Raw genomic sequence first — 257703 nt, 5'->3', positions numbered from 1 at the left:
ACCCAGCCCCCTTTTACCCATGAAGGGCCAACCATAGTTCCCAATGAGAGGGTGATGCAATACGTCTAAAAAGTACCCTATTTATATATTACATGTCTTTCAAGAGCCCCACACTGAAGTTTCACTTCCTGTCTACATTTAAGCACTCGATTAAACAAAACAACTTAGATTACCGAACTAACACCCAGGTAATCCCCCCCCCCCCCTTCCAGGTGACATTTGGGAGAGTCCAATTAAGGTGATCAGCCTCTGGCCTGCACTCACATGGGCGCGCCTCCATGTTTGTGCCCTGACCAATCACCTCAACAACAAAAAAAAGGAGAAACTGTTGAGAAATTAGGAACAAAACCAATGACTTCTAAATGAAAAACTAATTAACTAAAGTGGAAATTAAACAACTTAAATGGCAAATAAATATAATTAAAGTACTAACCAGAATATATGTCGATAATAGAAACATGACCGTGTAGGTGGGGCATACACCTGATCAGTTAGGGAGGATTGACAGCTCCTTCACTGATGGGTACATGGATGGATTGATGGATAGACACATAGATGGATGATACATGGATGGATTGATGGATAGACACATAGATGGATGATACATGGATGGATGGATGGATAGACACATAGATGGATGATACACGGATGGATGGATGGATAGACACATAGATGGATGATACACGGATGGATTGATGGATAGACACATAGATGGATGATACATGATGGATTGATGGATAGACACATAGATGGATGATACATGGATGGATTGATGGATAGACACATAGATGGATGATACATGGATGGATTGATGGATAGACACATAGATGGATGATACATGGATGGATTGATGGATAGACACATAGATGGATGATACATGATGGATTGATGGATAGACACATAGATGGATGATACATGGATGGATTGATGGATAGACACATAGATGGATGATACATGGATGGATTGATGGATAGACACATAGATGGATGATACATGATGGATTGATGGATAGACACATAGATGGATGATACATGGATGGATTGATGGATAGACACATAGATGGATGATACATGGATGGATTGATGGATAGACACATAGATGGATGATACATGGATGGATTGATGGATAGACACATAGATGGATGATACATGATGGATTGATGGATAGACACATGGATGGATGATACATGGATGGATTGATGGATAGACACATAGATGGATGATACATGGATGGATTGATAGATAGACACATGGATGGATGATACATGGATGGATTGATGGATAGACACATAGATGGATGATACATGGATGGATTGATGGATAGACACATAGATGGATGATACATGATGGATTGATGGATAGACACATAGATGGATGATACATGGATGGATTGATGGATAGACACATAGATGGATGGTACATGGATGGATTGATGGATAGACACATGGATGGATGATACATGGATGGATTGATGGATAGACACATAGATGGATGATACATGGATGGATTGATGGATAGACACATAGATGGATGATACATGATGGATTGATGGATAGACACATAGATGGATGATACATGGATGGATTGATGGATAGACACATAGATGGATGATACATGATGGATTGATGGATAGACACATAGATGGATGATACATGGATGGATTGATGGATAGACACATAGATGGATGATACATGATGGATTGATGGATAGACACATAGATGGATGATACATGGATGGATTGATGGATAGACACATAGATGGATGATACATGATGGATTGATGGATAGACACATGGATGGATGATACATGGATGGATTGATGGATAGACACATAGATGGATGATACATGGATGGATTGATAGATAGACACATGGATGGATGATACATGGATGGATTGATGGATAGACACATAGATGGATGATACATGGATGGATTGATGGATAGACACATAGATGGATGATACATGATGGATTGATGGATAGACACATAGATGGATGATACATGGATGGATTGATGGATAGACACATAGATGGATGGTACATGGATGGATTGATGGATAGACACATGGATGGATGATACATGGATGGATTGATGGATAGACACATAGATGGATGATACATGGATGGATTGATGGATAGACACATAGATGGATGATACATGATGGATTGATGGATAGACACATAGATGGATGATACATGGATGGATTGATGGATAGACACATAGATGGATGATACATGATGGATTGATGGATAGACACATAGATGGATGATACATGGATGGATTGATGGATAGACACATAGATGGATGATACATGGATGGATTGATGGATAGTCAAAACCGACATTTTTAAAACCCGTTTTTAAAGTTTGACTCATTTATCCAATACCCAACATTTTATGTGAAGTTTATATCAGGCGTTTTTGAGTTTCCAGGAAAGTACAAATAAAACGTATTATTATTATTATTATTATTATTATTATTATTATTATTATTATTATTATTATTATTATTATTACTATTATTATTATTATTACTATTATTATTATTATTATTATTATTATTATTATTATTATTATTATTATTATTATTATTATTATTATTATTATTATTATTATTATTATTATGATTATTATTATGATTATGATTATGATTATTATTTATCGTCAAGCCAGATGTCATCCTCACTTCCTTATTATGAATTATTTCATTACAGCCTTTTATTCATCATCTCACTAACTTCTTCATCCGAGACATCCAAGTGTGACTTCCTGTTTTGATTGGCTGCATGACAGAAATCTACAGTACTTGATGAAAAGCACATCAGCTCTTCTCGGCTCAAATCAATACCGTTATTGATTTGCTTAACAATTGCTGGCACAACACACACACACACACACACACACACACACACACACTGTATAGTTGCTATTGTGTGTCAAGCATCAGAAACAGAATAACGAGATTGCTGATAAAGGATGAGATTTGAGGCAAAGTGTGATGTCTCACTCTGCCAGAGAAATGACAAACTGCCACCGCATGTTTCTCACCAGGCATGTACACAAGTACACACACACACACACTCTTGTGTTTGCATAACTATTTAGCCAACCGTAAATTTTCTGCCACACAAAGTCGATTTAGGTTTGAAAGCGACGTTGATGGCGTCAAGGAAAAAAAAAAAAAGCGTGAAGGGCGAGCTTGTGGAGCGTCAAACCTCCTGTGGTCCATCATCTGCACAAATTAGCGTGCGTCTAATTAGCACGTGTTAAAAATAGTTGAAAATAGTATGTGCATGTAGATCACTTTTGCTTTTCCACTGGAGGGGCGGGGGGTGGGGGGGCATGGAAATGTACCAACTATTCATAAAAGCACACAAAAGATGCATTATTATACCATTGCTATTATTATTATTATATATATTTTTTTGTTTATTTTTTATGTTTTATTTATATTATATAATTTTTTATTTGATGTTATTATTATTATTATTATTATTATTATTATTATTATTATTATTATTATTATTATTATTATTATTATTATTATTATTATTATTATTATTATTACATATAATATACAGTGTATGGTTGTGTATGGTTGATTTATGGACCTGTTTTATTTATGGACATTTTGACACTTGTGTACTTTTAGTCTTTTCAGTGTATAAGTATGTACTTGCACACTTACACTTCGTCTTTTGAGTGCATGAGTGTGTACTTGCACAGTTACACTTTGTCTTTTGAGTGCATAAGTGTACACTTGTGGACTTCGAATTGGTCTTTTGAGTACATACGTCCACGCTTGCATATGTGTACTTAAGTGTACATGTCCATACTTACACTTAGCATTTTGACACTTGTGTACTTTTATTTAGTCTTTTCAGTGTATAAGTATGTACTTGCACACTTACATTTCGTCTTTTGAGTGCATGGGTGTGTACTTGCACAGTTACGCTCTGTCTTTTGAGTGCATAAGTGTACACTTGTGGACTTCGAATTGGTCTTTTGAGTACATACGTCCACACTTGCATATGTGTACTTAAGTGTACACTTCCATACTTACACTTAGCATTTTGACACTAGTCTTTTCAGTGTATAAGTATGTACTTGCACACTTACACTTCGTCCTTAGAGTGCATAAGTGTGTACTTGCACAGTTACACTTTGTCTTTTGAGTGCATAAGTGTACACTTGTGTACTTCGACTTGGTCCTTTGAGTACATAGGTCCCCGCTTGCGTATGTGCACTTAAGTGTACACTTCCATACTTACACTTAGCATTTTGACACTAGTCTTTTCAGTGTATAAGTGTGTACTTGCACAGTTACACTTTGTCTTTTGAGTGCATAAGTGTGCAGTTATTTGCATACTTACACTTAGTCATTTGAGTGTATAAGTATTCATTACTAACATACACTCTGTATTTTGACTCCATAAGTGCACACTTGCGTACTTACATTTAGTCCTTTGAGTGTATAAGTGTGCATGTGCGTCTTCTTTGAGTCTTAAGTGCACACTAAAGTACTTTCACTTGGTCATTTGAGTGCATTGCATAAGTGAACGCTTGTGTACTTTCACTTAGTTTTTTGAGTGAGTACGTTGCATAAGTATTATAGTATGTATAGTAAGTATGTTGCTCAGGACACAGGACACAACAGGAAACAGTCCTTCCCCTCACCGTCCTGCCGTGTCGCAAAAATTCATACATTATTCACGGAAAAAGGACGTCCAAATGTTTGGTCAATGCTAACCAAAATACGTGCCTTTTCCGTGCAGAGACGCCATCGTGATGATGAAAAAAGGATGCGAAGGGCCTGCGGAGACGTCATGTCAACAGATTAGGAATCACTCCAAGCCAGTGGTGCCGCTCATTAATATGCTAATGAGATGGATGATGAATATTCAGACGTTAAACACCAAGCCGCTTAGATAAACCAGCATTCTGTCTCATTAGCATAGTTGACTTTTATCTAACATTTTCTTTCTCTTCATGTGCTTGTGTGTTAACTGTTGTGGGGAAATTGTCTTATTGTAAATGAGCTTTGTCATGTGCACTTTGTCAAATAAAACATCTGTAAAAGATAACATGAGTCTGATCTTTATTTAAAACAATCAATTACCATGCTTACGGTACTACGACATTGGGTAAAAAGACTACAAATAGGTAAGATTTCATGTCTAGAAGTATGTGTTTGAGGGCGGTGATTTTTGACAAAAAACGTAAGGGGTTAGTATGTCGTTTTTTTCAACTTACTCCTAACGCACTTTTCTGTTAAAAAAACATGGGAAACCTCACACACGCTCAAGAGGGGCCCCAGGAGCATCCAAAAATGGCATAAAATGCCAAACTTTTAGGGCGTCAATTTTTGAAAAAAAACGTAAGGGGTTAGTATGTCGTTTTTTTCAGTTTTTTCAACTTGCTCAAAATGCACTTTTCTGTTAAAATAAACACGGGAAACCTCACACACACTCAACAGGGGCCCCAGGAGCATCCAAAAATGGCATAAAATGCCCAAATTTTAGGGCGTCAATTTTTGAAAAAAAACGTAAGGGGTTAGTATGTCGTTTTTTTCAGTTTTTTCAACTTGCTCAAAATGCACTTTTCTGTTAAAATAAACACGGGAAACCTCACACACACTCAACAGGGGCCCCAGGAGCATCCAGAAATGGCATAAAATGCCCAAATTTTAGGGCGTCAATTTTTGAAAAAAAACGTAAGGGGTTAGTATGTCGTTTTTTTCAGTTTTTTCAACTTGCTCAAAATGCACTTTTCTGTTAAAATAAACACGGGAAACCTCACACACACTCAACAGGGGCCCCAGGAGCATCCAGAAATGGCATAAAATGCCCAAATTTTAGGGCGTCGATTTTTGAAAAAAAACGTAAGGGGTTAGTATGTCGTTTTTTTCAGTTTTTTCAACTTGCTCAAAATGCACTTTTCTGTTAAAATAAACACGGGAAACCTCACACACACTCAACAGGGGCCCCAGGAGCATCCAGAAATGGCATAAAATGCCCAAATTTTAGGGCGTCAATTTTTGAAAAAAAACGTAAGGGGTTAGTATGTCGTTTTTTTCAGTTTTTTCAACTTGCTCAAAATGCACTTTTCTGTTAAAATAAACACGGGAAACCTCACACACACTCAACAGGGGCCCCAGGAGCATCCAGAAATGGCATTAAATGCCCAAATTTTAGGGCGTCAATTTTTGAAAAAAAACGTAAGGGGTTAGTATGTCGTTTTTTTCAGTTTTTTCAACTTGCTCAAAATGCACTTTTCTGTTAAAATAAACACGGGAAACCTCACACACACTCAACAGGGGCCCCAGGAGCATCCAGAAATGGCATAAAATGCCCAAATTTTAGGGCGTCAATTTTTAAAAAAAAACGTAAGGGGTTAGTATGTCGTTTTTTTCAGTTTTTTCAACTTGCTCAAAATGCACTTTTCTGTTAAAATAAACACGGGAAACCTCACACACACTCAACAGGGGCCCCAGGAGCATCCAGAAATGGCATAAAATGCCCAAATTTTAGGGCGTCAATTTTTGAAAAAAAACGTAAGGGGTTAGTATGTCGTTTTTTTCAGTTTTTTCAACTTGCTCAAAATGCACTTTTCTGTTAAAATAAACACGGGAAACCTCACACACACTCAACAGGGGCCCCAGGAGCATCCAGAAATGGCATAAAATGCCCAAATTTTAGGGCGTCAATTTTTGAAAAAAAACGTAAGGGGTTAGTATGTCGTTTTTTTCAGTTTTTTCAACTTGCTCAAAATGCACTTTTCTGTTAAAATAAACACGGGAAACCTCACACACACTCAACAGGGGCCCCAGGAGCATCCAGAAATGGCATAAAATGCCCAAATTTTAGGGCGTCAATTTTTGAAAAAAAACGTAAGGGGTTAGTATGTCGTTTTTTTCAGTTTTTTCAACTTGCTCAAAATGCACTTTTCTGTTAAAATAAACACGGGAAACCTCACACACACTCAACAGGGGCCCCAGGAGCATCCAGAAATGGCATAAAATGCCCAAATTTTAGGGCGTCAATTTTTGAAAAAAAACGTAAGGGGTTAGTATGTCGTTTTTTTCAGTTTTTTCAACTTGCTCAAAATGCACTTTTCTGTTAAAATAAACACGGGAAACCTCACACACACTCAACAGGGGCCCCAGGAGCATCCAGAAATGGCATAAAATGCCCAAATTTTAGGGCGTCAATTTTTGGAAAAAAAACGTAAGGGGTTAGTATGTCGTTTTTTTCAGTTTTTTCAACTTGCTCAAAATGCACTTTTCTGTTAAAATAAACACGGGAAACCTCACACACACTCAACAGGGGCCCCAGGAGCATCCAGAAATGGCATAAAATGCCCAAATTTTAGGGCGTCAATTTTAAAAAAAAACGTAAGGGGTTAGTATGTCGTTTTTTTCAGTTTTTTCAACTTGCTCAAAATGCACTTTTCTGTTAAAATAAACACGGGAAACCTCACACACACTCAACAGGGGCCCCAGGAGCATCCAGAAATGGCATAAAATGCCCAAATTTTAGGGCGTCAATTTTTGAAAAAAAACGTAAGGGGTTAGTATGTCGTTTTTTTCAGTTTTTTCAACTTGCTCAAAATGCACTTTTCTGTTAAAATAAACACGGGAAACCTCACACACACTCAACAGGGGCCCCAGGAGCATCCAGAAATGGCATAAAATGCCCAAATTTTAGGGCGTCAATTTTTGAAAAAAAACGTAAGGGGTTAGTATGTCGTTTTTTTCAGTTTTTTCAACTTGCTCAAAATGCACTTTTCTGTTAAAATAAACACGGGAAACCTCACACACACTCAACAGGGGCCCCAGGAGCATCCAGAAATGGCATAAAATGCCCAAATTTTAGGGCGTCAATTTTTGAAAAAAAACGTAAGGGGTTAGTATGTCGTTTTTTTCAGTTTTTTCAACTTGCTCAAAATGCACTTTTCTGTTAAAATAAACACGGGAAACCTCACACACACTCAACAGGGGCCCCAGGAGCATCCAGAAATGGCATAAAATGCCCAAATTTTAGGGCGTCAATTTTTGAAAAAAAACGTAAGGGGTTAGTATGTCGTTTTTTTCAGTTTTTTCAACTTGCTCAAAATGCACTTTTCTGTTAAAATAAACACGGGAAACCTCACACACACTCAACAGGGGCCCCAGGAGCATCCAGAAATGGCATAAAATGCCCAAATTTTAGGGCGTCAATTTTTGAAAAAAAACGTAAGGGGTTAGTATGTCGTTTTTTTCAGTTTTTTCAACTTGCTCAAAATGCACTTTTCTGTTAAAATAAACACGGGAAACCTCACACACACTCAACAGGGGCCCCAGGAGCATCCAGAAATGGCATAAAATGCCCAAATTTTAGGGCGTCAATTTTTGAAAAAAAACGTAAGGGGTTAGTATGTCGTTTTTTTCAGTTTTTTCAACTTGCTCAAAATGCACTTTTCTGTTAAAATAAACACGGGAAACCTCACACACACTCAACAGGGGCCCCAGGAGCATCCAGAAATGGCATAAAATGCCCAAATTTTAGGGCGTCAATTTTTGAAAAAAAACGTAAGGGGTTAGTATGTCGTTTTTTTCAGTTTTTTCAACTTGCTCAAAATGCACTTTTCTGTTAAAATAAACACGGGAAACCTCACACACACTCAACAGGGGCCCCAGGAGCATCCAGAAATGGCATAAAATGCCCAAATTTTAGGGCGTCAATTTTTGAAAAAAAACGTAAGGGGTTAGTATGTCGTTTTTTTCAGTTTTTTCAACTTGCTCAAAATGCACTTTTCTGTTAAAATAAACACGGGAAACCTCACACACACTCAACAGGGGCCCCAGGAGCATCCAGAAATGGCATAAAATGCCCAAATTTTAGGGCGTCAATTTTTGAAAAAAAACGTAAGGGGTTAGTATGTCGTTTTTTTCAGTTTTTTCAACTTGCTCAAAATGCACTTTTCTGTTAAAATAAACACGGGAAACCTCACACACACTCAACAGGGGCCCCAGGAGCATCCAGAAATGGCATAAAATGCCCAAATTTTAGGGCGTCAATTTTTGAAAAAAAACGTAAGGGGTTAGTATGTCGTTTTTTTCAGTTTTTTCAACTTGCTCAAAATGCACTTTTCTGTTAAAATAAACACGGGAAACCTCACACACACTCAACAGGGGCCCCAGGAGCATCCAGAAATGGCATAAAATGCCCAAATTTTAGGGCGTCAATTTTTGAAAAAAAACGTAAGGGGTTAGTATGTCGTTTTTTTCAGTTTTTTCAACTTGCTCAAAATGCACTTTTCTGTTAAAATAAACACGGGAAACCTCACACACACTCAACAGGGGCCCCAGGAGCATCCAGAAATGGCATAAAATGCCCAAATTTTAGGGCGTCAATTTTTGAAAAAAAACGTAAGGGGTTAGTATGTCGTTTTTTTCAGTTTTTTCAACTTGCTCAAAATGCACTTTTCTGTTAAAATAAACACGGGAAACCTCACACACACTCAACAGGGGCCCCAGGAGCATCCAGAAATGGCATAAAATGCCCAAATTTTAGGGCGTCAATTTTTGAAAAAAAACGTAAGGGGTTAGTATGTCGTTTTTTTCAGTTTTTTCAACTTGCTCAAAATGCACTTTTCTGTTAAAATAAACACGGGAAACCTCACACACACTCAACAGGGGCCCCAGGAGCATCCAGAAATGGCATAAAATGCCCAAATTTTAGGGCGTCAATTTTTGAAAAAAAACGTAAGGGGTTAGTATGTCGTTTTTTTCAGTTTTTTCAACTTGCTCAAAATGCACTTTTCTGTTAAAATAAACACGGGAAACCTCACACACACTCAACAGGGGCCCCAGGAGCATCCAGAAATGGCATAAAATGCCCAAATTTTAGGGCGTCAATTTTTGAAAAAAAACGTAAGGGGTTAGTATGTCGTTTTTTTCAGTTTTTTCAACTTGCTCAAAATGCACTTTTCTGTTAAAATAAACACGGGAAACCTCACACACACTCAACAGGGGCCCCAGGAGCATCCAGAAATGGCATAAAATGCCCAAATTTTAGGGCGTCAATTTTTGAAAAAAAACGTAAGGGGTTAGTATGTCGTTTTTTTCAGTTTTTTCAACTTGCTCAAAATGCACTTTTCTGTTAAAATAAACACGGGAAACCTCACACACACTCAACAGGGGCCCCAGGAGCATCCAGAAATGGCATAAAATGCCCAAATTTTAGGGCGTCAATTTTTGAAAAAAAACGTAAGGGGTTAGTATGTCGTTTTTTTCAGTTTTTTCAACTTGCTCAAAATGCACTTTTCTGTTAAAATAAACACGGGAAACCTCACACACACTCAACAGGGGCCCCAGGAGCATCCAGAAATGGCATAAAATGCCCAAATTTTAGGGCGTCAATTTTTGAAAAAAAACGTAAGGGGTTAGTATGTCGTTTTTTTCAGTTTTTTCAACTTGCTCAAAATGCACTTTTCTGTTAAAATAAACACGGGAAACCTCACACACACTCAACAGGGGCCCCAGGAGCATCCAGAAATGGCATAAAATGCCCAAATTTTAGGGCGTCAATTTTTGAAAAAAAACGTAAGGGGTTAGTATGTCGTTTTTTTCAGTTTTTTCAACTTGCTCAAAATGCACTTTTCTGTTAAAATAAACACGGGAAACCTCACACACACTCAACAGGGGCCCCAGGAGCATCCAGAAATGGCATAAAATGCCCAAATTTTAGGGCGTCAATTTTTGAAAAAAAACGTAAGGGGTTAGTATGTCGTTTTTTTCAGTTTTTTCAACTTGCTCAAAATGCACTTTTCTGTTAAAATAAACACGGGAAACCTCACACACACTCAACAGGGGCCCCAGGAGCATCCAGAAATGGCATAAAATGCCCAAATTTTAGGGCGTCAATTTTTGAAAAAAAACGTAAGGGGTTAGTATGTCGTTTTTTTCAGTTTTTTCAACTTGCTCAAAATGCACTTTTCTGTTAAAATAAACACGGGAAACCTCACACACACTCAACAGGGGCCCCAGGAGCATCCAGAAATGGCATAAAATGCCCAAATTTTAGGGCGTCAATTTTTGAAAAAAAACGTAAGGGGTTAGTATGTCGTTTTTTTCAGTTTTTTCAACTTGCTCAAAATGCACTTTTCTGTTAAAATAAACACGGGAAACCTCACACACACTCAACAGGGGCCCCAGGAGCATCCAGAAATGGCATAAAATGCCCAAATTTTAGGGCGTCAATTTTTGAAAAAAAACGTAAGGGGTTAGTATGTCGTTTTTTTCAGTTTTTTCAACTTGCTCAAAATGCACTTTTCTGTTAAAATAAACACGGGAAACCTCACACACACTCAACAGGGGCCCCAGGAGCATCCAGAAATGGCATAAAATGCCCAAATTTTAGGGCGTCAATTTTTGAAAAAAAACGTAAGGGGTTAGTATGTCGTTTTTTTCAGTTTTTTCAACTTGCTCAAAATGCACTTTTCTGTTAAAATAAACACGGGAAACCTCACACACACTCAACAGGGGCCCCAGGAGCATCCAGAAATGGCATAAAATGCCCAAATTTTAGGGCGTCAATTTTTGAAAAAAAACGTAAGGGGTTAGTATGTCGTTTTTTTCAGTTTTTTCAACTTGCTCAAAATGCACTTTTCTGTTAAAATAAACACGGGAAACCTCACACACACTCAACAGGGGCCCCAGGAGCATCCAGAAATGGCATAAAATGCCCAAATTTTAGGGCGTCAATTTTTGAAAAAAAACGTAAGGGGTTAGTATGTCGTTTTTTTCAGTTTTTTCAACTTGCTCAAAATGCACTTTTCTGTTAAAATAAACACGGGAAACCTCACACACACTCAACAGGGGCCCCAGGAGCATCCAGAAATGGCATAAAATGCCCAAATTTTAGGGCGTCAATTTTTGAAAAAAAACGTAAGGGGTTAGTATGTCGTTTTTTTCAGTTTTTTCAACTTGCTCAAAATGCACTTTTCTGTTAAAATAAACACGGGAAACCTCACACACACTCAACAGGGGCCCCAGGAGCATCCAGAAATGGCATAAAATGCCCAAATTTTAGGGCGTCAATTTTTGAAAAAAAACGTAAGGGGTTAGTATGTCGTTTTTTTCAGTTTTTTCAACTTGCTCAAAATGCACTTTTCTGTTAAAATAAACACGGGAAACCTCACACACACTCAACAGGGGCCCCAGGAGCATCCAGAAATGGCATAAAATGCCCAAATTTTAGGGCGTCAATTTTTGAAAAAAAACGTAAGGGGTTAGTATGTCGTTTTTTTCAGTTTTTTCAACTTGCTCAAAATGCACTTTTCTGTTAAAATAAACACGGGAAACCTCACACACACTCAACAGGGGCCCCAGGAGCATCCAGAAATGGCATAAAATGCCCAAATTTTAGGGCGTCAATTTTTGAAAAAAAACGTAAGGGGTTAGTATGTCGTTTTTTTCAGTTTTTTCAACTTGCTCAAAATGCACTTTTCTGTTAAAATAAACACGGGAAACCTCACACACACTCAACAGGGGCCCCAGGAGCATCCAGAAATGGCATAAAATGCCCAAATTTTAGGGCGTCAATTTTTGAAAAAAAACGTAAGGGGTTAGTATGTCGTTTTTTTCAGTTTTTTCAACTTGCTCAAAATGCACTTTTCTGTTAAAATAAACACGGGAAACCTCACACACACTCAACAGGGGCCCCAGGAGCATCCAGAAATGGCATAAAATGCCCAAATTTTAGGGCGTCAATTTTTGAAAAAAAACGTAAGGGGTTAGTATGTCGTTTTTTTCAGTTTTTTCAACTTGCTCAAAATGCACTTTTCTGTTAAAATAAACACGGGAAACCTCACACACACTCAACAGGGGCCCCAGGAGCATCCAGAAATGGCATAAAATGCCCAAATTTTAGGGCGTCAATTTTTGAAAAAAAACGTAAGGGGTTAGTATGTCGTTTTTTTCAGTTTTTTCAACTTGCTCAAAATGCACTTTTCTGTTAAAATAAACACGGGAAACCTCACACACACTCAACAGGGGCCCCAGGAGCATCCAGAAATGGCATAAAATGCCCAAATTTTAGGGCGTCAATTTTTGAAAAAAAACGTAAGGGGTTAGTATGTCGTTTTTTTCAGTTTTTTCAACTTGCTCAAAATGCACTTTTCTGTTAAAATAAACACGGGAAACCTCACACACACTCAACAGGGGCCCCAGGAGCATCCAGAAATGGCATAAAATGCCCAAATTTTAGGGCGTCAATTTTTGAAAAAAAACGTAAGGGGTTAGTATGTCGTTTTTTTCAGTTTTTTCAACTTGCTCAAAATGCACTTTTCTGTTAAAATAAACACGGGAAACCTCACACACACTCAACAGGGGCCCCAGGAGCATCCAGAAATGGCATAAAATGCCCAAATTTTAGGGCGTCAATTTTTGAAAAAAAACGTAAGGGGTTAGTATGTCGTTTTTTTCAGTTTTTTCAACTTGCTCAAAATGCACTTTTCTGTTAAAATAAACACGGGAAACCTCACACACACTCAACAGGGGCCCCAGGAGCATCCAGAAATGGCATAAAATGCCCAAATTTTAGGGCGTCAATTTTTGAAAAAAAACGTAAGGGGTTAGTATGTCGTTTTTTTCAGTTTTTTCAACTTGCTCAAAATGCACTTTTCTGTTAAAATAAACACGGGAAACCTCACACACACTCAACAGGGGCCCCAGGAGCATCCAGAAATGGCATAAAATGCCCAAATTTTAGGGCGTCAATTTTTGAAAAAAAACGTAAGGGGTTAGTATGTCGTTTTTTTCAGTTTTTTCAACTTGCTCAAAATGCACTTTTCTGTTAAAATAAACACGGGAAACCTCACACACACTCAACAGGGGCCCCAGGAGCATCCAGAAATGGCATAAAATGCCCAAATTTTAGGGCGTCAATTTTTGAAAAAAAACGTAAGGGGTTAGTATGTCGTTTTTTTCAGTTTTTTCAACTTGCTCAAAATGCACTTTTCTGTTAAAATAAACACGGGAAACCTCACACACACTCAACAGGGGCCCCAGGAGCATCCAGAAATGGCATAAAATGCCCAAATTTTAGGGCGTCAATTTTTGAAAAAAAACGTAAGGGGTTAGTATGTCGTTTTTTTCAGTTTTTTCAACTTGCTCAAAATGCACTTTTCTGTTAAAATAAACACGGGAAACCTCACACACACTCAACAGGGGCCCCAGGAGCATCCAGAAATGGCATAAAATGCCCAAATTTTAGGGCGTCAATTTTTGAAAAAAAACGTAAGGGGTTAGTATGTCGTTTTTTTCAGTTTTTTCAACTTGCTCAAAATGCACTTTTCTGTTAAAATAAACACGGGAAACCTCACACACACACTCAACAGGGGCCCCAGGAGCATCCAGAAATGGCATAAAATGCCCAAATTTTAGGGCGTCAATTTTTGAAAAAAAACGTAAGGGGTTAGTATGTCGTTTTTTTCAGTTTTTTCAACTTGCTCAAAATGCACTTTTCTGTTAAAATAAACACGGGAAACCTCACACACACTCAACAGGGGCCCCAGGAGCATCCAGAAATGGCATAAAATGCCCAAATTTTAGGGCGTCAATTTTTGAAAAAAAACGTAAGGGGTTAGTATGTCGTTTTTTTCAGTTTTTTCAACTTGCTCAAAATGCACTTTTCTGTTAAAATAAACACGGGAAACCTCACACACACTCAACAGGGGCCCCAGGAGCATCCAGAAATGGCATAAAATGCCCAAATTTTAGGGCGTCAATTTTTGAAAAAAAACGTAAGGGGTTAGTATGTCGTTTTTTTCAGTTTTTTCAACTTGCTCAAAATGCACTTTTCTGTTAAAATAAACACGGGAAACCTCACACACACTCAACAGGGGCCCCAGGAGCATCCAGAAATGGCATAAAATGCCCAAATTTTAGGGCGTCAATTTTTGAAAAAAAACGTAAGGGGTTAGTATGTCGTTTTTTTCAGTTTTTTCAACTTGCTCAAAATGCACTTTTCTGTTAAAATAAACACGGGAAACCTCACACACACTCAACAGGGGCCCCAGGAGCATCCAGAAATGGCATAAAATGCCCAAATTTTAGGGCGTCAATTTTTGAAAAAAAACGTAAGGGGTTAGTATGTCGTTTTTTTCAGTTTTTTCAACTTGCTCAAAATGCACTTTTCTGTTAAAATAAACACGGGAAACCTCACACACACTCAACAGGGGCCCCAGGAGCATCCAGAAATGGCATAAAATGCCCAAATTTTAGGGCGTCAATTTTTGAAAAAAAACGTAAGGGGTTAGTATGTCGTTTTTTTCAGTTTTTTCAACTTGCTCAAAATGCACTTTTCTGTTAAAATAAACACGGGAAACCTCACACACACTCAACAGGGGCCCCAGGAGCATCCAGAAATGGCATAAAATGCCCAAATTTTAGGGCGTCAATTTTTGAAAAAAAACGTAAGGGGTTAGTATGTCGTTTTTTTCAGTTTTTTCAACTTGCTCAAAATGCACTTTTCTGTTAAAATAAACACGGGAAACCTCACACACACTCAACAGGGGCCCCAGGAGCATCCAGAAATGGCATAAAATGCCCAAATTTTAGGGCGTCAATTTTTGAAAAAAAACGTAAGGGGTTAGTATGTCGTTTTTTTCAGTTTTTTCAACTTGCTCAAAATGCACTTTTCTGTTAAAATAAACACGGGAAACCTCACACACACTCAACAGGGGCCCCAGGAGCATCCAGAAATGGCATAAAATGCCCAAATTTTAGGGCGTCAATTTTTGAAAAAAAACGTAAGGGGTTAGTATGTCGTTTTTTTCAGTTTTTTCAACTTGCTCAAAATGCACTTTTCTGTTAAAATAAACACGGGAAACCTCACACACACTCAACAGGGGCCCCAGGAGCATCCAGAAATGGCATAAAATGCCCAAATTTTAGGGCGTCAATTTTTGAAAAAAAACGTAAGGGGTTAGTATGTCGTTTTTTTCAGTTTTTTCAACTTGCTCAAAATGCACTTTTCTGTTAAAATAAACACGGGAAACCTCACACACACTCAACAGGGGCCCCAGGAGCATCCAGAAATGGCATAAAATGCCCAAATTTTAGGGCGTCAATTTTTGAAAAAAAACGTAAGGGGTTAGTATGTCGTTTTTTTCAGTTTTTTCAACTTGCTCAAAATGCACTTTTCTGTTAAAATAAACACGGGAAACCTCACACACACTCAACAGGGGCCCCAGGAGCATCCAGAAATGGCATAAAATGCCCAAATTTTAGGGCGTCAATTTTTGAAAAAAAACGTAAGGGGTTAGTATGTCGTTTTTTTCAGTTTTTTCAACTTGCTCAAAATGCACTTTTCTGTTAAAATAAACACGGGAAACCTCACACACACTCAACAGGGGCCCCAGGAGCATCCAGAAATGGCATAAAATGCCCAAATTTTAGGGCGTCAATTTTTGAAAAAAAACGTAAGGGGTTAGTATGTCGTTTTTTTCAGTTTTTTCAACTTGCTCAAAATGCACTTTTCTGTTAAAATAAACACGGGAAACCTCACACACACTCAACAGGGGCCCCAGGAGCATCCAGAAATGGCATAAAATGCCCAAATTTTAGGGCGTCAATTTTTGAAAAAAAACGTAAGGGGTTAGTATGTCGTTTTTTTCAGTTTTTTCAACTTGCTCAAAATGCACTTTTCTGTTAAAATAAACACGGGAAACCTCACACACACTCAACAGGGGCCCCAGGAGCATCCAGAAATGGCATAAAATGCCCAAATTTTAGGGCGTCAATTTTTGAAAAAAAACGTAAGGGGTTAGTATGTCGTTTTTTTCAGTTTTTTCAACTTGCTCAAAATGCACTTTTCTGTTAAAATAAACACGGGAAACCTCACACACACTCAACAGGGGCCCCAGGAGCATCCAGAAATGGCATAAAATGCCCAAATTTTAGGGCGTCAATTTTTGAAAAAAAACGTAAGGGGTTAGTATGTCGTTTTTTTCAGTTTTTTCAACTTGCTCAAAATGCACTTTTCTGTTAAAATAAACACGGGAAACCTCACACACACTCAACAGGGGCCCCAGGAGCATCCAGAAATGGCATAAAATGCCCAAATTTTAGGGCGTCAATTTTTGAAAAAAAACGTAAGGGGTTAGTATGTCGTTTTTTTCAGTTTTTTCAACTTGCTCAAAATGCACTTTTCTGTTAAAATAAACACGGGAAACCTCACACACACTCAACAGGGGCCCCAGGAGCATCCAGAAATGGCATAAAATGCCCAAATTTTAGGGCGTCAATTTTTGAAAAAAAACGTAAGGGGTTAGTATGTCGTTTTTTTCAGTTTTTTCAACTTGCTCAAAATGCACTTTTCTGTTAAAATAAACACGGGAAACCTCACACACACTCAACAGGGGCCCCAGGAGCATCCAGAAATGGCATAAAATGCCCAAATTTTAGGGCGTCAATTTTTGAAAAAAAACGTAAGGGGTTAGTATGTCGTTTTTTTCAGTTTTTTCAACTTGCTCAAAATGCACTTTTCTGTTAAAATAAACACGGGAAACCTCACACACACTCAACAGGGGCCCCAGGAGCATCCAGAAATGGCATAAAATGCCCAAATTTTAGGGCGTCAATTTTTGAAAAAAAACGTAAGGGGTTAGTATGTCGTTTTTTTCAGTTTTTTCAACTTGCTCAAAATGCACTTTTCTGTTAAAATAAACACGGGAAACCTCACACACACTCAACAGGGGCCCCAGGAGCATCCAGAAATGGCATAAAATGCCCAAATTTTAGGGCGTCAATTTTTGAAAAAAAACGTAAGGGGTTAGTATGTCGTTTTTTTCAGTTTTTTCAACTTGCTCAAAATGCACTTTTCTGTTAAAATAAACACGGGAAACCTCACACACACTCAACAGGGGCCCCAGGAGCATCCAGAAATGGCATAAAATGCCCAAATTTTAGGGCGTCAATTTTTGAAAAAAAACGTAAGGGGTTAGTATGTCGTTTTTTTCAGTTTTTTCAACTTGCTCAAAATGCACTTTTCTGTTAAAATAAACACGGGAAACCTCACACACACTCAACAGGGGCCCCAGGAGCATCCAGAAATGGCATAAAATGCCCAAATTTTAGGGCGTCAATTTTTGAAAAAAAACGTAAGGGGTTAGTATGTCGTTTTTTTCAGTTTTTTCAACTTGCTCAAAATGCACTTTTCTGTTAAAATAAACACGGGAAACCTCACACACACTCAACAGGGGCCCCAGGAGCATCCAGAAATGGCATAAAATGCCCAAATTTTAGGGCGTCAATTTTTGAAAAAAAACGTAAGGGGTTAGTATGTCGTTTTTTTCAGTTTTTTCAACTTGCTCAAAATGCACTTTTCTGTTAAAATAAACACGGGAAACCTCACACACACTCAACAGGGGCCCCAGGAGCATCCAGAAATGGCATAAAATGCCCAAATTTTAGGGCGTCAATTTTTGAAAAAAAACGTAAGGGGTTAGTATGTCGTTTTTTTCAGTTTTTTCAACTTGCTCAAAATGCACTTTTCTGTTAAAATAAACACGGGAAACCTCACACACACTCAACAGGGGCCCCAGGAGCATCCAGAAATGGCATAAAATGCCCAAATTTTAGGGCGTCAATTTTTGAAAAAAAACGTAAGGGGTTAGTATGTCGTTTTTTTCAGTTTTTTCAACTTGCTCAAAATGCACTTTTCTGTTAAAATAAACACGGGAAACCTCACACACACTCAACAGGGGCCCCAGGAGCATCCAGAAATGGCATAAAATGCCCAAATTTTAGGGCGTCAATTTTTGAAAAAAAACGTAAGGGGTTAGTATGTCGTTTTTTTCAGTTTTTTCAACTTGCTCAAAATGCACTTTTCTGTTAAAATAAACACGGGAAACCTCACACACACTCAACAGGGGCCCCAGGAGCATCCAGAAATGGCATAAAATGCCCAAATTTTAGGGCGTCAATTTTTGAAAAAAAACGTAAGGGGTTAGTATGTCGTTTTTTTCAGTTTTTTCAACTTGCTCAAAATGCACTTTTCTGTTAAAATAAACACGGGAAACCTCACACACACTCAACAGGGGCCCCAGGAGCATCCAGAAATGGCATAAAATGCCCAAATTTTAGGGCGTCAATTTTTGAAAAAAAACGTAAGGGGTTAGTATGTCGTTTTTTTCAGTTTTTTCAACTTGCTCAAAATGCACTTTTCTGTTAAAATAAACACGGGAAACCTCACACACACTCAACAGGGGCCCCAGGAGCATCCAGAAATGGCATAAAATGCCCAAATTTTAGGGCGTCAATTTTTGAAAAAAAACGTAAGGGGTTAGTATGTCGTTTTTTTCAGTTTTTTCAACTTGCTCAAAATGCACTTTTCTGTTAAAATAAACACGGGAAACCTCACACACACTCAACAGGGGCCCCAGGAGCATCCAGAAATGGCATAAAATGCCCAAATTTTAGGGCGTCAATTTTTGAAAAAAAACGTAAGGGGTTAGTATGTCGTTTTTTTCAGTTTTTTCAACTTGCTCAAAATGCACTTTTCTGTTAAAATAAACACGGGAAACCTCACACACACTCAACAGGGGCCCCAGGAGCATCCAGAAATGGCATAAAATGCCCAAATTTTAGGGCGTCAATTTTTGAAAAAAAACGTAAGGGGTTAGTATGTCGTTTTTTTCAGTTTTTTCAACTTGCTCAAAATGCACTTTTCTGTTAAAATAAACACGGGAAACCTCACACACACTCAACAGGGGCCCCAGGAGCATCCAGAAATGGCATAAAATGCCCAAATTTTAGGGCGTCAATTTTTGAAAAAAAACGTAAGGGGTTAGTATGTCGTTTTTTTCAGTTTTTTCAACTTGCTCAAAATGCACTTTTCTGTTAAAATAAACACGGGAAACCTCACACACACTCAACAGGGGCCCCAGGAGCATCCAGAAATGGCATAAAATGCCCAAATTTTAGGGCGTCAATTTTTGAAAAAAAACGTAAGGGGTTAGTATGTCGTTTTTTTCAGTTTTTTCAACTTGCTCAAAATGCACTTTTCTGTTAAAATAAACACGGGAAACCTCACACACACTCAACAGGGGCCCCAGGAGCATCCAGAAATGGCATAAAATGCCCAAATTTTAGGGCGTCAATTTTTGAAAAAAAACGTAAGGGGTTAGTATGTCGTTTTTTTCAGTTTTTTCAACTTGCTCAAAATGCACTTTTCTGTTAAAATAAACACGGGAAACCTCACACACACTCAACAGGGGCCCCAGGAGCATCCAGAAATGGCATAAAATGCCCAAATTTTAGGGCGTCAATTTTTGAAAAAAAACGTAAGGGGTTAGTATGTCGTTTTTTTCAGTTTTTTCAACTTGCTCAAAATGCACTTTTCTGTTAAAATAAACACGGGAAACCTCACACACACTCAACAGGGGCCCCAGGAGCATCCAGAAATGGCATAAAATGCCCAAATTTTAGGGCGTCAATTTTTGAAAAAAAACGTAAGGGGTTAGTATGTCGTTTTTTTCAGTTTTTTCAACTTGCTCAAAATGCACTTTTCTGTTAAAATAAACACGGGAAACCTCACACACACTCAACAGGGGCCCCAGGAGCATCCAGAAATGGCATAAAATGCCCAAATTTTAGGGCGTCAATTTTTGAAAAAAAACGTAAGGGGTTAGTATGTCGTTTTTTTCAGTTTTTTCAACTTGCTCAAAATGCACTTTTCTGTTAAAATAAACACGGGAAACCTCACACACACTCAACAGGGGCCCCAGGAGCATCCAGAAATGGCATAAAATGCCCAAATTTTAGGGCGTCAATTTTTGAAAAAAAACGTAAGGGGTTAGTATGTCGTTTTTTTCAGTTTTTTCAACTTGCTCAAAATGCACTTTTCTGTTAAAATAAACACGGGAAACCTCACACACACTCAACAGGGGCCCCAGGAGCATCCAGAAATGGCATAAAATGCCCAAATTTTAGGGCGTCAATTTTTGAAAAAAAACGTAAGGGGTTAGTATGTCGTTTTTTTCAGTTTTTTCAACTTGCTCAAAATGCACTTTTCTGTTAAAATAAACACGGGAAACCTCACACACACTCAACAGGGGCCCCAGGAGCATCCAGAAATGGCATAAAATGCCCAAATTTTAGGGCGTCAATTTTTGAAAAAAAACGTAAGGGGTTAGTATGTCGTTTTTTTCAGTTTTTTCAACTTGCTCAAAATGCACTTTTCTGTTAAAATAAACACGGGAAACCTCACACACACTCAACAGGGGCCCCAGGAGCATCCAGAAATGGCATAAAATGCCCAAATTTTAGGGCGTCAATTTTTGAAAAAAAACGTAAGGGGTTAGTATGTCGTTTTTTTCAGTTTTTTCAACTTGCTCAAAATGCACTTTTCTGTTAAAATAAACACGGGAAACCTCACACACACTCAACAGGGGCCCCAGGAGCATCCAGAAATGGCATAAAATGCCCAAATTTTAGGGCGTCAATTTTTGAAAAAAAACGTAAGGGGTTAGTATGTCGTTTTTTTCAGTTTTTTCAACTTGCTCAAAATGCACTTTTCTGTTAAAATAAACACGGGAAACCTCACACACACTCAACAGGGGCCCCAGGAGCATCCAGAAATGGCATAAAATGCCCAAATTTTAGGGCGTCAATTTTTGAAAAAAAACGTAAGGGGTTAGTATGTCGTTTTTTTCAGTTTTTTCAACTTGCTCAAAATGCACTTTTCTGTTAAAATAAACACGGGAAACCTCACACACACTCAACAGGGGCCCCAGGAGCATCCAGAAATGGCATAAAATGCCCAAATTTTAGGGCGTCAATTTTTGAAAAAAAACGTAAGGGGTTAGTATGTCGTTTTTTTCAGTTTTTTCAACTTGCTCAAAATGCACTTTTCTGTTAAAATAAACACGGGAAACCTCACACACACTCAACAGGGGCCCCAGGAGCATCCAGAAATGGCATAAAATGCCCAAATTTTAGGGCGTCAATTTTTGAAAAAAAACGTAAGGGGTTAGTATGTCGTTTTTTTCAGTTTTTTCAACTTGCTCAAAATGCACTTTTCTGTTAAAATAAACACGGGAAACCTCACACACACTCAACAGGGGCCCCAGGAGCATCCAGAAATGGCATAAAATGCCCAAATTTTAGGGCGTCAATTTTTGAAAAAAAACGTAAGGGGTTAGTATGTCGTTTTTTTCAGTTTTTTCAACTTGCTCAAAATGCACTTTTCTGTTAAAATAAACACGGGAAACCTCACACACACTCAACAGGGGCCCCAGGAGCATCCAGAAATGGCATAAAATGCCCAAATTTTAGGGCGTCAATTTTTGAAAAAAAACGTAAGGGGTTAGTATGTCGTTTTTTTCAGTTTTTTCAACTTGCTCAAAATGCACTTTTCTGTTAAAATAAACACGGGAAACCTCACACACACTCAACAGGGGCCCCAGGAGCATCCAGAAATGGCATAAAATGCCCAAATTTTAGGGCGTCAATTTTTGAAAAAAAACGTAAGGGGTTAGTATGTCGTTTTTTTCAGTTTTTTCAACTTGCTCAAAATGCACTTTTCTGTTAAAATAAACACGGGAAACCTCACACACACTCAACAGGGGCCCCAGGAGCATCCAGAAATGGCATAAAATGCCCAAATTTTAGGGCGTCAATTTTTGAAAAAAAACGTAAGGGGTTAGTATGTCGTTTTTTTCAGTTTTTTCAACTTGCTCAAAATGCACTTTTCTGTTAAAATAAACACGGGAAACCTCACACACACTCAACAGGGGCCCCAGGAGCATCCAGAAATGGCATAAAATGCCCAAATTTTAGGGCGTCAATTTTTGAAAAAAAACGTAAGGGGTTAGTATGTCGTTTTTTTCAGTTTTTTCAACTTGCTCAAAATGCACTTTTCTGTTAAAATAAACACGGGAAACCTCACACACACTCAACAGGGGCCCCAGGAGCATCCAGAAATGGCATAAAATGCCCAAATTTTAGGGCGTCAATTTTTGAAAAAAAACGTAAGGGGTTAGTATGTCGTTTTTTTCAGTTTTTTCAACTTGCTCAAAATGCACTTTTCTGTTAAAATAAACACGGGAAACCTCACACACACTCAACAGGGGCCCCAGGAGCATCCAGAAATGGCATAAAATGCCCAAATTTTAGGGCGTCAATTTTTGAAAAAAAACGTAAGGGGTTAGTATGTCGTTTTTTTCAGTTTTTTCAACTTGCTCAAAATGCACTTTTCTGTTAAAATAAACACGGGAAACCTCACACACACTCAACAGGGGCCCCAGGAGCATCCAGAAATGGCATAAAATGCCCAAATTTTAGGGCGTCAATTTTTGAAAAAAAACGTAAGGGGTTAGTATGTCGTTTTTTTCAGTTTTTTCAACTTGCTCAAAATGCACTTTTCTGTTAAAATAAACACGGGAAACCTCACACACACTCAACAGGGGCCCCAGGAGCATCCAGAAATGGCATAAAATGCCCAAATTTTAGGGCGTCAATTTTTGAAAAAAAACGTAAGGGGTTAGTATGTCGTTTTTTTCAGTTTTTTCAACTTGCTCAAAATGCACTTTTCTGTTAAAATAAACACGGGAAACCTCACACACACTCAACAGGGGCCCCAGGAGCATCCAGAAATGGCATAAAATGCCCAAATTTTAGGGCGTCAATTTTTGAAAAAAAACGTAAGGGGTTAGTATGTCGTTTTTTTCAGTTTTTTCAACTTGCTCAAAATGCACTTTTCTGTTAAAATAAACACGGGAAACCTCACACACACTCAACAGGGGCCCCAGGAGCATCCAGAAATGGCATAAAATGCCCAAATTTTAGGGCGTCAATTTTTGAAAAAAAACGTAAGGGGTTAGTATGTCGTTTTTTTCAGTTTTTTCAACTTGCTCAAAATGCACTTTTCTGTTAAAATAAACACGGGAAACCTCACACACACTCAACAGGGGCCCCAGGAGCATCCAGAAATGGCATAAAATGCCCAAATTTTAGGGCGTCAATTTTTGAAAAAAAACGTAAGGGGTTAGTATGTCGTTTTTTTCAGTTTTTTCAACTTGCTCAAAATGCACTTTTCTGTTAAAATAAACACGGGAAACCTCACACACACTCAACAGGGGCCCCAGGAGCATCCAGAAATGGCATAAAATGCCCAAATTTTAGGGCGTCAATTTTTGAAAAAAAACGTAAGGGGTTAGTATGTCGTTTTTTTCAGTTTTTTCAACTTGCTCAAAATGCACTTTTCTGTTAAAATAAACACGGGAAACCTCACACACACTCAACAGGGGCCCCAGGAGCATCCAGAAATGGCATAAAATGCCCAAATTTTAGGGCGTCAATTTTTGAAAAAAAACGTAAGGGGTTAGTATGTCGTTTTTTTCAGTTTTTTCAACTTGCTCAAAATGCACTTTTCTGTTAAAATAAACACGGGAAACCTCACACACACTCAACAGGGGCCCCAGGAGCATCCAGAAATGGCATAAAATGCCCAAATTTTAGGGCGTCAATTTTTGAAAAAAAACGTAAGGGGTTAGTATGTCGTTTTTTTCAGTTTTTTCAACTTGCTCAAAATGCACTTTTCTGTTAAAATAAACACGGGAAACCTCTCACACACTCAACAGGGGCCCCAGGAGCATCCAGAAATGGCATAAAATGCCCAAATTTTAGGGCGTCAATTTTTGAAAAAAAACGTAAGGGGTTAGTATGTCGTTTTTTTCAGTTTTTTCAACTTGCTCAAAATGCACTTTTCTGTTAAAATAAACACGGGAAACCTCACACACACTCAACAGGGGCCCCAGGAGCATCCAGAAATGGCATAAAATGCCCAAATTTTAGGGCGTCAATTTTTGAAAAAAAACGTAAGGGGTTAGTATGTCGTTTTTTTCAGTTTTTTCAACTTGCTCAAAATGCACTTTTCTGTTAAAATAAACACGGGAAACCTCACACACACTCAACAGGGGCCCCAGGAGCATCCAGAAATGGCATAAAATGCCCAAATTTTAGGGCGTCAATTTTTGAAAAAAAACGTAAGGGGTTAGTATGTCGTTTTTTTCAGTTTTTTCAACTTGCTCAAAATGCACTTTTCTGTTAAAATAAACACGGGAAACCTCACACACACTCAACAGGGGCCCCAGGAGCATCCAGAAATGGCATAAAATGCCCAAATTTTAGGGCGTCAATTTTTGAAAAAAAACGTAAGGGGTTAGTATGTCGTTTTTTTCAGTTTTTTCAACTTGCTCAAAATGCACTTTTCTGTTAAAATAAACACGGGAAACCTCACACACACTCAACAGGGGCCCCAGGAGCATCCAGAAATGGCATAAAATGCCCAAATTTTAGGGCGTCAATTTTTGAAAAAAAACGTAAGGGGTTAGTATGTCGTTTTTTTCAGTTTTTTCAACTTGCTCAAAATGCACTTTTCTGTTAAAATAAACACGGGAAACCTCACACACACTCAACAGGGGCCCCAGGAGCATCCAGAAATGGCATAAAATGCCCAAATTTTAGGGCGTCAATTTTTGAAAAAAAACGTAAGGGGTTAGTATGTCGTTTTTTTCAGTTTTTTCAACTTGCTCAAAATGCACTTTTCTGTTAAAATAAACACGGGAAACCTCACACACACTCAACAGGGGCCCCAGGAGCATCCAGAAATGGCATAAAATGCCCAAATTTTAGGGCGTCAATTTTTGAAAAAAAACGTAAGGGGTTAGTATGTCGTTTTTTTCAGTTTTTTCAACTTGCTCAAAATGCACTTTTCTGTTAAAATAAACACGGGAAACCTCACACACACTCAACAGGGGCCCCAGGAGCATCCAGAAATGGCATAAAATGCCCAAATTTTAGGGCGTCAATTTTTGAAAAAAAACGTAAGGGGTTAGTATGTCGTTTTTTTCAGTTTTTTCAACTTGCTCAAAATGCACTTTTCTGTTAAAATAAACACGGGAAACCTCACACACACTCAACAGGGGCCCCAGGAGCATCCAGAAATGGCATAAAATGCCCAAATTTTAGGGCGTCAATTTTTGAAAAAAAACGTAAGGGGTTAGTATGTCGTTTTTTTCAGTTTTTTCAACTTGCTCAAAATGCACTTTTCTGTTAAAATAAACACGGGAAACCTCACACACACTCAACAGGGGCCCCAGGAGCATCCAGAAATGGCATAAAATGCCCAAATTTTAGGGCGTCAATTTTTGAAAAAAAACGTAAGGGGTTAGTATGTCGTTTTTTTCAGTTTTTTCAACTTGCTCAAAATGCACTTTTCTGTTAAAATAAACACGGGAAACCTCACACACACTCAACAGGGGCCCCAGGAGCATCCAGAAATGGCATAAAATGCCCAAATTTTAGGGCGTCAATTTTTGAAAAAAAACGTAAGGGGTTAGTATGTCGTTTTTTTCAGTTTTTTCAACTTGCTCAAAATGCACTTTTCTGTTAAAATAAACACGGGAAACCTCACACACACTCAACAGGGGCCCCAGGAGCATCCAGAAATGGCATAAAATGCCCAAATTTTAGGGCGTCAATTTTTGAAAAAAAACGTAAGGGGTTAGTATGTCGTTTTTTTCAGTTTTTTCAACTTGCTCAAAATGCACTTTTCTGTTAAAATAAACACGGGAAACCTCACACACACTCAACAGGGGCCCCAGGAGCATCCAGAAATGGCATAAAATGCCCAAATTTTAGGGCGTCAATTTTTGAAAAAAAACGTAAGGGGTTAGTATGTCGTTTTTTTCAGTTTTTTCAACTTGCTCAAAATGCACTTTTCTGTTAAAATAAACACGGGAAACCTCACACACACTCAACAGGGGCCCCAGGAGCATCCAGAAATGGCATAAAATGCCCAAATTTTAGGGCGTCAATTTTTGAAAAAAAACGTAAGGGGTTAGTATGTCGTTTTTTTCAGTTTTTTCAACTTGCTCAAAATGCACTTTTCTGTTAAAATAAACACGGGAAACCTCACACACACTCAACAGGGGCCCCAGGAGCATCCAGAAATGGCATAAAATGCCCAAATTTTAGGGCGTCAATTTTTGAAAAAAAACGTAAGGGGTTAGTATGTCGTTTTTTTCAGTTTTTTCAACTTGCTCAAAATGCACTTTTCTGTTAAAATAAACACGGGAAACCTCACACACACTCAACAGGGGCCCCAGGAGCATCCAGAAATGGCATAAAATGCCCAAATTTTAGGGCGTCAATTTTTGAAAAAAAACGTAAGGGGTTAGTATGTCGTTTTTTTCAGTTTTTTCAACTTGCTCAAAATGCACTTTTCTGTTAAAATAAACACGGGAAACCTCACACACACTCAACAGGGGCCCCAGGAGCATCCAGAAATGGCATAAAATGCCCAAATTTTAGGGCGTCAATTTTTGAAAAAAAACGTAAGGGGTTAGTATGTCGTTTTTTTCAGTTTTTTCAACTTGCTCAAAATGCACTTTTCTGTTAAAATAAACACGGGAAACCTCACACACACTCAACAGGGGCCCCAGGAGCATCCAGAAATGGCATAAAATGCCCAAATTTTAGGGCGTCAATTTTTGAAAAAAAACGTAAGGGGTTAGTATGTCGTTTTTTTCAGTTTTTTCAACTTGCTCAAAATGCACTTTTCTGTTAAAATAAACACGGGAAACCTCACACACACTCAACAGGGGCCCCAGGAGCATCCAGAAATGGCATAAAATGCCCAAATTTTAGGGCGTCAATTTTTGAAAAAAAACGTAAGGGGTTAGTATGTCGTTTTTTTCAGTTTTTTCAACTTGCTCAAAATGCACTTTTCTGTTAAAATAAACACGGGAAACCTCACACACACTCAACAGGGGCCCCAGGAGCATCCAGAAATGGCATAAAATGCCCAAATTTTAGGGCGTCAATTTTTGAAAAAAAACGTAAGGGGTTAGTATGTCGTTTTTTTCAGTTTTTTCAACTTGCTCAAAATGCACTTTTCTGTTAAAATAAACACGGGAAACCTCACACACACTCAACAGGGGCCCCAGGAGCATCCAGAAATGGCATAAAATGCCCAAATTTTAGGGCGTCAATTTTTGAAAAAAAACGTAAGGGGTTAGTATGTCGTTTTTTTCAGTTTTTTCAACTTGCTCAAAATGCACTTTTCTGTTAAAATAAACACGGGAAACCTCACACACACTCAACAGGGGCCCCAGGAGCATCCAGAAATGGCATAAAATGCCCAAATTTTAGGGCGTCAATTTTTGAAAAAAAACGTAAGGGGTTAGTATGTCGTTTTTTTCAGTTTTTTCAACTTGCTCAAAATGCACTTTTCTGTTAAAATAAACACGGGAAACCTCACACACACTCAACAGGGGCCCCAGGAGCATCCAGAAATGGCATAAAATGCCCAAATTTTAGGGCGTCAATTTTTGAAAAAAAACGTAAGGGGTTAGTATGTCGTTTTTTTCAGTTTTTTCAACTTGCTCAAAATGCACTTTTCTGTTAAAATAAACACGGGAAACCTCACACACACTCAACAGGGGCCCCAGGAGCATCCAGAAATGGCATAAAATGCCCAAATTTTAGGGCGTCAATTTTTGAAAAAAAACGTAAGGGGTTAGTATGTCGTTTTTTTCAGTTTTTTCAACTTGCTCAAAATGCACTTTTCTGTTAAAATAAACACGGGAAACCTCACACACACTCAACAGGGGCCCCAGGAGCATCCAGAAATGGCATAAAATGCCCAAATTTTAGGGCGTCAATTTTTGAAAAAAAACGTAAGGGGTTAGTATGTCGTTTTTTTCAGTTTTTTCAACTTGCTCAAAATGCACTTTTCTGTTAAAATAAACACGGGAAACCTCACACACACTCAACAGGGGCCCCAGGAGCATCCAGAAATGGCATAAAATGCCCAAATTTTAGGGCGTCAATTTTTGAAAAAAAACGTAAGGGGTTAGTATGTCGTTTTTTTCAGTTTTTTCAACTTGCTCAAAATGCACTTTTCTGTTAAAATAAACACGGGAAACCTCACACACACTCAACAGGGGCCCCAGGAGCATCCAGAAATGGCATAAAATGCCCAAATTTTAGGGCGTCAATTTTTGAAAAAAAACGTAAGGGGTTAGTATGTCGTTTTTTTCAGTTTTTTCAACTTGCTCAAAATGCACTTTTCTGTTAAAATAAACACGGGAAACCTCACACACACTCAACAGGGGCCCCAGGAGCATCCAGAAATGGCATAAAATGCCCAAATTTTAGGGCGTCAATTTTTGAAAAAAAACGTAAGGGGTTAGTATGTCGTTTTTTTCAGTTTTTTCAACTTGCTCAAAATGCACTTTTCTGTTAAAATAAACACGGGAAACCTCACACACACTCAACAGGGGCCCCAGGAGCATCCAGAAATGGCATAAAATGCCCAAATTTTAGGGCGTCAATTTTTGAAAAAAAACGTAAGGGGTTAGTATGTCGTTTTTTTCAGTTTTTTCAACTTGCTCAAAATGCACTTTTCTGTTAAAATAAACACGGGAAACCTCACACACACTCAACAGGGGCCCCAGGAGCATCCAGAAATGGCATAAAATGCCCAAATTTTAGGGCGTCAATTTTTGAAAAAAAACGTAAGGGGTTAGTATGTCGTTTTTTTCAGTTTTTTCAACTTGCTCAAAATGCACTTTTCTGTTAAAATAAACACGGGAAACCTCACACACACTCAACAGGGGCCCCAGGAGCATCCAGAAATGGCATAAAATGCCCAAATTTTAGGGCGTCAATTTTTGAAAAAAAACGTAAGGGGTTAGTATGTCGTTTTTTTCAGTTTTTTCAACTTGCTCAAAATGCACTTTTCTGTTAAAATAAACACGGGAAACCTCACACACACTCAACAGGGGCCCCAGGAGCATCCAGAAATGGCATAAAATGCCCAAATTTTAGGGCGTCAATTTTTGAAAAAAAACGTAAGGGGTTAGTATGTCGTTTTTTTCAGTTTTTTCAACTTGCTCAAAATGCACTTTTCTGTTAAAATAAACACGGGAAACCTCACACACACTCAACAGGGGCCCCAGGAGCATCCAGAAATGGCATAAAATGCCCAAATTTTAGGGCGTCAATTTTTGAAAAAAAACGTAAGGGGTTAGTATGTCGTTTTTTTCAGTTTTTTCAACTTGCTCAAAATGCACTTTTCTGTTAAAATAAACACGGGAAACCTCACACACACTCAACAGGGGCCCCAGGAGCATCCAGAAATGGCATAAAATGCCCAAATTTTAGGGCGTCAATTTTTGAAAAAAAACGTAAGGGGTTAGTATGTCGTTTTTTTCAGTTTTTTCAACTTGCTCAAAATGCACTTTTCTGTTAAAATAAACACGGGAAACCTCACACACACTCAACAGGGGCCCCAGGAGCATCCAGAAATGGCATAAAATGCCCAAATTTTAGGGCGTCAATTTTTGAAAAAAAACGTAAGGGGTTAGTATGTCGTTTTTTTCAGTTTTTTCAACTTGCTCAAAATGCACTTTTCTGTTAAAATAAACACGGGAAACCTCACACACACTCAACAGGGGCCCCAGGAGCATCCAGAAATGGCATAAAATGCCCAAATTTTAGGGCGTCAATTTTTGAAAAAAAACGTAAGGGGTTAGTATGTCGTTTTTTTCAGTTTTTTCAACTTGCTCAAAATGCACTTTTCTGTTAAAATAAACACGGGAAACCTCACACACACTCAACAGGGGCCCCAGGAGCATCCAGAAATGGCATAAAATGCCCAAATTTTAGGGCGTCAATTTTTGAAAAAAAACGTAAGGGGTTAGTATGTCGTTTTTTTCAGTTTTTTCAACTTGCTCAAAATGCACTTTTCTGTTAAAATAAACACGGGAAACCTCACACACACTCAACAGGGGCCCCAGGAGCATCCAGAAATGGCATAAAATGCCCAAATTTTAGGGCGTCAATTTTTGAAAAAAAACGTAAGGGGTTAGTATGTCGTTTTTTTCAGTTTTTTCAACTTGCTCAAAATGCACTTTTCTGTTAAAATAAACACGGGAAACCTCACACACACTCAACAGGGGCCCCAGGAGCATCCAGAAATGGCATAAAATGCCCAAATTTTAGGGCGTCAATTTTTGAAAAAAAACGTAAGGGGTTAGTATGTCGTTTTTTTCAGTTTTTTCAACTTGCTCAAAATGCACTTTTCTGTTAAAATAAACACGGGAAACCTCACACACACTCAACAGGGGCCCCAGGAGCATCCAGAAATGGCATAAAATGCCCAAATTTTAGGGCGTCAATTTTTGAAAAAAAACGTAAGGGGTTAGTATGTCGTTTTTTTCAGTTTTTTCAACTTGCTCAAAATGCACTTTTCTGTTAAAATAAACACGGGAAACCTCACACACACTCAACAGGGGCCCCAGGAGCATCCAGAAATGGCATAAAATGCCCAAATTTTAGGGCGTCAATTTTTGAAAAAAAACGTAAGGGGTTAGTATGTCGTTTTTTTCAGTTTTTTCAACTTGCTCAAAATGCACTTTTCTGTTAAAATAAACACGGGAAACCTCACACACACTCAACAGGGGCCCCAGGAGCATCCAGAAATGGCATAAAATGCCCAAATTTTAGGGCGTCAATTTTTGAAAAAAAACGTAAGGGGTTAGTATGTCGTTTTTTTCAGTTTTTTCAACTTGCTCAAAATGCACTTTTCTGTTAAAATAAACACGGGAAACCTCACACACACTCAACAGGGGCCCCAGGAGCATCCAGAAATGGCATAAAATGCCCAAATTTTAGGGCGTCAATTTTTGAAAAAAAACGTAAGGGGTTAGTATGTCGTTTTTTTCAGTTTTTTCAACTTGCTCAAAATGCACTTTTCTGTTAAAATAAACACGGGAAACCTCACACACACTCAACAGGGGCCCCAGGAGCATCCAGAAATGGCATAAAATGCCCAAATTTTAGGGCGTCAATTTTTGAAAAAAAACGTAAGGGGTTAGTATGTCGTTTTTTTCAGTTTTTTCAACTTGCTCAAAATGCACTTTTCTGTTAAAATAAACACGGGAAACCTCACACACACTCAACAGGGGCCCCAGGAGCATCCAGAAATGGCATAAAATGCCCAAATTTTAGGGCGTCAATTTTTGAAAAAAAACGTAAGGGGTTAGTATGTCGTTTTTTTCAGTTTTTTCAACTTGCTCAAAATGCACTTTTCTGTTAAAATAAACACGGGAAACCTCACACACACTCAACAGGGGCCCCAGGAGCATCCAGAAATGGCATAAAATGCCCAAATTTTAGGGCGTCAATTTTTGAAAAAAAACGTAAGGGGTTAGTATGTCGTTTTTTTCAGTTTTTTCAACTTGCTCAAAATGCACTTTTCTGTTAAAATAAACACGGGAAACCTCACACACACTCAACAGGGGCCCCAGGAGCATCCAGAAATGGCATAAAATGCCCAAATTTTAGGGCGTCAATTTTTGAAAAAAAACGTAAGGGGTTAGTATGTCGTTTTTTTCAGTTTTTTCAACTTGCTCAAAATGCACTTTTCTGTTAAAATAAACACGGGAAACCTCACACACACTCAACAGGGGCCCCAGGAGCATCCAGAAATGGCATAAAATGCCCAAATTTTAGGGCGTCAATTTTTGAAAAAAAACGTAAGGGGTTAGTATGTCGTTTTTTTCAGTTTTTTCAACTTGCTCAAAATGCACTTTTCTGTTAAAATAAACACGGGAAACCTCACACACACTCAACAGGGGCCCCAGGAGCATCCAGAAATGGCATAAAATGCCCAAATTTTAGGGCGTCAATTTTTGAAAAAAAACGTAAGGGGTTAGTATGTCGTTTTTTTCAGTTTTTTCAACTTGCTCAAAATGCACTTTTCTGTTAAAATAAACACGGGAAACCTCACACACACTCAACAGGGGCCCCAGGAGCATCCAGAAATGGCATAAAATGCCCAAATTTTAGGGCGTCAATTTTTGAAAAAAAACGTAAGGGGTTAGTATGTCGTTTTTTTCAGTTTTTTCAACTTGCTCAAAATGCACTTTTCTGTTAAAATAAACACGGGAAACCTCACACACACTCAACAGGGGCCCCAGGAGCATCCAGAAATGGCATAAAATGCCCAAATTTTAGGGCGTCAATTTTTGAAAAAAAACGTAAGGGGTTAGTATGTCGTTTTTTTCAGTTTTTTCAACTTGCTCAAAATGCACTTTTCTGTTAAAATAAACACGGGAAACCTCACACACACTCAACAGGGGCCCCAGGAGCATCCAGAAATGGCATAAAATGCCCAAATTTTAGGGCGTCAATTTTTGAAAAAAAACGTAAGGGGTTAGTATGTCGTTTTTTTCAGTTTTTTCAACTTGCTCAAAATGCACTTTTCTGTTAAAATAAACACGGGAAACCTCTCACACACTCAACAGGGGCCCCAGGAGCATCCAGAAATGGCATAAAATGCCCAAATTTTAGGGCGTCAATTTTTGAAAAAAAACGTAAGGGGTTAGTATGTCGTTTTTTTCAGTTTTTTCAACTTGCTCAAAATGCACTTTTCTGTTAAAATAAACACGGGAAACCTCACACACACTCAACAGGGGCCCCAGGAGCATCCAGAAATGGCATAAAATGCCCAAATTTTAGGGCGTCAATTTTTGAAAAAAAACGTAAGGGGTTAGTATGTCGTTTTTTTCAGTTTTTTCAACTTGCTCAAAATGCACTTTTCTGTTAAAATAAACACGGGAAACCTCACACACACTCAACAGGGGCCCCAGGAGCATCCAGAAATGGCATAAAATGCCCAAATTTTAGGGCGTCAATTTTTGAAAAAAAACGTAAGGGGTTAGTATGTCGTTTTTTTCAGTTTTTTCAACTTGCTCAAAATGCACTTTTCTGTTAAAATAAACACGGGAAACCTCACACACACTCAACAGGGGCCCCAGGAGCATCCAGAAATGGCATAAAATGCCCAAATTTTAGGGCGTCAATTTTTGAAAAAAAACGTAAGGGGTTAGTATGTCGTTTTTTTCAGTTTTTTCAACTTGCTCAAAATGCACTTTTCTGTTAAAATAAACACGGGAAACCTCACACACACTCAACAGGGGCCCCAGGAGCATCCAGAAATGGCATAAAATGCCCAAATTTTAGGGCGTCAATTTTTGAAAAAAAACGTAAGGGGTTAGTATGTCGTTTTTTTCAGTTTTTTCAACTTGCTCAAAATGCACTTTTCTGTTAAAATAAACACGGGAAACCTCACACACACTCAACAGGGGCCCCAGGAGCATCCAGAAATGGCATAAAATGCCCAAATTTTAGGGCGTCAATTTTTGAAAAAAAACGTAAGGGGTTAGTATGTCGTTTTTTTCAGTTTTTTCAACTTGCTCAAAATGCACTTTTCTGTTAAAATAAACACGGGAAACCTCACACACACTCAACAGGGGCCCCAGGAGCATCCAGAAATGGCATAAAATGCCCAAATTTTAGGGCGTCAATTTTTGAAAAAAAACGTAAGGGGTTAGTATGTCGTTTTTTTCAGTTTTTTCAACTTGCTCAAAATGCACTTTTCTGTTAAAATAAACACGGGAAACCTCACACACACTCAACAGGGGCCCCAGGAGCATCCAGAAATGGCATAAAATGCCCAAATTTTAGGGCGTCAATTTTTGAAAAAAAACGTAAGGGGTTAGTATGTCGTTTTTTTCAGTTTTTTCAACTTGCTCAAAATGCACTTTTCTGTTAAAATAAACACGGGAAACCTCACACACACTCAACAGGGGCCCCAGGAGCATCCAGAAATGGCATAAAATGCCCAAATTTTAGGGCGTCAATTTTTGAAAAAAAACGTAAGGGGTTAGTATGTCGTTTTTTTCAGTTTTTTCAACTTGCTCAAAATGCACTTTTCTGTTAAAATAAACACGGGAAACCTCACACACACTCAACAGGGGCCCCAGGAGCATCCAGAAATGGCATAAAATGCCCAAATTTTAGGGCGTCAATTTTTGAAAAAAAACGTAAGGGGTTAGTATGTCGTTTTTTTCAGTTTTTTCAACTTGCTCAAAATGCACTTTTCTGTTAAAATAAACACGGGAAACCTCACACACACTCAACAGGGGCCCCAGGAGCATCCAGAAATGGCATAAAATGCCCAAATTTTAGGGCGTCAATTTTTGAAAAAAAACGTAAGGGGTTAGTATGTCGTTTTTTTCAGTTTTTTCAACTTGCTCAAAATGCACTTTTCTGTTAAAATAAACACGGGAAACCTCACACACACTCAACAGGGGCCCCAGGAGCATCCAGAAATGGCATAAAATGCCCAAATTTTAGGGCGTCAATTTTTGAAAAAAAACGTAAGGGGTTAGTATGTCGTTTTTTTCAGTTTTTTCAACTTGCTCAAAATGCACTTTTCTGTTAAAATAAACACGGGAAACCTCACACACACTCAACAGGGGCCCCAGGAGCATCCAGAAATGGCATAAAATGCCCAAATTTTAGGGCGTCAATTTTTGAAAAAAAACGTAAGGGGTTAGTATGTCGTTTTTTTCAGTTTTTTCAACTTGCTCAAAATGCACTTTTCTGTTAAAATAAACACGGGAAACCTCACACACACTCAACAGGGGCCCCAGGAGCATCCAGAAATGGCATAAAATGCCCAAATTTTAGGGCGTCAATTTTTGAAAAAAAACGTAAGGGGTTAGTATGTCGTTTTTTTCAGTTTTTTCAACTTGCTCAAAATGCACTTTTCTGTTAAAATAAACACGGGAAACCTCACACACACTCAACAGGGGCCCCAGGAGCATCCAGAAATGGCATAAAATGCCCAAATTTTAGGGCGTCAATTTTTGAAAAAAAACGTAAGGGGTTAGTATGTCGTTTTTTTCAGTTTTTTCAACTTGCTCAAAATGCACTTTTCTGTTAAAATAAACACGGGAAACCTCACACACACTCAACAGGGGCCCCAGGAGCATCCAGAAATGGCATAAAATGCCCAAATTTTAGGGCGTCAATTTTTGAAAAAAAACGTAAGGGGTTAGTATGTCGTTTTTTTCAGTTTTTTCAACTTGCTCAAAATGCACTTTTCTGTTAAAATAAACACGGGAAACCTCACACACACTCAACAGGGGCCCCAGGAGCATCCAGAAATGGCATAAAATGCCCAAATTTTAGGGCGTCAATTTTTGAAAAAAAACGTAAGGGGTTAGTATGTCGTTTTTTTCAGTTTTTTCAACTTGCTCAAAATGCACTTTTCTGTTAAAATAAACACGGGAAACCTCACACACACTCAACAGGGGCCCCAGGAGCATCCAGAAATGGCATAAAATGCCCAAATTTTAGGGCGTCAATTTTTGAAAAAAAACGTAAGGGGTTAGTATGTCGTTTTTTTCAGTTTTTTCAACTTGCTCAAAATGCACTTTTCTGTTAAAATAAACACGGGAAACCTCACACACACTCAACAGGGGCCCCAGGAGCATCCAGAAATGGCATAAAATGCCCAAATTTTAGGGCGTCAATTTTTGAAAAAAAACGTAAGGGGTTAGTATGTCGTTTTTTTCAGTTTTTTCAACTTGCTCAAAATGCACTTTTCTGTTAAAATAAACACGGGAAACCTCACACACACTCAACAGGGGCCCCAGGAGCATCCAGAAATGGCATAAAATGCCCAAATTTTAGGGCGTCAATTTTTGAAAAAAAACGTAAGGGGTTAGTATGTCGTTTTTTTCAGTTTTTTCAACTTGCTCAAAATGCACTTTTCTGTTAAAATAAACACGGGAAACCTCACACACACTCAACAGGGGCCCCAGGAGCATCCAGAAATGGCATAAAATGCCCAAATTTTAGGGCGTCAATTTTTGAAAAAAAACGTAAGGGGTTAGTATGTCGTTTTTTTCAGTTTTTTCAACTTGCTCAAAATGCACTTTTCTGTTAAAATAAACACGGGAAACCTCACACACACTCAACAGGGGCCCCAGGAGCATCCAGAAATGGCATAAAATGCCCAAATTTTAGGGCGTCAATTTTTGAAAAAAAACGTAAGGGGTTAGTATGTCGTTTTTTTCAGTTTTTTCAACTTGCTCAAAATGCACTTTTCTGTTAAAATAAACACGGGAAACCTCACACACACTCAACAGGGGCCCCAGGAGCATCCAGAAATGGCATAAAATGCCCAAATTTTAGGGCGTCAATTTTTGAAAAAAAACGTAAGGGGTTAGTATGTCGTTTTTTTCAGTTTTTTCAACTTGCTCAAAATGCACTTTTCTGTTAAAATAAACACGGGAAACCTCACACACACTCAACAGGGGCCCCAGGAGCATCCAGAAATGGCATAAAATGCCCAAATTTTAGGGCGTCAATTTTTGAAAAAAAACGTAAGGGGTTAGTATGTCGTTTTTTTCAGTTTTTTCAACTTGCTCAAAATGCACTTTTCTGTTAAAATAAACACGGGAAACCTCACACACACTCAACAGGGGCCCCAGGAGCATCCAGAAATGGCATAAAATGCCCAAATTTTAGGGCGTCAATTTTTGAAAAAAAACGTAAGGGGTTAGTATGTCGTTTTTTTCAGTTTTTTCAACTTGCTCAAAATGCACTTTTCTGTTAAAATAAACACGGGAAACCTCACACACACTCAACAGGGGCCCCAGGAGCATCCAGAAATGGCATAAAATGCCCAAATTTTAGGGCGTCAATTTTTGAAAAAAAACGTAAGGGGTTAGTATGTCGTTTTTTTCAGTTTTTTCAACTTGCTCAAAATGCACTTTTCTGTTAAAATAAACACGGGAAACCTCACACACACTCAACAGGGGCCCCAGGAGCATCCAGAAATGGCATAAAATGCCCAAATTTTAGGGCGTCAATTTTTGAAAAAAAACGTAAGGGGTTAGTATGTCGTTTTTTTCAGTTTTTTCAACTTGCTCAAAATGCACTTTTCTGTTAAAATAAACACGGGAAACCTCACACACACTCAACAGGGGCCCCAGGAGCATCCAGAAATGGCATAAAATGCCCAAATTTTAGGGCGTCAATTTTTGAAAAAAAACGTAAGGGGTTAGTATGTCGTTTTTTTCAGTTTTTTCAACTTGCTCAAAATGCACTTTTCTGTTAAAATAAACACGGGAAACCTCACACACACTCAACAGGGGCCCCAGGAGCATCCAGAAATGGCATAAAATGCCCAAATTTTAGGGCGTCAATTTTTGAAAAAAAACGTAAGGGGTTAGTATGTCGTTTTTTTCAGTTTTTTCAACTTGCTCAAAATGCACTTTTCTGTTAAAATAAACACGGGAAACCTCACACACACTCAACAGGGGCCCCAGGAGCATCCAGAAATGGCATAAAATGCCCAAATTTTAGGGCGTCAATTTTTGAAAAAAAACGTAAGGGGTTAGTATGTCGTTTTTTTCAGTTTTTTCAACTTGCTCAAAATGCACTTTTCTGTTAAAATAAACACGGGAAACCTCACACACACTCAACAGGGGCCCCAGGAGCATCCAGAAATGGCATAAAATGCCCAAATTTTAGGGCGTCAATTTTTGAAAAAAAACGTAAGGGGTTAGTATGTCGTTTTTTTCAGTTTTTTCAACTTGCTCAAAATGCACTTTTCTGTTAAAATAAACACGGGAAACCTCACACACACTCAACAGGGGCCCCAGGAGCATCCAGAAATGGCATAAAATGCCCAAATTTTAGGGCGTCAATTTTTGAAAAAAAACGTAAGGGGTTAGTATGTCGTTTTTTTCAGTTTTTTCAACTTGCTCAAAATGCACTTTTCTGTTAAAATAAACACGGGAAACCTCACACACACTCAACAGGGGCCCCAGGAGCATCCAGAAATGGCATAAAATGCCCAAATTTTAGGGCGTCAATTTTTGAAAAAAAACGTAAGGGGTTAGTATGTCGTTTTTTTCAGTTTTTTCAACTTGCTCAAAATGCACTTTTCTGTTAAAATAAACACGGGAAACCTCACACACACTCAACAGGGGCCCCAGGAGCATCCAGAAATGGCATAAAATGCCCAAATTTTAGGGCGTCAATTTTTGAAAAAAAACGTAAGGGGTTAGTATGTCGTTTTTTTCAGTTTTTTCAACTTGCTCAAAATGCACTTTTCTGTTAAAATAAACACGGGAAACCTCACACACACTCAACAGGGGCCCCAGGAGCATCCAGAAATGGCATAAAATGCCCAAATTTTAGGGCGTCAATTTTTGAAAAAAAACGTAAGGGGTTAGTATGTCGTTTTTTTCAGTTTTTTCAACTTGCTCAAAATGCACTTTTCTGTTAAAATAAACACGGGAAACCTCACACACACTCAACAGGGGCCCCAGGAGCATCCAGAAATGGCATAAAATGCCCAAATTTTAGGGCGTCAATTTTTGAAAAAAAACGTAAGGGGTTAGTATGTCGTTTTTTTCAGTTTTTTCAACTTGCTCAAAATGCACTTTTCTGTTAAAATAAACACGGGAAACCTCACACACACTCAACAGGGGCCCCAGGAGCATCCAGAAATGGCATAAAATGCCCAAATTTTAGGGCGTCAATTTTTGAAAAAAAACGTAAGGGGTTAGTATGTCGTTTTTTTCAGTTTTTTCAACTTGCTCAAAATGCACTTTTCTGTTAAAATAAACACGGGAAACCTCACACACACTCAACAGGGGCCCCAGGAGCATCCAGAAATGGCATAAAATGCCCAAATTTTAGGGTGTCAATTTTTGAAAAAAAACGTAAGGGGTTAGTATGTCGTTTTTTTCAGTTTTTTCAACTTGCTCAAAATGCACTTTTCTGTTAAAATAAACACGGGAAACCTCACACACACTCAACAGGGGCCCCAGGAGCATCCAGAAATGGCATAAAATGCCCAAATTTTAGGGCGTCAATTTTGAAAAAAAACGTAAGGGGTTAGTATGTCGTTTTTTTTCAGTTTTTTCAACTTGCTCAAAATGCACTTTTCTGTTAAAATAAACACGGGAAACCTCACACACACTCAACAGGGGCCCCAGGAGCATCCAGAAATGGCATAAAATGCCCAAATTTTAGGGCGTCAATTTTTGAAAAAAAACGTAAGGGGTTAGTATGTCGTTTTTTTCAGTTTTTTCAACTTGCTCAAAATGCACTTTTCTGTTAAAATAAACACGGGAAACCTCACACACACTCAACAGGGGCCCCAGGAGCATCCAGAAATGGCATAAAATGCCCAAATTTTAGGGCGTCAATTTTTGAAAAAAAACGTAAGGGGTTAGTATGTCGTTTTTTTCAGTTTTTTCAACTTGCTCAAAATGCACTTTTCTGTTAAAATAAACACGGGAAACCTCACACACACTCAACAGGGGCCCCAGGAGCATCCAGAAATGGCATAAAATGCCCAAATTTTAGGGCGTCAATTTTTGAAAAAAAACGTAAGGGGTTAGTATGTCGTTTTTTTCAGTTTTTTCAACTTGCTCAAAATGCACTTTTCTGTTAAAATAAACACGGGAAACCTCACACACACTCAACAGGGGCCCCAGGAGCATCCAGAAATGGCATAAAATGCCCAAATTTTAGGGCGTCAATTTTTGAAAAAAACGTAAGGGGTTAGTATGTCGTTTTTTTCAGTTTTTTCAACTTGCTCAAAATGCACTTTTCTGTTAAAATAAACACGGGAAACCTCACACACACTCAACAGGGGCCCCAGGAGCATCCAGAAATGGCATAAAATGCCCAAATTTTAGGGCGTCAATTTTTGAAAAAAAACGTAAGGGGTTAGTATGTCGTTTTTTTCAGTTTTTTCAACTTGCTCAAAATGCACTTTTCTGTTAAAATAAACACGGGAAACCTCACACACACTCAACAGGGGCCCCAGGAGCATCCAGAAATGGCATAAAATGCCCAAATTTTAGGGCGTCAATTTTGAAAAAAAACGTAAGGGGTTAGTATGTCGTTTTTTTCAGTTTTTTCAACTTGCTCAAAATGCACTTTTCTGTTAAAATAAACACGGGAAACCTCACACACACTCAACAGGGGGCCCCAGGAGCATCCAGAAATGGCAATAAAATGCCCAAATTTTAGGGCGTCAATTTTTGAAAAAAAACGTAAGGGGTTAGTATGTCGTTTTTTTCAGTTTTTTCAACTTGCTCAAAATGCACTTTTCTGTTAAAATAAACACGGGAAACCTCACACACACTCAACAGGGGCCCCAGGAGCATCCAGAAATGGCATAAAATGCCCAAATTTTAGGGCGTCAATTTTTGAAAAAAAACGTAAGGGGTTAGTATGTCGTTTTTTTCAGTTTTTTCAACTTGCTCAAAATGCACTTTTCTGTTAAAATAAACACGGGAAACCTCACACACACTCAACATGGGCCCCAGGAGCATCCAGAAATGACATAAAATGCCCAAATTTTAGGGCGTCAATTTTTGAAAAAAAACGTAAGGGGTTAGTATGTCGTTTTTTTCAGTTTTTTCAACTTGCTCAAAATGCACTTTTCTGTTAAAATAAACACGGGAAACCTCACACACACTCAACAGGGGCCCCAGGAGCATCCAGAAATGGCATGAAATGCCCAAATTTTAGGGCGTCAATTTTTGAAAAAAAACGTAAGGGGTTAGTATGTCGTTTTTTTCAGTTTTTTCAACTTGCTCAAAATGCACTTTTCTGTTAAAATAAACACGGGAAACCTCACACACACTCAACAGGGGCCCCAGGAGCATCCAGAAATGGCATAAAATGCCCAAATTTTAGGGCGTCAATTTTTGAAAAAAAACGTAAGGGGTTAGTATGTCATTTTTTTCAGTTTTTTCAACTTGCTCAAAATGCACTTTTCTGTTAAAATAAACACGGGAAACCTCACACACACTCAACAGGGGCCCCAGGAGCATCCAGAAATGGCATAAAATGCCCAAATTTTAGGGTGTCAATTTTTGAAAAAAAACGTAAGGGGTTAGTATGTCGTTTTTTTCAGTTTTTTCAACTTGCTCAAAATGCACTTTTCTGTTAAAATAAACACGGGAAACCTCACACACACTCAACAGGGGCCCCAGGAGCATCCAGAAATGGCATAAAATGCCCAAATTTTAGGGCGTCAATTTTTGAAAAAAAACGTAAGGGGTTAGTATGTCGTTTTTTTCAGTTTTTTCAACTTGCTCAAAATGCACTTTTCTGTTAAAATAAACACGGGAAACCTCACACACACTCAACAGGGGCCCCAGGAGCATCCAGAAATGGCATAAAAGGCCCAAATTTTAGGGCGTCAATTTTTGAAAAAAAACGTAAGGGGTTAGTATGTCATTTTTTTCAGTTTTTTCAACTTGCTCAAAATGCACTTTTCTGTTAAAATAAACACGGGAAACCTCACACACACTCAACAGGGGCCCCAGGAGCATCCAGAAATGGCATAAAATGCCCAAATTTTAGGGCGTCAATTTTTGAAAAAAAACGTAAGGGGTTAGTATGTCGTTTTTTTCAGTTTTTTCAACTTGCTCAAAATGCACTTTTCTGTTAAAATAAACACGGGAAACCTCACACACACTCAACAGGGGCCCCAGGAGCATCCAGAAATGGCATAAAATGCCCAAATTTTAGGGCGTCAATTTTTGAAAAAAAACGTAAGGGGTTAGTATGTCGTTTTTTTCAGTTTTTTCAACTTGCTCAAAATGCACTTTTCTGTTAAAATAAACACGGGAAACCTCACACACACTCAACATGGGCCCCAGGAGCATCCAGAAATGACATAAAATGCCCAAATTTTAGGGCGTCAATTTTTGAAAAAAAACGTAAGGGGTTAGTATGTCGTTTTTTTCAGTTTTTTCAACTTGCTCAAAATGCACTTTTCTGTTAAAATAAACACGGGAAACCTCACACACACTCAACAGGGGCCCCAGGAGCATCCAGAAATGGCATGAAATGCCCAAATTTTAGGGCGTCAATTTTTGAAAAAAAACGTAAGGGGTTAGTATGTCGTTTTTTTCAGTTTTTTCAACTTGCTCAAAATGCACTTTTCTGTTAAAATAAACACGGGAAACCTCACACACACTCAACAGGGGCCCCAGGAGCATCCAGAAATGGCATAAAATGCCCAAATTTTAGGGCGTCAATTTTTGAAAAAAAACGTAAGGGGTTAGTATGTCATTTTTTTCAGTTTTTTCAACTTGCTCAAAATGCACTTTTCTGTTAAAATAAACACGGGAAACCTCACACACACTCAACAGGGGCCCCAGGAGCATCCAGAAATGGCATAAAATGCCCAAATTTTAGGGTGTCAATTTTTGAAAAAAAACGTAAGGGGTTAGTATGTCGTTTTTTTCAGTTTTTTCAACTTGCTCAAAATGCACTTTTCTGTTAAAATAAACACGGGAAACCTCACACACACTCAACAGGGGCCCCAGGAGCATCCAGAAATGGCATAAAATGCCCAAATTTTAGGGCGTCAATTTTTGAAAAAAAACGTAAGGGGTTAGTATGTCGTTTTTTTCAGTTTTTTCAACTTGCTCAAAATGCACTTTTCTGTTAAAATAAACACGGGAAACCTCACACACACTCAACAGGGGCCCCAGGAGCATCCAGAAATGGCATAAAAGGCCCAAATTTTAGGGCGTCAATTTTTGAAAAAAAACGTAAGGGGTTAGTATGTCATTTTTTTCAGTTTTTTCAACTTGCTCAAAATGCACTTTTCTGTTAAAATAAACACGGGAAACCTCACACACACTCAACAGGGGCCCCAGGAGCATCCAGAAATGGCATAAAATGCCCAAATTTTAGGGCGTCAATTTTTGAAAAAAAACGTAAGGGGTTAGTATGTCGTTTTTTTCAGTTTTTTCAACTTGCTCAAAATGCACTTTTCTGTTAAAATAAACACGGGAAACCTCACACACACTCAACAGGGGCCCCAGGAGCATCCAGAAATGGCATAAAATGCCCAAATTTTAGGGCGTCAATTTTTGAAAAAAAACGTAAGGGGTTAGTATGTCGTTTTTTTCAGTTTTTTCAACTTGCTCAAAATGCACTTTTCTGTTAAAATAAACACGGGAAACCTCACACACACTCAACAGGGGCCCCAGGAGCATCCAGAAATGGCATAAAATGCCCAAATTTTAGGGCGTCAATTTTTGAAAAAAAACGTAAGGGGTTAGTATGTCGTTTTTTTCAGTTTTTTCAACTTGCTCAAAATGCACTTTTCTGTTAAAATAAACACGGGAAACCTCACACACACTCAACAGGGGCCCCAGGAGCATCCAGAAATGGCATGAAATGCCCAAATTTTAGGGCGTCAATTTTTGAAAAAAAACGTAGGTTGTCGTATGTCGTTTTTTTCAGTTTTTTCAACTTGCTCAAAATGCACTTTTCTGTTAAAATAAACACGGGAAACCTCACACACACTCAACAGGGGCCCCAGGAGCATCCAGAAATGGCATAAAATGCCCAAATTTTAGGGCGTCAATTTTTGAAAAAAAACGTAAGGGGGTTAGTATGTCATTTTTTTCAGTTTTTTCAACTTGCTCAAAATGCACTTTTCTGTTAAAATAAACACGGGAAACCTCACACACACTCAACAGGGGCCCCAGGAGCATCCAGAAATGGCATAAAATGCCCAAATTTTAGGGTGTCAATTTTTGAAAAAAAACGTAAGGGGTTAGTATGTCGTTTTTTTCAGTTTTTTCAACTTGCTCAAAATGCACTTTTCTGTTAAAATAAACACGGGAAACCTCACACACACTCAACAGGGGCCCCAGGAGCATCCAGAAATGGCATAAAATGCCCAAATTTTAGGGCGTCAATTTTTGAAAAAAAACGTAAGGGGTTAGTATGTCATTTTTTTCAGTTTTTTCAACTTGCTCAAAATGCACTTTTCTGTTAAAATAAACACGGGAAACCTCACACACACTCAACAGGGGCCCCAGGAGCATCCAGAAATGGCATAAAATGCCCAAATTTTAGGGCGTCAATTTTTGAAAAAAAACGTAAGGGGTTAGTATGTCGTTTTTTTCAGTTTTTTCAACTTGCTCAAAATGCACTTTTCTGTTAAAATAAACACGGGAAACCTCACACACACTCAACAGGGGCCCCAGGAGCATCCAGAAATGGCATAAAATGCCCAAATTTTAGGGCGTCAATTTTTGAAAAAAAACGTAAGGGGTTAGTATGTCGTTTTTTTCAGTTTTTTCAACTTGCTCAAAATGCACTTTTCTGTTAAAATAAACACGGGAAACCTCACACACACTCAACAGGGGCCCCAGGAGCATCCAGAAATGGCATAAAATGCCCAAATTTTAGGGCGTCAATTTTTGAAAAAAAACGTAAGGGGTTAGTATGTCGTTTTTTTCAGTTTTTTCAACTTGCTCAAAATGCACTTTTCTGTTAAAATAAACACGGGAAACCTCACACACACTCAACAGGGGCCCCAGGAGCATCCAGAAATGGCATAAAATGCCCAAATTTTAGGGCGTCAATTTTTGAAAAAAAACGTAAGGGGTTAGTATGTCGTTTTTTTCAGTTTTTTCAACTTGCTCAAAATGCACTTTTCTGTTAAAATAAACACGGGAAACCTCACACACACTCAACATGGGCCCCAGGAGCATCCAGAAATGACATAAAATGCCCAAATTTTATGGCGTCAATTTTTGAAAAAAAACGTAAGGGGTTAGTATGTCGTTTTTTTCAGTTTTTCAACTTGCTCAAAATGCACTTTTCTGTTAAAATAAACACGGGAAACCTCACACACACTCAACAGGGGCCCCAGGAGCATCCAGAAATGGCATAAAATGCCCAAATTTTAGGGCGTCAATTTTTGAAAAAAAACGTAAGGGGTTAGTATGTCGTTTTTTTCAGTTTTTTCAACTTGCTCAAAATGCACTTTTCTGTTAAAATAAACACGGGAAACCTCACACACACTCAACAGGGGCCCCAGGAGCATCCAGAAATGGCATAAAATGCCCAAATTTTAGGGCGTCAATTTTTGAAAAAAAACGTAAGGGGTTAGTATGTCGTTTTTTTCAGTTTTTTCAACTTGCTCAAAATGCACTTTTCTGTTAAAATAAACACGGGAAACCTCACACACACTCAACAGGGGCCCCAGGAGCATCCAGAAATGGCATGAAATGCCCAAATTTTAGGGCGTCAATTTTTGAAAAAAAACGTAAGGGGTTAGTATGTCGTTTTTTTCAGTTTTTTCAACTTGCTCAAAATGCACTTTTCTGTTAAAATAAACACGGGAAACCTCACACACACTCAACAGGGGCCCCAGGAGCATCCAGAAATGGCATAAAATGCCCAAATTTTAGGGCGTCAATTTTTGAAAAAAAACGTAAGGGGTTAGTATGTCATTTTTTTCAGTTTTTTCAACTTGCTCAAAATGCACTTTTCTGTTAAAATAAACACGGGAAACCTCACACACACTCAACAGGGGCCCCAGGAGCATCCAGAAATGGCATAAAATGCCCAAATTTTAGGGTGTCAATTTTTGAAAAAAAACGTAAGGGGTTAGTATGTCGTTTTTTTCAGTTTTTTCAACTTGCTCAAAATGCACTTTTCTGTTAAAATAAACACGGGAAACCTCACACACACTCAACAGGGGCCCCAGGAGCATCCAGAAATGGCATGAAATGCCCAAATTTTAGGGCGTCAATTTTTGAAAAAAAACGTAAGGGGTTAGTATGTCGTTTTTTTCAGTTTTTTCAACTTGCTCAAAATGCACTTTTCTGTTAAAATAAACACGGGAAACCTCACACACACTCAACAGGGGCCCCAGGAGCATCCAGAAATGGCATAAAATGCCCAAATTTTAGGGCGTCAATTTTTGAAAAAAAACGTAAGGGGTTAGTATGTCATTTTTTTCAGTTTTTTCAACTTGCTCAAAATGCACTTTTCTGTTAAAATAAACACGGGAAACCTCACACACACTCAACAGGGGCCCCAGGAGCATCCAGAAATGGCATAAAATGCCCAAATTTTAGGGCGTCAATTTTTGAAAAAAAACGTAAGGGGTTAGTATGTCGTTTTTTTCAGTTTTTTCAACTTGCTCAAAATGCACTTTTCTGTTAAAATAAACACGGGAAACCTCACACACACTCAACAGGGGCCCCAGGAGCATCCAGAAATGGCATGAAATGCCCAAATTTTAGGGCGTCAATTTTTGAAAAAAAACGTAAGGGGTTAGTATGTCGTTTTTTTCAGTTTTTTCAACTTGCTCAAAATGCACTTTTCTGTTAAAATAAACACGGGAAACCTCACACACACTCAACAGGGGCCCCAGGAGCATCCAGAAATGGCATAAAATGCCCAAATTTTAGGGCGTCAATTTTTGAAAAAAAACGTAAGGGGTTAGTATGTCATTTTTTTCAGTTTTTTCAACTTGCTCAAAATGCACTTTTCTGTTAAAATAAACACGGGAAACCTCACACACACTCAACAGGGGCCCCAGGAGCATCCAGAAATGGCATAAAATGCCCAAATTTTAGGGTGTCAATTTTTGAAAAAAAACGTAAGGGGTTAGTATGTCGTTTTTTTCAGTTTTTTCAACTTGCTCAAAATGCACTTTTCTGTTAAAATAAACACGGGAAACCTCACACACACTCAACAGGGGCCCCAGGAGCATCCAGAAATGGCATAAAATGCCCAAATTTTAGGGCGTCAATTTTTGAAAAAAAACGTAAGGGGTTAGTATGTCATTTTTTTCAGTTTTTTCAACTTGCTCAAAATGCACTTTTCTGTTAAAATAAACACGGGAAACCTCACACACACTCAACAGGGGCCCCAGGAGCATCCAGAAATGGCATAAAATGCCCAAATTTTAGGGCGTCAATTTTTGAAAAAAAACGTAAGGGGTTAGTATGTCGTTTTTTTCAGTTTTTTCAACTTGCTCAAAATGCACTTTTCTGTTAAAATAAACACGGGAAACCTCACACACACTCAACAGGGGCCCCAGGAGCATCCAGAAATGGCATAAAATGCCCAAATTTTAGGGCGTCAATTTTTGAAAAAAAACGTAAGGGGTTAGTATGTCGTTTTTTTCAGTTTTTTCAACTTGCTCAAAATGCACTTTTCTGTTAAAATAAACACGGGAAACCTCACACACACTCAACAGGGGCCCCAGGAGCATCCAGAAATGGCATAAAATGCCCAAATTTTAGGGCGTCAATTTTTGAAAAAAAACGTAAGGGGTTAGTATGTCGTTTTTTTCAGTTTTTTCAACTTGCTCAAAATGCACTTTTCTGTTAAAATAAACACGGGAAACCTCACACACACTCAACATGGGCCCCAGGAGCATCCAGAAATGACATAAAATGCCCAAATTTTATGGCGTCAATTTTTGAAAAAAAACGTAAGGGGTTAGTATGTCGTTTTTTTCAGTTTTTTCAACTTGCTCAAAATGCACTTTTCTGTTAAAATAAACACGGGAAACCTCACACACACTCAACAGGGGCCCCAGGAGCATCCAGAAATGGCATAAAATGCCCAAATTTTAGGGCGTCAATTTTTGAAAAAAAACGTAAGGGGTTAGTATGTCGTTTTTTTCAGTTTTTCAACTTGCTCAAAATGCACTTTTCTGTTAAAATAAACACGGGAAACCTCACACACACTCAACAGGGGCCCCAGGAGCATCCAGAAATGGCATAAAATGCCCAAATTTTAGGGCGTCAATTTTTGAAAAAAAACGTAAGGGGTTAGTATGTCGTTTTTTTCAGTTTTTCAACTTGCTCAAAATGCACTTTTCTGTTAAAATAAACACGGGAAACCTCACACACACTCAACAGGGGCCCCAGGAGCATCCAGAAATGGCATAAAATGCCCAAATTTTAGGGCGTCAAATTTTTGAAAAAAAACGTAAGGGGTTAGTATGTCGTTTTTTTCAGTTTTTTCAACTTGCTCAAAATGCACTTTTCTGTTAAAATAAACACGGGAAACCTCACACACACTCAACAGGGGCCCCAGGAGCATCCAGAAATGGCATAAAATGCCCAAATTTTAGGGCGTCAATTTTTGAAAAAAAACGTAAGGGGTTAGTATGTCGTTTTTTTCAGTTTTTTCAACTTGCTCAAAATGCACTTTTCTGTTAAAATAAACACGGGAAACCTCACACACACTCAACAGGGGCCCCAGGAGCATCCAGAAATGGCATGAAATGCCCAAATTTTAGGGCGTCAATTTTTGAAAAAAAACGTAAGGGGTTAGTATGTCGTTTTTTTCAGTTTTTTCAACTTGCTCAAAATGCACTTTTCTGTTAAAATAAACACGGGAAACCTCACACACACTCAACAGGGGCCCCAGGAGCATCCAGAAATGGCATAAAATGCCCAAATTTTAGGGCGTCAATTTTTGAAAAAAAACGTAAGGGGTTAGTATGTCATTTTTTTCAGTTTTTTCAACTTGCTCAAAATGCACTTTTCTGTTAAAATAAACACGGGAAACCTCACACACACTCAACAGGGGCCCCAGGAGCATCCAGAAATGGCATAAAATGCCCAAATTTTAGGGTGTCAATTTTTGAAAAAAAACGTAAGGGGTTAGTATGTCGTTTTTTTCAGTTTTTTCAACTTGCTCAAAATGCACTTTTCTGTTAAAATAAACACGGGAAACCTCACACACACTCAACAGGGGCCCCAGGAGCATCCAGAAATGGCATGAAATGCCCAAATTTTAGGGCGTCAATTTTTGAAAAAAAACGTAAGGGGTTAGTATGTCGTTTTTTTCAGTTTTTTCAACTTGCTCAAAATGCACTTTTCTGTTAAAATAAACACGGGAAACCTCACACACACTCAACAGGGGCCCCAGGAGCATCCAGAAATGGCATAAAATGCCCAAATTTTAGGGCGTCAATTTTTGAAAAAAAACGTAAGGGGTTAGTATGTCATTTTTTTCAGTTTTTTCAACTTGCTCAAAATGCACTTTTCTGTTAAAATAAACACGGGAAACCTCACACACACTCAACAGGGGCCCCAGGAGCATCCAGAAATGGCATAAAATGCCCAAATTTTAGGGCGTCAATTTTTGAAAAAAAACGTAAGGGGTTAGTATGTCGTTTTTTTCAGTTTTTTCAACTTGCTCAAAATGCACTTTTCTGTTAAAATAAACACGGGAAACCTCACACACACTCAACAGGGGCCCCAGGAGCATCCAGAAATGGCATGAAATGCCCAAATTTTAGGGCGTCAATTTTTGAAAAAAAACGTAAGGGGTTAGTATGTCGTTTTTTTCAGTTTTTTCAACTTGCTCAAAATGCACTTTTCTGTTAAAATAAACACGGGAAACCTCACACACACTCAACAGGGGCCCCAGGAGCATCCAGAAATGGCATAAAATGCCCAAATTTTAGGGCGTCAATTTTTGAAAAAAAACGTAAGGGGTTAGTATGTCATTTTTTTCAGTTTTTTCAACTTGCTCAAAATGCACTTTTCTGTTAAAATAAACACGGGAAACCTCACACACACTCAACAGGGGCCCCAGGAGCATCCAGAAATGGCATAAAATGCCCAAATTTTAGGGTGTCAATTTTTGAAAAAAAACGTAAGGGGTTAGTATGTCGTTTTTTTCAGTTTTTTCAACTTGCTCAAAATGCACTTTTCTGTTAAAATAAATACGGGAAACCTCACACACACTCAACAGGGGCCCCAGGAGCATCCAGAAATGGCATAAAATGCCCAAATTTTAGGGCGTCAATTTTTGAAAAAAAACGTAAGGGGTTAGTATGTCGTTTTTTTCAGTTTTTTCAACTTGCTCAAAATGCACTTTTCTGTTAAAATAAACACGGGAAACCTCACACACACTCAACAGGGGCCCCAGGAGCATCCAGAAATGGCATGAAATGCCCAAATTTTAGGGCGTCAATTTTTGAAAAAAAACGTAAGGGGTTAGTATGTCGTTTTTTTCAGTTTTTTCAACTTGCTCAAAATGCACTTTTCTGTTAAAATAAACACGGGAAACCTCACACACACTCAACAGGGGCCCCAGGAGCATCCAGAAATGGCATAAAATGCCCAAATTTTAGGGCGTCAATTTTTGAAAAAAAACGTAAGGGGTTAGTATGTCGTTTTTTTCAGTTTTTTCAACTTGCTCAAAATGCACTTTTCTGTTAAAATAAACACGGGAAACCTCACACACACTCAACAGGGGCCCCAGGAGCATCCAGAAATGGCATAAAATGCCCAAATTTTAGGGCGTCAATTTTTGAAAAAAAACGTAAGGGGTTAGTATGTCGTTTTTTTCAGTTTTTTCAACTTGCTCAAAATGCACTTTTCTGTTAAAATAAACACGGGAAACCTCACACACACTCAACAGGGGCCCCAGGAGCATCCAGAAATGGCATAAAATGCCCAAATTTTAGGGCGTCAATTTTTGAAAAAAAACGTAAGGGGTTAGTATGTCGTTTTTTTCAGTTTTTTCAACTTGCTCAAAATGCACTTTTCTGTTAAAATAAACACGGGAAACCTCACACACACTCAACAGGGGCCCCAGGAGCATCCAGAAATGGCATAAAATGCCCAAATTTTAGGGCGTCAATTTTTGAAAAAAAACGTAAGGGGTTAGTATGTCATTTTTTTCAGTTTTTTCAACTTGCTCAAAATGCACTTTTCTGTTAAAATAAACACGGGAAACCTCACACACACTCAACAGGGGCCCCAGGAGCATCCAGAAATGGCATAAAATGCCCAAATTTTAGGGCGTCAATTTTTGAAAAAAAACGTAAGGGGTTAGTATGTCGTTTTTTTCAGTTTTTTCAACTTGCTCAAAATGCACTTTTCTGTTAAAATAAACACGGGAAACCTCACACACACTCAACAGGGGCCCCAGGAGCATCCAGAAATGGCATAAAATGCCCAAATTTTAGGGCGTCAATTTTTGAAAAAAAACGTAAGGGGTTAGTATGTCGTTTTTTTCAGTTTTTTCAACTTGCTCAAAATGCACTTTTCTGTTAAAATAAACACGGGAAACCTCACACACACTCAACAGGGGCCCCAGGAGCATCCAGAAATGGCATAAAATGCCCAAATTTTAGGGCGTCAATTTTTGAAAAAAAACGTAAGGGGTTAGTATGTCGTTTTTTTCAGTTTTTTCAACTTGCTCAAAATGCACTTTTCTGTTAAAATAAACACGGGAAACCTCACACACACTCAACATGGGCCCCAGGAGCATCCAGAAATGACATAAAATGCCCAAATTTTATGGCGTCAATTTTTGAAAAAAAACGTAAGGGGTTAGTATGTCGTTTTTTTCAGTTTTTTCAACTTGCTCAAAATGCACTTTTCTGTTAAAATAAACACGGGAAACCTCACACACACTCAACAGGGGCCCCAGGAGCATCCAGAAATGGCATAAAATGCCCAAATTTTAGGGCGTCAATTTTTGAAAAAAAACGTAAGGGGTTAGTATGTCGTTTTTTTCAGTTTTTTCAACTTGCTCAAAATGCACTTTTCTGTTAAAATAAACACGGGAAACCTCACACACACTCAACAGGGGCCCCAGGAGCATCCAGAAATGGCATAAAATGCCCAAATTTTAGGGCGTCAATTTTTGAAAAAAAACGTAAGGGGTTAGTATGTCGTTTTTTTCAGTTTTTTCAACTTGCTCAAAATGCACTTTTCTGTTAAAATAAACACGGGAAACCTCACACACACTCAACATGGGCCCCAGGAGCATCCAGAAATGGCATGAAATGCCCAAATTTTATGGCGTCAATTTTTGAAAAAAAACGTAAGGGGTTAGTATGTCGTTTTTTTCAGTTTTTTCAACTTGCTCAAAATGCACTTTTCTGTTAAAATAAACACGGGAAACCTCACACACACTCAACAGGGGCCCCAGGAGCATCCAGAAATGGCATAAAATGCCCAAATTTTAGGGCGTCAATTTTTGAAAAAAAACGTAAGGGGTTAGTATGTCGTTTTTTTCAGTTTTTTCAACTTGCTCAAAATGCACTTTTCTGTTACAATAAACACGGGAAACCTCACACACACTCAACAGGGGCCCCAGGAGCATCCAGAAATGGCATAAAATGCCCAAATTTTAGGGCGTCAATTTTTGAAAAAAAACGTAAGGGGTTAGTATGTCGTTTTTTTCAGTTTTTTCAACTTGCTCAAAATGCAATTTTCTGTTAAAATAAACACGGGAAACCTCACACACACTCAACAGGGGCCCCAGGAGCGTCCAGAAATGGCATAAAATGCCCAAATTTTAGGGCGTCAATTTTTGAAAAAAAACGTAAGGGGTTAGTATGTCGTTTTTTTCAGTTTTTCAACTTGCTCAAAATGCACTTTTCTGTTAAAATAAACACGGGAAACCTCACACACACTCAACAGGGGCCCCAGGAGCATCCAGAAATGGCATAAAATGCCCAAATTTTAGGGCGTCAATTTTTGAAAAAAAACGTAAGGGGTTAGTATGTCGTTTTTTTCAGTTTTTTCAACTTGCTCAAAATGCACTTTTCTGTTAAAATAAACACGGGAAACCTCACACACACTCAACAGGGGCCCCAGGAGCATCCAGAAATGGCATAAAATGCCCAAATTTTAGGGCGTCAATTTTTGAAAAAAAACGTAAGGGGTTAGTATGTCGTTTTTGTCAGTTTTTTCAACTTGCTCAAAATGCACTTTTCTGTTAAAATAAACACGGGAAACCTCACACACACTCAACAGGGGCCCCAGGAGCATCCAGAAATGGCATAAAATGCCCAAATTTTAGGGCGTCAATTTTTGAAAAAAAACGTAAGGGGTTAGTATGTCGTTTTTTTCAGTTTTTTCAACTTGCTCAAAATGCACTTTTCTGTTAAAATAAACACGGGAAACCTCACACACACTCAACAGGGGCCCCAGGAGCATCCAGAAATGGCATAAAATGCCCAAATTTTAGGGCGTCAATTTTTGAAAAAAAACGTAAGGGGTTAGTATGTCGTTTTTGTCAGTTTTTTCAACTTGCTCAAAATGCACTTTTCTGTTAAAATAAACACGGGAAACCTCACACACACTCAACAGGGGCCCCAGGAGCATCCAGAAATGGCATAAAATGCCCAAATTTTAGGGCGTCAATTTTTGAAAAAAAACGTAAGGGGTTAGTATGTCGTTTTTTTCAGTTTTTTCAACTTGCTCAAAATGCACTTTTCTGTTAAAATAAACACGGGAAACCTCACACACACTCAACAGGAGCATCCAAAAATGGCATAAAATCGTAAATATTTCGTATCGCTGGCAGTGCATCGAATTGTGCATGGAATCGACCTCAGTGCTTAGATTCACACCCCTAGTGTATACTGGATGAAGCTGATTTGGCCTTCCATCTATTCCATGCTGCTGAAAGGCCCATTCAAGTTCATGTCAGCCAAAAGAAAACTCCAAAATGCATAAAATTAGTTGGAACCCAAAACAATGATCTTCCCAAAAGCCAATTCACAGCACGTTGATGCAACTTTAATGACTGCCATCCCAAAGTTTAAAAAGGTTGTTTCAAAGTCGGATAGGATTTCTCCGCAGTGTGCCGGGCATTATTATTCATTCATGTGGCGATAAATAATAAAGCCAATAAAGGCATAAAGAGCCATATTGTTTAAGCATGCATCATTTGCACAATAAAACAAGAGCCAACGTGTCATTGAGCATGATGGATCGCCACATCGTTGGTCCCTGGCTTTGCAGAACGACAACAGTTTGGCACAGTGTTGAGCAATACAACAAACCATATGCACGTGTATGCAATGTGGATAGAATGCAATTAGATGAATCCGCGGTTTTGTGATCGCACTCCGGTGAGCACAGCGGTGAATACTTACAGTATGTGAAATGTTTTTTTTTTTTTCCACATCACCATGCAACATATTTTCCATCTGTATCGGTCTTTTAGGGAATCACTTGCATCCCTGCATTTGCTTCCTCCATCTAAGCAAAAATCCTCCATGTTTCCATGTGGGACATAATAACATTATCAATCACTCAATTGGTTTATCATTAGAGCGCTAATTCCAAACATAAACTTGCCAAAATGTGAACAATTTGGAGTCAGACCAAAGAGACTCGCCTCAAAGGTCAAGCAAAACCAAATCTAAAGGTTTTTCTTTTTTTGGCAGTCAGCAGTACCAATAATACACCACTAGGTGGACTGTTCCCGACAGTGTTGACATGTCAACTAAAACGTTAGCATACAACATTTACACGGAAGTTAAGAATATCGGGAAACCCCAAAAAAGAACATTCGCAAATTTGGACAGTTTGGAGTTTCACTATTTTTAAGTATTTTTGCTTTTTCTTTGGCTTTTTGGACAGATAGTCAGTCACATGACAGCACTCATGTAAAACACCACAAGTTGAAAGTACAAGACTCAAAGTTCCGTCAACCGATAAAACTTGAAAGAGTGAAACCATCCATTCATGCTTATCATATGCTGCAGCCTATCCCAGCTGTATTTGAGCGAGAGGCGGGGGTAGCCAATCACATGGCACATATACTAGACAAACAACCATTCACACTCACATTCATACCTATGGACAATTTGGAGTCGCTAATTAACCTAGCATGTTTTTTGGAATGTGGGAGGAAAAAACGGAGTACCCGGAGAAATCCCACACAAGCACTGGGAGAACATGCAAACTCCACGCATAGATTCAAACCTTCCCAATATATTGACCGACCAACATGCTAACCACTGGACCACCGTGCGGCGAAAAAGTGAGTCTTGTACTTTATATTAGTTTGCTGTGACGTTATGCAATGTCAATAAAATTGACTTGACAGGATTTTACTTTTTTTTGATAGACTTATTAATTCTGGCAAAAATACTAGTAAGTTGCAGTATTATTTATTATTTTTTTTATTTAAGGCTTAGTGGGTCCAATCACATGGCACATATAGACAAACAACCATTCACACTCACATTCATACCTATGGACAAAAGAGTCGCTAATTAACCTAGCATGAAATCCCACACAAGCACAGCGAGAACCTGCAAACTCCACGCATAGATTCAAACCCAGGGCTTCCCAATATATTGACCGACCAACATGCTAACCACTGGACCACCGTGCGGCGAAAAAGTGAGTCTTGTACTTTATATTAGTTTGCTGTGACGTTGTGCAATGTTAATAAAATTGACTTGACAGGATTTTACTTTTTTTTGATAGACTTATTAATTCTGGCAAAAATACTAGTAAGTTGCAGTATTATTTATTATTATTATTATTACTTTATATTACTTTGTTGTGACGTTGTTCAATGTCATAAAATTGACTTGACAGGATTTTACTTTTTTTGATAGACTTATTAATTCTGGCAAAAATACTAGTAAGTTGCAGTATTATTTATTATTATTATTATTATTATTACTTTATATTAGTTTGTTGTGACGTTGTGAAAAGTCAATAAAATTGACTTGACAGGATTTTACTTTTTTTTTGATAGACTTATTAATTCTGGAAAAAATACTAGTAAGTTGCAGTATTATTATTATTTTTTTTATTTAAGGGTTAGTGGGTTTGCTTTATTTTTTTATTTTTTTGCAGTGGTTAAAAATGTTACAATTTACTCCTGGAACAAATTCATGGGATAAACGTTTTATAATTAGAACAACTTGCTAGCCAACTAGTGTGTTTCGGCTGTATAAGACACGCCCCCCCCCCCCCCGACCATGTGCAAACAGGTCGGTTAGCCCCTCACAGCCAAGGGGCGTCATGTTCGTCATTACTTTATCGCTCCTCCGCTGCCTAACAGGCATTGCCCTTTCATGTGGCCTCCGTTCCGACGCCAAAGCTGCACAAAGTGCGGTTTGAGCGGAATCCCTCTGCCTCCTACGCTAAAAAAAACCGACCCTGTGCTCTCCACGGGCTGGCTCAGCTCCGTGGTACTGCAGATGTGGAGTGGAGTGGCTGGCACACGATGCGCCGTTGGAGCGTTCCGGACTGAGAAACCTCACTGTGGCAATCAGAGGTGCTGCAGACACTGGACTGCAGACACTAAGCGATCTGCTTGCCAGCGCTTTGAACTGCAAAAATAAATACTGGAACGGTTTTGCAAGCCAGGTTTAGAGACCCGTAGTCATGTGTCTCAGGGTGTGCGCACCGGTGAGTGTTTACCTTGGAGGGGAGCCACTTTATGTGGTAGTCCGCTGGATCTTCCGAGACATCATGGCTAACACTTTCTTAAGTGCGTGTTTGATCAAATTGACATTCCTTTGTGCATAAAAATGCCTGTCCTTGTCAAGGATGAGGCTTGTGCAAACATCCTGATGGCCTCAGCGTCTGCTGGAGACGTTTGGCTGAAAGAGTGATCAAGGAGAGGAGGGTCGGGGGGGGAGAGGATGTGGGCCACTCAAAGGAAAGAGGCAAACGAAGCACCTGGGACAGGTTCATTTGGCTATTTGGACGTGGAAGAAGGGGAACTTGTCAGCCGTCCAAGACTCTGTTTCTTCACACAGATGAGGAGAACTGACGGCGCTCTGCACAGTAGTAGTGAGAAGTAGAGCGAGAGTACGAGATTGGATGTCAGTGTAAACATTTACAGGGCATTTCGGAGGATTTCGTTGCCTGTCTTATGTGTGCTTTATCTGCTGCAGCGTGGAGTCGCTCCAACAATCATAAAGGATTTCATATCAGCATGAGTGAGGAGATTCAAATCACTCCAAAAGGAGACTTGAAGTGTTTACTTTAACAGGTTACAGGGAGGATTCAGGGATCTGGTGGAAAAATTAGGACGGCGGTAAAGAAAATAAGTTCAAGTCCAAGCAGAAGATGACTAAAAAGCATGTGGTACCATGGTCTCTGTTATTAATTTGTTCCAAAAATTGTTGGACAAAGACTGAAACATTCGGAAAACCAAAGCAATTTTTCCCAATAATGTGAATCAAATGCCAGACTAACAAAGGAACATCTCAACATCTTAAGTGTAGATTCAAAAATGACAAAATGTCAAAAATGACAAAATTCAAAATTTCAAACACTGGCATTTTATGCCATTTTTGGATGCTTCTGGGGCCCCTGTTGAGTGTGTGTGAGATTTACTGTTTTTTTCACCAGAAAAGTGCATTACAAGCAAGTTGAAAAAAACTGAAAAAAACGACATACTTACGTTTTTTGTCAAAAATGACAAAATTCAAACACTGGCATTTTATGCCATTTTTGGATGTTTCTGGGGCCTCTGTTGAGTATGTGTGACGTTTCCCCTGTTCTTTTCACCAGAAAAGTGCATTAGAAGCAAGTTGAAAAAAACAGAAAAAAACTACATACTAACCCCTTACGTTTTTTGTCAAAAATGACAAAATTCAAAAATTAAAACACTGGCATTTAATTCCATTTTTGGATGCTTCTGGGGCCCCTGTTGAGTGTGTGTGAGGTTTCCCCTGTTTTTTTCACCAGAAAAGTGCATTAGAAGCAAGTTGAAAAAATTGAAAAAAACGACATACTAACCCCTTACGTTTTTTTTTCAAAAATCACCGCCCTGAAAATCTGGCATTTTATGCCATTTTTGGATGCTTCTGGTGCCCCTGTTGAGTGTGTGTGAGGTTTCCCCTGTTTTTTTCACCAGAAAAGTGCATTAGAAGCAAGTTGAAAAAAACTGAAAAAAACGACATACATTTTTTTTTCTTACGTTTTTGGTCAAAAATCCCCGCCCTCAAACTCTGGCATTTTATGCCGTTTCTGGGTGCTTCTGGGGCCCCTGTTGAGTATGTGTGAGGTTTCCTCTGTTTTTTTTTCACCAGAAAAGTGCATCACAAGCAAGTTGAAAAAAAACTGGAAAAAAAGACAATTTTTTTTTTCTTACGTTTTTGGTAAAAAAAAATCACCTCCCTCAAACTCTGGCATTTTATGCCGTTTCTGGGTGCTTCTGGTGCCCCTGTTGAGTGTGTGTGAGGTTTCCCCTGTTTTTTTTTCACCAGAAAAGTGCATTAGAAACAAGTTGAAAAAAAAAAACGACACATACCTTCTGTTTTTTTTCAAAAATGAGCGCCCTCAAACATTGCCCTTTTAGTCTTAAAATTCAGCAGTGTCGTGAAGCTGTAGCATGTAGCATGTAGCATGCACTTGGTAGTATGCACTAGGTCAATGAAAGAACCCAAAACAAAACACCAACATCTTATCTCTATTATTTTATATCTCTATTCTATTATTATATTTGACAAAGTGTAATATCTAATAATATATCTCAAGAATTAATGGTTGTCATGGCTACCGTGGTCACTGTCCCGCCACTCCACCAGTGGCGGAGCGATGTGGAGACAGGCATCATGTCAGTAATGATCTGCACAAAACTGACTCCCAGTGGCATGCATCTTCACTGTAACACATCTTCATTCTTGTGCCCCCAGACGAGCGTATAATCTGTACATCTTTCTTTCTTCTTTCCAAGAATTGAAACAGATCCGCCCACAACCAGAGCTGCCAAAACGCAATCATTTTCACTTGGCTCATGCTGCACACCTCCACCAATCTGGATGGAAATGAGTGCCTTCATTTTGGTTTTAAAGGCAAGCAATTCCTCTTCTCTCAGCCAACACTTTTAAGACTTTGTTGACATTCCGGCTTTGCATTTTTTTTATTTTCCTTTCGCTTTCTTTGCATTTTGTGTTGCGGGTACTCCTTTTTTTTGGGATGTAATTGCTGCGGCCTGTAGCGGTTCACAGACCAAATACCAAACATGAAAGGCATTGTTGTGATGTCGTTCCATGACTGTCATGCTTCAACACCCTTTTTCGACGGGAGCCAAGGTTGTGACCTTTATCTACAGATGGGAACAGCTTGCAAGTCGGAAGCGGCTCGGTCGGATGCTTTCAGATGTAGATTTGTTTCTGCTATCCAGATTTTGACAGCTGACCTTGACAATTTTTTTTTTTCCCGAATTTTTCAAGGAGTGTAGTCATCCCGTCTTAAACAGAAATATATAGGAAAACTGGCAGGATGATCGTACAAAAGCCAGTCCATCTTTCTGGGCAACAGGTGCGGAACTGACTTTGTATGCACGAGTTAAAAGAATTCATGGCAGCCCCGCACAAGGAAGCAGGATGCTCATATGTCTGACATGAAGGCATTAAGGTCGGGATAAAGAAGCAGATGTCCGTAATAAATCTACATCCAGTCAACTGCCTTCCCTGAGAAACATTTATATGCGTTCATGTGGTAATGTAGACGGACACAATTTATTTTCATGTCTTTTAGCAAATAAAAGAAAAAAAATATTTTTTTTTTGGTTGTTTTGTTTTTTGTTCTAGATGCGTATTTGAGGAATTTACAACACGGATGGTGTTTTTTGTGATTATAACAATATATTTTTTATAACTACTTAATTTGTTTACTTTTTATTTATTTATTTAATTATGCTTTTTAACGTAGTTTTTTATTATTATTTATAATAAATTTTATATATAAATTTTTATTTATTATTATTTATTATTATACGGGACAATGGCAATTTCACTGCTGTGTTATTGTGCAATGACAACAAAGAAAATCCATCCATCCATCCATCATTCCATCCGTCCGTCCATCTGTCCGTCTGTCCGTCCATCCGTCCGTCCGTCCGTCCATCCGTCCGTCAATCCATCCGTCCGTCCATGTGTCCATCCATCCATCCATCCAGCCATCCGTCCATCCATCCATCCATCCGTCCATCCATCCGTCCGTTCATGTATCCATCCATCCGTCCATGTATCCATCCATCCGTCCATGTTTCCATCCATCCGTCCGTCCATGTATCCATCCATCCGTCTGTCCATGTATCCATCCATCCATCCATGTATCCGTCCATCCGTCCGTCTGTCCATCCATCATTCCATCCGTCTGTCCATCAGTCCATCCGTCCATCTGTCCGTCCGTCCATCTATCCGTCCGTCCATCCGTCCATCTGTCCGTCCATCCGTCCATTCATCCATCCATCCATCCGTCCTTGTGTCCATCCGTCCTTGTGTCCATCCGTCCGTCCATCCGTACAGCCGTCCGTCCATCCATCCGTCCGTCCATGTATCCGTCCATGTATCCATCCATCCGTCCATGTATCCGTCCATCCATCCGTCCATGTATCCATCCGTCTGTCCGTCCATGTATCCATCCATCCATCCATCCATCCGTCTGTCAATGTATCCGTCCATCCATCCATGTATCCGTCCATCTGTCCGTCTGTCCTTCCATCCATCCATCATTCCATCCATCCGTCCATCTGTCCATCTGTCCGTCCATCCGTCCGTCCGTCTGTCCGTCTGTCCATCCATCCGTCCATCTGTCCGTCCATCCGTCCATGTGTCCATCCATCCGTCCGTCCATGTGTCCATCCATCCGTCCAGCCGTCCAGCTGTCCATCCATCCATCCGTCCGTCCATGTATCCATCCATCCGTCCATGTATCCATCCATCCATGTATCCATCCGTCCATGTATCCATCCATCCGTCCATGTATCCATCCGTCCATGTATCCGTCCATCCATCCGTCCATGTATCCATCCATCCGTCCGTCCATGTATCCATCCGTCTGTCCATGTATCCGTCCATCCATCCATGTATCCGTCCATCCGTCCGTCTGTCCATCCATCCATCCATCCATACTTTGATTAGCAAAAACCAGGACACTCTGCCCTGATCTGCTATACTCAAATGATACTCCAAGTTGACTCAAAAAGAATACAAATTCCAGAGGAAGAATGTTAAAATGATTCCCAAAAGTCCTAGAATCCAAAGTCAGTTGCTTGTTAAGTTTGTGTACGTCCACAGCTGGCAAAAACGCAGCCTACTGTTTGACATGTTGGTTCAGGGGTATATCCTTTGTAGTTTTATTGCTTTGTCGCAATAACCTCTAGCATGCTAACTAGCCGCTTTGATCCTGATCTAAACTGTGAGTTTTTGGGGTTTTTTTGCTTTGGCAAGTTGGATGATTTTTTCAGACATTCATCCAATGAAGTGTAATTAATGCTGAGGTGGTTCCGGTCAAAATCCTACAAGGTTTTATTACTTCATGGTGACAGACGCTAGCCTGCTAATTAATGGTTTTGAGCTTCATTTAAATAAAAAAAAAAAGAGGTTGGTTGCTTTGACATGTTGGAGGATCGGTTCAAGTGCAATTAATAGATCGCTTTCGGGTCGGAATGCTATGAAGATTTATTACTTCTTGATAACGTAAGCTAGTGGCTTTGAACGCTATAAAAAAAACGTAAGGTTATTTGCTTTGACAAGTTGGACGATCAGTGTAGAAACGTAGTTGATAGATTGCAGCCGATGCTGACACGGTTCAAGGCTAAATCCAAAGAGGTTCTATTGTTTCATGGCGACGGAATCTAGCATGCTAACTTGACAAGTTGGACAGTCGGTTCTGAAGTGCAATTAATAGAGCACTTTCCGGTCTAAATCCAAATCCAAACAGGTTTTATTGCTTCTCGGTGTCGGAAGCCAGCAACTTTGATCCCTGTAAAAATGTATGGGTATTTCCTTAGACAAGTTGGACGGTCAGTCTAGAGATGTAATTGGTGGAGCACAGCCTGTCGTGACATGGTTGAAGGCTAAATACTGTGAAGTTTTATTGCTTCATGGTTAAAGAAGCAAGCATGCTAACTAGCCACTTTGGCTTTGATGTGACAGGTAATTGCCCCGATTTGAGTAAGAACACGCCCACTAAAGCATTGGTTGTTCAAAAGTTTTCCATTAAAAGTGTCAATGTGATTTCTTTTCCTCTGGAATCAGCTCGCTCCAATCTGTTTCTGCTCTTGACTTGGCCTCAATGCTTCTGCGACCGCGTCCCGGGATGGACTTGGACTCCGCAGCCACGGTGGCCTTGACTTCACATGTGCACTTTCATGTGTACGATTCATCCCTTGGCTTGAGTGTAGACTGCAACAAGCTGCCGTCTTCACGGGGCTTTGACAATGTGCTTTTCATATGCACCCACGTCGTGACTTCAAGCGGGATGGGGGGGACGCACTTCATGTGCTTCATTACAAACAGTGATGGCTGGAAACGGCCGCGGTGTGGAGGAAAATAAAATCTCGATTCTGGCACAAGGCTAGTTCACGGAACGCCTTCGGTCTGCTCGGACGTGAAGCAGCTGCTGGTGTGTGTTGCGTTGTGTTGGGTTGCATCGTCCTCAGCGAGCAAGACGGTGATTGTTGTGCATGACTGGTACCGAGTGCCAGGCGACGTTTGGCTGAACCCGTCGTAACACACGTGGGTTTGATTTACGGTCTTAGTTTGGAACGGCGACATCTCCGCTGACGTCATGTGTTTGTCAAGCTTTAAAATACAAACAGCATTTTATAAGGCTAATAGATGATTAATAAACCCATTTAAAAATCTAAACTAAAACTAAAATCTCTTACCATGCTGTTAACTACTCCCTTCAGAGAGCAGCACAAACTGGGTCTAACAAGGACAGAAAAACGCTGCACAGCTGTGCAAGAAGACTTGCATCTGAGAGTGTTTTCCAAAGAAAAAAAAATTTCATGCATTTTGCGAACACTTTTTTCCATTTCACAAACATTTTTATCCATTTCCCAAACAATGAAAATGAATGATATGATTTTCAAAGAAGGATGTACATTTTTGCATAGAGGCCTACTATCAACAACTGTCAGTCCTCTGCATCAATCTCCTGGTATGGCTGCTAATCCAAGTTCATCATTTTATAAAGCTAATAGATTATTAGAAAAGCCATCTAAAACTAAAATCTCTTACCATGCTGTTAACTACTCCCTTCAGAGAGTAGCACAAACTGGGTCTAACAAGGACAGAAAAACGCTGCACAACTGTGCAAGAAGACATATCTGAGAGTGTTTTCCAAAGAAAAAAAAAATTCATGCATTTTGCGAACAATTTTTTCCATTTCACAAACAATGAAAACGAATTAGATGATTTTGAAAGAAGGATGTACATTTTTGCATAGAGGCCTACTATCAACAACTGTCAGTCCTCTGCATCAATCTCCTGGTATGGCTGCTAATCCAAGTTCATCATTTTATAAGGCTAATAGATGAACTAAAACTAAAATATCTTACATGCTGTTAACTACTCCCTTCAGAGAGCAGCACAAACTGGGTCTAACAAGGACAGAAAAACGCTGCACAAATATCTGAGAGTGTGTAGTTTAAGACAAAGACGCCTCACAGGTCGTCACCTGGCAGCTGCACTAAATAGTAGCCGTCAAAGTCGTTGATACGGTTGACATTCTTACTTCTCACCCCAGTCCAGTTTTTGTTTACGTTCACACTTGACCAAACAAATCATACTACTATAGCAAATGGATTTTTGTTCGATCAAACACGACACATGTGAACATACACCAAGAATTTGATGAATCGTCATCAGAAAAAGTCATGTGGACTACCCCAGAAACTCAACCTGCAAACAATCAAATCTAAAGCAATTTTAGGATTTCAAAGGGATTTCAAACATCATGTTGAAAATGCGGCAAACAGCAGGGAGGATTTAAATATTCCCACTAAACCACTTTTGATTTCATGTAGAAATCCACCGTTTGTAATGCGGATACCAAACCAAGCGCATACTCGCTTGCAATTACTAATAGAATTAGTGTAGTATAAAATGAAACCATGTCAAATAGTTGCAAGAAACCACTAACTTAAGGAGTTGGACATGCTCAGAGAGTTTTCCCAGCTTCTTCAGGTTTCATGACTGGAGCCAAAACATGTGAGCTGTTGACGTTGTTGTCCTGTGAGCACACATAATTCCTGTTTACATTTCCAGTGCAGCAGAACACAGGTCCGTATAATTCAGCTTGATTTCAGCCTACACGCTAGCGTCCTATGTAAGCGAGAGGCCATACGTGATCTCGTTATTTCCTGTAGCATACGTGCGGACATCTTTCATTTTCCAACCCCCCCACCATCCCACCCCCGTCCTTTTTCCCGGCTAGTTGGAACAGAGGCCGGATTATTATCTGTATCTTGCTCAAATCAAATTTGCTGAAAGGAATGGTCTGACAAATGAAGTTGGAAGCAGCAGATGAGGACACTGGCTTCCTGCCCGCCGTGATTTCAATGGGCTTCCTCTACCAGCCCACTAGGGTGGGCCCGGCCTGCTGGTAATAAAGCCAAGAGGCACTAAGAGAGGAGGTCACTGTGCATTTGAGGAAATGGGCTAGTTGCAAACAAATGGAAAGTACACTACCGCTCAAAAGTTTGGGATCACTTGCAAATTTCTTTGTTTTCCAAAGAAAAAAAAATCATGCATTTCACAAATAATTTTTTCCATTTCACAAACATTTTTATCCATTTCACAAACAATGAAAATGAATGAGATGATTTTCTACATTTTTGCATAGAGGCCTACTATCAACAACTGTCAGTCCTCTGCATCAATCTCCTGGTATGGCTGCTAATCCAAGTTCAAATCCAAAATCTAAACTAAAACTACTCCCTTCAGAGAGCAGCACAAACTGGGTCTAACAAGGACACAAAAACGCTGCACAACTGTGCAAGAAGACATATCTGAGAGTGTTTTCCAAAGAAAAACACATTTTCATGCATTTCACAAACATTTTTTTTCATTTCACAAACATTTTTATCCATTTCCCAAACAATGAAAATGAATGATATGATTTTGAAAGAAGGATGTACATTTTTGCATAGAGGCCTACTATCAACAACTGTCAGTCCTCTGCATCAATCTCAATCAGTCCTCTGCATGGCTGCTAATCCAAGTTCATCATTTTATAAGGCTAATAGATGATTAATAAATTAATCTATTTATTTAATTTTTTAAACTAATTAAACTATTTAAAAAATATATGGGTCTAACAAGGACAGAAAAACGCTGCACAAATATCTGCGAGTGTGTAGTTTAAGACAAAGACGCCTCCACAGGTCGTCACATGGCAGCTGCACTAAATAGTAGTCGTCAAACACCAGTGTCAGTATCAACAGTGAAGCGGCGACTTCGGGATGCTGGACTTCATGGCAGGACCGCCAAGAAAAAGCCATATCTCAGACTGGACAAAAAATTTTCCAAGTCATCCCAAACTTGTTGCGACTTTAGCTTCTCACTCTCTATTGACGATAATCATAATCACGTTGTTGTAGAGCAGTGGCTCTACCGCCTGGGTCTCATATTGCCCCCCAGTTTGATCCAGTAACATAGCCTCGTCTCATAACCCCTAATTCTTTCAAATGATGACAAAGGTCGACATTTTCATCCCACGACACTAATAAATAGAACGGACAGCGCCATAGCAAACTTTTGAGTGTAGGCCTTACGAGTCAGGAGCAGCTGGGCAGCTTGCCCACATACGTACACACCTGTGTGGCTCAAGCTCCAGTTTCGTTGTCCCAGAGGCCTCCAGCCTAGACTGATAAATGACTCTCCGGCTCTCCGGATGCATATCTCACTGACACGCATGTCACACGCGTGCTGCTCTTATTTCACCATGGAAATCGCAACCGTGGCTTTAAAATAGAAGCTCTCGGGGCCCGCAGAGCCTACAGACTACAGGCTGTAGCGTGTCACCGTTGATGAGTGGCGGTCAGAGGACTTAAAAACCCGCCTGAAGCTTTAAGTCAATAGCATGGCAATAAAAATACTTCCACAATGCAGACATCGGTAGTTAAAATGTAAGAGGACGTCCACAGACTATGATAATGGCTTCATCTAAGACCTTAGTCTTAGATCAGTTGGTCTTTTTAGTCGGTTGATTAAAAAGTCATTGATCACTAATTCAAGTCAAGTCATTGGTCATTGAGTTAATAGTCATTGAGTTGCTGGTCAACCGGTCATTGATCATAAAGTCACTGGTCTTCAAGACCTTGGTCATTGGGACATTGTTCAAGTCAGGGATTATCTAGAACAGGGGTGGGCAAACTACGGCGCGGGGGCCACATCCGGCCCGCCAAGTGTTTGAATACGGCCCGCCCAATCTTTCAAAAGTATTTAATTTAAACTCAAAATACAACCTGGCATCATGGCCTGAGCCACCCTTTTGATGGTTGTATCAATTTCGTTGTTTGACATGGTCTGTTGTTTACAAAGTGCTCCTGAAAAAAGAGACACAAGCACATAATAATAATAAAAATTTAAATAATAATTACTATATTATTATTATAACTATTATGATTATTATATTTATTATATTAATGCTAATTATTATATTAATTATATATAATAATATTGTTATATTTGCATATTTTACGTAATAATAATACAATAATTATTGTTTTAATTTTATTTTAATTATTATAATATTTTATTATTTTTAAAATATTTAAATATAAAATAATAAATAATAATAGCAGATTGCATGACAATTTTACAGATACAATAATACCAGGTGGACTGTTACGTGTAAAATATATAGTCTGCCCCCCCCCATCCCCCTGAAATTTTGTTATATCAATGCGGCCAAGTCAAAAAGTTTGCCCACCCCTGATCTAGAATCTGGTCATCAACCTAAGACTATACCTTACAATTTGAAAGGGTCTCACGCTTCTTGCGGTCTTTATTAAATTTTCCCAAGAGTCTTAATTTAGTCCTTCCTGACCGTGAAATGTATTAGTAGAGTTTAGTCATCGTGCATTCACACGCACAGCTACATTTACACACAAAAGGAAAAGTTTACGTTGAGTCTATATTGAGGGTGACACACTGTCAACGCTCTTATATGGGAACACACACTAGTCTTTGTCTGGAACCCCCAAAATAGCATCTAAATTTGCTTTACTCGCATTAGTCATTGTATTTTCTTGAGGGTAGAAATGGGCGGTTGTCGCATTGGGTCATTCTTCAAGAGAAAAGTTAAAGAACGTGGTCTTGATTTTGTTTTCCACCACATCATTTTTACGAAATGTTAATCGGGTTTTGCAAGTGGTAGGCACACATGTTTCTGTTGTGCTCGAAAGAATTAAGGAGACTTTGGGGCAACACAAGCCAGTCTTCTGAAGAACAAAGTCAAACAAAAAAAAAATAGTGGTAACGCAAGACTGATCATATCATCCGGTTGTCTTTAATTATATACTGTCAAAAAAATATACCAGCAAAAAAATATTGTAACTATATTGACAGTTACTATGGTACCCATTATGTCATTGTATGGTCATATCACCTTGTACTTCGGTACGAGGTGCATTATAAAAAAAAAAAAAAAAAAAAACCTTAAACTGTATTATGGAAAGCAGGAAGTGAACAAATGTAACAGTTACTGATTGTAAAAGTACCCGATGGAGGTTCAAATTAAATAAAACCATTACCATTACCCCAACTAAGAAATATTTTGAATCAAAAAATTAAAATTAAAATTAAAATTAAAATTAAAATTAAAATTAAAATTAAAATTAAAATTAAAATTAAAATTAAAATTAAAATTAAAATTAAAATTAAAATTAAAATTAAAATTAAAATTAAAATTAAAATTAAAATTAAAATTAAAATATATTAGGAAAGCAGGAAGTGAACAAATGTAACAGTTACTGATTGTAAAAGTACCAGATGGAGGGGTAGGATTTAATAAGCTTTGCTTCTTCCTACTCCTTTTGGACATGTGGAACTATGAACTGATTATGGGATGCATTCAATTGTAATCTGATGCAGGTTAAAATTAAATAAAACCATTACCCCCAACTAAGAAATATTTTGAATCAAAAAATTAAAATTAAAATTAAAATTAAAATTAAAATTAAAATTAAAATTAAAATTAAAATTAAAATTAAAATTAAAATTAAAATTAAAATTAAAATTAAAATTAAAATTAAAATTAATTAAAAAAATTATATTAGGAAAGCAGGAAGTGAACAAATGTAACGGTTACTGATTGTAAAAGTACTAGATGGAGGGGTAGGATTTAATAAGCTTTGCTTCTTCCTACTCCTTTTGGACATGTGGAACTGTGAACTGATTATGGGATGCATTCAATTGTAATCTGATGCATGTTAAAATCAAATAAAACCATTACCCCCAACTAAGAAATATTTTGAATAAAAAAATTAAAATTAAAATTAAAATTAAAATTAAAATTAAAATTAAAATTAAAATTAAAATTAAAATTAAAATTAAAATTAAAATTAAAATTAAAATTAATTTTAAAAAATTATATTAGGAAAGCAGGAAGTGAACAAATGTAACAGTTACTGATTGTAAAAGTACTAGATGGAGGGGTAGGATTTAATAAGCTTTGCTTCTTCCTACTCCTTTTGGACATGTGGAACTGGGAACTGATTATGGGATGCATTCAATTGTAATCTGATGCATGTTCAAATGAAATTAAACCATTACCATTACCAAAATACGTCAACAAAATACTTTCCGAAATACAAAGAAATAATTTTCAGGTTACAAAACGTTGTTGTCCGATTAGCAAACGACTAAAGGAACGTTTGATCAATTTAAATTTTGGACTCTTGGTCCCAAAGCGAGAGCTTTGACTCACAAAGAGGTCTAAAACTCTTGTTTATCAGGTCCCAGAGTCCAGACTTTGGTTTTTGCCCAAGTTAACCCGTCGGCTCGAGTTAGACGTCAGGATCCAGTTCACAGGACAAGCCCAGTGGGAGAGCTGCCGCCACAATGGAGGTCGGGCTTTTGAAAGACTTAAGACGAAGTGGAGGCGACACGGAGGGGAAGCGGAATAGCGATGCCAACGTCTCGCTAACACCATAATCCCATTGTCAAATTGGAGGATTAATGTTCCTTTCGTCTTTTGTTGTTTGTGTATGATTTGGGCGGGGGTGGGGGGGGTGGCTTTAAGGAGATGCTGGTAGTTAATGGGTGAACCAAAACAATACGAGGTTCACAGTCAATTACAGGTCAGACCCTCGAAACCTTTGACCTGATCTGTTGCCGCATGGGGACTTTTTTCTCGTCTTTATCTGCGGTGAACAACAATACTCTCCAAACAGGAAAGAGCCATTAAGGGTAAATATAAGACCGGAAAAACTATTCTTTTTACCCTGATAAAGACTATAAACTGCAAACAAATATGCCATTGGTGTTTTTGTTTATAATGGATTTATGGTTGAATAAGTTGACCTTATAAAAAACAGTCAATCATTACCTTGGAGGACACTTGATGGACACATGGACTCTTTTTAGCAGATTCTTCTTGAAACACTGAAGATCCTTGAACACAAACACAGTGTAAATGAGGCAAATTATTGGGCGTGAACTCTTGTTAATCAATTCCGCCTTTTTTTTACAGACTTCAAAAGAACGAGGGAGATTTAATCAGATTACAAGTGGAGATGATTTCCAAATTTGAGGGGGAACCAGATGATCCTCTCGACAATGTTAAGAAGCTAATAACCATAAGAGAATGACACCATAACAATGGTTAGCATTTCAGTATGTGGAATCAAACTATGGAATGGATTGAGTAAGGAAATCAAACAATGCAAACAATACATGCAGTTGATGTTTGCTAAATACAAGGATGAAGAGTCTTGAACCAGTCATGATGTGCTATATATATCACTATATTGACACTTACTATTTGACACTTATTATGGCATTGGATGCTCATATCACCTCCTACTTCGGTATGTGGTACATTATTTAAAAAAATAAAAAAAACAAAAAAACAAAAAAAACCCTTAAACTGTATTATGGAAAGCAGGAAGTGAACAAATGTAACAGTGTGTGTTAAAATTAAAATGTTAAAATTAAATAAAACCATTACCTTTACCCCCAACTAAGAAATATTTTGAATAAAAAAAATTAAAATTAAAATTAAAATTAAAATTAAAATTAAAATTAAAATTAAAATTAAAATTAAAATTAAAATTAAAATTAAAATTAAAATTAAAATTAAAATTGTCATATCACCTTGTACTTCAGTACAAGGTGCATTATAAAAAAAACAACAAACAAAAACCTTAAACTGTATTATGGAAAGCAGGAAGTGAACAAATGTAACAGTTACTGATTGTAAGAGTACCAGATGGAGGGGTAGGATTTACTGATTGTAAGAGTACCAGATGGAGGGGGAGGATTTGATAAGCTTTGCTTCTTCCTACTCCTTTTGGACATGTGGAACTGGGAACTGATTATGGGATGCATTCAATTGTAATCTGATGCATGTTAAAATTAAATAAAACCATTACCATTACCCCAACTAAGAAATATTTTGAATCAAAAAATAAAAACAAAAATAAAAAAAATTAAAATTAAAATTAAAATTAAAATTAAAATTAAAATTAAAATTAAAATTAAAATTAAAATTAAAATTAAAATTAAAATTAAAATTAAAATTAAAATTAAAATTAAAATTAAAATTAAAATTATCATATCACCTTGTACTTTGGTACAAGATGCATTATAAAAAAACAAACAAAAAAATCCTTAAACTGTATTATGGAAAGCAGGAAGTGAGCAAATGTAACAGTTACTGATTGTAAAAGTACCAGATGGAGGGGTAGGATTTAATAAGCTTTGCTTCTTCCTACTCCTTTTGGACATGTGGAACTGGGAACTGATTATGGGATGCATTCAATTGTAATCTGATGCATGTTAAAATTAAATAAAACAATTACCATTACCCCCGACTAAGAAATATTTTGAATCAAAAAATTAAAATTAAAATTAAAATTAAAATTAAAACTAAAACTAAAACTAAAACTAAAATTAAAATTAAAATTAAAATTAAAATTAAAATTAAAATTAAAATTAAAATTAAAATTAAAATTAAAATTAAAATTAAAATTAAAATTAAAATTAAAATTAATTAAAATGGTCATATTACCTTGTACTTTGGTACAAGGTGCATTATAAAAAAAAACAAAAAAAAACCTTAAACTGTGTTATGGAAAGCAGGAAGTGAACAAATTAACTTAAATTAAATTACATTAAATTAAATATATAAAAATACATTTTATAAGGAAAGCAGGAAGTGAACAAATGTAACAGTTACTGATTATAAAAGTACCAGATGGAGGGGTAGGATTTAATAAGCTTTGCTTCTTCCTACTCTTTTTTGGACATGTGGAACATATTCAATTGAAATAAAACCATTACCATTACCATTACCATGGTTAAAATGTTCATTCTTGGTCTTCAGCTCCATTCAAACTGTAGGGTATGCGCACATTTATAGTAGTAAGTTAAAAAGAAGACACAAGTCTGCACAACTTACCAAATTCTGTGTTTATAACTTATTACATAATCATAAAAGCCTGACTTGTCATAAAGCCGTTTGAACAGTTCTTTTGGACGAATTAGCTGCGGGTGTTAAAGACCAAACAGCTGCTTTGCAGACCACACATGGATGCCATTTTTTAAGCAGGACCGTTCCAAAGCAAGATAAAAAAGGTCGTCACATGACTTCATATCCAACCGTTTGTTTGTCAGAGGTTTTTCTGATCTTTTACTAATCGTCTCTGCTACAACGGACGACTACTTTTTTTTGTTTTGTGTGTTTTTGGGGGTTTTTTTTTGGTAGCGGAATCCCAACGGACGTCTGGCCTACATGAATCTGCATCCTCTGACTGTTTCTGCATTTCATTTGAGAAAGTTTGCAGCTTCAAGGGCATGATTAATGATTAAAAAGGGGGGGGGGGGACTTCTCATCTGTGCGCTCATCAAAGAGGCGCGGGCGTATTGTTAAACTTAGCAGTGCTTAAGGTTATAAACCGCTAAAATAAAACCGAAGACGCTGTAATCTGTTGAGAATGCATTTCATTGGAGCATATTTACACCATGTAAATATCCTTTTATGCTTCAATGGTGTGCGTTATTGATTTACTGTGACAACCGTTATATAAGCAGTCATTTCAGTATTTGATCCGTTTTTACTTTTAACCGGGAAGAAAATTGAGAAAGTACCACGTCTTCTCAAATGCGGCAATTCGAAATTTTCAATTTATCATACCACTACTTTTTTGTCATGTTTTAAAACCTGCGGCCTGTACAGTAACGACATTTCTCATGATGCTTAAGAATGCAACTTCAGGAAGTATTGACGTGGATGAGCAAAGTGGGAGCTAATGTCCCGTTTTGAAGTATTAAATTAAATTAAATTAAATTAAATTAAATTAAATTAAATTAAATTAAATTAAATTAAATTAAATTAAATTAAATTAAATTAAATTAAATTAAATTAAATTAAATTAAATTAAATTAAATTAAATTAAATATAAAAAACAATTAAATTTTATAAGGAAAGCAGGAAGTGAACAAGTGTAAAAGTTACTGATTGCAAAAGTACCAGAAAATTAAAATTAAAATTAAAATTAAAATTAAAATTAAAATTAAAATTAAAATTAAAATTAAAATTAAAATTAAAATTAAAATTAAAATTAAAATTAAAATTAAAATTAAAATTAAAATTAAAATTAAATTGTCATATCACCTTGTACTTCAGTACAAAGTGCATTCTAAAAGAAAAAACAAAAAAAAAACCTTAAACTGTATTATGGAAAGCAGGAAGTGAACAAATGTAACAGTTACTGATTATAAAAGTACCAGATGGAGGGGTAGGATTTAATAAGCTTTGCTTCTTCCTACTCCTTTTTGGACATGTGGAACTGTGAACTGATTATGTGATGCATTCAATTGTAATGTGATGCATGTTCAAATGAAATTAAACCATTACCATTACCAAAATACGTCAACAAAATACTTTCCGAAATACAAATAAATAATTATCAGGTTACAAAACATTGTTGTCCTATTAGCAAACAACTAAAAGAACATTTGATCAATTTCAATTTTGGACTCTTGGTCCCAAAGCGAGAGCTTTGACTCACAAAGAGGTCTAAAACTCTTGTTTATCAGGTCCCAGAGTCCAGACTTTGGTTTTTGCCCAAGGACATGTTGAACTGTGAACTGATTATGTGATGCATTCAATTGCAATCTGATGCATGTTCAAATGAAATTAAACCATTACCATTACCAAATTCCAGCCAAACACACCCAAGTTTGAGTGAAACCACCACTCGGTTTCATAAGCTACCGATCTAATAATAGCCCAGCTTGATCACTTCCACTTTGAATGTAAAACATGGCCGCTTTCCAGTGATGATCATATTTTTCCGCTTTTTTTCCACTACGTGTTGTCGTCATGAATCAGTCCCGACCAGGCTGCGGGAATGTTCCCTGGAAAGAACTATGAAACGAACAAAGGGAAACCTGTGCGGTGAACCCACACAAATGGGAACGCAAAGCATTGCCAACACGTAGAACCGATCCACGGCAGCATTTTCTGCACATTTAACACAGCTTATGTTTACATCCTGTGGGACGCAGTGTGGAGTAATAACGTGGTGATTTTTTCTGGCATGGGATTTGAACGCGTCGCAGCTGTATCCCTCTCCGCCGCCAGAGGTCGTCCAGCGGTGTGACAAACCCAAGGTCGTGTTTAGTCTTCGATATTCCACAGCCCCCTAATGAAATAATCCAAATAGGATTAGCGTGAGGTCTTTGAAGTAGAGTGTGCTTTGCTTCTGGCAACATGGACTCACCGTGCTCCTTTTGATCAACGCAATCAAATTCAACGTTTGGAGGGGGTCCCGCTGTGTCCGATCCATTCCAGGAACGGAGACTTCTAGGTCGCTTCATTTTGGCAGTGAAAACTGAAGGGGATTCCCTGAGTCCAACATTGACAATAAAACGTCCGTATGACGTAATACGCTTCTTAATTAGCAGATATCATTGAACTAAGGTAAGCTAATTGGAACTGAAACCTGGCATCCTATTTTTTTCCTTTCTTATTGTTAACGTCCTACTTCCTCGTTTCCTGGCGAGCATCCGGGTGTGCATTTCTATGCACGTTTGAGTTAATTACCGTTTTCTTCTAGACCAAATGAGCATGAGTAGGGGGGGTGATGAGTTTGGGGATCTCAATCTATAGATCAATTCAGTAAATCTCACCTCCGGGGCCGCCATGTGTGTGAGAACCTTGTTTTTTTTAGGCAAGTTCTAAGTTATTGAGCGAGTCCGGAGCTTTGTGTCGGCCATTCATGGCGGCGAGCGGATTGAAGCGAGTGAAAAGCGTCGCCATGACGAACTCAGTCATCTGTGAAAGATAAGCGCGGGTGTACTCTATAATGAACTGATGGCCGAGTGTTATGATGCCCTAAAGCGACTGGAGGGGGGGCCTTACTTTGTTAAAACCAGTTGGAGAATTTAGGAATTTAGGAAGTTTAAGACGTTATTTACGTAACATCGTTTTATAGGATGTTGGATAGAAAGATTGTCTTTTTGGACATTTGTTGAAATGACATCAGTGTTTGGGTAACTGGGTTGTTCCCATGTCACCACAAATAGACTTTTCCCATCAGCTGGTTTCAGGTTTAAGTTAAGGGTTTTACAGTTGGGGCTTAGGGTTGTTTCAGGGTTAGAGTTAGGCTTAGGATGTTAGGGACTCAAGTTACAGGAAAGTGGTTTGTTGTGGATAGAGTTTGGGTTTAGGATTACTCTGTCCGGGTACGCGGAGTTAAGGTTGGGGTTAAGGTCAAAGTTGGGATTCAGGGTTAGGGTTAGGCTTAGGATGTTAGGGATTCAAGTTACAGGAAAGTTAGGGTTTAGGATTACTCTGTCCGAGTACGCGGGGTTAAGGTCGGGGTTAAGGTCAAAGTTGTGATTCAGGGTTAGGGTTAGGCTTAGGATGTTAGGGACTCAAGTTGCAGGAAAGTTACGGTTTAGGATTACTCTGTCCGGGTACGCAGAGTTAAGGTTGGGGTTAAGGTCAAAGTTTGGATTCAGGGTTAGGGTTAGGTTTAGGATGTTAAGGACTCAAGTTACAGGAAAGTTAGGGTTTAGGATTACTCTGTCCGGGGACGTGGAGTTAAGGTTGGGGTTAAGGTCAAAGTTGGGATTCAGGGTTAGAGTTAGACTTAGGATGCTAGGGATTCATCCATCCATCCATCCATTTTCCTCCGCTTATCCGGGTCCGGGTCGCGGGGGCAGCAGTCTTAGTAGGGAAGCCCAGACTTCCCGGTCCCCGGCCACCTCCTCCAGCTCCACCGGGAGGACACCAAGGCGTTCCCAGGCCAGCTGTGAGACATAGTCCCTCCAGCGTGTCCTAGGTCTGCCCCGGGGCCTTTTCCCGGCTGGGCATGCCCGGAACACCTCACCAGGGAGGCATTGTTAGGGATGTTGGGGATTCATGTTAGGGATTCAAGTTACAGGAAAGTTAGAGTTTAGGATTACTGTGTCCGGGTACGCGGAGTTAAGGTTGGGGTTAAGGTCAAAGTTGGGATTCAGGGTTAGAATTGGGCTTAGGATGTTAGGGACTCAAGTTACAGGAAAGTGGTTTGTTGTGGATAGAGTTAGGGTTTAGGATTACTCTGTCTAGGTACGTGGGGTTAAGGTTGGGGTTAAGGTCAAAGTTGTGATTCAGGGTTAGGGTTAGGCTTAGGATGTTAGGGACTCAAGTTACAGGAAAGTTACGGTTTTCGGGATACTCTGTCCGGGTACACGGAGTTAAGGTTGGGGTTAAGGTCAAAGTTGGGATTCAGGGTTAGAGTTAGGCTTAGGATGTTAGGGATTCAAGTTACAGGAAAGTGGTTTGTTGTGGATAGAGTTAGGGTTTAGGATTACTCTGTCCGGGTACGCAGAGTTAAGGTTGGGGTTAAGGTCAAAGTTGGGATTCGGGGTTAGGGTTTGTGATTCGTGTTCGATGCTGTACTGTGTCAAAGTTTGATGAGGATTAGATTTAAGGCATTAGTTTTATCAGGTTAGCTCTTCGCGTAGGATTAGGCATGAGGGCTAGAGTTAGGTCTAGGGTTAGAGGTTAGGTCAGTGTTTGGTTTAGGGGATCGGGGTTAGTTGTTAGGCAAGGTGTAAGACTCTGGTTACAGTTCATCTTAATTCTAATCCTAACTCCGACCAAGTGTAATGGGGTTAAAGGTTAAATCGGAGTTTGGGATTTGGGTTCGGGTCAGGGATTGGGTTTTTAGAGTTTTGTTGTTGGGATTTAGGATTAGGGGTTAGGTCTAAGGTTTTTTTTTTAGTTTTAGGTTAGGATTCCTGGCAGTTCCCATCCAAAGATGTTGTGTTTTTAAGTTTGGATTGTTTTCAGTCGGTTTTTACAGGCTTTTAAAATATTTTCCCTTTGTGTTATTCTCAGACAATTCGTCTTTACGTGTTTTATCATTTTCAGATGGTCTTGTCAACCAGGCCAACTTCCTTTCCTGAGACCAATCAGAGACCTGCTTTCCTTTGTCCGTGTGTGTTATTGGTGATTAGTCGGAGAGGTGAGAGGATACGTTATTCCCAAGCTTCTCACAAGCTGACTAAATAAAAGTTTCAGAAAAAAGACAAAGTTCCTTTCTCGATAAATAGAAAAGTAGTGATTAAGTCATTGGGTCTTCGGTGGACCGTCCTCTGTAAACTATTGCGAGCCAACGTTCTGACCCAAATTAGATCCCCAAGTTGTAACAGCCAGAGTGGTATGGTGCTAATTTAGCATAGCGAGTCAAGACTCGGGGAAAAGACTGAAATCCTCCCAACTAGCGTATTTGTCCAGATGGACCTGCTTATGGCTGGAACGTATTCCTGACGCAGCACACGGTGTTCAGAGATGTATGAATTAGCCTTTAACATGCAAACAGGTGTACGCCACCAGGAATAGCTCCTCGCTAAGCTAATGATTGCCCCGAGTGAATAATAATAATAATTATCATTCCAAACCCTGTCTGAGTTTCGCACACTTTATATGGCTTTTGTGTTGACGTCCAAAATAGAGCAGAGATTGAAGACTTTATGAAGCTAACCGCGTATTCCTTGGACTGGTAGCCGGTTCTTTTGCTGCCAAATTGTCTTCTTAGAAAGAAGACAGGTCTCCTTTAAGATCATTTAAAAAGATTTAGCATATTTTCTTAAGGAGTCTTGTATGAATGGCGAATGAGTCATAAAATGGCTCGGACTTTTAAGAAATGATGTCAACATGTTGCCTTTCACCGCCGATGCTCCGGTCTGGATCGTCCATTTCCATCCCACCGAATAAAGTCCATCTTTAGTCTTTAAATGTAATTATCATGGATGAGGTCTTGGTAGGGTTTGGCACACTTTAGGGTTACAAAAACATTGACTTAATGCTATTTTAAACGTCCGCAGCAACTGTTCCAGTCGTGGCTACACGCAGCTGCCCCCCCCGCCCCCCCAACAATGCCGCCACTTTGGTGATTGTCACTAATGACCGCCTCAACAGACCTCCCAACGTGGATTTTTCTTCTATTTATACCTTCTTGAAAACGGCATGTATAGAGTGGGACCTCTATGGATGCTCACAATCCATTCCGAGACGCCCGAGTTAGAAATCCCATGATGACATACTGAGCACCAAACGTCATAAACAGCTATCATCTCGCTCATTTGTTTGCTTCACGTTTAAAATGAAGAAGGTGGGCTGCACGGTGGTCGAGTGGTTATCACGCAGACTAGACACAGCTAGGAGACCAAGGTTCAATTCCACCCTCGGCCATCTCTGCGTGTTTTCTCCGGTTTCCTCCCACATTCCAAAAACATGCTAGGTTAATTAGCGACTCCAAATTGTCCATAGGTATGAATGTGAGTGTGAATGGTTGTTTGTCTATATGTGCCCTGTGATTGGCTGGCCACCAGTCCAGAGTGTACCCCGCCTCTCGCCCCGAAGACAGCTGAGATAGGCTCCAGCACCCCCGTGACCCTCGTGAGGATAAGTGGTAGAAGTGAATGAATTCATATTTTGTTGTTTTGGAGCTGCCGGGCTCCCGGAGCAGGAGGGGATAGAAAAGAAAAAACAAAGAACACACAGAAACAAACAGGAGTACATTACCAAAGCGAGGCTGTTACGTTGACCCCGCCTCTTACCCGAAGACAACTGGGATAGGCTCCAGCACCCTCCGCGACCCTCGTGAGGATAAGCGGTAGAAAATGAATTAATGAATGAAGAAGGCGACAAGGAAAGAAGGGAAAAAAAAGGTTATATTCTGAGGGAAAGAATACTACTTTGAGCATCACACTCTAACTCCTATTATTAGGACTATTAGTCAGCTAGGGATGTGGGAACTGTATGGGAGAAAAGGCTTCACTACACATCTTAAAATGGATCCCTGCCAGTCAGCTCCAGACGTGTGATGGATTATTGCATTATCGTTTTTTGGTAGCATAGCCATTCTATCAATTTTAGGTGTTGATTTAACACAATGGCGGGAATTGTTATGGGAAGTTTTATGTTTCTCTCCAAAGTGACTCGGCCAACTACTGGCCTGGAATGTATATTAGGGATAGATAGGGATGGAAGCACCTTTCAAACTGTCCAAAAAAATGTACACACAACACACACACACACGAGTCTTTGTGCCTTGTAAAGCAGACACACTCTAACCTTTGACTGAGTCCTCTGACTTGTCTTGAGATGAGCACCGAGGCGTCTGGGAAATGCGTCCATTTTGTAAGCAAAGTCAGGAGAAAACCACAAAACGACTTCAGGATGTTTGAATCCAACAAGTCGTTCTTTCAGACACAATAATATCTTCGAAAAATGGATGTTAGTTTTGGCGAAGGAAGAAAATTTGGAATCGCCAATTAACCTAGCATGTTTTTTGGAATGTGGGAGGAAACCGGAGTACCCGGAGAAAACCCATGCATGCACGGGGATGTCGAAGGAAGAAAATTTGGAGTTGCCAATTAACCTAGCGCCCGGTTTGAATTCACTTGGTTAAATAATATCTTTGAAAAAAGGATGGCGAAGGAAGAAAATTTGGAGTTGCCAATTAACCTAGCATGTTTTTTTTGGAATGTGCTAGGAAACCGGAGTACCCGGAGAAAACCCACGCATGCACGGGGATGTCGCTAATTAACCTAGCATGTTTTTTTTTTGGAATGTGGGATGAAACCGGAAACCGGAGAGACCCGGAGTGTGTTACCTCCTTGAAATTAGATCAGAAATTGTTTTTTTTAGGAAAAATGTCCCCTCCATCTGGTACTTTTACAATTAGTAACTGTTACATTTGTTCACTTCCTGCTTTCCCAATATAGTTTAAGTTTTTTTTGGTTGTTTTTTTGTTTTTGTTTTTTTATTTTGTTTTATTTTTTAATTTTTTAAAATTTCCAGTTTCCTCCCACAGGAAGGATGGTGAAGGAAGAAAATTTGGAGTCACCAATTAACCTAGCATGTTTTTTGGAATGTGGGAGGAAACCGGAGTACCCGGAGAAAACCAACGCATGCATGGGGATGGCGAAGGAAGAAAATTTGGAATCGCCAATTAACCTTGCATGTTTTTTGGAATGTGGGATGAAACCGGAGTACCCGGAAAAAAACTACGCATGTACAAGGATGGCGAAGGAAGAAAATTTGGAATCGCCAATTAACCTTGCATGTTTTTTGGAATGTGGGAGGAAACCGGAGTACCCGGAAAAAACCCACGCATGCACGGCGAGAACATGCAAACTCCACACAGAGATGGCCGAGGGTGGAATTGAACACCTGCCGGACTTCAGGAAAGGACGCTTCCTGTCGAACGGGAAACAAAAGTCACATCCAAATAAACGTAAAGGATAGCGGAATGTACTTGGCAGTTGAACGCAACACATTAATTTTAAGCTAGTAGGGAGGGAGGGGGGGCGGGAAATGTTCTCATTACTTCATTGTGCTTCCTTTTGCTTATTGGCTACTTCGCCGGGGTCCCGTTGGATTTTCCCATGCCCCGCTATCTTTTCTCAAGTCTTAATCTTTTCATTCCGTCAGGCTGGCTTTGGGCAGCCTGGCCGCGTTTTCCAAAGGTCCAGGCTTCATGCTAATTGTCCCTCAATGGCTCGGTTACCTCCCACCTACATAATGCACCTTGTTTCCTGCGCTCAGGCCATCTTTGGCTCATTGACATTCCGGAGGGTCGGGAAAAAGGGAGCGCCGCCTAAGGCAACGGCGGCACAAAGTAAACTGAAATAAAAAAGGAAGAAAAAAAAAAAACAAAATGCGGCCGTTTTGTTGTGGAATGGAAATGTTAAAAAAAAATGGGCGGGTCTTCACCAACCGAGCGTCCTTCATGTTGCATCATTGATTTGGACTTAAGGAGTTTGAAAGTCCAGATTGTGTTTTTTTTTTTTTGCGACGCACGCATACAAAATCTGCTGACTGAGTCTTACACCCAGTCTCAAATTGTGTGTTTTTCTTTCTTTTCCAGCCCTCAGCGCTGAGACAACAGCCGCCACGCTCGATTAACATTACTTTGATCTTCTTTGGGAGATGAAGGGGGAAAAAAAAAAAATCTAAATACAGAAGCAACAATTCAAATTGGAGCCTAATTAGCAGAAATTGCTTGCACATTGGCTGCTATTTTTACGACGTGACTCCCCCCCCCCCACCCCCTCGTGCTGCCTTTGAGTCGTGACCGAGATGCTTAATTTCATCGTTAAATTTACGTGCTAATCAAAAAAAGCTGATACATATTTGCTTTTTTTTCCCCCCCACGCATTGAATACTTATCATAGTTGTCGACACAAGCGCTTAAAAATGAATAAACTGAGTGTAATTTTGTTTTTATTGTAACTGTATTGATGTGTATTTTTTTTTTATGTCGATTAAATTAGAGATGATGTTGTTTTTGGATCGCTCTCATGTTAGGAGTAGACCGTTGCTCACAGAAGAGTCATAAAACTGACAATAATGGGACGTTTTTGATTTGATTTCTCAAGCAAATTCTATTGGAGATTTGTGGGTTTTAAACCCGAGAAAAACACTTTGACACTGGAGGTGAAATGTGCTGCACTTGTGATAAGAATACACTGGAAATAGTTATAAATATCCAATTATAAAATCAGGATAACGGAATGTTTTTGTTTGTCTGTGGAGAAACTTTTTGTCCTTTTAATAATCTGCATTTTAAATACTGTATTACAATAATATATCATATTTTTATATTTAATGTATTTATTTTGTGTTATTTTCATATTGCATTGTTCAAGTTTATTTTATTATTACTTTGTTTCATGGTTTTATTTATTAGGTAGTTTTGTATTTTTAGAATTTGTTATTTTGTGTCTTTATTTTGTAATTTGTTAGGTTATCATATATCATATTTATTTTATTTTTTATGTTTTGGTTAACTTTATTTGTTTTTTGTTTTGTTTAGCATTTGTTATTTTTACAATTATGTTATTATTATTGTACTTATTTGTGTTATTATTTTGATTTATTAGTTATATTTAACTTGTTTTCTTTTTTGGTAATTTTCATTTTTTTTTCATTTTCATTTTCTTATGTTTTCCTTCATTATTTATGTTTCTGTTGAAATACATTTTTATTTTTACATTTTTTTATTTTTATGGTACTTTTTCAGTTTTTTATTTATTAGTTATTTTATTTTGTAGTTACTTTTGTATTTTTATTATTTATTTTGTAATTAGTTTTTAGTTGTCTTGTTGTCTCTGATTTATAATTAATCGAAGTACATTATAATATTTGTACTGGTAATAAAAATAAATCAAAATAAACTACACAAACCAAAAAGCTAATGTAAATTTTAGGAACCTAATCGGAATTGGGCCATTGGAACTTTCGTGTAAATGCAGCCTACACTTATGATATGCGATGAAAAATATGGTCTTGTTGTCCGGACTTTTCCCACACAACCAAGAACCCATCTTTTGTTCTCCGCTTGTGGTTTTTCTTTTACTTTTTTTTTTTTCCATGACATAGCGAGCATTCATCTTTTTCCAGCGTATTGTTGTCAGTCCCGAACCAAGAAGGTTACAATAATACGAGTCACCGCTTGGTCTGTTTGACTTGGTCACTGGTGTTGTCGCTGTGTGCCCACAAATGACTTCATTGTCATCTCCACCTTGGAGGCGTGGATGCGGTCTGGTCCAAAATGTTTGCTTATGTTTTTCTTGGCGTTTAGTGAGTCGTTAGCCAAAGTCATTAGTGTCAAAAAGAGGCACTCGTACACCTCAGAAGATGATGTAAGGACTTTCTTACAAGCATGTAATTACATTTGTCCCAAAAGTAGCAAGAATTTTTCCTGATTGATAGCTCGATTGAGGAAATTCAATGTCAGGTTTATTTCCCAAGGGCAGAACGCAAGGGAAATAACCTAGGGTCAAAGTCGGGGTTCACTCCAATGTGAGTTCACTTACGTGTTGTGACTTCCCCAAAAAGTCAGACGCCTGGAAAGTCCTTTGCAGAAAGGGATTTCTATGAGTCTCTGAATTGTGACCCGGTTTTCATGACATGTGGCGGTATGGAAGTCATCAAGCAGCCTTCGGTTTGAATTCATTCATTCATTCATTTTCTACCACTTTTCCTCACGAGGGTCGCAGGGGGGTTCTGGAGCCTATCCCAGCTATCTTTGGGCAAGAGGCGGGGTACAACCTGGACTGGTGGCCAAACAACCATTCACACTCACATTCATACCTATGGACAACTTGGAGTCGCCAATTAACCTAGCATGTTTTTGGAATGTGGGAGGAAACCGGAGTACCCGGAGAAAACCCACGCATGCACGGGGAGAACATGCAAACTCCACACAGAGATGGCCGAGGGCGGAATTGAACCCTGGTCTCGTCCTAGATGTGAGGTCTGCACGCTAACCACTTTGACCGCCGTGCTGCCTGGTTTGAATTCACTTGGTTAAATAATATCATCGAAAAAAGGATGGGAAAGGAATAAAATTTGGATTGGCGACTGTTTTTTGGAATGTGGGAGGAAACGGGAGTACCCGGAGAAAACCCACGCATGCACGGTGATGGCGAAGGAAGAAAATTTTGAGTCACCAATTAACCCTGCATGTTTTTTGGAATGTGGGAGGAAACCGGAGTACTCGGAGAAAACCCACGCATGCACGGGGAGAACATGCAAACTCCACAAAGAGATGGCCGAGGGTGGAATTGAACCCTGGTCTCCTAGCTGCGCGCTAACCACTAGGCCACCGTGCCGCCCGGTTTGAATTCACTTGGTTAAATAATATCTTCGAAAAAAGGATGGCGAAGGAAGAAAATTTGGAGTCGCTAATTAACCTAGCATGTTTTTTGGAATGTGGGAGGAAACCGGAGTACCCGGAGAAAACCCACGCATGCACGATGATGGCGAAGGAAGAAATTTTGGAATCGCCAATTAACCTAGCGCCCGGTTTGAATTCACTTGGTTAAATAATATCTTCGAAAAAAGGATGGCGAAGGAAGAAAATTTGGAGTCGCCAATTAACCTAGCATGTTTTTTGGAATGTGGGAAGAAACCGGAGTACCCGGAGAAAACCCACGCATGCACGGTGATGGCGAAGGAAGAAAATTTGGAGCCGCCAATTAACCTAGCATGTTTTTTGGAACGTGGGAGGAAACCGGAGTACCCGGAGAAAACCCACGCATGCACGGGGATGGAACACACAGAGATGGAATTGAACCCTGGTCTCCTAGCTGTGAGGTCTGCAAGCTAACCACTTGACAGCCGTGCTGCCCGGTTTGAATTCACTTGTTTAAATAATATCTTCGAATAAAGTATGTCGAAGAAAGAAAATCTAAGGAGTCTTCGGTCAAAATCTTCACCTAAGACCACTTTATCTCCTCCAGTCAAGTCAACGTGGAGGAGAGTCAAGGTCGCCGCTTGAAGACCACCTATCTACCTCATACAACACCAAACAAGGCTCTCCCTCCCCTGCGGCCTCAATGTGTTAAAACGGGGAAAGATTCCTAAGCGCAGACAGATAGTTGTTTGGCTTCCTTTCCAAAGCTCCCATCATGGCTGACCCTCATGTGAACCCCTGAAAGTCACACTCATGGCCAATGTAAGCAGATGCCTCTTCAGGCTCTTATTTATGCATTAGATGATAATGCTACGCTGCATGTGATACCTCAAGACTAGGCAGCCAGTGGAATTCATGCTAAACAAGCGTGCGGAGAAACCACCCAAGCTTACTGCTGGATCCTCTTGGATCTGCTGCGTCTTGGGAATGATCCTAACCTGGGAATGTTGTAGAATAACTTGGCACCGTCGTTGGTAGTTAATACTAAGTACTACGCAGCACTAAGGGAGGGATTCTATCCATCAATGGTATCCAAAACGGGTCCCCAAAGACTGGTACATGGATGGGGCCAAACCAGAATGTGAAAAACTTCCATCCATCTTCTGATTATGCAAGGTCGGTTTTCAGGGGCCTGGACTTTTCTTTCCCCAGCTACTTGGTCAATCTCCTGGGGCGTTTCCCAGTCAGTTGAGAGACATGGTCTCTCCAGCATCTTGGTCTCTGCAGCACCAATGGTATCCAAGAAAGGTCCCCAAACACTAGTACATGGATGGGGCCAAACCAGAATGTGAAAAACTTCCATCCATCTTCTGATTATCCAAGGTTGGTTTTCAGGGGCCTGGACTTTTCTTTCCCCAGCTACTTGGTCCATCTCCTGGGTCTGATCCTGGGCGTTTCCCAGTCACTTGAGAGACATGGTCTCTCCAGCATCTTGGTCTCTGCAGCACCAATGGTATCCAAGACGGGTCCCCAAACACTGGTACATGGATGGGGCCAAACCAGGATGTGAAAAACTTCCATCGATCTTCTAATTATCCAAGGTCGGTTTTCAGGGGCCTAGACTTTTCTTTCCCCAGCTACTTGGTCCATTTCCTGGGGTTGATCCTGGAGCGTTTCCCTGCCGGTTGAGAGACATGGTCACTCCAGCATCTTGGTCTCTGCAGCACCAATGGTATCCAAGACGGGTCCCAAAACACTGGTACATGGATGGGGCCAAACCAGGATGTGAAAAACTTCCATCGATCTTCTGATTATCCAAGGTCGGTTTTCAGGGGCCTGGAATTTTCTTTCCCCAACTACTTGGTCCATTTCCTGGGGTTGATCCTGGGCGTTTCCCAGTCACTTGAGAGACATGGTCTCTACAGCATCTTGGTCTCTGCAGCACCAATGGTATCCAAGATGGGTCCCCAAACACTCGTACATGGATGGCGCCAAACCAGGATGTGAAAAACTTCCATCGATCTTCTGATTATCCAAGGTCGGTTTTCAGGGGCCTGGACTTTTCTTTCCCCAGCTACTTGGTCCATTTTCTAGGGTTGATCCTGGGGTGATCCCAGTCAGTTGAGAGACATGGTCTCTCCAGCATCTTGTGGCTCTTCTCTGAAGCCTTCTACTGGCACCTTCTTAGGGAGGCATCTAGAGCCACTTCAAAAGGCTCCTCAATGCAGAGAACCAGGGTTCTACTCTGGGTTTTTCTTGGATGCCTTGTCCTTCCAATCACTACTAAAAGCTCAAGGTGAGGGTAGGAACGTAGATTGAATTGGAAACTCATCAATGATGCTATGCATGCAGGAACTTTTTTTTTTTAATACAGAAAACTTTTAAACCGGAAATTGAAATCACATTTGGAATTAAGGGTGTTTAGTTTATTCGAAAATAATATACAAAGAAATGTATTTTACTCAGACGTCGCTTCAGGGTCAAATTGGGCGCCCTCAATCATAACCGGCAGTTGCACAAATGAAGAGACAAAAAGAACGCTAACAAGCTTTCTCTCTGGGGATGTTGAGACCCCCCCCCCCCCCCCCATCAAATGAGGACATTGGTATTTTATATGGATGGATGGATGTTGACTGTCATTGCACACAGTATACAATACCCTGAACTGGTGGCCAGCCAGCCAATCACAGGGCACATATAGACAAACAACCATTCACACTCACATTCATACCTATGGACAATTTGGAGTCGCTAATTAACCTAGCATGTTTTTTTGGAATGTGGGAGGAAACCGGAGTACCCAGAGAAAACCCATGCATGCACGGGGGAGAACATGCAAACTCCACAAAGAGATGGCCGATGGTGGAATTGAACCCTGGTCTCCTAGCTGTGAGGTCTTCGTGCAAACCACTAGACCACCGTGCAGCCTCAATATCAGATAAAGAATGTAAAATATTGATCTCATCTAACAAAAATACAAGGGTCGCGGGTATTCCAGCTGACTTTGGGCGAGAGGCGGGGTACACCCTGGACTGGTGGCCAGCCAATCACAGGGCACATATAGACAAACAACCATTCACACTCACATTCATACCTATGGACAATTTGGAGTCGCCATTGAACCTAACATGCTGTATCAATAAATACATTTGATGTGTCATTTGAGGGTCCCTATCCCCCTCGGTCCAAGTGTGTGTGTGTGGGGGGGGGGGGGGGGGGTTCGGATAATGTCCAGTTTTGGCCCACAACCTAAAGTAGTCTTTGAGACCCCTGGTCTTTACTGGTACATCCCTAAAGATTCATACACTACATACAAACCCTACATGTGATGCCAAAATACTACAGAGCTTTTCTTCCTGTCACTCACACACACAGCAGTGTGTTATGTGATTTGAATAATGAAATCATTCAACTGTGATTTTGTGCTTTTATATCCAGGTCAAATCCGGTAATCTCAGGTTTGAGTGCACATTATCGAAGATAAGCAAATTGGTCGCTCATGAATTACTTGACTTCCGGTATTTCATCTCGCTAAGATTCATTTTTTGTGCCGTCTACAGAGGCTATCTGAGAGGTCAGCGAGATCGGCCGTGCTCTAATATTTCCGTGCGATCAAATCCACTGGTCTCGGAAAGCCTTGTGAAGACCCTCCAAAGTCTGCACCTGGTTCGTATTCCACCCTCGCAATCTGCTTTTTTTGGACACCGAATCTTCCTCTTCTTGGGTTTCAGGCTCTTTGAGATCTCAAATACACTTCGATATTTGGGAGGGGGGGTGAAAAAAAAGCTGCCATTGGGCTTGAGGTGCAGAGACAGAACCTCGAGTCCATTTGGAAAAGGGATTTATGGAGATTTGGCAGCAGGTCCTGGTCTGTCAAGAAGAACTCTAGCAGCTGTGAAGGAAAAAGGCAAGCAGCAGAGTCTATAAAGAAACAATTATGAGAGCTATTAATGCTTTGTTGTGCCCACCACTTCGACAACTCAATCTTGGTTTCCCCTTCAGGTATTTTTACGAGGCGCTTCAAAGGCAACCTCGTTTTTTTGTGTTACTCAACACATTCTGTGATGATGCAGAAACACAAGCGTTGAACCATGTCACGGTCGGGATAAGCTGCATTTATTATTTTTTTTACTACAAGCAACCAGAGATGCATTCGAGGTTAACAGATAGCTGTAAATTCCTGTGCTTGCCATTATTTTTGAGCAAGGGCATTTAAAATGAACCATGATGGTTGACTTGTCCTCCCAAATGTTCGCCGACTGCGGCATGGAACGCTCCCCTCCCTGGCAAAAACAACATCATTCATCAGAGCCGGCAACTTTGTCACGGGCGATATTTAAAGTTTAGCTGAGCGTGGCGCTGACGGCGTCCAAAACGGGATTCAAACACTCGTAGGAGTTGTGCACATTCAAGAAGTATTAGCATGCGGCCTTTCCCCGAACCGAATTTTAGCGAAATAGTTGATGGTTGCTTACACTGCTTCTAGAGCAGGGGGTCTCAAACTCAATTTACTTGGGGGGCCACTGGAGCTAGGGTCTGGGCGAGGCTGGGCCCCATCAGGTTCGCAAAAAACAAACAAACAAAAAAAAAACGCATTTATTAAAAACAGAAAAACTTTGCTTTGGTTCCGATTTTCTACAATAAAAGCTCTGATAAAACATTCCACTGTTCTGAAATATCTTAAGATGAAAAATAAATAAAAAAAAAATCAAGAATAAAGAAAACCAATCAATCAGTAATAAATAAATAAATATAATAATAATAATAATAAAACTGCAAATAATAAAAACTTAAGAAACCACATATAGTTGGTGGGTAGACATTTTTTTTCAGATTAAAATTAGTATTATTAGAGCCCTGTAGACATGACAAAACACGACTATAGTCACATTTATACTCTATACACTTACCACTTCCACACGGATCAAGAGGATAACTATTAACAGTTATTTAACCTTTAACATGAACATTAATCAAACGTAATCATTTTTTTCTGGGTACATGATACCATACAGCATCCATATCAAACATTAAACTTTCATATCAAGGCGGGGGCCTCAAAGTAGTGTCCTGCGGGCCACATTTGGCCCACGGGCCGCATGTTTGAGACCCTGTTCTAGAGTTTTGATGGAGAATCGGTGCTCAACCCCGATGCAGAACCACGAAAACATCGAGAAGTATCAAGTAGTGGCTACGCAGAAGCATTTATCAACGCTAACCCAGATCCTGTCTCAAATACTAACCCAGTTAGGAACTGGTACTAGGTTGTCGATTTACGTTCTTGATCTGCAACGACTGACTCAACTACGGATGCTGTCAATCCATCATTCCGTCTGTTATTCTTCTCAGTTAGTATGATCCTCAATTTAGGGATCCAAACATCAAATGGACCAAACTGAGAAAGTCATTAGATCAACAAAACCAAGACTCCGCCTTCCGCCATGTTAAAAGACATGTAACATTTAGAGGTCAGCCACAGTGATGCGGTCCACTAAATGAAAATACCTTGGCCGACACCCCGACACGGAGATGATTTAAGGGCGGCTTTTTTTTTTTTTTTTTGACATCCCAAAACTGGCGCCGGGCACTAAAGGAAGTCTGTGCCGCCATTAGCTCGCATGAGATTTAAAGGTATAGACAAGTAGTCAGAATCAGTTCATTGATGAGGTGACGGGTAGCCCCCGATGGGGACTCATTCAGTCCTGCGTCTTTGCTAAAGAGGACTGTCAGATCAAGAGCCCCGGGTCAGCGGTTGGAGGCACTTTACCAGAAATTCTATGTGTGTGTGGTTGGAATGGTATTTTTTTTTTTTCTTCCCAAAGTGTGTGAAGTTTCAGGCCTGGATGAAGCGGGTCATTAGAGAGCAGCCAAAGAGGGCTGGCTTTTCCTGGCACACAAAGGCAGGAAGTGGCGCCACTCTATAGATGGAAGCTGGAACAGCAGCAAGGCCAGATTTCGAACGACAATAAATGGACATAAATTTTAAAAAAAGACGGCCAGCAGGAACAACAGTTGTACTTTGGGATTAGTTTTAGTCATTTTTCATCCAACAGAAACTAACATTTGAGTCTGACCCCCATTAGAAATAACGTTTATGTCCTAGGATTCATATATCATTGGGTACTTGGTATGACTATAATACTAAATACAACATAAGTTAAAAACTCAGCTCCGAAAACCTAACCCCAAATTCTTCCTACCCTAGAACTAACCATATTCCTAATCCTACCCAGAATCCAAACCCTAACCATAATCCTAACATAACCAAAACCCTGAACCTAACTATAACCAAAACCAAAACATGACCCAAATCGTAAGACAAAACAAAACCCTAACATTACCCAAAACATTATCACAACCGAACTCTAATCCGAACCCAAAACCAAACTAAAGTCCCAAATCCCCAACCTGAATCTGAAGGTGATCCCTAAGAATCTGTTATTGTTGATTCACATTGCAATTAGTGAGTCTTTTCCACGATCATTTAGAGCAGGGGTCTCAAACTCAATTTACCTGGGGGGGGGGGGGGGGGGCACTGGAGCTAGGGTCTGGGCAAGGCTGGGTTTTCCAAAAAAAACCAAACTAGCCAAACCAAACTAACTCGCAAACTGGAGAACTTGCGACCTAAACGGTAGCCTTCAAGTTATTTCCTTTAAACTTAAATAGCCAAAAACTTACCACTTCCACACGGATAGGGAGGATAACTATTAACAGTTATTTAACCTTTAACATGAACATTAATCAAACGTAATATTTTTTTTTTGGGTACATGATACCATACAGCATCCATATCAAACATTAAACTTTCATATCAAGGCGGGGGCTTTAAACTAGTGTCCTGCGGGCCACATTTGGCCCGCGGGCCGCATGTTTGAGACCCCTGATTTAGTGTCTCAGCACAACATATCTTGGTTTTTTTTTTGTTCCAGAAAAAGAATAATTAGACTCAGTGAATGCCCTCAATGTTAGAGCCTTGGAATATATGAATATTCAACATTCTTATCCTGATCTACAAAAAAACTTTCATTATCTCAGATGGGAAACTGGGTCACAGCGCTAATTCAAAATAGCACAAATAGGACACCATGAGTACAAATAAAAACCTTTTTTTTTTTTTCTTTTTTTTTTTTTAAAGAAAACATTTTTGGCTTTCCGGAATTTCTGTTTTCCAGTTCAGCGTCTATCACTTCTGGAAAAGGCATCACATCATTAACCTCGCCGTGGCCTTGCCTGTCCATCACTGCCGCCATGAACAACCTCACTAAAAATGTCAAGCGGAGCCTCCGGCTTCATCCACTCTGAAACATTTAAAGAAAAAACAATCTGCGTCTGGATTATAGTTTCAGAAAGTAATCCCTGTCAGTGTCAGAATATTTTTACGAGACCATTAGGTGAGGGATGTATCATCGGATGAAAGGTACCGGATTTGTCAACAATTTGGAATAAGTGTCGGAGGTGTCACAATAGTGGATTGGAAGTGTGTTAACCTTGATGCTGGAATTTGGACCAAGTGCTTTTAGGTGTGTAGCATTGATGCTAACATTGACGTAAACATGAGACAATATCCAAGAGGCGTTATTGTGTACTTCAAGGGTGTCAACATAATACAAGGTTAACTAGCATGATTTGTTAACAATACAATAACAATAACAATAACAATAACAATACATATAAATATGTTACGGGTCAATTTGCCCCGTTTCAGTTTTTGTGTTAATGACCATAGATTAACACAAATACTGAAATGGGTCAAATTGATACAAGGTTAACTAGCATGATTTGTTAAAGATTTGCTTACAGGCAGAAGAAGGAGGTTCTTCTTTGGTGCAAAAAGTCAGTCGGGATTGTGAGGGAGCTGCCAATCCTCCCTCACTGATCAGGCGTATGCCCCGCCTACACTGTCCGGTTTCTCTTTGTGTATATACTTGGCTTTAGTTATTTACATATATTTTGGTTAGTGCTTTAATTATATTTGTTTGCCATTTAAGTGCCACTTTAGTTTTGTGTTGTTCCTAATTTCTCATCAGTTTCTCCTTTTGTTTGAGGTGATTGGTCGTGGCACAAACATGGAGGCCCATGGGAGTGCAGGCCTGAGGCTGATCACCTTAATTGGACTCTCCCAAGTGCCACCTGGAGGAGAGGGGGGATTGACTGGGTGGTAGTTGGGGAATCCAAGTTGTTAGGTGTACTTGAGTGTTTATATATATATACGTATATACAGGAAGTGACCCATCAGTGGGGGACTCCTGAAGGACTTATATTTAATATGAAGGGTGTTGGGAATGTAAATCGGGTACCTTTTGGACTTGCTTCACCCTCTCATTGGGAACTGTGGTTGGCCCTTCATAGATAAAAGGGGCTGGGTGAAATTGTTTGGGAGAGTTCTGTTGTGTGTGCTGGGGGAAATGTTGCTGCACTGTCTTGTAAAATAAACTCGAAAAAAGCTCTCAAGCCCTGGTCTGGTGTACCTTTCAGCTGCTATTGCTATCCCAGGCTAGTAAGAGGCCATTGTTTTTCAACTCAAAATCTGTAAGAGTTAAAACATGACAAATGTTAGCAACACTAGCGATGGCCATCTATACGGGGTGGACTGATTTAGCGATGGACATTTTTGCAGTAGGTCGATAAAAACCCAATTGTCATATAGAGCAAGGCTTCTCAAACTGGGGTATGGGGGTTCGAGGACCCCCATAGGTAGAGGGGTCTGTGATTTTTCTTGCATAAGTAAAAACTAACTATGAAACTGGGGTTTGGGGGTTCGAGGACCCCATAGGAGTCAGTGATTTTTCTTTGTAAATTAATGAAGTCATGGTGTATTGGTAAAAAAAAAAAAAAAAAAAGGTCCACAGATCATGGATTCTAAAAACTGGGGTTTGAGGACCCCATCGGTAGAGGGGTCTGTGATGTTTTTTTTGCATAACTAAAAACTAACTATTGGGGGGTAACTAAAAAATAACTATGAATCTGTCTGTAGCTGATTTGTCTTTGGACATTTTAACAACAGGTTCACAGATCATGGATTCTAAAAACTGGGGTTTGGGGGTTCGGGGACCCCATTGTTATAGGGGCCTGTGATTTTTTTTTTTACATAACTAAAAACTAACTATTGGGGGATAACTAAAAACTAACTATGAGTCTGTCTGTAGCTGATTTATCTTTGGACATTTTAACAACAGGTCCACAGATCATGGATTATAATAACTGGGGTTTGGGGGTTCGAGGACCCCCATAGGTAGAGGGGACTGTGATTTTTCTTGCATAACTAAAAACTAACTATGAATCAGTCTGTAGCTGACTGACAGATCCTGCTTTTTTTTTGTTAGAAAGGGATGGGCAGGGGCGGGTTCATTTATCTTTGAACATTTTAACAACAGGACCACAGATCATGGATTCTAAAAACTGGGGTTTGGGGGCTCGGGAGACCCATAGGGGTCTGTGATTTTTCTTGCATAACTAAAAACTAACTATGAATAACTACTGACTACTTTTGTAAATTAATGAAGTCATGGTGTATTGGTACAAAAAAAAAAAGGTCCACAGATCATGGATTCTAAAAACTGGGGTTTGGGGGTTCGGGGACCCCATTGGTAGAGGGGTCTGTGATTTTTTTTGCATAACTAAAAAGTAACTATTAGGGGTTAACTAAAAACTAACTATGAATCTGTCTGTAGCTGATTTATCTTTGGACAATTTAACAACAGGTCCACAGAGCATTGATTCCCTAAACTGGGATTTGGGGGTTCGAGGACCCCCATAGGTAGAGGGGTCTGTGATATTTCTTGCATAACTAAAAACTAACGATAAAACTGGGGTTTGGGGGTTCGAGGACCCAATAGGAGTCTGTGATTTTTCTTTGTAAATTAATGAAGTCGTGGCGTATTGGTTTAAAAAAAAAAGGTGCACAGATCCTGGATTCTAAAAACTAGGGTATGGGGGTTCGGGGACCCCATAGGTAGAGGGGTCTGTGATTTTTCTTGCATAACTAAAAACTAACTATGAATCTGTCTGTAGCTGATTTATTTATTTATTGGACATTTTAACAACAGTTCCACAGATCATGGATTCTAAAAACTGGGGTTTGGGGGTTCGAGGACCCCATAAGAGTCTGTAAATTAATGAAGTCATGGTGTATTGTTAAAAAAAAAAAGGTGCACAGATCATGGATTCTAAAAACTGGGGTTTGGGGGTTCGGGGACCCCATCGGTAGAGGGGTTTGTGATTGTTCTTGCATAACTAAAAACTAACTATAAATCTGTCTGTAGCTGATTTGTCTTTGGACATTTTAACAACAGGTCCACAGATCATGGATTCTAAAAACTGGGGTGATAGATTTGTTATCATATTTGGTATTTCATGAACAGAAATTGCTATTATGATGTCACAAAAAGGTCAAGTTTGGGGACAAAATGAAAGCAAGTAGTGATGTCTATGCTTTAATGCCATAGCTTCTTCTTAAACATGTGCGTGGAAGCTGTTAGCTTTTTAGCTCGTTGCGTGTGTATGTGTATGTGTGTAACGCGGCCAGCTGCAGCCATTTAACGCACATGAAAGCAACTGTCGGAGCAAAGTTCTCTCTGCGACGAAGACGTCCTCCGTCCCGTCTTTCTTTTGGACTTGGACTTTCTTTGAGGCTGGGAGGACGGGTGCCAAAAAGGAGCAAACATGGTCGTCACAAGCGCACACCGCAGACTGATGCAGCGTGACACTCCCGCTACATCAGCGATATTTTACGCTCTAATTAGAAGAGCTGATTTACAGATCGCTCGGGTCAGCCCGACGCGTCTGTCACTCGTGTCCACTCACACGGTTCTGTGTTTTTTTGGGGTTGAGGAGCTGACGTTGGCGGCGTCTGCATTTAGACTCGAGTGGACCGGGGACCGCATGTACGACAATCAGTCAAGGTCCGCGGCCTCTGGCATCGGCGAAAACATCTCTTAATGATGTTCGGCAAGCGGCGACGAAAAAACTGCCGCATCAGCATGTCGCGTAACACGAAACACGCCGCTACTGGAGCCTATCCCAGCTGTCTTTGGGGCGAGAGGCGGGGTACACCCTGAACTGGTCGCTAGCCAATCACAGGGCACATATAGACATATAACCATCGTAGACATTTGGGAATGTACTCCTGTTTGGTTTCTGTGTGTTCTTTGTTTTTTCTTTTCTATCCCCTCCTGCTCCGGGAGCCCGGCAGCTCCAAAACAACAAAACATTCATTCATTCATTTTCTACCGCTTATCCTCACGAGGGTTGCATGAGGCGCTGGAGCCTATCCCAGCTGTCTTCGGGCGAGAGGCGGGGTACACCCTGGACTGGTGGCCAGCCAGCCAATCACAGGGCACATATAGACAAACAACCATTCACACTCACATTCATACCTATGGACAATTTGGAGTTGCTAATTAACCTAGCATGTTTTTGGAATGTGGAAGGAAACCGGAGTACCCGGATAAAACCCACACATGCACGGGGAGAACATGTAAACTCCACACAGAGATGGCCGAGGGTGGAATTGAACCCTGGTCTCCTTGCTGTGAGGTCTGAGCGCTAACCACACGACCGCCGTGCCGCCCTCGGGGTGTAAAATAAAAAATGCAAAAAATTTAAATATGCAACTTTTCCACTTTGATATGAAAAATCTATTATTAATATCAACTTTTGTTTACTTTAAGTTTATTTCTCATAATATTTCAACTTTAATAAAAGATGTCTATTTTCTTAATTTTTAACTGTATGCTACAAAAATGACATTTCCCCCCCTTATATTGGGAGTTTATTCTCATAAAGTCAATACAGTAACAATGTGTCATCTAAACTCATCACACAGCAACTTAACACTACAATACCACATGCCTTTCTAAAGCAGGCTTTCCATGCAATACATGATTTCTTTATAAGGCCGATACATGGTTCTTCCTGTTTAGAAACCTCTATCTTGTACTACTCTGGTTTATTCTGGTTTGGGTTCCACTGATTTAGGGGGGTCTGGTTTTGACTTTTCTGCTATTTTGACCTTATTCTTATTCTATTACAGACGTTTTTTTTTTTTAATTTCTGCTGTTTTGTCCCATCTCTCTGCATGAAAACGAGTGTTAACAATCATGGAAGATACATGATGACCTGTTTGCATCATGATGAAAGTTTTAGGGTGGCGCTAAATGCACCGCGGGGGGCCTCCAGGGTTTCAATTAGCAGACTTCCATTCCCGGAGTCCTTCATGGCCGTGTGCTCATTCTTATTTTAACACAATCATTTGTAAGACTAAACAACCTGCAAGGATAATTTTGATATCATTCATCAAGGAGCACATTTTCACTCTGAAGCTTAATTTCTCATCAATCTGCTTCAGCGTCTGTTAGCCGATACTCTTATTTTTTTCTGTCTTCCTTCCACAAAAATAAAATAATTAAATAACAAAACAACAGAAATTATTTATATTATTTATTTATTCTAAGAGAGAAGCATTTTGTATTTTATTGAAATAGTCATAATAACATGAGGCAATATATTGTAATATAAAGACAAAAACAAAACAAAATAATTTTTTTTAATTAATTGGGCTGGAGGAAAAATTACATTTTATTATGGAAATAAAGTCAAAATATGATAAGAATAAAGTTATAGAAATTACAAACCTATATGACAAAGCTGACAAAAACAAAACAAAATGTTTTTTTTAATTAATTGGGCTGGAGGAAAAATGATAATATTATAGAAATAAAGTCAAAATATGATAAGAATTATAAAAATTACAAAGATTATTTTAGAAGAGCGCAGAAATATTTAGAAAACTAAAAGTAAAGTTGATATTAATAATGTGATTTTTCACTTATACGACAAAGCTGACAAAAACAAAACAAAATAATGTTTTTTTAATTAATTGGGCTGGAGGAAAAAATATAATATTATGGAAATAAAGTCGAAATATGATAAGAATTATAAAAATTACAAAGATTATTTTAGAAAAAAGCAGACATATTTGGAAAACAAAAAGTAAAGTTGATATTAATAATGTGATTTTTCACCTATATGACAAAGCTGACAAAAACAAAACAAAATAATGTTTTTTTTTAATTAATTGGGCTGGAGGAAAATTAAATTTTATTATGGAAATTAAGTCAAAATATGATGAGAATAAAGTTATTTGAGAAGAAAGCAAATAAATATTTAGAAAACAGAGTAAAGTTGATATTAATAATGTGATTTTTTTCACCTATATGACAAAGCTGAAATGCATTGAAGTAATAATAAACAATATGACGGCACGCTTGTGCTTCGGACAGTAAATTCATGCTTTTGATTTATGGAAGAGTTTACATAAAGCTTTGTTTATGTACACTCTTCACTCCTAACTTTCCATTTTTATAGTCAAAAGTTCCACATTGCTTCTTCGTGAGTTATAGTAGTATTACTACAGTATCAGTATAGTGATGAATGTGCTATTTAGGAGGAGCCTCATCATCATCAATCTTCATAACAAACAACCTTTTTTTGTTGTTTGGAGGGGCCAATATCAGCAGTTCCGTGCTACAATCTTTCATAAATACTTTTTTTTTTTATGAAGTCAACATGGAAATCATTCGGGGGGATTCGACTCTTGATGACATTTTTGTGGGTTCAGTGCTCAGCTTGAGCTCCATGGGAAGTTCAATGTTGCCTCTTTCACACCTTCAATCACGCGTCTGATTGTCAAAATGCAGTATAATGTTGCATATGGATGGCCGAGGGCATTTTTTTACTCAACTGCAGAAAATATGAGCTATCTAGTAGAGGGAAGGCTTTGAGTGCAGCCCCTATTTGTACCAAAAATATATTAATTAATTAATATGTATTTAGTTATTTTTACGAAATAATGTTGGGTTGTGATTTTGAGTAAAAAATACGAATGAGGTCCTAAAATTACAAGGAAAAAAACTTGTACTTTTGCAAGAATGTTGCATTTTATAATATCAAGTTAAAAATTATACATTATAATGTATAAAATTATATGACAAAAATGTTTTGCAAAACATTTAAGAAAGTCACAATTTTCCAGAAATACGAGTAACGTAGTTTGCGGTATAATTGAAAGTTAAGTCGTAACATTTTCAAAAACAGAAAAATTGTAGAATCAATTTGAAAATATTTTGATGAATAGTTTTACAATTTTGCATTTAAAACTTAATTTTTAAAATAAAAGTATGAGGGGAAAAAATCTAAAATAAAATTTGCTCAATTGTAACAAAAATTTGCTCAATTGTAACGAAAATTTTGCGATGAGCCGTAAAATTACACGACAAAAATAAAATAATTCAGAAAAAAAGGGTGAAAAAGTAAGGTGAAAAAGTATTTCTTTTGTAGGAAAAAGGTAGTAAAACGAGTCATATTTGTGGTAGGAAGACATTTGCGAGAATTTTGCGGTATAATTGAAAGTTAAGTCGTAACATTTTCAAAAACAGAAAAATTGTAGAATCAATTTGAAAATATTTTGATGAATAGTTTTACAATTTTGCATTTAAAACTCTATTTTTTAAATAAAAGTATTGGGGGGAAAAAATGTAATTTTAATGCAATTTGCAAAATTGTAATTTTACCAACATAACGTAAAATGTTCACGATGAGCCGTAAAACTACACGACAAAAACAAAATAATTCAGAAAAAGTAGTACATTTGTTAGAATAAGTTAGTAATGTGAGCCTAAAGTCATAATAATTAAATACATTCACAAGACCTCGCAGTATATCAAAAGTAAACTTGTAATATTTTCGAAAAAAAATGAACACAAGTAGCACTTTTTGGGGGAAAAAAACCCCAAAACTTCCGGTACAACTCTAATATCCAATATTATATCACTCTATGAAGTACTGACATTAAAGAGGTCACAAAAGCGACTTTAAATAAATACTTTTTTTTATTCTGTTATTGCCTTTTTACAAGTACAAAGCATACAACATGTTATAGTTTTATAAAAAGTGGAAAATAGTGATGTTACATACAGGATGTAACTGATGTAAAAAATAGGCCTTTTGAACCCTTACTTTCCCCGAAAGTAAGAACACATTACTTTCCGCTTTATGAAATATATCCATAAAAACACAGCTTAAGTAATTTTAAGTTAATAATAAACCATACGAAAATGTCAACAAAATTGGACCAAGACACGGATGACACTATAAAAAAAAAACAATTTACACAAATTCATTTTTTTTTTTTTTTGGAATTGGGTCCATAATTTTGCCTGGAAAGACCAAAAAAAAAAAAACACTCCCTCATGCTGAAATCCTCAAATGTCTGTAAGGCAGGCGACTTGATTCATCCTCACTCTTGGAGCGATTAGCCAGCCTTCTGTGAGAAAACACAAAGCGAGGCGATAACAGACGAAGAACTGGACCATGTGCAGGTGCAGGCTGATCAAAGACACGTGTAGCCTTCGCCGGGAATTCATTAGCAACAGAGTTTTCTTTTGGAATTCTCTCCTCGGGAGTGTTAGCGTTAGCGTATCTTATCTTGTGCAGCTGGAAGAGAGCGCCCATATTGGTTTTCTCCAAGATAACATACGGGATCTCCAGTTATGCAAGATAGGACCGCCGAGCCCAGACCGGTAACCCCCCGTTTTGAGGTGTCAGGTTCTGCCTTACTGCATTGAAAGTCGTCTTTTATCGTTTTGATTGACTTAAAAACACGAAGTCGCGGCGGAGAAGATCAGATCCAAATAAATAGTCTCATACATATTGTTCAGCTTCTCCTTCGTTGAGGATGGTAACAGATCCGTCCCCGCTGTTCATCTCAATGTCTTTTGCTGCCGCGTTTTCAGGCAGCAAGGCTAAGTCCTTAAACACGTCTACATAATGTCCAAAACCGGGACCCCAGCTTAAAAGATTGTCCCAATTGAAGCCCCCGGCCGGGGGGCCGAGTTTGTGAGGCAAGGTGTTGTGTTGCTCACTCGGGGGAAACTGAACAACGCCAGGACCCCCTTCCGCTCGGCGGCTGGAGTACCGCCTCTGCTTCAGCCTCCCGCCGTAATCCTCGTCGTCCGCGTCGGACTCGTTCACCTGCGAGAGCTTGGGAACGCGTGAGCTGTACGATACGGGCTTCTCCCGGTCGTACTCCATTTCGGAGCAAGTGAAGGAGTCATGCGAGTCACTCTCCGAGGAGGACTCCGGCGCAGGGATTCCGTCGGCAGGGTTCCGAACCCTCGAGAGTGGCCGGCGGCAGTCGTCTTCCGAACTGGAGCGACCATGATCGGCGCTGCAGATGCTGGGGTTACGAGGACGCGGATTGTTGAGACGTTCCACTTCCTCGATGGAGAGCCCCACGGGGGGTCCGGTCTCTAAGGGGATCTGCTCGATGGGTTGCTTCAGGCGACTGCCAGGGCGGGACGAGTGGCCGTGGGTGGCCATAGTCTGCGGGCTCTTGCTGCGCCTTCCCAGCCGGGTGGCGTAGTTGAACATGGGCGGCGGTTGGCACATGTCGTTGTGTAAATCCAGAGGACTGCCCTCGCGGCGGGAAAGATTGAGCTCCCTGGTGGGAGTGTTTCTGTAAAAGGACGCGGGCTTGTTGAACGGGGCCGGCGAGTGTCTGGAGAGAGGGTTGGGCGTGGGGCAAGCTGAGTGGGAGTGACTTAGCGGGGTGGCTCTAAGTGCTTGAGTGTACTGAGGCTGGAAGGAGTAACTCGTGGCCCCCAGGGGCAAGGGCGACTGCCTGGCAAAGCCCAGTGGGCTGTGTCTCTGGATGGAGAATTTGGGCGTGTGGCTACGGAACTGTTTGTAGTGCTGGATGATGTCTGCGTCCGATGGAGCGATGCTGCTGGCGTTATCGATGTCATAGTGCTCGATATCAGCCTCGGGACCGTTACACGGTGCGCAGGGTGCGCTGGGGACCGCCTCATTGTTGTGAGGGATGTCGGATTCATCGTAAATCAGATAAGGGTTCTCTCTCTCAATGATATCCGGTTTGGGATTTCCTTCCGGTTGCTTCCGCACCGTCATGTCATCTCCGTAAGGCGGGATGTTGTCGGGGTCATCAAAGGCCACATTTTCGCTACCTTTCTTCTTCTTTTTCTTCTTCTCCTTGGGTTTCTTCTCCTTGGGTTCCTTTGGCACTTTGGTTTTATTGCGGTCCTTGCAGTGGTTGCACAAGATCAGACTGAGAACCACCAAAGCTAGCACTGTAGCACAGCTACCGACAATCGCGGGGACCGCCCAAATCGGCAGAACCATCGCTTCTGTCGCAGGCTTTGGACTACAAACAAAACCGCCATTGTTAGCCGTCTTGCAGGTGGTCCCTTGCGGGCACTGGACGCCCAAGCAGGCTACTAAAGTCTCGCATGTTTTTCCGGTGTAGAACTCGGAGCAAACGCAGGAGAAACCGGAATGCGGATCAGGGACGCAGCTTCCGTGGTTTTGACAAGGGTCGGAGGCGCAGTCGCCCGGCGGGACGCACTGGTAGGTGTACCACTGGTTGATGCACATCAGGCCGTCCCAGCAAGGGCTGCTCTCGCACAGGTTGGGACCTCTGCAGCCAATCTTGACGGACGGACTAGTCTTTGTTAACGCAACCAGGCTGTGTTCTCCGATAAAAGGCAGGTTCTCGTTGTTGTATTTCACAAACGCCAGGCAGCCGTCGAAACCTGCGGATAAAAAAAAATGGGACAAAGTATTAGACGCCGCAAGGACACAGCAGTTCTGGTTGGGTGATTTCGCCGGCAAACAGGATGTTGGCTCTTTAATCACAACACAATGAAGTCTGTTTGGACAGCTAATTGTTTTTAAAACAAATAAATGTTGAGCTTGCTGATTTACATAAAGAGAAATGGAAAGTGTTGTGAGCCATCATGGCTTCCAGACGTACATCTGCGTTGCATGACTGGGTCTGGATGTGATTCGGTCTTTGTGTATTGTCAACCAACACCGCCTGGGCAATGTAAATAAGACTTTTATTCAACTCATCCCAGAGCAGATTGAGGCCATTGGTGTATTTTTTGGTAATGGAAATGGTTTAATTTCATTTGAACATGCATCAGATTACAATTGAATGCATCACGTAATCAGTTCCCAGTTCCACATGTCCAAAAGGAGTAGGAAGAAGCAAAGCTTATTAAATCCTACCCCTCCATCTGGTACTTTTACAATCAGTAACTGTTACATTTGTTCACTTCCTGCTTTCATAATATAATTTATTAATTGTAATTTTAATTTTATTATTCAATTATTATTATTAATTTATTTCTTAGTTGGGGGTAATGGCAATGGTTTTATTTCATTTGTTCACTTCCTGCTTTCCTAATATAATTTAAAGTAATTTAATTAAAATTAAAAATTAAAATTAAAATTAAAATTAAAATTAAAATTAAAATTAAAATTAAAATTAAAATTAAAATTAAAATTAAAATTAAAATTAAAATTAAAATTAAAATTAAAATTAAAAATTAAAATTACTTTATTAATTTATTATTAATTTATTCCTGCTTTCCAAATATAATGCATTTTTATTTTTATTTTTATTTTTATTTATTTTTATTTACAAGCAGTTCCGCAGCCACACGCCCAAATCCTCCATCCAGAGACACAGCCCCCCTGGGCTTATGATCATGGAACGGTGACAATGCACCGCAGAGGTCAAGGTTGATTAACAGCGAGTCTGCATGCTTGCAATGACTCCAACTTTCACTGCATTAGTCCGTGGCGTGAAGATTACTTTTCCGTCCCCGCAAAATATGAAATTTACTACGCTGCCTGCTGGAAAACACTCAGTTTCACCTCTTCCTCCAAAGTGTGTTGGCTCAGCCAGGAGGAGATGTGAGCGTTGGTGATTTAGGGCGGAAGATGCAGGAAACAAAAAGGAAAAACAGCAAATGTCGTCCATGAAATGGTTATTTGTTCTGCTTTTGTGACTGATGTTTGGATAAAGAAACATTTGTTCAAGTACTGTAAATTCAAAGCAGGTAAATCTCGGCTGTGTCAAAAAGAAGAAATAAATGCGTTGGATGGTGACCAAGTCCAGCCAGCAATGGAGAAGACGCTTTTGTTCCTTTCGAGGAACAAAAGGACTACGTTAAAAAATCCATAGCATTTCAGTATGTGGAATCAAACTATGGAATGGATTGAGTAAGGAAATCAAACAATGCACAACGATGAGCCAATTCAAGAAACAATACAAGCAGTTGATGTTTGCTAAATACAAGGATGAAGAGTCTTGAACCAGTCATGATGTGCTATATATATCACTATATTGACACTTACTATGGTACCCATTATGGCATTAGATGCTCATATCACCTCCTACTTCGGTACGTGACAAAAAAAATTAAAAACTTATACTATATTAGGAAAGCAGGAAGTGAACAAATGTAAAAGGTATTGATTGTTAAAATTAAAATTAAAATTAAAATTAAAATTAAAATTGAAATTGAAATTAAAAAACTTACATTATATTCGGAAAGCAGGAAGTGAACAAATGTAACAGTTTCTGATTGTAAAAATTTAAATAAAAAAAAATAAAATAAAAAAAATTAATGAAAAAAAACTTACATTATATTAGGAAAGCAGGAAGTGAACAAATGTAACAGTTTCTGATTGTAAAAATTAAAATAAAAAAAAATAATGAAAAAAAACTTACATTATATTAGGAAAGCAGGAAGTGAACAAATGTAACAGTTACTGATTGTAAAAGTACCAGATGGAGGGGTAGGATTTAATAAGCTTTGCTTCTTCCTACTCCTTTTTGGACATGTGGAACTGTGAACTGATTATGTGATGCATTCAATTGTAATCTGATGCATGTTCAAATGAAATTAAACCATTACCATTACCATTCTGTCGGGTCCACCAGCAAATCACTGCATGTTCTTATGTGTACTCATGCAGTATGCAAAGTGAAAGTATAATTTGTAACTGGGTCAAAAATCCATCCATCCATCTTCAGGATAGGGTCATGGGTAGCCCGTGACTATCCCTCTCCCTGGCCTTTTTCTCCAGCGCCTCCGGCAAATCCTGAGGCATTACCAGGCTAGTTGAGAGGCATAGTCATTCTAACAAAGTCTTTCCTAAGGCTTCCTACTGGTCAGACGCCCCCTGAACACCGCCCCAGGGAGGCGTTTGGGAGGCATCCTGATCCAGGAGTTCAGAGTTCAAAAATACACATCTGAAGTTCTGCCGTTCTTGGGTGTTCGCCTTACATCTGTCAATCCTCACCTGCTGCCGTTTTCTGCTGGGCGGGTCCAGACGGTATCCCTCCGAGGGACAAGGTGGAGACACCCAGTCCTCCAAAGTCCTGGGTGGGGTGCTGGATGACCCTGGAGTGGCTGCCGTCCACTTGGATCAAGGTGGTGGAACCGTTCTTGACCAGCAGTAGGGTGTGCCACTGACCATCCGACAACACCACATCCGCCACGGTGCGCTCCACTTTCCCGCTCACACCCGCGTCCGAGATGTAATGGATGTTGCCGTTCCTTAGCTGGGGGAGAGACGGAACAAATCAAATACGTGGATTTGAAGTCCGTCTCTCAAAAATTTTAATGTTTAAGTCAAACTGCAGACTTCCTCCCCTGATCATTTTTAAATTCTTCAGAGGTTTCTACTTTCCTCGAAAAAGCTTTTATGGTAAAACCACAACCGGAGCTTTTTTAGTTTTAAATAAAATCTGATGTTGTTTAAGTTTTAAGTTTCCTGCATTGATGCAAAATGACTTTTAAATAATAGTAATATGTGTTTATGAACAGCAAGTTTGTAAAAAAAACACTCATAACTAGATGAGCTCGCTCTGTTTTTACAGCCCAAAAAAAAATGAAAAAAAAAGTACACATCATAAAAATACATAATACAGTATTTTTAAATTCACTTATCCTTATACTTATAATGTAAGTGCGAGTAATTGGCTCAGAATGTGTATTTTGTTTGTTGGTCGAGTGGCCTTCCTATTTATGGCACTTTGTGACAATAAGCCATAACTTCTTTATGGGGGTCACTAAACCCCCAAATTCCAATTTTCCAGAATCCCTGCTCTATAGACGTAAAGCAAAAATGTCCAAAGCCAAACGAATCGACTGACCCAATGTATACCATCACTTTGTAAAAAAAAAACTAAAAGGTGCACCCAGCTTAATGTTTCAGTTCCAATGTTAGCACTTTTGCATTGTTTAGCTATGCTAGAGTTGCTAAAGTTTGTGCCCTTCTGCCCCCTTCGTTAATGTTAAGCTGTTGTATGTGATACATTGGAGTTAATAATAATAATAATAATACATTTTATTTGCATAGCGCTTTTCAGAGTACTCAAAGACCCTTTACAGTAGAGAAAAATAAGAAAAAATAGAGTTGAATAAAAACAGTAAAAGTTGAGTAAAAGATGCATTAAAATTCAATATCCATACATTCATTCAGAGCTAAAAACAAGGGTAAAAGCGGGACGGGGCGCAGCAGTCAGGCATAAAAAGTAAAAAAATATATATATTATATATATAAATATATTATATTATAATATATATATATAATATAATATATTATAATATATATAATATATTATAATATAATAATATATATTATATTAAGATATAGAATCCCTATTCCTAACCCGACACTTCTCAGAGGCACACACTGTCAGATACCTTTGTCACATTATTAAAAATATTCCAATAAATCAGGGTCGTCACCTTCACAGTCGTGTAGTTGTTGCTCGCTTGGACGTGCAGCAACGTTCCGCTTTTGCCACGGGTTCTGAACTTCACCTCCAGACGGCTTGGAGCGCCGGGTTCCGAGGCGGTACCCTGCAGTGAGCGGTGCAGCAGGATGTCCCGCTTGGGTCCCTGCTTGAGGGTGTAGTCCAGGCGGCCGGTGCCATCCAGAGAAAGAGCCGTGTCCGGTGTAATGTCTGTGAAACAAAAAGTGTCTTTATAATGGTTTCAGAAACCACCATAAACCTGAAGTATGAAATTAAAATTAAAATTAAAATTAAAATTAAAATTAAAATTAAAATTAAAATTAAAATTAAAATTAAAATTAAAATTAAAATTAAAATTAAAATTGAATCATTGAATCATTGAATCATTGAATCATTGAATTAAAATCATTGAATCATATCACCTCCTACTTCGGTACGTGACAAAAAAAAAACAATTTAAAAACTTAAAAACTATATTAGGAAAGCAGGAAGTGAACAAATGTAACAGTTACTGATTGTAAAAATGAAAATTAATAAAAAAAATAAAACTTACATTATATTAGGAAAGCAGGAAGTGAACAAATGTAACAGTTACTTATTGTAAAAATTAAAATAAAAAAATTAAAATAAAAAAATCCAAAAAATTAATTAAAAAAACTTACATTATATTAGGAAAACAGGAAAACAAACAACTAAGAAATATTTTGAATAAAAAAAATTTAAATAATTTTTTTTAAATTATATTAGGAAAGCAGGAAGTGAACAAATGTAACAGTTACTTATTGTAAAAATTAAAATAAAAAAAATTAAAATTTAAAAATAATTTTTTTTTTTAAAAAAACTTACATTATATTGGGAAAGCAGGAAGCAAACAACTAAGAAATATTTTCAATAAAAAAATTAAAATTAAAAAATATAATAAAAAAACTTTAATTATATTATGAAAGCAGGAAGTGAACAAATGTAACAGTTTCTAATTGTAAAAGTACCAGATAGAGGGGTAGGATTTAATAAGCTTTGCTTCTTCCTACTCCTTTTGGACATGTGGAACTGGGAACTGATTATGTGATGCATTCAATTGTAATCTGATGCATGTTCAAATGAAATTAAACCATTACCATTCTGTCGGGTCCACCATGTGTACTCATGCAGTATGCAAAGTGAAAGTATAATCCATCCATATTCAGGATTGGGTTGTCACATTATTAAAGCAAATATTATTGAAGCAAATAAAAGCATGAAACCAAGTATTCTTACTGTACCAAAAAAAATATGCATCAATTTGGAATTTGACCAAAAATACGCCAAAAAGACGCCTCACTGGACTTCAGCAAATAACGCGACACATCCGAACACACAAAGCTGAGACCGAAGCAGCTGCTTGCAGTTGCATGAATCACGGCTAATAACCCCGCTAGCGTCACCAAGTGTCACAAAGAAAGACACGTCAAAGGCGCACACTTACATTTCTCACAGTATTTGCCAGTGAAGCCATCCACGCACTGGCACTGCTGCCAAGACCAGCGGTCCAAACAGGTGCCCCCGTGTCTGCAGGGGCTGGCGGTGCACGCCCCCTCCAGTCTGGGACATCTAGATGAAAAATGGACAATCACGTTCGTCACTTTGACAAGTCAGCGGCCTGAGGGAGTCTACTGAAGAAAAAAACGGGCCGTGAGTTCTTCTGAAAAGAACTTTGCATCATTAGCATATTAAAAGATGGCGCCTCGCTCGTGTAGTTTCTCCATTAAATTAAAAAAAAAAAAAAAAAATCTCTGCAGCAAGAACGAGCAGATGTCCCACAGCAAGAGACGAGGAGCGTTAAGGAAGACGGACAGATGGGATGAACGAGGACAAGATGGTAACATGGTGAAAGCGGTACCAAAGGCCCCCCCCGAGGGCGGAGGACCGACCTGTCAAGGATGCCGTGCGATGCCAACGCCTGACTGGGCTCCAGCGGGCGGCCATTGACGGCCAACTCCATGATGCAGCCCACAAAGTCGTGGGTGGCGACCTGACCGCGACGATGAAGGATGGACTCGATGGACCTGACGCCCCCCACGGAGAGACGGTTGGGCTGCACGTCCAGGATCCTGAAACGCACAGAAGACCACCGTTTGATGGACGCACGCATAAAAGTACATTTTATAACTAACAAAAGCATAAATACATTTTCAATTTTAAAACAATAAAACATTTGTATTTTAATATTATGTATGTTATTTTCATCTTTATTTTTATCTTAATTTTTGTCTTTATTTTTTGTACAATATTCCTAATCATTTTAAGAGCGTATTTACGCTTTTTATTATATATTTTAGTATTATCTAAATAATTTATTTTTCAAAATTTTAATTAAATATTTATTATTTTATTATTAATTATTTTTCCTTGCAACATAAAGTTATATTTTATCTTATGACTATTTTAATACTATTAGAGTATATACAGTATTTTAAATATTTTATTTATGATGTATGTATTTATGACTTTGTGATGTCACTGTACATATTATTTATGTATTTATATTAATTATCGTTTTGCATTTTTGTTGTTTAAAAAAGTCTTTAATGTTTTTTCATGAGAAAATTTTGACTTTTTATGTCACATTTTAGTTTCATATAATTATTTAGTTAATTTATTATAATTTTTAAAATTAATTTACAAATTTGTATTACTACTACAGCACATAAAATATAAAAAAATATATTGATAATACACAATGCATTTAATTATTGTATATGTTTTTTATTTTATTTTTACTCCAGTATTTTAAATATTTTATTCATGATGTATGTATTTATTACTTTGTGATGTCACTGTACGTATTATTTATGTAATTATATATTAATATATTGTTTTGTTTTTGTTGTTTAATTTTTTTAGTCTAATGTTTTTTAATGAGAAAATTTAGACTTTTTATGACACATTTTTTATTTATTGTTCATATATTAATATATCGTTTTGCATTTTTGTTGTTTAAAAAAGTCTTTAATGCTTAGACTTTTTATGACACATTTTTATTTCATATAATTATTTAGTTGATTTATTATAATTTTTTTAAATTAATTTACTTGCCATCATTTTATTTCTTTATTTTTCTTGAAGTTAAAAATAAAAATAATAATATAAAATTTAAAAAAAATAAAATAATAATAATAAAAAATAAAAAAATAAAATAATAATAAAAAATAGTGATTAAAAAAAATACACATTATGATGTTTTATGTTATACAAATTTGTATTACTATTACAGCACATACATTTTTTAAAAAATATATTAATAATACACAATGCATTTAAATATTGTATATGTTTTTTTTAATTTTTACTCCCTAGGCAGTCCGACAAATACATTATTTTTGTTAAATTATTATTATTATTATTTTTGTTGTTGACTTTTGAGGCAGTGTTGTCTGTTTTTTAGCAACACGGGTAAAGTAAACTAAAGTCCCTTCCGAATGAGAAATGATCTCACTTGCTGGAACAAACATTTTGTCAAGAAAAAGTTTGCTTTGTTTTTGATTGGACGACATCTTGGCCGTGCGTGGCTACGGCGAAGGGTGCCAAGTGAGCTTCTACGGTTACCTCACTTGTTCCTGACGTGGCGGCGGCGGTCAGCACAATGATTACGAGCTGTTTTCGAGACAATGGATGGGCCAGGATGAAGGAAAACTCATTAACAGCACACAGAATTACTGACACCCCCCGCCCCCCCCATCCCAGTTATTCCCAGGATCATTTAACACCCCCCCTCTAATAAAGGCCAAAAGCGTTTTTTTTGGTGACGACCAGCAGACACGCAACTCCTGACACAATTTTGGCGTTGGTTGGTGGGAAATGTGCGTTTGATTAAACGTTATTTGTGGATTTTGGTGAGTTACTATGATACAAAGCAAAGCAGGTGGAAGTGGAAATTCCAGCCCCCTACCAAAATAAAAGCCCTTGCATGTGTGAGTCACAAAAAAAAATCACCCCATCATGATGGAACTTTTCACAAAATGCACATCGACTTCCTGTGCTGTTATATTTATGACAAATATGTTTTTTAATAATAATATTACACTGACGAGACAATGTACCGGAACTCTCCAAATGCTAACATGTATACTATATAATATAATATGTCTACTATATTGGGTAATAGGAGTGTAAAAGTGGCCATAGGGGTGCTATTTCATGTCAAGAGAGCTCTAATAATGTTATAGAATGTTGTACATTTAAACATGTTTTCTATGCTGAAAAATATTAGATTTATAAATAAGCGGTCGAGTGGTTAGCGCGCAGACCTCACAGCTAGGAAACCAGGGTTCAATTCCACCCTCGGCCATCTCTGTGTGGAGTTTGCATGTTCTCCCCGTGCATGCGTGGGTTTTCTCCGGGTACTCCGGTTTCGTCCCACATTCCAAAAACATGCTAGGTTAATTAGCGACGAGACAATGGCCACTCTCCAAATGCTAACATGTAAATCTATACGTATTGTCTTTTTTCCTCTTATTATGTCTACTATATCGGGTAATAGCAGTATAAAGGTGACCATAGGGGTGCTATTTCATGTCTAGAGAGCTCTAATAATGTTGTAGAAGGTTTTAAACATGTTTTCTATGCAGTAAAATACTACATTTATTAATAGGGAGTCGGGTGCACGGTGGTCGAGTGGTTAGCGTGCAGACCTCACAGCTAGGAAACCAGGATTCAATTCCACATTCGGCCATCTCTGTGTGGAGTTTGCATGTTCTCCCCGTGCATGCGTGGGTTTTCTCCGGGTACTCCGGTTCCCTCCCACATTCCAAAAAACATGCTAGGTTAATTAGCGACGAGACAATAGCCACTAGCCAGTGTACCGGAACTCTCCAAATGCTAACATGTAAATCTATATTGTCTTTTTTCCTCTTATTATGTCTACTATATTGGGTAATACGAATGTAAAGGTGACCATAGGGGTGCTATTTCATGTCTAGAGAGCTCTAATAATGTTGTAGAAGGTTTTAAACATGTTTTCTATGCAGTAAAATACTACATTTATTAATAGGGAGTCGGGTGCACGGTGGTCGAGTGGTTAGCGCGCAGACCTCACAGCTAGGAAACCAGGGTTCAATTCCACCCTTGGCCATCTCTGTGTAGAGTTTGCATGTTCTCCCCGTGCATGTGTGGGTTTTCTCTGGGTACTCCGGTTTCCTCCCACATTCCAAAAACATGCTAGGTTAATTGCCGACGAGACAATAGCCACTAGCCAGTGTACCGGAACTCTCCAAATGCTAACATGTAAATCTATATCGTCCTTTTTCCTCTTATTATGTCTACTATATTGGGTAATAGCAGTGTAAAGGTGACCATAGGGGTGCTATTTCATGTCTAGAGAGCTCTAATAATGTTGTAGAAGGTTTTAAACATGTTTTTTATGCTGAAAAATATTAGATTTATAAATAGGGAGTCGCACGGCGATCTAGTGGTTAGCGCGCAGACCTAACACAGCAAGGAGACCAGGGTTCAATTCCACCCTCGGCCATCTCTGTGTGGATGTTCTCCCCGTGCATGCGTGGGTTTTCTCCGGGTACTCCGGTTTCCTCCCACATTCCAAAAAACATGCTAGGTTACACCATAGGGGTGACCATAGGGGTGCTATTTCATGTCTAGAGAGCTCTAATAATGTTGTAGAAGGTTTTAAACATATTTTCTATGCAGTAAAATACTACATTTATTAATAGGGAGTCGGGTGCACGGTGGACGAGTGGTTAGCGCACAGACCTCACTGCTAGGAAACCAGGGTTCAATTCCACCCTCGGAATTTGCATGTTCTCCTCGTGCATGGGTGGGTTTTCTCCCACATTCCAAAAACATGCTAGGTTAATTAGCGACTCCAAATTGTCCATAGGTATGAATGTGAGTGTGAATGGTTGTTTGTCTATATGTGCCCTGTGATTGGCTGACTTGCGACCAGTCCAGGGTGTACCCCGCCTCTCGCGCCGAAGACAGCTGGGATAGGCTCCAGCATACCCAAGTGGTAGAAAATGAATGAGTGAATGAATGCTCTCCTTCAGTCTTACCAATCCGTGTGCACCGCCACGTTGCTCACAGCGCAGTAACCCGGTTCCTGGTCGTCGCCGCACAAGTCCACCGTCAACGATGCAGCCTGCAGAACCAAAAACATGCGTTGTTGATACGTTTCAAATGGACTCCTTTCAAACACAAACCAGTAAAGCCAGTATCTTTATCGTAAACAATCTAACAGGAAATGCAATTCCCAGTTGTTGATTCCATCAACCTCCCGTCAGCTGGATAATTAGTGCCAGGCGTTTGTTTTTGTTTTTTTTTACAGTTGGATCTATGATTATTTTCGGGAAGCGGTTTCAATCAAGGACTATGGTGACAAGTTTGAGGACTGAGGTTTTATGGTTGGCGGCACGGAATTGACTTAGATCATCCATCCAAAGAAAATAATAACCCGTTGTTAGCGTAACTAAAATCACGTTATGATTATATATATATATATATAATACTTCCTGGTGAGTACACCCCTTACATTTCAGCAAGTTTACTGTATCAATGACTTTACCCTAAATAGTCCCTTGTCTACACCCAAGCATGGTAGTGTCACAATCTGGGGCTGAAGCACGAGTGCCGCCGTCACTGGGGAGCTACGGTTCAACATGTACCGTGACACTTTGAACGCATTTAGCACTTTAGCACATGAAAAAAAAAACACTAAGACAGTCGCTACATCGCGGTTGGAACATGACTCCCTTAACCTATCAGCGTTTTTCAATAACTAATTAATCAATTAATCATGGCTGAGATTAATTGAAACACACATGAGCATGACTCTTATTTCTGTCTTAAATGTCTTATTTTCTCTTTACGATGCCTTTACGATGTCTTTACAATGTCTTAACGATGTCTTAACTATGTCTTAACTATGTCTTAACTATGTCTAAACTATGTCTAAACTACATATATATAATACTTCCTGGTGAGTACACCCCTTACATTTCAGCAAGTTTACTGTATCAATGACTTTACCCTAAATAGTCCCTTGCCTACACCCAAGCATGGTAGTGTCACAATCTGGGGCTGAAGCACGAGTGCCGCCGTCACTGGGGAGCTACGGTTCAACATGTACCGTGACACTGTGAACGCATTTAGCACTTTAGCACATGAAAAAAAACCACTAAGACAGTCGCTACATCGCGGTTGGAACATGACTCCCTTAACCTATCAGCGTTTTTCAATAACTAATTAATCAATTAATCATGCAGAGATGAATTGAACACACACATGAGCATGACTCTTATTTCTGTCTTAAATGTCTTATTTTCTCTTTACGAGGCCTTTACGATGTCTTTACAATGTCTTAACGATGTCTTTACGATGTCTTAACTATGTCTTAACTATGTCTTAACTACGTCTAAACTATGTCTAAACTATGTCTTAACTACATATATATAATACTTCCTGGTGAGTACACCCCTTACATTTCAGCAATTTTACTGTATCAATGACTTTACCCTAAATAGTCCCTTGTCTACACCCAAGCATGGTAGTGTCACAATCTGGGGCTGAAGCACGAGTGCCGCCGTCACTGGGGAGCTACGGTTCAACATGTACCGTGACACTGTGAACGCATTTAGCACTTATGCACATGAAAAAAAAACACTAAGACAGTCGCTACATCGCGGTTGGAACATGACTCCCTTAACCTATAAGCGTTCTTCAATAACTAATTAATCAATTAATCATGCAGAGATTAATTGAACACACACATGAGCATGACTCTTATTTCTGTCTTAAATGTCTTATTTTCTCTTTACGAGGCCTTTACGATGCCTTTACGATGTCTTTACAATGTCTTTACGATGTCTTAACTATGTCTTAACTATGTCTAAACTATGTCTAAACTATGTCTAAACTATGTCTTAACTACATATATATAATACTTCCTGGTGAGTACACCCCTTACATTTCAGCAAGTTTACTGTATCAATGACTTTACCCTAAATAGTCCGTTGTCTACACCCAAGCATGGTAGTGTCACAATCTGGGGCTGAAGCACGAGTGCCGCCGTCACTGGGGAGCTACGGTTCAACATGTACCGTGACACTGTGAACGCGTTTAGCACTTTAGCACATGAAAAAAAACACTAAGACACTAAGACATCGCGGTTGGAACATGGCTCCCTTAACCTATCAGCGTTTTTCAGTAACTAATTAATCAATTAATCATGGCTGAGATTAATTGAAACACACATGAGCATGACTCTTATTTCTGTCTTAAATGTCTTATTTTCTCTTAACGATGCCTTTACGATGTCTTTACGATGTCTTTACAATGTCTTAACGATGTCTTTACTATGTCTTTACTATGTCTTTACTATGTCTTTACTATGTCTAAACTATGTCTAAACTATGTCTAAACTATGTCTTAACTACATATATAATACTTCCTGGTGAGTACACCCCTTACATTTCAGCAAGTTTACTGTATCAATGACTTTACCCTAAATAGTCCCTTGTCTACACCCAAGCATGGTAGTGGCTGAAGCACGAGTGCCGATTGCACTGTGGAGCTACGGTTCAACATGTACCGTGACACTGTGAACGCATTTAGCACTTTAGCACATGAAAAAAACACTAAGTCAGTCGCTACATCGCGGTTGGAACATGACTCCCTTAACCTATCAGCGTTTTTCAATAACTAATTAATCAGTTAATCATGGCTGAGATTAATTGAAACACACATGAGCATGACTCTTATTTCTGTCTTAAATGTCTTATTTTCTCTTTACGAGGCCTTTACGATGCCTTTACGATGTCTTTACAATGTCTTAACGATGTCTTTACGATGTCTTAACTATGTCTAAACTATGTCTAAACTATGTCTAAACTATGTCTAAACTATGTCTTAACTACATAGATATAATACTTCCTTGTGAGTAGCGGTTGGAACATGACTCCCTTAACCTATCAGCGTTTTTCAATGCCTAATTAATCAATTAATCATGCAGAGATTAATTGAACACACACATGAGCATGACTCTTATTTCTGTCTTAACGGAATCCAATGCTAATCAAAGATTGGCTCACTCCGGCGACATCCGAACCCAAGTCTACCTACACAGTTCTGGATTTTTTTCCAAGCTGTCACTCCGCACCACTTCTAAACTTGACAAATTAACCGTTCTACCAGGTTCCGAATGCAGGTCCCAATGCTCTGCGGGAAATTAGAGAACTGCACTCCAATGGGACGCCTATTTTATAAAAACTTTGACAGGTCTTGGATGGATTTATACCCCCACCTACCGCCCGAAACCCTGGCCAACGTCCCGTTTTTTTGCCGCCAGAGTGAAGCCTCTCATTCAGAGATTTTTTTTTTTGATCCTCGTATTGTAAATCATAGTCAGCAATTGTAATTACAAACTGCACGATCTGTAAGCCGAGCTACCGGGACGCTGCAATTATCTGATGGTGCAAACAACAAGCTGGCTTCTGGTCAGGCCAAAAAACCTCAGGACTTGAACCGTCTCTGCTATCCCCCCTCCACATTCTTGCAATTAAAGCCTCAAAAACGCAGCGGATTTCTTACCATGCCCGCTCTCCTGGCGATGACCGTGTGGAACTGGCCGTCGGAGACTTTAATCATAGTCATCAATTTGTACGTTCCACTGCCCAAGTTGAACGAAAATCGCATTCGTCCTTCGAAGATCTCCAACGCCAAAAACTCCGCCTTGTCTCCGGTCTGGTTGTCGTGGTTATACATGAGCATGGCATCGTTCTTCAGGGTGGCAAACTTGACGTAAATGTAGTTGTTGTTGGGGTCCAGCGATGGGAACTCCATGTACGAGAGCTCCTCAAATCCATAGCTGTTCAGTTCGCAATGTTTTCCGAAGACCCCTGAGTTCAAGATGATATTGAGATATTTTGGAGTTATTTCCTGGTAATCGGAATCTTTACTCCATATAGATGACTACGCAAAATGAAATGACTGATACACATGAATGGTACTCACCGAATGGGCAATGGCAGTAATATCCATCCACCCGGTTCTGGCAGGACCCGCCATTAAAACATGGGTTACACTCACAGTGATTGATGATGGAATCACATGTTTTGCCTGGGTTCACACACATTAAACAACACACATTAAAAAATGGATGAAGCGGTGGAATATTTCCCTACTGGAGCTTTCATCGCCTGATTGGGAGTCGAATAAATAATCTTACGTTTCTTGCTAATACACGCGATGTGACAGCAAAATGAAACTCAGCCTGTGTTTTTCTATTTAGTCAAGATATCATGTTCGATTTGGTGCTCAACAATTGGCAGATTCTCCTCACTAAACATATTTTAAAGACCAAGTGCGAGGTCAAATTACTCTTGGATCAAGTCAATTGGTCCCGGCGCTGAAAGACAAACATGGAGATTGAACATGCTGAAACAAAGTGGGCCATGGCGGCGTAATGAACATGGAAATGTGACACTGATAATAACAATAGGGGCTCACACGCATCGAGGCGTTGTGCTAGGCTACATTTGTTCACTTCCTGCTTTCCTAATATAATTTACGTTTTTTTAAATATTCTTTTTACATTTTTTAATTTTAATTTTTACAATCAGTAACTGTTACATTTGTTCACTTCCTGCTTTCCTAATTTAATTTAATTTAATTTAATTTAATTTAATTTAATTTAATTTAATTTAATTTAATTTAATTTAATTTAATTTAATTTAATTTAATTTAATTTAATTTAATTTAATTTAATTTAATTTACAATCAGTAACTGTTACATTTGTTCACTTCCTGCTTTCCTAATTTAATTTAATTTAATTTAATTTAATTTAATTTAGTTTAATTTAATTTAATTTAATTTAATTTTTACAATCAGTAACTGTTACATTTGTTCACTTCCTGCTTTCCTAATATAATTTATTTTTTTTCATTCTAATTTAATTTAATTCTAATTTAATTCTAATTTAATTCTAATTTAATTCTAATTTAATTCTAATTTAATTCTAATTTAATTCTAATTTAATTTAATTTAATTTTTACAATCAGTAACTGTTACATTTGTTCACTTCCTACTTTCCTAATACAATTTAAGTTTTTTTATATAAATTTTTAATTTAAATTTAAAAATAATTTAAAAATTAAAAAAAAAAAAACTTAAATTATATTAGGAAAGCAGGAAGTGAGCAAATGTAACAGTTACTGATTGTTAAAATTAAATTTAATCACTAACAGTGATTGATGATGGAATCACATGTTTTTTAAATTTGAATTTAAAATTTTAATTTTAATTTTAATTTTAATTTTAATTTTAATTTTAATTTTAATTTTAATTTTAATTTTAATTTTAATTTTAATTTTAATTTTAATTTTAACAATCAGTAACTGTTGCATTTGTTCACTTCCTGCTTTCCTAATATAATTGAAGTTTTTTTTTTATAATTTTTTTGTCACGTACCGAAGTATGAGGTGATATGAGCATCCAATGACATAATGGGTACCATAGTAAGTGTCAATATAGTGATATGTATAGCACATCATGACTGGTTCAAGACTCTTCATCCTTGTATTTAGCAAACATCAACTGCTTGTATTGTTTAATCTTACGTTTCTTGCTAATACACACGATGTGACAGCAAAATGAAACTCAGCCTGTGTTTTTCTATTTAGTCAAGATATCATGTTCGATTTGGTGCTCAACAGGGGAGGAAAAGTCTCCCATAATTGGCAGATTCTCCTCACTAAACATATTTTAAAGACCCAGTACGAGGTCAAATTACTCTTGGATCAAGTCAATTGGTCCCGGCGCTGAAAGACAAACATGGAGAATGAACACGCTGAAACAAAGTGGGGCCAGGGCGGCGTAATGAACATGGAAATACAAGAAATGCGACACTGATAATAACAATAGGGGCTCAAGACGTGACATTTATAATCACACGCATCGAGGCGTCATGATAGAAATGAAAAAAAATACAAAACCTCAGGCTATAAATCCCGAAGAAAAGTTGTTTAATGGCAAAGAGACCCAGCCAGCCCGGGAAAACAGGAAGAGGAAAGTTCACAGAACGGGCATGCAAACTACTGTAAGTCAATAGGTGCATTTCCTCAGGAGGGTCATTCATCTTGATGAAACCTAAAGACTTGCTCATTTTTTATTGTCATAATAAAAACGGACAGTAATGACTTGACTTGCGGGGAAAATTGCCGACTTTGAAAATGTCTTTCAGATGTGGCGACTGGACGGCGAGCGAGATTACACTTAAGTGTCCTTAAGTAAGTCCAATTAAAATCGACTACCAAGGGGTAATAAGTCAGAGTGGTCGTTAATATCCAAACATTAAAGGCCTGATTGGTTGTTTTATAATGCTGCCAATTTGTCAAACGACTGAATTCTTGATTAGTCAGTACCGCAGTACACGGTTGGATAATTGCGACTGTGTGTGGTCAGCTCTGGGAAGGCAATGCGATACTTAGAGGGTCAGCTCCACATCATTCATGTTATTAAAGCAAACATGGCAGCTGATCCCCCCCCCAAAAAAAAATCTAAAAGTGTTTCTGGCAGCAGATGACTGCAACACCTCAGAGAAAATATTGTCTTTGGATACACGATTGTATGACAGTTGTATACTGTTGTCCTGTTTACTGTGACTGACTGCTCAGACATGGTTTTATTTCATTTGAACATGCATCAGATTACAATTGAATGCATCCCATAATCAGTTCCCAGTTCCACATGTCCAAAAGGAGTAGGAAGAAGCAAAGCTTATTAAATCCTACCCCTCCATCTGGTACTTTTACAATCACTAACTGTTACATTTGTTCACTTCCTGCTTTCCTAATATAATTAATTTTTTTTTATTATATTTAAAATTAATTATTTTTAATTGTAATTTTTACAATCAGTAACTGTTACATTTGTTCACTTCCTGCTTTCCTAGTATTATTTAATTTTTTAAAAATATTATTTTAATTTTAATTTTTACAATCAGTAACTGTTACATTTGTTCACTTCCTGCTTTCCTAATATAATTTAATTTTTTTTTAAATTATTTTTTAAATTAATTAATTTTAATTGTAATTTTTACAATCAGTAACTGTTACATATTTGTTCACTTCCTGCTTTCCTAATATTATTTAAGTTTTTTTTTAAATATTTTTTTAATTTTAATTTTAATTTTAATTTTAATTTTAATTTTAATTTTAATTTTAATTTTAATTTTAATTTTAATTTTAATTTTAATTTTTACAATCAGTAACTGTTACATTTGTTCACTTCCTGCTTTCTTAATATAATTCACGTTTTCTTAAATTATTTTTTAATTAATTAATTTAAATTAATTTAATTAATTTTATTTTTATTGTTTGAGTTCCTTACTCAATCTCCTCTCTTGTAGAGAAGTATTGGATGACATTTTTAGATAATTGGTTATTTTTAGCCTTATGCATTATTTTAGCTGCTTGAAGATGAAGTTGAAGTATTTGTGATTTTAGAAATAAGGAGTTAGTATGTTCTCTGTAGGCGGCATTATGAATTATCCTTACTGACCTTTTTTGCAGTACATTTAGCGAGTGAAGATTGCTTTTATAGTTATTAGCCCATATTTCCACACAATAAGTAAGATATGGTAGAACCAGAGAGCATAAAATGTGACTTAAAAAATGTGTGTATGTGTGTGTGGGGGAGACGGGGACGGGGGTACCTGCAAATCCAGATTTGCAGAGGCAGTTGAAGCCGCCGGGGAAGTTCTGGCACAGCGCCCCGTTCTTGCAAGGATTGGAATGACATTCGTTGACGTCTCTCTCACACGCCATGCCAGTAAAACCCTCGGGACAGGTGCAGGAGAACCCCCCGACCAGGTTGTGGCACGTGCCGCCGTTGTGGCAAGGCGATGGCTGGCACTCGTCGATGTCCGTCTCGCACACGGCTCCGGCGTAACCGGGTCTGCAGCTGCAAGCGTACGGCTGCAGGGGGCGATTTGCAACCAGGATCACCGGAACGCTTTCTTCGGTTTTCATATCAGGTCCAACACTGAGACGCCGTTTGCAGCTGCCCCCGTTCTGGCACGGGTTCCGCGTACAGGGATCATGGTCCACGGCATCTATTAGTACTCCACTTTGTCTATTTAAAATGTCTTTGATGCTCTGGAAGAACGTTGCGACACCACTGGGGTTCACGTATTGTCCGTGGCCTCGTTTTATAGCCGCCATAACAAAAGTCTGATTGTTGAGCTCAAACACGCCGTAAAGCAAAACCCCGGTGCCGAGTCCTGCGAGCTGGGAGTTGGCGATACGTAAGAAGCTGAGGTAGTAGTTGGTGAGAAAGTCGTTGACGCCATGCGACTGGAGACGGATCAGAATACTGTTATCGACTGTGGCGTTTGTGAAGCCTATGAAAAGGACTCTGGCGGTATTGCTCACTGGTCCGTGGACGCCGTCGCTGCTTCGGATCGTTACTTCAAAGTTTCCGTCAGTTGACCGTGCTTTTGAATTAAGGTTGCATGTTCCAGTAGGAATATTAAAGAGAGCGGAGGAAGCCGGAATCAAAGAACAGTGGAACCTATCTTGAATGTCAGGGTCTTGGGGTTTTACCTCTCCTAAAGAACCTCCGGGAAAAATATTTCCAAAGTAGTGAACAAAGATTTCCACCGACCTCGGTTCTGAGGGGTTGTCATTTTGATCGTTTATTTTGACATGAACGGTTCCTGTGGAGGACATTTGAGGCACACCAGAGTCCTTGATCACGACGGATAGATAGAAGTCGCTAATCTGTTCTCTGTCAATCTCACGACTTGTGGTTAGAACTCCAGTTGGACTTAGGTGGAAATAAGTGTGGGCAGATCCAGAACCGAGGAGGCTGTATATATAAGGTCCCTGATTGGGCGGTAAGTCCGGATCGGAAGCAGTTAGCGTAGTGACCACGGTGCCAGATTTCTGGTTCTCCATCGCCTCAGCGTACTTGGTTGTCAAGCTTGGACCGTTATCGTTGATATCTTCCAGGTTCACAATCAGCGTAGCGCTGCCGGTGGAAGGAGGCGTGCCGGTATCCACGGCAAGAACCGTCAGATTGTACACAGGAGTCGTTTCTCGGTCTAGTTCCGCAGTAACAGACACTTGGCCGGACTTGGGGTTAATTCTAAAACCCTTGTTATCGAACTCCGGTGCAATTGAGTATGAAAATCTGCTCCAGCTTGGAACAGAGTCGGAGTCCTCGGCACTCACAAAAGTAACCAGACCACCGGGTGTCAGACCTTCGCTAACCTGGACATCGTACAACTCCTGAGAAAAGACAGGAGGATCATTGGCATCGAGGATCGTGATATTCACAAACACTTCATCGATATCCGCTCCACGGATGGCTCCGGAATTTTTGGCTAAGACTTTAAGCGAAACCTTCTCCTCTTTCTCGCGGTCCAGTACACCCGTGACATAAATCTGACCAGTTTTCTTATTGATACCAAAGCCTTTTTTCCTGCTTTTCCCAAAAATGAGGTAGTAAACCATTCCGTCGTCACCTTGGTCTCGATCACTGGCAAAAACTTCCCCGACTACTGCGCCTTTTGGAGCAGCTTCAGATATTTCAAAGTAGTACTCTTTTGACACAAAGCGGGGTACATATTCGTTGGCGCCCTTGAGTTGGATGTTGACATTGGCGAAGCTGCAACGCTCCTCATCTGGAACATTGAACGCCTTCACTGTTAAATGGTAGATCTGCTTAGACTCGTAGTCCAAGAACCCCTGCGTGGTAATGGTGCCAGTATTGGGATCGATAACGAAAAGGTCGCTATCTGATGATTGTATTACATAAGCCATGACCGCGTTAGCGCCTGAGTCCAGATCAGCGGCATTCATTTTGACCACAGTTGTGCCACTGGGAACGTTTTCCTGCACGACTGGGAAGTACTCATCGGGATTGAAGATCGGAGCGTTGTCGTTGACATCGGTGACATGGATTATGACGGTGACGTAGCTGGTTTTTGCAATCCAACCGCCATCGGTGGCTGAAACTCGAAGATCGTGTTGTTGTTGTTGTTCGAAATCCAGAGCTTGAGCTAGCGACAGCACTCCGGTTTTGCTATTAAGCGAAAACAGTCCGTTACGGTTTCCTGATGTGATATTGTACTTGATGATGCCATTCATTTCTTTGTCCTTGTCTCTGGCGGATAGAGTCCGTATCGCCGTCCCCACAACGAGGCTTTCAGGCACTGTAGCTGAGATCTGGCTTTGGGAGAACTCGGGTGTGTGGTGGTTTTCCTCCGTCACCGCAACCCGTACTGCAGTTTGCGCTGACAAAGGCGGATTTCCTTTGTCTCGGGCCGTGACATCCATGAGAAAAATCTTATTTATGTCAGACGTGAGCGGCGACGCAACACTTATCCACCCACTTATTGTATCTAATTTAAATTTACTGGAATAATTTCCTCCGGTGATCAGGTACTCAACTTCGGAGTTGAGACCAAAGTCTTTTTTGTCGTTAGCTACAACCTTTATCAGTCTGGTACCGACTTTGACGCTTTTTGTGACGGGGGTAAAGTAGCTCGGTGAATCGAACTCGGGAGGATTATCATTGCTGTCCACGATATTCACAATAACCGTTGTCTCACTCATCAAAGGTTTGATTCCTCGGTCTGAGGCCGTGACGATGAAACTATGGCGGTTAATGTTCAAGCTGCTAGCGCCCGTCGAATTCTGATATCGCAAATGCTGCTTTACAAATATTTCTCCGGAAGTGGCGTTAATTCGGAAATACTCAGACTGAGAGCGAATGAAGTAGAATATTTTGCCGTTGAAGTCCTCGTCAGGATCTGTAGCCGACACTTGCGTAACCAAGGAGCCCACTTCTGTGAGTTCGGGGTAATCCAGGTAATACGACGGGCGACTAAATCTGGGGGCGTTGTCATTGATATCGGTTATGAATATTGTAACATCAGTGCTAACCGTCCAACCAGAGTCGTGGGCGGAGACTTTGACGATGTAGTGGTCCGTGTCCTCCCTGTTTAGCGGCCTACTGATCGTTATGTCGCCTGTGTTTGCGTTGATGCTAAAAGGAAGACCGGTGTCTGTGATTGAATATCGGCTAATAGCGTTAGCGCCGGCATCTTCATCCGTGGTGGTGACTCTCGTGACGGTGTACCCCACGGGCGCATTCTCAGCCACCGTAGCGCTGAATATCTTCGAAAACCTGGGCGCATTGTCGTTTACATCGAGAACATTGATTTTCACTTTCACGGACGAGTTTTTGGATGGGAGTCCTCGGTCAGTGGCTTTGACTTTCAAAGTGTACTGGGACACTTTTTCCCGATCAAGAGGCCGAGTGGTTCGGATCTCACCGGTGGCTCGACTGATACTGAAGCTGTTTTCTTTGTTTCCGTCAACGATAGCGTACTCGAGTTGTCCGTTGAGTCCGTTATCGAGATCGACGGCCGAGACCATTAGAACCCGTTGGGGTGACAGGTTCTCCAGGATGTCAGCACGGAACGGATCCTTGTCAAATACCGGGTGATTGTCATTGACGTCCAGAACGGTGACGTCCACTCGATCGTAGGACGAATACGGCGGGAATCCTTGATCCCGGGCTTCGATCCAGAGCACATATTTCTGGATGTGTTCGTAATCCAACGGATGCCTGATGATCAACTCGCCCGAAAGCTGATCAATATGAAAGGCGTTGTCCAGGTTGCCGCTAGCGATGTAGTACGACAGCGGTCCACCCCTCCTGGAGGACCCCGTCACGGTAGTAACATGGTGGTTGGTGGGCTGGTTCTCAGGGAACGTAAAGGCGCGCTCCTTCAGCTTGATGACGGGGAAGTTGCCTCCAGTGACAAAGCGTACGGTGACGGTCGTTGTGTCGGTTTTAGGGTTGGCTCCACCGTCTTTAACGCGGACCGTGAGGGTAACTTCCGAGGTCCCCGTCAGCTTCTCGTTGGCGGTGATGGCACCTCGCACGGGGTCGATCTTGAACTTGTCGGAGTTGCGTCCCAGCAGGGAGTAGTGGAGCTGGGCGTTGGAGCCAGAGTCTTCATCGGTGACGGTAACGGCAAATACCAAAGACCCTGAACACAAAGAAGCCAATAACACAAGTCAGTACTGAGAATTTTTTTTCGAAAAAAATATATTAAAGGGTCAAATAGTGTAACAAATATTTTTCATAAAATACCTAATAAATGTCGCTTTCCATTTTTGTTCATAAATTAATGTATTATCAATTAACAAATCACTGAAAAAATCAATTAAATATATAAAATTAAATATATAAACATATACTAAAACTATATACTCTGAAAACACCTAAATCAAATAGTACTATTTTTTAAAAAACTTACACAAAATGTAATCAAAAATAAATTTGAAATTAAATGTAAAACATTACATTTACATAATTAAAAATATATGCACAATTAAATACAAAATACTATTATAAAATAAATATTTGTATTTATAATTACAATTTTAAATTGTGTTTTTACAATAAAGATTATATATTATATATACATTTATATATATTCTTTGTATTTTTTGTCCACAAATTAAATTACAAATTTGATATTTAAACAAATTGAAATACATTTTTATTACATTATAAAAAATACAAAAATATTAAACATTAATATTAATATTATAATATTAAAACATAATAGTGTTATAATATTTATTATATTATTAATATTAAAACATAATATTAATACTATATAATATTAAAACATTAACTTTATTTTTTACAAATTACAAATATTTTATAATATATTTTAATTTATTAAAATAAACAAAAACATTTTATTTAAAATGTAATAAAAATTTATTTTAATTTGTTTAAATTTGTTTTAATTTGTGGACAAAAAATATAAAGAATATATAAATATAAATGTATATATAATATATAATCTTTATTGTAAAAACAATATTAAAAATTTTAATTATAATGTATATAAATTATGCAAGGCGTTTCTCACAATTTGACATGTTAAAACAAACATGCATAGGTCAAATACTTTTTCTGTATCGTATCGCCATGATGAAATAATACATAAATAATCTCGTTATATACATAATACTACTACTACAAATGAATCGGCATGTGTTTTTCTCACCTGCCGCAGTGGAGGCGGGTATGTGCGTGACGTAAGGGTGGTGGTGGAAACGTGGCGGGTTATCGTTGATGTCTGCCACCGTCACAGACACGGTGGCGGAGCTGGACAAGCCCTGCGGCTTCCCTCCATCTGTCGCCACGACCAGCAGCTGGTAATTGGCTCGCTCTTCGCGGTCCAGCAGGGAGCTGGTGATAATCTGTCCGGTTGCTGGGTTGATGGAGAACTGGCCATGGCCTCCGCTCAAACTGTAGCTGTTGGGGAAGGGAAGAGGAGGACGTTTGAGGAGGAAAAGGCCACCATGTTGTCGATAAAGATGACGATAACGCCTCTTTGTACTAATACATCGGTTTGTGCTATTTGTGCAGTCAGGTACAACGTTGTTTTGTTTTAATAAATTTAAATATCTTATAAAATATTTGTAACTTGTAAACAAAAAAAATTGAATTTTTTGAATTTTTGAATTGAATTTTTTTCAAAAAATTTTCAAATTGTTTATTTAAAATGTAATAAAAATGTATTTCAATTAGTTTAAATATCAAATTTGTCATGTAATCTTTGGACATAAAAATATAAAGATATTTTATAAATGTATATATAATATATTATATATAATGTTTATTGTAAAAACCTAATTTTACATTTTTATTATAAATACAAATATTTATTTTTATAATTGTATTTTGTATTTAATTTTGCATACAGTCAGGTACAACTTTGTTTTGTTTTAATAAATTTAAATATCGTGTAAAAAAATTTAATTTTTGAATTGAATTTTTTTCATTTTTTTAAATTCATTTTTATTATTTATTTAAAATGTAATAAAAATGTATTTTAATTAGTTTAAATATCAAATTTGTCATTTAATTTAAGAAAAATATGTTTTATGTGTTTGTTATATGTTTTAATATGTCAAATTCATAAATGCATATATAACATATAATATATAATTTTTATTGTAAAATATAATTTTACATTTTTATTACAAATACAAATATTTATTTTTTGTAATTGTATTTTGTATTTAAAAATGTATTTTAATTAGTTTAAATCAAATTTGTCATTTAATTTGGGGACATAAAAATATAAAGATTTTTTTTATAAATGTATATATAATATATAATGTTTATTGTAAAAACGTAATTGTACATTTTAATTATAAATACAAATATTTACTTTTTATAATTGTATTTTGTATTTAATTTTGCATATATTTTTAATTATAAAAATAAATTTTTAAAAATTTATCTAAGTTCTGTTTGTGCAAATTGAATAATTTTAATTAATTTATAGTCACAAAAATGGCTTACATATTTTGTGTTTACAGTGATTTAAAAAATTTAAAAAATATATAATAAATATAATTATGTAAGCCAATTTAGTTCCCTATTTAATTGCCAAAAACCAGTGCTACTGTTACATTCAAGTTTTTAAAGCTGTTTCTAAAGCTGTGTATGGGTGCCACACACTACTCTACTACACTACTAAAATAACCATTTTAAACATAATAGCTTTTTTGTAGCTCCCATTGTACAGTAGTTAAAAAAAACCTTTTCACCTACTTTGTATTAACTTACAAAACTTACAAAAACAAAAGGCGGTAACAGTACAACCACCCAGAACCATAAAAGTAGCACTTAAACGTGACGAAGAGTCAACAGAAAGGTGTCGTTGCATCAGCTTTAATAAAAACTCCCCACTTCTTCACTTTCGCATAAACATTGTGCGTCAGCGTCTACAACTCCGTCAGGATCCAGACACAAACATAAGCCGCCGCATAAATGTACGTGCCGCCGCATACTTTGAAATATTTTTCCCAAAAGCTCAGCTGTTCAAAGCAAACCCTAAGTTCAACTTAACAGACTGTGAGAACTAACAACCGACGGTGACCAGGCGCTCTTCTCCATTAAAGGCCCCCCCGGGGAACCCCTGATGGGTACAACTCGCACTGTCATAGACAATTAACATCCTCATTAATGTGTTTTGGGAAACAGGGGCACACTGCGGTACCCCCCAATGTGTACCCAATGGGGGTACTGAAGACGGAGGAGGGGTCGAACCTGAGTCAACGCCCGGGAGTGCGGAACAGCCGCCGTACAAAACAACCATTCTTGGTGACTCGGAGGCCACAATGGGCTCCTCGTTGAATTGTATTTTTCAAACCGTTAATAATGATTCGGAGTGCATGAGAAAGTAGAAGGGCGGTTATTTGCTTTTATAGCGATTGAAGAGGACTTTAATTGAATACATGGAAGTACTTACAGTTGTAGTAATGTGTCAAACTGTGCACTGTAGTAGTTTAAAATACATTTTTGAAAAGTATAAAAAGTATAAAACGAGTACCTGATGACACCATTGAGGCCCACATCCGCGTCGGAACTGTTCACTAGTAGCACATCCGTCCCCGTGGGGGCGTCCTCCATGATGGAGGTGTGGAAGGAAGAGGAGGAGAAAACCGGGACATTATCGTTGACATCGTCCACCAGGACCGTCACCGTCCCCGTCCCGCTCAGAGACAAAGAACCTGAGGATGAAGGATGAGGAAATAGTAAGCATGAGTGACCATGTTTTGGATTTGAGCATGAAAAACATCAAAACATTATATTATATTTAATTTTGCATATATTTTTAATTATGTAAATGTAATTTTTACATTTAATTTCAAATATATCTTTGATTATATTTTGTGTAAGAGTTTTTTTTACATAATAACATAATAAAGTAAAGTAAAACAAATACCAGAAATATATAAAAATAAAATGCTATTTGTACAGTCAGGTACAACTTTGTTTTGTTTTAATAAATTAATTGTAAAATATTTGTAACTTGTAAAAAATAAAGTTAATGTTTTAATATTTTTGTATTTTTTATTTAAAATGTAATAACAATTTATTTTAATTTGTTTAAATATCAAATTTGTAATTAGTAAAGTTTGTTTGTGCTATTTGTACAGTCAGGTACAACTTTGTTTTGTTTTAATAAATTAAAATATCTTATCAAATATTTGTAACTTGTAAAAAATAAAGTTAATGTTTTAATATTTTTGTATTTTTTATTTAAAATGTAATAATTTATTTTAATTTGTTTAAATATCAAATTTGTAATTTAATTTGTGGACATAAAATATAAAGAATATATATGAATGTATATATACGTATATATATATATATATATATATATTATAATCTTTATTGTAAAAACATAATTAAAAATGTTAATTATAAATACAAACATTTATTTTTATAATTGTATTTTGTATTTAATTTTGCATATATTTTTAATTATGTAAATGTAATGTTTTACATTTATTTTCAAATATATCTTTGATTACATTTCGTGTAAGAGTTTTTTTTTTACATAATAACATAATCTAAAGTAAAACAAATACCAGAAATATATAAAAATAAAATGAATTAATAATTAATTTGTTTGGTTTTAATAAATTAAAAAATCTTATAAAATATTTGTAACTTGTAAAAAATAAAGCTAATGTTTTAATTTTTTTTTAATGTAATACAAATTTATTTTTATTTGTTTAAATATCAAATTTGTAATTTAATGTGGACAAAAAAAATCTAAAGAATATATATAAATGTATTTATACATATACAGACCCGACACAGCCCCCAGTGTGGAGGACCCCCACTGAGGAAATCTTAAACCTAACCCGACTTAATCGTGCTTTTTGAACACGCACACAAAAACCATGAACGCTACACAAACAGTCGGGTTTACTAAAAGTACTTTTCAACTCAAACACACTTGCTAGTACCAGTACATAACAGTACTTCTGCACGATAAGTTCAAATCCTTCCTCTTGCTACATTTATCAGGCTCCGACTTCGTAACGTGAGAACCTTTTCCACAACAATGTCGTCATAACCACCTGCAGCCCTCCGCTTACGAGTCCGTGCCAGTATGTCCATTTAAAATACCCTTCAATAAAAAACAGTCACAAATTCTGCAAGGCTGGATTTGGTGTAAACAGCAGATTCTTGACCTCAAATGCGCTGCGGGTTTTAAGACATAAGAGAAGCTTATTTGGCATGGAGGCGGTGGGGGGGGGGGGGAAACATGCATGCATTCCTGTTTGTTTTTATTTGGTGCCAGTTCTTCATTATTATCAATGCGAATTCTGCTGAGATGATAAAATGAAATATGGAAGCCGAGACAAAGTTTTCCTTGGCTGTATATCTAAAAAGCACTCTTTTAAATTTTCATAACAAACACATTACGAATGTGAATATAGAACAGAAAACTGCTTCGTAGTTGCGTCGAACAAGGTTGTCGGGTTGCTGATGTTTCAGAGCCTGAAAGCCACTTAGAGTCATCAAATGCAACATTATTGGTCTTCGTTGCGGTCTTCTTTCATGATTGTGGGATAGAAAATGAGGTTTGTTTACTATAACGTTTTGGTTTTGGTCAGAAAACACGAGCGGTAATTAGAACATACAGAGCACAGTTCCTGAGGGAAAAATACTGTGCATGGTACAACTGTAAACATTCTTTAAAAAAAAAACAAAAAAAAGGGCCCTGAAAGCATCGAACACATCGTTATTGACTGCAGTTCCAGTCCAGGATTTCCTACTAAATATGGACAGTGTTGACTTTTCTGTGATGGCTTGCTTCCACCTCTACAAATATTTATAAGAATACCGAAAGACAAGACATTCCAAAACTTTTAGATTTATACAAGGAAGTTCGCTGTCAAATGAGCTAAAAAAAAAATATTTTGTGGTTGGATGTTATATTATTGCATATTTGGAGTAGATATTTCAAAATGTATGGTGTCGCAGATCCAAGTATCATTGAACAGTCATTCCGGTAGAAGATTAACGCGTCTCAGCTGATCCTCTGATTTAACTGATCCCAGTAAACGAGGCGTCTGTATCACTTTAGCAAAGTTACTTTACTTTACTACTTTACGGAACCACCAGCAAATGGTCAAAAACCCAATCATCCCCGTAACCCCATCTTTGTTTGCCTATCCGTGGTCAGGTCGTAAAGGAAGCAACCCGAGCAGGGAATTCCGTATCACTGCAAATTCCATCTTTCCATCACTTGTGAAAAAGACGAAAAATTATTAGCGACTTTTGTACCCCCAAAAATCTGCAAAATTGTGGGGTCATGAATGCTGAATCAGGTATGTACAGAAATCTGTAGGTCTATGACCACGCATCTTCCCTGGGATTTGACAAATTCCAGCACGGAGACATTGGATCGTGACTATTAGCATCCGGTAATTGTTAGCAACTGTGTTAACGTCTGTGATGTTAGATTTATATCCGAAATTAAAACTTGATCATTTCCATAAACACTAAAGGAAACACATTTTCTTCTAGTAACACATTTTTGTGAGTAGTGAAAATTTATTATTTATTGAATCTAGAATAGGCTGCACGGTGGAGGAGTGGTTAGCGCGCAGACCTCACAGCGAGGAGACGAGGGTTCAATTCCACCCTGTGGAGTTTGCATGTTCTCCCCGTGCATGCGTGGGGTTTTTTTCGGGTACTCCGGTTTCCTCCCACATTCCAAAAACATGCTAGGTTAATTAGCGACTCAAAAAAATTAATGGGAGTGTGAATGGTTGTTTGTCTATATGTGTCCCTGTGATTGGCTGGCGACCAGTCCAAGGTGTACCCCGCCTCTCGCCTGAAAATTGTGGGGTCATGAATGCTGAATCAGGTATGTATAGAAATCTACAGGTAACATTTCCCTAGAGATACGTTGGACGCACGGTGGCCTGGTGGTTAGCAAGTTGGCCGCACAGTCAGGAGATCTGGAAGATCTCTGTTGGACATGTCTGTGTGAAGTTTCCATGTGCGTGGGTTTTCTACGGTTCCTCCAAAAATATGCATGTTAGTTTTTTTATTTTTTTTTTCTTCTTTATTTTGAACATGAAAATCATCCAAAGCACAACAAACCAACCATAATTCAACACAAATAAAAATACCTATGTACATATTAAGGATCGACCGATACATCGGCCGGCCGATATAACGGGCCGATATTTGCGTTTTTTTCTTGAATCGGTCGATATCAGTCGATAAACGTGTGTGGATTCGCCGATATATTTTCTGCCACATGATTTACAGTCAGGCATCAGAGGACAGCAGCAGAGGACCCCGCAACACACCCAGCCCCCACTGTTGAATCGCAAAAAGGGCGCGTTTTCACAAGTAAACAAATTATCAAAATAATCAAAATAATCAAAATAATCAAAATAATCAAAATAATCAAAATAATCAAAATAATCAAAATAATCAAAATAAGCTAAATCAGCAAAATAAGCAAAATCAGCAAAATTAGCAAATAAGCTAAGTATCGGCATCGGCCCCCAAAAAACCATATCGGTCGATACACGTGTGGATTCGCCGATATATTTTCCGCCGCATGATTTACAGTCAGGCATCAGAGGACAGCAGCAGAGGACCCCGCAACACACCCAGCCCCCACTGTTGAATCGCAACAAGGGCGCTTTTTCACAAGTAAAAAAATTTAGCAAAAAGCAAAATAAGCAAAATAAGCAAAATAAGCAAAATAAGCAAAATTGGCCATCGGCTAAGGGTGATGGGAAAAAATCGGTATCGCCCCCCCCAAAAAAAAACATATCGGTCGATCCCTAGTACATATAAACATACACATGTTCGGAAGGGAATGGATAAGTCAAGACTTATCTAGTCCCAATCCCCCCTAACCACCCAGATTCCAACCTCATCCCAACAAAACATCGATTATTCCTTGTCTACCAGAATGAAAACCCCACATCCAAGCACCCTTACCCATCTTGAGGTACCCAACTCCGTGCCAAGAGCAACCAGTTCATTACTAGTCATTGTAGCGAACCATAGTCCAGGTTAACTAAATACGAAATCGAAATTGCCCATAAATGTGCGTGTGTACGGTTTTTTGTCTATCTGTTCCCCCATGATTGGCTGGCAACCGGTCCCGGGTGGACCCACACCGAGTTTGTAGCCTGATGCTAATAGAAGATGGAGGTACGGAGCAAACCTGCAGTGTTTGAACTCAGAATACCTTCTGTTGCAGGGTAAAATTTTTGATACCATTGTTTCCTCATTTAGAAACACACTCTCCCACGGCGAAGGAAGTGATGTCATAACCTGTTTACCGTCTTGGGAGAACTCCCAACCTCCTCCGCCAGCACTTGCGCAACCTTTGACCTGCAAATGCCTCCACCACCAAAAGCATGAGGCGCTCTGAGGCAGCGGGACACTGTTGCTGAAGCTAATCCTCGCTAAGCACACAGCAAGCCGCCCCCCCACCTTTTAAAACGTCCAACTCCGACTCCCCACCCCCAGCCCCGGAGTCTGTGCGGCCCTGACCTCGCGGCGACCCCGCGGTTGTCGACAGGCGCGGGGATCAGACGGGGGAATTTTTTTCACATCTCTCTCTACCCGTATCGCTTCTCGCCGCATCGCCGGGTGCCGCGAGTCGTGCCGTCTTAGCCCCTCAGAGCCGTCTGATATCACATAACCCCTGGCAGCTGTCTCCGCCGGACCTGCTGGTCCGACGTGTAAATAGTTCACATCGATCCTGTTACATCGCGTGGGCCGACAGATTTAGTCGTCTGGGAACCCGATAGTTTGGCACGTATGCGAATGTTTGTTACCGCCGTCGGTATACGGTCAAGGTGAGACACGCTAAGCATTCCCAATATAAATAAGAACGGATGACACGTTTCCGATTCTTGAATTACCCAGGCCATCTAAAACATGGTACCATACGTCAAATAAACCGATGCCGCTGGACGCTAACCCTAACATACTTCAGTTTCTCAACCGAAGAGGAAAGAGTATTGTGAAGTAGCAGCGTCACATCCAAGATCGAAAAAACCGAGGCCCAAAATCCAGGATCCAGGATCCGGGATCCGGGATCCACGGTTCAGTTATGTACCCGACATACGGAGAATCTGTGTCCTATTCTTAAAGTACCCCACCAACAAAATGGTTATGAAAAAGGACATCAAAAATTCCAAAAATGATAAAAATCAAAAATACTGTATCTTAGCATATATAATACAGTATATGTACTACAGTCCAAATACTACACGATATACTGTATAAAACACTGAATGGATATTCTGTACTGTGTCCTAGAATGTCTTTAATGATTGTAAGGATATGCATGTTTTTTTTTTTACAAAAATATTCAAGATTCATTCATTTTCTACCGCTTACTTTTGTCATGGAAAATGTAACATGCCAAAAGATAACCCAAGTGCCACAAAGGAGCTAACGGGATGAATCAGGTGCAAAAAGTGGAAGTAGCAACAATTCTTCACTTCATGGGACATTTTTAATCAAGAAAAAAACAACTTTTCAACTTTAAATTTTGTCATGGAAAATGTGCAATTATGAAAACAAATTTATAATTTTTTGGAATATTCATTCATTCATCTTCTACCACATATCCTATGCCAGCTGTTTTCGGGTGAGAGGCGGGGTACACCCTGGATTGGTGGCCAGCCAATCACAGGGCACATATAGACAAACAACCATTCACACTCACATTCATACCTATGGATAATTTGGAGTCGCTAATTAACCTAGCATGTTTTTGAAATGGTGGGAAAAAAGCCACACATGCACAGGGAGAACATGTAAACTCCACACAGAGATAGCCGAGAATGGCATTGAACTTGGGTCTCCTAGCTGTGAGGCTAACGCGCTAACCACTTGACCGCCGTTCAGCCAATTTTTGGAACATGCCAAAAATAATTAGTCACATTTCTTCACTTCAATGGAAATTTTGTCATGGAAAATGTAACATGCCGAAAGATAACCCAGGTGCCACAAAGGAGCTAGACATTTTGACAATTAAACGGGATGAATCGGGTGCAAAAAGTGAAAAAAGTGCAAAAAGTAGCAACAATAGTAGCTGTGAGGCTAACACGCTAACCACTCAACCACCATGCAGCCTATTCTAAATTCAATAAATAATAAATTGTTTTCACTACTACTTACTTCATTACTGCGTAACTAGAAGAAAATGTGTTCATGGAAATGCTTAAGTTTTAATTTCAGATATAAATCTAACATCACAAGACGTAACAAAGTTGCTAACAATTGCCGGATGCTAATAGTCACGATCCAAAGTCTCCATGTTGGAATTTGTCAAATCCCAGGGAAGGAACATGCCAAAAATAATGAGTCACATTTCTTCACTTCAATGGGAATTTTGTCATGGAAAATGTAACATGCCGAAAGATAACACAGGTGCCACAAAGGAGCTAGATTAGCAACACAGTTGCTAATAATTGCCGGATGCTAATAGTCACGATCCAAAGTCTCCGTGCTGGAATTTGTCAAATCCCAGAAAAGATGCATAGTCATGAATCGGGACAACTACAGGTGCCAACTCACGCATGCCGCGTCCCGAGGAAAAGGGCGCCGTTCAAAGACGTGGTCGCCTGAATCCGTCCGGAACGAAGCAATCTGGCAAATGACATCATTTGGCTTGGGAAAAAGAGCTGTTGGAAATTTGCAACAGGAATGCCAGCTGTCTCGGCGGTTCCGAAGCTATTTTTCCGTTGGCAATTCCTGTCTTCGACGACCCTTTGTTCTCTCTTCTTTGTGCAGTAGTTGTGTTAAAGCGACACTTTAATGTGGCCTCAAGACTGCCGCGGCGTGCTAATTCCACTCTGTCGACCAAAGAATTCCCATGCGAGTCAAGTGGATTCGCTTTCGTATTTTCCAATCTGACGGTTATGTTGTCATTTGATTGCCAATCAAGCGTCTTTGATGATTCACATCTACGCCGTCATGTCAACGCGTTGCTTCCGGCACAAGTCATGAACATATACCGTAAACTGACGGATGGTTCGGGTTAAAATTGTTATTACTATTGTGGTCTCCAAATTACACTCTCGACTCGCTGTTTGAAAATGAAGACTCGCGCGTAACAACAAACAGAGACGTTTTGATTCATGTGTGGAAAACTCATGTTGCAATGGCTTCCTGTTCCATTTTTTTTTTTTTTCATCCGCCCCTAGAATCGTTGGCTGGATAGTGACATCATCGGCGTATCCGATGACCTTTTGATTTGAATGCCAGGCAATTTGACTACAAAGATTATTCATTATGACGTCAAGATAAAGCAATCAACGCATTACTTCACTTTCCTAGATCTAGAATCTTAATCTCATTTTTTAGGGGTTTAATCTGAAAGCGGTGACCTGACATTTCTCGTCTGTTGAGGACGGCGTCACATCATCAGCGACACTTTGCTAACTTAGTTGAGCAAATGAGGCAAGACGCTAATAATGTTTACACATCTATTTTTATATGTAATGGTAATGGTTTTATTTCATTTGAACATGCATCAGATTACAATTGAATGCATCACATAATCAGTTCACAGTTCCACATGTCCAAAAGGGAGTAGGAAGAAGCAAAGCTTATTAAATCCTACCCCTCCATCTGGTACTTTTATAATCAGTAACTGTTACATTTGTTCACTTCCTGCTTTCATAATATAGTTGAAGTTTTATTTTTGGTTGTTTTTTTTTGTTTTTGTTTAATTTTTTAATTTTTTTTTATTTTTTTTATTTTTACTACTATTTTTATTCTTATTTGTACTCCAGTTTCCTCCCACATTCCAAAAACATGCTATGTTAATTGGTAATGGTAATGGTTTAATTTCATTTGAACATGCATCAGATTACAATTGAATGCATCCCATAATCAGTTCCCAGTTCCACATGTCCGAAAGGAGTTGGAAGAAGCAAAGCTTATTAATTCATACCCCTCCATCTGGTACTTTTACAATCAGTAACTGTTACATTTGTTCACTTCCTGCTTTCCTAATATAGTTGGGTTTTTTTTTGTTTTATTTTTAAACATTTTTTTTTAAAAATTGAAAAAAATAAATTTTTAATTTTTTTTTCAATTTTAATTTTATTTTTACTAGTATTTTTATTTATATTTATTTTTATTTGTAGCAAAGCAAAGCAAGGCTTATTAAATCCTACCCCTCCATCTGGTACTTTTACAATCAGTAACTGTTGCATTTGTTCACTTCCTGCTTTCCTAATATAGCTATGTGTTAGTTATGTTATGTGTGTATAGTTATGTTATATGTGGTTATATTACTGTGAAAATCACCCCAAAAATTTGGTGTAAGAGTTGTGTTGTGTTAGCAAATCTAACTGACCTTTTCATGGACTAATTGGTTCTGTACCAAAAAAAAAAAACAAAAAACAAACTTTGCTAAGTCAAGTAGAACCAGAAATGGAACAAAAGAAATGGTCTACTAGCAATATGATTAATTACATATACATCATTAATCAATGTATCTGAGGTCAAAAACGTTGGGTATTGACAGAAAAGAAAAGACATCATAACGGTCACAGTATTTGAGTACTTTGAATTGGGGGCACATTTTAACTCCACATACTCCACGAATATGTCAAGGGTTGCGGGGACTACTAAGGTCATGAAAAAGCGACGTTGGACTTATATATGAAATGTTCTACTTGGGGGCGACCAGTTTTTTTGTCTATGATAAAACACATTGCATTTCGTCACTCGTGCAAGGACGCCCAAAACTAAAACCCCTGCTCTTATAGCTCGACACATTAATATATGAATTGTTCTACTTGGGGGGGACCAGTTGCCACCATCTCAAAAACAGATCCCTTTTTTTTGTCTATGATAAAACGCATTGCATGTCGTCACTCGTGCAAGGACACCCAAAATTAAAACCCCTGCTCTTATATCTCGACACATTTATATATGAATTGTTCTACTTGGGGGCGACCAGTTGCCACCATCTCAAAAACAGATCCCTTTTTTTTGTCTATGATAAAACACATTGCATGTCGTCACTCGTGCAAGGACGCCCAAAACTAAAACCCCTACTCTCATAGCTCGACACATTTATATATGAATTATTCTACTTGGGGGCGACCAGTTTTTTTGTCTATGATAAAACACATTGCATTTCGTCACTCGTGCAAAGACGCCCAAAACTAAAACCCCTGTTCTCATAGCTCGACACATTTATATATGAATTGTTCTACTTGGGGGCGACCAGTTGCCACCATCCTAAAACGAGGTCACTTTTTTTTGTCTATGATAAAACGCATTGCATGTCGTCACTCGTGCAAGGACGCCCAAAACTAAAACCCCTGCTCTCATAGCTCAACATAATCCATCGGCAATTAGACTGTTTATTTAACTTCTGCTGGTCCGCTAATTGCTGAAGCATATCTGAGCCGCCTCATATGGAGTGACTCGGTTCCCCGTGTGTCTAAAATAACAAGCTTTTGGGGACTAAAGGAGACCTCGTGACCATCTGTTGCTTCCTCTCCCACCCTAAAGACCCACAGACAGTTCTCCCCCGTAAGCCCCTCAAGCCACCAAAGCATTGTCTGCTGTAAACATATGGCAGGGTCTAAGCACCTTATTAGTGTACATTTCCATTGGACAAATCACATTACCCACCAAGAAGGTGCCACGACCAAACTCCGCTAACAGGAGGGGGGTACAAATACACGTGTTAATGGCGATTAAGTGATCTGTTTTCTGATGGCTGCAGCTGCTATGACAGCGTGGGGTTGCAGGGGGTGTTGATTCCGAGGAAGCGCCGGATACCACCTCCTGGGAAAGGCCGCCCGGAGTTGTCCAAGTCTAAGTAAGCGGCGCTAAGATGGAGGTTTGGGTGTCTGTGCTTGGCACGAGAGATAATCTCTGCCTTCAATATGTGACTGATGTTTTCTCCGCACAGCAAAGTCTGACATGTTCAAACAACCGGATTCATTAAAACCAGAGATGGATGCTTGTGTGAATTCATGAGACGGCCCATCTGTGGGCTAAGAGCTTAAGGCTAAACGGTTAATTACGCTTTATGGACTGCGCCGCCATTGTCCGCTTAAGGGGCAGCGTAAATAAAATGAGTCCGAAAAGGGGAAAGAACTGGCTACCAATGAGGGAAAATTGACATTTTTCTGCGTCTGAGAACCTGTTGCTTTGCGACAAAGCTTCTTTTAATGTGACCCCCCCCCCCCCCCCCAACCCCAACCGCATCCCAGTCCAAAGCAACACAGCATTTGCCAAGCAGCACAGAGTAAACACAAGCGTTCTCACAAGTTCTAAGCATCCGTTGAACATTTGGGTGGAACAAATATTTACAGTACGCAGCATCCAGTACGCTAAATATAAAAGTTACACCAATTATTTCCTTTTTATAGCAATTATTGCAAATGTTTTGGCGAAATTCTTGTGAATATTCTCATTCAAAGACGTTTCGCCTCTCATCCAAGCGGACTTCATCAGTTCATGCTCAAAGACTAGATAGGACTGGCTTCGCCAGTTAATGCTCAAGGACTAGATAGGATTGGCTTCATCGGTTCATGCTAAAAGACTTGCTAGGACAGCTCATCATTATCAGTTCATGCTAAAAAAAATTGAGAGGACAACTCAGTCCTATCTAGTCAAAGTGGCTTCATCGGTTCATGCTAAAAGACTTGGTAGGACAGCTCATCATTTGTTCGTGCTGAACAACTGAAGAGGACAGCTCAGTCCTATCTAGTCAAAGTGGCTTCATCGGTTCATGCTCAAAGACTTGCTAGTATTTGCTGAAACAACTGAAGAGGACAGCTCAGTCCTATCTAGTCAAAGTGGCTTCATCAGTTCTTGCTAAAAGACTTGCTAGGACAGCTCATCATTATCAGTTCATGCTGAAAAAGTGGAGAGGACAACTCAGTCCTATCTAGTCAAAGTGGCTTCATCAGTTCATGCTAAAAGACTTGGTAGGATAGCTCATCATTATCAGTTTGTGCTGAAAAACTGGAGAGGACAGCTCAGTCCTATCTAGTCAAAGTGGCCGGCTCTTGCTCAAAAACTTGCTAGGACAGCTCATCATTATCAGTTTGTGTTGAAAAACTGGAGAGGACAGCTCTGTCCTATCTAGTCAAAGTGGCTTTATCGGTTCTTGCTAAAAGACTTGCTAGGACAGCTCATCATTATCAGTTCATGCTGAAAAACTGGAGAGGACAACTCAGTCCTATCTAGTCAAAGTGGCTTCATCGGTTCATGCTAAAAGACTTGATAGGACAGCTCATCATTGTCAGTTTGTGCTGAACAATTGGAGAGGACAGCTCAGTCCTGATGGCGGCCATGTTTTTCAACTAATCTTGCTCAAATTTGACACATGTGTGCGTGTCCGTCCCCTAAAGGCGTTTACCCAATTCCACGGTGATTCAATCAAACACCCAAAAGTTGCAGTGGGTGTTTTGTAGAGCAGTATGAAACTTACTGTGCCAAACTTTGAGGGTTAATAGCATTAATAATAATAATAATAATAATAATAATAATAATAATAATAATAATAATAATAATAATAATAATAATAATAATAATAATAATAATAATAATAATAATAATAATAATAGTGTGGTGTATTTATCAGAAAATAAAAGCACATGCAACATAGTCAGGGTGTATTTTTCTAAAAGGCCGTAACGACTACATGACATAGCACAGTAGCACCCGAGCGATACACAAACTCCAAACACTCTAATAAAGCCAAAATAAGACTTGTGGATAGCGTTCAAAAGTCATCACTGGAAAAAGTCACAAACAGTAACAACAAAATTAGCATAGTAAGAGCATGACGTGCTCGCCCGGAGAGAGAGAAAACATCATAAAATGTGCAGCGAGCACGCCATCCACCTTTTATTTCGAGCACTTCACGTTGCCCAAAGCTATTTACATAAAAAGAGTAGAACGCTTAACAGGACGAGGTTACAGAGTTTGTCGTGCTGCCCGACGGTTCGAGGGCAGTGAACTAGCCGCAATTCAATTCTAAACAATCATTAGTGTTTAGTATTATTTTTTATAGTTCTGGAAAATGAGATCTAAGAAGCACCAATCACTTTTGTTGTTGTTATTATTATGATTATTATTATGATTATTATTATGATTATTATTATTATTATGATTATTATTATTATTATTATTATTATTATTATTATTATTATTATTATTATTATTATTATTTTTAGTATTATCATTATTATTATTATTATTATTATTCTACCGCTTATCTTCACGAGGGGCGAGGGGGGTGCTTATTATTATTATTATTATCATTAAAGTTGACTGTATTATGGTTGTCATAATATTATAACTTTTCGCCCCAAACAAATTTTCTCTTCTTTTTGCTCTTGTCCAAAAAAATTGCAAGTAGTGACTGTGGCTGTAGGCAACCTCACTTTGGAGTTTAGAGAATCTGATTTGACTTGTGTCAATAGTTTTATTACATTGATATTATATTTATTTGTATTTATTTATTTTATATTATTTGTATTTATATATTATGACTTAATTCCCATAATATTATAACTTTTCGCCCCAAACAAATTTTCTCTACTTTTTGCTCTTGTCCAAAAAATCGCAAGTAGCAGCTGTGGCTGTAGGCAACCTCACTTTGGAGTTTAGAGAATCTGATTTGACTTGTGTCAATATTTTATTGCAAATATTGAGCTGAAATCGAAGGAGTAAGTCAACCATTGTCAGAAATAAACATTGTATGGGGGCCATTTTTTTTTTTTTTGCTCTTGTCCCAAAAAATCGCAAGTAGCGGCTGTGGCTGTAGGCAACCTCACTTTGGTTTTTAGAAAATCTGATTTACTAAAATTTGACGGGTCAATAGTTTTATTGCAAATATTGAGCCGAAATGGTTTTGTGTCAATAGTGAATATTGTGTCAATAGATTTATTGCAAATATTGAGCTGAAATCGTTTTGTGTCAATAGTCAATATTGTGTCAATAGTTTTATTGCAAATATTGAGCTGAAATCGTAGGAGTAAGTCAACCATTGTCAGAAATAAACATTGTATGGGCGACATTTTTTTTTTTTTTGCTCTTTTCCAAAAAATCGCAAGTAGCGGCTGTGGCTGTAGGCAACCTCACTTTGGAGTTTAGAGAATTTGACTTGTGTCAATAGTTTTACTGCAAATATTGAGCTGAAATCGTAGGAGTAAGTCAACCATTGTCAGAAATAAACATTGTATGGGGGCCTTTTTTTTTTTTTTGCTCTTGTCCAAAAAAAACACAAGTAGCGGCTGTGGCTGTAGGCAACCTCACTTTGGTTTTTAGAAAATCTGATTTACTAAAATTTGACGGGTCAATAGTTTTATTGCAAATATTGAGCCGAAATGGTCTTGTGTCAATAGTCAATATTGTGTCAATAGTTTTATTGCAAATATTGAGCTGAAATCGTCTTGTGTCAATAATCAATATTGTGTCAATAGTTTTATTGCAAATATTGAGCTGAAATCGTAGGAGTAAGTCAACCATTGTCAGAAATAAACATTGTATGGGCGACATTTTTTTTTTTTTTGCTCTTTTCCAAAAAATCGCAAGTAGCGGCTGTGGCTGTAGGCAACCTCACTTTGGAGTTTAGAGAATTTGACTTGTGTCAATAGTTTTATTGCAAATATTGAGCCGAAATCGAAGGAGTAAGTCAACCGTTGTCAGAAATAAACATTGTATGGGCGCCATTTTTTGAACGTTAGTCTGAAAATGACCTAATACTAGGAATGTTCGATATTCGCTTTTTGCCGAAAACCGATATGCCGATATTTGTAGCATGACATCGCTCCTGTGTTGGAATGAACACGTGTTGTATAAATATTTTTTTAATATCGGTTTTATCGGAATATCGGAAAAAATCTGATACCAATATTACATTTTATGCCGATATCGGCCCGACAATTATCGGCCATCCCTACCAAATATCGGACTTGTAAGCAGGAAGAAAGGGGCCATTCCTTGAAAGGTCAGAGCTAATCACTGCCGTTCCACTCTTTGTCTGCGTTTGGGGCGAGGATGCGACCGTCGAGGAAAGATAAAGGCGGGCTTTGAAATGTCAAAGGAAGCGCCTGCGGTCGTCCGTGGCCGCCGATCGGCTGCAGACACGTCTACCACCTTTCCAGCCCCTTGCCGCCAAATCGTGCCTGGGAGAAGCATTTCCTCCGCCGTCTCGGCTCAGGCCTCAAAAATGTGAGAAAAACACTGGCGGATAATTTGGACTGGGATGGTTTTTGATTATGGGGTTTTTGATATTTGGATATTCTAACCCCAATCCTCCTCGCCGCCTCTCACCGACATTGTACTCAAACAGTCTTGTCAAAATATTTTGGAAGCGGCGTGAAGGGTGCTAAAAATGGAGTCCATGTGAACAGTGCGAAAAAGCCGTCCAATCCTAAATTAGTATGTTCGATGCTCGGGCAGCTCCGTCCATGTGGCACCAAACTTCTGGGCAGATTGGGAAGCAGGACGGTCTAAATATAACATGAAGGAACTTTGGACAGAACCGGACCTCCAACAATGGCCGTGCAGAAAAAAATAATAAATACACCCAAAATAATAATAGTCATTATTAATAGAATCATTAACAGTTACTTGTAGTTATCAGTAGTGTTTAGTATTATTTTTTATAGTTCTTAAAAATTAGATTTAAGAAGCACATCTGTGATACAAATTACTTTTGTGTTATCATTATTATTATTATTATCATTAAAGTTGACTGTATTATGGTTGTCAATTCTGAATATTAACAAGACTTATTTTTACACTTGTAAGAAAATTGAGACAATATTAATCTCAATAATTTCAGTATTTTTAATTATTCATTTTAGGATTATTTAATATTATTTTAGTATTTGTATTCAGTATTATTTTTAAGAATTATTATTTTTTTTTAAATAAGATTTAAGACATGCAAGTGTTACTTTTATTGTTATTTTTAGCCTCATTTAGTATTTTTCTATACTTAAAACATTTTTAATAACACCTAATCAAATTAATAAGTAAATAAGTAATAAGTAAATAATATATATATATAATAAGTAACCAAAGACAACATAGTTGAAACTACTTTTTTTATTTTTAGCATCATTTAATATTTTCTATATTTAAAACATTTTTAATAACAACAAATTAAAGTAAAGTAAATGATATAAATAATATAAATATAAATCATGTTATTATATATATATTATATATATATATTATTATTATTTTATTTTTTTATCATTAAAGTTGACTGTATTATGGTTGTCAATTCTGAATATTAACGGAACTTAGCTTATTTTTACACTTTACACTAAGAAAATTGAGACTACAATAGTCTCAATAATTTTTTGGGTATTTTTTAATTATTTAATATTATTTTAGTATTTGTATTTAGTAATATTTTTAAGAATTATTATTTTGAAAACATTTGATTCAAGACATGCAAGTGTTACTTTTATTGTTATTTTTAGCCTCATTTAGTATTTTATTTTCTATACTTAAAACATTTTGAATAACTAATTTTTAAAGAAATTTTAATAAAATTTTAATAAACTAACCAAGTAATAAATTAATAAATAAAAATTATCAAGAATATATATATATATATTATTTTTTTTTGTAATATATATGTATATATAAAACTAAGTAACCAAAGACAACATAGTTGAAATCTATTCTTTTGTTCTTTTAAATATGATATGATGTCTTTGCACAATTGCGTCTTTTCATATCGGTCACATTCATACCAATGCGTCACAAAAGACCCCCAAAAACTGTCCATCAAGAGTCTTAGCGATGCCTTTGATCCAAAACCAAACATTTATTTCTCCCTTCCAGGCGGTCATCTGGACTCCGATACAAATCTCGACAGCAGCAATTCTCACCATCGCCTTCTGCACTGTCCAAAATGTAGTCCTGGTCCAGGAATGATGCGGAACCACCCATAGATCATGACAACTACGCCAGGGGGGTGGAAACATATACTTAGCCGGGACACCATGTGATTTGGCTGCGACGGGGATACGCATGTACTCATTCAACTGCACATTAGCTGCCCTCCAAGCAATAACATGTTAAGCTTCTATCCGACTCCAACGAGCCCTACCGCCGTATCCAAATAAACCCGAGATGCCATCCAGGCCCAAGCTGCTCCATGGACTTTTTAGGTCGTAAAGAACCCGCTACTTTGCAAGCTAAAAACTCCACCATGTGTAGAATGTCCAGCCACACCAAAACAAGCGGTGCGGACACCATAGAACAGGGGTCTCAAACACGCGGGAACGGGAATGTTGGTCGCGTTAAGCCGGCATGGAGCACCAAACACACCACAAAGTGATCTCTTTTTCGGGTCTGTTATGCGTGACGTAAAGTATCATTTGCGTGAGCTACAACGTGAACATGAACATCGCTTTTATTGCAAATGCTGATCCGAAATCAGAGGAGAATATCGACGACAAGCTAGCGGAAAAGTTTGGAAAGGGATGTACAAGCCGCGTGTCCCTGCTTTTTAATGTTTACATCAGGGGTCTCAAATATGCGGCCCGCGGGCCAAATGTGGTCCGCAGGACACTAATTTGAGGCCCACGCCTTGATATGAAAGTTTAATGTTAGTGCGGCCCGGAGAAATGATTAACGTTTGATTAATGTTCATGTTAAAGGTTAAATAACTGTTACTAGTTGTCCTCCCTATCCATGTGGAAGTGGTAAGTTTTTGGCTATTTAAGTTGAAAGGAAATAACTTGAAGGCTACCGTTTAGGTCGCTAGCTCTCTCTAGTTTGCGAGTTAGCATGTGTCTCAAGACCCTGCAGTTGCGCAATATGTTGTAAATAAAAAGAGTATAAATGTGAATATTATCAGAATAAAATCAAAATATTATGAGGATACAATACTAACAAAATAATAATAAATAATGTAATATAACAATAGGAATATAAATAATTTATTGATTATTAATTTTGAATTTAAGTGAATTAAAAATCAAAAATAAAATTTTTAAAATTAAAAAAAATCTTCAAATTTTTCAAAGATTATTTTAAGGAAAGTTGAAATATTTGCACAAGTTCATCCTGATCTTTTACATACAAAGATTAAGTTTAAGATTAAGTTTTAAGTTTAAAGGTTAAATAACTGTTAATAGTTATCCTCCCTATCCGTGTGGAAGTGGTAAGTTTTTGGCTTTTTTAAGTTGAAAGGAAATAACTTGGAGGCTACAGTTTAGCTCTCTAGTTTGCGAGTTAGCATGTGTCTCAAGACCCTGCAGTTGCGCAATATGTTGTAAATAAAAAGAGTATAAATGTGACTATAGTCGTGTTTTGTCATGTCTACAGGGCTCTAATAATGCTTTGTTCATTTTAATGTGAAAAAAATAATTTGTCTACCCACCAACTATATGTGGTTTCTTAAGTTTTTATTATTTGCTGTATGTGGTTTCTTAAGTTTTTATTATTTGCTGTTTTATTATTATTATTATTATATTTATTCATAATAAATAATAATTTAAATAATTATAATAAATAAAAATAATTTATAATATATATATTTTTTTTTATTTAGTTTTTTTTTTTTTTTTGAAAACCTTGATGTGGTCCAGTCTCACCCAGACCCTAGCTCCAGTGGCCCCCAAGTAAATTGAGTTTGAGACCCCTGCCATAGAATATAAATATTTGCAAATAAAACCATGCAGGAATCGTACTAACCAGATTAAACACATCACAAAACGAAAAATGGCGCAACTGCGGCCATAAATCATCTGTTCTGAAATGTCATACTCCATGCATACCGAGACAAAACCACGCCAAACCCTCATAACTCAAAAGGTCCAAAATTCCGACTTACCCGAGTCGGTGGCTGTGATCAGCAGGACGTACTTCCCTTGAGCCTCGCGGTCCAGAGTCTGAGTCAGACTCAGCTGACCGCCGGACGACAAGCTGAAGGCGCCTTCGTCGTTGCCGCCGCTGAGCATGTAGCTTAGCTGACCGTTGGCGCCTTGGTCGTCGTCTTTGGCAACCACCTGGAACCGACGCAACAGAGTTAGGACAAAGGCGACTTACGAACCGTCAACCGCGACCCGAGTGAGGATAAGCGTATGATGCATGAAATAGTTGCTTTAATTAAAAAAAACGGGAAAAATATTAAGAGAAAAAAAATTGCACTCTAATTGTGAGAGTATTTGGAAAAAAATAATAACAATGCTAAAATTTAGCGTCATGGTTTGCCACTGAAGAGTTAATTAAATCCCAAGGCAACCTACGAACCGTTTTAGCATCAACCGCGACCCGAGGATAAGCGAATGATGCATGAAATAGTCGGTTTAATTTAAAAAACTGAAAAAATATTAAGAGAAAAAAAATTGCACTCTAATTCTGAGAGTATTTGAAAGGAATTAATAACAATGCTAAAATATTTGCCACTGAAGAGTTAATTAAATCCCAACACGGCCATGACGGTAATTGTTGACAGAAAGAAGATCATTACATCAATTCGTCCAATCGGATTTTTTCTCAGCAATAAGTACATGTCACAGAAAAAAACAAGAAAATGAGTTTCCCTCTCGAAAAAGCGAGAGACGCAAAAGAGTTAGGACGAAGGTGACTTACGAACCGTTTTAGCATCAACCGCGACCCGAGTGAGGATAAGCGAATGATGCATGAAATAGTTGCTTTAATTTAAAAAACTGAAAAAATATTAAGAGAAAAAAAAATTGCACTCTAATTGTGAGAGTATTTGAAAGGAATTAATAACAATGCTAAAATCTAGCGTCATGGTTTGCTACTGAAGAGTTAATTAAATCCCAACACGGCCATGACGGTAATTGTTGACAGAAGATAATTACATCAATTCGTCCAATCGGATTTTTTCTCAGCAATAAGTACATGTCACCGAAAAAACAAGAAAATGAGTTTCCCTCTCGAAAAAGAGAGAGACGCAAAAGAGTTAGGACAAAGGCAACCTACGAACCGTATTAGCATCAACCGCGACCCGAGTGAGGATAAGCGAATGATGCATGAAATAGTCGGTTTAATTTAAAAAAACGGAAAAAATATTAAGAGGAAAAAAAAATTGCACTCTAATTGCGAGAGTATTTGGAAGGAATTAATAACAATGCTAAAATCTAGCGTCATGGTTTGCCACTGAAGAGTTAATTAAATCCCAAGGCAACCTACGAACCGTTTTAGCATCAACCGCGACCCGAGTGACGATAAGCGGATGATGCATGAAATAGATGCTTTAATTTAAAAAATGGAAAAAATATTAAGAGAAAAAAAAATTGCACTCTAATTGTGAGAGTATTTGAAAGGAATTAATAACAATGCTAAAATATTTGCCACTGAAGAGTTAATTAAATCCCAACACGGCCATGACGGTAATTGTTGACAGAAGAAAGATCATTACATCAATTCGTCCAATCGGATTTTTTTTCAGCAATAAGTACATGTAACAGAAAAAACAAGAAAATGAGTTTCCCTCTCGCAAAAGAGAGCGGCGCAAAAGAGTTAGGACGAAGGCGACCTACGAACCGTTTTAGCATCAACCACGACCCGAGTGAGAATAAGCGTATGATGCATGAAATAGTCGTTTTACTTTAAAAAACGGAAAAAATATTAAGAGAAAAAAAAATTTCACTCTAATTGTGAGAGTATTTGAAAGGAATTAATAACAATGCTAAAATATTTGCCACTGAAGAGTTAATAAATCCCAACACGGCCATGACGGTAATTGTTGACAGAAGAAAGATCATTACATCAATTCGTTCAATCGGATTTTTTCTCAGCAATAAGTACATGTCACAGAAAAAAACAAGAAAATGAGTTTCCCTCTCGAAAAAGAGAGAGACGCAAAAGAGTTAGGACGAAGGCGACTTATGAACCATTTTAGCATCAACCACGACCCGAGTGAGGATAAGCGGATGATGCATGAAATAGTCGGTTTACTTTAAAAAACGGAAAAAATATTAAGAGAAAAAAAAATTGCACTCTAATTGTGAGAGTATTTGAAAGGAATTAATAACGATGCTAAAATCTAGCGTCATGGTTTGCCACTGAAGAGTTAATTAAATCCCAAGGCAACCTACGAACCGTTTTAGCATCAACCACGACCCGAGTGAGGATAAGCGTATGATGCATGAAATAGTTGCTTTAATTTAAAAAAACGGGAAAAATATTAAGAGAAAAAAAAATTGCACTCTAATTGTGAGAGTATTTGAAAGGAATTAATAACAATGCTAAAATATTTGCCAATGAAGAGTTAATTAAATCCCAACACGGCCATGACGGTAATTGTTGACAGAAAGAAGATCATTACATCAATTCGTCCAATCGGATTTTTTCTCAGCAATAAGTACATGTCACAGAAAAAAAAACAAGAAAATGAGTTTCCCCTCTCGGCTCATTGAAATCGCCGTGGTGGTCATGAGCGTCACGTCTTCGAAGCCAAGCCGCATATTTCGGTGAGTCGTAATGACGCGGAACAAATTGCAGTCTTCCATCGTGAAATCATGGGTTGTGTCGTGTTGTTCTCATGACACCGAGTTAAAAAAACACCACCGTGCCAGCGATGCGCTCTCGTACCTGAACTTATTGAGCTAGCATTAGCAGGAATGACTTAAACTCATTTGATGTCTCATGGCTGTCATTCAAAGTCTGTTTTGATTGGGATTTCCTGACCGAATCCGCAAAAAACGATGTACTGCACTCACCTGCAGGATGCTCCTCGGCAGTTCCTCCAGGTTCTCCTGAACGTTCACCGTATAAGGAGAGAGCTCGAACACCGGCGAGCAGTCATTGACGTCCAGTAACACAATATTAACGGTCGCACGGTCCACTCTCGGATTGCTACCGCGGTCCGAAGCTTGTACGGTTAGCGAATACGACGACTGAGCCTCGCGGTCCAGCTGCTTGGTTTGTTCCGTAATGACGCGGAAAAAACAAATTGCAGTCTTTCATCGTGAAATCATGGGTTGTGTCGTGTTCTTCTCATGACACCGAGTTAAAAAAACACCACCGTGCCAGCGATGCGCTCTCGTACCTGAACTTATTGAGCTAGCATTAGCAGGAATGACTTAAAACTCATTTGATGTCTGTTTTGATTGGGATTTCCTGACCGAATCCACAAAAAACGATGTACTGAACTCACCTGCAGGATGCTCCTCGGCAGTTCCTCCAGGTTCTCCTGAACGTTCACCGTGTAAGGAGAGAGCTCGAACACCGGCGAGCAGTCATTGACGTCCAGTAACACAATATTAACGGTCGCACGATCCACTCTCGGATTGCTACCGCGGTCCGAAGTTGGTACAGTTAACGAATACGACGACTGAGCCTCGCGGTCCAGCTGCTTGGTTTGTTCCGTAATGACGCGGAAAAAACAAATTGCAGTCTTTCATCGTGAAATCATGGGTTGTGTCGTGTTCTTCTCATGACACCGAGTTAAAAAAACACCACCGTGCCAGCGATGCGCTCTCGTACCTGAACTTATTGAGCTAGCATTAGCAGGAATGACTTAAACTCATTTGATGTCTCATGGCTGTCATTCAAAGTCTGTTTTGATTGGGATTTCCTGACCGAATCCACAAAAAAACGATGTACTGAACTCACCTGCAGGATGCTCCTCGGCAGTTCCTCCAGGTTCTCCTGAACGTTCACCGTGTAAGGAGAGAGCTCGAACACCGGCGAGCAGTCATTGACGTCCAGTAACACAATATTAACGGTCGCACGATCCACTCTCGGATTGCTACCGCGGTCCGAAGCTTGTACGGTTAGCGAATACGACGACTGAGCCTCGCGGTCCAGCTGCTTGGCCACCGAGATCAACCCGGTCACCGAATCCATTCTGAATTCTCCATTGCTATTCCCGGCCGAGATGGAGAATCTTATCTGACCATTGGTGCCTTCATCGGCGTCGGTGGCAAACACTTGGATGACGTCAGTTCCGGTAAGGGTGTTCTCCTCGATTTCGATGTCGTAGATGTTCTGCGAGAAGCTCGGCGTGTTGTCATTGACGTCCAGCACCAACATGGTAACGTCCATGGTTGAAGACATCGGAGGTTCGCCTTTATCCGTGGCGACAACCGTCAGAGTATAATTGGAGAACTCCTCTCGATCCAGTTCTCCGATCAAATTGACGTCTCCGTCGATGGTTCCGATGCTGAACTTGTTCCCGAAGGGTCCTTTGAGCGAGTACTCGACGTAGCTGTTGGGCCCGCTGTCGGCGTCTGCGGCGTGGGCAGTGAAGACCACCGTGTCCACCGGCGTGTTCTCCTGAATGTACGTCATCTTTTGGGAAGTGAAGGTCGGCGGGCAGTCGTTGACATCCAAGAGGATGATTGACACCTGGGCGGTGCTGGTGAAGCGAGTCATAGGAGGCGGAGCTAGGTCGTTGACTGTGATGACCAGGTTGTAGAAGGACTGCGTTTCTCTGTCCAAAGCCTTCTTACTTTGTAGAACGCCTTCTTCGGATATGACGAAGTAGTCCTGGGGATCGCCTGATGCTATTTTGTAGAGAAGCTGCGCATTTGGACCTGAAAGACACGTCACAGTTTGGCCGTGTTGGTTATTAAAAATAACAGAAAGTCATATTGCTGGTATGACAAATTTCACACGTGACCAAAATGACCATTGACTATGACTATTGGAACGGGAAGTGGATGTCTGCATCCGACCCCAAAAAAACAACCAACAGGAAACCACTGATTGTTTTCTGTGTCCAGACATGAGACAAGGTTGTTTTTGACAGACTTTGCAACTGTTTTTTCCTGTTTGCAAACAGTTTGGATCATGGGTCAAGGACAAATCCAAGGAGATTGGCGCAGATTCTGGAAAATCTAAAGAAAATTGTGAGGGTTATTGTATGTAGCTGCTCTACAGGAGTCCGCAACTCAATAAAAATGGTTGAAAATGAGCATAATAGGTCCCCTTTATGTACTGAGTTAGATTGTTTATGTAAAAAAGTATATCAAACACACAATAGTGCTTCTTTGAGACATATACTACCACTCAAATGTTTGGGATCACTTGCAATTTTTTTTGTTTTCTGAAGAAAAAAAAGATTTTCATGCATTTTGCGAACCATTTTTTCCATTTCACAAACAATGAAAATGAATCATATAATTTTCTAATAGAAAATAAAATGCCTAATAGATGATTAGAAAAGCCATCTACAAATCTAAACTAAAACTAAAATGCTGGTAACTACTAGCAGCACAAACTGGGTCTAACAAGGACACAAAAACGCTGCACAACTGTGCAAAAAGACATATCTGAGTGTGTTTTCCAATGAAAAACAAATTTTCATGCATTTCACAAACAATTTTTTCTATTTCACAAACAATGAAAATGAATCAAATGATTTTCTAATAGAAAATAAAACGCCTAATAAATTATTAGAAAAGCCATCTAAAAATCTAAACTAAAACTAAAATCTCTTACCATGCTAGTAACTACTAGCAGCACAAACTGGGTCTAACAAGGACAGAAAAACGCTGCACAACTGTGCAAGAAGACATATCTAAGAGTGTTTTCCGAAGAAAAACACATTTTCCTGCATTTCCCAAACAATTTTTTCCATTTCACAAACATTTTTATCCATTTCGCAAACAATGAAAATAAATCATATAATTTTCTAATAGAAAATAAAATGCCTAATAGATGATTAGAAAAGCCATCCAAAAATCTAAGCTAAAACTAAAATCTCTTACCATTCTGGTAACGACTACCAGCACAAATTGGGTCTAACAAGGACAGAAAAACGCTGCACAACTGTGCAAGAAGACATATCTAAGAGTGTTTTCCGAAGAAAAACACATTTTCCTGCATTTCCCAAACAATTTTTTCCATTTCACAAACATTTTTATCCATTTCGCAAACAATGAAAATAAATCATATAATTTTCTAATAGAAAATAAAATGCCTAATAGATGATTAGAAAAGCCATCCAAAAATCTAAGCTAAAACTAAAATCTCTTACCATTCTGGTAACGACTACCAGCACAAATTGGGTCTAACAAGGACAGAAAAACGCTGCACAACTGTGCAAGAAGACATATCTAAGAGTGTTTTCCGAAGAAAAACACATTTTCCTGCATTTCCCAAACAATTTTTTCCATTTCACAAACATTTTTATCCATTTCGCAAACAATGAAAATAAATCATATAATTTTCTAATAGAAAATAAAATGCCTAATAGATGATTAGAAAAGCCATCCAAAAATCTAAGCTAAAACTAAAATCTCTTACCATTCTGGTAACGACTACCAGCACAAATTGGGTCTAACAAGGACAGAAAAACGCTGCACAACTGTGCAAGAAGACATATTTGAGAGTGTTTTCCAATGAAAAACACATTTTCATGCATTTCACAAACAATTTTTTCCATTTCACAAACATTTTTATCCATTTCATAAACAACAAAAACTGGACAAAAACATTTCCAAGTCATCCCAAACTTTGGAGCGGTAGTATAACGGTCCTTAATCATACCAATGCCAGTACACATGTATCAGTAATACAAGTAGTTCTGATTGGTAAAGCACCTCTTTAACAGTACCAGTACCTCCAGCACCTAATGGTCTGATTTCACATCTGGACATGAGTGCTTCCAGCCTTCGATCTTAAATTGAGTTTCTTTTTTGCTCCCAGGCCTCAGTTTGGAGAAATTAACTACACTTGGTTCCTAAATTAAATTTGGAGATACCAACCTCCTTTGTCGGTTGACGTTGGAGCTTTTAATCACAGTGGATGTCAGAGCGCATTAAGAACATCGGGGACAATAAAGCTCTTGTGCAGGGGTCTCAAACATGCGGCCCACTAGTTTGAGGGCCCCCGCCTTGATATGGATGCTGTATGGTATCATGTACCCAGAAAAAATGATTACGTTTGATTAATGTTCATGTTAAAGGTTAAATAACTGTTAATAGTTATCCTCCCTATCCGTGTGGAAGTGGTAAGTTTTCTTTTTTTAAGTTTAAAGGAAATAACTTGAAGGCTACCGTTTAGGTCGCTAGCTCTCTAGTTTGCGAGTTAGCATGTGTCTCAAGACCCTGCAGTTGCGCAATATGTTGTAAATAAAAAGAGTATAAATGTGACTATAGTCGTGTTTTGTCATGTCTACAGGGCTCTAATAATGCTTTGTTCATTTTAATGTGAAAAAAATAATTTGTCTACCCACCAACTATATGTGGTTTCTTAAGTTTTTATTATTTGCTGTTTTATTATTATTATTATTATTATTATATTTATTTATTACTGATTGATTGGTTTTCTTTATTCTTGATTTGTTTATTTATTTTTCATCTTATTTTGTGCAGAAAAATAAAAATTAAGATATTTGAGAACAGTGGAATGTTTTATCAGAGCTTTTATTTTTATTATTAGCTTTATTATTTTTCTGTTTTTAATAAATGCGTTTTTTTTTTTTTTTGAAAACCTGATGCGGCCTTGCCCAGACCCTAGCTCCAGTGGCCCCCCCAGGTAAATTGAGTTTGAGACCCCTGCTCTTGTGTATTAATTATTATGACCTTGCATTCAAAATAAAGCACGATTGCGCCGTATTGTCAAGGTTTTCCTGGCATCCATTGTTCCAGATGACAGTGTGACTGAAATTGTCGCTTAAACACATTATCAGCATCCATTTCCACAAATTGTGAAATGGTCGCAGCTGGGGAACGTGCTGAAGAAGCATTCTTGTTCAGACTGATGTGGTCTTGCAGGTTGGGGACTTCACAATGGGAACTTGTGCGGTTTTACGTATCTGATCTAGATAGTTGCTCTTAGTCGGTGATGTTACGTTGACCTCAGCAGGGTACTCAAAAAAGGAAGTATCTGACCCTTCCCACACTCTGGGAAGTTGTATTTACAGTATCCAGGTAATCCCTTATCTAAGGCATGAGTGCTGCTTCCATCCGAGTTCAGATTGTCCGCAGACAAACAGGGAAGGGGGTCAAAGGGCAAGGCTTAGGAAGTGCTAACAATGGCCGTGTTTTATTTTGACAGTGGGAACGGGCGGCTATACGTTGGTGAGACTGCGGTGAGGAGGCGATGACGGCGGCGGAGGAGTGGAACGGGAATGTAGGTCGCGTTAAGTCGGCATTGAGCACCAAACACACCACAACGTGATCTCGTTTTCGGGTCCTATTGCGTCCGTTATGAGTGACATAAAGTAACATTTGCGTGAGCTACAACGTGAACATGAACAGTCACTTTTATAGCAAATGTTGATCCGAAATCAGAGGAGAATATCGACGACAAGCTAGTGGAAAAGTTTAGAAAGAGATGTACAAGCAGTGTGTCACAGTTTTTTTAATGTTTAGGTCAGGGGTCTCAAACACGCGGCCCGCGGGCCAAATGTGGTCCGCAGGACACTAATTTGAGGCCCCCGCCATGTACCCAGAAAAAATTATTACGTTTGATTAATGTTCATGTTAAAGGTTAAATAACTGTTAATAGTTATCCTCCCTATCTGTGTGGAAGTGGTAAGTTTTTGGCTATTTAAGTTTAAAGGAAATAACTTGAAGGCTACCGTTTAGGTCGCTAGCTCTCTAGTTTGCGAGTTAGCATGTGTCTCAAGACCCTGCAGTTGCGCAATATGTTGTAAATAAAAAAAAGTATTTGTTTATTTATTACTGATTGATTGATTTTCTTTATTCTTGATTTGTTTATTTATTTTTCATCTTATTTTGTGTAGAAAAATAAAAATTAAGATATTTGATGTCTCACCATCATCGGCATCGCTGGCCCCCACGGTGACAATACCGGACCCCGGCGGCAGACTCTCCGTCACCGATGTGCTGTACACGCTGGTGTTGAACACGGGCGGGTTGTCGTTGACGTCCATCACGTTGAAGTACACCCTCACCGTACTGGCCTGCCCCCCGCCGTCCAGCGCCTTAGCGGTCAGGATGTAGTACCGCTGGCTCTCGTAGTCCAGCGACCGCGTCACGTTGAAGACGCCGGTGACCGGATTCAGCAGGAATGTCTCGTCCTCGTCTTCGTCCTCCAGTGAGTAAGTGACCTCGCCGTTCACTCCTGAGTCAGAGTCGCTGGCCAGGATGGCCGCCACGATGGAGCCTGGGTTGGGACACAAAAACGTTGATTTTGCCTGCCAATACGATTAATGAACTTTATTATATCAGCAAGGGGCGGGGGGGGGGGGGGGGGGGGGGTTATCACTGTCTTATTAATAGCTGTGACTCACTTGTTGCTCAAGAGCAACAAGGACAATATTTAATAAAACAGACAATTCGGTTAAGAAACCATCATGGATACATCATACGTCATATGTCATGGAAAATGTAACATGCCAAAAGATAACCCAGGTGCCACAAAGCACCAATTAGCAACAATTCTTCACTTGATGGGACATTTTTATCAAGAAAAAAAAAAAAACTTTTCACTTCAATTTTGTCATGGAAAATTTGCAATTATGAAAACAAATTTAAAAATAATTTTTGGAACATTCATTCATTCATTTTCACAGGGCGAACATGCAAACTCCACACAGAGATGGCCGAGGGTGGAATTGAACTCGGGTGTCCTTGCTGTGAAGCTAACGCGCTAACCACTCGACCGCCGTGCAGCCAATTTTTGGATCATGCCAAAAATAATTAGTCACATTTCTTCACTTCAATGGGAATTTTGTGATGGAAAATGTAACATGCCGAAAGATAACCCAGGTGCCACAAAGGAGCTAGACATTTTGACATTTTGAACTCGGGTCTCCTAGCTGTGAGGCTAACGCGCTAACCACTCGACCACTGTGCAGCCAATTTTTGGATCATGCCAAAAATAATTAGTCACATTTCTTCACTTCAATGGGAATTTTTGTGATGGAAAATGTAACATGCCAAAAGACAATCCAGGTGCCACAAATTAATGGGATGAATCAGATGAAAAAGTGTAAGTAGCAAAAATTCTTCAATTCATGGGACATTTTTATCAAGAAAAATATTGAAATTTAGCAAAATTATAAATTTGTGAAAAAATAAAAGGGAAAAATGGAAACTTTAGACCCAAATGAGTTGAGTATTTTGTTGAATTTGGGTTGAATTTTTGGAAAAACTTCACTTGAGTAAGATTTTTTGATATAAAAAAATTTGAATTTAAAAAAAAAATTAAATTTTGCAAAAATTTCAGATTTCCCCGAATGAGCTGAACATTTTTGAATGTTTTGGTTTAATTGAGGAATGTGTAACTTGTAACAAAGGAAATTTTGTCTTGGAAATTTAGCAAAATTATAAATTTCTCACGTGAAAAATAGAAACTTTAGACCCAAATGAGTTGAGCATTTTGTTGAATTTGGGTTGAATTTTTGGAAAAACTTCACTTAAATCAGATTTTTTGACATAAAAAATGTGAATTATAAAAAAAAATAAATTTTGAAAAAATTTCAGATTTCCCGAATGAGCTGAACATTTTTGAATATTTTGGTTTAATTGAGGAATGTGGAACTTATAACAAAGGACATTTTGTCTTGGAAATTTAGCAAAATTATAAATTTCTTACGTAAAAAATAGAAACTTTAGACCCAAATGAGTTTAGCATTTTGTTTAATTTGGGTTGAATTTTTGGAAAAACTTTGGAAAAATTTTTTTGATATAAAAAATGTGAATTATAAAAAAAAAAAAAAAAATTTTGAAAAAAATTCAGATTTTCCGAATGAGCTGAACATTTTTGAATGTTAATTGAGGAATGTGTAACTTGTAACAAAGGAAATTTTGTCTTGGAAATTGTGGAATTAAAAGATCCCAGGAATTTTAAGTCGCTAAAATGCCTGATGTTTAAAAAACTGGACTGGGATGAGGACTGTGGAAGTACTAAAAACCAGACCATACCTGGCGCCGTGTCCTCTGGGATGTCGAAGGAGTACATCGGACGCGAGAACTTGGGCGTGTGGTCGTTAACGTCCTTGACGGTGATGTTCAGCCTCATGTCCGACGACTGCTTCCCGTCATCGGCTCGCACCAGCAGGGAATACTTAGACCGCCGTTCCCGGTCCAGCTTCTTGGTGGCCATGAGGTCGCCGGATTCCGGGTCGATGCGGAAACTGTCGTCGGCGCCGCTGATGATGGTGTAGGTCACGAGAGCGTTGGGGCCCTTGAGGTAGCGAGAATGATCAATGAGCTGTTAGCGTCTTATCAGGACGCGGTCCATCATGAAACAATTATCTGCGCGGTGGAGATGACCCACGTTGAACTCCTCTCCGTCTACTCAGAGGTAAAAAGTTACATCTGATTGATTGATTGGTGATGAAAGTCTTCCTATCTGGAAGGAAATCAGATTATTCCAGCACAATCCGGATCAAAGTCCGACCTTTCGCTGACTTTTTGGTCGGGTTTTATTTTGCATCTGATCCGAAATCAACATGGCTTGCCTCCTAGGAAAACAACTTCATTCAAGACTTGGAGACTCTCTCACTCTGGAGGTTCATCAAGTTCCTCTTATAGAACAGCGACTGGATCCTCGGGTACTAAGCATGCTTTGGAACCGGAGAGGACGCCTGAAAGGGCCTGACGACAGAAGCCTGACGTTTAGCTGCTGTGTTTGGGACAAAGGAGATCAGACAAGAGTCTCACCCGCCGTTTTACACGTAAAAGAATTAAAAAAAAAAAAAAAAAAACATCAAAAAGCGTCTGCCATTCTTTGGGAAGAGGCGGGTACTCTGGTTACAGCTAAGCTAAAAGGGACCCCTTTCAGTCACGTCTGGAGGGACGCTTTTTGATCCCGGCCCGGACACAATGGGAAGGCTTATATCGGGATAAAGTGTATTAGCATATTTACTGCCTGGCGAAGTTGACAATTGAAATCACATGACATGGTGGTCTCATTGTAGCGACCACGGTCTGGTGGTATGTGACTACATCCCAGTGGGCTGAGAGCTAGCAGGGGTGTCAGTTGCTAGCCTGAAGTTTGGAAGAAGTCAGCCACGGCATATCCCACATGGTAGAGTGAAAAAATCTCCTCCATCCCGTGTGGAAGTGGTAATTCGTAAGTTGACTTATTACGCTTTTTCAACTTTTCTGACCTATAAATGTTCTGAGAATGTTTTATTCTCGTGTTAAACGATGCAAAAGTTTAAGATAATGAAGTTTGGGATGGCTCTGAACGCTCGGTTTTGCTAACTTTGTGACTACATAACAGTGGGCTGAGAGCTAGCAGGGGTGTCAGTTGCTAGCTTGAAGTTTGGAACTAAAGGACTTGCCTTCACACTATTACGAAATCAGCCACGGCATGTCCCACATGGTAGCGTAGAAAAAAAGTTTTCCTCCCATCCCATGTGGAAGTGGTAATTCTTAAGTTGACCTATTATGCTTTTTTTACTTTTCTGACATACAAATGTTCTGAGAATGTTGTATTCTCGTGTTAAATGATGCAAAAGTTTAAAATAATGAAGTTTGGGATGGCTCTGAACGCTCGGTTTTGCTAACTTTGTGACTACATCCCAGTGGACTGAGAGCTAGCAGGGGTGTCGGTAGCTAGCTTGACGTTTGGACATAAAGATCTTGGCTTACATTACCTTCAGTAATGTAAGAAGTCAGCCACGGCATGCCCCACATGGTAGAGTGAAAAAACCTCTCCTCTCATCCCATGTGGAAGTGGTAATTCTTAAGTTGACCTATTCTGCTTTTTCCACTTTTCTGACTTATAAATGTTCTGAGAATGTTGTATTCTCGTGTTAAACGGTGCAAAAGTTACAGATAATGAAGTTTGGGATGGCTCTGAACACTCGGTTTTTCTAACATCGGCTCATTGTGACATCACAGTGGGCTGAGCGCTAGCAGGGGTGTCAGTAGCTAGCTTGAAGTTTGGACATAAAGGTCTTGGCTTACATTACCTTCAGTAATGTAAGAAGTCAGCCACGGCATGTCCCACATGGTAGAGTGAAAAAAAAACATCTCCTCTCATCCCATGTGGAAGTGGTAATTCTTAAGTATGCTTTTTCAACTTTTCTGACCTATAAATGTTCTGAGAATGTTGTATTCTTGTGTTAAATGATGCAACCGTTTCAGATAATAAGGTTTGGGATGGCTCTAAACGCTCTGTTTTTCTAACATCGGCTCATTGTGACATCACAGTGGGATGAGAGCTAGCAGGGGTGTCAGTTGCTAGCTTGAAGTTTGGAACTAAAGGACTTGCCTTCACACTATTACGAAGTCAGCCACGGCATGTCCCACATGGTAGCGTAGAAAAAAAGTTTTCCTCCCATCCCATGTGGAAGTGGTAATTCTTAAGTTGACCTATTATGCTTTTTCTACTTTTCTGACCTATAAATGTTCTGAGAGTGTTGTATTTTCATGTTAAATCATGCAAAAGTTTCAGATAATGAGGTTTGGGATGGGTCTGAACGCTCTGTTTTTTTAACATTGGCTCATTGTGACATCACAGTGGGCTGAGAGCTAGCAGGGGTGTCAGTTGCTAGCTTGAAGTTTGGAAGTAAAGGACTTGGCTTAAATTACCTTCAGTAATATAAGAAGTCAGCCACGGCATGTCCCACATGGTAGAGTGAAAAAAACCTCTCCTCTCATCCCATGTGGAAGTGGTAATTCTTAAGTTGACCTATTCTGCTTTTTCCACTTTTCTGACCTATAAATGTTCTGAGAATGTTGTACTCTTGTGTTAAATGATGCAAAAGTTTCAGATAATGAGGTTTGGGATGGCTCTGAACGCTCTGTTTTTCTAACATCGGCTCATTGTGACATCACAGTGGGCTAAGAGCTAGGAGTTGCTAGCCTGAAGTTTGGACATAAAGGTCTTGGCTTACATTACCTTCACACTATTACGAAGTCACCCACGGCATGTCCCACATGGTAGAGTGAAAAATGTCTCCTCCCATCCCATGTGGAAGTGGTAATTCTTAAGTTGACCTATTATGCTTTTTGCACTTTTCTGACCTATAAATGTTCTGAGAATGTTGTATTCTTGTGTTAAATGATGCAAAAGTTTCGGATAATGGCTCTGAACACTTAGTTTTTCTAACATCGGCTCATTGTGACATCACAGTGGGCTGAGAGCTAGCAGGGGTGTCAGTTGCTAGCTTGAAATTTTTAAGTAAAGGTCTTGGCTTACATTACCTTCATACTATTACGAAGTCAGCCACGGCATGTTTCACATGGTAGAGTGAAAAAAACGTCTCCTCCCATCTCATGTGGAAGTGGTAATTCTTAAGTATGCTTTTTCCACTTTTCTGACCTATAAGGGTTCTGAGAATGTTGTACTCTTGTGTTAAATGATGCAAAAGTTTCAGATAATAAGGTTTGGGATGGCTTTGAACGCTCGGTTTTTCTAACATCGGCTCATTGTGACATCACAGTGGGCCTTGTGTGAAGTCACTGGCTCCAACCAGCCAGGAAGTCACTTTAGGGCTTCCGTACTGAGACATCCTGATGGACAAACACTCCTTTTTCATGGACATGGTACTACCTCTATTCTGTAAAAAAGTAGGCTCCGCTTGTATCGCTAGCACTTTAGCCGCATATTGTGTCTCTAACATAAAGTCAATAAAGTTATCAGAGTTCTCCGTTTCCTGTGGACTTTTTGTACAGCTTGCGTCTTGCTAGCGCTTCGCTAGCGTCTCATTGCATTACCAGAGACGGCGTCTGAGGTCCAGACTGAGGCCGTCCTCATCTCCAGACCCTGCTGTCATCAATCAGCGAGTCCGGCTCTGGCAATCCCATCAGCCACCTGGGCTGCGGGCCGGAAGCTCACGCTCAAATGCGCGTTGCTAATTAAATTTTAGCTGGTAGCGAGGCAGGTGGGGGAGGACAAACGAGGTTTGGGCGTGGAAAAAAATAATAAAAAATAAAAAAATTAATAAACTCGAAAACTATTGTTTTGCTAAAGTATACGATTAAGGTCGTTTTCTTGACCTTGACTACTTTACGGCTCTCTGAAGACGTCAGGGAGGGGGCCAGGGGGGGGGGGGGGGGGTTAACCAATTAAACAGCAGAAACGAGAATCAGCAGCAGAAGGAAACTCATTTACCAGACGTTTTTTTTTTTTTTTTTTTTTTAACTACCTGCTGACACCCGTCAGCTGTTTCTGTGCACGCTTTCGATTTCACGCACGTATCGCCACCGGCGCTATCCAGGAAAACGAACGCAGCGCCAGCTTTTTTTTTTTTTTTTTTTTCCAGGCTCTGTCCTATATGAGAGCCAAGATGGCAGCCATGTTGGCTAATGCTTCATTTGAGACGACTGGGAGGATCACGCCAAGTCATGGCGCTTACACGGGTGGATCCACAAATGGAAGAAACAGGCGTTATTTTAACAAGAATAAAGTCTAAATATTTTCTGAAAAAAGCCAAATTCTAAGAAAAAAAGTTGCAATCTTATAAGAATAAACTCACAATTTTATCAATTTTATTTTATGTAATTTTAGTAGCATAGAGATTGAATATCAAAGATTTTTTTTTATTTTAATACAGCAAAAATCAGCAGTAATTTTGCAAGTCAAAATATACTTGTTTAAATCATGCAATAAATATTTTACAATAAAAATTATTTAAAAATAATATTTGGAAAAAAATCAGCAGTGATTTTGCAATAATAAAGTCAAAATATACTTTTTTAAATCATGCAATAAATATTTTACAATAAAAATTATTTAAAAATAATATTTGGAAAAAAATCAGCAGTAATTTTGCAATAATAAAGTCAAAATATACTTTTTTAAATCATGCAATAAATATTTTACAATAAACATTATTTAAAAATAATATTTGGAAAAAAATCAGCAGTGATTTTGCAATAATAAAGTCAAAATATACTTTTTTAAATCATGCAATAAATATTTTACAATAAAAATTATTTAAAAATAATATTTGGAAAAAAATCAGCAGTAATTTTGCAATAATAAAGTCAAAATATACTTTTTTAAATCATGCAATAAATATTTTACAATAAAAATTATTTAAAAATAATATTTGGAAAAAAATCAGCAGTAATTTTGCAATAATAAAGGCAAAATATACTTTTTTACAATAAAAATTATTTAAAAATAATATTTGGAAAATACATTTGTGAAAAAAAACAACAGAAATGCAATAAAAACCGTAATATTACAAGAACGAAGTAAAAATATTTTCTGAAAAAGCCAAATTCTAACAAGAAAAAAAGTTGCAATCTTATAACAATAAATTCACAATTTTATCAATTTTATTTTATGTAATTTTAGTAGCATAGAGATTGAATATCAAATTTTTTTTTTATTTTAATACAGCAAAAATCAGCAGTAATTTTGCAATAATAAAGTCAAAATATACTTTTTTAAATCATGCAATAAATATTTTACAATAAAAATTATTTAAAAATAATATTTTGAAAATAAAGATGTTTTCTTATTCTCTCTTATTATATCGAGTAAAAGTAGTGTAAAGATGACTATAGGGGTGTTATTCATTTTTAGAGTGCTCTAATAATATTGATTCATTCATTTTCTACCGCTTATCCTACCAAATATTCATTTTTTAGATAAGGAATCCTGTTTTACTTTTTATTCTGTCTTATTATATGTAATATATCGGGTAAAAGTAGTGTAAAGGTGACTATAGGGGTGTTATTTCATTTCTAGAGGGCTCTAATAATATTGATTCATTCATTTTCTACTGCTTATCCTACCAATTATTTTTATAGATAAGGAATTCTGTTTTACTTCTTATTGTCTCTTATTATATGTAATATATCGAGTAAAAGTAGTATAAAGGTGACTATAGGGGTGTTATTTCATTTCTAGAGGGCTCTAATAATATTAATTCATTAATTTTCTACTGCTTATCCGACCAAATATTCCTTTTATAGATAAGGAATTCTGTTTTACTTCTTATTCTGTCTTATTATATGTAATATATCGGGTAAAAGTAGTATAAAGATGACTATAGGGGTGTTATTTCATTTTTAGAGTGCTCTAATAATATTGATTCATTCATTTTCTACCGCTTATCCTACCAAATATTCCTTTTAAAGATAAGGAATCCTGTTTTACTTTTTATTCTCTATTATTATATCGGGTAAAAGTAGTGTAAAGGTGACTATAGGGGTGTTATTTCATTTCTAGAGGGCTCTCATAATATTAATTCATTAATTTTCTACCACTTATTCTACCAAATATTCCTTTTATAGATAAGGAATTCTGTTTTACTTCTTAATCTGTCTTATTATATGTAATATATCGGGTAAAAGTAGTATAAAAGTGACTATAGGGGTGTTATTTCATTTTTAGAGGGCTCTAATAATATTGATTCATTCATTTTCTACCGCTTATCCTACCAAATATTATTTTTATAGATAAGGAATTCTGTTTTACTTCTTATTGTCTCTTATTATATGTAATATATCGAGTAAAAGTAGTATAAAGGTGACTATAGGGGTGTTATTTCATTTCTAGAGGGCTCTAATAATATTAATTCATTAATTTTCTACCGCTTATCCGACCAAATATTCATTTTATAGATAAGGAATTCTGTTTTACTTCTTATTCTGTCTTATTATATGTAATATATCAGGTAAAAGTAGTGTAAAGGTGACTATAGGGGTGTTATTTCATTTCTAGAGGGCTCTAATAATATTGAATCATTCATTTTCGACCGCTTATCCTACCAAATATTCCTTTTACAGATAAGGAATTCTGTTTTCTTATCACCGTCGGGTCTGGAAGCGATTAACCACGATAAAGAAGGAATTACCGTAAAGCGTTTTCATTTCCCGAGGTACCAAGACAATGTTGTTTTCTGTCAAGGTGCATGAATTCATGCTCATGCATGATGAAGTGGGAATTAGCATGCTGTTATTAGCATAATAAAAGCACATTTCCTTGAACGGGAATCAGTCAGAAAGCCTTGAAAGTCCAACAAATGGACAAAGCAGCTGCATCCACGGCGTGAAAAAAAAACGAAAAAAGGTGGCGATGTTGATTTTGATGCTGGGGCACCTGTTGTTGCCATTTTCCTCATTAAAGCTGCACATTTTCCACAGGAGTACAGAACGGTCATAAAAAAAAAAAAAAGAAGTGAGAGGTGAGAATCAAAGACGTTTAAAGCTTTAACCCATTGCTTCGTTTTTATGAGCGAAGGACGGGAAAACAGATGCCGAGAGACACCATTTTACTTTTTTTAAGACGATGTCTGAATCGTGGATGTCAGCTAGTCAACGGTTTGATCCCTCGGAGCAAGATTCCTATGTCAGGATATGGTAAACATCCCCGAAATCTGTTTTTTTTGTAACTTTTTTTTAATTCCGGTTTAATTTTAGGGCGATCCGCAAACTAAAACAACTAAATTATGTCCCTAAAATCCATACAGTCCGTATAATGTTCCAAGAAAAATGCCCATAAGCGCTACTTTATGACTTTACTCACACGCGAGGGAACGAGTGCGACGCCCGGGGGGGGGGGGGGCGAGGCGACAGCTGCAGGTTCAAAGTAGCGTGGGCTTCGTCGTTTCAACGCCGCGGCTTTAATGTTTCATATTCCGACTAAGTTGATAGAGAAGAGTGAGGGGGGAAGGGGAGGGGGGGGGGGGATTAGAGCCTCTTCCTCGGGGATTGTTGGCATCTCGGATAACGTCCAAACGTGACAGACAGACGGGGGGGGGGGGGGGGGGTTTAAGTGGAGTGGGTCAATGTGTTGGTATGCCACAGCAAACAAGAGTTGTAATCTGCCTCGGTCAGGTGTGACAAAGGTCAAAGGTTAAATTTAGGAAGGGGGTGTCATCACGCCTGGTAATCCCAACTTTGTTACCTATGATGTCATCGATATCCACGCTCTCTCTCTCTGCTCGGCCTTATGGGGGGGGCAGGAAGCCCAAACTTTTAATCTAATTAATTCTCATAATTTTCATAACTGCATTCAAGACTGGCATGATGACCACAGAAACTGTATAAGGTTCCTAAAATATTGTGACAGGTCAATAACACTCAAAAGGTTATTACTTAGGCCTATAAATATTTTTTTTAAATCATGCAATAAATATTTTATAATTAAAATAATTTAAAAAAATAATATTTAGAAAATAAATTTGTGAAAAAAAAACAACAGAAATGGAATAAAACAGCCGGAATAAAGGAATAAAAATGTAATAAAGTCAAAATATTTTCTGAAAAAAAGACAAAAAAAAAAGACAAAAAGTTGCAATTTTATAAGAATTTTATGAGGAAAATCAATGTCATTTTAGTAGCATAGAGATTGAATATAAAATGTTTTTTTTTATTTTGATACACCAAAAATCAGCAGTAATTTGCAATAATAAAGTCAAAATATACTTTTTTTAATCATGCAATAAATATGTTACAATAACAATAATTTTAAAAATAATATTTGGAAAATAAATTTGTGAAAAAAGAACAACAGAAATGGAATAAAAGACGTAATTTTACAAGAATAAAGTCAAAATATTTTCTGAAAAAAAAAAACAAATTCTAACAAGAAAAAAAGTTTATAAGAATAAACTTACAATTTTATTCTGAAAATTAATGTCATTTTAGTAGCATAGAGATTGAATATCAAATAATTTTTATACACCAAAATTCAGCAGTAATTTTGCATTAATAAAGTCAAAATATATATTTTTTAAATCATGGAATAAATATTTTTAAATAAAAATAATTAAAAAAATAATATTTGGAAAATAAATTTGTGAAAAAAGAACAACAGAAATGGAATGAAAGCTGTAATTTTAAAATAATAAAGTCAAAATATTTTCTGAAAAAAGCCAAATTCTAACAAGACAAAAAGTTGCAATCTTAAAAAGAATAAACTCACAATTTTATGAGGAAAATTAATGTCATTTTAGTAGCATAGAGATTGAATATCAAATAATTTTTTATACACCAAAATTCAGCAGTAATTTTGCATTAATAAAGTCAAAATATATATTTTTTAAATCGTGGAATAAATATTTTTAAATAAAAATAATTTAAAAAATAATATTTGGAAAATAAATTTGTGAAAAAAGAACAACAGAAATGGAATAAAACAGCCAGAATAAAGGAATAAAAATGTAATAAAGTCAAAATATTTTCTGAAAAAATGACAAATTCTAAAAAGACAAAAAGTTGCAATCTTATAAAAATTTTATGAGGAAAATTAATGTCATTTTAGTAGCATAGAGATTGAATATCAATTTTTTTATACACCAAAAATCAGCAGTAATTTTGCATTAATAAAGACAAAATATACTTTTTTTTAATCATGCAATAAATATGTTACAATAAAAATAATTAAAAAAATAATATTTGGAAAATAAATTAAAAAAAACAACATAAATGGAATAAAAGCCATAATTTTACAAGAATAAAGTCAAAATATTTTCTGAAAAAAACAAATTCTAACAAGAAAAAAAGTTGAGATTTTATAAGAATAAACTTACAATTTTATTATGAAAATTAATGTCATTTTAGTAGCATAGAGATTGAATATCAAATAATTTTTTATACACCAAAATTCAGCAGTAATTTTGCATTAATAAAGTCAAAATATATATTTTTTAAATCATGGAATAAATATTTTTAAATAAAAATAATTAAAAAAATAATATTTGGAAAATAAATTTGTGAAAAAAGAACAACAGAAATGGAATGAAAGCTGTAATTTTAAAATAATAAAGTCAAAATATTTTCTGAAAAAAGCCAAATTCTAACAAGACAAAAAGTTGCAATCTTATAAAGAATAAACTCACAATTTTATGAGGAAAATTAATGTCATTTTAGTAGCATAGAAAATAAATATTAAATATTTTTTTTAATTTTTATACACCAAAAATCAGCAGTAATTTTGCAGTAATAAAGTCAAAATATACTTTTTTTTAAATCATGCATTAAATATTTTTAAATAAAAAGAATAAAGTCAAAATATTTTTCTGAAAAAAGCCAAATTCTAACAAGAAAAAAAGTTGCAATCTTATAAAGAATAAACTCACAATTTTATGAGGAAAATTAATTTTAGTAGCATAGAGATTGAATATCAAAGATTTTTTTTTTTAATTCTACACCAAAAATCAGCAAATTTTGCAATAATAAAGTCAAAATATACTTTTCTTAATCATGCAATAAAAAAATTAAAAATTTGCAAAACTGAATCATATTTTCAATGACCTCGCATGGCCCACCTGCAGTACCACCACGGCCCACGGCCCACACTTTGCAAATCCCTGCTACAGTGCATACTAAAATGCCAACATTACCTCGTCAGCATCCGTGGCCGTCAGCTGCATGATCTTGAAGCCGTCCCCGACGTTCTCCTCAATGGTCACATCCAGGATATCGTTGGGGAAGACGGGCGGGTTGTCGTTGACGTCCTGCAGCGTGATCTCCACCTGGATGGGAAGAAGGAACGCCGTAGTTTCTGTTAGCGCCAAACTGGACACTACCCAATGAAACATGCAATATTTCATAACATAACTGATATTTCAGTTGATTTTTGTGTGTGAATGCTCACGGGTTTATTTTACCGCATGTAAAATTGTGGGAATTTTGGGAAAATTGGGTTACTCAAAAAGTGTAAATAAAACTAAAATAAAGTAAAAATATAATGGGTATAAAGTCATAATTACAATAATTACTTTATTACACCAATAAAGTTGAAATAGTTCTCATTTTGACTTTATTTTTGTATAAAGTCAAAAATTAAAATTAAAATTAAAATTAAAATTAAAATTAAAATTAAAATTAAAATTAAAATTAAAATTAAAATTAAAATTAAAATTAAAATTAAAATTAAAATTAAAATTAAAATTAAAATAAAAATAAAAATAAAAATAAAAATAAAAATAAAAATAAAAATAAAAATAAAAATAAAAATACATTCATTTTCTACCACTAATCCTCACGAGGGTAAAATTGTGAAAATTTTGGAATAATTGGGTTACTCAAAAAGTGTAAATAAAACTAAAATAAAGTAAAAATATAATGGGTATAAAGTCATAATTACAAGAAGAACATTTACACCAATAAAGTTGAAATAGTTCTCATTTTGACTTTATTTTTGTATAAAGTCAAAAATGTAAGAGAAAATTTAGAAAAAATAAAAATAAAAATAAAAATAAAAATAAAAATAAAAATAAAAATAAAAATAAAAATAAAAATAAAAATAAAAATAAAAATAAAAATAAAAATAAAAATAAAAATAAAAATAAAAATAAAAATAAAAATAAAAATAAAAATAAATTCATTTATACGCGAGAGGCGTGGTACACCCTGGACTGGTCGCCATCTTGTGAAATTACCGCAGATTTTTTTTCAATTTTTGCTGATTTTGTTTATTGTTTCTTGTACTATTACAACTTTCACAAAACTAAAATATTATTATTTGATATTTCAACATTATGCTACATGAAACCATGTGTAGGAAATGACTAAAAAGAGGCCGTCAAATGTCAACAATGGGTGCCCCCACCCCCTCCCCCCTGCATGCCGCAAGCACACAATGAGTCCCAAGGCCATGAATGAGGAAGGAGGCGGGCGCGATGGGGGGGGGGGTTGGTAGTGGTTGTTCATACCCAGCAATTGCCAGGAATACTACGCTTCATTCCGAGTGTCACACATTTCTACTTTGCTCCAACAATAGCAGGGAAGTGTTCCTAACAGCTGGCACGGGGGCCCACAGAGACGACCTGCAACTCAACAAAACGGCCTGACTCGCAAAGAGCTAAACACTATGGCCGACCATGCACAAAATACTACCTCAGGGGTGTCCAGATTTGCAGCCTGTGACTGTTTTCATCAGTAATTTTGCAATAATAAAGTCAAAATATCCTTCTTTTAATCATGCAATAAATATTTTACAAAAATTTTTAAAAAATTACAAATTAAAAAATAAAATTTGCAAAAATGAATCATATTTTTAATGACCTCACACAGCCCACCTGCAATTTTTGTTTTATTTTTATAGACCAAAAACCAGCAGTAATTTTGCAATAATAAAGTCAAAATATACTTCTTTTAATCATGCAATAAATATTTTACAAAAATTAAAAAAAAACAATTAAAAATTTAAAAATAAAATTTGCAAAAATGAATCATATTTTTAATGACCTCACATGGCCCACCTGCAATTTTTTTTAATTTTTATAGCCCAAAAATCAAACGTAAATTTGCAATAATAAAGTCAAAATATACCTCTTTTAATCATGCAATAAATATTTTACAATAAAAAAAAATAAAATAAAATTTGCAAAAATGAATCATATTTTTAATGACCTCACATGGCCCACCTGCAATTTTTTAAAAAAAATTTATGGCCCAAAAATCAGCAGTAAATTTGCAATAATAAAGTCAAAATATACCTCTTTTAATCATGCAATAAATATTTTACAATAAAAAAATAAATAAAATTTGCGAAAATTAATCATATTTCTGATGACCTCACATGGCCCACCTGCAATTTAAAAAAAAAAATTATAGACCAAAAATCAGCAGTACATTTGCAATAATAAATTCAAAATATACTTATTTTAATCATGCAATAAATATTTTTAAATAAAAATAATTTAAAAAATATTATTTGGAAAATAAATTTGTGAAAAAAGAACAACAGAAATGGAAAAAAGAGCCGCAATTTTACAAAAAATAAAGTCACAATATTGTCTGAAAAAGCCAAATTCTAACAAGAAAAAAAGTTGCAATCTTACGAGAATAAACTCACAATGTTATGAGGAAAATTAATTTTAGTAGCATAGAGATTGAATATCAAAGATTTTTTTACAATTTTTATACACCAAAAATCAGCAGTAATTTTGTAGTAATAAAGTCAAAATATACTTTTCTTAATCATGCAATAAAAAAATTAAAAATTTGCAAAAATTTTCAATGACCTAATAAAGACAAGAATAAAGTCAAAATATTTTCTGAAAAATCCAAATTCTAACAAGAAAAAAGGTTGCAATAAAAATGTAAAAATAAAATTTGCAAAAATTAATCATATTTTTAATGACCTCACATGGCCCACTTGCATTTTTTTTTAATTTTTATAACCCAAAAATCAGCAGTAATTTTGCAATAATAAAGTCAAAATATACTTTTTTTTAAGTATGAGAGAACTTCAGCAGAAGGAACAGTAGAGAAAAATAAATATATTTTTTTAAGATGCTAAGCTAACAAACTCGTTACCTTGATTAACAGTAAAATACTGTAATCATTTACCGTTCCCAGAACTACAAATATGCATATAAAAGTATTTTTCAGTATACCACCATGTATTTGGTCAACACTTACATCAATCACATCAATGACAAACTGTCCATCTGATGTGCTAGCATCTTCTCGACGTCATTGTGGACTTATTAAACCAACTCCGGAGTCGGTCGGTGCTCTCCTAATTGTAAAAGAATTAGAGGCCTCGTGGCCCAGAAGTGGCACAAACAAGCCAAACAAGCGACAGCGCCCGAGCCCGGGCCCGAGCCCAGGGACCGGGGCGAAGTCAACAAACAATGAATATTTATTCCCCGCCCTGTGTGTCCCCCCTTGATGTGTAAATAATGCAAGGCCCACTTGTGAGGAACCAGCTAATTAGGTTAGAAGTGGAGGCTTTGGAGAAATAATGATGCTGGCAGTTTGCATCGCCCCTCACCCCTCTTTCCCGTCTCCTGTCTCCCAAAGGGGGAGAAATATTCCAAAGTACAAAAATGTGTCAACGGGAGAGACGAGCGTGAGGTCACCGAAGCACGGTAGGTAAAATACACGAGTTGACGCGCTAAATGATTATGTTTCACCAAAGACCTGTTTCAAGTTGCAAGCGTCTGCCAGACTGTTTTGGAATATTTATGGGCTAGGATGAGTGATTCCCGGGTCGAGTCCGTCCTAAGCCCCTCCCAGTTATGTGACCTCCAGGGAAAATGATGAAATGAAAACTAGTCCAGCAACATTTCATACATCCATCTTCTCGTAATATTTTGACTTTATTCTTGTGAAATGATCGCAGATTTTTTTCAATTTTTGCTGATTTTGTTTATTGTTTCTTTACGACTCTAAAGTGACATAATTTTTTTTTCATAATATAATGTTATTCTCATGAAATTGCTAATGTTTCTGGTTAATTTACAATATTTTTCTCATAATATTTTGACTTTATTCTTGTGAAATTACCGCAGATTTTTTTTTAATTTTCACTAATTTTGTTTATTGTTTCTTTTAAAAACTAAAATATTATTATTTGATATGTCAACATTATGCTACTAATATTATTATTTTTCCTCATAATATTACAAGATTATTCTTTGGGTAGAACATAACCTTTTCTGAATATTTGGAAATTTTTCTTGTTAGTTTACATTTTTCTTGAAATATTTTGACTTTATTCTTGTGAAATTACTGCAGTTTTTTTTGCTGATTTTTTTATTGTTTCTTGTACTATTACGACTCTAAAGTGACATAATTTTGTTTTCATAATATGATGTTATTCTCATGAAATTGCAAATTTTTCTTGTTAATTTACAATATTTTTCTCATAATATTTTGACTTTATTCTTGTGAAATTATTTCATATTTTTTAACATTTTTGCTGATTTTGTTTATTGTTTCTCGTACGACTTAAAAAAATAATATATATATATATATATAAATATTTGATATTTCATAATATTCCTCATAATATTACGAGTTTATTCTCTGGGTAGAACATAACTTTTTCTGAATATTTTGACATTTTTCTTGTTAGCTTACATTTTTCCCGGAATATTTTGACTTTATTCTTGTGAAATTATTGCAGTTTTTTTTTTTTTTGCTGATTTTGTTTTTTGTTTCTCGTACTATTACGACTTTTACAAAATTAAAATATTATTTGATATTTCAACATTATGCTACGAATATTATTTTTCCTCATAATATTACGAGTTTATTCTCTGGGTAGAATACAACTTTTTCCGAATATTTGGACATTTTTCTTGTTAGTTTATATTTTTCTCTGAATATTTTGACTTTATTCTGATGAAATTACTGCAGTTTTTTTTTTTCAATTTTTGCTGATTTTGTTTTTTGTTTCTTGTACTATTACGACTTTTACAAAATTAAAATATTATTATTTGATATTACAACATTACTACTACTACTACTAATATTATTACTTTTCTTCATAATATTCCGAGTTTATTTTCTGGGTGGAATACAACTTTTTCCGAATATTTGGACATTTTTTCTTTATGCTACTGAAATTATGTTATTTTCGCTCATAATATTACGACAATATTCTCATAAAATGACAACATTTTGTGGTAATATTTTGACTCTATTCTTGTCCAGGTACACCCTGGACTGGTCGCCAGCCAATCACAGGGCACATATAGACAAACAACCATTCACACTCACATTCATACCTATGGACAATTTGGAGTAATGCTAATTAACCTAGCATGGTTTTGGAATGTGGGAGGAAACCGGAGTACCCGGAAAAAAAACCCACGCATGCACGGGGAGAACATGCAAACTCCACACAGAGATGGTCGAGGGTGGAATTGAACCCTGGTCAATCACAATGAAGATCACAATGTGTGTGAAAATCCCGAAAATCATTTTGTTCTGGGAATCTCAGCAGACAAAGATATCCTTGAAGATTCCAGTTAGCGTCTCAAATTCCCGGTTCCGCTTAATCCGACCATCAAGCATTTACAAACCACACCCAGACTCTAAAACCGATTCCCACAACTTCTTTAGCCGTCCATCAAACATTCTTTTCCCCAAAAGTCCCCTTCTCGACTGAAGAGTCGTCTCTGCCGTCTGATGCAATAAATCTCGGATCTCTCGCTTTTACTTCTGAGTTTACCGTTCGAAATCTAAAAACCGTATGAAAAACGACATTTATCGGAATTCAACGTCTTCAATTCTGGATCTGCCAAATCTTGTAGACTCCAAAAAAAGGGCCGATTCTGTTTGAAAACATCTTTTCCTAATTAATTCCTAATAATTTCCTAATTAGCCAATAATATTTCAACATTATTCATCTAAGGTGACATTTTTTTTTTCATAATATGATGTTATTCTCATGAAATTGCACATTTTTCTTGTTAATTTACAATATTTTTCTCGGAATATTTTGACTTTATTCTTGTGAAATTACCGCAGATTTTTAATTTTTTTTTGCTGATTTTAAAAAAAAACTAAAATTATTTGATAATTCAAGATATTATTTTTTTCCTCATAATATTACAAGTTTATTCTCTGGCTAGAATACAACTTTTTCAGAATATTTGGACAATATTTTTGGAAAATCACCGCTATTTTTTTTTTTGCTTTATTTCAACTTAATGCTAATAACTACATTTTTTCATAATATGATGTTATTGTCATGAAATTGCAAATTTTTCTTGTTAATTTACAATATTTTTCTCGTAATATTTTGACTTTATTCTTGTGAAATTACCGCAGATTTTTAAAACATTTTGCAGATTTTTTTAAAATTATTTGATAATTCAAGATTATGCTACTAATATTATTTTTTGCCTCATAATATTACGAGTTTATTCTCTGGCTAGAATACAACTTTTTCAAAATATTTGGACAATATTTTTGGAAAAATACAGCTGTTTTTTTTTCTTTATTTCAACTTAATGCTACTAAAATTATGTTATTTTTGCCTCATAATATTACGACGATATTCTAATCAAATGACAACATTTTGTGGTAATATTTTGACTTTATTCTTGTGAAATTACTGCAGATTTTTAAAAAAGTTTGCTGATTTTTTAAAAACGAAAATTATTTGATAATTCAAGATTATGCTACTGATATTTTTTTTCCTCATAATATTACAAGTTTATTATCTGGCTAGAATACAACTTTTTCAGAATATTTGGACGATATTTTTGGAAAATCACAGCTGTTTTTTTTTTGCTTTATTTCAACTTAATGTTACTAAAATTATGTTATTTTTGCATCATAATATTACGATGATATTCTAATAAAATGACAACATTTTGTGGTAATATTTTGACTTTATTTTTGTGAAATTACTGCAGATTTTTAAAATTTTTTGCTGATTTTTAAAATACGAAAATTATTTGATAATTCAAGATTATGCTACTAATATTATTTTTTTTCCTCATAATATTACAAGTTTATTCTCTGGCTAGAATACAACTTTTTCAGAATATTTGGACGATATTTTTGGAAAATCACAGCTGGTTTTTTTTTTGCTTTATTTCAACTTAATGCAACTAAAATTATGTTATTTTTGCCTCATAATATTACGACCATATTCTAATAAAATGACAACATTTTGTGGTAATATTTTGACTTTATTCTTGTGAAATTACCGCAGATTTTAAAATCTTTTTGCTGATTTTTAAAAAACTAAAATTATTTGATAATTCAAGATTATGCTACTAATATTATTTTTTTCCCTCATAATATTATAAGTTTATTCTCTGGCTAGAATACAACTTTTTCAGAATATTTGGACAATATTTTTGGAAAATCACAGCTGTTTTTTTTTTGCTTTATTTCAACTTAATGCTACTAAAATTATGTTATTTTTGCCTCATAATATTACGACGATATTCTAATAAAATGACAACAACATTTTGTGGTAATATTTTGACTTTATTCTTGTGAAATTACTGCAGATTTTTAAAATTTTTTTGCTGATTTTGTTTATTGTTTCTCATACTATTATGACTTTTAAGAAACTAAAATATTATTATTTGATATTTCAACATTATGCTACTATTATTTTTACTTTTTTTTACTTTTTTACGGTTCGAAATCTAAAAACCGTATGAAAAACGACATTTATCGGAATTCAACGTCTTCAATTCTGGATCTGCCAAATCTTGTAGACTCCAAAAAAAAAAAAAAAAAAAAAGATGGATATTCCTCAGGATAGTTCAAAGTCAGATCTTCAGTAAAGCGTCTTCAACACTTTTGATCAGGATCGATTCCGTCTGTCAAATGTGGGCCTGCGGTGCAATTCATCAGGCGACCACAGTCATCACGACTCGGCTATTTGAGCGTGCCGGAGACGGGAATGTGCACACAGACAAAGCTGGAAAACGGCCAAAACCTCAACCGAGAGAAAGTCAGGATACGATCATGTTCGAGTCCTCCTTTTTCCTCGCCCTCCGATTTTTTTTTTTTTTTTTTTTTTACAGACAAACAAAAGCTGGGAGTCTGCACTGGATCACAAAGCACCTTGGCCTTATGTAACCGACAAGAAGGAGCTGGGGGGGGGGGGGGGGGGGGGCGTCCGAGGGAGTATCAGGACAATGTGGGACAAGTGGTTCTAATAAAAGGGGATCGCTATCCTCTCAGCGGACCACTTCACCACCTGTTCAAAGATTGTTCATCTGCAGCAGGCGCCCCCCCCCTGCAAAAACCGATGCCAAGCCAGTCCAGTTCCCCCTGTAGAGCGTTTTTGGGTCCATAATCCAACGTAACAAATCATTGTTTCTGGATTCAAACCTTGATGGATTACCCTGTGATGCTACTTTATGTCCGTCTCTATTACATCTCCCTTGGATGGAAATGTAATTAAGACATAAGAAAGTGTCTTCAAAGTGCGGCGCCAATTCAAAACCATCAGCGAAAAATAACCCAAATTGGGTTCGATAGCTTCGACAATCTTCTACTGTGATGAAAGACGAAGAAATAAAATAAAATAATTAAGCAATTTGTGCCAAGTGGACTTTTAGACGTTCCCTAAATTACGTATCGGCGGTCTGTCTTCGGCGGTGACACTGAACACATCGTCACATCATCCCTCGTCATGATCCGCAATTACGCCAAAGAAACTTCACGGAACATCAAGAGAAGAGAAAATGATCAAAAAAAAAAAAGATGGCGGCTGTTTGAAAACATCTTTTCCTAATTAATTCCTAATCATTTCCTAATTAGCCAATAATATTTCAACATTATTCATCTAAGGTGACATTATTTTTTTTATAATATGATGTTATTCTCATGAAATTGCACATTTTTCTTATTAGTTTACAAAATATTTCTTTTAATATTTTGACTTTATTCTTGTGAAAATACCGCAGATTTTTTTTAAATATTTTTGCTGACTTTTAAAAAACACAAATATTATTATTTAATAATTCAATATTATGCTACTAATATTATTTTTTTTCCTCATAATATTACGACTTTATTCTCTGGGTAGAATACAACTTTTTCTGAATATTTGGACAATATATTACTAAAATACTAAAATACTAATTTCTTGCTAGTTTACAAAATTTTTCTCGTATTATTTTGACTTTATTGTTGTCAAATTATGGCAGATTTTTTTTTATTTTTGCTGATTTTGTTTATTGTTTATTGTTTCTTGTACGACTTTCACAAAACTAAAATATTATTTGATAATTCAACATTATGCTACTAATATTATTTTTTTTCCTCATAATATTACAAGTTTATTCTCTGGGTAGAATACAACTTTTTCAGAGTATTTGGACAATATTCTTGGAAAATGAGAGCTTTTTTTTTTGCTTTATTTAAACTTTATACTACTAAAATGATGTTATTTTTCCCTCATAATATTATGATAATATTCTAATAAAATGACAACATTTTGTAGTAATATTTTGACTTTATTCTTGTGAAATTACCGCAGATTTTTTTATAATTTTTGCTAATTTTGTTTATTGTTTCTAGTACTATTAAGACATTTACAAAACTAAAATATTATTATTTGATATTTCAACATTATGCTACTAATATTATAATTTTTTCTCATAATATTACGAGTTTATTCTCTGGCTAGAATACAACTTTTTCCAAATATTTGGACATTATTTTTGAAAAATTACAGGTTTTTTTTGCTTTATTTCAACTTTATGCTATTATAATGATGTTATTTTCCCTCATAATATTACGATGACATTCTCATAAAATGAAAAAAAAATTGTGGTAATATTTTGATGCTTTGTCGCTGTTTTTTTCTGCATTTTTAGATTGTGCTGTGAAATTAAATTGCACATTTTTCTTGTTGGTTTCCAACAATTTTCTTGTATTATTTTGACTTTATTCTTGTGAAATTACAGCAGATTTTTTTTTAATTTGCTAATTTTGTTTATTGTTTCTCATACTATTACGACTTTTACAAAACTAAAATATTATTTGATATTTCAGCATTATGCTACTAATATTATTATTTTTTTCTCATAATATTACAAGTTTATTCCCTGTGTAGAATACAACTTTTTCCAAATATTTAGACATAATTCTTGGAAAATGACAGCTGTTTTTTTTCTTTTTTAATTTTAATTTTATGCTACTAAAAATTATGTTATTTTTTCTCATAATATTACGACGATATTCTCGTAAAATGACAACATTTTGTGGTAATATTTTGACTTTATACTTGTAAAATTACTACTGACTTTTGCATTGTCGCTGTATTTTTTCTGCATTTTTAGAATGTGCTGTGGGCCAATACAAATTACAACCTCAGGCCTCAAACCGCCCCCGGGTCTCTTACGGACACCCCTTTTGTAACGCCAAAAAAAAAAAATCTGAGAATTCTAACTTCATTCCTAAGTCATATAGATTAAAGAGCAGAGTGTGGAGAATGTAATGCAATACGTTACTGCTAGTGTATTACTGTGTGTGTGTGTGTGTGTGTGTGGTGAGCGTTAATCCAAAACAGGACTTGGATTGTTTGTCGAGAAGCTCTCGGCACACACACACACACACACACACACACACACACACACACACACACACCCCTGGAGCCTCTGTTGATGCGAACCCAGAACATTGACACCCTGTGGACAATTGAAGTTAGCATTTCGTTACAAATACAACCCATTCAATTCCCTAAAGTCGACTGTTTTCATGTTTCTGTCCTCCCAAAACTACTTTTTCTTGCTATTTGCCCTGCCGCTGTTCTGTGGGAAAGGCACCGACATAAAATGGAGGTATGAAGTCTTACAGTTCCACATGTCCAAAAGGAGTAGGAAGAAGCAAAGCTTATTAAATCCTACCCCTCCATCTGGTACTTTTACAATCACTAACTGTTACATTTGATCACTTCCTGCTTTCCCAATATAATTTAAGATTTTTTTTTATTTTAATTTTAATAGGAAAAGCAGGAAGTGGTCAAATTTAAATTTAAATTTTCAAAATATTTCTTAGTTGGGGGTAATGGTTTAATTTCATTTGAACATGCATCAGATTACAATTGAATGCATCCCATAATCAGTTCACAGTTCCACATGTCCAAAAGGAGTAGGAAGAAGCAAAGCTTATTAAATCCTACCCCTCCATCTGGTACTTTTACAATCAGTAACTGTTACATTTGTTCACTTCCTGCTTTCCTAATGTAAGTTTTTTTGAATTAATTTTTTTATTTTAATTTTAATTTTTACAATCAGTAGTGGTTACATTTGATCACTTCCTGCTTTCCTAATATAATTATTTTTTTAATTATTTATTATTATTTAGCAGTAATTATTTATAAAATTATTTTAATTTTAATTTTCAAAATATAAATTTTCAAAATATAAATTTTCAAAATATAAATTTTCAAAATATTAATTTTCAAAATATTAATTTTCAAAATATTAATTTTCAAAATATTAATTTTCAAAATATTAATTTTCAAAATTTTAATTTTAATTTTAATTTTAATTTTTACATTTGTTCACTTCCTGCTTTCCATAATACAATTTAAGTTTTTCTTTGTTTTTTTTTTTCATTAGCCACAAGTAAAGATGTTTTCTACTCAAGCCAAAGATATTTGGATGGGAATAAAAAACCCCGAATACTCGGAACAAGTTGTGTCAGTTGGCTTCCCAAAGACTTTCTGAGCTGCCTTTCATTGCCGTGAAAAGCCCGATCACACTCATTCATATATGTCTGACAAATAAGCCGCCCCCCCTAACACCCCCCTCCCCAACCCGCCGTCATACCGCACGCATCTTCTTCTACGGACTTCCGTCCCCACGACCAGGACGCCTTAAACATGTTCATTATCATCAAGATGGCCCTTTTTTTGGAAGGAGCATCCATCTTAATTAGTGGGCCATTTGTATGCCCTTCAACCTTCCGAGACAACATAGCATGGGAAGGAAGACAAATTCCGGGCCTCTGAGACTTCATTAGCGGCTTAGAAAAAAAAAAACTAAACGAACGTCAATAACCTCGCCTTTTTATTATGTCCCGCTGTTCATTCCCTGCTTTTGCTTTTGAAGGATCGGAAAACCTTTGGAGTTCCACATCATTCCGGGAAGTCTCTCGGAGTTTGACATCGGCGCATCGGCGACTCCGATTCAGACATCAACTGTTTGTCAGCTTTCTTTAGCATTGAAGCTAAAAAGGAGCTATGTAGCTTTGACACTGCAGCAAAAGCTACTTTTGCTGTTTTTTGTTTTATTTAAGGGGGTTAGGGTTGGGGGGGGGGGGGGGGGGGGGGCAAAGTCACCCTGACTATTTCCCAGCTTCAGATGCAGTATCGGAGCAGTAACAGAGGCGGGACAACACATGTCGGAGATGCCGGGATCAGAGTGTTACGTTTAGCGCCTGACGCAGTGTCCTGTTTTGCTGGGTTCTGTGTGAAATGCACGTGTACAACAATAAACTTACAAAAAATTAAATTACAATTAAATTTAAAAAAATTTAAAAAAAAATTAAAAAAATTTAAAAAATTAAATTACAACAAGAAAGTTACAAAAAATTAAATGACAATTAAATTAAAAATGTTTTTTTTTTAGGGGGGTTAGGGTTAGGGGGGGCAAAGTCACCCTGACAATTTCCCAGCTTCAGAAACAGTATCGGAGCAGTAACAGAGGCGGGACTACACATGTGCACAAGGGGATTACACAATGCCGGGATTAGAGTGTTACATTTATCGCCTGACGCAGTGTCCCGTTTTGCTGGATTCTGTATGAAATGCACGTGTACAATAATAAACTTACAAAAAATTTAATTACAATTAAATTTTTTTAAAAAATAAAAAATTAAATTACAACAATAAACTTACAAAAAATTTAATTACAATTAAATTAAAAATGTTTTTTTTTTTTTTAGGAGGTTAGGGTTAGTCACCCTGACTATTTCCCAGCTTCAGAGGCAGTATTGGAGCAGTAACAGAGGCGGGACAGCACATGTGTGCAAGGGGATTACACAATGCCGGGATTAGAGTGTTACATTTAGCGCCTGACGCAGTGTTCCGTTTTGCTGGGTTCTGTATGAAATGCATGTGTACAATAATAAACTGCATTAATTAAATTAAATTAAAATAAATTACAACAATAAACTCACAAAAAATTAAATTACAATTAAATTAAATATTTAAAAAATTAAATTACAACAATAAACTTACAAAAAATTAATTTAGAATTAAATTAAATATTGAAAAAAATAAATTACAACAATAAACTTACAAAAAATTAATTACAATTAAATTAAATATTAAAAAAATTAAATTACAACAATAAACTTACAAAAAATTAAATTACAATTAAATTAAAAAAAAACAAAACATGAAATTACAACAATAAACATGTGTAAAAAAAAAAGTTTTTAGAAGAAACGCTGTCAAAAATCCAAACTCTGCCCATCGGTCAGGATACCTGAGCTAATAAAACAGTAAAAAGTTTGGACCAATTGTCACAACTTTATGTGTCGCGCTTCTGGTGATGCTACATTTCGATGCTACATTTCAACTAGAACCTTTGCTTTCAAGAGTGGATCAGCCTCAGTTGCTTTTTTTTTGTCCTCTTTCTGCTGGCACGCTTGAACGCAACTCAATAGACAAGAGACAATCTGTCTTAATTGTCCTTCGAGGAGGCGATTAATTGTTCCTAAAAAGTCCTAAAAGGCCCGTGGAGGCTTCCATGCTTCCAAGAAGCTCATCTCTTGTGTCTCCACGTTCATCCATAACACTTCTCGGGTCTCGGGTCAGAAGTTGAGCATTCATTCTGTGGACGTTTGCTTTGTGGGAGCTTTTTGAGTCTTTGGGGTCGAAAGCCCACTTGAAAACAAGGCTGTGGTTCTTCAGCTGACCTCTGCCGACAAATATTTTATGGATCAGGAGAGGAAAATTCTTTGTCCGGAGTTTTTCTTTAGTCTCGGACAATCAAAAGAGGAGCGCATCCCGAACAATTCCCAGCTCCAAGACTGAACTTAGGGAAGGTCATCGGGTCTTTTGGACAGAAAAGACACTCCGCAAAGGAGCGTTCACCCTGCTCTGTACAAAATTACTTTTATGACTATGAATTATTTCCGTATCCCTTAACTTAAATATGTTAAGTGGTAATTTTACAAAATTACAAAAAAAACAAAATAAAGTTGTAATTTTTGGAAAATTACCAATTAAAATATTTAAAATAATATTTAATCTCTATGCTAATAAATTTAAAATTTTCCTCTTAATATTAAAAATAAAAAAATATTTAAAAAATTATGAATAAAGTCAAAATATTATGGGAATAAAGTCATAATATTAGGTGAAGAAAGTTTACTTAAAGAAGAAAGTTTAAAATATATTTAAATATATTTACTATTAAAATATTAGGAGAAAAATAATGCCAATTTATTAGCATGAAGATGAAATATTTAAGTTTTAAGTGGTAATTTTACAAGAAAAAAAACGAAATAAAGTTGTAATTTTTGGAATATTAGATTGGGGAAAATATTTTAAAAATTACGTGAATAAAGTCAAAATATTATGAGAATAAAGTCATAATATTAGGTGAAGAAGAAAGTTTAAATATTTGGAATTTATTTTTTTAAATAATCAAATAGTTGGTATTAATAATAGGCGTTTTCATCTATATAACAAAGCTGAGATGCAATTTTTTATTGAAATGTAGTACATAACGTCTTGGCATATGTACATGTATTACTAAAATATTTGGTCGCTTGGCCAGGAAAAAGTTGTATTGAATAAACTATTAACTATTAAAATATTAGGAGAAAAATAATGTCCATTTATTAGCATAGAGATTAAATATTTTAGTTTTAAGTTGTAATTTTACAAGAAAAAAAATGAAATAAAGTTGTAATTTTTGGAAAATTAGATTGGGGAAAATATTTTAAAAAATATGTAAATAAAGTCAAAATATTATGGGAATAAAGTCATAATATTAGGTGAAGAAGAAAATAAAATAGTTGGTATTAATTGGCATTTGGTCGCTAGGTCATCAAGTCTGCGGCCTCCAGCTCTCCGCTACGTTTGAAACCGAACGTGGGCTTGCGTGCGTGGTTGTACGTCGCCGTCACCGTCTCATACGCGTACTTATCCGTGCTCCGTGGCATGCGCTAATATCCAAAGGAATTTGCATCCGCTTTTGATGCCATTTGTTCGACTAATCCGCAAAGCCCACCTCCTCATTGCGGCGGAACCCTCAGAAACGGCGACCGACGTGTGTGTGATTTACGAGCTCAACGACAATGAACCACCGCCGGTTATTCATGTGTAAATTCTCGAGTAAGAATACGCCATGCGATAATTTAGCCGCCATTTCCGAAATCAATACATAAGATTCCATATGAGCGTCCATTGAGCCACATGACAAAATGGCTGCCTTTCAGCGTATGATAAACACGCATTATCAGCATTCAGGTGGAGCGAGACGCACCAAATGTCCTGCTGTTGCATTGACGCCGTTCGCCCCAACCCGGGATTGTCACCACGGCAACCGACAGACGGCGTACAGATTTCATAATAAGACGCGAGTGAATGGGACGGCGTTTTTTTTTTTTGGCAGCTCATAATAATCGTGTCCAATCAGATTGGGGGAGCTCACCTTTTCTTTTAATAAGTCGTTAAAATTCCACCCGCGGATCGGTTTTCCCACACAGGATGCTTACGAGGCAGAGCGCAAACAAACAAGCGAGGCATTGGCGTGAGATTATGACAAAATCTTCTCACCCCCCCCCCCCCCAAGGAACAGTCCATCTAGTGTTTGTTTCACATGAGCATTTTCTTTCTTGTCGTCTTACATTTTAAGAATAAAAAAAAAAAAAAAAAAAAACAGGTCCGCGCCAGGCCCAACCAACGCAGCGCATTTGACCGCCTCATTCTCCGTCTGTCTGACCTTAATCTGGATTAGTTGATTTTCTTCCCCGGGATTAACAGCCTGTGGCGTAATTAAACATCAGACCATTCAGCTTCAATCCTGCTCGTGTTCCAACGAGGCTGCAAAAAAAAAAAAAAAAAAAAAAAAACAGGAAGAAAGCGTCCAACTTTGGGGTTCCATGCGTGGGAACAGAGTGACGCTTTTTGGGCGACGCCATTTTTAAACAATGTGGACTCACGCCTGCATAGACGAGATAACAAAACGAATGGATGGACGCCGTCGGGCAAATTCTTCACTCATTTTCTTTTATTGTAAAATATAACTACATAGAGGCTGCACGGTGGTCGAGTGGTTAGCATGCATGTCTCGCAGCTAGAAAACCCGAGTTCAATTCCACTCTCGAGTTTGCATGTGAGTGGGTTTTTTCCAAGTACTCCGGTTTCCTCCCACATTCCAAAAACATGCTAGGTTAATTAAAACAGATCGTAACTACAACATCTCATACACGTACAGAGAAGAAGAAGATGTAGCAGGAAGCATCGTTCATTTCATTAATTTTCTACCGCTTATCCTCACCAGAAGAGAAAACCCACGCATGCACGGGGAGAACATGCAAACTCCACACAGAGATGGCAGAGGGTGGGGAAAGACAAAATATGAAGCCAAAAAGTTACCACTTCCACACAAAATAGGAGGAGAACTCATTCATTCATTCATTTTCTGCCACTTATCCACACAAGGGTCGCGGGGGTGCTGGAGCCTATCCCAGCTGTCTTCGGGCGAGAGGCGGGGTACACCCTGTATGGGCCAATTAACCTAGCATGTTCCAAAAACATGCTAGGTTAATTGGCGACTCCAAATTGTCCATAGGTATGAATGTGAGTGTGAATGGTTGTTTGTCTATATGTGCCCTGTGATTGGCTGGCTGGCCACCAGTCCAGGGTGTACCCCGCCTCTTGCCCGAAGACAGCTGGGATAGGCTCCAGCACCCCCCGCGACCCTCGTGAGGATCAGCGGTAGAAAATTAATGAATGAATGAGTTCTCCTCCTATTTTGTGTGGAAGTGGTAACTTTTTGGCTTCTTATTTTGTCCTTTCCCCACCCTTGGCCATCTCTGTGTGGAGTTTGCATGTTCTCCCCGTGCATGCGTGTTTTTTTTCCGGGTACTCCGGTTTCCTCCCACATTCCAAAAACATGCTAGGTTAATTAGCGACTCCAAATTGTCCATAGGTATGAATGTGAGTGTGAATGGTTGTTTGTCTATATGTGCCCTGTGATTGGCTGGCTGGCCACCAGTCCAGGGTGTACCCCGCCTCTCGCCCAAAGACAGCTGGGATAGGCTCCAGCACCCCCTGCGAATGAATGAATATCAATATCAGCATATTCCAACATTGGTTGTGTTGCTGTATTATGCAATATGCTTGTCCATGAATGAGCATGTGGTCAAAAGAGCGTCGTTTCCTATCTGGGTTGAGGGACAGAAACCATGAAGAACAGATTCCCCATGCTTAGGCACCCAATGTTATTTGAATGAGGTGCTAAGCATGTGGAGGACTTGTTTTGGAGACAAATGGCCTCCAGCATCCCAGCGGTTATCACCTGCTTCCAATTAACACTACACTCATTAATATCAGCACCGTGCCACAAAGAAGACAACTTTCCCTTTCCGTAGCTTTGTTTGGAAGAGGGAATATATTTATCTGACCTCAATTCATACGAGAATCATCCGCAAGTTGCCCTCTGACGTCCGTCACCACCTTAAAGTCTCCGCAATCAGCGCATCAACAGCTGGGGAGGCCATTAAGACCCCGTCAGTGTCGTGTGTTTGTGGGAAAAGCTGACAAATATTTGGACGCTAATGAATGGAGGCTGTCACCGGGAAGGCGAACGTCTGCACTTGGGGGAGTTTGGAAGGGGGACACAAATAGCAAAGGAAGGCTCGGCATAATGTGATGTCTGAGAAATCTGGTTTTGCAGATGTTTACTGGGTCTGGCTTCGAATAAAATCTAAAATCTACTGTGACGTTCCCGAAGGCTCAGCTGGGTTCAAGTGTGGCAGCACTCGTGCATGCTTCCACCATCATACTTGACTGCAGACTACTTTGTGCGACACAACACCTTTCCACTCGATTAACCACAGCTCCCTATTGTTGGCAGCACTCGTGCATGCTACCACCATCACACCAGTTTGTGCGACTCAATGTCAGAGCACATGCTGTAATCCATCTTTCCACTCGATTAACCACAGCTCCCCATTGTTGGCAGCACTCGTGCATGATACCACCATCACACCAGTTTGTGAGACACAATGTCACAGCACATGTTGTAATCCATCTTTCCACTCGATTAACCACAGCTCCCCATTGTTGGCAGCACTCGTGCATGCTACCACCATCACACCAGTTTGTGTGACACAATGTCACAGCACATGTTGTAATCCATCTTTCCACTCGATTAACCACAGCTCCTGAGTGTTGCAGCACTCGTGCATGCTACCACCATCACACCAGTTTGTGCTACACAACATCACAGCACATGTTGTAATCCATCTTTCAACTCGATTAACCACAGCTCCCCATTTTTGGCAGCACTCGTGCATGCTACCACCATCACACCAGTTTGTGCGACTCAATGTCAGAGCACATGCTGTAATCCATCTTTGCACTCGATTAACCACAGCTACCCAGTGTTGGCAGCACTCGTGCACACTACCACCCTCATACTTGACTACACACCACTTTGCGCGACACAACGTCACAGCACGTTGTAATCCATCTTTGCACTCGATTAACCACAGCTACCCAGTGTTGGCAGCACTCGTGCACACTACCACCATCATACTTGACTACACACCACTTTGTGCGACACAACGTCACAGCACATGTTGTAATCCATCTTTCCACTCGATTAGCCACAGTTCCCCAGTCTTGGCAGCACTCATGCATGCTACCACCATCACACCAGTTTGTGCGACACAATGTCAAAGCACATGCTGTAATCCATCTTTCCACTCTATTAACCACAGCTCCCCAGTGTTGGCAGCACTCGTGCATGCTACCACCATCACACCAGTTTGTGTGACACAATATCACAGCACATGCTGTAATCCATCTTTCCACATGATCAATCATAGCTCCCCAGTGTTGGCAGCACTCATGCACACTACCACCATCATACTTGACTACACACCACTTTGTGCAACACAACGTCACAGCACATGTTGCAATCCACCTTTCCACTCGATTAGCCACAGCTCCCCAGTGTTGAAAGCACTCGTGCATGCTACCACCATCACAATTATTCACCAAAACACCTTACAAGACCGGAAAAAATCTGTAGTTTTCATGTTATTGAAAATTGAAGTCGCCAAGAAAAGTATGTTTGATGCACGAATGATGATGGTCCCCGGTACCGGCAGCACTCGCGCACACTACCACCATCATACTTGACTGTACACCATCATACTAGCATCATACTACTATGACACAACGTCACAGAACATGTTGTAATCCATCTTTGCACTCGATTAACCACAGCTTCCCAGTGTTGGCAGCACTCGTGCACGCTACCACCATCACAAATATTCACCAAAACACCTTACAAAACCGGAAAAAATCAGTAGTTTTGATGTTATTGAAAATTGAAGGCGCCAAGAAAAGCATGTTTGATGCACGAATGATGATGGTCCCCGGTACCGGCAGCACTCGCGCACACTACCACCATCATACTTGACTGTACACGATCATACTAGTATCATACTACTATGACACAACGTCACAGAACATGTTGTAATCCATCTTTGCACTCGATTAACCACAGCTTCCCAGTGTTGGCAGCACTCGTGCACGCTACCACCATCACAATTATTCACCAAAACACCTTACAAAACCGGAAAAAATCAGTAGTTTTGATGTTATTGAAAATTGAAGTCGCCAAGAAAAGCATGTTTGATGCACGAATGATGATGGTCCCCGGTACCGGCAGCACTCGCGCACACTACCACCACCATGCTTGACTTGGTAAGGCCCAATTATCTTCTGACTGGCTTGTGTTGCCAGATATTTAGACAATAATGTTGGTGTGTTGACTCATTTCCAGTGGATACTACTACTATCTATCCTGCTATACAAGCTGTACACTGACTACTCTAAAGTATATCCAAGTTCCAAGACACATTAAGGCGCATGAATGTACCACCGTCACACTGTTGGCTCTTTGTCTTTCCACACGCATTTGTGTGTAGCACTCATGTTCAGCATGAAAAATGAGCGACATAATTAAACCACAATTGACAGTAATTAAACCTTCCCTCCAAATTTAGACGAACGAGCGACGCCGAACCAGAAGCCAGCACACGGCCATGAATTGACTTGACAACTCGGCCGGGAGAGGATTTACAACCTGAGTGACGTTACAACACCGCCAGCTAGATTCTCTCCTCTGCACGTGTGGAATCCATAAACGCCACAACACTTAAGTTTCGCCGAGAGAAGAACATCTGGCTCGCTTCTCTTTCTGTTTTTTTACTCGACAAATGAAGCCGCTGGCTCATCAGCGTACATCAGCCATGATGTCAGCAGTCATCAGGACCAATGTTTTTTTTTTTTTTCTCTCCATTTCAAAACAAGATTTCCTGAAAAGGATGAAGAAGGCTTTTAGCAAAGAACTTGGACGAGAAGTACACGAGGTGGGAAGATCTGAGATGGCATCATATTAAAGCTGGGTTAGGATAAACAGTCACCAGGCAGGAGACAAAGACCAGCTGAGGCTGGAAAGGTTGAGCGAAAACCCAAAGGGGGGAAAAAAAAAAACATTTAGAGTTCCAACCCCTCACGTCTTATCATACAACATTTGGAGAGAATTTAGCCTCATAAAACCTCAAAACCTCCTAAAGTCAGGAAGTGAAGCGATACAATGGATCCAGATTCAGCAGTCACAACTTGTAATCAAAAACTCTACAGTTTGGGCTTAGAATGACATATTTTATAATCAATTATTTTATTCCGCACAATAAGACCAGAACAAAAAAAGAGGTTCTGAATATTCGCTAAAATTTTGCGCGGTGGACGAGTGGTTAGCACTCATGCCTCACAGCTCGGAAACCCGTGTTCAATTCCACCCTCGTCAATCTCTGTGTGGAGTTTGCATGTTTTCCCAGTGAATGCGTGGGTTTTCTCCCGGGACTCCAACATTCAAAATATGTAAAAAGATGTAGCAGGAAGGATCGTTCATTCATTCATTCATTTTCGCTTATCCTCACGAGGGTCGCTAAGGGGTGCTGGAGCCTATCCCAGCTGTCTTCAGGCGAGAGGCGGGGTACACCCTGGACTGGTGGCCAGCCAATCACAGGGCACATATAGACAAACAACCATTCACACTCACATTCATACCTATGGACAATTTGGAGTCGCTAATTAACCTAGCATGTTTTTGGAACATGCTAGGTTAACATGTTAATTGGCCAGTCCAGGGTGTACCCCGCCTCTTGCCCGAAGACAGCTGGGATAGGCTCCAGCACCCCCCCACAACCCTCGTGAGGATAAGCAAAATGAATGAATGAATGAACGATCCTTCCTGCTACATCTTCTTCGTCTCTGTATGTGAATGAGATGCTTTAGTTACGATGCATCTATGGACAATTTGGAGTCGTTAATTAAACCGGAGTACCCGGAGAAAACCCACGCATGCACGGGGAGAACATGCAAACTCCACACAGAGATAGCCGAGGGTGGAATTGAACCCTGGTCTCGACCACCGTGCAGCCCCTTCCTCGCTAGTTTTTTTGAAAAAAAAAAAAAAGTTTTCTATAGAAACAATTTGCTGACTTTGAGGCCTCGGCCCGGAGGTTCCAGGCTGCAAAAGCGAGTGTCTCGAAAAGCCGTTCAACGTCTGTGTTGCAGCTTTGCGACAAAAACACACAAACACATTGTTCCCTCTGCGTCTGCTACAGATTGTGTTGGCCGGCAAAAGCATTTGACTCAACCACTTCCAAAAACAGCAGAATCTACAATCGAGCTCTAATGGCCCGCAACCTTTCTTCTTCTGGCTCATTATTTGGTTCTACTTCTGCAGCTCAAGTGGCAGACGGAACCCAAGAGAAGAAGCTATAAACAGACACAGTATGGAAAAGGAGGAACATATTTTACCGTCAGAGAGACGATTTAACAACAAAAAACACCTGCAGAATCAATGAGAAAAGTCCAAAACTTTGATCACTTAAATAAAACTAAATTCATAAATAAAACTGCAAATTTCCTCTGCAGAATCAATGAGAAAAGTCCAGTTGCTGCCTGTGCTGTTCCACTCCAGTCCTGATGGAGGCACTGGTAAAAACTTTGATCACTTAAATAAAACTAAATTTATAAATAAAACTGCAATTTCCTTTGCAGAATCAATGAGAAAAGTCAAGTTGCCGCCCGTGCTGTTCCACTCCGGTCCTGCAGGAGGCACTGGTGAAAACTTTGAATACTTAAATAAAACTGCAATTTCCTCTGCAGAATCAATGAGAAAAGTCCAGTTGCCGCCTGTGCTGTTCCACTCCAGTCCTGAAGGAGGCACTGGCGAAAACCTTTATCACTTAAATAAAACTAAATTTATAAATAAAACTGCAATTTCCTTTGCAGAATCAATGAGAAAAGCCAAGTTGCCGCCCGTGCTGTTCCACTCCAGTCCTGCAAGAGGCACTGGTGAAAACTTTGATCACTTAAATAAAACTAAATTTATAAATAAAACTGCAATTTCTTCTGCAGAATCAATGAGAAAAGTCCAGTTTTCGCCTGTGCTGTTCCACTCCAGTCCTGAAGGAGGCACTGGTGAAAATTTTGATCACTTAAATAAAACAAAATTCATGAATAAAACTAATTTCCTCTGTTGCCGCCCATGCTGTTCCACTCCAGTCCTACAGGAGGCACTGGTGAAAACTTTTATCACTTAAATAAAACTAAATTTATACTTAAAAAATCAATGAGAAAAGTCTAGTTGCCGCCCGTGCTGTTCCACTCCAATGCTGCAGAGGGCATTGGTGAACTTTGATCACTTAAATAAAACTAAATTTATCAATAAAACTGCAATTTTCTCTGCAGAATCAATGAGAAAAGTCAAGTTGCTGCCCGTGCAGTTCCACTCCAGTCCTGCAGAGGGCACTAGTGAAAACTTTGATCACTTAAATAAAACTAAATTTATCAATAAAACTGCAATTTCCTCAGCTTTTATCCAAGACACACTTGGTTAAATTTTGCTGAATTTTGTCCCCACTGCGCGGTACCTTCTCGACCCGACACAGCTCTGCTCGCCATCGACCAGGTACTATGTTACCCCTCGTTTTCCATCGTCAAAGTTATTAAGACGAGATAAGCACAAAATACTCCGAGAGGTCAAAAGAAGTCGCGAAAAAAAAAGCCCGAAAGTGCGAGGACAAAGTGTCCAGACTGTGCGGCGTGAGTTTTACTGTCTAACTAGTTAATAGTGACTAACAGGCCTCGGCCATGTGAGGCGGCCATTCATTCGTCCAGACGTCGTGATTAATCCATGCTGGGCTTTGGGAGCGCAGGCAGCGTGCGTCTATATGGAAAACAGGCGAGGGAGGAAAAAGAGAAGGCCTTTCTTGTCTCTATCTCACAAGGCTGGCAGGGCCTAATTGCTTAATTTCATAAAGGGGGGGGGGGGTGCTAGTTGAGGCCCTAGCTGGTTTTAGCATCGCTATACGTTCAGCTTCCCACGTCTTTGTTCCTAAATCGGGAGGAAGAAGCTGTGGGGGAATAAGGCAGTTTAGGAATGACACTTCCCATTGTTTTGATATTTTATATATTTTATATATTTTATATATTTTATATATTTTATATATTTTATATATTTTATATATTTTATATATTTTATATATTTTATATATAATATCATTGCAAAACAAGCAACCACAATTATTAATTTGTAATTGATTGAAATTGATGGCAAAGAGGAAAAACATGATGATAACCATAGAACCAGAAGTGGAACTTACTTACATGTCCATGTCTGGCGGTATCACTGTAACGTATTTTTACACTAACAATGTACTAACAATGAAATATTTAAGTTTTAAGTTGTAATTTTACAAGAAAAAAAAATAACGTAATTTTTGGAAAAATTAAATTGAGGGAAAATATTTTAAAATTACTTGTATAAAGTCAAAATATTACGGGAATAAAGTCATAATATTAGCTCAAGAAAGTTTACTTAAAGAAGAAAGTTTAAATATTTGGAAAATTACAAAAAAGTTGGTATTAAAATGCAGTTTTTATTGAAATGTAGTACATAACGTCTTAGCATAAGTATATTACTAAAATATTTGGTCGCTCATTTTAAAAATGTTTTTAGTAGGTTAGCCTATTCCCTGAAAAAAAAAAACGACATGATCAAACTATTAAAATATGAGCAAAAAATAGTCATAATAGTCAAAATATTATGGGAACAAAGTCATAATATTAAGTGAAGAAAGTTTACTTAAATAAGAAAGTTTAAATATTTGGAAAATTAAAAAAAAAAGTTGGTATTAATAATAGGCGTTTTCATCTATTATAACAAAGCTGAGATGTTTTTTTTATTGAAATGTAGTACATAACGTCTTAGCATATGTACATGTATTACTAAAATATTTGATCACTAATTTTAAAAGTGTTTTTAGTAGGTTAGCCTATTCCCTGAAAAAAAAAACGACATCATCAAACTACTAACTAATAAAATATTAACAAAAAATAATGTCAATTTATTAGCATAGATATGAAATATTTAATTTTTAAGTGGTATTTTTACGAGAAAAAATAAATAAAGTTGTAATTTTTGGAAAATTAGATTGAAGGAAAATATTTTTAAAATTACTTGTATAAAGTCAAAATATTATGGGAATAAAGTCATAATATTAGGTGAAGAAAGTTTACTTAAAGAAAAAAGTTTAATGATTTGGAAAATTAAAAAAATAATAAATAGTTGGTATTAATAATACGCGTTTTCATCTATAAAACAAAGCTGAAATGCAGTTTTTTATTGAAATGTAGTACATAACGTCTTAGCATAAGTAAATTACTAAAATATTTGGTCGCTCATTTTAAAAGTATTTTTAGTAGGTTAGCCTATTCCTTGAAGAAAAAACGACATGATCAAACTACTAACTATTAAAATATTAGCAAAAAAATAATGTCAATTTATTAGCATAGAGATGAAATATTTAAGTTTTAAGTGGTATTTTTTACGAGAAAAAATAAATAAAGTTGTAATTTTTGGAAAATTAGATTGAGGGAAAATATTTTAAAAATTACTTGTATAAAGTCAAAATATTATGGGAACAAAGTCATAATATTAAGTGAAGAAAGTTTACTTAAATAAGAAAGTTTAAATATTTGGAAAATTTAAAAAAAAGTTGGTATTAATAATACGCATTTTCATCGATAAAACAAAGCTGAAATGCAGTTTTTTTATTAAAATGTAGTACATAACGTCTTAGCATATGTACATGTATTACTAAAATATTTGGTCGCTCATTTTAAAAGTGTATTTAGTAGGTTAGCCTATTCCCTGAAGAAAAAACGACATCATCAAACTACTAACTATTAAAATATTAACAAAAAATAATGTCAATTTATTAGCATAGATATGAAATATTTAAGTTTTAAGTGGTATTTTTTACGAGAAAAAATAAATAAAGTTGTAATTTTTGGAAAATTAGATTGAGGGAAAATATTTTAAAAATTACTTGTATAAAGTCAAAATATTATGGGAACAAAGTCATAATATTAAGTGAAGAAAGTTTACTTAAATAAGAAAGTTTAAATATTTGGAAATTTTAAAAAAAGTTGGTATTAATAATACGCATTTTCATCTATAAAACAAAGCTGAGATGCAGTTTTTTTTATTGAAATGTAGTACATAACGTCTTAGCATATGTACATGTATTACTAAAATATTTGATCGCTAATTTTAAAAGTGTTTTTAGTAGGTTAGCCTATTCCCTGAAGAAAAAAACGACATGATTAAACCACTAACTATTAAAATATTAACAAAAAATAATGTCAATTTATTAGCATAGAGATGAAATATTTAAGTTTTAAGTGGTATTTTTACGAGAAAAAATAAAGTTGTAATTTTTTGGAAAATTAGATTGAGGGAAAATATTTAAAAATTACTTGTATAAAGTCAAAATATTATGGGAATAAAGTCATAATATTAGGTGAAGAAAGTTTAAATATTTGGAAAAAAATAAATAGTTGGTATTAATAATAGGCGTTTTCATCTATATAACTTAAATAAATCATAAATAGGGAACCTTTAAAGTTGTGTTTCACTGCTGCAACTCAAGGTAATTTTGTAATTCATTTCAGCTCCCCCCCCCCCCACAAAGAAACTAGTTATGTGTCCTTTTGCCAACTGCATGAACATATTTCATATTTTCTTCAGTATGAAACTAAAGCTCGCTCATCTTGGAATAACGTTGGCAATAAAAAGGCTCCGTGCAGGACGTTGCTTCCCCAAGTTTCCATGAGAGGTTTTTCCGTATATGTCGTCGCTCCACTTGGGAGTGGTTCTTCCTCTGGAGAGGGTGCATGACAATTTTTTTTTTTTTTTTTTTAACGCTTAAGTGTAATGTTGTCATCCATGGATGGTTCAAGTTCCCATCCCTGTGCTGTCTGTATGTATTGTTAAATTAAAAACATAAATGCCTGACATAAAACTGCTGAATGCCGAATAAGCCCCTCTACCTGCCAATACCCACACATAAAACTTTAAATTATTATTATATATTTTTTATTATTTTATATATATTTTTATAATTTTTATTATTTTTTATTATTTTTATTATTTTATCACATTATATTATTTAAATTATTTGTGCAATTTACTGTTTACACTGTACATTGTTGTTCATATTTGATGTCATTTATTTATTTATCTATTCATCTATTTAGTCTCCACATTATTATTATTATTATTATTATTATTATTATTATTATTATTATTATTATTATTATTATTATTATTATTATTATTATTATTATTATTATTATTATTATTATTATTATTTATTCTTTTTCTGCTGTGTTATTGTGCAATGACAATAAAGGAAGACTATCTATAAAACAATCAAACATAAATGGCATTTATTTAATTTATTATACTAGCAGAAAAATCCCTTTATGTGTAATTATTTAACTCATCATTTATTTATTATAATGTAGTAAAATATTGTGTATCCCATTTTTAATATTTTTTTACATATTTAATTGACATATTTTATATATTTATTATTATATTTTTATATTTATATTTTTCTGCTGCTCAGGACAATGAGGTTGAATTTATTGCAGTATTATTTTTACCTTTTAAATTGATGGCAAAGAGGATAAAGATGATGATAACCATAGAACCGGAAGTGGAACTTCCTGTCCGTTTATTTTTAAGATTTTTGTGTACAGTTAATAAATGGCCCGAGTTTGACCCTGAAACAGATTTCCATGATTTTCTATCGGAAAAAAACACGCTTCAGGAAGTAGATTGTGTTCCAAATATAATCACGCTTCCATGACTGATGTTTAAATGGTTGCAGGCAGACATGAAAAAAAAGTCTCCATCAGTTACCGAGGACCAAAGCAGTCGCCACACAAATGATCCCGTCGTGGGAAAAAAAACGGAAAGGTACGATGGAAAAGTCTCTATCAGTTTGGCATCACCGTTCTCCTGGATATTTGCCGCTAAAAACCGAGTCAAAGTAGACCTGGTGAAGATACCATCACCAGGGTTTGCGTGACATGTGACAAGCGTACCGCCGCCTTTCCGCCCAACTTGACCCCCAGTCCTTGCACCGTCCCAGCACTGGTATGAAGAGCATATCATATGAAGAACGTATGGTCGGAATTCTGCTTGAATCGGAGCCTTCAGAGCCGATAAAAAGCCGAGCGTAAACATTCTCCCCATTAGGGAACTGGCGGCCCAGCAGCTTTGGCCTCAAAGCGTTATCTGCAAAACGAACTCCGTCTGAGTGATTCACGACAGGGAGGCGGCGGGGGGGCTTTGAGATGAGCCAGGTCTAGGTGCACCGCCCTCCCACTGCCCCCCCGCACCCCACCTAAAGGCCAATCCGTCTCCATAAAAATGGCTGGAAATGAAAGCTGGCGTGTCAGCATGTTTGGAACCATGACAATCTTCTCACAAGGGGGAAAAAATGGATGGACTCTTAGACAACGATAAAGCATTAGTCCAACATGCTTGGGGAAGAAAGCCTGACTTTGTGTATTATTACATGTCATTCTGGTTATTTCTACCATGCAATGTCAGGCTTATCATTAATAACCGGCAGGAGGACTATTGTGCCCCCATGCGTGTGCAGGAGGAAACCGCATCGTATCTACCGCGTTGACTTTGTGGCTTATTTCGAATTCCTCTGTTTATTTTTACTGTCCTACATGGCAATGGTCATTAATAACCGGTAGGAGGAGAGATCGCATTGATTATGTGACACATCTACGTTGGGCACCCATATGTGCGGTTGAAAGTGCTTTTCTTTTTTTATATCACTTTGAGTCTTTCTAGTCATTCCCATTGAGTGTGATTATCATTAATAACTGGCAAGAGGAGAGATCGCCTTGATTATATGATACGTATACGTTGGGCACCCATGCGTGTGTGCATGAAAATGAGAAAGTGCTTTTTTGTATCATTTTGACTCTTTCAGGACATTTCCATTGAGTGTGATTATCATTAATAACTGGCAAGAGGAGAGATCACATTGATTATGTGACACATCTACGTTGGGCACAAATGTGTGTGCATGAAAGTGATTTTTTTTTGTATCATTTTGACTCTTTCAGGCAATTTCTATTGAGTGTGATTATCATTAATAACTGGTAAGAGGAGAGATCGCATTGATTATGTGACACATCTATGTTGGGCACCCATTCGTGTGCATTAAAGTGATTTTTTTGTATCACTTTGACTCTTTCAGGCCATTTACATTTAGTGTGATTATCATTAACAACTGGCAAGAGGAGAGATCGCATTATGTGACGCATCTACATTGGGGACCCATGTGTGTGCATGAAATTGATTTTTTTTGTATCATTTTGACTCTTTCAGGCCATTTCCATTGAGTGTGATTATCATTAATAACTGGCAAGAGGAGAGATCACATTGATTATGTGACACATCTACATTGGGCACCCATGCGTGTGCATGAAAGTGATTTTTTTGTATCCTTTTGACTATTTCAGACCATTTCTAATGAGTGTGATTATCATTAATAACTGGCAAGAGGAGATGTTTAGCGACCATGCAATTTTATGTGAATAAGACAGTGCTTTGCCTTTTTGTTTTATTTCAAGTCATTGTTGATATTTTCATTGTTGCTGTTGTCATTGATAACTGGCAGGAGGAGAGATCATATTGATTATACGGCATCTGCGCTTTTGCGGCCATTTGCCATGAGCTAGTGCTTTGAGTGTGTATTCTTTTGAGTCGTTGTGGTGATGTCCAAACATAACTGGCAAGAGGAAAGATTGTGACATTTTCATTGCATTCATTTCATGAAACCAGTGCTATGAATTTGCGTATTACTGACAAACAATCCAGTCAGCCGAAAGCGTTTGCGCTTGGGGCGAGCTAATAAGGATGTGTTCTCACTCGGTTTTATCGAGAAACTGCACAAAGAGCACATTTTTCAAAGCTCACCTGACGGGAGGATAAATTTCGAGGCTGATGGAGGCTTTGGATTTGACCCCCGCGTGCAACGCCAGACGCATGAGCATCCATCAGCGCGGCCACGGCACTTTACAGTTCTATAAAAGTGTTACCCCGTCTCTGCCCGTCTCTAAATCAGCTCGGCAGAAGACAGACGTCGTAAGTAAAGTAAAACTAATAAGCCAGCAGCTAAATCTGAGACGCTTTCATAAATACCGGCCGGCAGTAAAAACGGAGCCTGGCGCACCGTGGGGGGGTGGGGGGGACGCTGTCCTGCTGCTGAGACGTAAAAGAAAAAGATATTTAAAGACTTCCAGCGGCGAGGTCGGTAAAGGATATTGAGTAAAACGGTAGAGATGAAAATGACAAACATTCCCACTTTCTTTCATCACCCACTTCTCCATTTCGGGTCTGGGCGACTGGCTGGATGAGGAATCGGGAAAGATCGAGGGTGTGTGTGTGAGGGGGGGGGGACGGGATAAAAGAACTCGGGGTCCATACAAATGCAAAGGAAGTGGCCAGTCGCTAAGGGCGAGGAAGTTCCCAGCGCCGCCACTTCATTAATTCACGCTATTTAACAAGCGGGATTGTGGTGGGCCTTCTTCGGCCCCCCCAAAGCAACAACAGCGCCATCAGTAACTGACAACCCCCCGGGCGGAGGGGCTGCGGCCTCCGGGGTCGGCACTGCAAACAGAGCCACGGGAAGCAGAACCTCGCCATTCAGGGGGTTCAGCCTTTATTTGTCATCCCTGGTTCCGACCCACCATACACAGTCCCAGTCGGGAGGCCTCTGGGGGGGGGCAGGAGGATGAACCTCCACATTTCCTATTAGAGCCACAGAGAATAGCGCGGGGGGGAGCACATAAGATGCATCAGTGTGGGCATCCTAAACATTTTTTTTTATCACAGAAAAAATATATAATAAAATATAATATAAGATATAATGAATATAATATAAAATATAATATAAATATAATATAAAAATATAATAATATCTAATTTATTTAATATCTAATAATAATATTATAAATAGTGCGATAGGGTGCACATCAGGTGCATCCTAAACATTTTTATTATAGAAAAAATATATAATATAACAATATATAATAAATATAATATAAAATATAATAATATAATAATATCATATATATAGAATAAAATAAATAGCACAAGAGGGTACACATTAAATGCATCAGTGTGGGCATCCTAAAAAAAAAATTATCACAGAAAAAATATATAATAAAATATAATATAATAATATAATACAATATAAAAATATAATATAATAATATAACAATATCATAATATCATATATATAGAATAAAATGAATAGCGCAAGAGAGTGCACATCAGATGCATCAGTTTGGGCATCCTATACATTTTTTTAATCACAGAAAAAATATATAATATAATAATATATTAATATCATATATATAGAATTAAATAAGTAGCGCAAGAGGGTGCACATCAGATGCATCAGTTTGGGCATCCTAAACATTTTTTTTATCACAGAAAAAATATATAATAAAATATAATAATATATAATAAAATATTATCAAATATAATAATATAATAATATCATATATATATAGAATAAAATAAATGGCGTGAGAGGGTGCACATCAGATGCATCAGTGTGGGCATCCTAAACATTTTTTTTATCACAGAAAAAATATATAATAAAATATAATATAATAATATAATATAATATAAAATAATAATAAAATATAATAATATAATATATATAAAATAAAATAAATATGAACGTTTTTAAATTAAATAAAATATTAAATATAACAAGTCTAACTATTAATTACAATTTAATTCAGTTAAATATTATAGCAAACCACAGAGGTTTTGGGATGTTGGCAAGAAGGTTAAAACTGTCATACAAAATTAAAATGAATATATTGGTACCACTCATTTTGACCACAATTAGATTTATCCAAATTAAGAATCCCTTTCCGCAGTCACATTTATTTTTTTTTTACCATCACTGGAATGGTTTTTGTGGTAGAATAACTTAAAAATGCCTGCAGAAAAATGCCATGATTTCGTGATAAAATTCTAAATCGTACAGCGTCAACTTGTGCTTCCTTTTATGGAAACTGTCAATGATTGGAGGATACCATAAAAGTCATTTATAAAGTTTCTTTCAAATTATTTCAACTGTTTTAAAGTCTTTTTAATGACTTTAAAACATGCAACTCTTACTAAAAAACACTCCGCCCTAACGTCGGCTCTAAATCATCCAAATGTGTATTTTATTTTATCCAATAGCAGCTTTACCCAGACGTGCAAAAAAAAAAAAAAAGCCCGCGGGGGGAGGATCCCAATAACGCTGTAAGCCGACAGATCAACGAGGCTCCGAGACCTGTAACGTAACCCCGGCGAGACCTGCACGTGTGAGGTGTGGTATGATCGTGGAAGCCAAGCCGAGGTGATCCTCGGGCAGAATACAAAATCCAAATTAAATTGCGGTAATGCCTGATATGTCTGAGCGAAGGAATCCCTCGTAAGAGATCCCCGGGCCAGGCTGGGGCCTCATATTACTCAGCGTGTCCAAAGGTGTTGAAATGGAGGTTAAATTCCCCATATCTACTATAGCCTTCCACTCCAGCTGTATGTTTATTATCTGGCGCGATGACTGATAATAAACACGTCACATGGTGCTATATTGTCGAGCGGCATTATCTCCAGCTTTAATGATTGTCTCTCGAAGAAAAACGTCTTCTTCCAGGCTATTAAGTCGCCCCATTGGACAATGTGTGTCTCTTAATTACTGATATAGTTATTAAAGGCTGCCAATGGCGGACCACCGGGGTAGCACGGTCACGGAATTATCACAGTTTCCTTTCAGGGTCTGGAGAAATCCTCAAAAGGCTACTTTTTCAGTGTCACACAAGGCTTTCATGGTCTTCTCTTTGGGGGCCCTGGAGGATCCCCACCATGGCCCACAAAAGACGAAACCGAGGGTGCACACACACACACACACACACACAAGTATATTTCTAGTGTGTTTATAGTGAACACCAAAGACAACAACACAATGGTATCATAACCATGAACCTAAGCATGTGTCTCCAAGAAGTACTTCAAAATGTACTTCATACACTTACTCCAGCATAAAGCGGCAAAAAATATTTCAATATTGAACAAAGCAAAATTTGTTCTCAATCAGAAATCACTCCACTCTACCATATCTTACTTATTGTGTGGAAATATGGGCAAATAACTATAAAAGCAATCTTCACTCGCTAAATGTACTGCAAAAAAAAAGGTCAGTAAGGATAATTCATAATGCCGCCTCCAGAGAGGATACTAACTCGTTATTTCTAAAATCACAAATACTTCAACTTGCTGATATAGTTCATCTTGAAACAGCTAAAATTATGCACAAGGCTAAAAATAACTGGCAGGAAATAAAATTAAAATTAAAATTAAAATTAAAATTAAAATTAAAATTAAAATTAAAATTAAAATTAAAATTAAAATTAAAATTAAAATTAAAATTAAAATTAAAATTAAAATTAAAATTAAAAAAATAAATAAAACTTAAATTATTTTAGGAAAGAAGGAAGTGAACAAATATAACAGTTACTGATTGTAAAAATTAAAATTAAAATTAAAATTAAAATTAAAATTAAAATTAAAATTAAAATTAAAATTAAAATTAAAATTAAAATTAAAATTAAAATTAAAATTAAAATTAAAATTAAAATTAAAATTAAAATTAAAATTAAAATTAAAATTAAAATTAAAATTAAAATTAAAATTAAAATTAACCAATTCAAGAAACAATACAATCAGTTGATGTTTGCTAAATAAAGGATGAAGAGTCTTATTAGATATTGATTACCTGATTGATTAGATATTGACACTTACTATGGTACCCATTATGTCATTTTATGGTCATATCACCGCATAATTCAGTATGTGACAAAAAAAAATAAAAAAATAACTATATTAGGAAAGCAGGAAGTGAACAAATGTAACAGTTACTGATTGTAAAAGTACCAGATGGAGGGGTAGGATTTAATAAGCTTTGCTTCTTCCTACTCCTTTTTGGACATGTGGAACTGGGAACTGATTATGTGATGCATTCAATTGCAATCTGATGCATGTTCAAAAGAAATAAAACCATTACAGTACAGTAACAGTAACTGTTCGCTGAAGAAAAAAACAAAAGCGAAAATGAAGTTCCAATGTCTGAGACACCTTGTAAAACATCAAAACAAGTAAGGAAGATTATATCTAATTATCAGATATTACCGTTATTAAAAACACATTAAAAACTGAGGACCTTTAAGTAGCAATAGAAACGCATTGCAGTGATGCAAAGATGTTGGGTGTCCTTCAAGGGAACTAAAGAGGCAGCTACACTAGCGGAAAGGTTAACACAACGTCTAATTGATCATGTGACTGTGACAGGACGACATAATCAATCACAGATAGCTTGAATCGCTGGAAAAAACGGCGTAGTTTGCCGTCATTTACGGTCACGGCGCCATGTGACGAAATCATACATTTGTGGGCGCAAACATGGTCACTAGCGCTAGCAGACACTCCCGATTTTTTTTCCATCCTTTCCAGGCGTTTAATGACTTTAACATACACGGATGGGTAGAACGGGCGGTCGCTACTCCCCCCCCCCCTCCCCCCCCTTAGCCAAACAAGGGGAAATGCCTGGGAATTACCTGTAGGACCCGAGAGATCTTGGCAAACCCGATGCCAGGCCAAAAAGGGCTTCAGTGAAAAACTCTCCCTTCAGCAAACAAAAGACTGAGCCAGGAAACACCCTCGGGGGTAAAAATTTGCTCATTAATTCGACTTAGCGGCAATTTGCACGGTTTGACAATTTGGAGTAATGCTAATTAACCTAGCATGTTTTTGGAATGTGGGAGGAAATCGGAGTACCCGGAGAAAAACCCACGCATGCACGGGGAGAACATGCAAACTCCACACAGAGATGGTCGAAGGTGGGGAAAGACAAAATAAGAAGCCAAAAAGTTACCGCTTCCACACAAAATAGGAGGAGAACTCATTCATTCATTTTCTACCACTTTTCCTCACAAGGGTTGCAGGAGTGCTGGAGCCAGAAAGCATTGACTGACAGAACGTCCAAACAAAAGCGGCATTGAGACATCTTCGCTTGTTGTGGCGGGAATCATTTAAGCTCGATAAGGTTGTTATCCGCCGTCCGTCTTAGTGAAAAGGAAAACTTTTTCCGATCCGGACATTTTTGGTCTGAAATGCTACTTTAACAGACTTTTATTTCAATGCAATGTGCCGTTACGTCTCATTGCTAAGGCTTCGCCATCAAAATGGCTCAGAGCTTTTTTTTTTTTTTTTTTACAGTCGTGTCTTGCCAGGAAGGAACGCAAGCCTCAATTAATTGTCAAACTCCTGCATGAAGTCAAACGGTATGGAAAAAAAAAATAATAAAATTGGCCGAGGGACGATACGGAGAACGTTATGCCTCTTTTCCTTCTGCTTGTGTTCTGCGCTGCTTCATCTGAGTCACGGTGATAAGTGCTGGCGGAAAAAAAGACTGGCTAGGCGTCCTTTGAAGGCAACAAAAGCAACCCAGTGGGACGGTGACATCTCGGCATGGTAGCACGTAATCTCAGCGGTCCCAGGCTGTGCTGCTATTAGCATGACGGCGGCGGACCCAGTCAGATCCTCATCAGACAACCGCGGGACGGAAAAAAAATGGCAGACGGAACTAGAAAAGCAGAATGTAGACCTCCGCCAAGGTGGAAAAGTTTGTGTGGTCTGCTGACAGAACAAAGGATTCCCGGATTTTCCAGACTATAAGTCGCATCAGTTAAAAAACGTATCATGAAAAGGAAAAAAAATATCATATTAATATTAATTCTTCACCCTGTTAAATTAAATACATTATATACATGTATTTACATACTGGCTACAAGTCAAGGACTAGCCAAACTATGCTAAATACAACCTAAAAACCAAAATATGGGTAAACAATTGTTTTTAGATGGTTTAATTACCTTGACGCTGTGTCCGTGTTTATGGTATCATAACCAATAAACAATCCCAAATAAACGTCCCATTAACCTAGCATGTTTTTGGAATGTGGGAGGAAATCGGAGTACCCGGAGAAAAACCCACGCATGCACGGGGAGAACATGCAAACTCCACACAGAGATGGCCGAAGGTGGGGAAAGACAAAATAATAAGAAGCCAAAAAGTTACCGCTTCCACACAAAATAGGAGGAGACCTCATATAGTCATTTTCTACCACTTTTCCTCACAAGGGTTGCAGGAGTGCTGGAGCCTATCCCAGCTGTTTTCGGGCGAGAGGCGGGGTACACCGTGGACTGGTCGCCAGCCAGCCAATCACAGGGCACATATAGACAAACAACCATTCACACTCACATTCATACCTATGGACAATTTGGAGTAATGCTAATTAACCTAGTATGTTTTTGGAGTGTGGGAGGAAACCGGAGTACCCGGAGAAAACCCACGCATGCACGGGGAGAACATGCAAACTCCACACAGAGATGGCCGAGTGTGGGGAAAGACAAAATAATAAGAAGCCAAAAAGTTACCGCTTCCACACAAAATAGGAGGAGACCTCATATATTCATTTTCTACCACTTTTCCTCACAAGGGTTGCAGGAGTGCTGGAGCCTATCCCAGCTGTTTTCAGGCGAGAGGCGGGGTACACCCTGGACTGGTGGCCAGCCAGCCAATCACAGGGCACATATAAACAAACAACCATTCACACTCACATTCATACCTATGGACAATTTGGAGTAATGCTAATTAACCTAGCATGTTTTTGGAATGTGGGAGGAAATCGGAGTATCCGGAGAAAACTCTCGCATGCACGGGGAGAACATGCAAACTCCATACAGAGATGGAAGAGGGTGGGGAAAGACAAAATAAGAATCCAAAAAGTTACCGCTTCCACACAAAATAGGAGGAGAACTCATTCATTCATTTTCTACCACTTTTCCTCACAAGGGTTGCAGGAGTGCTGGAGCCTATCCCAGTTGTTTTCGGGCGTGAGGCGGGGTACACCCTGGACTGGTGGCCAGCCAATCACAGGGCACATATAGACAACCATTCACACTCACATTCATACCTATGGACAATTTGGAGTAATGCTAATTAACCTAGCATGTTTTTGGAATGTGGGAGGAAATCGGAGTACCCGGAGAAAACCCACGCATGTACGGGGAAGAACATGCAAACTACACACAGAGATGGCCGAGGGTGGGGAAAGACAAAATAATAAGAAGCCAAAAAGTTACCGCTTCCACACAAAATAGGAGGAGACCTCATTCATTCATTTTCTACCACTTTTCCTCACAAGGGTTGCAGGAGTGCTGGAGCCTATCCCAGCTGTTTTCAGGCGAGAGGCGGGGTACACTCTGGACTGGTCGCCAGCCAGCCAATCACAGGGCACATATAGACAAACAACCATTCACACTCACATTCATACCTTTGGACAATTTGGAGTAATGCTAATTAACCTAGCATGTTTTTGGAATGTGGGAGGAAATCGGAGTATCCGGAGAAAACCCACGCATGCATGGGGAGAACATGCAAACTCCATACAGACATGGAAGAGGGTGGCGAAAGACAAAATAAGAAGCCAAAAAGTTACCGCTTCCACACAAAATAGGAGGAGACCTCATTCATTCATTTTCTAAACCAGAGTACCCGGAGAAAAACCCACGCATGCACGGGGAGAACATGCAAGGCCGAGAGTGGAATTGAACCCTGGTCTGGATGGAAGATTTTTTTTTAGAAAATGAAGCAATCACAAATTGATCTTTTATAAGTAACACAAAAATATGATGTAAGATTGACGGACCAATCAACTGCACCGACCGCCTCCAAAAGCAGCATCTTAGACGACAAGCGTGAGGTCATCGGTGATGAATGGAAGCTGATAAAAACACAGGTCTGGTCTCCTGCTAAACCTGGGTGACAATCAAGAGAAGTTTCTTTTTAATTGGGTTATCTCAACTTTCTCAGGGAGGACGCCAAGCGGGGGTTGATCCTCATCCTTGACCTCACTTTCTGGCAACTTTCACTTCTTGAGCCCGGGATGAGGTATTATATATTACCGCTAACTTTCCAAGTGACCCATTTTTTTACCCAGCATACGACCATTTTTTGGGGGATTTTTTTTTTTTTTCCCCCACCGCCCTTCTTCTTCTGTGGTGGGGTTAAACCTTGGGTCACCACCAAGTTCTTAATCAGTTCAGCACATGACTGTGCCTTCCAATCCCTCGCATACCAGGAGAGAAGCACTCCCTGATACAGTACATTACCCTAAAGAGCTCACCCAACAAAATGGAAGGTCCGTTTCTCCCCCACCGCTTGGAAGTGGAGGGTCCTGATACATCAATGGACAGATTTCGGTGTGGGCTGCTAAGGGACGGAGGGGGGGGGAGCACTTCTGCAGAAAATCCACACATCAAAAGAAGGCGGTATTAGACTGAAAGGCGCGAGGAGGGAGGGGGGGTGCGGGAATAGGATGGAGTCGCTCCGTAAAATAAGTACTTTGGTACCTAAGAGGAAGAATGTGAAAGAAAGCGAGGCGCTTAAGTCCTTTGCAGGCTTCTGAGGGGTCTCAAACACGCGGCCCGCGGGCCAAATGTTGATCTGAAATCAGAGGAGAATATCGACGACAAGCTAGCAGAAAAGTTTGGAAAGGGATGTACAAGCCGTGTGTCACTGTTTTTTAATGTTTAGGTCAGGGGGTCTCAAACTTGCGGCCCGTGGGCCAAATGTGGCCCGCAGGATACTACTTTGAGGCCCGTGCCTTGATATGAAAGTTTAATGTTAGTACCCAGAAAAAGTTATTACGTTTGATTAATGTTCATGTTAAAGGTTAAATAACTGTTAATAGTTATCCTCCCTATCCGTGTGGAAGTGGTAAGTTTTTGGCTATTTAAGTTGAAAGGAAATAACTTGAAGCTTACCGTTTAGGTCGCTAGCTCTCTAGTTTGCGAGTTAGCATGTGTCTCAAGACCCTGCAGTTGCGCAATATGTTGTAAATAAAAAAAAGTATAAATGTGACTATAGTCGTGTTTTGTCATGTCTACAGGGCTCTAATAATGCTTTGTTCATTTTAATCTGAAAAAATATTTTTTTATTTGCCGTTTTATTATTATTATTATTATATTTATTTATTTATTACTGATTGATTTTCTTTATTCTTGATTTGTTTATTTATTTTTCATCTTATTTTGTGTAGAAAAATAAAAATTAAGATATTTGAGAACAGTGGAATATTTTATCAGAGCTTTTATTGTAGAAAATCGAAACTAAAGCAAAGTTTATTCATTTTTCTGTTTTTAATAAATGAGTTTTTTTTGTGTGTGTGTGTGTGGGGGGGGGGGGGGGGGTTGGAAAACCAGTCTCGCCCAGACCCTAGCTCCAGTGGCCCCCAAGTAAATTGAGTTTGAGACCCCTGCCCATCAAACTTCTTGGAGAAAACCTTCTTCAAACAGACACTCACATAGCACAATCAGATATGCAAGATTCTGAATTTATGAACATGAATCAACGATTCGAGTGCTTCAGCTCTTCATTACCAGAAAGATGCTCGGGTGCTTGGAGAGATGGCGGGGGTTGGGTTGGGGGCGGGGGCCCAGCAATTTCCTGGGTTAGGGGTCAAAAAAGTTCTCTCAAAGGTTAGACAGCAAGTCAGGAGGGTTAAAGTGCAGCCTCCGAAGTTGTAATTCTTTTTCCTGGTCGTAAAACCTTCAGGGTTTCACCCCGCCACCCCCACCCACCCACCCACCCACCACCTCCTCCTCCTTCTTTTGCAACAAACTAACACCACAGAAAGTATCCGTAAATCATTTGTATGTCTACTTAATCTGTCCTCAAGACCGTAGATTGGCTGCATGGGACAAGATGATTTGCTTGACTGACCGCTGCGATGCATTTTGGGCCACTGAATCAAGTCTGGAAATATTCCTGACAAATCCTTGTCAGCATACAAGCCCGCTATTCACGCAGCCCGCATACAGTACTTATCATCAGGAGGCTGACAGAACCAGGCCCCCGCCCACCCCCCCCTCCATCAAAGAAAAGACCTCGATAAGAGCGGCCAGATATGCTCTGAGTGAGACGACAAGTGGGATTGAACTTGTAACAACAAATAACGACGACTGACGGTGATGTCAGTGGGATTTAGAAAGGTCACATGTCTGTGTTTTGAATTTATATCAAGGTTATGGTTAGCTTGGAAATCATGGACAAAAATCTAATTAATTAAAATTAACAGTAAATTAAAATGCTGTTTTTCTGTCGCGATCCTAGCCGCGTTCTTAGCCGCTATCCCAGCCGCGTTCTTAGCCACGTTCTTAGTCGCGTTCTTAGTCGCGTTCTTAGCCGCGATCTTAGCCGCGATCTTAGCCGCAATCCTAGCCACAATCTTAGCCGCGTTCTTAGCCGCATTTCTAGCCGCGATCCTAACCGTCTTAGCCGCGATCCTAGCCGCGTTCTTAGCCACATTTCTAGCCGCGATCCTAACCGTCTTAGCCGTGATCTTAGCTGCGATCCTAGCCGCGATCTTGGCCGCGATCTTGGCCGCGTTCTTAGCCGCAATCCTAGCCACGATCTTAGCCGCGTTCTTAGCCGCAATTCTAGCCGCTATCCTAACAGTCTTAGCCGCGATCTTAGCCGCGATCTTAGCTGCAATCCGAGCTGCGATCCTAGCCGCGATCTTGGCCGCGATCTTAGCCACGATCCTAGCCACGATCCTAGCCGCGATCTGAGCCGCGATCTGAGCCACGATCTTAGCCGCGATCCTAGCCGCGTTCCTAGCCGCGATCTTAGCCGCGATCCTAGCCGCGATCTTAGCCGCGTTCTTAGCCGCGTTCTTAGCCGCGATCTTAGCCGCGATCCTGGCCGCGATCTTAGCCGCGATCTTAGCCGCGATCCTAACCGTCTTAGCCGCAATCTTAGCCGCGATCTTGGCCGCGAATCTTAGCCGCAATTCTAGCCGCATTCCTAACCGTCTTAGCCGCGATCTTAGCTGCGATCCTAGCCGCGATCTTAGCCGCGATCTTAGCCGCGATCTTAGCCGCGATCCTGGCCGCGATCATAGCCGCGATCTTAGCCACGCTCTTAGCCACGCTCTTAGCCACGCTCTTAGCCGCTAGCCACTTAGTGGAGGTGTGGACAATTATGCAAATTCGATGATTACAGGATTGCACCCCCGCCCATCTAGGTGCCCGTGCTAGCCTAGGCTAACTTCCTGGTAACCTGGCTAACGTCTTGGTAGCCTGGCTACCTTCTACCTACTTCATGGTCGTCTGGCTAGCTTCTTGGTAGACCGGCTAACTTCCTGGCAGCGGGGCTAACTTTGTGGTATTATATATTACTGTTTTTGTGTGTTTTTGGTTTTGGATCATCTCTGTGTTTGGAGGTTGGAGTGTGTTTTAATTGTAATTGTAGAAATTGTACTTTTTTTTTACGTTTTTTGGTGAACAATGACAGTGAAAGGTCGCTAGTCGCTAGTGTGGCGTGCGTGTGTGCTGATGCAAGTGAAGAGCACTCGTCTGCAAATGAAGATGACAAACAAGCCCAGCACTCAGCGGTGATGGGACGCTGAGAGGCGGGGTGGGGGGGGTCCGTGTCTGTGTGAGGGGTGTCAGGGGGTCAGAGAATGAAACGGCAACACCTCTACAGCCACTTGACAGAAAGAAAAAGCAAGAGACCGAAGTGGGGGGGGGGGTGTTTAAAAGAGGGTGGGAACAGCACTCGAGTCCACCCCCCCCCCCCCCCCCCCAATGGAGGACACAAGCCTCCCAGCATCAGTCAGCGGCCGAGGGGTGGATGGGGTGGCGGGGGGGAGACACAGGGGCTACTGTTCCCATTCAGGTCTTTGTCTCCCGGGAACGCTCTTGTTTTTCGCCTGCAACCCCCCCCCCCCGTCAATACAGCACCTATCAGAGTCTGAATGGCCCAATCAGCATTCCCATGAACGTCAAATCGCTGACCTGGGAAGGCGGTGACAGCTAAAAGTTTTTCCGAAAAGGAAAAAAAAACGAGTAACGCAGAAGATGTGACTGCATCCTTGCGGAAAATGATGTGATTGTAGCCAATTGGATATAGTTTTTTTAGGAAGGGAAAAACATGACGCTGGGAATTCGGAAGTTGACATTTCATGCCAGCCTTCTGACCCAATCAAGTGGAAGAGAAGACAGGCTTTGTCCATCCTGGCCCGCCCAAGAAAAGTCCGGAAAAAAAAGCAATGTAAAGATTTTGCCAAGCTTTTGTCACGCCTGGAGGAGCGCCTCAGTCGAGTGCTGTCAGATCAGGAAAACCGAAAGAAAAACAGCCACGGTCGCCTTTATGGCGTTTAAAAAAAAAACAAAAACACTTTCTCTCGCAGCCAAGTCGGGAGAGCCTCCATAGACGGGAATTACACCGTTACTTTTTCCGGCATTTGCATTTAAAAGATGGCCTGAATGCGACTCGTTTCCCCCCCCTGTGTCCATAGAAACACTCCAAAAGGTGGAAAATTCACTCGACTGAACTTTAAACAACTTTATTAAAGTGTCACTAATCAGAAGTGAAAGACACAAGGTCTTAGTGTTGTGCAGGCAAAAAATGAGAGAGCCACGCTTAATGACCTGTTAAGAGCATTACTTTGAAAAGCCGTGTTGACGTCTCCTTGCACAATCGGAAAGGGAGAAAAAAAAATGAATACCAGAAATATTCCAAGTATTGGAATGTAGTCGTAATAAAACTAATAAAAAGAAGCTAAGCTCCTAGCTAAGCGTTGACTCAAGAAGAACCAACAAAAGATGATTTCTTTTTTTGTTATTTACTTTTTTGAGCGTTTCTTCCTGGGTTTTTGAGACGCGTTTCTATCGGAAAAGTAGTCATACAATTTAAAAAGGGGGTATTCAAAGTGTGACCCGGGGGCCTGCGGTAGTTTGTTGTTTAATTGGTACAAAGGACATTAAAAACATACCAGATATACCAAGATATACCAATATACCAAGAACAGAAAAAATAAAAAAAAAACATTATAATTATAAAAAAAAGAAAAAAAATATTTTAGTCAAAATAGTCAAAATATTAACAGAAAAAAATTAAAAAAGATCATTATAATTATAATAAAAATAAATAAAAAAATAAAATAAAAATAACAAATAATTTTAGTCAAAATAGTCAAAATATTAACAGAAAAAAGTTGAATTCCAACGAGAAAAAAAGTTAAACGTTAAAGTTAAAAGTTAAAGAATAAACTGATGTAGCATGCAGTTTAAATATTTTTTTAAATAAAGTTGTAATTTAACGAGAAACAAACAAAATGCAATTGAGTTATAATTTTTGTAAGATAATTTGGGAAAAAAATTATAATATTATGGGAATAAAATCAAAATATTACAGGACTAAAGTCATAATTTCAAGGAAAAAATGTACAAGAAAAAAGTTGAAATAGGTTAGAAAAAAAAGCAGCATAAGGTCGTATTAAAAAGAGGGAAAAAAAGGAAATGTACAAGAATAAACGTGTAACATTACGAGGCCGAATAGCATCAATGTGGCTCCCAAAAGTGTGTCCTTGCCAATTATGCAAATTAGACAATGGCATAATCCCCCCCCCCCCAAAAAAAAACAAACAAACAAAAAAATATATATATACCATGCTGTCCCACAGCGGTGTCTCCACCATTATGGTATGATAGGATAATAACCGAACAGAGGAACCCGGTAAGTCAACAATGCCACCTTCGAAAAGAGCCATTTGAGTCGTTCAAACAGAATTTTAATTTCAACCATAGACCTCATTTCCATATGACACACAAAGTCCACACGGCGCGTTATAATGGAAAATAATAACCTCCAAATAAGCCGGCTGAGAGAAGGAGGGTAAATGGGGATCTGGGTTGGGGGGATGGGGGGTTGGGGGGTCTCCCCGATAAAAGCCTCCTGTGATCTTCCAAGCAGGTCGGATCGGAATCATAAACATCCTAAATGAAGCATCCCGGGATTTCTCAGCTAATTTGACCAAGAGAATGAATCAAAGGCGGCATGAAGAATGCAAACAACAAACAACATCAACAATAGCATAATGAACGCGTACCCATGCTAGGAATATCCTTTAGCTAAATAAGCTACACTAATGAGTCTGGATTTGAAGATGATTTAGGAGTTATTTATTTCTATTTTCATTATTATTCTTATTAACTGGTGCCTGAGGAACTCGTTTCATCTAATTAGCATATTTAGATTGTTTTACACTTCAGGAGCTAAGGAAATAGATTTTATTGTCTGCTTGATCTATTTATCTATGCTAACGAGGTTGCTCAGCTAACTAGTGAGCTATCAAGCCATCCAAGCTACATAACTAAACATATCTGTTGTAGCAAGCTAGTTTTCTCACCTAGCGAGTAAGCTAAGTAAGTAATTTTACTATATAGCTATGCTATATCGATATAGCTATATATCAGAGTAGCTTATCCTTTCTTATCAAGCTAATGCGCTAAACTAACCGAGCAAATCGTTCAAGTTAATTTTGTATTCCATTTTTACTGATTCCCCCCCCCAAAAAAAAAAAATGAAGAGTCAAACCTACCTAGCATGTTTATTTTAGCAGCTAATTTCAAAATTTTCTTCCCACAAAATGAAGAGTCAAACCTACCTAGCATGTTTATTTTAGCAGCTAATTTCAAAATGTCCCCCCCCTTCACAAAATGAGGAGTCAAACCTACCTAGCGTGTTTATTTTAGCAGCTAATTTCAAAATGCCCCCCCCCCTTCACAAAATGAAGAGTCAAACCTACCTAGCGTGTTTATTTTAGCAGCTAATTTCAATACATTTATCATGCTATGCTAGTGGTATAGCTTATCAGAGTAGCTAATCCTTTCTTATCAAGCTAATGCGCTAAACTAACCGAGCAAATCGTTCAAGTTAATTTTGTATTCCATTTTTACTGATCCCCCCCCCCAAAAAAATGAAGTCAAACCTACCTAGCGTGTTTATTTTAGCAGCTAATTTCAATACATTTATCAAGCTATGCTAGTGGTATAGCTTATCTTTTAGGAGGCTAGTTTTATCAGCTATATAGCCATCTTGATTGACAGGTGAAACCAGCCAATGACTGACAAGCAACAGTGGAATAATACATGCAGACTGCTATTTTTACCGACACGCATTCCGATCAATAAAGAAAAATAGCAAGGTTCCTCTCACGAAGAGCATATTTCCGTCTCCAAGTGGCGTGAAAAAAAAAAAAAAAAATTATTGGGATTGTTCCCGACGAAGCCACCAAACACTAGCAGATGTGCGGCGGGCGGCTTTAAGGACGTCACATCCACTTCATATTTCAACAGTTGCCCCCTTAATCACCCGTGCCTCACGGGGGGGGCAAAGGAGGTGGGGGGGGGGGGGGGGTCGAGGATGGTGGGGGGCGGGGACCACAAGATAGCCAAGAGCAGCAAGCATGCAGCTCGTTTTGACAGTACGGTGGAAGATGGGGGGGGGGCGAAAGTGTTTCCATATGAGCACAGCTGGCACCGCCGACGCCTGAGGCCATCATGGCCGCCTCCTCCTACGGCGGGCGTCGCGTGGTAAAAGTTGAGGGAACGCCGATTTCCCTCACGTTAGTCATTGATCTCGATGGGAATGAAGATGCCACATGCAGTTGGGTCCGGGAGGGGGGGCACGGGGGGGGAGGGGGGCGGCACTTTCTAAAAATACAGTATAAAGCTGAGTTATAGGGGCCGCATTGTGGACTAGTGGTTAGCATGTACGTTCATGAGATCGGGAAGACCCGGGTTCGATTCTCTGTATGGAGTTTGCATGTTGCCCCCGTGCATCCGTGGGTAATCCGCACCGCCCCACCCCCCCACATCCCAAAAACTTGCATGTTAAGAGGGTGTCCCAATACTTATGTCCATGGAGTGTATTCTGTCCAAGGGAAAGCAGCTGCTCCCCCCCCCCCTCCAAAAAAAAGAAAGGTAATACCATGACAACAACACAATACACACACTGTAAGCGATGTGAGCATGCTAAATCATAAGAGAGAGAGACTGGGGTGGGGGGTTGGGGGGGGGCGTCCTTCTGGAAAACTCATAAAATAAAAGAGAAGGGGGGAACGGGGGGGGGGGGGGTGATAGAATAACATGGACTCTCTCACTGCGGTGGTGCCAGTCTATCTTCTCTGAGGCCGCCATCTCTCAACCTGCTCCTAACATCCACCCACCCCCCCCAACCCCCGCCCCCCCACTTCCTCCTCTAGCTCACTGGGTTGGGTGTTAGAACTTCTTATAGTATTTGATGTCACCTCAGGGATGACGTCAACAAATGTTTTGTCTATTTTTGGTAAAATTTTATTTCTTGCAGTCCAAATGTATTTGTGGCGGGCTGCCACAAGTGAAGGAATGTATGGGAAATGCTTTGTTTTAAATAAATTAGAAATAGTCAATAAATAATCAATAATAAATAGTCCAAATTTGTATTTTATATTTTTAAAAATATATTAAAAGATGACTTTGTTTTTTGTGGATATTTTAAAATTTTGGGTTGTTTAAAATAAAATAAATTTAACAAAAACAATTTTGGGGGGGAGGGATTAACATGAAACAATCTACTTTTATTAATCATAAAATTATTATTTATTCATGAATTTTTACAAAATTTATTTCATTTTTTAATTTCCATCGTTTCCTCAAGTAACAAATTTTTTTATCCTGCTTAAAAAAAATAAATTTAACAAAAACTCATTTGTATTTTTGGAGGGACTAACATGAAACAATCTACTTTTATTAATAATCATAAAATTATTATTTATTTATGAATTATTTTTTTTAATAAATTGATTTCATTTTTTAATTTCGGTTGTTTCCTCAAGTATTTTATCTTGCATAAAAAATAAAATAAATTTAACAAAAAATAATTTGTTTTTCTGGAGGGATTAACATGAAACAATCTACTTTTATTAATCATTAAATTATTATTTGTTTATGAATTAATTATTTTTAATGAATTTATTTATTAATTTCGGTTGTTTCCTCAAGTAAGAAAAATGTTTTATCCTGCTTAAAAAATAAATGTATTATTTATTTATGAAATAATTATTTTTAATAAATATATAATTTCTCTATATATATAATTTTAAGAAAAATATCTATGAAATAACATCAATAAATATAAAATGTAATTTAGCATTATCTATGAATTTATAGTATTTTTAAATAAGAAATGTATTTGTGAAAAGTTAGCATTTTTTATGAAAAATAACTATTATAGGGATTAGTAAAAAAAAAATACAAAAATAGAAAAGGATCCATGAGCAACACTGTTAAACTCTGCCTAAGCCAAGCCAAGCCATCTTTAGTTTGACAAATATGCTTTTATAAAGCATATTAGAATATTTACTGTACAATATTTCATGAATGTGTAATGAATGTAATCCAAGTTAAATAAAAAGTACTAAATTTAGTTCTTATTCCTTGTGTGAAATGAGGCATAAAGAAGAAAAAAAGCGTATTAAAGTGACTTTCGATTCTCCGGTATGACGCATCAATTAGTACGCAGCCACAAACGAACAAAACAAAACACATCCTTGTCTTGGTGGAGTTGAACTTGCGGTCAAACGTGAGTCGTCTTTCTGGCAGCTTGTGCACGTCCATGCATGAGTGCATGTTTATGCACATTTTATGGTCATTGTCTCATAAAAATGGACGTGCGCTAGGAGACGAGCACCGCTCCCCGCTCACGTCCACGCGGGACGACCACCTACCAGGACGCTGACCACGTCCTGTACGCGTGTGTCGGGGTGGGGGGGGGGGTCAGATTAGCGCATGAATTACAATCTGGCTACACACACACACACATAATATTGCAATAGGAGCGTGAATTACAGCATTGGGTAATGCAGTTTGTTCTGCATGAATCCTCCTCCAGTTCTTATTATTATACGAGCCTTCGGAGGAACATCGTGTTTAAATATAAATTTGACTTCCATTGGACGAAGAGCAGTGAACGCACCACTAAATTTGCCATCAGCACTTTCCAAACCGAGGTCAAAAAGCCATAGCAACTGTTTTTTTTGTTTTTGTTTCTGAAAGTCTGAAAGTAAACACCAATGCCGCGTTCAAGGTCACACAGAATTGGGAAATGTCCCGTGTGAAACGTCAACAAGCCACTTGTTCGAGCTTCACTCATAAACACATTATAACGGGACTTTCTGGGACTAAAGGTTGTCATTCCTACGGCGATGCGTTCGAAACGTTGTTATTTTGAACGCCATTACTCCTATGAATGTGGTGATTGGTCGTCTTTCTGTTTCCTCACTACCGCTCACCTTAACGAACGTCTGATACAACGATTTCAGATCAACATTTGCCATAAATGCCATCAATGAAATGAAATGCCATAATGACTGTAATACAACAAAAGAGCAGACACCTTTTTTTTTCCCATAATACCTTGCAAGGCATCCCGCATCTGGCACTAAAATGTTTCCATGCCCCCCCCCCCCCACCCTCCCCACCACCGCCACTTCCTTTTCCCTCCATTCCCACCACTCCAAAATGCCTTTTCTTTCCCTCTTCAGTCTCAAAGCTCCACAGCGTCCACCTTCCAACACCGGCCAGGCAGCAGCGACGAAGAGGAGGAGGAAGGCACCGTTTTTTGTTTTTTTTAAACTCGTAAATCCGCCGCATGGACACAAATAGGAAAAGCTGCCGGATTGGGATTGCGGAGTAGGTTTATCTGCTGCTAAGAGAGGAATTGCTTTGTTTACTTTGAATGGGGAACAATGACTTCAAGTGCAGGCCGGACTCGACCTTGTGTGATTTGGATTGCATCACAGTCCAGTCCAGTCTAGATGGGGCCGCATGAGGACAAAAAAAAACAAAAAAAAAAACTCCAGAAACACAAACTACTGGGGAGTTTAGCTCATTTAGTTTATCTGTGAAACGGCCCGCCACAAATACATTTTGTTATAATGAGACTGAATATGTAGCGGGCGGCACGGTGGAGGAGTGGTTAGCGCACAGACTACCCCCATGTTCTCCCTGTGCATGTGTGCGTTTTCTCCGGGTACTCCGGTTTCCGCCCACATTCCAAAAACATGCTAGGTTAATTAGCATTACTCCAAATTGTCCATAGGTATGAATGTGAGTGTGAATGGTTGTTTGTCTATATGTGCCCTCTGATTGGCTGCCTGGCCACCAGTCCAGGGTGAACCCCGCCTCTCGCCCGAAGACAGCTGGGATAGGCTCCAGCTCCCCCCCTAGCAACCCTCGTGAGGCTAAACGGTAGAAAATGAATGAATGAATGAGTTCTCCTCCTATTTTGTGTGGAAGTGGTAACTTTTTGGCTTCTTATTTTGTCTTTCCCCACCCTCGGCCATCTCTGTGTGGAGTTTGCATGTTCTCCCCGTGCATGCGTGGGTTTTCTCCGGGTACTCCGGTTTCCTCCCACATTCCAAAAACATGCTAGGTTAATTAGCATTACTCCAAATTGTCCATAGGTATGAATGTGAGTGTGAATGGTTGTTTGTCTATATGTGCCCTGTGATTGGCTGGCCACCAGTCCAGGGTGAACCCCGCCTCTCGCCCGAAGACAGCTGGGATAGGCTCCAGCACCCCCCGCAACTCTTGTGAGGAAAAGCGGTAGAAAATGAATGAATGAATGAATGACTATGTAGCTCGCGGTTCCAACTCCACACACTAAGAAACATCCTCCGTAAGCCAATGACAATGCATTCCAAACACAACAGCCAAGAAACGTTTGCTGCGTCCGTTCTTCTCGGCGACTGCAAAGAGGAAGCAAAGACAAAGACTCAGGAATTGGGGTGGAATTCCAGTCCAGTTCTTTTCGCTGGTGTAAATCACCAACGACAAGATCTCGCTTGATGATGGAGCGAAAGCAGCTGAATTAAAAATTGCAAAAAATAATAATAAAATAAAAAAAAATTTGAAAAAAATTAAGTTATGTTATTTAAATAACATACCAAATTTCTTTCAATTTAATGTTTAAAGAAAACAAAAAATCAAATAGCGTAGAATTTTTTAAATTAGAAAAACAAAATATTTTCTTTTATTGTTTCTTATTTTTTCTTAGAATTTTGTATTTTCAAAAAAATCTCAAAACTTTTCCACATTTTTTTAAATTAGAAAAACAAAGTTGCTTTTGTTAGATTTTCTTTTATTTTTTCTTATTTTTCTTATACTTTGGAAAAAAAACAAAAATAAAATCACAGATATTTCCTATTTTTTCATAGAATCACATAAGGTTGCATTTGTTTTTTTTTTATATATAAATATATATCTATAAGGAACAAAGAAAACACAAAACACAAGAGTTTCCCATACATTCTGTCATTTGTGGCAGCCTGCTAGAGATAAATTTGGACCACCACAAATAAATGAAGACAAAAAAAATAAGTAGCAAGTGCGGCTTTGCTAAAGATACAAAAAACCCAATATATTTTTCCCACAGGTTTGTTACATGCAAAAGTTGAAATTTGAATAATTATATCATTATGCCACCCCAAACACACACACAAATCAATAGCATCAAATAGCAACACATAGATTGCAGTCCTGGCCATGTTTTTTCACATTTTACACAGGTCAGGCTCCTAAAGTTGTGATTTGACGAAACACCAACACCTTCCATCCCTAACCGCAATGGACGACAAAGTGAGACGCGTTTCCAATATTTTGACCCCAAATATGGCGGCCAAAGCGCAGCTCCACACCGCCACAATCCTCATTTGCTTGTTTCCAAAACATCAGGAGTAGAAGCCAGCTTCCCATCACGTGTCCAATCAATGGCAGAAATGGGAAATAGAGAATGCGACAGGGTCGTAACCCTATGCATGAAAACACTCAAATATGACCCCCCCCGCCCCCCCACACACACACACCTCCTCCTAGTCTCTAGTTGCTACCGGGTATCTGGTGTATAAACACGGCGCTGGAAAAACATTAGTCTAAAAGTCTGCAGGTTTACACGATGCAAAGGAAGTCGAGCCGCAAAAGCCGGAGCGTATTTCCACATGTGCTGCTCCGACTTTTTATTGGCCATGATCGGGAGGGGCGGGGGCGGGGGGGGGGGGGGGTAGCGGGAAGGTAAAGCCATCTCTTTGGGACGTCGACAGGGTGACAAAGTTCAAGCGTGAAACCAATCTGGAGACTTTGCGGGTCTGGGAATGAAGCTTCATTAAAGCAGACGCTCCACGCGAGGAAGGAGGAGATTCGCCTCCGCTGCCTGAAGGCAAAAGTGAGAGAGGGGGAACATTTGATATCGCCATGGAGGCCTCGGAGAATATTCACAGAGGCTTAGCTAACCAACCAGCCTGGACATCCTTCACTCAGCAACCATCCGCCATCAAACAGGTGCTTCACTTACACCATAAATCAATTAGAAAGGAGTTTATGTGCACAAAAAGAGCAATAACACTCGTGGCCCGCCACAGATGCATTTGAACCACCACAAATAGATTCCACCCATACACTTTCTATGCCTCACTAGGGTTGCGGGTATGCCGGAGCCTATCCCAGCTGTCTTCGGGCAAATTGATTTGCATTTTTTTATTGCTAAATTATACAAATTGCAAAAAACTCACTGGATTAGGCACAACTGCAAAAAATGCTGTTCCTGGCCCGCCACAGATGCATTTGAACCACCACAAATTGATTCTACCCATACACTTTCTATGCCTCACTAGGATCGCGGGTATGCCGGAGCCTATCCCAGCTGTCTTCGGGCAAATTGATTTGCATTTTTTTATTGCTAAATTATACAAATTGCAAAAAACTCACTGGATTAGGCACAACTGTAAAAAAAATGCTGTTTCTGGCCCGCCACAGATGCATTTGAACCACCACAAATAGATTCCACCCATACACTTTCTATGCCTCACTAGGGTCACAAGTATGCTGGAGCCTATCCCAGCTGTCTTCGGGCAAGATTGATTAGCATTTTTTATTGCTAAATTATACAAATTGCAAAAAACTCACTGGATTAGGCACAACTGTAAAAAAATGCTGTTTCTGGCCCGCCACAGATGCATTTGAACCACCACAAATTGATTCCACCCATACACTTTCTATGCCTCATACGGTCACGAGTATGCTGGAGCCTATCCCAGCTGTCTTCGGGCAAATTGATTTGCATTTTTTTATTGCTAAATTATACAAATTGCAAAAAACTCACTGGATTAGGCAGAACTGCAAAAAAATGCTGTTTCTGGCCCGCCACAGATGCATTTGAACCACCACAAATAGATTCCACCCATACACTTTCGATGTCTCACTAGGGTTGCGGGTATGCTGGAACCTATCCCAGCTGTCTTAGGGCAAGATTGATTTGCATTTTTTATTGCTAAATTATACAAATTGCAAAAAACTCACTGGATTAGGCACAACTGCAAAAAAATGCTGTTTCTGGCCCGCCACAGATGCATTTGAACCACCACAAATAGATTCCACCCATATACACTTTCTATGCCTCACAAGGGTTGCGGGTATGCTGGAGCCTATCCCAGCTGTCTTTTTGCATTTTTTATTGCTAAATTAAAAATGTCAAAATGTTCTGTATTCTGAAAAAAAATATAAAAATATTTTCGAAAAAAAATGTAGTTATGTTATTTTAATAACAAACCAAATTATATGTTTAAAGAAAACAAAAAAATCAAATAGCCTAGATTTTTTTTAATTAAAAAAATATTTTTTTATTTTAAAAATATTTTCCTTAATTGCTTCTTATTTTTTCTTTGAATTTTGTATTTTCAAACAATTTCACAACTTTTCCACATTTTTTTAAATTAGAAAAACAAAGTTGCTTTTGTTAGATTTTCTTTTATTTTTTCTTATTTTTCTTATAATTTGAAGAAAAAAAACAAAAACAAAATCACAGATAATTCCTATTTTTTTATAAAATCGGATAAAGTTGTATTTGTTTTTAATATCTATAAGCAACAAAGAAAATATGGAAAAAAAACATTTTTTTAAACAAAGATTGTGTTCCCGCCAACTCAAAAAGAGCAACATGAAGCTTTCAAAGTTATTTGTGGCAGCCTGCTAGAGATAAATTTGGACCACCACAAATAAATGAAGACAAAAAAAAATAAGCAGCAGGTGAGGTTATTGTAAGAAAGATATTTTTCCCACAGGTTTCTTACATGCAATACAGTAAGAAAATGACTTAAGAAAATTTAAATAATTATATCATTATGCCACACATAATAGCCACACATAGATCGTAGTCCTGAGTTGAAACACTAAGAATGGCGGCCATGTTTTTCCACATTTTACACATGTCAGGCTTCTAAACTGTGATTGGACTAAACACCACCACCTCAAATCCCAAACCGCAATGGACGTTTCCAATATTTTGACCCCAAATATGGCCGCCAAAGTGCAGCTCCACACCACCACAATAACAAACACACGACTCCACACCCACTGAGCATCACTACTGTCCTCAATACGTACAGGTGTACCTAATTTACCGACACACATTTGCTTTCCATTTGAAGCCGCGTCACTTAATGCAAACCCCGCCCACAAGCTTAACTTTCACCCTCCTTTGCCCTCAGCATCTTTTCAAGCAGGCTTAAGAGGTCGTCCAATTTTAATGGTCACTTATTGCCCCGTGGAGCGCTTCTCACTCATATAATGCAACACCCCGGGACCACCCCCGGTGCCAAAACAGCCTGCGGGGCCTGAAGTAGAGCCTGGAAAGTAGAACCGGCACACATACGTATATATGATACACAGACACTAGAAGACCCTTCAGAAACCCTTTAACCTTCCTCTTGTGTTAGCTTTCTGGTATCATGGTGTTGCAACCAGTCCAGGGTGTACCCCGCCTCTCGTCCGAAGACAGCTGGGATAGGCTCCAGCATAATGAACAATGAAATCTTGCACACAATAAAACTAAAATAAAGTAAAATTCCAACAACATGCATGCTAGGTTAATTAGCGACTCCAAATTGTCCATAGGTATGAATGTGAGTGTGAATGGTTGTTTGTCTATATGTGCCCTGTGATTGGCTGGCTGGCCACCAGTACAGGGTGTACCCTGCCTCTCGCCCGAAGACAGCTGGGATAGGCTCCAGCATACCCATGACTCTCGTGAGGATAAGCGGTACAGAATGAATGAATGTGCACTTGGGCGGGGGGGGGGGGGGCGTACAAGAATGAATCTCGCATACAATAAAACTAAAATAAAGTAAAATTCCAACAACATGCATGCTAGGTTAATTAGCGACTCCAAATTGTCCATAGGTATGAATGTGAGTGTGAATGGTTGTTTGTCTATATGTGCCCTGTGATTGGCTGGCTTGAGACCAGTCCAGGGTGTACCCCGCCTCTGGCCCAAAGACAGCTGGGATAGGCTCCAGCATACCCATGACTCTCGTGAGGATAAGTGGTTGAAAATTAATGAATGTGAACTTGGGGGGGGGGGGGGGGGTACAACAATGAATCTCGCACACAATAAAACTAAAATAAAGTAAAATTCCAACAACATGCATGCTAGGTTAATTTGGAGTCGCTAATTAACCATAGGTATGAATGAGAGTGTGAATGGTTGTTTGTCTATTTTTGTTTATTGTTTGTTTATTTATTGTTTGTCCCTGTGATTGGCTGAATGAATTAATATTTTTGGGGGTTTTATTTTGTTGAAATATTTTTTTAAAAAATTACAAAAATAAATTTTAATGCAATAAACAACTATTATGTGATTATTTTTATGCATTAAAATATAAAACGGGTCGGTAATAATACAAGAGGAAGGTTAAGAAGACATCCAGGGACTTGAACGTTCATCTTGAAGCACTCATGAAAGTGGAGGCACATCCATCACAGATTGTAACACTAAATACTCGAGAACAAGTCCTTCTTAGTTATGACTGAAAAAAAAAATACGGTTTAATAAACCGCAGAAGAAGGAAGTGAATTAATGAGCAGACAAATGCATCAGGTGACTGCATTGTGTCGAATGTGTTACTTGGACAACCGCCATCCATTCCGGCATGGATCTTATTATTCCATCCAAATATTCCTGGAGCGGATGCCAACACCGGAGTTCATGAACTCGACCCCTGACAAACAAACGACATGCAGCCAAATAAAAGTGGCTTTCCGTGTACTCACCTCGGCACGCTGCGTCCTGGGCTGGCTGGCGTCCGTCTCGATGGCGTAGACGTCCACCACATAGAGATCGGATCCCTTTTCCCTGTCAAGTTCCTCGGCCGTCTGTATCACTCCAGTGTGGCGCCCGATGGTGAAAAGTCGCCCCACGGTTCTCCCGCCGCTGTGCACCGCCACGATGTAGTACTCCACTTTGCTCGCCGACCCCCGCGGACTGGAGGCGTCCAGCGAGATGACGTCGGTTCCTGGCGGTTGACCCTCTTTGAGGATGGTGATGTATTTGGGTTGCGTGAACACAGGACCGTCCAGACCGCGTAGAATGATCGTCATGTCCGTTTTGGAGGTCTTACGGTCGCCGCCGTGGTCGGTGGCGGATACGGTGAGCGTGTAGACGAGTCGGGATGGCACAAGTTGGGAAGCGAGGCGGATGTCTCCGCTGTACCGGTCCATGATGAAGGTATCCGAGTCCCCTTCCACTAACTCATATTCCACTTCCCCGTTTTCCCCCTCGTCGGGGTCGATTGCAACAACTGTTGTCAGAATGGAACCGATCACGATGTTGGGTTCTGCCACCAGTGCATTCTGGGATACAAAACTGGGAATGTTATCATTAAGGTCAGTGACCCATATTGTTATGTTCTTGAGGGCAAAACGGCGGAACTCGAACGGCACGGCTTGGTCAGTTGCCTTGACCGTCAACTCAAAGAGATTCGAGAACTCCCTGTCAATCTCCTTGCTGGTGTAGATGAGACCAGAACTTGGGTCAATACTGAAGTGCCCCCCTCTGGGGACCTGCTGAACGATGGAGTACTCCAACAGTCCGTTAATATCCGCATCTGTGTCATGAGCTGTGATGGTCATGACGGACGCCGAGATGGGAATGTTCTCAGGGATTGACTTGAAAATGTCCCCGGATGTGAATATCGGAGGGTTGTCGTTAAAATCCCTTACATGGATGATAACGGGAATAGTCGAGGAGCGTTGTGGTTTCCCGTTATCCCTTGCCGTGATGTTGAGTCTATAGAAAGATTGTGTTTCGTAGTCCAGTTTTTTGAACAGAAAGATGCTACCGGTGTTGGGACTGATGCTAAACGTTCCGTGATTGTTTGTGGCGGTGATGCTGTACGTGATGTCGGCATTGTGGCCCGAGTCGGCGTCGGTTGCGGTCACGGATGCGACCAACTCTCCTATCCTCATGTTTTCCAGGACATCAACCGATAGGGAAGATTTAGGAAAAGTCGGCGAGTTGTCGTTCTCGTCGAGTATGTTAACGCTAAGCATGCAGGATGAGGATAACGGAACGCCGCCAGAATCAACCGCGATTATTTTCAAAGAATAGAACGATGTTGACTCGTAATCCAACTTTCCGACTAAAGTGACTTGTCCGGAGTTGCCGTCGATGCTGAACTGTCCGTCCTGGTTTCCGTCAACAATTCGATAATGAACCAGTCCGTTTTTGTTCTCGTCTACATCAGACGCGGAGACACGTAGAAGTTGAGTCGTGTTCGGCGCCGACTCAGAAACCGAGGCCTGGTAAATGTCTTTGGTGAACTTTGGTGAGTTGTCATTGATGTCTTGTATGTAAACTTGCACTTTAGCCTGGTCTCTAAGGGGTCTGGGGAGACCCTGGTCCGAGGAGACGACAACAAAACTGAAAACGGCGGCGCCTCTTTGTCTCATGAGCAACTCGCGGTCCAATCGCAACGTGCTCCTCAACTCCCCCGTGATAGCGTTGAGTTCAAAGTTTTGCTGCGGAGTCTCAAATGAGTATCTGACGTCACTGTTTGGACCGAAGTCCTTATCCTCGGCGTAAACGAAACCCACCAGCGAACCCCTTTTTTGCTCTTCCTCAAAATGAAACACATAATTAGTGCTGTTAAAAAGTGGGCGGTTATCGTTGACATCGTCCAGGATGACGCTGACGTTCACGACGGCGCTCAACGGTTCCACAGCGCGGTCGGTAGCCACGACCACTAAGTTGTATCGATCCTGAAGCTCTCGATCCAGTTCCGTTTTAATATACAAGTGACCGTCTGGAAAAATACCGAAGATGTCACCGGTGTTGCCGGCGATGATGTCATACATGATTTCGCCGTTGAGACCGGAATCTTTATCCGTGGCATCCACTTTGAAGAATCGGCTGTTGACTGGTTCCGATTCGGAGATAACAACTTCGTAGGAGAGTTGGTCAAAGACAGGCGAGTTGTCGTTGACGTCGTAAACGCTGACAATGAGGACTAAACTAGAGGTGTGTCTCGGGACTCCTGTGTCCGATGCCGAGACCTCGACTTCATACGACGTGGTCGTGACCTCCAACGGTCCGGTCAGCGTTATGAGGCCATGTTTCTCGTGGATTTGGAAAAGACCTTTAGGGTTTTGTTTGAGGCTGTAGATCACCACGCCGTTGGTGCCTTCATCGGGGTCGGACGCTTTAGCTTGGAATATCACATGACCTGCGTTCCAGTTCTCCACCGCGCTGACATGCTCCACAGAGTGAATAAAATGCGGCGCGTTATCGTTCAAGTCCTTCACGGTGACGTTCACAACCGCGTCCCCGGTGATGTCGCCTACTCTTGCTACCACCTTCAAATGATAAAAACCCTTCTCTTCTCGATCGATGTGACCGGATGCGGTGATCTGACCTGCGGCGTTTACCCTAAAAAGCCCCCGGTGGTCCCCTGAGGTGATCAGATAGGAGATATTGGAGTTCAGATCCAGAGTGGACGCCGACACGGTTCCTATAACCGTACCCGGAATCACATTCTCAAACATAACAAAGCTGTAAACTCTCTGGCTAAAAACGGGCGGGTTATCTTGCGTATCGATTACAGTCACGGTCACAATAGCGTGGGCGTTGGAGCGCAAGCCGCCGCCATCTGTCGCCGTCACCTGCAGCTGATAAGTCGTTTTCACTTCTCTGTCCAGCGCCTCCAGAGTGCTGATTTTTCCAGTGTTGCTATTAATATGGAATTTCGATGCGTCTCCTGCTGTGATTATGTACTTAACCGTACCGTTGCGACCCAAATCGGGATCTGTGGCCGAAACCGTTGTTGCATAAGTACCGGGGGGTTCGTTCTCTTTCACGTTAGCAAAGTACTGAACTGGGTAAAATACCGGTCTATTGTCGTTGATATCTTTTAAAGTGATGTTGACTTTTCCGATTGAGTGCAAAGGCGGCGTTCCGGAATCCGATGCCTGAATGTGAAGCAAATAGGACGCCTGATTTTCTCTGTCTAACTCTGCGATTGCGCTTAATCGCCCTGACGCGGCATCAAGACGAAATAGTTCACGGATGCTAGTTGGCGTTTCTGCGTCAAACGAGAACCGGATTGTTCCGTTCTCGCCCAAGTCGTCATCTGACGCGGAGAGAACAAGGAGTTCGGCGCCGGGAGCGGCGTGCTCCACCGGAGATACGTGATATGTGTTCTGTGTGAAAGTTGGAATTTGGTCGTTGACGTCTGTGATGCTAACGATGAGTTTAGTGTACGAAATTTTGGGCTGCAGACCTTGGTCTTTAGCGCTAATGTTTAGCACAATTTGGGACGCTACTTCCCTGTCTAATAAAGCCGCACTGGTAACAAGTCCGCTGTTTTCGCTAATGGAAAACCAACCTAAAGAGTTTCCGGACACAAGGGAATAACGAAGATTAGCGTTCTGTCCCGAGTCGCCATCTGTTGCGGAAACCCCTTTAATGTAGCTCCCCTTCGGGACGTCTTCGCTGATATCGACTTTGTACTCCGTTTGCTGGAATATCGGCGGATGATCGTTAATATCGTTTACGAATATAACCAAGCTAGCAAAAGATGAACGCGCCACCGGTTTGCCGTTATCCGACACGGAAACCGTTAAATTATACGAAGAAATTCTCTCCCGATCCAGAACGCTAGCTACTTTGATGAGACTTAAATTCGGCACAGGTGACGTATGGACTTCAAAGTGTTTTTGCTCGTTTCCGCCTAAAATGGACACGGAAATGTTACCGTTAGCGCTCGGAGAATCGGAATCGGATACGGTGAGCAAAGCAACTACGGTTCCGATTTGTGCGTTTTCATCCACCGAGGCGAATTTAGACGTGGTCGGGAAATATCGAAATTTTACCACAGGGTCGTTATCGTTGACGTCTAAGAGCTTGATAGTGGCTTCGGTTCTTCCCGATAATGACGGTACGCCGTTATCGACCGCGTGGATCGTTAGCGAGTACTCTTTCTTGATTTCATAATCCAAAGTCTGCTTTATAATAATAGTACCTTCTTTAGGGTCAATTTGGAAAGGCGTGCCCTCATCGAGAAAGTACCTGACCTCGGAGTTAGTTCCGTCATCCTGATCGGACGCGGTGATGTGCAGGATGCTGGATCCGACCGCCGCATCCTCGAAAACGCTGGTTTGGTAATGCTCGTGCTCAAAAACCGGCGGGTTGTCGTTGATGTCTTGGATTGTGACGTTGACTTGAAGGTAGCCGTACTTTTTAGGGTCCCCCTTGTCCTCCACTTCGATCAGGAGCTGGTAAAAGGGACCGAGTTCCCGGTCTAAGCCTCCTGTAGATACCAGATGCAGGAACGCTCCCTCTCCGCTGGGATTGACTGTAATATCCAAGCGGAATTTCTTCTCCTGGTTCCCTTTAATGATTCTGTAGGTGGTGTGATCCACGCCGTTGCTTCCGATGTCGGAGTCCGTGGCCGTGTCCAGGATGACTTGTCTCCCGCTGCTGGCGTCCTCCTTGAAAGAAACCACGATGGAAGCATCCGGGAACACCGGTGCGTTGTCGTTAATATCCAAAACGACAATCCTGACCTCCGTGGGGTAAGTGGGCTGACTGGACAGCACCACCACGTTGATGACATCGCTCTGCAGGAGCTCCCTGTCTATCACGGAGGACGTGGAAATGACCCCCGTGGTGGAGTTGATGGCGAAAAGTTTGTGGTTCTCACTGAAACGGTACGTGAAGCTAACTCGGGTGTCTATCTGGCCCACGTAAGTGCCCACGGGTTGCTCCTCCAGCACCTGGAACTCTTGGCGGACTTGCGTGGACGCGGAGTACCGAGACAGAGTCCACAGCAGCAGCAGGAGCGAGTGAAGGCGCGCGGAGACGCAACATGAGCGCGCCATGGTCGAGTCAGCCAGTCCCGGTCCTCCTTTAGTTCTTAGACGCAGTCCACCATACCGATGATGCATCCACGCTAGAGCATTGTATTCCACACGGGACGTCTGCGCAATTACGCACGGATCCGGGTTAAAAAATACGTGCGTCCATCCAAAGAAAGGTGTCAATCATTCCTGCAACGTCAGCAAACTTTGGAGCCTGAAAGCCGGTGGAATGAATTCATTTCTCCAAAGCGCACCGAGGATCCGTGGGGGTACCGGTCCACTTTGTGACTGCAAGTCCCGCTAAAGTTGCAGCAAAAGCTGGAGTTGAGAAAAAGCTCCCCCCCCTCCCATCCGCCATCCCATTGGACGGCTGGTGCTGCTTGTGCGCGCGTACGCGCCGCCTCCATCACTTTCTATTGTCACACATGCGCACTTGTGACGTCAAAACGTTAACTGTCAATCATGTGGACAGCAGGTAAAGACGCAATTGTATTAGAATTCCTAATTCATCCCAAAACAAGCTCGCATGATAAAAACAAAAAGCCAAAAACAACATTTTTATACTACTAACTAACATTTGTTAACTAACTAACTAAAATTCACAGCCCCACCCGCATATTAAAATATATATCTCCCTATTTTTTAATCAAAGTATGTCTTATATATGAAAGTTATTCTTTTTCTAACTAACTTTAGAACGCTAATATCTCATGGTCCTAAATGTTGGTAAACAGCACCATCTAGCGGCCAAATGGAGTACAACTGTCTCATAAACAGAGCTTTTGTCAATTCAGTCATATTCATCTTAATTTAATCACATTTATTGGAATATAATTGCACAAAATCCTTATCCAAATATTTATAAAATATTATTATCATATATATTAAATTCATTCAAATTTCTTATTTACAAGCAATATTTATTAAATAGCAAATGTAATCATTTCAGAAGAAAACGAATATAAAAAATCTGCAGTAATTTTACTAAATTAAAGGCAAAATGTTATTAATAAACAAGTCGTATTCTAACAAGAAAAAAGCTCAAATTTTACAAAAATAAACTCGAAATATTACAAGAAAAAATATTGTCAAAAGTGTTAAATGTAATGTTAAAGGTTTTAGCTTTCTGGCACCACGTGTTAAAGAGGCCTCGTGAGTTGCAATTCTTTACTATAACGCTAGGTGGCAGTGTTTTCCTGAACAACCAATGCACACTCTTAGATTACCCCTTCACTGGAAAACATCATGTTAAGCTAACACTGATAAAGTTAATAATCTTTACTTCATAAAAATGTCTGAAAATTCAAGCTAATTCCAGCAGAGAGTTAGCTGACATTTTGTTTGACGTCAAGACGAGGCTGCTGTCTGTCTGTCTGTCTGGACGCTAAGTAGGACAGCTAATGGGACAGCTAATTGAATTACAAAGTGGGCCGGACTGCGGCGCGAACTGATATGGACGAGGCCGAGAAAGCCGAGAAAGTAGATTAGCCGCCACAGGAGACGTTTGGCTAAACCTGATTAGCCAGCTAGCTAAGGTTGTATCGGCTAAGGCCTAAGGTTAGGGTTAGTGCAAGGGGGTAGGGGCCAAGGCTAAGGGTTCGGGCTAGTTCTCAGGGTTAAGGTTCAAGCTAGGGCTAAGGGCTAGGATTAAGGGTTAGGAGCGTTGGCTAGGCCTAAGGGTTAGAGTTAGGGTAAAGACTAAGGGTTTGGGTTATGGCTAGAACTAAAGACTTGGGTCAGAGCTATAGCTAGGACTAAGGGTTAGAGTTAGGGTAAAGACTAAGGGTTAGGGCTATGGCTAGGACTAAGGGTTAGGGCTATGGCTAGGTGTTAGGGCTATGGCTAAGTGTTAGGGTTAGGGCTATGGCTAGGACTAAAGGTTAGGGCTATGGCTAGGTGTTAGAGCTATGGCTAGGTGTTAGGGCTATGGCTAGGTCTAAGGGTTAGGGCTAAGTGTTAGGGCTATGGCTAAGTGTTAGGGTTAGGGCTATGGCTAGGACTAAAGGTTAGGGCTATGGCTAGGTGTTAGGGCTATGGCTAAGTGTTAGGGCTATGGCTAAGTGTTAGGGCTATGGCTAAGTATTAGGGCTATGGCTAAGTATTAGGGCTATGGCAAGGACTAAGGGTTAGGGCTATGGCTAGGTGTTAGTGCTATGGCTAGGTGTTAGGGCTATGGCTAAGTATTATGGCTATGGCTAGGACTAAGGGTTAGGGCTATGGATAAGTGTTAGGGCTATGGCTAGGACTAAGGGTTAGGGCTATGGCTAGGTGTTAGGGCTATGGCTAGGGTGTTAGGGCTATGGCTAGGACCAAGGGTTAGGGCTATGGCTAGGTGTTAGAGCTATGGCTAGGACTAAGGGTTAGGGCTATGGCTAGGTGTTAGAGCTATGCTAGGTGTTAGGGCTATGGCTAGGTGTTAGGGCTATGGCTAGGTGTTAGGGTTACGGTTAGGGCTATGGCTAGGTGTTAGAGCTATGGCTAGGTCTAAGGGTTAGGGCTATGGCTAGGTGTTAGGGCTATGGCTAGGACTACGGGTTAGTTCTATAGGTTAGGGTTAAAGCTATGGCTAGGGCTAAGGGTTACAGTTACAGCTAGGGCTAGGGCCTATTGTTATGGGTTAGGATCAACTTTTGACATATGCACTGTAACAATACACACAATATACACTGTATTCCCTGTATTACATAAAACAAATTAACATTAAGGACTGGGACAGTAGGACACAAATGTTAGCAACATTAGCATAGCTATGTTATGCTAATGTGCTAATATTGCACTCACGTTTTAAGAGGTTAGCCTGCTTGCAGAAGAAAAACAACATATATGGATGTCTGGAGCTGATTGACAGTTGACAGAGTTTGGTTTTAAGATGTGTAGCGAAGCCTGCTTTTTAAAAAAAAAAATGTCATTTTTGAACATGAATTTTGAAGACGCGATCTTAGTGAAGTCACCTGCTGTTTTCTCCATGACAAGTTGAAGGCCAGGGTTAGACCTCACCGATGCGCTCAGACCTAAACACAGAACACGGCGACTCTCTCCAACCAACAACATTCAAGTGTTTTGTTTTTAACGAGCAAATCACCTCCAGCGCATGCAGACATGTTTAAGTGGGACAGGAAAGGAGGCACAAAAAGGCGATTGTTTGGGTGTGGGGGCTGCTACTCCAAGCTAACGCTCATGCTGTGTTAGCTTAAGTGGATTTTTGTTTTTTATTGTTGTCTGGCTTTTCTGCAAGCGTGAGGACCTGCTGTGTTCCTGCATGGCGCCGCACTGACATCGTCCGACTGACTACACAGACGTACGACGAGTACATTATTATATGATATATAATACAATATAATATGTATACATATATGATAATAATAATAATAACAATAATAATAATAAGTATAATAATAATAATAATAATAATAAGTATAATAATAATAATAAAAATTATTATTGCTGTTTAATAGTTTAATAATAATTATTATTGAAATATTTTAATATATTTAAAAATATTTCATAATAATAATATATTATAGAATATTTATTATAATATTTATATTATTATATAATTATTATATAATATATAATACAATATAATATGTATACATATATAATAATATAATAATAATAATAATAATAATAATAATAATAATAATAATAATAATAATAATAATAATAATAATAATAATAATAATAATAATAATAATAATAATAATAATAATAATAATAATAATAATAATAATAATAATAATAATAATAATATTATTATTATTATTATTATTATTATTATTATTGCTATTGCTATTGCTATTGCTATTGCTATTGCTATTATTATTATTATTATTATTATTATTATTATTATTATTATTATTATTATTATTATTATTATTATTATTATTATTATTATTATTATTATTATTATTATTATTATTATTATTATTATTATTATTATTTTAGATGTACATTGGTTTCACAAAACACTTGTTTTGGACAAGGTACTAAATTATTATTATACCAAAATGACTTATGTTGATTTTGATGATTCCAAATAAATAAGTACATAATATAAAAATAAACATTATAATATAAAATATTATAATGTTACTAAACAAATGATCTGGGGTTCAAAATTACAACTTTCTTTTTTTTCTTCTAAAAAAAATAGTGCTAAAGAAGAAAAATAAATAATTAAGTTAAAACGGCAGTGCATGTAATACTAAATACAACCAAAAGGTGTCACTGTTGTATCACTTTAAATGTCACTCATGTGATACCGGCCTAACAGCGACGTATAATGTACGGTTATGATTTGTATCTGGTAGTGTTTTTGTCTTAAGTTAGTCTTCTGATAAAGTAAAACATTATATTAATAATATGTGGTGTTTTAATATGTATTATATTGCTCAAAAGAATTAGAAGGTGTGTTTTTTGACCAGAGGACAAAAAAGGAGCAGATCGAGCAGAATGATCGTCTTGTCTACTTTAGATATCATAATTCTTCCTGGAATTTTTTGGGGGGGGTTTGTTGGCCGGAGGAGCAAAACAGTGGAAGCTTCCGGACACGGTTATGCTAAAGGCTCAGTAAAATCAATGCTAGCTGTTAGCTGTTAGCTTGGCTCAGGTGACGTACCATTCACACTTTATGTTGGAATCCATACTGTTGGTCCTGTCATCAATAACTTTTTAATTTAATTAAATTATTATTATTATTATTAAAATTATTTTAATTAAAATTATTTTAATTAAAATTATTAAAATTAAAATTAAAATTAAAATTAAAATTAAAATTAAAATTAAAATTAAAATTAAAATTAAAATTAAAATTAAAATTAAAATTAAAATTAAAATTAAAATTAAAAAATTAGATTAGGAAAGCAGGAAGTGAACAAATGTAACAGTTACTGATTGTAAAAGTACCAGATGGAGGGGTAGGATTTAATAAGCTTTGCTTCTTCCTACTCCTTTCGGACATGTGGAACTGGGAACATGATTATACCGTGTTGTTCCAACGTTCGCCATTTGGCGATGTTTGGAATTGAACAACGTCTGAGGCGATTGTGTGTAAATCTTTTCCTTCACATTAAGCCATCACTTTAACGCAGCGTCCTCCGGTTCTGCCATTACCTGAGGATCCGTGTCACGTTTGTCAAAGATAATAGCTGTGAAGCGCCGGTCCGTGAAATATGTCTCCAAGACGACTCCATGACTGCGGGGCAAAAGCAAACCCTCATGATTGGAAGTCCCTCAATCCGGAGATCACATATCATGAATGCTAAGTTGGAGCCCTGAGGCGCGCCATTAAGTAAGTAAAAAACTCAATATCATGAGAGGTATCAAGCGCGGAGCGCCTGAAGGGTTTCTTTTCAAGCGTGAATCAGAAGCTGCGCTCACACTTGAGGACTCAAACTGCTCCACTGGTGACATCACGTTCAACATGCTGGCTTTGTGGCTAAACGTCCATCACATTATAAGCTCCGACAGCCACGTCCGTTGGGCTAGCGCTGTGCTCTCATGCAGGTTTTGCCCCCCAGACTAATCTGTGCAGCATGCTGTGCAAGTATGAAGCTCATGTCAGGATTGTTGGAGCTGGAATTTAACATGGAAGGAGACAGCATCTTCTGGTTAAAGGTCCCCGAATATGAACGATCAGCTTTTTTAAAAATTAGTCTCTTACTCACTCCTAGCTAGCATATACGCCCACCAGTTCACGGGAGCTTCACGGGAGCTTCACGGGAGCTGCGGTTCATAGAAAACCTGAATTCTAACACAAAGCGAGTTAGATTGTAAATCAAGTCAAGCATAGCAGTGGCCGCATGCACGAGTGCTACCAACACTAGGGAGCTGCGGTTCATACAAAACCTGAATTCTAACACAAAGTGAGTTAGATTGTGAATCAAGTCAAGCATGGCAGTGGGCGCATGCACGAGTGCTACCAACACTAGGGGGCTGCGGTTCATAGAAAACCTGAATTATAACACAATGTGAGTTAGATTGTGAATCAAGTCAAGCACGGCGAAGGGCACATGCACGAGTGCTACCAACACTAGGGAGCTGCGGTTCATAGAACACCTGAATTCTAACACAATGTGAGTTAGATTGTGAATCAAGTCAAGCTTGGCAGTGGGCACATGCACGAGTGCTACAACACTCGGGAGATGCGGTTCATAGAAAACCTGAATTCTAACACAAAGTGAGTTAGATTGTGAACCAAGTCAAGTATGGGGGAGGGCACATGCACGAGTGCTACCAACACTAGGGAGCTGCGGTTCATAGAAAAACTGAATTCTAACACAATGTGAGTTAGATTGTGAATCAAGTCAAGCATGGCGGAGGGCGCATGCACGAGTGCTGCCAACACTAGGGATCTGCGGTTTATGCAAAACCTGAATTCTAACACAAAGTGAGTTAGATTGTGAACCAAGTCAAGTATGGGGGAGGGCACATGCACGAGTGCTACCAACACTAGGGAGCTGCGGTTCATAGAAAAACTGAATTCTAACACAATGTGAGTTAGATTGTGAATCAAGTCAAGCATGGCGGAGGGCGCATGCACGAGTGCTGCCAACACTAGGGATCTGCGGTTTATGCAAAACCTGAATTCTAACACAAAATGAGTTAGATTGTGAATCAAGTCAAGCATGGCGGTGGGCGCATGCACGAGTGCTACCAACACCAGGGAGCTGCAGTTCACACAAAACCTGAATTCTAACACAAAGCGAGTTAGATTGTGAATCAAGTCAAGCATGGCGGACTGCGCATGCACGAGTGCTACCAACACTAGGGAGCTGCGGTTCACATGAAAACCTGAATTCTAACACAATGTGAGTTAGATAGGAATATCCATCCATCCATTTTCTTCCTGTTATGCGAGGTAGGGTAAAAGGGGAAGGTACTTGGTCCGGCTTGTCCCAGTGGATCCTGGGATGGCATTCCCAGGCCAGTTGAGAGAAAGTCACTGGAACACTGCTAGTATTTGGAAACATGTGATGTTCCGTTCTGTTTAGTGGCCAATCTGGCGCCCCCTAAAGATGAAGGATGGTATTAGTTACCAGTATGAAAAACGTCTTATCCTGCCCAAAAGTCATTCCCACCTTTACTCTGTGCATTGATCTGACGTCGAGATTAAAAAAGAGTTCATGCATTAACAATGAAAAGCAAATTAAGTTTCAACCGTGTGTGTGTGTGTGGCTCGGAGCGCCAGCATCCATAACAGGCCGTAAATCCACTTTTATCGCTGTTGCATTCTTTGGGATAAATGTCGGTATTGGGTATCCCTACAGATCTGCTCCATCACGCCTTGGCTCACACAGCATCAACAGTATCATCTGGACCAGGGATCGTTTTGCACTTTGGACTATGTTTCTTTCTTCTATTCCTGATTGGTCCCCACGTTTGACTGAGAACGTGTTCTGTCAGCACTTCCAGACACCACAACGTATTACGACAGCCAGGATTTAGCAAGTTTACAACCGTGTTTCAGGTGTTCTATGGCAATGTAATAAAACCTTACATCGCTCATGGATGACTGTTGGCGCCGCCATCGTACATCATGCTGGATAATTCCTCTGTTAGTGGAGGGATCGCTAACAGAAGCCTGTTTGGGGGGGGGGGGGGGGGGGTTGTCAAAACTACCCTTTGTCATTCAGTCCATTGATCAAACTGGTTAGGCCAGACTTTGACGGAGATCCTCCATGAGTACTTGGCGTGCCTGTGCAACTCTTAAAGGGGAACTGAGACTTTTTGGGGGGAATTTTGCCCATCATTCTCAGTCCTTACGTGAAACATGAACACGTATTTCAACCAACACTAGGGAGCTGCGGTTCATACAAAACCTGAATTATAACACAATGCGAGTTAGATTGTGAATCAAGTCAAGCATGGCGGAGAGTGTATGCACGAGTGCTACCAACACTAGGGAGCTGTGGTTGATATAAAACCTGAATTCTAACACAATGCGAGTTAGATTGTGAATCAAGTCAAGCATGGCAGTGGGCGCATGCACGAGTGCTACCAACGCTAGGGAGCTGCGGTTCATTCAAAACCTGAACTATAACACAATGTGAGTTAGATTGTGATTCAAGTCAAGCATAGCAGTGGGCGCATGCACGAGTGCTACCAACGCTAGGGAGCTGTGGTTCATTCAAAACCTGAATTCTAACACAATGTGAGTTAGATGGTGATTCAAGTCAAGCATAGCAGTGGGCGCATGCACGAGTGCTACCAACTTTAGGGAGCTGCGGTTCATAGAAAACCTGAATTCTAACACAATGTGAGTTAGATTGTGAATCAAGTCAAACACGGCAGTGGGCACATGCACGAGTGCTACCAACACTAGGAAGCTGGGGTTCATAGAAAACCTGAATTCTAACACAATGTGAGTTAGATTGTGATTCAAGCCAAGCATGGCGGAGAGTGCATGCACGAGTGCTACCAACACTAGGGAGCTGTGATTCATACAAAACCTGAATTCTAACACAAAGTGAGTTAGATTGTGAAGCAAGTCAAGCATGCACGAGTGCTACCAACACTAGGGAGCTGCGGTTCATACAAAACCTGAATTATAACACAAAGTGAGTTAGATTGTGAATCAAGTCAAGCATGGCGGAGAGCATATGCACGAGTGCTACCAACACTAGGGAGCTGTGGTTCATACAAAATCTGAATTCTAACACAATGTGAGTTAGATTGTGAATCAAGTCAAGCATAGCGGAGAGAGCATGCACGAGTGCTACCAACACTAGGGAGCTGCGGTTCATACAAAACCTGAATTATAACACAAAGTGAGTTAGATTGTGAATCAAGTCAAGCATGCACGAGTGCTACCAACACTAGGGAGCTGCGGTTCATACAAAACCTGAATTATAACACAAAGCGAGTTAGATTGTGAATCAAGTCAAGCATGGCAGTGGGCACATGCACGAGTGCTACCAACACTAGGAAGCTGCGGTTCATAGAAAACCTGAATTATAACACAATGTGAGTTAGATTGTGAATCAAGTCAATCATGGCGGAGAGAGCATGCACGAGTGCTACTAACACTAGGGAGTTGCGGTTCATACAAAACCTGAACCTTTTTTTTTGGTTTCTTGATTTCTTCATCTAATCGAGTCCCATTCGTCACAATGCTAATTGTTTAGCCGCTTGAATAAAATGACCTCGGTGGATGTTTTGTATGCGTTTTCTCACTCTGGCATATGAATGCTCCATTAGTCCAGTTCAGGGCCGTCGTTAATGGGAGTCTCCAGGCTGTCAGCCAGAAGAGTTCTTTTTCAGGAGTGACTCACAAAAGAAGCCGCATTGGTCACCGTCGGTGTTTCAGCAGATGATTAAAGGAGAAGAGTTTACAAGCATGATCACACAGCCTGGAGAAGAACGGTGATGAGCGAGAGATTAGCGTTTCATCTCCTCCAGGCCTCACCGAGGTCACCTTGGGAACTAAGTCAACCCCCCCCCCCCCCGCCCAAGTTTAGCGATGCCACCCACACGTGCTTTCTGCTTTACACAAAAGAGGAAATAGAGGCCGCATTGTTAGCTCGCAGATTAGCTTCCTTCTCACAGGTGAAGGCGTTAAGACCGGGCCTGTACCTGTCAATCACCAATCACGGGTGTCAATCAAAGCAAGCCTCTGTCTGTGATGCAGGAATGCGTTAAACAACGCGTGTGCGGGTCCCTGCAGCAGAACGGCTGAGTCACATGTTCATCAAAAGACTATCCGCCGGGGGTCGTGATCCTAACCCCCCCCCACCCCCCCCCCCCCCCACCCACCCACCACCTCCAAACTCCTCCCCCCCGGGGGGTCATAAAAGCGTATTGTTCTGTCATCTCCCAGCGTTCCCTGCTTCCATCTCAGGTTCCACGTCAGCACTTTCATTTATGGAGTCGACCGTTTTTTTCCCAGCCCACAAATCATCGTTTCAGCAGACTTCTATTATTTTTGAAATTCTACTCGTTTTCATCCGTGTTGGTTTGTTCCTTAACAGGATTATGCAAAAAAAACCACTTAACACATTTGGCTGGGTTCGAGTTACGTGGGAGCCGAGTACACCTGAGCTCTCCTGAGGACAATAAAGTCTGTGGGGGCAGGATTCATGATTTGCATCATGAATCATGCACCTTCCATAGACATCTTTCATAGACAAAGTTTAATTCCAACATGTACTATGACTTTGCAAAGCAAAAACCGGACTGCAGTCAAGCATGTTGGCGGTAACCTGCACAAGTGCTGCTAACATTGGGGAGCTGCGGTTCATCGAGGGCAAAGATGAATTTCCAACATTTACTGTGATATTGTGACGCAGACACTGGGCGGCAGTCAAGCATGGTGGTGATAATGCACACGAGTGCTGCCAACACTAGGGAGCTGCGGTTCATAGAAAAGCTGAATTAAAACACAATGTGAGTTAGATTGGGAATCAAGACAAGCATGGCGGTGGGCGCATGCACAAGTGCTACCAACACTAGGGAGCTGCGGTTGATAGAAAACCTGAATTCTAACACAAAGTGAGTTAGATTGTAAAGCAAGTCAAGCATGGCGGAGAGCGCATGCACGAGTGCTGCCAACACTAGGGAGCTGCGGTTCCTAAAAACAATTAATTATAACACAAAGTGAGTTAGATTGTGAATCAAGTCAAGCATGGCAGTGGATGCATGCACGAGTGCTACCAACACTAGGGAGCTGCGGTTGATAGAAAACCTGAATTATAATACAAAGTGAGTTAGATTGTGAATCAAGTCAAGCATGGCAGTGGGCGAATGCATGAGTGCTACCAACACTAGGGAGCTGCGGTTCATAGAAAACCTGAATTATAACACAAAGTGATTTAGATTGTGAATAAAGTCAATCATGGCAGTGGGCACATGCACGAGTGCTACCAACACTGGGGAGCTGCGGTTCAGAGAAAACCTAAATTATAACACAAAGTGATTTAGATTGTGAATCAAGTCAAGTATGGCAGTGGGTGCATGCACGAGTGCTACCAACACTAGGGAGCTGCGGATCATACAAAACCTGAATTGTAACACAAAGTGAGTTAGATTGTGATTCAAGTCAAGCATGGCGGAGAGTGTATGCACGAGTGCTACCAACACTAGGGAGCTGCGGTTCACAGAAAACCTTAATTATAACACAAAGTGAGTTAGATTGTGAATCAAGTCAAGCATGGCGGAGAGCGCATGCACGAGTGCTACCGACACTAGGGAGCTGCGGTTCAGAGAAAACCTAAATTATAACACAAAGTGATTTAGATTGTGAATCAAGTCAAGCATGGCGGTGGGAGTGTACACGAGTGCTTCCAACAATTCATTGAGGGGAAAATGTGAATGCTAACACAAATTGAGTAGCAAGATAAATGCGTCTGAAGTGAAAGTGAAAATGAATCTGGTCTCATTTCTTAAAGGTCATGAGATGGTGGGAATGATGGGAATCAGCTGACAAGTTCTCGAGTCAGAGGGCATCAAAGGTCACTCAGAGGTTATTCTGATACAGGAAAAGGTTTCGACTCCACGAATACCCGCTTCCGATGTTTTCTGTGTGAAAGGACGGCGTTTGCACTTTTGCATCCATCCTTCATGCAACCAGAGGAGAAAACAGGAAGAGAAAGCCTGGATGAAGGCTTCAATGAGCAGATAAAGGAAATGGAAAGTGGAGAACTTCTCTAAAGTTCAAGGCAACAAAAACAAAAACCCAAATGTCAGTATGGAGTTTGAATATAGATATTCATAACCAATCAGAGCTCAGCTAACATCCTGTTTCCTGTGCTAAATGGAACAACATAAAGGAAGTCATACCGTCACTTCATGGAATTTTCATGCATCCACAGAAAGTCTCAAAGTTTCCGGAGGTAAGAGCTTTTTTTTTTGCTAGTTGCGTGACAATTTTGGTACAAGATTTTGGAAATGAAAGTCTTTTCTTAGAATTTTCTCAAAACTGATTCATGACATTTACCGTATGTCATGTACAGCATTATGTAAGACGATGGTTAGCATATAGGCTAAACAGGCTAAACAGTCACAAGATCGGGAAGACCTGGGTTTGAACCTGGTTTCATCACTGTGGAGTTTGCATGTGTGAGTTTTTCTCCGGGTACTCCGCTTTCCTCCCACATTCCAAAAAACATGCTAGGTTAATTAGCGACTCCAAATTGTCCATAGGTATGAATGTGAGTGTGAATGGTTGTTTGTCTATATGTGCCCTGTGATTGGCTGGCTGGCCACCAGTCCAGTATGTACCCCGCCTCTCGTACCCCGAAGACAGCTGGGATAGGCTCCAGCACCCCCCACAACAGTATCACTCAGATACTATGAACATCCAGCAGCAACACAACATTTTGGCATGACTACTATTTTGATGAAAAATATACTGAACAGCGGACGGGTGGTTAGCGCACAGGCTTCACAGCTAGGAGACCCGAGTTCAATCCCACCCTCGGCCATGTTTGTGTGGAGTTTGCATGTTCCAAAAACATGCTAGGTTAATTAGCGACTCCAAATTGTCCATAGGTATGAATGTGAGTGTGAATGGTTGTTTGTCTATATGTGCCCTGTGATTGGCTGGCCACCGGTCCAGGGTGTACCCCGCCTCTCGCCTAGAGACAGCTGGGATAGGCTCCCAATTCAATTCCCAAAATTTTTCCAGCAAAAAAAATGATGCAACTTTACCATTTTTGTATTTTGTAAAGCAACACATGCAGATATGATACTTTCTTTATATGAGAATTTATTCCCATAATATTTTGACTGTATCCTCAAAAAAGTACAAGTTTTGGCCAACTTTTACCATTTTTTATTGGCCAACCAATATTTTAACTTTGTGTTCCTAAAATGACATTATTTTTGTTATGATAAAATTGCTTTTTTTTCATTAGAGCAGGACTTTTTTTTCTGAATATTTTGACTTTACTGATTTATCTAATAATAATAATAATATATATATAATATATATAATACATTTATGCTGAGTTTTTAAAACAATTTCAACTTTTCTTTTTGTAAGTGTCTCCCACCTGAACAAATAAAACCAAAACCAATTGGATGAAAAATGGATGTCATGGAAATGGACGACGGATATTTAAGTAAGAACTTCCCAATGGATGGATCGCTCACCCAAGGTAAATGCTTAAATATATAATATTATAATATTATTATAATATTATGTTATATTATATAGCTATAATATTATTTCTTAATTCTGGCTTTTAATGTTTTATTTCAGTGTAAGTAATTATTTTGATTATAGAGCATGACATTAATTATAAACATCACATAGCAATATTAGTATATCATCATATCATCATTATCTTGGCTTGTATGCATTCATAAAATAATTTAACTTGGGAAGTATTATGTTAATTATGTCTTATTTACATTGTTTTGTTTATTTATGAAACACGTCTTGTTTATTATTGTCGACGAACACATTCACGACATAAAACGTTTATATATTGTTCATAATATTTGCATTTTATAGAACTCCCTAGTGTTGGTAGCACTCGTGCATGCGCCCACTGCCATGCTTGACTTGATTCACAATCTAACTCACTTTGTGTTATAATTCAGGTTTTCTATGAACCGCAGCTTCCTAGTGATGGTAGCACTCGTGCATGTGCCCACTGCCATGCTTGACTTGATTCAAAATTGAACTCACTTTGTGTTATAATTCAGGTGTTCTATGAACCTCAGCTCCCTAATGTTGGTAGCACTCGTGCATGCACCTTCTGCCTTGCTTGATTTGATTCACAATCTAACTCACTTTGTGTTATAATTCAGGTTTTCTGTGAACCGCAGCTTCCTAGTGTTGGTAGCACTCGTGCATGCGCCCACTGCCATGCTTGACTTGATTCACAATCTAACTCACTTTGTGCTATAATTAAGGTTTTCTATGAACCGCAGCTCCCTAATGTTGGTAGCACTCGTGCATGCACCTTCTGCCTTGCTTGACTTGATTCACAATCTAACTCACTTTGTGCTATAATTAAGGTTTTCTATGAACCGCAGCTCCCTAATGTTGGTAGCACTCGTGCATGCACCTTCTGCCTTGCTTGACTTGATTCACAATCTAACTCACTTTGTGCTATAATTAAGGTTTTCTATGAACCGCAGCTCCCTAATGTTGGTAGCACTCGTGCATGCACCCTCTGCTATGCTTGACTTGATTCACAATCTAAGTCACTTCGTGTTATAATTCAGGTTTTCTATGAACCACAGCTCCCTAGTGTTGGTAGCACTCGTGCATGCACCTTCTGCCTTGCTCGACTTGATTCACAATCGAACTCACTTTGCGTTATAATTCAGGTTTTCTATGAACCGCAGCTCCCTAGTGTTGGTAGCACTCGTGCATGCACCCTCTGCCATGCTTGACTTGATTCACAAACTAAGTCACTTTGTGTGATAATTGAGGTTTTCTATGAACCGCAGCTCCCTAGTGTTGGCAGCACTCGTGTGCATTATCACCACCATGCTTGACTGCCGCCCAGTGTCAGCGTCACAATATCACAGTAAATGTTGGAAATTCATCTTTCCCCTCGATGAACCGCAGCTCCCCAATGTTAGCAGCACTTGTGCAGGTTACCGCCAACATGCTTGACTGCAGTCCGGTTTTTGCTTTGCCGATATTTCCTTCCAATGTAGTGAATTTTCAAAGACAGAAGAAATCGTGCAGACGTGCGACTTTGTGTCTCGGTTTGCTGTGTGCGATCCTGCTGGCTGGGAACGTCGGACAATTTCTCCACTGTACGTTCTGGACTTCCTGATTTCAATCAACTGTAATCATAAGCAGAACGTGGAAATGTTTTCATCATTTTCTCCGTTTCACAGATGAGCTATTGCCCTACTTGGCTTCCGAAGACCAGGCTATCTCAGACCGTCTGACTCAGGAGAATCTCCAGACTACAAACCAAGTTTTTTATACAGAACGAAACCAGTTGGAGGCTAGGTTGAATAATCTAACAAAGGACCAAGACCAGCTGAAGACCAGCTATGATTCTCTGGTGAAGAACCGAGATGAACTCCTCAGCAGCAAGAAGGCTTTGACCACGGAAAGGGATGAGTTGAAAGCCGATGTCAAAGGACTGCTAAGCAACCACAGCCGACTAAACACGGAACACGATGCGTTACAAACGCAGATTAGCATGCTAAGGGCAGACCACGGCCAATTGCAGGCCAGGTACGATTCTCTCGTTAAGGAGAAAGACCTCCTTCAAACCAGTAAAACCACTTTGACTGCAGAAAGAGATGACTTCAAGTCTCGCTTCAACAATCTCAAAAACGAGAACGACCGATTACAACGTGATTACTCTTCACTGAGAAAGACCAAGGACCAGTTACAGTCCAGTTACGACTCCCTCGTTAAGGAAAAAGACCTCCTTCAAACCAGTAAAACCACTTTGGCCGCTGAGAGAGATGACCTCAGGTCCGGCTTCGAAAACCTCAAAAACGAGAAAGACCGTTTACAAAGCCATGTCTCTTCCCTGAGAAGCGAGAAAGACCAGTTACAAGCCAGCTACGATTCCCTGGTTCAGGAGAAGGAGATCCTTCGAACCGGCAAAACCGCTTTGGCTGCAGAAAGAGATGACTTCAAGTCCCGCTTCGACAACCTAAAAAACGAGAATGACCGCTTACAACACAATTACTCTTCACTGAGAAAGACCCAAGACCAGTTACAGTCCAGTTACGACTCCCTGGCTAAGGAGAAAGACCTCCTCCAAACCAGTAAAGCCACTTTGGCCGCTGAGAGAGATGACTTTAGGTCCGGCTTCGACAACCTCAAAAACGAGAAAGACCGTTTACAACTTGATTACTCTTCACTGAGAAAGACCAAGGACCAGTTACAGTCCAGTTACGACTCAATCATTAAGGAGAAAGACCTCCTTCAAACCAGTAAAACCACTTTGACTGCAGAAAGAAATGACTTCAAGTCCCGCTTCAACAATCTCAAAAACGAGAACGACCGATTACAACGCGATTACTCTTCGCTGAGAAAGACCAAAGACCAGTTACAGTCCAGTTACGACTCCCTCGTTACTGAGAAAGACCTCCTTCAAACCAGTAAAACCGCTTTGGCCGCTGAGAGAGATGACCTCAGGTCCGGCTTCGACAACCTCAAAAACGAGAACAACCGCTTACAACGCGATTACTCTTCACTGAGAAAGACCAAGGACCAGTTACAGTCTAGTTACGACTCCCTCGTTACTGAAAAAGACCTGCTTCAAACCAGTAAAACCGCTATGGCTACCGAGAGAGATGACTTCAGGTTTCGCTTCAGTCAGCTGAAAAACGACAAAGACCTGCTACAGATCAACTACACCCAGTTAGAGGTTGACAAAAGACAAATGGAACGGAATTACTCAGACCAGTTAGAGACCATTGAACGTTTGTCTCGGACCCGGATCATGATGCTCGAAACCCGATACACACAAATGCAAGCCAATTCCAACGCGATGCAACTCGGATACGAGGAGTTACGGAACAATCACAGCAGCCTGCTAACGGAACACTATGAACTGCAGACGAACATCCGCAAGATGACGACCAAACTGAACGGTAAGGGTACGGCAGATACTGGAGTCAATGAAAAAACCTTTACGTTCCGTGAGAACACCAATCGTGTTTTATTAGTCGTATAATTATGTGTTCGATTTCTGTAGGCATGCGTTGTCAAAATGGCTGGAGGAAGTTTGGAACCAGTTGCTACTACATCTCAAAAACTACTAAGAACTGGAAAGAAAGCAGGAAAGATTGCATCCGGAAGGGAACAGATCTGGTGATCATAAACAGCTGGGAAGAACAGGTGAGACGTTCAAAAATATTCGGGATTCGGGATTCTTGTTTGGTTCGTAGTAACGCCACAGGATGGCAATAACTGTACGTGAAGGATCATGAGTCGGATACCGACCTCAGTGGTTTCGGTGCGGCAACCTGCCGGATGTGGTCCTGCTGACTTCATCGAGTCGTGAACTTCAACTCGCAATGCATCGGTTCTTGGACGAGGTTGAAGAATCAGTACGTCCAAGAGGAGTTGAAGAACCTCGGGGTCTTGGTCACGATGGTGCGGCGCCTGCAGTGATGCGGACCCTGCAACAGTCCGTTGCGGTTCCTTCCCTCGCCGATGGTCAGGAACTTCGGGTAGCGACTGAAAGGACAAGATCATGAGTACAAATAGCCGAAATGAGTATTTGCCATAAGGTGGTTAGAACTTCCCTTCGAGATAAGATGAGAAGTTCCAGGAGGAACTCTCTGCTGGTGGTTTGGGTATCTGGTCAAGATGGCGCCCAGATGTTTTCTTGGGAGGTTTTCAGTTCACGTCCGACTGGTAGGAGGTCTCAGGAAAGACCCAGGAGATGCTGCAGAGACTTTGAATGTGTTAGAAACCGCATACTAAGTACTACGTACTTCATACCCATACTATCCATACTGCATACTGCGTTTACGTACTACGTACTACAGGACAACCCACAATGCATTGCGCGTCTACCCGATTTTTTAAAAATCAGGCGAGAAAGTAGCCGTTTAGATCCCGAGTTTGCCATTTATTCGTCCAAATACCAACCGTTTACTATTTTATTCGGACGAATTTGGCAAAATTTAAGCTAGCCGAAGTTAGCAACAAAAAAAACAACCCCTTATTTTTATCATACAAAAAAAACCCATAGTGATAGCATCTATTCAAGATGGCTCCCAGACGTTTTCTTGGGTGGTGTTCAGTTCACGTCCGACTGGTCGGAGGTCTCAGGAAAGACCCAGGAGACTTTGGCTGTGTTCGAAACCGCATACTAACTACTATGTACTTCCATGCCCATGCTATCCATACTGGATACTGCATACTGCAATCCATCAGACAGTATGTAAGGCGTTTACAGTACAGTGTACTACATAATAACCCACAATGCATTGCGCTCCTACCCGATTTTTAACAAATCAGGCGAGAAAGTGACCGTTTATTTGTCCAAATACCAAACGTTCGGACCAATTCGGTTTCGAACACAGCCTATGGGAATGCCTCAGGATCCATTGGGATGAGCCGGACAATGTGGCTTCGGATTCCTGGTAGAAAATAGACCTCCATTTTAATTGGTCAGTAGTGTTTTTTTTTTTTTTTTACAGAAATTGTGTTCGTCCATCAGGTTTTCCAAAAAAAAACAAAAAAAAAAAAAACGCATTTATTAAAAACAAAAAAAAATAAAATTTTCTACAATAAAAGCTCTGATAAAACATTCCACTGTTCTCAAATATCTTAATTTTTACTTTTCTACACAAAATAAGATGAAAAATAAATAAATAAAGAATTAAAAAAAATCAATCAATCAGTAATAAATAAATATAATAATAATAAAAAAACAGCAAATAATAAAAACTTAAGAAACCACATATAGTTGCTGGGTAGACAAATTATTTTTTTCAGATTAAAATGAACAAAGCATTATTAGAGCCCTGTAGACATGACAAAACACGACTATAGTCACATTTATACTTTTTTTTATTTACAACATATTGCGCAACTGCAGGGTCTCGAAACACATGCTAACTCGCAAACTATAGAGCTAGCGAACTAAACTGTAGCCTTCAAGTTATTTCCTTTAAACTTAAATCGCCAAAAACTTACCACTTCCACACGGATAGGGAGGATAACTATTAACAGTTATTTAACCTTTAACATGAACATTAATCAAACGTAATATTTTTTTTTTCTGGGTACATGGTACCATACGGCATCCATATCAAACATTAAACTTTCATATCAAGGTGGGGGCCTCAAACTAGTGTCCTGCGTGCCACATTTGGCCCGCGGGACGCATGTTTGAGACCCCTGTTTTAGACACACAAACCGAGACAGTACCCGTCTGAGTTCTTTTCGAGTGAACAAAAACGTCTTGCTGACCTTCTATGACGGTTTTATTGAGAATAAAATGACTTTTTTTTGATTCATTTCATGGTTTTATTCGCTACATCTTCAGAACCGGACACGCTTATTCAGCATCAGAGTTTGAAAGAGTTTGCTACGAAATCATTGGCCATCCTGTTAGAACTCTTTCTTGTATTACGACCAGCAAATAACCCGCACTGGTCACAGGATCCTGAGGCTTCCATCATGTCCTAGACCAGGGGTGGGCAAACTACGGCCCGGGGGCCACATCCGGCCCGCCAAGTGTTTCAATATGGCCCGCCTGTTTTTTTTTCCAAAGTATTTCATTTAAACTCAACACATAACCTGGCATCATGGCTTGGGCCAACTTTTTGATGGTTGAGGTAGCTGCTTTATCAATTTGGGTATTTGATGTGGTCTGTTGTTTACATCATACTCCTGGAAAAAGGAGCACAAGCACAAGCACAATAATAATAATAATAATAATAATAATAATAATAATAATAATAATAATAATAATAATAATAATAATAATAATAATAATAATAATAATAATAATAATAATAATAATAATAATGTTGTCAATAATGATGATAATACTACTATTATATTAATATTGTTAATAATATTAATATAATAATGGTAGTAATATTACAAAATACTCCTGGAAAAAGGAGCACAAGCACAATAATAGTAATAATAGTAATAATAGTAATAATAGTAATAATAATAATAATAATAAGAATAAGAATAATAATAATACTAATGTTGTCAATAATGATAATACTACTATTATATTAATATTGTTGTCAATAATATTAATATAATAATGGTAGTAATATTACAAAATACTCCTGGAAAAAGGAGCACAAGCACAATAATAGTAATGCCAATAATAACAATAATAATAATAATGTTGTTGTCAATAATGATAATAATGCTATTATATTAATATTGTTGTTAATAATATTAATATAATAATGGTAGTAATATTATTATTATTAACAAAATAACAATAATAATAATATAATAACATTACTATAACTAATAATAATAATAATAATAATAATAATAATAATAATAATAATAATAATAATAATAATAATAATAATAATAATAATAATAATAATAATACATTGAGAAACACACTTTACATCAAATAAATGATTTCAAAGTGCACATATAGCAGATTGCATGACACTTTTACATGTAAAATACGTGTAAAAATATAGGTGTAAAAATGGACTGTTACGTGTAAAATACTACATAATCCCCCCCGTCAATTTTGTTAAATTAATGCGGCCCGCAAGTCAAAAAGTTTGCCCACCCCTGTCCTAGACCAAGATGAAACCGTAGCAGTCCAGCTTTTTGTATTATTATTTATATGTGTGTGTTTGAAGTGTTTCAACCGGATGTGGGTCTACCGTTCTAAACTGGACTAGGAAAACCCATAGGTCTTAGACCCCCTGCAAACAAAACCGTCTTGGATGTCTGACGCACGATTCTGGTCCACACCAACAGATATTCGTTACGGGTCTAGTGGGAAATAACCAACATGCGTGGATTGGACTGACGGACAGCGTGACCGAGGGGACTTGGACGTGGGTGGACGGGACTCCTGTCACCACGGCGTAAGTTAAGAACAACAATTCACGTTCAGTTTGTACCGATGTCGTAACATGAGGTGTTTTATAACAGGTACTGGCAGTCCGGGCAACCCAACGACTTCCGGAACCAGGATTGTGGGGAAGTCCAGAAAAAAGTGTTCAGTATTTCTGGAGTCTGGAACGATGAGAGCTGTGCTCTTTCTAAGAACTGGATTTGTGAGAATTGAGTGGTCTGGATCGAACCATCGTGCTGTGAAGGGATGCGTGCCAATCTTGGTTGAAGAAAAGAATCATTTTCTTCATTTTGTTTTTTTTTTAATTGAAGATTAAATAAATGTTTTTAATAATTCATCCAATGTAATTCAGTTGATGACTAAGAGAAATTGAATTTTTGGATTTTTTTTTTTTGGGGTGGCCCATTCTGAAAAAAAATAATTTCATAAGAAAACTAAAAAAAAAACAAAAAACTGCAAAAAAAAAAAGCGAAAAATCAGCACTCATTTTACAATAATGTTTAAAAAAATATATACAAAAAAGCTTTAATAAAAAAAGTCAAAATTGTAGTAATTTTACAAGTCAAAATATCATGAGAAAAAAAGTCATTGTGAGAAATAGTAACAATTTTAATATTGTTACATTATGATGAAAAACAACATAAGGGTAGTAGCATACAGTTGAAGATATTAAATAAAATACAAAAAAATATTTTTTTAAAATAACATTTTCAGAAAAAACAAATAATAAAGTTAAAATATTTTGGAAAATTAGGTTGCTGAAAATGTTATATTACTTGAATAAAATAAAATAAAAATACCTTTGCCATTTGCAATCCACAACTGTTTTTTATTTTTTTTCGGGTGACCCATTCTGAAAAAAAAAAAAATATATCAGAAAACTAAAAAAAAAACTGCAAAAAAATAAAAATAAAATAAAAAAAATCAGCACTAATTTTACAATAATGTTTAAAAATATATACAAAAAAGCTGCAATCAAAAAAAGTCAAAATTGTAGTAATTTTACAAGTCAAAATATCATGAGAAAAAAAATCATTGTGAGAAATAGTAACAATTTTAAGGTTTTAAATAAATTTTAATTTTAATTTAATTTTAATTATGATGAAAAACAACACAAGGGTAGTAGCATACAGTTGAAAAAACACATAATAAAGTAATAATATTTTGGAAAATTAGGTTACTTCAATAAAGTAAAAATACCTAGGGAATAAAATCATATTCTGGAGAATAAAAGAAAAAAGTTTGAAATAGTTGGGGGGTAAAAAAAATGAAGAAATAAAAAAAGTGTAATTTTATGAGAATAAAATTTTTAAAAAAGAAGGAAAAAAAGTCATAATTTTATGGGAATAAACATGTGGCACCGAAAGACACTGAGAGGTTCTTCTTTTACAGGAAGTGATCCCACAGCATATTTCGGACGCTTTCTGTTTGAAAGGACAGCATTTGCACTTTCAAGTACGGGAGGAGAAAACAGGAAGTGAAAGCTTGGATGAAGGCTTCAGTTTGCACCCAAAGGTTTTTTTTTTTTTTTTTTTCCCACCTCGGCTTATCGAAGTTGATACAGAAAGTGTCGAACTTCTCTAAAGTGGCATTGAACTTCAGTTGTTTGCATTTTAAGAAATCAATCCTGGAAGTATTATACGGTGGGAATGTGGACGCTGCCAATCAGAGCTCAGCTGACTTCCTGTTCTTTGCAATAAATACAACAACATGAAAGAAGTCATGGTGTCACTTCACGGAATTTTCATGCAAACGAAGCGGTAAGACCGACTTATTTACTGATGGCTTCACAATTCCGTTACGACGACTCTTTACTCGTTATTTGACTCTTCGATTTACTGAGCATTTGATGATGGATTATGTCATCAAATTTAAGATACAATACAAGAACCAGATATTATGTTTATTAAAAACTATTACATTTACTCAACCTCTGCTGTTTATGTTTTCAAATATTTCAAATCTTATGACTTTATTCCCAAATTATAACTTTTTACGCAACATAATTTTCCAAAAAGTAATGTATGTAGTCCTTTATAATTCAACTCTACGCAACTGAAACTTTTTTTCTTGTTGGAATATTTATTTTTTCCCTCATAAAACGTTCACTTTATTCTGAAATCTGAAATCACAGCTATTTTTTCTAGTTCTGTTTTTAAAAAATATATCATTTCTAACTATTTCAACTTCATTAATAATCTTAGGAAATTTTATTTTCAAAATAAAAAAAAACAACTTTTTTTCCCCCAACCTAATTTAAAAAAAAATTACAACTTTATTTTTTTTTCTGTAATATTTCAACTCAATGTGCCTTTTTATTCTTGTAAAACAATTTTTGTCTAAATATTTTTAATTTATTCTGGTAAAATTTTTCAATATCTGCTGTTATTTTTTTATTATTTTTTTTTTTTATTTCAACTTTATTCACAAATAATATTCATGAATTTTCTTTTCATAATAATATAACTTTATTTACATATGTTTTCTGTTTTTAAAAAGATATAATTTCTAACTATTTCAACTTCATTAATAATCTTGGGAAATTTTATTTTCAAAATTAAAGAAAAACTTTTTTCCCCAACCAAATTAAAAAAAAAAAATACAACTTTATTTTTATTTTTTCTAGTTCTGTTTTCAACTCAATTTGCCTTTTTATTCTTGTAAAACCTTTTTTGTCTATTTTTTTTAAATGTATTCTGGTAAAATTTTTCAATATCTGCTGTTATTGTTTTTTTATTATTTTTTATTTAAACTTTATTCACAAATAATCTTCATGAATTTTCTTTTCATAATAATATAACTTTATTTACCGATTTTTTCTAGTTCTATATAATTTCTAACTATTTAAACTTCATTAATAATCTTGGGAAATTTTATTTTCAAAATTAAAGAAAAACTTTTTAACTTTTTTAATTTAAAAATAAAAAATACAACTTTATTTTTATTTTTTCTGTAATATTTCAACTCAATGTGCCTTTTTATTCTTGTAAAACCTTTTTTGTCTAAATTTTTTTTAATTTATTCTGGTAAAATTTATCAATATCTGCTGTTATTGTTTTTTTTATTTTTTTTATTATTTTTTTTATTTTTTTTATTTAAACTTTATTCACAAATAATCTTCATGATTTTTTTTCATAATAATATAACTTTATTAACCAATTTTTTCTAGTTCTGTTTATAAAAAGATATCATTTCTAACTATTTCAACTTCATTAATAATCTTGGGAAATTTTCTTTTTAAAATTAAAGAAAAATTTTTTTCCCCAACCTAATCAAAAAAAAAAATTACAACTTTATTTTTATTTTTCTGTAATATTTCAACTCAATGTGCCTTTTTATTCTTGTGAAACCTTTTTTGTGTAAATTATTGTCGAATTTATTCCGGTAAAATTAGTGGGTTTTTTTTTCTATGTCTGATTTTTTTTTTTTTAATATTTCAACTTTATTCACAAATAATCTTCATAAATTTTCTTTTCATAATAATATAACTTTTTTACCTATATACAGTATATATAACTAGTATATATACACTCACACACTATATATATACATGTAGATAGTGTAGATAGCTTTATATTTCAAAATTATATATTTTTCCAGCTATTTCAACTTTCTTCTTGTACATTATCTTCTCATAATATTACAGCTTTATTGTCATATTTAGACTTATAACACCAACTTTTTGCATTTTTTTGTGCTTTGCCTCCAAGTGTCACTTTGGAACGAACCAAAAGAAAACTAGTGGATGAAAAAAATGGACACAATGGAAGTGGACGACGGCCCGTACTTAAGTAAGAACCTCACGATGGAAGGACTCGTAACTCAAGGTACACACGTCCAACTGGCTTGAATGCATTTTAAAAATATTTTAAATATTATAAATATTAAATATTATATTACAGTAACTGGTTCCAGACCGTGATAAGTGAATTTCTAGAAATTAGAGAGCATTATGAGAGAATATGGAAACTTCTTACAATGTACTAAATAGGCATTAACATTATTAGAGCCCTCTAGACATAAAATAACACCCCCACAGTCACTTTTACTCTCCTATTAACTCATAAAGTAGACAGAAGATAATTAAAACATATAAGACTTAAGCCATAAGTTCCTTGTAGTTATTCTTGTTTTACTTCCTGTTCTGTATATTACTTCCTGTGGTGGCTATTGTCTCATCAATGTAACATTACTGACACCTGGTGGCCGGTGCAGAATACTACACATCATCCCAACCCTTTGAATGTTTCTTCTGAATGCTTTATATTTTTGTATTTGAATTCATTTAGACATTTTTATCATAAAAAAATGCATCATTTAGGCCACAAAATACAAAAATATACTTATATATATTATTAAAATATATACATTATTAATATATATATTTTATATTTTTTATATTTATATTATACATTTATATATTTTTAAAAATTAATAGCAAAAAGCGTTGATTTATTAATTAATATATATTACTTACAAATTGTAATAGAGTGGAATTAACGAGGGATTTTTTTTTCATTTTCATAAATATATAATCATATAATCTTATATTACAAAAGTGCATAATTTAGGCCACAAATACAAATATATATATATATATATATATATATATATATATATATATATATATATATATATATATATATATATATATATATATATATATATATATATATATATATATTATTAAAATATATATATTATTAATATATATTTTTATTTATTTATTTATTTAATTATATATTTTTTTAATTAATAATAGGAACAAAAAAGCGTTGATTTATTAATTAATATATATTACTTAAAAATTGTAATAGAGTGGAATTAACGAGGGATTTTTTATTTTCACTTTCATAAATATATAATCATATAATCTTATATTACAAAAGTGCATAATTTAGGCCACAAAATACAAAAATATACTTATATATATATATATATATATATATATATATATATATATATATATATATTATTAAAATATAAACATTATTAATATATTTTTATTTATTTATATTATATATTTATATATTTTTTAAAATTAATAATAGAAACGAAAAAGCGTTGATTTATTAATTGATATACATTACTTACAAATTGTAATGGAGTGGAATTAACAAGGGATTTTTTTCACTTTTATAAATATATAATCATATAATCATATAATCTTATATTACACTTTTGTTCTGTTTTCATATTTATGTATAAAAACGTGTGTTGACTGTGAACATCATTGCTACAAAATATGAAAATAATATTTGCTAATTAGTTATTTATTAATTGGCCATCATCAGCAGGTTTTGTGTGTGTAATTGATTTAATAAAAGCATTGAGCTAAAAATATTAGCATTAACTGAACGTCTCCAATGGAACCTTTCACCGATAATAATGGCAAATATGAACTCCATCACTCGAAATTTGATTTCTTTTCATATTTGTTCTTTTGAAATAAAACACATATTTTTGTTTTTTGGTAGTGAATTTTCAAAGACAGAAGAAATCGTGCAGACGTGCGACTTTGTGTCTCGGTTTGTTGTGTGCGATCCTGCTGGCTGGGAACGTCGGACAATTTCTCCACTGTACGTTCTGGACTTCCTGATTTCAATCAACTGTAATCATAAGCAGAACGTGGAAATATCGTTTTTATCATTTTCTCCGTTTCACAGATGAGCTATTGCCCTACTTGGCTTCCGAAGACCAGGCTATCTCAGACCCTCTGACTCAGGAGAATCTCCAGACCAAAAACAAAGTCATTTCTGCCCTAACTACAGAGAAAAACCACCTTGAAACCAGTTTGAGTAACCTCACAAAGGACCAAAACCAGCTGAAGACCAGCTATGATTCTCTGGTGAAGAACCGAGATGAACTCCTCAGCAGCAAGAAGGCTTTGACCACGGAAAGGGATGAGTTGAAAGCCGATGTCAAAGGGCTGCAAAGCCGACTAACCACGGAACACGATGCGTTACAAACGCAGATTAGCCAATTGCAGGCCAGGTACGATTCTCTCGTTAAGGAGAAAGACCTCCTTCAGACCAGTAAAACCACTTTGGCCGCCGAGAAAGATGACCTAAGGTCCGGCTTTGACAACCTCAAAAACGAGAAAGACCGTTTACAACTTGATTACTCTTCACTGAGAAAGACCAAAGACCAGTTACAGTCCAGTTACGACTCCCTCGTTAAGGAGAAAGACCTCCTTCAAACCAGTAAAACCACTTTGGCTGCTGAGAGAGATGACTTCAAGTCCCGCTTCGACAACCTCAAAAACGAAAAAGACCGCTTACAACTTGATTACTCTTCACTGAGAAAGACCAAAGACCAGTTACAGTCCAGTTACGACTCACTCGTTAAGGAGAAAGACCTCCTTCAAACCAGTAAAACCACTTTGACCGCCGAGAGAGATGACCTCAGGTCCGGTTTCGACAACCTCAAAAACGAGAACGACCGCTTACAACGCGATTACTCTTCACTGAGAAAGACCAAAGACCAGTTACAAGCGAGCTACGATTCCCTGGTTCAGGAGAAGGAGATCCTTCAAACCGGAAAAACCGCTGCCGCAGCTGAAAGAGATGACTTCAAGTCCCGCTTCAACAATCTCAAAAACGAGAACGACCGATTACAACGTGATTACTCTTCACTGAGAAAGACCAAAGACCAGTTACAGTCCAGTTACGACTCCCTCGTTAAGGAGAAAGACCTCCTCAAAACCAGTAAAACCACTTTGACCGCTGAGAGAGATGACTTCAGGTCCCGCTTCAACAACGTCAAGAACGAGAGAGACCTGCTACAGATCAACTACAACATGTTAGAGTCCGACAAAAAGAGAATGGAACGGAATTGCACGGACCAGTTGAAGACCAGTGAACGGTTGTGTGAGCTCGTGAAGAAGTTGCAGCAAAGCCAATACGCCCAACTGGAAGCCAACTACAACGCGATGCGCCTCAAAAACGACATGTTACAACGAAATCAGAGCAGCCTGCTGACCGAACGGCAGGAGATGCAGACCAGCATCCAGAAGATGACGTCCAAACTGAACGGTAAAAGTACAGCAGAGTCTGGAATCACTTCCTGAAGATACCAACGGTTTTTAACGGAAGTTCGTCTGTGGTCGTTTTTTGTAGTCTTGGTTTGTCGGAGCGGATGGAAGAAGTTTGGCACCAACTGCTACTACGTTTCTACAACAAAGAAGAAATGGAATGAAGGTAGACAAGACTGCATCCGCAATGGAGGAGACCTGGTTGTCCTAAACAGCAGGGAAGAACAGGTGAGATGGTAAAAACCGTACCTGGAGTCTAAGTCTAAAAGTCTAAATCTACTTTAGTGGTCTGTCTACCAAAAATACTTCCATTCATCCATCTTCTGTTTTTTCGAGTTCAGGTTGCGAGGGCAGCAGTCTCAGTAGGGATGGCTAAACCACTTGGTCTCCAGTACCTCCCTCCAGTTCCACTATGGGGATAGTAGGGATGGCTAGACCACTTGGTCTCCGGTACCTCCCTCCAGTTCCACTATGGGGATAGTAGGGATGGCTAGACCACTTGGTCTCCGGTACCTCCCTCCAGTTCCACTATTGGGATACTAGGGATGGCCGGACCACTTGGTCGCCGGTACCTCCCTCCAGTTCCACTATGGGGATAGTCGGGATGGCTAGATCACTTGGTCTCCGGTACCTCCCTCCAGTTCCACTATGGGGATAGTAGGGATGGCTAGATCACTTGGTCTCCGGTACCTCCCTCCAGTTCCACTATGGGGATAGTAGGGATGGCCGCGATAACTAGACCACTTGGTCTCCGGTACCTCCCTCCAGTTCCACTATGGGGATAGTCGGGATGGCTAGATCACTTGGTCTCCGGTACCTCCCTCCAGTTCCACTATGGGGATAGTCGGGATGGCTAGATCACTTGGTCTCCGGTACCTCCCTCCAGTTCCACTATGGGGATAGTCGGGATGGCTAGATCACTTGGTCTCCGGTACCTCCCTCCAGTTCCACTATGGGGATAGTAGGGATGGCCGCGATAACTAGACCACTTGGTCTCCGGTACCTCCCTCCAGTTCCACTGTGGGGATAGTAGGGATGGCCAGACCACTTGGTCTCTGGTACCTCCCTCCAGTTCCACTATGGGGATAGTAGGGATGGCTGGACCACTTGGTCTCCAGTACCTCCCTCCAGTTCCACTATGGGGATAGTAGGGATGGCTAAACCACTTGGTCTCCGGTACCTCCCTCCAGTTCCACTATGGGGATAGTAGGGATGGCCGGACCACTTGGTCTCCGGTACCTCCCTCCAGTTCCACTATGGGGATAGTAGGGATGGCCGGACCACTTGGTCTCCGGTACCTCCCTCCAGTTCCACTATGGGGATAGTAGGGATGGCTAGACCACTTGGTCTCCGGTACCTCCCTCCAGTTCCACTATGGGGATACTAGGGATGGCCGGACCACTTGGTCTCCGGTACCTCCCTCCAGTTCCACTATGGGGATACTAGGGATGGCCGGACCACTTGGTCTCCGGTACCTCCCTCCAGTTCCACTATGGGGATAGTAGGGATGGTCTCCGGTACCTCCCTCTAGTTCCACTATGGGGATAGTAGGGATGGCCGCGATAACTAGACCACTTGGTCTCCGGTACCTCCCTCCAGTTCCACTATGGGCATAGTCGGGATGGCTAGATCACTTGGTCTCCAGTACCTCCCTCCAGTTCCACTATGGGGATAGTAGGGATGGCTGCGATAACTAGACCACTTGGTCTCCGGTACCTCCCTCCAATTCCACTATGGGGATAGTAGGGATAACTAGACCACTTGGTCTTGGATACCTCCCTCCAGTTCCACTATGGGGATAGTAGGGATGGCTAGACCACTTGGTCTCCAGTACCTCCCTCCAGTTCCACTATGAGGGAGCGACATAGGTGACCATAGGTGAGTTTGGGACCATAGACTGACCGGGAAATTCCGGTTCACCATGGCGGTCCGGTACAACAACCGCATTACTGCAGATCCTTCCTGCCAATGTCACACTGAACAAGACCCTGAGATACTAGAACTCGCCCGTTTAGGGCAAAACCTCGGTCCCCGACCCGGAGAGCGTAAACCACCGTTTTCCGACCGGGAACCATGGCCTCGGATTTGCTGAGGTGCTGAGTCTCATGCTAGAAGCTTCACATTCAGCTGAAAACCACCCTGGGAACATTCAAGGATGTGGGTCTACCATGAAGAACTGTACCAGCACGAGAACTCATTGGTTTTAGCTCCAACTGTCATGGGAGGTCCTTGAAAAGTAGAGTGTAGATATGTTGTACCTCTGTAGGCCTTTCGGCCATGTTTGATGTTTGATTCCGCTTCATCCAAACAGACATTCGTAGGGAATTTAGTGGGGAAAGGCCAGTTCTGGATTGGAATGACTGACAGTGCGAAGGAGGGGACCTGGATGTGGGTGGACGGGACTCCTGTCACCAACGCGTAAGTTCAGAAACTTGCTGAGAGAACAACAATTCCTCCAGGTTTGGTTCGATGTCATAAGGTGATGCGTTTCTTTCCAGGCACTGGCAATCCGGGCAACCCAACAACCTGAACCTGCAGGACTGTGGTGAGATCCTGGGAAAAGAATTCACTGATGCTGGACTCTTGAACGATGAGGGCTGTTCTATTGAGCAAGAATGGATTTGTGAGATTTGAGTTTTTCTGGGATTTTACTAGGATTTTACTGGGATTTTACTGGGATTTTACTAGGATTTTACTGGGATTTTACTGGGATTTTACTGGGATTTTACTGGGATTTTACTGGGATTTTACTAGGATTTTACTGGGATTTTACTAGGATTTTACTGGGATTTTACTAGGATTTTACTGGGTTTGGCTTCAGAACTAACCCATCATTCCGAATGGATGTTTGCTGATCATTTTCATTTTGGCAGAAAAATACTTTTTCAAAGCTAATTTTCAAAGCTGTCTTGATATTTTTGTTAAATTGAAAATGTAATAAATTATTTCTTGACCCCCCCCCCCCCCCCATGATTAATCTAATTTAACTTGATTACAAGATTAAAAAAGTATGAGACAATTAATTATGGAGCTAATTAACCTCTATAAAGGAGGGATGAAGTGGCCCTCGCCGGAAAAAGTTTGGACACCCCTGGTCTAATCCTTATGTCTACTATAATGGTGACTATAGGGGTGTTATTTCATGTCAAGAGGGCTCTAATGTTAAAAACCATACTTAGAAGGACGTAAAAAGTTTTTTATGTCTTACTTACTCTGATTATGTCTCCAATATTGGGTGGGTAGTAGGAGTGTAAATGTGACTATAGGGGTGTTATTTCATTTCTAGAAGACTCTAATGTTAAAAACTGTATTTAGAAGGACGTAAAAAGTTTTTTTTATGTCTTATTTTCTCATATTATGTCTCCAATATTGGGTAGTAGGAGTGTAAAGGTGACTATAGGGGTGTTATTTCATGTCTGGAGGGCTCTAATATTAAAAAACCATATTTAAAAGCACGTAAAAAGGTTTTTTATGTCTTTTTTTCTCCTATTACGTCTCCAATATTGGGTAGCAGGAGTGTAAATTTGACTATAGGGGTGTTATTTCATGTCTGGAGGGCTCTAATATTAAAAAAAACATTTAAAAGCACATAAAAAGGTTTTTATGTCTATTTTCTCGTATTATGTCTCCAATATTGGGTAGTAGGAGTGTAAAGGTGACTATAGGGGTGCTATTTCATGTCTGGAGGGCTCTAATATTTAAAAAAATATATTTAAAAGCACATAAAAAGTTTTTTTTATGTCTTATTTTCTCCTATTATGTCTTCAATATTGGGTAGCAGGAGTGTAAAGGTGACTATAGGGGTGTTATGTCATGTCTGGAGGGCTCTAATATTAAAAAAAAAACATATTTAAAAGCACATGAAAAGGTTTTTTATGTCTATTTTATCATATTATGTCTCCAATATTGGGTAGTAGGAGTGTAAATGTGACTATAGGGGTGTTATTTCATGTCTGGAGGGCTCTAATATTTAAAAAAAACATATTTAAAAGCACATGAAAAGGTTTTTTATGTCTCATTTTCTCATATTATGTCTCCAATATTGGGTAGTAGGAGTGTAAAGGTGACTATAGGGGTGCTATTTCATGTCTAGAGGGCTCTAATGTTTTTTTTTTTTTTTTTTTTTTTTTTTTTTTTTTTTTTTATTCAGTCATGACAACACCAAATATTGTACACAATATTGACATC

The 257703-nt window shown here is 38.5% G+C and overlaps 3 protein-coding genes across 3 annotated transcripts; 2 read left to right on the top strand and 1 right to left on the bottom strand.

The window, feature by feature from the left end:
* Positions 1 to 98531: 98531 nt before the first annotated feature.
* fat4 (FAT atypical cadherin 4) lies at positions 98532 to 226437 on the bottom strand. The gene is made up of 17 exons (XM_058054070.1): positions 220936 to 226437; positions 166337 to 166468; positions 156000 to 156261; positions 153886 to 154236; positions 148771 to 149693; positions 145016 to 145190; positions 126701 to 126881; positions 124361 to 124611; positions 118976 to 123325; positions 115275 to 115379; positions 114852 to 115159; positions 111320 to 111405; positions 107186 to 107365; positions 106741 to 106865; positions 105268 to 105485; positions 103814 to 104075; positions 98532 to 101250 (listed from the first exon to the last, which is right to left on the bottom strand). The coding sequence occupies exons 1-17, from the start codon at positions 226102 to 226104 to the stop codon at positions 99344 to 99346; spliced, it is 14985 nt and encodes a 4994-aa protein (XP_057910053.1). The 5' UTR covers positions 226105 to 226437; the 3' UTR covers positions 98532 to 99343.
* Positions 226438 to 237811: 11374 nt separating this feature from the next.
* LOC131105669 (C-type lectin domain family 4 member F-like) lies at positions 237812 to 246852 on the top strand. The gene is made up of 7 exons (XM_058054045.1): positions 237812 to 237845; positions 238997 to 239111; positions 240631 to 240732; positions 240817 to 242541; positions 242646 to 242788; positions 246383 to 246492; positions 246560 to 246852. Exons 2-7 carry the CDS (start codon positions 239042 to 239044, stop codon positions 246693 to 246695), a joined length of 2286 nt encoding a protein of 761 aa, XP_057910028.1. The 5' UTR covers positions 237812 to 237845; positions 238997 to 239041; the 3' UTR covers positions 246696 to 246852.
* A 1232-nt stretch (positions 246853 to 248084) lies between these two features.
* Positions 248085 to 257044, top strand: LOC131105675 (C-type lectin domain family 4 member M-like). The gene is made up of 7 exons (XM_058054057.1): positions 248085 to 248242; positions 250193 to 250309; positions 251960 to 252061; positions 252149 to 253516; positions 253601 to 253743; positions 255827 to 255933; positions 256014 to 257044. The coding sequence occupies exons 2-7, from the start codon at positions 250228 to 250230 to the stop codon at positions 256147 to 256149; spliced, it is 1938 nt and encodes a 645-aa protein (XP_057910040.1). The 5' UTR covers positions 248085 to 248242; positions 250193 to 250227; the 3' UTR covers positions 256150 to 257044.
* The last annotated feature ends 659 nt before the right edge of the window (positions 257045 to 257703 follow it).

This window comes from Doryrhamphus excisus, chromosome 2, assembly GCF_030265055.1.
Source record: "Doryrhamphus excisus isolate RoL2022-K1 chromosome 2, RoL_Dexc_1.0, whole genome shotgun sequence".
Lineage (NCBI taxonomy): Eukaryota > Metazoa > Chordata > Actinopteri > Syngnathiformes > Syngnathidae > Doryrhamphus > Doryrhamphus excisus.
Note: the sequence above shows the minus strand (reverse complement) of the source record. Positions and strands in the feature narration are given on the sequence as shown.

Bases quoted from the DNA above. Each gene is read 5' to 3' on its own strand.
- fat4 (XM_058054070.1), bottom strand. From the start codon at position 226,104: ATGCATCATCGGTATGGTGGACTGCGTCTAAGAACTAAAGGAGGACCG. The intron at 166,469-220,935 runs GTGAGTACACGG...CTTCCCATCCAG, and splicing joins CCAGGACGCAGCGTGCCGAG to GTGGAGATCACGCTGCAGGA. The intron at 123,326-124,360 runs GTGAGAAAAACA...CTTTGTGTTCAG, and splicing joins ACCCGCCTCCACTGCGGCAG to GGTCTTTGGTATTTGCCGTT.
- LOC131105669 (XM_058054045.1), top strand. From the start codon at position 239,042: ATGGATGTCATGGAAATGGACGACGGATATTTAAGTAAGAACTTCCCA. The intron at 239,112-240,630 runs GTAAATGCTTAA...CTTCCAATGTAG, and splicing joins GGATGGATCGCTCACCCAAG to TGAATTTTCAAAGACAGAAG. The intron at 242,542-242,645 runs GTAAGGGTACGG...CGATTTCTGTAG, and splicing joins GATGACGACCAAACTGAACG to GCATGCGTTGTCAAAATGGC.
- LOC131105675 (XM_058054057.1), top strand. From the start codon at position 250,228: ATGAAAAAAATGGACACAATGGAAGTGGACGACGGCCCGTACTTAAGT. The intron at 253,517-253,600 runs GTAAAAGTACAG...CGTTTTTTGTAG, and splicing joins GATGACGTCCAAACTGAACG to TCTTGGTTTGTCGGAGCGGA. The intron at 255,934-256,013 runs GTAAGTTCAGAA...GTTTCTTTCCAG, and splicing joins GGGACTCCTGTCACCAACGC to GCACTGGCAATCCGGGCAAC.